The sequence below is a fragment of the Bos javanicus genome, chromosome X (genome assembly GCF_032452875.1).
Source record: "Bos javanicus breed banteng chromosome X, ARS-OSU_banteng_1.0, whole genome shotgun sequence".
Taxonomy (NCBI): Eukaryota; Metazoa; Chordata; class Mammalia; order Artiodactyla; family Bovidae; genus Bos; species Bos javanicus.
Window position 1 is genome coordinate 137410540 of NC_083897.1, and position 288358 is coordinate 137698897.

General features: G+C 45.7%; 3 protein-coding genes, 1 long non-coding RNA gene and 2 pseudogenes across 10 annotated transcripts; 3 read left to right on the forward strand and 3 right to left on the reverse strand.

The window, feature by feature from the left end:
• Nucleotides 1-272: 272 nt before the first annotated feature.
• CLCN4 (chloride voltage-gated channel 4) lies at nucleotides 273-71838 on the reverse strand. Of its 4 annotated transcripts, XM_061408173.1 has the most exons (14): nucleotides 71684-71832; nucleotides 71319-71408; nucleotides 70286-70538; nucleotides 40971-41125; nucleotides 37610-37709; nucleotides 33025-33212; nucleotides 30131-30253; nucleotides 24404-24610; nucleotides 24223-24303; nucleotides 22615-23160; nucleotides 21005-21191; nucleotides 19536-19934; nucleotides 12713-12929; nucleotides 273-3492 (listed from the first exon to the last, which is right to left on the reverse strand). In XM_061408173.1, exons 4-14 carry the CDS (start codon nucleotides 41112-41114, stop codon nucleotides 3402-3404), a joined length of 2283 nt encoding a protein of 760 aa, XP_061264157.1. In that variant the 5' UTR covers nucleotides 41115-41125; nucleotides 70286-70538; nucleotides 71319-71408; nucleotides 71684-71832; the 3' UTR covers nucleotides 273-3401. The 4 variants fall into 4 exon arrangements, with proteins under 4 accessions (XP_061264157.1, XP_061264155.1, XP_061264156.1 ...); XM_061408171.1 differs by lacking the exon at nucleotides 71319-71408 and having other exon boundaries at nucleotides 71684-71838; XM_061408172.1 differs by lacking the exon at nucleotides 71319-71408 and having other exon boundaries at nucleotides 70286-70413.
• A 14625-nt stretch (nucleotides 71839-86463) lies between these two features.
• WWC3 (WWC family member 3) lies at nucleotides 86464-196072 on the reverse strand. 4 transcript variants are annotated; one of them, XM_061408175.1, is made up of 25 exons: nucleotides 195765-196072; nucleotides 156203-156312; nucleotides 152043-152246; nucleotides 151041-151100; nucleotides 141680-141756; nucleotides 140509-140588; nucleotides 131680-131809; nucleotides 131292-131390; nucleotides 128696-128842; nucleotides 126337-126410; nucleotides 113612-113854; nucleotides 112536-112625; nucleotides 111187-111752; nucleotides 105250-105370; nucleotides 104412-104486; nucleotides 103528-103614; nucleotides 102350-102542; nucleotides 101054-101215; nucleotides 100276-100427; nucleotides 98735-98900; nucleotides 93849-94013; nucleotides 92920-93012; nucleotides 90652-90879; nucleotides 90377-90504; nucleotides 86464-89171 (listed from the first exon to the last, which is right to left on the reverse strand). In XM_061408175.1, exons 1-25 carry the CDS (start codon nucleotides 196055-196057, stop codon nucleotides 89105-89107), a joined length of 3810 nt encoding a protein of 1269 aa, XP_061264159.1. In that variant the 5' UTR covers nucleotides 196058-196072; the 3' UTR covers nucleotides 86464-89104. The 4 variants fall into 4 exon arrangements, with proteins under 4 accessions (XP_061264159.1, XP_061264160.1, XP_061264161.1 ...); XM_061408176.1 differs by lacking the exon at nucleotides 151041-151100; XM_061408177.1 differs by lacking the exon at nucleotides 131292-131390.
• A 51958-nt stretch (nucleotides 196073-248030) lies between these two features.
• On the reverse strand, nucleotides 248031-249023 carry LOC133242128 (uncharacterized). Its single transcript, XR_009734773.1, has 2 exons — nucleotides 248555-249023; nucleotides 248031-248368 (listed from the first exon to the last, which is right to left on the reverse strand). It is a non-coding gene; the product is annotated as an uncharacterized LOC133242128 (long non-coding RNA).
• Nucleotides 249024-257216: 8193 nt separating this feature from the next.
• On the forward strand, nucleotides 257217-261483 carry LOC133242710 (testis-specific Y-encoded protein 1-like; annotated as a pseudogene).
• A 447-nt stretch (nucleotides 261484-261930) lies between these two features.
• LOC133242711 (testis-specific Y-encoded protein 1-like) lies at nucleotides 261931-264484 on the forward strand. Its single transcript, XM_061408848.1, is given in 3 exon segments — nucleotides 261931-262039; nucleotides 262042-262226; nucleotides 264027-264484. Coding segments are annotated over 3 exon segments (648 nt in total). The 3' UTR covers nucleotides 264381-264484.
• A 20968-nt stretch (nucleotides 264485-285452) lies between these two features.
• The window catches only part of LOC133242920 (PI-PLC X domain-containing protein 1-like), an 8543-nt pseudogene continuing 5637 nt past the window's right edge, over nucleotides 285453-288358 (forward strand).

Sequence of the window (288358 nt, forward strand, 5' to 3'; positions counted from 1 at the left end):
TAATTTAAAGGAATCGGTTCTCACCTAAGTGAAACAAACTGCTGGACATTTTTTTCAGTTTCTGTGACTTATTAGGGCCAAAAAAAAAAAAAAATTCCTATTGACATGTCCTCTCCTTTATCAAGTCATCGAGAAATTTCAAATAGAGAACTATGAGATTGCCACAGCAAACACTGAATATGGATTTGCTTCTAGCACACTTGCCTTTCCATAAAAGCCACATGCACATGGGCATTCCCAGGGGATGTGCTGAAAAACACAAGAAATCCACGTCACACTCAGGATGCTCTTTATTTGCCATCTGTCCATCTACAATACATTCCCTCAGTGATAGAAAAAGACAGCAAGAAGTAGGTCAATGTGCCTCATTATGGAACTCCTTTTCCATTACATATTTATATCTTATTCACATAAAAAATCTATTCAGAGAGAACCCAGAAAGTTCTACGAATGTCTACAAACTTTGGTTCTGGAAAAAGAAACAAAAACAGTATTCAACTTGAGTCAGAGTTCCAGAGTTACTCATCTCGTTCACCAGATCACCAGGTAAAGTGGACGAAGTTCTACATGCGGATACAGCGCACTTCAGAATCCCCATCCACGTGCAACAAAGGGCCCAGCGGTATGTTCCCTGTGAGTCTGTCTGAGGCCAGGATCAGTGGCTAGTCAGGGCTCCAGGGGAGGCAGGCAGTTGACTCTGGCAGTGGCGCTACAAGCCCCCCATCCCAGCCCTGACCTGGCTGTCCAATGCTGGCCCTAAGCCCCACAGTTGACTCTAAGCTAAGCACTGGGGGAGAGGACATGAGCCCATGGTTGACCTCGGCCCAGAGTCAACTCCCCCCTCCTCTCCTCTCCTCTTTCCAGGCCTCAGCTGGAGGAGGGCGAATTCTGTGGTTATACTGAACTTTGGCTGTCTGTTCACTGTTTTGTGTTCCCTTCTGAAGCTCCATGTTTCAGCTAACAGGGTGTCCTGGATTATATAAATCCAGGCTATGACTAAAACTCTTTGGAAAGCCTATATAGGAGTAAGAGGGGAACTACATTAAGACTTTTGAGGACTGAAAGCCCAGGAGAATCCAGCTTCACTCGCACTGTTCCATGGAAACTTCAACAGCAACAAAACATTATGATCTGTCCCTCAGTACGTAGGTCCTATGAGTGCGACCACAAATGTCATTCTCTTATAGGACCTAAGAGTATATTCTACTACCACAGACTGACCGTTCCACACTGAAGTGGCTGTCTGCTGTTATTTGGAAGGAGGCCAGTTAATTACAGACACATTTTCCATACTTTTGTCAGCAGGATCTGACTTCAACTCCTTTAAGTTTTCAATCAGGTTAAACCCATCAGTATATTTTCTTGTATCTACTAGAAGTTTCACTGAAACCCTCTTATAGACGGGTTTCTCTCCAGAATAAACATTTTTATTAGGGCTAAGAAAGGATGGCTTCTGATTGGGAGTGCCAGGTCGAATCCAAGAGGGGAGGGGGCTGTAAGGTCATGGGAGAGTGTTTGATGTGGTCAGCAAGACAGAGGGGGAAGATGGCAGGAAGAACAATGACAAACACACAATGACAGCATCCAATAGAGTAGACACCATCCCCCTCCCAAGGGCCAATCCCCCTTCCTTAGTCAGAGAATTTCAATCTCACTGAGTGCAACATGCCTACATAGCTAAATACTCTCCTTCTCAGACTCATGTGCAGTGGGGGGGTACCAGAATTTCAGCCAATGGAGGTAAGCCAATCATCTCTAGGAAAGCTCTGTGTTCCCCCCGCACACAATACACCTTGTCACCTGCCTCTTCATTCCTCTTCCAGCTTTTAGAGAGCAGTTATCAGATCTGGCAGGTCAGTGACCATCTTGTGACCATGAGGCAGGAAGCCAACGGGTAAGGGGTAAGGATGTGGAGAAAAAGTACCAAAGGCCATGAGTCATCAAGGATACCCAGTCCTGAGAGCCCACCTCCAGGTTTCTTAGTCCACTCTTCACTGTGTGTTTTCTATTATTTGCAGCCAAATGCACACCTAATACATCAAGAGCCAATGATGAGACTGAAAAGGATGAGGATGACTCAGGGAAAAGGAAAGAACAAAGACAAAAGGGAAAGGACAAGGGGCATCAATCTTACCGACATCACCCAGTGGACCTAAGAAACATAGCTTAATTCCTTCCCACAGACACAACCGAAGTCTTGACTAAAAGAATAAATGTATCATTACGTTCAACTCAAAGATGCTCAAATTGGCTGTCTCAAATTTAACTCTGTCCTCCTGCGCTCTGATTGCTAATATGAAAGTGCATGCTTATACATTAAAGCTGGATGTTTTGCATCCTACAGAGAGGAGAATGGAACAGATTTAGAATCAATTTAGTATTTCTCTTGCAATCCATTTGGAGGAGTTCCCACTGAGAACTCATCTGCCTTACCCTCTCGGCAGCCGTATTTAATAAGATCTGAGAAGAAAAATAAGCACTAACACTGGGTAGTCTGTTTTGACATTTGTATATGCTATTTGGAAATTCAAGTCACTATGGCAAGCTGGCAGAATATAGGACATGGCCCTTGGAAAGCGCTAGACTGATCAATATTTAAGAATGCACAGGCAACAGCAATAAATGAAGCAGATGCAATGGAGATGCAAATCAATGATGGGTATGTATACCCTCAAAATAAGGACAAATCTCTTTCTGTGGCAGGAAACAGCATAGCACTAAATGCTCCAACAGTTCGTCGTGCAGTCCCCAGATGCTAGTCTTGCATAGAGAAATGTTTTCTTCATATTCAACAAGGCATAAGACCCAATCTTGGTTCAGAAACTGAGGGATAAGCAATAAAACAGGCTGAGAACAGGAGCCAGCAATGGCTCATCACAAGTGAACCCACTAGCATACTTGCAGCTTTCGCTATGTTCACATTTAATTTCTTTTTCTTTTCCAACAAAGTAAGTGCAAATATCTTTAGTCTGATTCAGTAACATAGCAGCCAAACCTCAGGAACCAATAAATAAGGACACTGACACGCCAATACCCCTTGGCCTTTCAGATTCAAAGCTTTACCAACACCAGCCTGCAACAGAAGGGGCAAATGTTTCTTGACTCAGCAATTGTGTTCCAGATCCTTGTACAAACCACATCATTTACCCCCACCCACATGCCCCCACAGCAGTTACTAAACTCACAACACAGCTTGAAACTCATAAGGGGTTAAAGCTATAAAATGCCTACTCATAGATGTATATTTTTTTAAGTTTCATTCTTTTCCCCTTCCTTTCAAACAAAGCTTTTGTTTCCGCTGCTCCCAGTGCATGACCGTTCATTAGGATAATAACTATCATTTGTTTATTTCTTTCCAATGATACAGTTGTATTTTTCGCAAAGAAACTACCATCTTGTTTCTAATTAAACATGATGGATTCAGGGTCCTGGTTTGCCATCTGGGCCATATGTCTCAGAACATCCTTTTTCGTGATGATGCCAAGAAGTCTCCTGGAGAAGAAACAAAATAGAGAAAAAAGGTCAGTCTTGCAATATTGATTCACATCTCTCTCTGATCCCCAGCGCTCTTCCCACCCAGGCGCAGGGAGAGACCACATTTCCCAGCTATCCTTGCAGATGGGTAGGGCCAACTGAGAGAGCTCTGGCCAATGGCATGTGGGTGGAGGTGAGCGATGCCCCTCCCAAGTCACCTGCACATTTCCTCTCTCATTTGATGGTTCCAGACAGAGGAGCCAGTAAAGGACTCTGAGTTCACAGAGGATGAGTTGGGAGCCATCAGATTCAAAGACCTGGGCCCTGGGATGACTGTGTGGTGCAGAGCTTACACCTGCTGCAACTCATACTAGATGTGAGTGACATGGGAGAAAAATTAATCTTTATTGTTTTTTGCCACTGATATTACAGGCTTGCTTATTAATGTGGTAAGTCTATGATGACTAATATATACTCACCCAATTTTTAAGAATATAATCAGTTAAAAAGGGCTTATAAAAGCCAATGTCAAAACTTGATCACACTGCAGAAATCCCATGTGTAAAGCCTTTTAAGTGTAAGAAGTTTTAAGTATAACAATTGGTTCCATTTTAAATCTATCTTACTGGAAGGGTAAAGTTTGACATTCATGTCTGACTATTTATATAAATTACCTCCTCTTCCAAAGTTCCATGGCTGTCTCCTTACCAAAACAATGCCACTTCCCAGAGCCCCTGGTATATGGCCACCTATACTGTAAACTGTCCAACTCCTACTTTTTACAAACACAATGTGAACAGTGTTCCTGGGTCATGAACACACACTTGCACAACTGTTCATGGCAGCCCTTGTCTCTGCTCGGTTTTATTGAATATTTAAATGAACATCTGCTGGGGTCAAATCACGCCCCCTGGGGAAAGTGAAAGGAGTGAAAGAAGGGGATTACACAAGTCTCCGGGGAAAAGAAGTTCCACTGCAAACTTAACCTCACCTCATCTCCATCATCCCCAAGAGGAGGAGAACAGAGAAGGATGGCAGTCTCACCCTGGAATATTGTATGGCTATTAAAACGAAAGGTTTCTGGGGCTTCCCTGGTGGTCCAGTGGTTAAGACTCTGCTTCCAATGCAGGGGGTGCAGGTTCAATCCCTGGTTGAGGAACTAAGATTCCATAAGCCACACAAGGGTTAGCCAAGAAAAAGAAAAGATTTTTTTTTAAATGGCAGGTTTCTCCTATCTGTGAAAAATGATGATATACCAAAAAATACGAAAACAAAGCTGTACTACACTGCCATTTATTTAATTAAAGCCAAAGTATCAAGCTCATCTCTTACTAATAGGAAGTGAACATGAAGATGGGGGCACAAGTACTCAAAGCAGTATTGCAGTAAGGTATAGCTGGTGAAATGGACAGTGGTCAGTGAAACTGTAAGATCAGAATTCTGACTTCTTTGTCCATGACCACGTTGGACGTTAACCTTGAAAAAGGGATTGATTTTTTGTGTTAGTTTCCCCATCTATCATACCCCGGGGCAGAGAGGGACTTCTTTCCCTCCATCTCACTGGAACGTCTTCAAGAGAGAGGGAAAGAGCAAGAAGGGCCTTTCAAAGCATGATACAGAGGCTTCCCTGGTGGCTCAGTGGTACAGAATCTGCCTGCCAATGCAAAAGACATGGGTTCGATCCCTGGTCCAGGAGGTTCCCACATATGCCACAACTACTGAGCCTGTGCTCTGGAGCCAGGGAACCGCAACTGCTGAGCCCACGTGCCACAACCACTGCAGGCTGCACACCTAAAGCCCGTGCTCCACAACAAGAGAAGCCACACGCAGCAAGCAGGAGGGGCCCCCACTCACCGCACTAGAGAAGAGCCTATGCAGCAACCAAGACCCAGCAGAGCCGAAAACTAAACACGTAAGGCTTTTTAAAAAGCATACTACCAATGTATGGCAAAACCACTCCAATATTGTAAAGTAATTAGCCTCCAATTAAAATAAATAAATTTATATTTAAAAAATACATTAATAAAAAGCATACTAAACTAATTACAAATAGAACATCCAGAGGATCTAATATAGTTTTCATACGTGAAAAGGAATAGTAGTAACTCTCTTCCTTCTTCTCAGTAACACCCATACGGAATACAAGGTAAAGAGAAAAAGAGCAGATATGACAGTAACTTCTGTGTGACTGAGTCAAATTTGCTTTTCCTAGTTAACTGCAAAAAATGAAGATAACTGGAAATTAGCCAGCAGTTTACCTCTAAACAAGACAGTAATAAGTTTTTTTTTTTTAGTTTTTTGAATGTTGAATTTTATTTTTAATTTAATTTTATTTTTAAACTTTACATAATTGTATTAGTTTTAAGTTTTATAATAATCACATTTATAACATATTTATGTTAAATTGCTTGAAGTGTTTAAAAGAACAAGCCACATTAAATTTTAGTTAATGTTTAATATTATACATTGTCAATAGAGAAAGTAAATAATTGACTATGAAACTTTAGAAATATTACAGGTAAAATGCTGACAGTGTTTTTTAAAAAAACATGCTGAACAAAAAGAATAATGGCAACACAGATGACAAAACTGAAAGAAAGCACTACAACTAAAAGCAATAGTCTCAAAAACTGGAGAAAAAATGTATCAAGCACAACAGAATTAGAAAATCAACATTTTGCAACCCTCAGTGCAATCATTAGTTTAGTCAATCATTTATCAATGGATTCCCAAACCACTGCATAAATGGTTGCTGGAAAACAGAAAATGCACATGGTCTCAAAGTATCCCTCCACAGATTACATACAAAGAGAAAAATGTCCCCTTATAACAGAGCGCTCTGGCCATCACCACCTCATCCCAGTGATGGAGCTTATCACCAGTCAAGTCAGAAAAGCTGACATTATGACATCATCAATATTGGAACATTGCCCGAAGCTACTGTAAAAAAATTAAACCATGAGGAAGCAATCAAACAAATTCACAATGTGGGACTACTGGTCTGAACTCTTAAAAACAAATCTAGGTCATAAATAACAAGGAAAAAAGACAGGAAGCTCTTCTAGATAGAGACTAAAGAAGCAAAACAAACCAATGCAATGTGTGAACACTGAAGGAATTCTGGACTGAAAATGACATGAACTAGATAGTGAATGATAAACTTAATTACTGTTAATTTTGCATACAGCTCCATGGTTATGAAAAAGAATGTCCTTAGTCTTAGAAAATGTATGCTTCAAATATAACTGCCCAAACTTGGAAACACCAAAGACGTCCTTCAGTGGGTGAGTGAATCAACAAACTGGTCCATCTAGACAATGGATATTACTCAGCACTAGAAAGAAAAACCCCACTCCGGTACTCTTGCCTGGAAAATCCCATGGACGGAGGAGCCTGGTAGGCTGCAGTCTATGAGGTTGCTAAGAGTCAGGCACGACTGAGCGACTTTCCTTTCACTTTTCACTTTCATGCATTGGAGAAGGCAATGGCAACCCACTCCAGTGTTCTTGCCTGGAGAATCCCAGGGACGGGGAGCCTGGTGGGCTACCGTCTATGGGGTCACACAGAGTCGGACACGACTGAAGCAACTTAGCAGCAGCAGCAGAAAGAAAAACAAGCCATCAAGCCAGGGAAAGACATGGAGGAACCTGCAATGCACACCCCCTGCCTCCCCTACACACTGTGTGACTCCAACTCTATGACACTCTGGAAAAGGCAAAACGCTGGACAGAGTAAAAGGTCAGCGGTTACCAGAGGCTGAGGGGAGAGAGGGAGGGACACACAGACCACAGAGGATGTTTAGGGTTGTGCAACTATTCCTGATGATACTGCAGTGGTGGATACATGTCATTATGAATTTATCCAAACCCACAGGATGCACAACACCAAAAGTGAACCCTAAAGTAAATGGTTACTGTTGCTTAGTCACTTAGTTGTGTCTGACTTTTTGTGACCCCATGAATGGTAGCCCACCAGGCTCCTCAGAATACTGGAGTAGGTTGCCATTTCCTCCTCCAGGGGATCTTCCCAACCCTGGGATCGAAGCTGCATCTCCTACACTGGCAGGTGGATTCTTTACCACTGAGCTGGATCATAGTTAATAATAACACCTCAATACTGGCTCATTGAGGACAACAAATATAAACCATAAATGTAAGATGTTAACAGGAAGAGAAACAGAAAGGACCAGAGAGGGAACTCTGTACTTTCTGCTCAATTATTTTGTAATTCTGAATGGCTCAGAAAATACAGTCTATTAATTCAAGAAGACAAAATTCTTAGGAGGGAAGAAAGTGGTTGACTGAATGGAAGGGTCAGGGGTGGTAAAGGAGGACAGAGCTAAGAACCATTGTTCCTTCCAGCTGTGTAGGGCTTTCCTAGTGGCTCAGATGCTAAAGAATCTGCCTGTGACATGGGAGACCCAGGTTCTATCCCTGGGTTAGGAAGATCCCCTGAAGAAAGGAATGGCTACCCACTTCAGTATTCTTGAGCTTCCCTGATGGCTCAGACATTAAAAAATCTGCCTACAACACAAGAGACCCAGGTTCAATCCCTGGGTCAAGAAGACACCCTGGAGAAGGAAATGGCAATCCACTCCAGTATTCTTGCCTGGAGAATCCCATGGACATAGGAGTCTGGTGGGCTATAGTCCATGGGGTTGCAAGGAGTCACACAACCGAGCGACTAACACTTTCTTCCTTCTAGCTATTTGGAGCTACTTGACTTTAACCATTTTTATAGATCAGTGACTAAAACACATTTCTAAAATTTATAAAAATACAGTAAAATCAAAGATGCCCCATAAAACAAGATGCTATTATCCTAAATCCGCCAAGGTGAGTCTGAGTTCTGATGGAGTCAGCTTGTACTGCCATAAGAAAGTACCACAGACTACGTAACTTAACAACAGAAATGTATGTTTTCCTGGTTCTGGAGGCTGGGAAGGTCAAGATCAAGGTGCTGGCCAGTTCGGTTTCTCCTGGGTGTGTAGACGGCCACCTTTTTGCTGTGTCCTCACACGGCCTGTTTCTCTATGCAGGCATCGCCAGTGTCTCCTCTCCTTCTAAGGACATCAGTCCCATCTGATTAGAGATGGGACTTTTATGACCTCATTTAACCTTAACTCGCTCCTTAAAGTGGGCTTCCCTGGTGGCTCAGTGGTAAGGAATCCACCTGCCAACGCAGGAGATGCAGGTTCAATCCCTGTGTTGGGAAGAGCCCCTGGAGGAGGAAATAGCAACCCACTCCTGTATTCTTGCCTGGGAAATGCCACAGACAGAGGAGCCTTGTGGGCTACAGTCCATGAGGTCGCAAAGAGTCAGACATGACTGAGTGACTCAGCATGCATACACACACCTCCATATAGACACTGTCTCCAAAGACAGCCATATTGGAGGCTGGAGCTTCAGTGTATGAATTTGGGGCTTGGGGACACAAAATTTAGTCCATAACAGTCCTTCAACTCCCTTTAAAATAAAAAAATGAATAGTTAGAAGGCAAGCAGCTTATGCCTATAATATATAACTAAGAAAGGTGTGATCATCAGAGAAGCAGCAGCATGTGAAAGGAGGAAGAACCTTTTCATCCGAGGTGGAAGGAGTTCTGAGGCTGGGGGCCACCAATCAGCAGACAGTCATTCAGCTTAAAAGTCTCTTCGGTCCTTACGGACATTTGTATTTGAAAGCCTGGCTCAGGACACCACGCTTCAGAACACTTGGAGAACATAACTCAAACTGGATGATATCCATGTTCCTTGGTGGATGACAAGCTCCTTGATTTTCTTTTTTGTAACACTTTTTGAGCCTCCTCCAGTTCTCCCTCACATAGAAGCTCATCAAGATGCTGAAGAAACCAATATTGCTTTCAAAAAAAAGACTTGGTAGCGTCTGCAAAGTGACAAGAACTTAACTGTAACACACACAGGCACCCTTCCCATATCTATAAAGCCTGGGTTTTGTTTCCTTATGTCCATCCTTAAGACAGTAGCAAAACACTAGGCATCTGCAGTCCTGACAGCCCTGTCTTAAAGCTTGGTAACTATAATGTCTGAAAGTCAAGCTGGTTGTAACGGTTCTGGGGAAATACGGATTCAGGAGCTGCCTTGGGTTCAGGCATAAATTGTGCCCTGGCCTGCGAAAGAAATTCAGTTCAGTCCAGTTCAGTCGCTCAGTCATGTCCGACTCCTTGTGACCCCATGGACTGCAGCATGCCAGGCTTCCCTGTCCATCACCAACTCCCAGAGCTTGCTCAAACTCACGTCCATCGAGTCAGTGATGCCATTCAAATATCAAAAAAGAAGAAAGATAAGCAACCTCCCAGAAGGAAGCAGCATTCAATCCAAGGGGGTTTGTTAGTGGTATGAAACGTCCTACTTGATCTAAATCAAGTGTTTCAATGTCCAGCCTCTCTGGGTAGCAGTTCAAGTGAATCTGTGGAATGATAAACAATCTATCTATGACCATGAACATAATTCAGATTAGAGCACCAGGGCTCTTGTGAGAAGACCACCCTGGTCAGGACCTCAAGGCCCACCTAGCATCTTCTCTGCTCCCTTTTTCTTTCTAGATCCTCTATGGGGAAAATCCCAAATTCACTATTGGCCACTGGACGCTTCCAAGACTTCAACTTTATGAGGACAAAGACTTCTCTGGCTCCTGGTCTGGTTTCATGATCACCATAGAGCCCAGGCCCTGAGAAGTCCTTCAGACTACACTAGTCAAGGGTACGAGCTGTGGGGCTCGGCCAAGAGCTGTGACGGTACATGGTGATGGAACAGATCAAAAACATGAGCTGGCTTGAGCCGGGCCTGCCCTGGCTCAAAGCCCAAGGAGATGAAAGGCCCCGCAAACAAGGATCTCCTGCCAGCGCTAACGTATCAGCATCTGTGTTTGTTTAAAGTATATACAGCGAGAGAGAGTGAGAGCGATTTTGTGTTCTCACAGAACATTCGGAGCCAATTTCAGCACCCAGATCTTCACAGGAAAACCTCACATGGGGCTCCGTGAGGTGTGAGCAGGCGTCAAGGGCAGAATTTCCTGCCAGAACTGAAAATTCCAATGATAACTGACGTGGGATTATTATTTTAAAGGGAAAGAGAAACTGCTAGACACTTGAGACGACATGGGTGATCACAGCGGTATTTCTGCCGAGCACTGGAAATTCAAGCACACATCAGTGGGCTTCAGTCGTTTATAAAGTGGGGACCTTGACCAGCAGTAGCCCCTGGGAGCTGGTTACAAGTACAATTCTCAGGGCCCCTCGCAGATGGGAAGGATCAGTAACTGCAGGAGGGCCTGGTACTCGGGGTTTAACCTGAAGGTTTACTCCTCTCAGATTCTGATGCCTGCTCAGGTTTGAGAACCACTGGGTGCCTTTAAAATCCGCCAGTAGAGGGGAAGTACTGGGCGGTCCAGTAGTTAAGACTCTGCACTTCCACTGCCGTGTGTCCAGGTTCAATCCCTGGGCTAGGAACTAAGATTCTGCAAGCTGCACAGCTGGACCAAAAAAAAAGAACCCACCAGGGAAAATAATCTCTAGCCTCAAATGCTTATTCATCTGTTCATTGACTGCCCCTCCTCAAGCACAAGACACCCACCAGCTGCAGTCAGAGCTAAGGAGGACACTCATCCTGTCAGCTAGTTCTCTGGATCAAGTGCAAATTCAGCCCCTTGCAGAGACCTGTGCTGCCCGCCATGAGCAAAGCAGCAGGAAGAAATCTCTCCAAGTGAGGGGTGCCTGCTGCATGCTCAGTTGCTCAGTCGTGGATGACTCTTTGCGACCCCATGGACCGTAGCCTGCTGATAGAGGCTCCTCTGTCCATGGGGATTCTTCAGGCAAGAATACTGGGGTGCGTTGCCATGTCTGCCTCCAGGGGATCTTCCCTCCCCAGGCACTGAACCTGCATCTGCCTGTCTCCTGCATTACAGGCAGATTCTTTACCCATGAGTCACCTGGGAAGCCCAAGTGAGGTGTGCTCTGTGGCTACCCCGGGCCGCCAGCCCAGGGACACTCAGCTGGAACAGGAGTATCACTTGGGCCTGACAAATCTTTGCTTTGATGGGGGCTGTGCTGTGCACTGGAGGGTGTTAAACAGCATCCCTGGTCTCTACCCACTGGATGCCAGTAGCAGCATCTGCCCCCTCCACTTATGACACCCCCAAATCTCTGCAGGGCCAATCACCCTGCTTGAGAACTGCTGGGTTAACCAGGAGCGAGGTAGCCCTGGAAATTGTGTCAGAGAGTTGAGCCTCAGGATCCTAAAGGCCAAAACTGCTATTTCAGGTACCAATATCTCCATAGCCCATACCCTACCTCCCACCTCCAGCCCATAAAGCAATCAACTAGGCAGAGAATCCCAGGTTCCAAGCTACCTGAACCAAACCAATCCCTTCCTCCACCCAAGCTTCTGAGGCCCTTGCATTTAGGGAGAGCCCCTGAGCCCAAGGCACAGCCCACAGGGCACTGCACCTCTCACACCATCATGAACCTTTGATCTGTACAGCACTGGTTTTCTGCTTCCTGATAACACGGTGCGAAAGCAATACTGCTGTGGCAGAGACCAAGCCACGAGCTACCAAAGCTTATGGCTCTGCGATCACACTGGAAAATGTCAAGTCATTTTCAACAGGCTGGTGCATCAGGGAACAACTTAAGCACAATGTGCACCTGACATTTGTGTGTGGTCATTTGTCTATGAGAAAAATCCAGAATGTAGCACCCAGTGGCATGGGAAAACCCAGCTGCAGCCCTCGCCATGCCCGCTTCCACAAGCCAATTGCACGGCTTTCTCAAGGTGAAGGGACTGATATCCTTCTTCTCAACCACTGCATGTGTGAAAAATGTGCGACAGTTTTTATGAGATTCCCATCTCTCTTTCTTAGCGTGTCACCGACGGAATGTTGGAGCATCGTGTGCCTCAAGCTATTTTCCTCATCAGCTCTGAGATTTTCCTTGCTCATTTTAGCAGAACAGGGTGAACCTTCTCCAGGAACCTGGACCACTGTGGGGGTTGGGGTAGGGAGCCCCAGCCCCTCCCCATGGGCTCCTCCCCTTTAGACTCAAACTTCAGCCTCAGGGCAGAAGACAGCAGCCCCACTTGGAAGCCTGCCTCCAAGCCTTGCTGGCATCTCCTCCTGCACTCGCCACAGCCTACTGACATCTCTTAGGAGGACTGGTCCCTGGTCCCCATCAGCCTCCCATGGGCCCTTCATCTTGTGCCCCCCAAGGTCCGGCCACTCACCCGCTCCGGGTCACCAGGCACTGGCGGAGCCCCAGCTTCCGGAAGATGTCCACCACCGTCTCCATTGGGGTGTGGTCGGTGACCGTGAAAGGGCTGAGGTTCAAGACGCGACGCAGCTTCAGGGGCTGTGGGCTGTTGGCCGGCAGTTCGGGGGGCTCCTCAGTGAAGTACATGACCGAGTCACTTACGATGCCCTCCTGCCTCTGTCTGGCATTCTCTGGAAGGGGCCAGCAGGACAGTGAGCTGCACAAGACTCCTGTGTGGAGTCCCTCTCCCCATCCCAGCCCAACCCACCCCACCCACAGCCATACACGACTCCCCCTCCCCAACAACCTCGAATCCCACACAGAAGAGGAACAGAGGGCAAACTGTACACTCCTAATGAGGGGCTTCAGTCAAACAGCGGTGGAATTGGCATCTCTTTCTCTCAAGCTAATGCTGTGCGAGACTCCCCTGCTATGTGTGACCTAATCATCCATTGCAAAGACTTGCAAGATGGGCCTGAGCAGGATGGCTCCTTCCTGGGAATGCACTGCCTTTGCCTGGACGCCAGGGCACCCCTGCTTTCCTAACACACCTCATCAGGGGCTGAACTGTGACATGAAAAAAAAAAAAAAAAAACCTAATGAGCTGCCCAATGACCTTAATACATTGCTTTGTTGTGTTTTCACAAACTAACTTATAATGAGCCCAAATGGCATTTATAAATCCTGAAAGGAACAAGAAACCAAGAGGACCATCCCAGACTTATAGCCCAGAAACACAGCCTAATTCCAAATATAAGCCTTGGGACCAAAAAAATAGCCCTAGAAAAGCTGCATTCCCCACTCCTCCCCCACCGCCAATCCTTTGGATTGTCTCTCTTAAAAAAAAAATGGGCCATTTTGTGGATTTCACAAAGAAAGATAGTAACACTGTTATGGTAACAATTAGCCTATTTCTATCTGTAGACAGGCCCATGTGAAAAAAAGCTGCAGAAAAAGTAGGGTAACAGGAACTCATTAGAAATACAGCTTTATGTGGTACTAGAAACCCAGGCTATTTTAAGTCACACATGAAATAAATCCATCGGTCTCCAGATATTTCTCCAAGGCGATTTTCCTTCTGTTGGAATTTTAATCTTTCTTTTGGTTCATGGGAAAAGGTACAGCAAGGCTTGCCTTAAAATGGATTCTGGTTTCTATAATACACTTTTTTTGCCTTCTCAAAGACGACTATTCACCTATATTGTTCTTTGAAAAATAAAAATTCTAACTGCTGGCTCTAAAGCCATTTATTGCCACAGAATACTCTAATGGAAAACTGGCAGCATTCGGGGTCAGACTGAGTTTGAAAAGGGGTCTCTGTTTAAAAGGGGAACAGAGGGCCCGCTGGGCAAATGCCTGCACAGTATGTGCGTCAGATTCAATTGAGTTACATCAAATGGAGTGAGATTCAACCCCAAATACCAGATGACACTGGTGCACAACGTGTTTGCAGATGTAGATGCCACACAATACACACTACACATTTCTCTCCTAAATCAAGACAGATCTCTCCTAAAACACTAAGGTGAGAAGCAACAGTCAACACACACTTACTACTCATTTTCATGAAAGTGAAAGCATTAGTTGCTCAGTCGTACCCAACTCTTTGCAACCCCATGGAATACAGCCCACCAGGCTCCTCTGTCCATGGGATTTCCCAGGCCAGAATACTGGAGTGGGTTGTTATTTCCTTCTCCAGGGGGATCTTCCTGACCCAGGGATCGAACTTGGATCTCCCGCATTACAGGCAGATTCTTTATCATCTGAGCCACCAGGGAAGCCTACTCATTTTCATAGACAGATTGATTTTCTCAAAGTCCCACATAACAGGAATTTCACCTATTTCAACAGCCCAGTTGAACATCAGGTTTGGATCAAGCCACAAACCCCAATCAGGAACTGATCACATGGATTTGTTGAACCCCTCATAAAACTAAATACAACTTAGCCAACTGTGGATCCAGTTGCTGAAATAAATAACAAGCTTCTATTGCCTCTGAATATACTGATTGAGTTAGAAGCCCTGATTCTAACAGCACTGAGCTCTGTTATTTCTTGCTCAGTGCTGTGTTCCCAGTGCCTGGACAACGCCTAGAATACAGCAGACACAAAACAGATATTTGCCAAATGCACGCATGAGTCAATCATTCAAACTGAATGAATGAGTGAGTAGGTCTACTGACCATCAGTGCCCTTGGCTCTGCCTCCCATACACAACACAGTCTATCTCACAAAGGAAGCATTAGAGGAAAGCCTTGAGCTCTCCGCTGCTGAACAAAAAGGCCCCAGCTGCAGTCAACAAAAAGGCACTTGCTAGCAGCAGTATGATCATCATGTCAGGTTCACGGAGGGTAATGAGGAAAGTGTTGATGAAGTGAATGTCACACACTGTCACAGGCCAAGAAATCGTAAAAGACTGAGACGGTTAGATAGCCATCACTGACTCAATGGACATGAATGTGAGTAAACTCCAGGAAATAGTGGAGGACAGAGGAGCCTAGTGTGCTACAGTCCATGGGGTTGCAGAGTCGGACATGACTTAGCTACTCAACAAGTTACTACAATGGCTTCAGAGAAATGGTTCTCAAATGGGAGTAATTCTGCCTCCACCCTCAGGGCAGAGCACAAGGATAATACTACAGTTCAAAGGTAAGCACCTCTCAACAAAGAATGATCCAGCCCAATGTCAATGGTTGAGAAACTCATCATATTTTTAGGGAGGTAATACTGTATCATCCTGTTCATTAAAAATGCTTCCACAGATAAATGAGGTCCTACTGTAGAGCACAGAGAAGTATATTCAATATCCTGCAATAAACTATAATGGAAAAGAATATGAATAATAATGAATGTATATCTATGTATAACTGAGTCACTTTGCTGTATAGGAGAAAGTAACACAAGATGGTAAATCAACTATACTTCAATAAAAAATCGAAATTTAAAACAATTTTAATATTAAAAAAGCTTAGGCAGATGCCAGATATTGAAGTTTAAAAAAATAAAAGCTTCCATAAAACACACATAACTAACAAGAGAGTTTAAAAAGGAAAAGTAGAAGCAACTATAGTGGCGGTCAGTACAAAGCTGTTGTGGTTAAAAAAAAAAGAAGAAGTAAAAACTATTTAGAAGAAAAAGTAGATTATTTTGTGACAAATTATAGCTTATAAGGGCTTCCAGGTTGCATCAGTAGTTAAAAAAAAAAAAACCTGCCACCTCAATGCAGGAGACATAAGAGGTACTGGTTCAATCCCTGGGTCAGAAGATCCCCTGGAGGAGGGCATGGCAACCCACTTCAGTATTCTTGCCTGGAGAATCCCAAGGACCGAGGAGCCTGGCAGGCTACAGTCCATGGGGTCACAAAGAGTTGGACACAACTTAAGGACTTAGCATGCATATAGCTTCTAAGGCATGGAGAAGTCCCTCTGCACATATGTTTTCATCCCCAGCAGAAAGAAGCAGATGCCACCACTGTTCACATGGCCTCTCCCATCATTAACAGCACTCCCAGGAAGAAATCTCTTCAGGGACAAAGAGCTCACCCAACAGATCAGACACGTTTCTTGGTGCTCAGTTCTGGACAGAGAGCCCTTGTAAGCAAGCCTCTTCCATATGCTGGAGAATCATCATCAAATCATCCACCAGGCAAAAAAAAAAAAATAAAAAAATGAGAGTTCCCTTAACTCTGGCCCATGATTCTAACTTTCCATCCCTTTAATCATCTTTGTGGCTTCCCATGGAGTCCTCTCTGGGTCTGTCCTCACTTAATTGCAGAATTCAAGACGAGAAGAGCCTGAGCCTGCTGAATGCAGCAAGAGCCGCATCACTGCCAAGAAGTCAAGTCCCATGTCTCAGGACCTTGCCCAGGGCCACATACTGCCCTGCGTGCATGTGATGGTGAAGGGGGCCACATGTACTAGCTGCTCTCCAACAAAGACAGCAGCTATGGTTTGGCATACCAGAGATGGACTGGAAATACAACATTCCCAGCTTCATAGGAGCAACTTATATACTATTTTAAACATGACACATAAGAAAAAAAAAATTGTTCTTTGTCTCATCTACTGGGCTTCCTTGGTGCCTCAGTGATAAAGAACCCACCTGTCAATGAAGAGGCATAAGAGACTTGGGTTTGATCCCTGGGTCGGAAATATCCCCTGGAGAAGGGCAGGGTGCTCACTCCAGTATTCGTGCCTGCAGAACTCCACGGACAGAGAAGCCTGGCAGGCTACAGTCCATGGGGTCGCAAAAGTCGGACACAACTAAAGTGACTTAGTACACATGCACCAGTTTTTTCTTATCTTGGACCTATCTAAAATCTCTGCTCCTGAGTTCCCTGGAAGGGAAACTGGCTTGGAATCATTACTAGCTCAATTGTGCTCAAGCTCAGTCAAGTCAGACTCTCTGCAACCCAGTGGACTATAGCCCACCAGGCTCCTCTGTCCAGGGGGATTCTCCAGGCAAGAATAATGGAGTGGGTTGCCATATCCTCTTCCAGGGGATCTTCCCGACCCAGGGATCGAACCTGCATCTCCTGCATTGGCAGGAAGATTCTTTACCACTGAGCCACCTGGGAAGCCCCTACTAGCTCAATGCTCAGGTCCTTTTTCTGTATCCACAAAAGGGCATCTCATTCCACAAACACTCCACCAGGGTACTGGACTCTTCTGGAAGGAAAACAGCTTTTCTGACTGCTCACACCCGAAGACAACTTACCTTCCCAGAAACCATGTAAACAGCAGCTTTCATACTGTTTTCCGTCTGATGGAAAGCATATAGGTACTATTTACACTGCATGCTGCCTCTCCAAACACTTCAAACATAGCTTCTAGGAGAGCACTCAGTTGGCAAGCTGATATTTCTTCTCGAACTGGTTGATGACAATTATTGCTTCCCACTTGATTACAGTAATGGGTTTCAGCAAAATTAGTAAGCTGTCTCCTAGCAGGTGTGCCTGCAGCTACACAATAGGTAATGGATTCTGTGACATTTATTACTTAAGTTTTAAAATTTCAACCTTTGCTTAAAAGATTTTAGGGACTGAATAAATTTTTTTAAAGGCTGCTGATTATATTAATTTAAAACAAACCCAACCTACTATACAACTTTTTTTTTTTAATTTCATTATTTATAAGGCTATAGTCATGCCTAAAGGCACCTACCTATTAAGTGACAGGACCTATAATAAAGAGAAAGCAAATGTGCTTTTGTGTCTAAAACATACAATCAATTGTTGCTTTGGAAAGAGGTAAATATGTTTCAGCAACGTGCTAAAATTAGACACTATAGCCTGCTTAAACTTATTTTTATAAAGCCTTTGATGATGATACTTTAAAAATATTTTAAAAGCTATTTAACATGGTGAAAATGTTCTAGAAATTCAAATGGAGAGCCTGAGAAATAGTTAACAAAGGGCGGAGATAAGCAAAGGTATGTTCCCGGTGAGGTGCTTTGCCATCGCACCTGGAAAAGTCCCTGAGGCAAACTTCATAAACGTTCTGGAAGTTCAATTATCAAGGGCACACGGGAGTTAGGCCATGGGCCCCCAGCATACTGCAAGACAGAGGGACATGCTGAGCAGGAGGGCATTCATGTTGACCTCGAACCGAGGATGCGTTCTGTGCCTCCTTACCCTGGCTGCATCAGGAGGTCTGGCAGCACCACCACCGGGATGAGGGGCGCGCTCCTCCCTGCCAGGGCCTTCACAGACTCACACCTAGGCCTGTCTTTGTAATCCTTCTGCCTCCTGCTCCCCTTTCAAGGTGCCCATCCATAGGTCGACAGGTGACCTTAGGCTTGAGCCGCCCATCTCTGGGACATAACAAACACCTGGGCACCATTTCCTCTCTCCTCTCCCAAGTGAATAGCCTGCCCCTTGGCACAGCTCGCCCAGTTAGCCTGTGAGGAGGAAAAACATCCCACAGTACTGACTTGACCCACATGGAACCCACGTGACTTGACCTGCTGGAACCAGACATGACATCATGAAGTGACGTGAAGGGCTTGAGCGGTGCCGAAGGGAGGTTTCTGAGGCAAAGAACTCAGCATCTAGGTCAGTGAGCCCCCCGGAAGTCCATGGGCGCTGGCCCATTCACAAAAATGGGGTTTCACTGTTTCATTAAATGGGAACTAATTGAGGGATTGTGTCCTGCTAGGTGCCCTTCCCAGGAAGGGGGACACCATGATCGCACTCCTTACTGGCCACTGCTGCTGTCAGCCACCCTACTCCATTGGCCTCCCACAAGAGTTTGAATAAATTCAGGTCAGAGCTACAGGTGCACAGCCCTCAAGTGTCGTAGCAAAGCTGCTCACTGATTGCTCCATTCAGAGCATGCACTCCTAATGTACAGTGACGAGATAGTTATTTTATGATCTTTTCATTACAGTTTGATCGGATAAAAGAGGGAGCTTGGGAGGAATGCAGGGTCTCAGGTGGCGCTAGTGGTAAACAACCCACCTGCCAATGCAGGAGATGTAAGAGACGTGGTTTCGATCCCTGGGGTGGGAAGATCCCCTGGAGAAGGGAAAGGCTACCCACTCCGGTATTCTGGCCTGGAGAATCCCTGGACAGAGGAACCCGGAAAGCTACAGTCAATGGGGTCGCAAAGAGTTGGACACAACTGAAGCAACTTAGCAGGCAGGTACCTCCCCAGACCTCCCGCAGTCTGGCCAGATCCCCAGGTGAAACGAACAAGCCTTCAGCTTGGCCTGAAGCCCTCTGACCCTCATCTACCCTCTCCAACCTCTTGGAGAATTTGGGGGCACATTTGTTCCTGGAGACTCCCTGCTTTACTCACTTATGGCAAGAATCAGCTCTCTCCTCTGGGCAAAGCCGATGAGGCGCTCTGAGTCTCTGGAGACGACCACAGGGAAGCCATTGTAGTCAGTCTCCTTGATGAGTGTCTCCACGTCCTCGACAGTCATACTGTCCTGGGTGAGCACGGACAGGGGTGGTTCCCCTCGCCGCGGCCGCATGACATCAGTGGCCAGTGTGCGGTGGGTGAACTCGTCCTTCACGTCCAGGAACGGGTACCCATTCAAGTGGATGTGGGCCTCATAGATGCCTTCCTTCCCGAAGGCATCGGCCACCCACTTGCTGGTCACGGCTGCTGCCATCAGGGGCACGATGTACTCGAGGCCTCCTGTCAATTCGAACATGATGACCACCAACGACACCGTCATCCTGGTAACACCACCTGCAACACAAGAGAGGAAGGGAATCACAGGACTCCACTCCACACCTGCAAGAGGACACAGACTGGAGACCGACAAGCCGGCTCCGTCCTCCTGGCCCTTGTTCTACAGGAATGGTCCTACACAGTGCCCATGCTCGGACCTCGGTAAACACAGCCTCGCATCAGCACCGTAAGTCCCATCTGTCCGGGTCTCCTCCTGTGAGTGACAGTGAGCTGTCTATTCACCCAGGACCACACCCTCTGCCTGCAATGCGGGAGACCTGGGTTTGATCCCTTGGTTGGGAAGATCCCCTGGAGAAGGAAATGGCAACCCACTCCAGTACTCTTGCCTGGAAAATCCCATGGATGGAGGAGCCTGGTGGGATACAGTCCACGGGGTCACAAAGAGTTGGACACGACCGAGTGACTTCACTTTCACTTTCACACCCTTTGCATTTTGGTGAGTGGATCCTATATGGGCTCTGCAGGTTTCTGTCTCAGTACATGTGGCTCTTTTCCCAAACCCCTCAAGCTGGAAATGGTAGAGATTTCTAAAGGCTATAGGCAGCCATGTTCCAAGTGGCTCAGTAGTAGAGAAGCCACCTGCCAATGCAGGGACATGGGTTCAATCCCTCGGTCAGGAAGATGGCCTGGAGTAGGAAAGGACACCCCACTCCAGTCCTCCTGCCTGGAAAATCCCATGGATGGAGGAGCCTGGTGGGCTACAGTCCACGGGGTCCCAAGAGTCAAGCACAACTGAGCGGTTAAATGATGACAAACAACAGACAGGAGATGCGCCCACCCTTGTGTCCCTTGGTATTCAAAGGAAGAATCCACACTAACTCCTGATCTTGCAATGAGGAACAGCTGGAGCCGGGTCATTCTTCCTTCACTGGGGTGGGGCTAGGGGAGGGCTGTCCCATAGATTCTAGGACACTGAGCAGCTCCCTGCTGCCTACACACTATTTTAGATGGTACAGTGACAAGATGGCAGAGATCCCATCAGCCTGGGTCCCTGGATGACTGAGCAAAGAAAAGCCCTGGGCTACTCACATCTCTCTCACACACACACACCCACGCCCACACAGTACCTAGGCAAGCTGCAGCCCCCACCATGGCATAGAGCCCTGGGGTGACACAGTCTGCACCGGGCCTGCACCAGTTCCTGAAGATGATCCAGTCATGGTGATGGTAAGCCAGCTGCTCCACACCGATTCCCACCATCCTGCCCGCCATGGCCCCCACAGCCATGCTGGGGATGAAGAGGCCAGACGGGATCTGCAGGGAGCACAGGAGAAAGATGCATGAGGGAAGGGGTCCCCATTCTCGCCGCCACACCCCCCCAGGAAACTCGGCCTCCCTCAACAAGCTGGTGTCTTCCTTCAGTCTTCAAAGGCGGGGCAACGCTTCAAAATATGGGTCAACTGGGAAACCGTGGACCAGTGATCTACTGTGACTTGGAGAGAATGCAATTTTACACTTTCATTTCCTCGCCTTCAAAAGCTGGCCTGGTTTGCCTGCTGTGGATTAAAGGATGATAAGCCCCACTGCAAATAACATTCAAAGTGCGCATCTGTCACTTCAGATACTCACCACTCTCTCCCCCCTCGCCCATCATTCAGATCAGCTTTTAAAATGAAATGTCACGCCACAGCATGACAATGGAAAAGCAAGGCCTTCAACTGTTCACAGGTCAAAGAAAGAAGCTAAAAACATCAGTGGACCTGTCTTGCATCTTCCAAAAACCTTGTCATGGACTTACTGCCCTCTTGAAAATACAGCAGCCAAACACCTGTCAGAGAAACTATATAAACCGAAAGGCCTCAGTAATAGCGCGTTTTGTATTCTGCTGAGAGAATACATGTTCATCTCTCTAGTCATCAGACACGTAGTACAGAACAGACTTGACTCTGTTCAGAGACTGCACGTGGCTGCCAATTGTGACCGGCAGCTGCATTTATGAACCGCAACCCCTTCCTGGCCGATTGTCATGAATCTGAGGATGGAAGTGGGTCTTTAACCAAATTCAAGTTAAGTTTGGATCCTCTGGTGTAATTTCAAGAGTGTGTGACATTCCTGAGGAAATTATTCCTTGAACATCTCTTATCCCCACCCCCCTTCATCTAATCCCCTGTGACTTCAAAGCAGACTTCTCCCAGCAGGCACCAGAATGAAAATAAATCCCTCTGCATCACAGACAGTCACCTTTAATAATGTCTATCCTTCCTTGTTCTCAAGGCAAAAATTCAGGTTTGTGTTTGACCACTGCATCCAAGTACACAGCTTCTCAAGACTTTCTTAAAAAGAAACAATTCATAGAAATACCACAAAAACAATTGCCGTGGAACAGAATTGAATTCTGGAAGGTTCCCAGTGTTCTGCTCCTGGTCTGAGGTGCTGGTCACACAAGTGTATTTTGTGAACATTCACCAAGCTGTACACATCTCCGTATGAATGATACACTCTGAGCCTTAGCTTCTTCACTTATAAAATGGGGTTAAAAATCTCTACTCCATAGGCTTACTGTTTATCAAAAGCATTGTTTTTTTGTTTGTTGAAAGAATGTCAAGTGGCCGGCACCTGAGACCATTCAGCAAAGCTCAGCTCCCCCTTTCTCCTGGCATGATCAGATTCTGGGGTCCCATCTTCAGAAGGACAGGGTTGCCCCCCACCCCTGGCACCTTCCCTCCCCTTCACTGACCTTCATGCCAAAGGTGAATATGGTAATGATGATCTTGAAGATCAGCGCCAGGGCCAGCTGCCAGATGGCCGTGTAAACCCCAACCCCGGCTGGCCGGTCGGGGATGTCATCCACGGGCCGCGTCATGTTGGGGTCGTTGATGTAGTCACACAGCTGGGAGGACTCAAGGGCCCCACAATCATTGAAGAGCTCGGAAATGAGCTCGCTTGTGCTGCGGCGTGTGTAGGGGTTGGGGTAGGCAACAATGGCTGTGATGGCAGTCACCGCGATGACCTCCAACACTGGGTACTTCCCCAGCTTGGTGGTCTTGCGCCTCCGGCACCAGGCGATGTTGCAGCGGATGAAGAGGGTCCCCCACAAGCCCCCGAAGACCCCAAGCAGGATGAAGGGGAAGAGCTCAGCCATGTACCAGGGCGTGTGATACTCCACGTAGAAGAGGACGAGGCGGCTGTTCCCGAATGGATTGATGGATCGCAGCGTGAAGGCTGCCACCAGGGCCGCAAAAAAGGACCGCCACAGGGTCTTTAAGGGAAAGTAGTAGCTGACCTGTGACCAACGAGTGAAAAATAAGAGAATGGTAGACAAAAGAGCTGCCCCAGGGCCCCAGACCCACTGATCAGCAGCCCCCTGCTGGCATTTGCCATGAAAGTCATACTCAAATCAAAAATGGGAGGAACTTACTTCCTCAATCAGTGGTGTAAATAAGGCCCAAACACATGAACAAAGATATTTTAAAGGACTCTGTCTAAAATTGGAACAGATACCATTTAAGGTGCATTTGAGCTATTTTATAAGAGAAATGAGAACACTGTATCATAATTCTGTTTATGACAGAGAGAGCCTCCTAAAAGAAAATCAACCTCTGATTTGATTCTTGAGACAACAGAGGCTGGGTTGAAACTCCTGGCTCAGCAGCTGTATCTGGAGGGCACACGAGTTAAAAATGGTTTTTACACTTTTAAATGGTTCAGGGAGAAAAAGAATCTATATATATGTAGCTGAATCATGGCACTATATGGCAGACATTTATACGTCATTGTAAATCAACTATACTTTTTGGGGAGAAAAGAATATTTTGAGACGTGAAATATTCAAAACGAGGACAATATCTGGTGACAATGATAGAAAATTCAAACTCCAACATTCACAAGGAAGGTCTTTTTGGAAGACAGCCAGGCGGCGCACGGCCACGTGGTCTGCTGCACCCCCCAAGCTACAAGGGCCAAGATCAGGCGCCGAGACATGCAAAGCCTCAAGCATTTACTATCTGGCTCTTGACACACAACATGGGCCGAGCACTGGACTAGATCCATTCTGGTGGCAAAAAAAATAAAAATTGTTTATTCATTACATTGTTTATGGAAGAGACAGGAGACCAAATCTCCACCCTGCCCCCTCAAAATCACATTGGCAATTTTTAAAACAAGACTTTAAAAAAAGGTATTTCACAGAGAATACTGTGGCTCCTTCATGAGTTGTAGGAATCTCTCAACCCTCCTTTGGATCCAGTCCTCAAGAGAGTTGAAGAAGAACGCCTCCTGCCTTGCTGACCCCCCATGTGTTTCTCGGTGCTCAGAACCACGGGGCCCTTCCACTGCCCATGCTCACCTCTTCCAGACTGAAAAGCACACCCCCAATCGGAGCACCAAAGGCCACGGAGACCCCAGCAGCGGCCGCGGCTGACAACACCTGTGAGGCAAAGAGGTCCCGTCAGTTCCAGGTCTTTCGGGAAAGTCAGCAGGTGCAGGTAAGCCCGGAGAGGACGGGGCTTCACTCTGCGCATGCTCACCTCACGCCTTTTGCCCTCGTTCTTGCTGTACTTGGAGAAAAGGCTGCTGAAGAAGTTGCCGCAGCAACAGGCCACATGCACCAGCGGCCCTTCCTTGCCCAGGCTCAGGCCTGAGGACACCACCAGCACCAGCGTGACAGTCTTGATCAGCAGGGTCCACTTGCCCAAGTAGCCCCTGATGATGAAGCCACTCAAGATGGTCTTTATCTGAAACATAGGATGGAGAAGGTCGGGGAGTGAGCCGCCTGAGTGCCTCTGCCAGGAAAGTAACACCTGCCTCCTCCCAGAAGCATCTTTCAAGCTGAGATTCACTAAATTGTATGGAACAGAGGCTGCTTTTGTTGGTAATTTAGCTATAATTTGATATTATAATTTATATTAATGCCTACTTTTATACATTAATGGAACCCCCAAGACAATTCACTGCATAGTAAATCTTAATAATTCCGGAGTAATGAGATCATTCAAGGAATGAATAAGTAGTTATCAGCCTAATTTTACGTATGGCATTTTATCCTATGCAGGTTACCCTCTGCTGTGTTGAAAAGATACATGTATCTATTGATTTTAACTGTTTATTTTTGACTATTGAAAGATGGCCAAGATAAAGAGACATCTGGCTAGCTTTGTTGCAAAGCAAATACAATAAAATATCAATGGAACTTTAGATAGGGGTTGGCTAACTATGGCCAGTGGGCCAAATGCAGACCACAGCCTATTTTCGTATGACCCACAAGCTAAGATCTTTAAAACCTAAGCTTTTAATCTTTTTAAATGTAGTATGTAAACAAGGTAAAAGACGAGGGCAGCAGAGGATGTGATGGTTAGATGACATCACTGATTCAATGGCCATGAATTTGAGTAAACTCTGGGAGACAGTGAAGAACAGGGAAGACTGGTGTGCTGCAGTCCATGGGATCGCAGAGTCGAACACGACTTAGCTGTGAGTGAGAATAGTTTCTCAATTTTGCCTCTTGACTCACAAAGCCTGGGCTTCCCAGGTGGCACTAGTGGTAAAGAATCTGGCTGCAACTTAGGAGATGTGCGTTCGATCCCTGGGTGGAGAAGATCCCCTGGAGGAGGAAATGGCACCCCACTCCAGTACTCTTGCCTGAAAAATCCCATGGACAGAGGAGCCTGCTGGGCTACAGTCCATGGAGTCACAAAGAGTCGGATATGACAGAACATACACGCATGCACTGGATATAGAAGCATCACCAACGGATAAATAACATTTCATCTTCAACCTCTCCCACAATTGGCTGAAATGAAGTGAATGTTTACTGCCTAGCTAGCAATTTACAAGCCTGTAATCAGAGATTCATTAGACACAGAGTGAGCCAGCCAGTGAAATTTGTGGTCAGTATCCATTTTCCCATTGTATAATGCATAATGGGACAATCTCAGCTCTTGTCACTGTCAGGATGTTTACATAACATCAAAGTGCCTCCTAGTGGGCATTGCTCTGCCAAGCAATCATTTTCTTGAATAGCTATCCTAGTCCTTCTTGAGCTTGGTGCTCAACAGCATCCTCTGGGGAATTAGAAACCAAGGAGGACTAGTTAATCCCCTCCCCCGGAAATCTGATGTAATTGATCTGAGGTGTATCATGGGCACAGGGAGTTTACAGACTCCACAGTTCAGTTCAGTTCAGTCGCTCAGTCATGTCCGATTCTTTACAACCCCATGAATTGCAGCACTCCAGGCCTCCCTGTCCATCACCAACTCCCAGAGTCCACCCAAACCCATTCTAAAAGGCAGTCCAGGTAGAGAAGCACTGTTCCCATCCTGAGAAGAGCAATACAAGTCTTCCTAATTTCTCACTATTTAAGGTCAGTCCTGAAATACTCTTTGGCTTTTCATCACCTGTAATGCTAATATAGGAAATTTCACAATGGGTTTGAACAGACCATTTTCATCTCAGGAATTACTGACAGATATCTGTTTTTCTTAATTCAAAGAGAAAGACCAACAGTGAGCAAGCATGTGGGCATCTATTTGAAAGAACTCACTAAGCTCCTTCCTAGAAAACACAAGGGAGGTCTTCCAGGTCTCTAATCAGATGAACCAGCCTTTAACTAAAGGCACACAAACTAGCAGTGGTTAAACTGGTCTTTAACTAGTGGTAGTGGGCTTATTTGAGCCTGTGCTCTGGGGAGCCCATATCCCTTTATTTAAGGGATGTTTTATTATGCCTGCCACAATCCTGCCCTTTTGTATTGCCTAGAATAAAATTATCTATAATTTTTTGTCAGTTAATGTGGATTTGGACCCAAGGGTACACTTGAAGAGCATGATACCATTTAGAAAATTACAAGCATCTAAATTACCTGAGCCATTGCCAGCCATGACATGTGGTGAACTGAACAATGTGAGAGGTATTTCATAATTCTCAAAAAAACGACTGAATAAAATTGTCATGATCAAATTAGGGATTAAAGAAGGCAAATTTGTTCCCAGCAGATGCCAAAATCTAATCACTCGCTTTAATTTGAATTAATAGAGACTGAATCAAGCAGGGCTCTAAGGCAATGCACTGCAGCACATTTGTGACTTGACGATGGCAACTTTAAAACCTCTGTGCTGTGTGCTGTGCTTAGTCGCTCAGTCGTGTCTGACTCTGGGACTCCACAGACTGTGGCCCGCCAGGCTCCTCTGTCCATGGGATTCTCCAGGCAAGAATACTGGAGTGGGTTACCATTTCCTCCTCCAGGAGATCTTCCCGACCCAGGGGTCGGGACCTGCATCTCCTGCATTGCAAGGCAGATTCTTAACCACTGACCAGTGCACCCCAGATCACCTCCTATGATGGGAAGTATATTTTCTAAAAAGCTCATCTAGTGTCTTTGCCGAAATGAAGATCAGCTCGGTATCTCAAACTGAGTGGAGTTGGTTGCGTAGTTAGTTGGGTTTTGACTGGAAGGATTTTATTCGTACCCATGAATGATTTCTTTGCATTTACTTTTTACTCTGCTCCTTTCCTCCAAGAACTGGGGTAAGTGTTAGGAATTTCTAGCTCTACTATAATAACAATGAAAATCTGCTACTACTGAGTCATAGTAACTAAACTTCAATTATAAAATCTCCATTGGGTTCCTGACACTTGAAAAGATTATTGTGAACTCTTTTATAAATAGAGACATGAATCTGTTACATATTATATACAGCTGAAAAAATATTTATGTACCTACTATCATGTACCCACTCCCAAGTTTAGGACAGAAGAGCAGGAACCTGTGAACACCTTGTCTTTGCTTTCTCAGTGGACTCTTCCGATCATTTCCTTGCCTTTCTTGCGAGCTTTAGCACATCTGGGTATGACTAAACAGTATGCTTGTTTCATACAGGCTGTTTTAGAGACTCTACAGGAATGGAACCATACTTCACATATTCTTCTCTAACTTACTTTTTCCACTTGATATCACTTTTTTGAACTTTATTCACATCAATGTGTTCCTTGCACTTTGTCACACAGGAAACAATGCTGAACTTGGTATTTGACTCATTTTGGGTTCAGCTGTCATAAATGAAGACGCCATCTGTGGATGAGCACCAGGTCCACCAGACGCCCTCCCACACAGAGTTCCGTGTCTATGAGCTGGGCCATGCATCTCTGGTTCTTGGAAGAGGAAGATGGTATCCCCACTCGCAACACCTTTTATTGCTGCCTTCAATTTCCCACCAACTCCCCACTACCCACCTCCTTATTTTTACAGGTGGCTTGAGTCCAAAAGCGCCTGTTGCTGGGCACTGGGATCAGAAACTAAGATGCCAATAATAATCTGTTCTCTTTGTCTCAATATCCAATAAAATGCAGTCAGTTCTGCCCGGACACTTGTTTGGAAAACACAAATTTGTTCCAATGTGATTCATGCGTCGGGGCAGAACTTGAGCATGATGCCAATTTCGCGTCTGTTTCTGCACGATTTCCTCTGAGAGAAACACAAGATGGAAAACTGCAGCCGCCAAACTGAGCCAACACACAAGCACACGTCTCAGACAACTCCCAGTTTGCACGCGCACTAGGGTGGTATTCATACATTCCTTAACCATTTAACATGTGTCAAACTGTGCTACTGGTTCTATGTGGTTCCCATCTTTTTATGTGCCACCAATGAGGTTTCTGGGCACTGTGCCCCTAACTCCATCTTCCCAACAAGCTCTGTGGTTTTGGTGATGCAGTTTCACATCGCCCTTGACTTGGCATGCATATGGTACATTAGGAATTTCCCAGGTGGCTCAGTGGAGACATGAGTTCAATCCCTGGGTGGGGAAGATCCCCTGGAGAAGGAAAAGGCAAACCCACTCTGGTATTCTTGCCTGGAGAATCCCAAGGTCAGAGGAACCTGGCGGGCTACAGTTCATGGGGTCACAAAGAGGCAGCCACAACTGAGCACGCACACGTAGTGCATTACAGCAGCACTGGCTGTACGGAGCAAATATGCTGCAATGCACAGCTTATTTTTTAGGTTCCTCCAGCAACGTGTTAATATCAACTACCCAAAATTCAGCATGAAATTGCCTTCTTAAAACATCTTTTCCTGGAACAAGATAATGCTGAGCTTTCCTTTCAACGATCCTTTAATTACCCCAGCCCTTCCCATGAACCGCCCGGACCAGCAGTGCTGTTGGTGGTGCTGCCAAAGAGTGTGGGTCCGCTGCCATGACCGCTCACATCTTTATAAACTCAGCATCTCCCCTGTCTGTGGGAGCTGCTGAAGCACCAACTTGAAGGAGAATGCAACAGCAGTGATTACAGTGATCGTCTAAGAACTTTAAAAATGATTTCTGGCTCAAAGCTGCACTGTCTGGGTTTTTCGGGAATTCGCTCAATTATGGTTTTTTGAACCCAGCAGATCCTCAGTGGTTTGAAGTTTAGTCCCGGGCATTCTTCCTGATCGATGAAGTCACTTCCCTCATGCTCTGGTTACCAGAAAGAGCTGAAAATATTTATAAGAACTCTAAACTCACACGGGTGCATTCACAGCACATGTAGTGAACATGGAATTTAGTTTTTAAAGATTGCTCTTATCCTCTCACAAGCAGAGCAAAAACGTGGCAAGGGAGTTTAATAAGTAAACTTTCTGAGCACCAAATTCCCGCTGTTGCCCCTTTCACAGCTGATCACTGATGTACTTGCATACGTGCGTGCTCAGTTGCTCAGTCATGTCCAACTCTGTGTGACCCCATGGACTATAGCCTTCCAGGTTCCTCTGCCCTTGGGATTCTCCAGGCAAGTGGGTTGCCATGCCCTCCTCCAGGGGTTCTTCCAGACCCAGGGATCGAACCTGAGTCTCCTGCATTGGCAGGCAGATCCTTCACCACTGCACCACCTAGGAAGCCCTAAATGCACTTAAGGGTTACTATAGGACCATGTCTGCGTGTGTGGTTAATGAACTCCAGTTCCACAGGCTTTAAGACTTCTGCCTGGTATGCAAAGACATGAATTGAAGCATCTGAGAATAAACAGAGCATAAATCCTGAAGCCAGACAGCTGGGTTCGACTCCCAGCTGACCAGCTTAGTGACATTGGGCAAGTTACTTAACCTCTCTGTACTTCACTTTCCCCAACCATCAAATGAAGAATAAGAGTACGGACCTCATAGGCTGTCTGCGAGAATGAATGAGTGAACAGATGTCCAATGCCGGGAACCATGCTTAGCGCCTAAGTGCCACGTAAGTGCTTGCTCTTCTAATAATTGGCACAAAAAGCCAGCCCCCACTCACCTCGGGTATACCAGAGCCACAGGCATATGGTGCAAATACTCGTACCAGGGAGACAGCCAGAAATGCAAACAGCAATGCCCACAGGATGTACATTAGGTAATTCAGAATGTAAGCACTGGCACCCTAGACAGGACACAGAACAAGAAGAGACACGTGAGCCATTGCAGACCCAAGCAACACACCTACCCCTCTAGAATGAGAGAGGACCCTCTGACCTGACTGGGCAGCTTCTCGCCTGGTCCTGTGTCAACAAAGAGGCAGGTTAGTTTTATCAGCTGTTGCTATTGCTACAGTGGTTCACACAGACACAGCACCAGCTGCTTTTCCGGGAGCTGTGTACACACATCTTCCGCCAGGTGACACCTCAGCAGTCCTGGAAACTGTGAATGAGGCTTGGTTTGAATCGCCCTGTGCGCTTGAGTTAATAAAAGGCATATAACAGAAAATTCTGCCTTCGAGCCCCCAGAAAGTTTGTTTGGTCTCGTCTGCGGTGGATCAGCCTCTTTGCTTCGGTGAAGGCCAAACCCACGCTGCAATTAAAACCAAAGAGGAAGTGTGTGAATTGCCTTTTTAAAACTTTTTATTTTGTATTGAGGTATAGCCTATTAACAACGCTGTGACAGTTTCAGGTGGGCAGAGAAGGGACTCAGCCATACACATATCCGTATCCATTCTCCCCTAAACTCTTGTCCCGTCTGGGGGAACTGCATTTTAGAATACTGCTACTCAGATGTGGCCCCTGGACCGGCAGTATCACCTGGCGTGGAATGGAAATGCAGTCTCAGGCGCTGCGCCAATATTCTAAATAATCTGATGTGTGGGGAACACCTTCTGGACCAACAACACAGTCTGGGGTCTTTGAGGCTGAGGACCTGGTGTGCTGGGCAGACTACGATTCTCTAGGCCTCAGCTTCTTGCCACCATCTGATCTGTCACATGATGAGCAGGAAAAGCCAGGGTGCCTCTAAGCCAGGCCACTGAAACAGCCACACGTGCGCCTGTAAAACACAAAAACATGCTCCAGGAGATAGCTCTAGCCTTAACAACCAGAGATATTCACACCTGGTGTGGTGAGAAATCAGGAATACATTTCACCCGGAGAAAAATGGACTTTTCTGTGACTAATAATAACATCTCACCCTGGCTAACACTAATTCTTTGAATTCAAGTATAAATCTTGGAGATGGTTGAGAAGCTGGATGGCCATAGTTCCCCCCAAAGTAGGAGCGAAGAAACCAAACATGGCGGCCAGCCAATTCAGCCTGCCCATCTCCATCCAGCCACGTGAGAATCTATTTTTGGAAGTGATGGAGAGCACTGAGGATGTGTGAAATTTCAAGAGCCCGTCAATTTCTGAGATTTGACAGAATTCATTTTCAACTCCACTGAGAAAGATTGAGCAAAATGGCAAAGTGCATTCCAGAAGTCTTCAACAGAGGTAAATCAACTGGGCAAAGGAGAATGGGGGAGCAAGGAGGAGAATATGTATCTTCCAAGAACAGTTATATGGTGAACGGTCCTCACAGTACCCTAACGTGAATCCTGGCAACTTAGCTCCCTATCACCTGGGTTTCTGATCTGTCGATGACCCTTAGTCACTGTGGTAACCAATGAACTCAGTTAGAAATTAAGCCTTTTCCTGGACAAAGATTTGTGCAGATCTGAAAGTCAGAGAGCCATGAAGGCAAGAGCCTGGTCTGTGCTTCACTGCTACAGCCCCTAGGCTGGGATATTCCCATTGCAGAAGGCCCACAAACATCTTCTCTGATGTGTTCATTGGAAGATGATAACTGTCTCCACAGGGAGACAGCCCTTCTCATCTGCTAGGAGGGCTACGATCCAAACCAGGTTAACAACTGGGGTCGGTGAGAATGTGGGAAAGCTGGAACCCACATACGCTGCTGCTGGAATGCAAAAAGGTGCAGCCACTTTGGAAGACCGGCAGCTCCTCAAAAGGTTAAATGTAGGGTTGCCATGTGCCCCAGGAATTCCCCTCTAGGTATGGACCCCAAAGCAATGAAAACATACGTCCACACAAAACCCTGTAGATAAGCTTTCAAAGCAAAGTCATTCATAAAGCACAAAAGTGGAAGCATCACATGTTCCTCAGCTACTGAGTGGAGAAATGACACGTGCTGATGCAGACAATGGCATGTTATTTGGCCGTGAAAAGGAATGAAGTCCCAATTTACGGTATGACACAAATGAACTTGGAAAACATTATGCTAAGTGAATGAAGCCAGACACAAATGTCCATGCGTTGTATACTCCATTTATAAGAAAAGTCCACAGTAGGCAAATCTGCAGAGGTAGAAAGCAGACTGGTGGTTGCCCAGAGCTGGCAGATTTGGGGGAAATGGGGAGTGACTGCTGACAGGTACAAGGTTTCTTTGGGGGTGACAAAAATGTTCTAAAATTAGATCAGGTGATGGTGGCACAAATGTGCGAATATTCTAAAAGAATATTAGCATATTCGTGTTAATGAATATTAATTCATTAATATTAATATTTATTACACAGATTAATGTATACACATAGAATATCCTCTGGAATATGAATTACATTCACTAAAGCCATTTTTCTAAAATAATATCTTTTCTCCTCAGTTAGAAGTAATAAAAATCAACTCTTATTTCTTTAGCATGATCAAAAGACCACTCTCGGTAAGAAAAACAAAACCAAATACCAGGTTTTAAAAACTACATACGTTGTACACATGCAATAGTGGGGAAGGACTTTCCAATTGAAGTTTGAACCCTAGAACGAGAAAACAAGCTGAGTGGGAAGTGGCACTCATATTAGCCACAGCTGAAGGTCAGAGCAGAAGGTGAGTGCATAGACATTCCCCACCACCAGCCAGGGGACTCCCAGCCAGGACACACCCACGCACTCACCTCCGACTGATTCACCAGCAGCTCCGACCACTTCTGCCACAGAGGACACTTGTCCCTGTCCTCAAAAGTGGTCTCATTGGAAGTCCAGCAGCACTGCTCATGGCTATACCAGAAGGCAGACAGGCAGATGCCCTCTTTCAGGTCGGTCATCCAGTCGACAGCGAGATCGATGACCCCGGCCAGAGTGCCTGGAAGAAGCAGCAACAGCCACTGAGACGGAAGCTGGCGGGACCCAGGCAGCATGGAGGGCAGGCAGAGATGCCCGCGCCCTGGGCTGCCACATGCCCCAGCAGCCTCTTTCAGCAGTCTTGAGGTCACCTGAGCATGTGGCAGGGCCCATGGTGTGGCAAAGGTGGCACCCAGCCCACTGAGACACAAAGGCCAATGATATACAGTCCTTGGGGGGCTTCGATCACACAGGAGGGAGAGACCTGCAGGGCAGAGTTCACTGCAACCCCCTGGGGCTTTCAGAACCCAGCCCTTCTAAGTTTTGGAACTAGGGTACCAATACCCAATAAAAGATGGAACCCCCTCAGCAACTTCCAGGGCAGGATGCTGGAATCACAAACTTATCTCTCCAGAAAAGACAATTCAGACAAAATGGAGAGAAATCAACTATGACAGCCTCATCATTTCAATCAAGTTTTATATCCAAATGGAACCCAACTTGAAAAATGTCACTTATTAGAATCTTCTGAATTTTTACATTTTGGTTGAAGGACTGAGGAGTGATTTAAGTAAACAACTACTCTAAAGGCCAATAGAAGTGGGATAAAATAGAGTGTGCAGTGGGTCACAGAAGGCCATCTTACTAGAGTAATCCATTCCAGTCCTTTGTGAAGGCAGAGAATATTCTCAAGCTACTGAAGTTTTCAAACTTTTACTAGCCTTTACTACAATATTATTTCCCTGCCAGCATCAACACCAAAGGCAACCACACACCAACAAAAGGCCCCCTGGCCCTGCCACTCTCCTGTTGCATCAGCAGTCACCCACTGTTCTTTCCAGTACTGCCCAAATCCTCAGCAGCACACAGGCTCTTTCCTCAGTCTCCGAGTTTCTCGCCAGGCTCCTCTCTCTCCACCACTAACCCCACACACTGCCCACGCCATGCCCCTGAGCACACCAGGCCCTCCTCTCTGCACTTCCTCAGACAGTCCTGCCCTCTCCCAACTGGGCAAGCTCCTATTTATCTTCCAGATCCTGGCATTTCTATCACCTCCTTCAGGAAGCCCTCCCTGATTTCCTAAGTCTGAGCTAAGTATATTTCCCAGGCATCCCAGCATCCCCATACTTATCACATCCTGATATGACTATATTTACATGTGTGTGTGTATCCAACTAGTCTATAAGTGGGGCAGGAAGACAGTCTCTTGTCTGGTTTGTGTGCCACCGTGGGAATCAGGCCAGGCATCCAGACCCTGTGTCCCCTTTAAGTGGGCAAGGGCACACAGCCTTGTCCACTGTTGTATGCATGTCAGGTGTACAGCTGGAACTATATATCAGGTTGAATGAATGAGAGCAACAAATAAATGAAAATCAGGAAACTCAGGTCCATCCATTCACTCAAGGGCTACTTACTGAGCACCTACTTACTATGGAAGTAAACTCTACACCCTGGGGTACAGCACTGAACAAAGCAAACTCAGGTCCCTGCCTTCATGGAATCATACCTCATGCAGAGAGAAAGACACTAGACTAAATAAGTAAGTAAGGGGGCTTCCCTTGTAGCTCAGTTGGTAAAGAATCTGCCTGCAGTGCAGGAGACCCAGGTCCAATTCCTGGGTTGGGAAGATTCCCTGGAGAAGGAAATGACAATCCACTCCAGTATTGTTGCCTGGAAAACCCCATGGATAGAGAAGCCTGGAGGGCTACAGTCCGTGGGGTCGCAAGAGTTGGGCATGACTTAGCGACTAAACCCCCAAGTGAGGGCTCTGACAACAAGAGAAGAATACAGTGTGCTCCAGGGTTGGCCATCCCCCACAATGGTGCCGGAAAACAGGTCCTCAAAAGGAAAACCAAGGGTCGCCATCTGACCAAGGAATTCTACTCCTCAGTGTCTGCCCACGAGAAATGAACACATATATCCTCACAAAGATACGCACACAGATGTTCACAGCAGCATATTCACAAAAGCCAAAAAGTGGAAACAACCCGTATGCCCATCAACTGCTAAATGGAAGAACCAAATGTGGTCCACCTAGGACGGCAATAAAAAGGAATGAAGTACGGACACATGCGACAGTGTGGATGAGCCTTGGCAACATTATGCTTAAATGAAGCGAGTCAGAAAGGATCACACAGTATATGATTCCATTTTGTGAAAGGTCCAGAACAGGCAAATCTACAGAGACAGAAAGTAGATCAGCGGCTGTCTAAGACTAAAAAGAGGCTGAGGGCGCTGCGGCTGATAGCTGAAGGGTAGGGAGGTTCTTTGGGAGCTGGTGAAAATGTTCTAAAATCGATCTTGGTGTTGGCTGCAAAATTCTGTGAATACACTAAAAACCGCTTTAACAAGGTGAATTGTATGGTATGTGAGTTATAGCTCAATAAAACTGTTACATACATACACACATACATACATAATGGTGGGCGAGGGGGATGAAGTTCCGAGAGAGAGAGAGAGAGAGAGAGAGAGAGAGAGAGAGAAAGGTACTTTTAGAAAAGGTGGCAAGAAAGATGACCTTTGAACAAAAACGTTGTGTGGAACAACAGTGACCCCCAGCGGTGGCTCTGGGTTAACGCCCCTCATAGGAGCCGCAGGTTGCGCCGCTCCATCTTAGGAGTCAGAATACAATACCCAGGCTGCCACTAAGGAGGTGACAGGCCAGGCAGTGGGACTCCTGGGTCTCACCACCATTAGACAGCTGGGGAATAGGAAGGCGAATGGGGCAGAGTTTTCTGGATTTCCCTTCCCAGTACATCCAGATCAAAAGAACACTTTAGCCGCCTTCATCGTTAAGATCATCCATTTCTTGCCTCCCTCCTCTATTCATCTCCTGATGTGACCCTTTGCCAGTGGTCCTCACCACTGGCTGCACATCAGCATCACAGGTAGAAGGGGCCTTACTCACTGCTAGGGCGTCATTTCTGGAGTACTATTTAATTGCAATTTGGGCAGCAGTAGTTTTAAATCCCCAGGTGATCCCACCTAAAAGAAGTGAGGTAAATTGGCTTACCAGAGAAGCCAGGTTGTTGGTATCTGATATGTTAAAAACAGCCCAACTGGGCTCTTGGATCAGTTGATAAATCTAGGCCAGAACATCTACTCGGATTCCTTCATTTCCAACGTCCATCTCTCCTTTCTGGGAGCCAAAAATAACCCTGGGTAGAGTTTTATACATCTATTCTAAACAAAGACATCAAAATTCACAGCAAACTACTTTGCCTTCCTTTAAAGGTCTTCACATTAGCAGTCAAACAAAGGGGTGGCAAAATGTCGTATATCTATGAACTGCTACCAATATCCATGGGGAGCGGAAGGGCAGGATGGGGCGAATAGGCAGCTACTGTGACTGGAGCGAGAGGACTGCCACTTCAGCACTTTTATGGGCCCTTTATGACCCACCAGGCACACAGAGCCCTTCCCTAGCAACCGAGCCCCTCCCACCATTGTAGATATAACAAATGAGAGGTGGCCAGAAATCAGAGTCCTCCAATCACAAAGTTTCACTCTGTGTCCCATGGGAGTGCTGTCAGACAGCATGTACTACACTAGACCCATATCACAGTCATTCTCTGATCAGTCCTATAACCATAACTATGATGTTACTACAGGCAAGGGGTTTTCTTAAGGAAATCTCTTTAACTTGATCAGTTTTTTCCTCTTTGACATTAACCTTCACAGCCTCCTAAGAGTAAGGAAATTTCAGGAAACGATTTCCATGGAGGGTTGGAGTGTTTGCTATTAAAAGGGGAGGCATAACTTCCAGATACACATTCATTTGCTCTGAAAACACCAATGGGTCACAAACATGGTGCTGGGATTATAAAAATGAAGGACGCAGAGTCCCTGAGGGTCAGAACAACCCAAGGACTGGATGTACATCTCCCAGGCCTCTCTCAGACCCTGCAGTTTCGTGTTACTGGGAGTGTCTCTCGATGTTCATCCCAGGGCCTGCCAGTGTTAGTCAAGTTCATTCTCACAGGATGTTTTAGAGAGCAAAATGTTCCCATCCTTTCTAGCCTGCTCCATAGCCAAGTCCTACAGAATGTGAAGTGTGTGCTTTTGGTTGCTCAGTCATGTTTGACTTTTGTGACCCCACGGACTGTAGCCCGCCAGGCTCCTCTGTCTGTGGGATTCTCCAGGCAAGAATACTGGAGTGGGTTGCCATTTCCTTCTCCAGGGGATCTTCCCGATCCAGGGATCGAACCCATGTGTCTTGCACTGGCCAGTAGATTCTTTACTGCTGAGCTACCAGGGAAGCACAGCTCTCTTGGTACTGCTCTCCAATGACTGTACCTGGTCCACCCATGCCTTGGGGTCTCCTTACTTCACTGACGATAGATTGGTAGGTCATGTATTTTGCTTAGATATTTCAAGCCACAAACTCCTGGCATGAAGTACAAGAGAAACAGCACGTACCTGCCAGCAGGCCAATGAGCAGCATGACTGCCCATCCCGACCAGGCATCCAACAAACTCTTGATGAACTCCCATATGGACTCCTTGCTTTTGCTGGTTATCTAGAAATAAAAAGACATCAGAGCTGATGTGGATACACGTTCCAATTCAAACTTACTTTTCTGCAACTGTTTCCTCAGGAAACAGGGTGAATGAGAAAACAAATGTAATTAAGCAACTAGATGGCCACTTAGGTGATTCTTTCAGTTACTGAGCATGATGGTCAAATGGGCTTTCTTGTTCAAGGAGCTATGAAGATGACGATCTCCAAAGAATCAGAATCCCCAAAAAATCACTTAAAAAACCTTACTAAACATGACTGGATCCCTGATTATTCCAAAGTCATTCTGAAGGGAGATATCACTTCGGTGTCATCATTTTCAATACGAATCACTATTTCAGCTTAGATTGTAAGGCCTGTTCACAAAAGACCCTCTTCAACAAAGATTTCATTTCCTTCTTTGGTTTTCCAGGTTACGTGTTAAAAGCAAGAACATCCTGGTCGAATACATTTTATTTAACTGGTACATTCCAAGCATAAGAACGTGTGTGTGTGTGTGTGTGTGTGTGTGTGTGTGTGTGTGTGTGTGTGTGTACAGCTTTGGACTTTCGGACATCTTTTTTCTAAAGTGTTTAACTTTTTTATTGGAGTATAGTTGATTTGCAACGATGTGTTCATTTCAGGTGTACCACAAAATGAGTCCGTTTTTTATATATCTTCTTTTTCAGATTCTTTTCCACTATAGGTTATTACAAGACATTAAACATAGTTCCCTGCACTATACAGTACGCCCTTGGTGTTATCTATTTCATATGTAGTAGTGTGTATCTGTCAACCCCAAACTTCTAATTTATCTCCTCCCTACTTTCCCCTATGGTAACCGTAAGTTTGTTTTCTATGTCTGGGAATGTTTTTGTTTTGTAAATAAGTTCATTTGTATTAAATAAATTCATTTGTATATTTTAGACTCCACATATAAGCGATATCATATTTGTCTTTCTCTGTCTGACTTACTTCACTTAGTATGATAATCTCTAGTTGAATCCATGTTGCTGCAAAAGGCATTATTTCATTTTTTATGGCTCGATAGTACTCCACTGACTGTATATACCACATCTTCTTTATTCATTCCTGTGCTGATGGACACTTAGGTTGCTTCCATGTCTTACATGTAAACAGTTAAGAGTTTTCTCTAATATGCTCAGGAGTGGGACTGTTGAATCACATGATAACTCTATTTTTAGTTTTTAAGGAACCTCCATACTGTTCTCCATAGTGCTGTACCAACTGACCTTCCCACCAATGGTCTAGGAAGGTTCCTTTTTCTCTGCATTTATTATTTGTAGACTCTCTCTCTCCAGCATTTATTATTTGTGGACTTTTCGATGATGGCCATTCTGACCTGTATGAGGTGACAACTTGTGGTTTTAACCAACAGCAAGAACGCTGAATGAGGCAGCATGGGCCACATTTCCCAGGCAGATGGTTATGTCTACACACACTGTAGGAGCCCCCTTTTCCCTCCCTGTGTTAACAGAATCCTACATCCCTGAGATTATCATTCCCCTACACCCTTAAGAGCAAGGGCTGGCAAACATTTCCTATAAAGAGACAGAAAGTCAATATTTTCAGCTTGGAAGGTCAGATGGTCTCCGTGGCAACTACTGGAGTCTGTGGTTGTCACACAAAAAGAACCATAAAGAGTGCACGCACCCGCAGGTGTGGCTGTGTGCCAAGGCAGTGGGACTTCTGGGAACAGGCGATGCGCCGGATTTGCCCAAGGGCCACAGTCCGCGACCCCTGTTCTGGACAGAAGGCCACCCCCTCGCCTCCGTTCCTCCAGGTCAGAGCCAATCACCTGCATCAGTGTCCACGGGACCTCACTCCCTACACATCTCTCAGCCTCCCTTCCCTACCACTGTGTAACGTGATGTGACTCGGTCTCACTCTGGATGTGACGGCTCATTCAGACTCTCTGAAGCCGTTCTCGCCTTTGTGGCTGCTGCATCTCTGACCTGACCTCTCGGTGGAGGGCGCTCCATCCTCGCCACTCTCTCCCCCTTTCACTTACAGCCACTCTGCTGGTTGCCCTCCTTCACCTAAGCATCCATCCCTGGTCCCCAGTCCCTCCCATGGAACCCACTAAATCTTGGCAACACTCCTGATCTCTCCCTCTCCAGACCCAGGCTACCTGGACCACTTCTAAAGCTTCAGCACCCACTCACGCCAAGAACACCTCATTCTCCACCACAATCCTGACCATGCCCTTGAACGGCACAGGGCTGCAGGCTGGACAATCAGCTCAAACTCACAGCAGCTGAAACACAACTCAGTGGCCTCCCCCTACAATGTGCTGCTCTGATTTTCTCCCATCTCATCATCCAAGGCCTCCCCCACTTCTGACCACCCCCAGGCCATCCTGACCCCAGTACTGCCCTCCATCCTGCCAATGGCTCCTGTGAAGGATCATGACCCCAAGCCTCTCTTCGTTGGCACTCTTGTCAGATCTGCTTCCTCTTTCTCCTGAACTCATTTCCAAGCTTCCTGTTTACCCCCTGGTGGAACATCTCTCTTGTGGCCATCAAAAGGAAATGTCAACTCTTCTACTCAGTCATTCCCAATGTGGCCCCATTGCCCCTGCACCCAAACTCATCTCCGGTCCTCTCCTTCCTTGAATCTGCCACCAGACCTCAGAGCTCCTTAAACTGCCTAAATGGGCAGTCTTTCATGTTCCTGTGACCTAAAAAAGGGCAGCTCCTGATTAGGACCCTTTCCCCTTCCTCTTCGTAGCACACTCTTACTCATCCATCAACACTCCACTGAAATGCCACCCTCACTAAAAAGTCCCTCCTTCATGGGCCCTCCTAAATGATCCCACAGCACTTGATACACAACTTTATTGGAGTCCATTAAAATGCATCTTGATGCCAGCGAGACACCAGGTGCTGTAACATGTGCTTTCATACACACATAGCCTCATGTATCTATAGGTATAATTACCTTCATCATTGCAAATGAGAAGGTCCAGAAATAGCACCCAAAAGTGACCCAGCCTGAAGGTGGCATGGTCAGGATGTACCTGATCTATCTGGTTCCAGAGCCCCCTCCTCACCCTCCACACCACACCTTGGTATGACACAGCCTCCTACCCAAAGCACCTGGTACTGTAAGTATCTGTTCACATCACTTCCTTCTCTTCTCTAGAACCTGCCTTAAAACATGATGCATGAATCCAAGTACTAGCTCGGTAACCATCTGGTGAAAGCATGACTAAGCCCTCTGAAGGGACTCCCCTCAATGTAGCTTTATGAACAGCACAGACCTTCCTGTGTCTGTCGGTGTCCCGTGATTTTTCCCTCAGCCAGTCAATGGTGTGGAAGTCCTCATATGTCCCCACATCAGGGAATGGCTCGTCGAGGAAATCCATCAGGTTTCCAGAACCACTGATCACTCCTGTATTGACCATGCTACTTACATCTGGAAGAGAAAATCTGTGGTTAGAAATGAAAGCAGGGCATCTGCATAGTCCTGGAAGGACAGTCTATGTGCTCTATTTTCTGGTACCAGAAAGACTGATTTCAGCATAAGTGGTTCTGCTGTGATAAAAACAGTCTGTCTTAGTCAGCATCGACTGCTGTAACAAAAATACCACAGACTGGTTGGCTTATCAACAACATACATTATTTCTCATAGTTTCAGAGGGTGGAAAGTCCAAGATCAAAGCACTAACAGATTTAGTGCCTGCTGAGAGTCCACTTCCTAGTTCATGTGGCCGTCTCCTCACTGTGTCTTCATGTGATGGAGGTCTCTGGGTCTCTTTCATAAGGGCACTAATCCCATCCAGGAGGGCCCCATCTTCATGACCTCATCACCTTCCAAAGGTCCCTCCTCCTAATATTATCGTACTCGGGATTAGGTTTCAACATATCTTCCCTGGTGGCTCAGACGGTAAAGCGTCTGCCTACAATTCAGGAGACCCGGGTTCAATCCCTGGGTCAGGAAGATCTCCTGGAGAAGGAAATGGTAACCCGCTCCAGTACTCTTGCCTGGAAAATCCCATGGACGGAGGATCTTGGTAGGCTACAGTCCATGGGGTCACAAAGAGTCGGACATGACTGAGCGACTTCACTTTCACTTTCACTTTGGGAAACCCAAACATTAATTACTTATTATTTGAGGCAGTTATGTTCCATAAAGTCACCATGGCCACTGAATTAGTGAGTACTGAAGCACTGTCCCTAAGAGAATTATAAGGTTAGGTTACTTGAAGCCTTTAGTCACATCATCAATATATAACTTTATTTTGTGTCTCCTTTTAAAGACACCTTATCAGATACATATGGACTTCCAAGATGGCTCAGCAGTAAAGAATCTACCCACCAATACAGAAGGTGTGGGTTCAATCTCTAAGTTGAGGAGATACCCTAAAGAAAGAAATGGCAAATCACTGCAGTCTTCTTGCCTGGGAAATCCCATGGACAGAGGAGCCTGGTTAGCTACAGTCCATGAGGTTGCAAAAAGAGTCACATGTAACTTAGCAACTAAACAACAACAGCAAAAATATCAAATATATATTGTTGACTCATTCATGCTGCCGGAAGCTTGTCTAACACACAAGCTTATTTTCTCCATAAGGCATAGCGCAGCCTTCTCAGGCTCAGAAACACTACAGGCCCTCCCGCCCTGCATCTCAGGGCTGTTGGAAACAATGAAATTACCAGTAAAAAAAAAAAAAAAGGAACAAAAATGGGAAAAATATGGCACTAAATAAATTGTGAAAAGGACACTTGTTTCTGGTCTGGGAACTAAAACAAGATGGCTAAGCACCACGTTCTCCAACCTCAGCAAGGATCACGCATTTCCGGCAGCTCACCACGTGCACTCTTGGGCTCACAAATACATTTTAGTGAGAAGGCAAATTCACAAATATGGAGCCAGTTATACTGACAGTCGACTACACACATTTCTGGAAAACCTCATGTTCTGCAAAAGCAGGACATCAAAATGAGAGAGCTGGTGGAGTGGAAGGGAATAGGGTTGAGCCCTACCACTCAAAACAAAAGCACTGTAATCAAACCAGTAACCAGCTCCCCTAGGAGATAAAGTGGACCATGCAGGCAGGCAGCCTCTGGGGCTGTAGTGTGGATAGCCAAGACCTACAAAGGTCTGTCGAGTCAAAGCTATGGTTTTTCCAATAATCGTGTACAGATGTGAGTATATAGAATATATATAAAGAAGGCTGAATATAATATTCAGGCTGAATGCCGAAGAACTGATGCCTCTGAACTGTGCTGTTGGAGAAGACTCTTGAGAGTCCCTTGGACAGCAAGGAAATCAAACTAGTCAATCCTAAAAGAAATCAACCCTGAGTATTCTGTGGAAGGACTGATGCTAAAGCTGAATCTCCAATACTTTGGCCACCTCATGCAAAGAACTGACTCATTGGAAAAGACCCTGATGCTGGGAAAGTTTGAGGGCAGGAGGAGAAGGGGACAACAGAGAGTGAGATGGTTGGATAGGACCACCGACTCAATGGACATGACTTTAAGCAAACTTCGGGAGGTGGTAAAGGATAGGGAAGCCTGGTGTGCTGGAGTCCATGGGGCTGCGAAGAGTGGGACATGACTGAGTGACTGAAAAACACCACCACCAGTAGCAGCAATGAGAGAGTGAAAATGCTGGCAAGACTTAACTGGTGGGACAGTCATTCTATGGTCTGAATGTTTGTGCCCCCATCCCAAATTCATACGTTGAAACCCTAATCCCCAGTGGATGGTATTAGAAGGTGGGATCTTTGGGAAGCGATTGGATGCTAAGGGAAAAGTCCTCATAAATGGGATTAGTGCTCATATAAAAGAGGCCCCAGGGAGCATGCTGGTCCCTTCCACCGCATAAGTACACAAGCAATCTGTGACTGGGAGAGTCAACCATGCTGGCAGCCTGATCTCAGACTTCCAGCCTCCAGCACTGCGAGGAATAAATATCTGTTGTTTATAAGCCACCCAGCCTGTGGTATTTTGTTATAGCCGCCCGAACAGACTAAGACAAGCCAAGAACCATGCCAGGCTGGAGGCACACTGCCCTGGGCAAGCTGCCCTGAGTGCAAGCACTCACTTCTAATTTTCCTTAAAATCCAGTCAAAAGGGCGCCTGCTGCCAGGGCAGTAGCAAAGTTGCATGTTTCTTCCTCTCCTGCCTAAGATAACAATTCCACTCCCATTACCCTGGCTCTCCTCATCTGGAAAACAATCGCAAATAAACCAAGACATCTCCCGCAGTTACACTGCCATTAGAACCTGATTTACAGATCGCATAGGAACTCATTTGACCCAGAAAAAACACTCTGCAGCAGGATCAACGCTCACTCCCAGTTAGCGAGAAAAATCATATACTCTTACAAAGACAAGAGGAATAAGCACTAAATTAAAATTACTTTGGCAAACAGCATGGCAATGTGAATTATAAGGCGTAGACCACAAAACTGCCAGAATAAGATGGTTAAAGAAGGGAAGGGTGGTTATTAAAATATTTGAGCACAGGCTTCTCTCACTGCTTTATGTATTTTTATATCTGGAGGACTCACCCATGACCTGACAAAACTGCATTTTGATCAAATTGAGAAGTCGCTACGGGCAAAGTGGAGTAATCACCCTACACACAGTAAAGTGGCCATAGAAATGGATTTATTGACTGTGCAACTTAGCTGCTTTCAAAACTTTAAAAGTTTGAGGTTTGAGCCATGCCAAGCTGAAAACTATACCCACCGATGAGTGCCCAGCAAAGAAGTATACTGCAGAAGTCAGTAGCAACCAATAAATAAGAAAAGGGAAGGCATAAAGTTAGAAAGCAAAGATTTCATTCTCACTTTTACAAAAACAAGATGGTAATAGCCTTGTATTATATGCGGTAAAGAAAATCTCTAATGGGAAAAATGAAGGCGGCAGGCTGTTAACTCACCACAGGGAGCCCCTGTAAGAAAAACCTAACCAGCAGCAGAGCAAAGAACTGCAGACACTTGGATGTTCTATTATAAAGAAGTTCATATTACCTGAAACTTAACCATATCTCTAAGCAAGCAACAACTCCGGGCAATAACGGTTGAAACAAAAAGTCACTCTGGAGAACAACCGCAACTTTAAACTTTTTGATAGAGCATGACATGGTCATGACAATCAGACATAATTGGTAAAGGAAAATAAATATGATCTAATCGGTAGATCTAACTGGGGGCCTTTAAGAAGGAGGTGCTGACTTTTCGTAGTTCCCTGGCCAGGAACTGAACCCAGGCCCCAGCAGTGAAAGTACCAAGTCCTAACCACTGGTTGTTGTTGTGGTTCAGTCGCTAAGTCATATCCGATTCTTTTGCGACACCATGGACTGTAGCTCGCCAGGCTCCTCTGTCCGTGGGATTCTGTAGGCAAGAATACTAGAGTGGATTGCCATTTCCTTCTCCATGGGATCTTCATGACCTAGAGATCGAACCCACATCTCCTGCATTGGAGACGGATTCTTTACGACTGAGCCACCTGAAAAGCCCCCCTAAACAATGGACTTATATGCAGAGTACATCATGAGAAACGCTGGGCTGAAGGAAGCACAAGCTGGAATCAAGATTGCCGGGAGAAATATCAATAACCTCAGATATGCAGATGACACCACCCTTATGGCAGAAAGTGAAGAGGAACTAAAGAGCCTCTTGATGAAAGTGAAAGAGGAGAGCGAAACAGTTGGCTTAAAGCTCAACATTCAGAAAATGAAGATTATGGCATCCAGTCCCATCACTTCATGGGAAATAGATGGGGAAACAGTGGAAACAGTGGCTGATTTTATTTTGGGGGCTCCAAAATCACTGCAGATGGTGACTGCAGCCATGAAATTAAAAGAAGCTTACTCCTTGGGAGAAAAGTTATGACCAACCTAGACAGCATATTAAAAAGCAGAGACATTACTTTGTCAACAAAGTTCTGTCTAGTCAAGGCTATGGTTCTTCCCGTAGTCATGTATGGATGTGAGAGTTGGACTATAAAGAAGGCTGAGCGCCAAAGAATTGATGCTTTTGAACTGTGGTGTTGGAGAAGACTCCTGAGAGTCCCTTGGACTGCAAGGAGATCCAAGCAGTCCATTGTAAAGGAGATCAGTCCTGGGTGTTCATTGGAAGGACTGATGTTGAAGGTGAAACTCCAATACTTTGGCCACCTCATGTGAAGAGATGACTCATTTGAAAAGACACTGATGCTGGGAAAGATTGAGGGCAGGAGGAGAAGGGGACAACAGAGGATGAGATGGTTGGATGGCATCACGAACTCAATGGACGTGAGTTTGCGTAAACTCCGGGAACTGGTGATGGACAGGGCGGCCTGGTGTGCTGCAGTTCATGGGGTCGCAAGGAGTCAGACACAACTAAGCGAGTGAACTGACTGACTGACTAAATAGGTATATAACTCCTTGCTAAAACTAGCAAGGGGGCACTCTTTCTGTCCCCTCCTGATGTCTGTGTCAGAAGCTTTCTCTATCTTTTGTATACTTTCAGTTCAGTTCAGTCGCTCAGTCATGTCTGACTCTTTGTGACCCCATGGACTGCAGTACGCCAGGCTTCCCTGTCTATCACCAACTCCCGGAGCTTACTCAAACTCATGTCTATGGAGTCAGTGATACCATCCAACCATCTCATCTTCTGTCATCCCCTTCTCCTCCTGCCTTCAATCTTTCCCAGCATCAGGGTCTTTTCCAGTGAGTCATCTCTTTACACCAGGTAGCCAAAGTATTAGAGCTTCAGCTTCAGCATTAGTCCTTCCAATGAATATTCAGGACTGATTTCATCTAGGATTGACTGGATTGATCTCCTTGCTGTCCAAGGAACTCCCAAGAGTCTTTTCCAGCACCACAGTTCAAAAATCTGTGGTTTTTTATACTTTAATAATGTATGGATGTGAGAGTTGGATGTGAAGAAGGCTGAGCGCCAAAGAATTGATGCTTCTGAACTGTGGTGTTGGAGGAGACTCTTGAGAGTCCCTTGGACTGCAAGGAGATGCAACCAGTCCATTCTGAAGGAGATCAGCCCTGGGATTTCTTTGGAAGGAATGATGCTGAAGCTGAAACTCCAGTACTTTGGCCACCTCATGCGAAGAGTTGACTCATTGGAAAAGACTTTGATGCTGGGAGGGATCGGGGGCAGGAGGAGAAGGGGACAACAGAGGATGAGATGGCTGGATGGCATCACTGACTCGATGGACGTGAGTCTGGGTGAACTCCGGGAGTTGGTGATGGACAGGGAGGCCTGGCGTGCTGCGATTCATGGGGTCAAAAGGAGTCAGACACAACTGAGCAACTGAACTGAACTGAACTGAACAACTTCATTACACAAAAAGCTCTGAGCAATCAAGCCTCGTCACTGGCTCTGGATTGAATTCCTCTCCTCCGGAGGCCAAGATTTGCAGCGTTGTTCACGGCTCCTAGCAGCAACCTTTCAATACCTTAGAGAGAGATTCACTGTAACATGCTGGTATATTTTCTTCACAGATATATTTTAAAAGAATTCGAAGTATCACATATCTGGCTGTTTAATTTCATGCTTTTCCCCTCTACATTTTGAATAATTACCACTGGAAAGGCACCATGGCATAGTGATTAAAAACACAGGCTTTGAAACAGCACTGCCTTGGTTCAAATCTCAGCTCTGCCACTGAGAAGCTCGGTGACCTTAGGCTAGTTGCTTAACCTTGCTGTGCCTCGGTCTACCCATCTCTGAATTTGGGGGCGGGGGCAGGGGTAGGGGCAGTCTAACAGCATATACCTCCGAATTTTGTTAGCACAATTAAAGAGCAGACATTTGTGAAGCACCTTACTCCTGATACAGGATTGCTGGGGCTTCACAACTGTTGGTCAAATGAAAAACCTGAAGTGTTTCATGAAAACACGTTTCCTTACCACCCCACATGTTCCCTTGGTCTCACAGTTTATCTAATCCATCCTTTGATGTCTTCAGCGGACAGAAGCAACCTGATGGATCCCATTTCTGCTCAAGGAGATTAAGCAAAGTCAAACTGAACTTCTGGGGCACCCTTGGTGATTTCTGTTTACCAAGAACCTGTGAGGCCATTAAAACATGAACCCATGCCTGGCATTTTAAATATCTTTTCCTGAAAACTCTTCAAAGTCTTTACATTTATCAGAGACTATTTTCTTTCAAATGAAAGACATCTATTTTCGCTAACCGAGAAATCTGCATTAATCCCATCTGGCTGTGTGACCTCCACTGATCTCCACTGACCCTCACTGCCCTCTTCTCAAAAACCAGAGTCCTGGGCTGGACTGTTTCTCAGGTGCTTTCCACTCCACAGCGCACGCACATGACACAGAGCTTGAAACTTTATCCCCTTTCACATGCGTGGGGACAAGCAAACATTTTTTAATTCCTCAAAACTTTTTGTTTCTGTACAGATATTGGTTAAGCCTAGGGGACTTTCCAGAAATTTCAGAGCTATCTTCACCACCAACTGTTTATATCAGTTATTACAGAGCAGAAAAGCATCTTTTAAAAAAACATACTCTTCCCTGTTGGCAAAGTTAAAATGAGATCATCTGAGTGATAATCTCACATCCTCAAAAATTATAGTAATATATGTGAGCATTATTGCCCTTCACACTTACAAATGGGAATCCAGAAGTATAACACACAAGAGATTACTAAACACACAGAAAAAGCGAGCCCCGGGTAAGTAGGGGGATCTTGTAACCAGCAAGAAGCCGAGAGTCCGTGTTCCCTTCTTCGATGGAAATGCATGCGCACCAGTAGCTGCCGCAATCTAATTTCTCTCCAATCAGACCAGATGAAAAGAGCAATCAGGAAAGTGGGGTGTGGAGCTGGGCATATGGGCATAATCACCGGGGAAGTCCAGGAAGCAAGTTATTTACACTCTTCCGATATGCCCTGGTTTTCGTAGAACTCCAGTTTTAGTAAACAGAAGCAGCAAATCTAATGTCCTAATTTTAGCTACATTCTAGAAACTGCTCTGCGCTACTCAGCTAGCCTGGGGGCAGGTCTGGATTACCCTGTGGAAAAGTCAGACCTTCCCCTGGTCAACCTTTGCATCACCTGTGTTTGGAAGAGGGGCACAGAGGAGCAGGCAAGGTGGCTGCCGTCTTGGAACCTTTTCCTTTTGGCTTACAGAGATGCACAGGGGGTGATAGCGATTGTTCTTTTTCTACACATTTTTAGATATAATTCACATACTATAATATTCACCCTTTTACAGTGGGATTTAATACATTCACCAGGTTGTACAACCATCATTACTATCTAACTCCAGAACTTTTATTCTCTAAAAGTAACCTCATGCCCAGAGTAGTCACTCTCTTGGCGTAGCCTCTGGTAAGCACTCATCTGGACATTTCATAGAAACAGAATCATGTCATATGTGTCTTTTGTGCTGGGCTTCTTTCTCTTATCATAATGTTTTCAAGGTTCATCCATGTAGAACCAACAACGCTTCACTCCCTTTTATGGCTGAGTAATATTCCATTCCCATCTATTTCATAATTTTCCACAGTTTATTGTGATCCACACAGTCAAAGGCTTTGGCATAGTCAATAAAGCAGAAATAGATGTTTGTCTGGAACTTTCTTGCTTTTTCCATGATCCAGCAGATGTTGGCAATTTGATCTCTGGTTCCTCTGCCTTTTCTAAAACCAGCTTGAACATCTGGAAGTTCACGGTTCACATATTGCTGAAGTCTGGCTTGGAGAATTTTGAGCATTACTTTACTACTGTGTGAGATTAGTGCAATTGTGTGGTAGTTTGAGCATTCTTTGGTATTGCCTTTCTTTGGGATTGGAATGAAAACTGACCTTTTCCAGTCCTGTGGCAACTGCTGAATTTTCCAAATTTGCTGGCATATTGAGTGCAGCACTTTTACAGCATCATCTTTCAGGATTTGGAATAGCTCAACTGGAATTCCATCACCTCCACTAGCTTTGTTCGTAGTGGTGCTTTCTAAGGCCCACTTGACTTCACATTCCCGGATGTCTGCCTCTAGGTCAGTGATCACACCATTGTGATTATCTGGGTCGTGAAGATCTTTTTGTACAGTTCTTCTGTGTATTCTTGCCACCTCTTCTTAATATCTTTCGCTTCTGTTAGGTCCATACCATTTCTGTCCTTTACCGAGCCCATCTTTGCATGATATGTTCCCTTGGTATGGGAATACCAGACCACCTGACCTGCCTCTTGAGAAACCTATATGCAGGTCAGGAAGCAACAGTTAGAACTGGACATGGAACAACAGACTGGTTCCAAATAGGAAAAGGAGTACGTCAAGGCTGTATATTGTCACCCTGCTTATTTAACTTATATGCAGAGTACATCATGAGAAATGCTGGGCTGGAAGAAGCACAAGCTGGAATCAAGATTGCCAAGAGAAATATCAATAACCTTAGATATGCAGATGACACCACCCTTATGGCAGAAAGTGAAGAGGAACTCAAAAGCCTCTTGATGAAAGTGAAAGTGGAGAGTGAAAAAGTTGGCTTAAAGCTTAACATTCAGAAAACGAAGATCATGGCATCTAGTCCCATCACTTCATGGGAAATAGGTGGGGAAACAGTGGAAACAGTGTCAGACTTTATTTTGGGGCTCCAAAATCACTGCAGATGGTGACTGCAGCCATGAAATTAAAAGACACTTACTCCTTGGAAGGAAAGTTATGTCCAACCTAGACAGCATATTCAAAAGCAGAGACATTACTTTGCCAACAAAGGTTCGTCTAGTCAAGGCTATGGTTTTTCCAGTGGTCATGTATGGATGTGAGAGTTGGACTGTGAAGAAGGCTGAGCGCTAAAGAATTGATGCTTTTGAACTGCGGTGTTGGAGAAGACTCTTGAGAGTCCCTTGGACTGCAAGGAGATCCAACCAGTCCATCCTGAAGGAGATCAGCCCTGGGATTTCTTTGGAAGGAATGATGCTAAAGCTGAAAGTCCAGTACTTTGGCCACCTCATGTGAAGAGTTGACTCATTGGAAAAGACTCTGATGCTGGGAGGGATTGGGGGCAGGAGGAGGAGGGGACGACAGAGGATGAGATGGCTGGATGTCATCATTGAGTTGATGGACGTGAGTCTGGGTGAACTCCGGGAGTTGGTGATGGACAGGGAGGCCTGGCGTGCTGCGATTCATGGGGTCACAAAGAGTCGGACATGACTGAGTGACTGAACTGAACTGAATATTCCATTGTGTGGCCAGACCACATTGTGTTTATCCATCATCAGCTGATGGACATCTGGGCTGTTTGCACTTGGGGGCTATTGTGACTAATGGTGCTATGATCATTCAAGTGTTCATGCAGACATGTATTTTTAGTTCTCTTGGGTAGACACCTAGAAGTAGAATTACTGGGTGATATGGAAACTGTATGCTTAACTCTTTGAGGAGCTGCCAGACTGAAACCACTTTTCTTAGTGAAGGTTTTTTTTATTGAAATAAACATGTTTATAAAAGGCAAAAATCCTAAGTATACACCTCCACAAATTTTCACAGACTGAAACCCCCCACATAACTGGCATCCGGATCAAGAACAGAACATGACCAACCTCCAGAAGCTCCCTCATGGCCCCTTCCAGGCCCTCCTCCACCCCTAAAGGTATTCACTATCCTCATACCACAGATTAATTTGGCCTGTTTTTGAATTTTATATAAATGGATTCTTTTGTTTCTAGCTTCTTTTGTTCTATGTTATAAGATCTATCCATGTTGTTGAGTTTATCTGATTATCATTTGTTTATTCTCTGTGCTCTTCAACAGCAAATTTTCTCCATTAAGGGCCAGATAGCAAAGGTTTGGAGGTTTGTGGGCTATGTGGCTTCTGACAAGGACTACTCAACCCTGCCTCTGTCACGTAGAAGCAGTCAGAGACAATACACAAATGAATGACTGGGACTGTGTATCAATAAAACTTGATCCATGGACACTGAAGTTTGAATTTCATATAATCTTCACCTGTCACAAAAAAATATTCTTTCAGTTTCTTTTGGTCATTAAAAATGTAAAAACCAATCTGAGCTCATTCTTGGCTCAGGGGATGAGCTGGATTTGGTCCTCGGGATGACGTACTTTGCCTCTTTCTGTTCTATGGTATTCAATGCTGGAAACAAACACCAATGAATCTATCCACTCTCCTGTGGATGGACATTGCGCTGGTTTCCCACTTGGAACCATTACACATGGTGCCTCCATCAATTACACATGATGCCACCATCATTTTCCATGCACACCCCCTCCAAGAAGTTGCAAAAAGCCATTCCACCCATTCCCTCCTCTCTCTGCCCAGCAGAGCCGGGTGCCATGAGACCCTGACAAAGTTCATGCCAGTTCCTCTCCCAGGTCAGACCATGACAACTTATTTGCCTACCGACTCTACTAGCTAATCCCCAGATGACTTGAGCAGGTGGAATGCAAAGTCAAAATTCAGATTAAAAGTCTCCAGTCAACAAGGAATACTGGTCACTTGAGGGGGAGCTCCAGCAGGTTCCTTTGGCAGCATGGGCATGGTAGAAACTGCTACCAAATTCTCCTCCTGACCTCATAAACCCTTCTAGCAGTCTGGCTTCACCACCTTTCTCCTTCCTCCTCACAGTAATGTAACTGCCCTTCAGGGGTTGGCAAGTATTTCCTACAAAGGGCCAGATGGGGACTCTTTCCAGCTCAGGGGGCCATACAATCTCAATCACAATTACTCCAGTCGGTTCTTTGGTCACTGAAGCTCAAAGCAGCCCAGACAGAGCGGAAAGAAGGCGTGTGCCTGGGTGGCCCAACATGTGACTTACAGAAACAGGCAGCAAGCTGGTGGCTGGGGGCTGCGGGCCCTGCTTCACAGAAGCACTCATGGGGCATCTGCTACTGGCCCGACCCCTATCCAAGCTGTCAGAGTCACTGGCAGGCCTGAAAGCCTCACCTACCAAAAGAAGCATTAAAATCCACTGGGAATTCACAAAGATAAAGAGGCGCAGCCGTCTCACGCAGGATTCTGGAAGGGAAGGATAAGACCCCGGAAATGCAACTACAGGACCTCACTAGCAACATTTCAACCTGAAAGCTTCAGGGAAACAAAAGGTAGTTCTTCACACACACACACACACACACACACACACACACATTTCTATGACATCCTACAATCAGAGAAGTTTCTCCAACTAATTAGCTATCCTAATGCTTACTCCTTGGAAGAATAGTTATGACCAACCTAGATAGCACATTGAAAAGCAGAGACATTACTTTGCCAACAAAGGTCTGTCTAGTCAAGGCTATGGTTTTTCCAGTGGTCATGTATGGATGTGAGAGTTGGACTGTGAAGAAAGCTGAGCGCCAAAGAATTGATGCTTTTGAACTGTGGCGTTGGAGAAGACTCTTGAGAGTCCCTTGGACTGCAAAGAGATCCAACCAGTCCATTCTGAAGGAGATCAGCCCTGGGATTTCTTTGGAGGGAATGATGCTGAAGCTGAAACTCCAGTACTTTGGCCACCTCATGCAAAGAGTTGACTCACTGGAAAAGACTCTGATGCTGGGAGGGATTGGGGGCAGGAGGAGAAGGGGACAGAGGATGAGATGGCTGGATGGCATCACTGACTCGACGGACGTGAGTCTGAGTGAACTCCGGGAGTTGGTGATGGACAGGGAGGCCTGGCGTGCTGCGATTCATGAGGTCACAAAGAGTCGGACATGACTGAGCGACTGAACTGAATTGAACTGAACTGAATTCTTCAAGACAGCAGATGCACCTGGCATGTCAATAAAAATAAGGTCATAGCATCTCCCTGACAAAGTGGTCAAGGTCATGAGGGCTAGAGGTCACCCATATTCACAGGACATGGTGGAAAGGGAAGAACACTGAGTTCAGAGCCAGACCTTGGATGGCAACTAAAAAAAAAAAAAAATGCAAGAACACTGCAAGTCTTACAGATTTTCCAGAGGCTCCATCAACCAACCACAAGTAGCCTTTACAAAGTTGCTTTTCTTGCAACCTGAATGGATTACACCAGGCACTAACCTCAGAGCTGATGCCTGCCGGCCACTCCTCTGAAGTCCACCAGCCTGAGCGCCCCTGGGCTCAGAGAGGGTGTCATTGCAACACTGGGCCACCAGAGGGTGCTCTGCAAGCAGCCCTGCTGCCACCAGCCCATGAGTCTGCTGGGCGGAGCCTTCCTCCTCCTTTCTCCATCTGCAGCAACCAGTACCCTTCTCTGCCTCCCCTGCCATCCTTCCCTCAGCTTCCTTTAGCCCTAACTCCTGCCTGAGGGCCACAGCCCACAGCTTGGGCTCTGTGCCCTGAGCCAACTCAAGAGCAATTTCCACTGTGACCTGTGGTCACTCCTCTGTCACTTTCAGTGGCTTCTCAGCTTCTGTTGTTGCTGTTGTTCAGGCACTCAGTAGTGTCTGACTCTCTACAACCCCATGGACTGCAGCACGCCAGGCTTCCCGGTCCTTCAGCATCTCCCAGAGTTGGCTCAGACTCATGTCCATTGACTCAATAATCACTCTCTGACTCCAGTGCTTCCCTAAATGTACTTGTAATGGGCAGCTCTCACAAGCCTGCTGATCAGAGTTGAGACCCATTAGAATCTGCACTGTGATGTCATCTGTGAGTGCTCAGTCACTCAGTCGGGTCCAGTTCTTTGAGACCCCATGAACTGTACCCCGCCAGATTTCCCTGTCCATGGGATTTTCCCGGCAAGAATGCTGGAGTGAGTTGCCATTTCCTCCTCCAGTGATCCCATCTACAAGGAATCATATACATTATAAGTGGGGTGGAGGCATGGACGCTTCTTGTACAATCCATTAAGCCATACACTTAGGTGTTATGCACTTCAGCGAGTGTTTGCTATACTTTGCAATTTGAAGAAGTGTCTGAAAATGTGACCTGCCCCTCAGTAAATGCAGATTCTCAGGCAGATGATTCTCATCTGTGGTTTTTGCCCAGGGCATCTGTTCTTTCTTCCGGTGATGGTAGTGTCGTTTTTCCTTGGAGCACAGGCCCTTCCCCACTCTTCATGGTCATGGAGGTTTGGGTCGAAAGGGACTACAGTGGCAAGGGAAGCTCCCATTCGATGGGCAGGTATTCTCGGGCTGTCTAAAAAACACTTGCTTTTTTTTAAAAAAGTTTCTTTTTTTTTTTAGTGCAGATAATGTAAGTCTGTATTGAATTTGTTACAGTGTTATTTCTGTATAATGTTCTGGGGGTTATTTTTTTTTTAGATATTTTTTGATGTGGATCATTTTTAAAGCCTTTACTGAGTTTGTTACAATATTGTTTCCGTGTATGTTCAGGTTTTTAGTTTTGAAGCATCTGGGATCTTAGTGCCCCACCAGGGACGGGACCCATACTCCCTGCACTGGAAGGTGAAGTCTTAAGCACTGGATCGCCAGGGAAGTCCTGCTCACTTTCTTTCGAAGCGCACAAGTGTCCGGAGAAGAACAGGACAGTCCAAAACAGCTCTGTGACAGCCCTGTGGAAGGCGACTCGGGGGGAAGAAACTGAAGACGGATTAGGGGATTAGGACCCTGGGGCCCTGCAGGCCAATGTGGGCACATCTTTGGCCCGGTGGAGTCCAGGTTGCTCACTTGAAAAAGGGCTGAGCACCCTCCGAGGGTAGCCTGGGGATGGGTCAGGAAAGGATGGCACCTGGCATTTGCCAGATGAGCTTATTACTGAGTGGATGATGGCCCAGCTGAGCATTTAGCTCCACACAGGGGTGCAAGAGTGGGCCATTCTCACCCCTTAAAATTGTCCCTCCGCCCATTTGGTACCAAAGCTTCCCCCACTCCCTGCCATGTGGGCACGTGACCCAGGCTGGCCAATTTAAGTCTCCAACCACTGCACACAGCCACTGACTGGGGAATGAGCAAGGGACCCACACAAAGCCACGTACAGATGGTGGGAAAAACCAGGTCCCTCCTTCGAAGGAAGTGGCTAACCTGGGAGCCACCACCATTAGGGCAGGTTTGGGGTTACAGGAAGGAATGAGGCCGGGCAGCAGACACCAAAGATGGACAGACCAGTGCAGTGGTTCCTGTTCCCAGGGGACACTGGGCATGTTTCCTCACATTTGACGAGGTGTGCTGCTGGCATCTAGTGTAAGATGCTGCTCAATATGCTACAATGCATAGGACGGCCCCAAATGCCAACAGCACTGAAGTGGAGCAATTCTTTGCCTTAATCCAAGAGTGGATCAAAGGAGCCTTAGACACTTCCCTGTGGGGGTAAAGAATCCACCTACCACGCAGGAGACCCAGGTTTGATCCCTGGGTTGGGAAGATCCCCTGGAGAAGGAAATGGCAACCCACGCCAGTATTCTTGCCTGGAAAATTCCATGGACGAAGGGGCCTGGCGGGCAACAGTTCATGGGGTTGCAAAGAGTCAGAGATGACTGAGCAACCAAGCATTACACAGCCACAAAAAAGAATGAATTTGAGTCAGTTCTAATGAGTTGGATAAACTGAGAGCTGTTATACAGAGTGAAGTAAGTCAGAAAGAGAAAAACATATATCATATATTAATGCAGATACATGGAATATAGAAAAACGGTGCTGATGAACCTATTTGCAGGGCAGCAATGGAGACGCAGACAGAGATAACAGACTTGTGGACACAGTGGGGGAAGGAGAGGGTGGGACCAACTGACAGATTAGCATGGAAACATATACAGTACCATATGTAAAATATATAGCCAGGAGGAATTTGCTGTATGACCCAGGGAGCTGAAACTGGGGTTCGGTAACAACCTAGAGGGGTGGGATGGGGTGGGAGGTGGGAGGGAGGTTCAAGAGGGAGGATACATATGTATACTTGTGTCTGATTCATGTTAATGTACGGCAGAAACCTATACAACATTGTAAGGCAATTATCCTCCAATTAAAAATAAATTTAAAAAACTACATCCATCTAGACCTAGAGATGATCACACTAAGTGAAGAAAGTTAGAGAAGGACAAATATCATATGATATCACTTATATGTGTAATCTTAAAAAATGATCCACTTGAACTTATTTACAAAACAGAAATATACCCACAGATTTGCCGTATGACTCAGGGAACTCAAACCAGGGCTCTGTAATAACCTAGAAGGATGGGATGGGATGGTGTGGGAGGGAGGTTCAAGAGGGAGGGGATATATGGCTGATTCAAGTTGATGTCTGGCAGAAAACAACCCAATACTATAAAGCAATTACCCTTCAATTTAAAATAAATAAATTTAATTATAAAAAAAGAAATAGACCCACAGACACAGAACACAAACTTATGGTTACAAAAGGGGAAAAGGATAGGGAGGGAGTTTGGGAATAAAATTGGGAGTTTGGGATTAAAATACACAGACTACTATATACAAAATAGATCAATAACAAGGATCTACTCTATACTACAAGGAACTCTATGCAACATCTCGTAATAACTTATAATGGAAAAGAATGTAGAAAAAAGTATATTTATATATATATATATATAAAACAATCACTTTGCTATATACCTGAAACTAATACAACACTATAAATCAACTATATTTCAATAAACACTTTTTCAAAAAAACAAAAAAATTACATCCATCAAAAGACAGAAAACTCTATCAAGCTGTGAGCTCAATGCTTTGGCCATCACTGCAGAGGCAAACTCAAAAATACAAGAAAAACAGCTTATCTGTGCATATATACAGGATAAAAAGAATATGTAAACCATACTCAACTCACTAGATGAAAATGAGAGAAGTTGCGACACGCTTCTTTGACTGTATGCCTTTCCCATACCAGTTCTATCCTTTGCCGCAATGTGAGTTTGGAAGGCATGGCTTGCTTTCCCCTACTAGGCTCCGGGGGTTTCCTTAACTGCTCAATTCATCTCGATTTTTCCCTTATTGCTTTAAACCCCAGAAAATAAAACTGGGTCGACAAATATAAAGACACATCTCCTCCTCTGAGCAGCCAGCCGGCATTCTGGCTGACACCCCACCACAGGCGTGTGACCCAGAATCGCAGGGGCCCAAAGGAGCGGACTTTGGACCTGTCACAGCAGGCGGGTTGCGGGGGGGGGGGGGGGGCAGGATGGACTGCAAGCTAGCAGTTCCTGTAGCCTCCCAGCAAGCCAGACTGCTCTTCACGCTTCAAGACATGCTGTCCCTTCCAGCATGCCCCACTGGTGGCAGAGTCACTCCTGATGGATTCGGTGTGGATGAAGACTGCACTGTGATGAACGCAGGAGGCAGAGTCCTCGGCCTTTTTTGTAAAGCAATGTCTTGGTCACTCCCCCAACCACTCAAAGCTTTTTCCCTCCCCTCTCCATCTGACCTGAAACCCCACCAACTTCAAATCCATTTGAGATGATGAGGAGTCTCGCTTCTAAAATGTAGACACCTTTAGGACAGTGAGGGGCCATGCTTTGTCTGCCCTTCTAGCCAATCCTCCAGCCCCTGAGTGATGCCCCAGTCCTTTCCCTGGGCAGGGAGGGGGGCATTTCACAGAGAGGCACCAACAGTGGCAGGAGCCCCCTGGTGGCCCAGGAGAAAAAAAAGCCACAGGACACCCAGACAGAGACACAAGTATTAACCTTTGTCAATTTCAAACTGTTGACTGGCGCTGGCAAAGTCAAGCAGGGTGACTTCCGCCTCCAGCTCCTGCTTCCCCCTCGGCCCCCTCCCAGCAGCCCCCTCTGCCATGGCACAGTTCCTGTGGCCCCTTTAAGGGGGGCTCTTTGTCCCCTTTCAGAACACAGCCTGTGTGTGGGAAGGGGATAAGGCCAACTGCAAACGGCCTCCTCCCGGTGACACAATGGACTCAGTGTTCTCACACCCCCCCACTCCAGAGGGCAGGGAGAGGGCCCTGAGGTCTTGGCGTTTCCGGTGCCCAGGATCAAGGATGGAGAACGTCCCCAGGGCCTCATCCTCATGTGCTCAGTCACTCAGTCGTGTCCAGCTCTCTGCGACCCCATGGACTGTACTCCACCAGGATCCTCTATCCATAGAATTCTCCAAGCAAGAATACTGGAGTAATGTGCCATTTCCTCCCCCAGGGATCTTCCAGACCCCGGGATCAAACCCATGTCTCTTTTATCTCCTGCATTGACAGGCAGGTTCTTTACCTCTAGTGCCATCTGGGAAGTCCTCAATTAATTTATCATCCTCATGATAATTATGGAGAAGGCAATGGCAGCCCACTCCAGTCCTCTTGCCTGGAAAATCCCATGGACGGAGGGGCCTGGTAGGCTGCAGTCCATGGGGTCGCGAAGAGTAGGACACGACTGAGCGACTTCACTTTCACTTTTCCCTTTCATGCATTGGAGAAGGAAATGGCAACCCACTCCAGTGTTCTTGCCTGGAGAATCCCAGGGACGGGGAGCCTGTTGGGCTGCCACACAGAGTCGGACACGACTGAATCGACTTAGCAGCAGTGGCAGCAGCATGATAATTAACAACAATCCAGTAGAGCTCCCAGTCTAAGCACTTCACACGGATCAGTCACCAGGGCTCCTGACACTCTCTGAATTAAATACTGTCAGCCTCAGGCCCATTTGACAGATTAGCAAACTGAGGCAGAGGAGGAGGTGAGGTTCCTGGACCAAGTTCCCCAGATAGTGAGTGGGGAGCCAGATTCCCACCAGGGCTGCAAGGGCCCTTCCTCTTGGGTCATGGGAGGACCGAAGAAGTCTCGTTCCTCTCAGGAAAAAAGAGCTACCTGTTCCCACAGAGAAGGTCGTGTTCGTCAAGCTTCTCCTAAACTGTGCAGAAAGCACCAAAGCAAAGGCCTGCTGGGCTCTCCTCCATTCTCCCAGGTGGACAAAGGCACACATGCCCTGGGAAACACTGCTGGACTGGTTCATCAGGGCTACCCTGATGAGCCCCACAGACTGGGCAGCTCAAATGGCTGAAACTACTTGTGTCCCAGTTCCAGAGCCAGAAGCTTGAGATCAGGTGCCAGCAGGATTGGTTTCCTGGGGCTGGATCCAGCCGCAGCCTCTCTGCTTAGAGTGCTGACAGCCATCTTCTCCCGGCACACCGCGCATCCTCTCCTCTCTGTGCCTATCTGCAGAAAGTTCCTTTTATAAAGACCCCAGTCAGGCTGGACTGAGGCCGCCCTCATGGCCTCATTCTAACTTGATTACCTCTATAAAGATCCTATCTCAGCTTTCTCTGGTGACTCAGTGGTAAAGAGTGCACCTGCCAACACAGGAGACACAGGTTCAATCCCTAGTCCGGGAAGATCCCACATGCTGCAGAGCAACTAAGCTCATGCGCTACAACTACTGAGCCTGTGCTCTAGAGCCTGGGAGCTGCAGCTACTGAAGCCTGCACAGACTGGAGCCTCTGTCCACCCCAAGAGAAGGCACACCTAGAGAGCAGCCCCCATCCTCCACAACTACAGAAAAGCCCAAGTAGCAGTGAAGACCCAGCACGGCCAGAAATTAATAAATTAAAATTATTTTAAAAAATTTTAAAGACTCTATCAATATTTTGTGGAGAAGGCAATGGCATCCCACTCTAGTACTCTTGCCTGGAAAATCCCATGGATGGAGGAGCCTGGTGGGCTGCAGCCCATGGGGTCGCTAAGAGTTGGCACAACTGAGCGACTTCACTTTCCCTTTTCACTTTCATGCATTGGAGAAGGAAATGGCAACCCACTCCAGTGTTCTTGCCTGGAGAATCCCAGGGATGGGGGAGCCTGGTGGGCTGCCGTCTATGGGGTCGCACAGAGTCGGACACGACTGAAGCGACTTAGCAGCAGCAGCAGCATCAATATTTTGGCTGCCTGATGCAAAGAACCAACTCACTGGAAAAGACCCAGATATTGGGAAAGATTGAGGGCAGGAGGAGAAGGGGGTGACAGAGGATGAGATGTTTGGATGGCATCACCAACTCAATGGACATGAGTCTGAGTAGACTCCGGGAGTTGGTGATGGACAGGGAAGCCTGGAGTGCTGCAGTCCATGGGGTCTCAAAGAATCAGACACGGCTTAGCAACTGAACAACAAGAACAAAATCTCCAACTAAGGTCGGATTCTGAGGTAATAGGTGTTAGGAATTCAGATGCACTTTAATAAGACGCACGGTTTCGGCCCATAACAGCAGCTGAAGACAATGCTGGTAAGAAATCCCATGCAATACGGTTCCCTCTCCCAAGAGCTCTGCAAACCATCTTCCAACACAACAATCTAACTTTCTGCTTATGTGAGCTTTGCGCCCTCGTGGATGAAAACAATGTCATAGACACTCACAACCAGCACCTCTGTGAAGGATAAATGCAGGGAATCCTCCAGCACAGCCTTGAGTTGTCCTCCCCGGTGTCCTAAGCATATCCCAGTGGGTTGACCCCGGGGAGGGCTGAAATGTCAGTCGATTCCTATGTTTTGGGCAAAGTGGGTGCTGGTGGGAGGCCGGACTGAGTTAAGAGGAAAAAGAACATGTCTGTAATCATTGGGGTGGCCCCTCTCCTCCTAACCCAATCAGTGCCTCCAAGGGTTCCGGTGGCCAGAAAAAGAAAATTTCACCCTGAGCTAATATCACAACCCAGAAGGGAGGCTAAGATCCCGGAAGGAGGTAACCTCCATTCATCCGCCGGGATGTGGTTAAAAAGTGCTGGGCAAGCACAAGGGAAGCAACGGCCACCACAAGAAATGAGTCAGCAGGTCCCCGGCCACCAGGGCGAGGAGCAGACTTCCTGAGGGGACAAACGGAACACTGCATCTCGGTGAGGCTCCCTCTAGCCAAACCCCACAGCCATCCCAGCACTGGTGCTGCCGCTGGAGGGAGCAGCCTGACAGCATCCTCGGGGCGGGGGGTGGGGGGGGTCAAAGGACCCCAGGAGCAGGAACAGTCACCGCCAACGGGCACGGCTCTGGTCTCCAACTTCCATCAGTTCAACTGATGGCCACCTCCCAGCTCTCAGGGCCACACAAGGACCCACCCAAGAGCGCTCGCTGAGAGGGGACCATGGGTGACCCAGGCTGGCCAGCATGGGGGTTGGGGGACAGCACTCCAGGCAGAGAAGAGCCACCTCACAGGTGCAGGGCAGGTGGTGGGCTCAAGGGGCCTCGAAAAAGCTTGGGCGACTTTATCCACAACAAGAGGCCTAAAGGTGAGCCTTGCTGGTGTCACATGTGGAATGCAAGAGCTGTTGCCTCTGCTGTCCCTGTGCACCACTGCCCAGCCCCGGTGACACTGTCCTGAGAGGCTGTGCAGGTGGCCTCCACCTTGAGGCACCAAAGTTACAGGGTTACAGTGTGACCCAACCCACGCGCTCCTGTGATAGCCAAGGCCTGCCTGCTACTGAGCACGACATGGCTGCTCAATTAGTCAGGGGCATGGCCCTCCAAGGGCTTCCCAGGTGGCGCAGCAGTAACCTGCCTGCAATGCAGGAGACCCGGGGTCGATCCCTGATCTGGGAAGATCCCCTGGAGAAGGAAATGGCAAGCCACTCCAGTATTCTTGCCTGGAGAATCCCATGGATGGAGGAGCCTGGGGGGTTCCAGTCCATGGGGTCACAAAGAGTTAGGCATGACTGAGCATGCACGAATGCACAGTCCTCTAAGCTACAGCTCACGTGGCCACCCAGCCTCCTCGCTGGCCACCCAGCTTCCTCGTTCGCCCACCTCTGACTGTTCTTACAGCAGCCAGAGCCAGGCCCTTGAACACAAGTACTGGTGTGTTCCTCTTCAACCCAAAAGCACTCCATGGCTTGTCACCACACTTAGTCACCCAGGGTTGGTTCCACTCCCGCTAAGTCCCTGCATGGTCTGCCCTGGCTACCCCTCTAAGCACTTGCCCCAGCACGCTTCTCTGGGTGCCTATTTCCTGGACATGCCCACCTCACAGCTGTTCCCTCAGCCCTGAGCTCTCCATCTCCTCAGTGTTCACGTGGCTCCCCCTCAGTCCCTGGTCACATGTGAGCCCTCAGGGGGCCTGGGTAACCACTCCGTTTAACCAGGATTCTGAATCCACTGCTGCCCACCCTCTGCCTCTCACTGTATTTCACACAATCGCACAACCTATCAAATCCAGTTATCTTCTCTTTCCTCCACTTGAAGGTCACTCCCACCCAGGCATGAACCTTGTCCATTTGGTTCCACAGCAAACCCCAGTGCCTAGACTGGGGTCTCAACCACCAGTTGGGTGGGCAATTTCACCCACCCCAGAACACTTGGCAATGTCTCGAATTCAGCTGTCACAAGTGGGGGTTTGGGCCATGGTTGCAACCCCCGTCAAGTGGCGGGAGGCCAGAAGATGCTGCTCAACATCCTCCAGGGCACAGGACGGCCCCCCAGAGAATCCTCCAGCCTCAAAGCCCATAGAGTCCAGGGTGAGGAGCCCTGTCCTAGACACACAGCAGGGACCCAACAAACATTTGCAGAACAAAGAAGTAAATGAGGGAGTGAATGAACAAAAGAACTTGGAGGCTCAAGTCTCAAGTGAATGTCCATGCAGTTCTCAGGGATATCAGTGGTCTTTTCTCAGGGGACTAATAGTTCCCTTAATTTTTCCTCTAATTTATATTTTATTAGTACTTACTCTGCCACGAGTTATGTGCTAGGTTTACATTGGTGAGCAAAACACTCACAGTTCCTGCGCTCACAAAGCTCATAGTGCAGGAAAGAACATTCTGAGGACTTTCTTGGAAGTCTGGTGGTTAAGACTCCATGCTCCTACTGCAAGGGGCTCAGATTCAGTCCCTGGTCAGGAAACTAAGATCCCACATGCTACATGGCATGGCCAAAGAAAACACTCTGTTAGAGGCATCTTGGGACCTGGAGGGTTCCCCAACTGTGTTACTATCAGTCATGTGACCTTGGGCAAGTCACCTGACTTTTCTGGACATCTCTTGGTCACATGTAAAATATAAGGGTTGCTTTGATCTTGAAGCTAAGTCCCAACATCTATACTCTGTGCATTTAATTAATTCTGAGTGAGTGAATGAAGTCGCTCAGTTGTGTCCGACTCTTTGTGACCCCGTGGACTGCAGCCCACCAGGCTCCTCCATCCATGGGATTCTCCAGGCAAGAATACTGGAGTGGGGTTGCCATTTCCTTCTGCAGGGGATCTTCCCAACCCAGGGATCAAACCCAGTTCTCCTGCATTGCCGGCAGATGCTTTAACCTCTGAGCCACCAGGGAAGCCCATAATTAATCCTAAAGAGGTCTTTTCCTCTTTGGCATTTTTACATGAGCATAATACCATGAGCAGAGATTACAAAAGCTTGAGGAATCCACATGCCCATCAAAATGAGACTGGTTAAGTAAACTTCCATACCATCCACACTCTGGAACTCAACTGTAAGTGAGATGATGTAAAACAGCCTCCAAGGAATGAAGAGAAGCAACATATACCAACTGCCTCCACTCTCTCTCTAAAAGTACTTTCACAATAAAATGGAATGAATGAAATCACTGCTACATGAAACAACATGGATGAATCTCACCATCATGCCTGGTGACAGAAGACAAATATAAAAGTATAAAGATCAAAGGACTTGAGGTATATGAAGTTCAAGAACAGGCAAAAGTAAACTGTGCTGACAGAAATCAGTATGGTGGTTGCCGGAGGATTTGGCTAAAAGAGGACAAGATGGAGCCCTCTGGGAGTACTGGGAATCCTGATTTGTCAAAATCAGCTGAATTAAGATCCATGCATTTCCCTCCATGTGAATTACATCCCAATGAAGAAAAATGAGAAAGGAAAATGCTATACACCTTCTACACATGGGTGTCTTCGCACAGACATTTTCAGAAACAACATATAAGACAGTTATCAGTGGTTGCTTTTGGAAGGGGGATGAGGGACTGGGAATGAGAAAGACTTTATTTCATTCTCATAACCTTGATCCTGTGGGAAGTTCACACAACCAGCATGTATTACTATTTCAATAGAAAACAAGTCATTCAAAAACCACCATGTTCTGGAAAGAAAATCACCCCTTCTCTTAGAAAGGAAAACTCATTTCCGGTCACCCCTTGCAAATACAGTCAAGCAAGGGTTTGATAATAAGGCCTTTCCTACCGCCCACTTGCCAGAGTTTGCCGAGTGCTCACACACATCCCCTCCTCACCGCTAACTCACCCTCCTAGGTCTGGTTCAGGAGGGCTTCTGGGTGAGCTGAGAATTTCCAAGCCAGCAGGTCTCAACTGGGACCTCAGGTCCCTGCAGTCAAAGGCACCTTGAGCTCAGGTTAAAAACATTCCCCAGATCTCAGTCAGAATCCCCCACAAGCCCAAGAGTCTGTGTTTCTTTTCTAGCTTCTTTTTAACTTTTTATTGGGCACATTTTCAAATATAGAGCACATTATGGAGAAGAGTTCAATGAAAAACACCAATCAGACTCCATCAGTGTTCCTATTTAACCATATTGGCCTCTTCGCACTGTCTCTCCATTCAACTGAACCATTTAAAAGTAAACTACTGTTAGCATAGGTGCATTATATGTGGAATCTAAAAAGAAATGATACAGATGAACTTAAAAAGCAGAGACTCACAGACTTATCGAATGAACTACTTGCCAGGGGGAAGGGATAGTTAGGGAGTTTGGGATGGACATGTACACATTGCCACAGTTAACATGGATAACCAACAAGGACCTGCTGTACAGCACAGGTAACTGATCAATACTCTGTAATAACCTTATAGTTACCAGAGGGCAAGGATGGGGGAAAGGATAGCTGTGGAATTTGAGATGGACGTGTATGCTGCTGCTAAGTCATTTCAGTTGTGTCCAACTGTGTGTGACCCCAGAGACGGCAGCCCACCAGGCTCCCCCGTCCCTGGGATTCTCCAGGCAAGAACGCTGGAGTGGGTTGCCATTTCCTTCTCCAATGCATGAAAGTGTATACGCATTGCTATATTTAACATAGATAACCAACAAGGACCTACTGTATAGCACGTGGAACTCTGCTCAATGTCATGTGGTAGCCTGGATGGGAGGGGAGTATGGGGGAGAATGGATACATGTACATGTATGGTTGAGTCCCTTCCCTCACTTTCCACCTGAAACTATCACAACATCAGTAATCAGGTATCAGTCAGTCAGTTCAGTCACCCAGTCGTGTCCGACTCTTTGCAACCCCGTGGAATGCAGCACGCCAGGCTTCCCTGTCCATCACCAGCTCCCGGAGCTTGCTCAAACTTATGTCCTTCGAGTCAGTGATGCCATCCCAACCATCTATCTTCTGTCATCCCCTTCTCCTTTTGCCTTCAATCTCTTCCAGCATCAGGGTCTTTTCCAATGAGTCAGTTCTTCACATCAGGTGGCCAAAGTATTGGCCAAAGTAATCAACTATACTTCAATACAAAATAAAATGTTCAAAAGAAAAAATAAATTACTGTGGTTCTCAGAGTGGTTCTCAAAGCGTGTCTGAGATTCCCAAGACCTTTACAGGGGTCTGTGCTGTCAAAAATATTTTTATAATAATCTTATATTATTTGCCTTTTTCCATTCTCATTCTCTCAGGAGTGTACAGTGGAATTTTCCAGAGGCAACATGACATGTGATATTGCAGCACTGAATGCAAAAGCAGGTTTGAGAATTCATCTTTCTATTCAGAAGTACATAAAAGAGAGCTCCAAGGCATTAAAAAAAAAAAAAAAACACTTTAATAGTACCCTAAGCTCTCATGACACTTCACCCCTAAATACTTCAGCATGCACCACCGAAAAATAAGACTCTTCTATGAACACACATGTCAGTTATCTTCTGCTGTGTAACAAATTAGCCTAACAGAGAACAGCAGGAAACAACCACGTCTCATCTCACTGTTTCTGTATCAGGAATCAGGAGCGACTGAGCTGGGTGCCTACTGCACCGTAAGATTATCACATCTAATCAAATTTACAGTAGTTTCCTCATGTCATCTACTAGGCAGTCACATAAAAATAACCCAGGTATCCCCAACACCTATTATAGATGCCTGTTTAGGCCAGGATCCAGTCAAGGGTACAAGTTACATTTGGTTATTGTCATAGACTGAAAGTATCTTTCCAGAATTCATATATTGAAATCCTAAACCCCAATGTGTCCCCAATATTAGGAGGTGAAGCCTTTGGGAGGTGATGAGGTCATGAAGGTGGAGCCCTCATGATGGACTAGCGCCCTTATAAGAAGAGACCTCATGTGTGGATCTGAGAGTTGAACCATACAGAAGGCTGAGTGCCAAAGAATTGATGCTTTTGAACTGTGGTGCTGGAGAAGACTCTTGAGAGTCCCTTGGACTGCAAGGAGATCCAACCAGTCCATTCTAAAGGAGATCAACCCTGAATATTCATGGGAAGGAATGATGCTAAAGTTGAAGCTCCAATATTTGGCCACCTGATGCCAAGAGCCAACTCACTGGAAAAGACCCTGATGCTGGGAAAGATTGAGGACAGGAGGAGAAGGGGGTGACAGAGGATGAGATGGTTGGATGGCATCACCGACTCAATGGACATGACTTTAAGCAAACGTCAAGAGATGGTGAAGGACAGGGAAGCCTGGTGTGCTGCAGCCCATGGGGTTGCAACGAGTCGGACACGACTTAGCGACTGAACAATGACAAGACAAGACCAGAAAGCTAGTGTGCTCTCTTCCCACCATATGAGGACACAGGGAGAAGATGGCCCTCTGCGTCCAGAAGAGAGCCCTCACCAGAATCCAACCATGCTAGCACCATGATCTCAGACTTTCAGCCTCTGGAACTATGAGAAATAAACGTCTGTTGTTGATAAGCCACCTAGTGTGTGGTAGTCTGTCACAGCACCAGAGCTGCCTAGCACAGTGATTCTATGCCTTATGTCTCATTTGATGGAGAATACTCCTCCTTTTTCATTTTCTTTCTCAGTATTACCTGCGTGAAAAGACAGCACCTGATAGCCCACCCAAGGTGCCAAGCCATTCTGGGAACGAGGTTCCTGGCTAGCTGTGGGTGCCACCTGCAAACAAAATGGCTGAAGTGGACAAAGGAGGCTGTCTGGGCCCTGGCCTCTGCACACTGGGTCTTTCTCACTAAAGACCAACCCTCTTCCCAGGAGAGCCATTTTTATGGGGCCGCAAAGAGGCAGAGAGAGAGAGCTGAGAGCAAGGGAATTGGAGGAGGGACACCCTGCAGTGCCAGGCCCTCAGAGGGACAAGGATGATTTTTCTAATCATTCCAAGCCTCCTCCCCCAAACCCACTGCACATGGCCCTCATCCTGCAATGCAACTGCCACCCATGCTTCCCGTCTCCCAGGAGTTCCCGGTGTGCTGACCCTTTACCATCCATCTGACCTCCTGAAAACTCAAAGCAGCAGGACTAGCACGAACAGTAGCCCTATTTTATGGATTTGGCAACAGCTCTAGGAGTGGAAGTGAGGCGGCAAAACCGCCTCTGCGAAGTGTCAGAGCCAGAGCTTTAGTGGTCAGTCCTGCACTGAAGCTTAAAGGGCAAGACCGTGACCACCACCACCTTCGGGGGCCAGACGGGGGCTCTGGGGGCAGCTTGCGCTGGCCTCCTCCAGCCACACATGCTGCCATCATCTCCCCGCCACAACGGGTGCCAGCACCCCGTTATCTCCCTCTCTGCTTGTGACACCTCCACCCGGTCTTGCTATTCCACTTCTGCAGATAAGGACGGTGACTCTGGGCTACTCCGGTTCCAGACATGATGGTCTAGTGCTTGTGTTTTTTTCCTCTCTCCCTGACACTCTCCCTTCTGCCAAGCCAGCTTCCCGGCTACAACTGGCACACACACAGGCCTCCTCTTTTTGACAGAAGCTATTTCTGGAACCCCACAGCAGAAAAAAAGCCTTCACACTGTGTTTCCCAATATATACAACATCATGAAAGGGAATCAGATCTCCGACCGAGGGCTCAGCATGAAACAACTCATGGGGCCTGAAGAACATTGAGAGGTCATCTGAATCAACGATTCTCAAGCAGGGGCAATGGAGCCCCACAATGGGACAATGGCAGGGTCTGAAGACATTTTTGGCTGTCACAACTAGGGGCATCTAGTAGGTGGAGGCCAGAGGTGCAGCTGGACACCCCCACAACAGATTTCTCCAGCCCCAATGTCAACAGGGGGCTTCCCTGGCAGCTCAGCAGTAAAGAATCCGCCTACCAAGGCAGGAGACGGGGGTTGGATCTCTGGGTCGGACGATCCCCTGGAGAAGGAAATGGCAACCCACTCCAGCATTCTTGTCTGGAGAATCTCCTGGATGGAGGAGCCTGGTGGGCTTTAACAGTCCATGGAGTCGCAAAGAGTTAGACACGACTGAGCAACTAAACAACGACAAAATGTCAATAGTGTCAAGGCTGAGAAACCCTGATATAATACTCCTCGGTTACTTTGAGGACAAGAAAACTGAGGCCCAAAGGCACAAACTGACTTGGTCCAAGTTGCACAGTCCCAAAGGCAGAGGTGGAGCTAGGTCTCTGCTATCTATCATCTGCTCTGCTCTGTCTAGGGTTGGGCTGGGGGAGAAAGGAGCATGGGAACAAGAGGATCATAAAAGTCTTGTAGTCAACCTGAGCCAAATGAAGAAAACTGCAGTAAATTAATTACTAAATTACTGTAGCAAAACATCAGGGTGTCCAATTGCTGAAAGAAACGCCTTCTTCAATTATCAACTAAAACAGCATTGCGTTACTGGTCCTCCAACAATTGCTGGATGGGTCAAAGGATACATGGTGTGAGGTCCAGCACAATTTAGCAATACCACGGCTTCCCAGGGGATCACGTTTTACAGGTAAGATCGATCATATTCTCTTCCTAAGGGTACTGCATATATCCTGGCCTCATATGTGAAGGAGAGAAAGGAAAGCAAACACAGGTGGGAAATCTCAAAAGTGTTCATTAAAATCCCACATCCTGTCCTGTTAAAATTGAAGTCACCTGATTCCCCCTTCATCTGTCGCTGCATTATCAAGCCCCTTTTTCCAGCAAGCAAATTATTTAGCAAGGGAATTAAAAAGAACACTGAAAAATCATAGGGTTTGGTGTTCAGCTCCACCCCCTTCTAAAGACCATTTTGTTCTTAAGAGATATAACTGGTTTGCCTTCTCTTACACGCCTATTGGAAGCTTTATTTTATTGGATACTGTTAATTTTTTTAATCTATTTAAAACACCAGGAGGAAACAAACATTTCTGACATATCCCCTTTAAACGCTACAATCTTGCAAAATAATGCAAAACAATTTAGACCGCACATCTAGCTCTTCAATTGCTAACCAGTAAGTTTCCGTTCCGTTTCAAGCAAAGCAGCTTTGGCTTTGAAAGAAATCAGGCTAAATACTGAGAACAAAACAAACCCCTGTAAGAAGAATTAGTAAATGTGTCATTATTTAAGAATCACTCTGACAGTCGGTAAACAGTTGACAGTTCTCTCGGACAAGCCCCTCTCTCTCTTACAATGCATGTATTGTGTTCATTCCTGATTTTTTTCCCCTCCTGTGCAGGAGGCCGGGTCTTTCTGTCTGGCCCCAGGCCACTTTCCCGGGATGGATGGGCACGACAAGACTCAAGTCACGCGTGAGCCTACAACAGTCGCCCTCCACTCCTGCCCCCGCGCCCCCCTGATGCCTGATGCCTGCAGCAGCCCCAACAGCCAGAGCCCCTACTTTCGTTTTCTGGGGTGCCGACGGGCTGCAGGGGCTCCGCCTGCAGAGTCTCTTACCTGCAGTGCCGCATGGCGCAGGCCGGTCGCCCACCTGCACCGCATCCTAGAGCATCCTTTCTTCAGCGCGACGGCTGCGAGCGCGCTGACGTCACCGGGAGGCGGTGCCCACACCGCCACGTGATGGCCTAGGGGCAAAGAGGGGAGGGTGGGAAGACCCTGGAAGTGAGGAGGGAGTGGCCGGGAAGCCCCGCTCTGGCCTCCGTTCTGGGCGGTGTGTTTGATGTGGGCAGCTGGCCTAGACTTGCACGAACTGTGGGAAACAAACAGCACACAGAAGGGAAGACCCAAATGATTCCAGGCTCCACGCAGGTAATAGGATTTCAAAAGAGCTAGCAATAAGGGGATTAGTAATGAAAGGAAATGATTTAGTCTTTTATTTTTCAGTCTTCATCAAATGCAATGGAGAACTAAACAAATCTATTTTGTGCAAATCAAAATGACAGTTAAAATATGGAGTGCATATACATACTTTGCACAGAGGGTCCATGTTTCAAATCGTATATCAAAAGCATTAATCTGAAGTATATTAGTTGTGGCATATAATACTAATTGCACTAATAAATAATGCTTTCTATTACTCCATAACAAATAATGCATGCCAATATTAATGTGGTTTTGGAAAAAAAAACTGTGCCATCGCATATTTATACTTCTTACTTGAACATTTGATGATTTAAAATAAAGTGCTATTGCGTGAACGTTGTACTTGTGTCTGTTTTCGTAAATCTTCTGGCAAAGAATTTAATCTCTCAGACATGAAAGTTAATTCACAGTAACTCATTATTTCACGTTTTCTAATTTTTATCACATTCTGCAGAAGTGAATCATCTCACTATTGCAGAAAATATGTACAATGTCAATATTTCTCATTCACAACTGAAACAGCCTTGCCTAGAAAGAGTTAGAAAATTCCAACTGTGACCATTTCGTAAATTTGAAATGGCATATTTCAAACTTAAACTGTGAAAATATCAACTTTCTTGCCAAACCGCATAAACGTTTTTGAAATGTGAAAGGGCAAAAGCAGGACCTGTTTTTATTTGATTTCCAGCTTCATATAGATTAGTTTCTTTTCGTTTGAGTTTAAATGGCAATTTTAACATTCCCTTCGCTGGCGCCCCTGAAAGAGATGTGAAATAGATTGTTTCACGAGCAGGCCAGGGTTACTTGCTATTTATTCCAGCAGCTTTCGTGTCCTTCTATATTTAACCCTGGACGCTTTTACCACCATTCCCTCCGGATTAACCGAATTTCTGTTAAGATCAGTCTGTAATTTGGCCCTTGCCTCTCACAGCAATCGATTATTTTCAACTCGATTTTAAAAATCAACAAAGTGGCCACATGGTATTCTCGGGCCCTACTCTCATCTGTTTTTCTGAGGGATAAGTAACTTACCTTCTCCTTTCAGCTTGGTGGGATATAAAATTTAAATGCTACCGTAATCCCCTGCTCCAGTGGGTTGAGGGTCTGACAAGTTCATTTTCCTGCCAGAGGCAAATGTCGATTTCAGCCTCAGGCGCCCCGGGCGGGCCCCACCCCCAACCCCCCCCCCCCCAACTACCCCCTGCCGAGAGCCAGTCTGGGAGTGTCACGTGCTCCACCCAGCCACTCAACCCTACCCAGCCGGCTCGGTCACCTCGGAGGCTGGCCCTGCCCATCTCGTTCGCCTCGTACAGCCGGTGCCTTCGGGTCCAGAGAGAACTCCGCGTCCCCGATACGGGACGCGCTACCCGCTGGGACTGGGTTCGGTGGACGACAGTGATGGGTGTTCCAAGAATCAATGGAGGTGGGGCCGGGGATGATCTATATTATGCCCTCCGAGGTCTGAAATGACATGCTTTGTGCTCCGACTTAACGGAAATGACTACAAGTAAAGGCACCTTCCTCGGCGTGAAGCGATTTTTTTTTTTTTTTTTTTTTGTCAGTAGGTTTCACCTTCTCCAGGTGATTGCTCAAGTGTAAAAAACATTACAGCAAACAGACGATTCAGGGCGCAGTAATTTTCAACAGAATGAGGTCACTTCCGACATCCTCCACCCCCACCTATGAGATTGTCCTTTAGGCAGAGGTTTACCAAAATAAAAACAAAAACAGAAAACGACACAACTAAAGCAAACAAATAAACAAAAAAACAGATACCACCCATAAAAATGTAAATAATCAATCTTCCTGGTGGGCTGTTTAGCAATTCCTACCAAAAGCCTTGCAAATAAGTGCAGGCCCATACAGTGGGCCAGGAACTTGCTCCAGGGGGAAAAAGGGAAAGGAATGGAAAGAATTGTGAAAGGAAAAACTGCAGCAATATTATTTATGACCTCAAAGCACCAGAAGCAAGTTAAGTGGCCAAAACCAGAGGGTGGGTTCAGTTGTAAGACACAGGTATAGTGGAAGAATTAAATATCCGGTAGTAGGTATTTTTTGACCTGGAAAGACATCCACGGTCTATTAAATGAAAAAAAAAAAAAACAACTTCCAAAGTGTTATGTGCTGAATGATGGAACGAACGTAAGTCTGTACTTGTTGAAGGGAAGCAAAATATGCCACCCCAAATATGTCACTTGGCATTTCGATTTTTAAACAGTCTGTGCAAAATAGACACTGACCTTCCTTGGCCCCCCTAAAAGCACGTGAAATTACCCTCCCTGTACCAGTGGATAAAAGGAATTCACTTCCTGGAAGGCTGTATAAACATCCTTGCTAACTTCACTAATTTGCTAGCCTACTGGGACCCTCTTGTTTCTCTATTTTGCACATTGTTTCCCTGTCTAGAAGGTATAAAAGCTGCCTGCTTTGATGACTTCTTGGAGTCCCCTACAATAGGAAATTAAATTTATTTTTCTCCTGTTAATCCATTTTGTATCAATTTAATTATTAGACTAGTCAAAAAACTGGGAAGAAGGGAAAAGTTTTACATGTTTTATATATGAATATAGAAAACAACTGGGAAGCACATTCATTCAAGTATCACCTTAGTATTTCACTCATTAGTGAGATTAAGGGTTTTTCTCCTTTTCCTCTTTTTGGCTTAGCTGGTTTTCTAATTTTCCTATCATTAACCTGCAATGCGTTTATAACAAGAAATTGCTATTGTTTGGGTTTTTTTAAAGCACCATAGGAGACATGATCATGGAATACGTGTATTTTGCTACTTTTTGATGCATATTTCATAACTTGAAGATTATGGATTTTAACCTCAGGAGAGAACAATTCCTAGTCTTCTGAGTTTATTCTGCCCACAAAAATGTTTAGGAAAGAAGGTGGCAACTCGGAACTGGAATTACCCTTTCATCCTCTGTAGGTTCAGCCTTAATTTCTCATCCATTTAAAGTCACTCCTTATTCTGCTCTGTGTGAAGATTCAAAGTTAGCCGTTACGATCCTTCCTAAAAAGATTCTTCAAACACTTATGTAATAACCTTTGAGTGTTAATTTCTCCATATTGGTGCCTTCTATTTTCTTCACACATTTCTACTTGTTAATCCCTTTGAATCTTTCACATTTTCCCCCTCTTATCTGCTGCTGGCACATTTGGTAAGGCCTGGGGACAGTTGGGGTTGTCACAACTGGGGGGGGAGATTGGGGGGTGCCAAGAAACCTTGCATATAAAGTATAATTTGATGCCCCGAATTTTCCATTTCACAGCCTATTTATTTATTTATGGCCACAAGGCTTGTGGGATCTTAGTTCCCTGACCAGGGATCAAACCCAGGCCCCCTGCATTGAAAGTTCTGAATCTTAACCACTGGACCATCAGGGAAGGCCCTTCCAGTCATTTTTTTTTTAATATATATATATAATGTTATCTCCATTTTCTTTTTTTTTTTTAATTTTTTTTCTTTATTCACTTGTGACTATGCTGGGTCTTCTTTCTGTGCAGGCTTTTCTCTAGTTGTGGAGAGTGGTGGCTTCTCGTTATAGAGCACAGGCTCTAGGCACACAGGCTCAGCAGTTCCAACACACTGGCTTAATCGCTCCGGGGCATGTGGGATCTTCCCCGACCAGGGATCAAACCGATGTCTCCTGTATTGGCAGATAGATCCTTCACCACTGAACCACCAGGGAAGTTCCCCTTCCTGTTCACTGTCATATAACATGCTGGAAGCTCTGTTTCATGATAATCCCTTAAATGTGGTACTGCTGGCACAGGGAAAGTCTAATTGCCTGTATGTGTGTGTCTGTGCTCAGTCACTCAGTTGTGTCCCATTCTTTGTGACACCCCCTCACCTCCAGGCTCCTCTGTCCATGGAATTTTCCAGGCAAGAAAATACTGGAGGAGGTTGCCAATTCCTACTCCAGGGGATCTTCCCGACCCAGGGATCATACCCTTGATCTCTTCTGTCTCCTCCATAGGCAGGTGGGTTCTTTACCACAGTGCCGCCTGGGAAGCCCTAATTGCTTGTATATTCATAAACTATTTCAGAATCAGTGCACAGGAAACTGTGAACAGTGGTCATCTCTGGAGAGCAGAGCTTAGTGGCTGGGGCACTGAGAGGAGAGGGAAGTTTTCATAGACATGGGAACACATAACACGATTTAAAATTAAAAAAAAAAAACAACAACAACAAACTATCTCTGAGATACAGTGTTACACCAGAACCAACATGTTCTCTAAATGTTCTCAGATACTACCTTAAAGTAATACATGACTGTGTTACATGTTACTGTCTGTGCTGTTTGCCAAGCTTCTGCAAGCCTGGATTTTTCCTTCTGGAGAGTGGGGAGCAGTAGGGGTAGTAACAGTGTCCACCACCTGCTGCAGTATCGAGGCTTACATGAGAGATCTGGCAAGAGTAAACAGCGTTGGTAGAGCTTTACTAAAGTCTGAGAAACAAGGGAAAATGTGTACCCCTATATATGCTTATCAAAATATCCTCGCATACAAGTAGAAAAAGGTATACTGACTCACAATCAGGGCTTTTCCTCATGGTTTGGTGGTTAAGAATCCACCTGCCAATGCAGGAGACACAAGAGACTCAGGTTCGATCCCTGGCCCAGAAAGATCCTACTTGCCACCACAGAGCAACCAAGCCCATGCACCACAACTATTGAGCCTGCACTTTAGAGCCCACGAGCCGCAGCGACTGAGCCCACGTGCCCTGGAGCCCGTGCTCCATGGCACGACAAGCCACCGCAATGAGAAGTCTTCACACTGCAACTAGAGAGTGGCCCCTGCTAGCCACAACTAGAGAGAAAAGCCTGCACAGCAATGAAGAACCAGCGCAGCCAAAAATATAAATAAATTTTAAAAATGTTAAAAAGACAAACACACACACCCACACACCTACATATAAAGCCCCACATGACCCAATTCATTTGCACACCATTCTCAACTCATATAAACGCACCCACAGGTGCAAGCAGAGCATGTGCAAGAGAACATTTAGAACTCCAAGCCAGTTGGAAATGATGGGCACAGTAATACAGACTCATCAAACACACAACTTGTTTTTATTGTAAAATGTGACATTTTACTCATGGTGAATGTGGGCATTAATTTTGATTTTCATGAATAATCTATTATCTTGATGACAAAATCTTTTGATACCTACTTAAATTTTGCCTCCAAGGCTATAGTGCCTTTCTCACCTCTTGCAAATTCTAGCCCTGTGTAGCTGGTACATTGTACTACAAGCGGGGCGTCTGATAAAACCTGGAGGTGAAGACCTGTTCCATCTCTTTGTCCTGAGCTCATGTGCATCCAGTCACACTGTCCAAGTGAGCAAATGCATGCGAGCCCCCTTGCCTAGTTGGGTGCTGTGCACATGGCCAACTCACAAAAGATTTGGGAAATAAGTGAAAGAGGCAAATGATAAGAAGATGCCATCCAACCTTCCCCAGACACTCTGAGCTGTGGTCACAGACTGTGATGCACACCTGAAAGCTACAAATGTGGACCACATTACCCTGTTTGTGGTGACAAACATCAGCCTTGAAAACTGTCTGCACTTCTACAGCAGCATCATTGTCAAAGATGTTGTCATTCCAGGAAGCCTGAGAGAAGATCCTGGGTAGCACTGAAAGAAAGTGTTGGTTGTTCATTCGTGTCTGACTCTTTGCAACTCCATGGACTATATAGCCCGCCAGGCTCCTCTGTCCGTGGGATTTCCCAGGCAAGAATAGTGGAGTAGGTTGACATGCCCTCCTCCAGGGCATCTTCTTGACCCAGGGATCGAATCTATGTCTCCTGCACTGGCAGGCGGATTCTTTACCATCTGAGCCACCCTTGAGGGCTAAGCAAATCCTTGCCCTCTCAGAAAAGAACTGTTAGTAGATAGCCTTTCCTTTTTCTCTTTGGGTGCCAGTAGATTCAGATTGTTCCAAGGCAGTTCAGTAGGCTTGGCTCCTCAAATTAGCATAAACACAGTGGTATGCTGGCCAAAGTTCAATAACCCAGCTCTCCAAGGGAGGGGATGGGACGAGTTGGAAAGCTTGATTTGTAGCAGCTGCAGATGGCAAGGGTGTAAATTCTTCCACCACAGCCAGCTTCAAACTACTGAGCCTGTAGTTGGACAGTGGCATTATATATCTCCATGGTACCCAGGCAATTGAAGTACATTCTTTCACGTGGATCTTAGTTCCCTGACCAGGGACCAAAATAGTGTCCCCTGCATTGGAAATGCAGTCTTAAGCACTGGACCAACAGGGAAGTTCTGGAAGGAATCGCTTTTCTCACACCTAGACAAGAGGCAACTTTTCTCACCCGAGAACTGGCTTTTGAGAGAAGCCATTCCTTGTCCAGGTGCTTCGGATTGGAAGTATGGTTTTTGTAAAACTGCACTGCTTCAATATAGTAGCCACTAACCACATGCTGGAGAAGACTCTTGTGAGTCCCTTGGACTACAAGGAGATCCAACCAGTCAGTCCTAAAGGAAATCAATGCTGAATATTCATTGGCAGGACTGATGCTGGAGCTGAAGCTCCAGTACTGTGGCCACCTTATGTGAAGAACTGACTCATTGGAAAAGACCCTGATGCTGGAAAAGATTGAAAGCAAAAGGAGAAGAGGGTGGCAGAAGATGAGATGGTTGGATGGCATCACTGACTCAGTCAACATGAATCTGACTGGTTGGATCTCCTTGTAGTCAAGGGACTCTCAAGAGTCTTCTCCAGCATGTGGTTAGTGGCTACTATATTGAAGCAGCGCAATTTTACAAAAATCATATTTCCAATCCAAAGCACCTGGACAAGGAACGGCTTTTCTCAAAAACCCAGGACTTGGGTAAGAAAAGCTGCCCCTTGTCTAGGTATGAGAAAAGAGTTTATTTCCCGGGATAGTGGAGGATTGAGGAGCCTGGCTTGATGCAGTCTATGGGGTCGCAAAGGGTTGGACGCAACTGAGCAACTGAACAACCACCACCACAAGCTACTACTTACATTTAAGTTAATTTAAATTAATAAAATAAAAAATTCAGTTCCTCAGTCAGAGATCAGATCAGATCAGATCAGTTGCTCAGTTGTGTCCGACTCTTTGCGACTCCATGAATCACAGCACGCCAGGCCTCCCTGTCCATCACCAACTCCCGGAGTTCACTCAGATTCATATCCATCAAGTCGGTGATGCCATCCAGCCATCTCATCCTCTGTCGTCCCCTTCTCCTCCTGCCCCCAATCCCTCCCAGCATCAGAGTCTTTTCCAATGAGTCAACTCTTCACATGAGGTGGCCAAAGTACTGGAGTTTCAGCTTTAGCATCATTCCTTCCAAAGAAATCCCAGGGCTGATCTCTTTCAGAATGGACTGGTAGGATCTCCTTGCAGTCCAAGGGACTCTCAAGAGTCTTCTCCAACACCACAGTTCAAAAGCATCAATTCTTCAGCGCTCAGCCTTCTTCACAGTCCAACTCTCACATCCATACATGACCACAGGAAAAACCATAGCCTTGACTAGATGGACCTTTGTTGGCAAAGTAATGTCTCTGCTTTTGAATATGCTATCTAGGTTGGTCATAACTTTCCTTCCAAGGAGTAAGCATCTTTTAATATCATGGCTGCAATCACCATCTGCAGTAATTTTGGAGCCCCCAAAAATAAAGTCTGACACTGTTTCCACTGTTTCCCCACCTATTTCCCATGAAGTGATGGGACGGGATGCCATGATCTTCGTTTTCTGAATGTTGAGCTTTAAGCCAACTTTTTCACTCTCTACTTTCACCTTTATCAAGAGGCTTTTAGTTCCTCTTCACTTTCTGCCATAAGGGTGGTGTCATCTGCATATCTGAGGTTATTGATATTTCTCCCGGCAATCTTGATTCCAGCTTGTGTTTCTTCCAGTCCAGCGTTTCTCATGATGTACTCTGCATATTAGTTAAATAAGCAGGGTGACAATATACAACCTTGACGTACTCCTTTTCCTATTTGGAACCAGTCTGCTGTTCCATGTCCAGTTCTAACTGTTGCTTCCTGACCTGCATACAAATTTCTCAAGAGGCAGGTCAGGTGGTCTGGTATTCCCATCCCTTGAAGAATTTTCCACAGTTTATTGTGATCCACACAGTCAAAGGCTTTGGCATAGTCAATAAAGCAGAAATAGATGTTTGTCTGGAACTTTCTTGCTTTTTCCATGATCCAGCAGATGATGGCAATTTGATCTCTGGTTCCTCTGCCTTTTCTAAAACCAGCTTGAACATCAGGAAGTTCATGGTTCACATATTGCTGAAGCCTGGCTTGGAGAATTTTGAGCATTACTTTACTAGCGTGTGAGATGAGTGCAATTGTGTGGTAGTTTGAGCATTCTTTGGCATTGCCTTTCTTTGGGATTGGAATGAAAACTGACCTTTTCCAGTCCTGTGGCCACTGCTGAGTTTTCCAAATTTGCTGGCATATTGAGTGCAGCACTTTCACAGCATCATCTTTCAGGATTTGGAATAGCTCAACTGGAATTCTATCACCTCCACTAGCTTTGTTTGTACTGATGCTTTCTAAGGCCCACTTGACTTCACATTCCAGGATGTCCACACCATTGTGATTATCTGGGTCGTGAAGATCATTTTTGTACAGTTCTTCTGTGTATTCTTGCTATCTCTTCTTAATATCTTCTGCTTCTATTAGGTCCATACCATTTCTGTCCTTTATCGAGCCCGTCTTTGCATGAAATGTTCCCTTGGTATCTCTAATTTTCTTGAAGAGATCTCTAGTCTTTCCCATTCTGTTGTTTTCCTCTATTTCTTTGCATTGATCACTGAGGAAGGCTTTCCTATCTCTTCCTGCTATTCTTTGAAACTCTGCATTCAGATGCTTATATCTTTCCTTTTCTCCTTTGCTTTTTGCTTCTCTTCTTTTCACAGCTATTTGTAAGGCCTCCCCAGACAGCCATTTTGCTTTTTTTGCATTTCTTTTCCATGGGGATGGTCTTGATCCCTGTCTCCTGTACAATGTCACGAACCTCATTCCATAGTTCATCAGGCACTCTATCTATCAGATCTAGTTCCTCAGTCACACTAGCTATATGTCAGGTGCCTGATAGCCACATACAGCTAGTGGCAGCCATATTTTAGTGCAGATATAAAATGACTCCATTATCACAGATTGTTCTGTTGGACAGTGCCGTGAAGCATTTCTTTTAAACTAATTTCATTGCAATAAAACAATTTGTGATTATTGTTCAGGGAATTCTGCCTGTAATTACAGAGCAGGGAAAGCAATCTGGTGAGAGTGTCTATTGGTGAGAAAGACAGAAAAGCACAGATTCCAGAAGGTTGCATGCCTCTGGCTGCAGGTCCCAGGCAAGATGTTTCCAAACACCATAAAATATGTAACCTCTGCCTTTGGATCTAACCAGGGGCCTGCAAATCTTGATCCAAAATAACAGGAGTGAGGGACTTCCCTGGCGGTCCAGTGGTTAAGAATCCACCTTGCAATGCAGGGGTCATGGATTCAATCCCTAGTCAGTAATTAATATCACACATGCCTCAGGACAGCTAAGCCCTCTCTTCCCAACTAGAGAGCTGGCACTCTGCAACAAAAATCCCTTATGACACAATGAAGACCTGACATAGCCAAACTAATTAATTAAATGCTTTCTTAAAAGTGAGAGGGCATGTGTGATTACTTTTGTCAAAGCAAAAACTGAGACGCATGACAAGACAATATTGTCTATCTACTTAAAACCATAAAAACAACGACTGCAGCAATGAGTAACCCTGTTCGGGAAACACTGACTGATACCGCCCACCCTGGGGCCAGGCATGATAGTAACCACTTGCATGAGTTATCGTCACAACAGAGGGTCCTGATAAGGAACAAGGAACTAACAACCTACCACTAACCAGAAGAATTTGAGGAAAACTCCAAAGGAGAGAGAAGACGCCAGCCCATAAGTCCTGCCACCTCCCAGAATCCTCCCTGCTGGTGTCCATCTTCGCTGAACAATGCATGCATGTGCACCAGGAAGGACCCTGCATCAGACTGATTGGCCAGAGACAACCCAGAAGCTAATCCCATTACCATAAAACCTGAGACTTTGAGTCAGGTGGCAGAAGCAGTTCTCCTGGGTTTCCTTACCCTGTTGTTCTCTGCCCGGGCACCCCTTCCCAATAAAGTCTCTTGCTCTGTCAGCAGGTGTGTTTCCTCAGACAATTTATTTCTCTGTGTTAGACAAAGCCCATTCAACATCCTGGCACCAAGAAACCAAGTCTCCTTGGAGAAATGACTGTGTCTAGATCAGAAACATCTAGTCACGCAGGGTGGTGTTACCAAAACCAAATGGTCTGCTTGCTCATTGCAAAGCAAAGCAGATCTACTGCTACCGGGTTGCAGTGAAGGAAAGCACAGCATTTACTGTAAGGCCAAATAAGAATGGGCAGCTCAGCTCAAAACACCCAAACTCCCCAATAGCTTTCAGGAAAGGATTTTTAAAGACAGTGTGAGGGAGAGGGTGGCAGGGTGTGTAATCAGCTCATGCACAATTCTCTGATTGGTTGATGGTGAGCTAACAGGGTAATGTTTCAGTAATCTCAATCACCAACCTTCTGGTTCCAACCCATCTGAAGTCTACATACATGCTGGTGATCAGCATGCAGTTAACTCCTTCGACCTCATGTCTGCCCAACAACTGAAGGATATGGCCCAGGGTATTATGTATAGCCCTTGAGGAGGAACCAAAGACTCCTGGCTTTGTTTTATGGTTAAACTATTACTAACGTTGCTTGAATATTTTCTTTTGTTCCTGTATTTTTTTCTTATTAAATTTTTCTTTTTGGAACTCAGGGAAGGTCTAGGATGCTAATGCTTTTCTACAAACGAGGTGGGTAGAAGACATGGGGCCTGGGCAGTGTCTGTCCCTGAGAAGGCTTTGAAGGGTCCTGCTCCATTTCAGTAACAATGAAGCCATCTCAGACTCCTGGGGACATATAAAAAGGACCCAGGAGTCAACCAATAGAGGCTACCCCAGCCACAGAGGGGAGAATTTGAGCATCAGTAAGGATAACAACTCCAGTGGATTAAAGCATATCAAACATGTTTAAATTTATGTGTTAGTAATAATTATTATTAATAATATCCAGGAGATAGTGAAGGACAGGGAAGCCTGGCGTGCTGCAGTCCATGGGGTCACAAAGTCAGACACAACTGAGCAACTGAACAACAACAAAAATCATACTAAAAAAAATTCCAAAAACCAAAAAAAAAAAATTGGTCACCACTGTAACAGTGCTGGGAATCATTTTTAAAACTGGTCAATAAAGAAAAACATCAAGCACTTATCTTGCTTTTTCCAGACTGTACCACAGAATAACCAAATAGGTAAATTTCTCTTTATAAAAGTTGTGGTGGTGGTTTAGTCGGCAAGTCGTGTCCAACTCTTGTGACCCCATGGACTGTAGCCTAAGTATTTCAAAGTAAATAATAATGTCTTAAAAATTGAGAGAATATCATCATTTTGCAACCTTTAGTGAATTAATGGATCTAGCTATTGACTTCCTTGGACTACAAGGAGATCCAACCAGTCCATCCTAAAGAAAATCAGTCCAGAATATTCATTGGAAGGACTGATGTTGAAGCTAAAACTCCAATACTTTGGCTATCTGATGTGAAGAGCTGACTCATTTGAAAAGACCCTGATGCTGGGAAAGATTGAGGGCAGGGGGAGAAGAGGATGACAGAAGATGAGATGGGTAGAAGATGGGTCTGGGTCTCATCACCCAGAAGATGAGATGGTTGGATGGCATCACCAACTCAATGGATATGAGTTTGAGTAAACTCCGGGAGTTGGTGATGAACAGGGAGGCCTGGTGTGCTGCAGTCCATGGGGTCGCAAAGAGTCGGACACAACTGAGTGACTGCATTGAACTGAACAGAGGTATGGATTGTCAATAGTTGCAAACCCTATAAAAAGAAAAATTATAATTCACTTGGTAGATGAAGGTATGTCTTGCCCCCCATCCTAGCCCCCCAAAAAGAAAGGGAAAAAAAAAGAAACTGGACTCTGATCAAGCTTTTAGATTCAACAATATCTCTTCTCTGCATTTAATTTTAGGAAATAAAATTCAGAAGAACATGTTTAACCTATACCTACAATGAGATACAATGAGCCAAGTCCAGACTGTGGGAGATTAGAGAACACAAAACTTTGTTTCTTCAACAAATAACAAAGGTTGTGTATGTGTGTGGGGGGCATAGGTTCTGTGAATTAAAAACAGACACAGCTCCAGTGAGATAACACTGTACACCTATTAAGATGGCTAGGAGAAAAATGACAAGTGTTGGCCAGAAAGTGGAGAAATTGAAGCCCTTATATATTCCTATCCCTGGTAGGGAATATAAAATGGGCAGCTGCTTTGGAAAAGTTTGGCGGTTCTTCAAATGATTAAACAAAGAGTTATTGTACCATCTAGCTATTCCACTTTTAGGTATAGACCGAAGAGAAATAAAGGCCTATGTGCACACAAAAAATCGTAACATGGGGTGGGAAGTGGGAAGGAGGTTCAGGAGGGAGGGCAAACGTTATGCCTGTGGCTGATTCATGTTGATGTATGGCAGAAACTAACACAATATTGTAAAGCAATTATCCTCCAATTAAAAATAAATTAAAAAAAAACACTTGTACACAAACGTTCATAGCAGCATTATCCCCTGCTGAACAGATAAACACAATGTGGTCTATCTACACAAAGGAATATTACTCAGCAATAAAAAGGAGTGAAGTCCTGACACGGGCTACAGTGTAGATGAGTCAGGAAAACATGATGCTGAGAGAACAAAACCAACACAAAGGCCACATACCAAGTGATTCCATTACTAGGAAACATCCAAAATAGGCAAATCCACAGAGATCAGTGGTTGTCAGGGGGTGGGGGAGGAGAAACAGGGGTGACAGTCAATGGGCACAAGGTTTCTTTCTACAGCGAGGAAAAAGTTCTACAATTGATTGTAGCATTTGTGCTATGAATAAACTTAATATACTAAAAACTGATGAATTATGTATTACATGCTTTAAACAGGTGAACTGTATGGTATATGAATTCTATCTAAAGAAAGTCCACCCCACTACACACACCAAAAAAAGCACATGGGCTTTTTAAAAAAAATCCCCAAAACAGATATTTGGATTCTGCTCAATTAAAAAAATGAATGACCTTGAGACAAGTGAAAAGGTGAGCCACAGATGATGAATGCCACTGAGGAGTGAAATTGAAGAAAGTGGGGAAAACCACTAGACCATTCAGGTATGACCTAAATCAAATCCCTTATGATTATACAGTGGAAGTGAGAAATAGATTTAAGGGACTAGATCTGATAGACAGAGTGCCTGATGAACTATGGAATGAGGTTCGTGACATTGTACAGGAGACAGGGATCAAGACCATCCCCATGGAAAAGAAATGCAAAAAAAGCAAAATGGCTGTCTGGGGAGGCCTTACAAATAGCTGTGAAAAGAAGAAAAGCGAAAAGCAAAGGAGAAAAGGAAAGATATAAGCATCTGAATGCAGAGTTCCAAAGAATAGCAAGAAGAGATAGGAAAGCCTTCCTCAGTGATCAATGCAAAGAAATAGAGGAAAACAACAGAATGGGAAAGACTAGAGATATCTTCAAGAAAATTAGAGATACCAAGGGAACATTTCATGCAAAGATGGCCTCGATAAAGGACAGAAATGGTATGGACCTAACAGAAGCAGAAGATATTAAGAAGAGGTGGCAAGAATACACAGAAGAACTGTACAAAAAGATCTTCATGACCCAGATAATCACGATGGTGTGATCACTCACCTAGAGCCAGATATCCTGGAATGTGAAGTCAAGTGGGCCCTAGAAAGCATCACTACAAACAAAGCTAGTGGAGGTGATGGAATTCCAGTTGAGCTATTTCAAATCCTGAAAGATGATGCTGTGAAAGTGCTGCACTCAATATGTCAGCAAATTTGGAAAACTCAGCAGTGGCCACAGGACTGGAAAAGGTCAGTTTTCTTTCCAATCCCAAAGGCAATGCCAAAGAATGCTCAAACCACCGCACAATTGCACTCATCTCACACGCTAGTAAAGTAATGCTCAAAATTTTCCAAGCCAGGCTTCAGCAATACGTGAACCATGAATATCCAGATGTTCAAGCTGGTTTTAGAAAAGGCAGAGGAACCAGAGACCAAATTTCCAGCATCTGCTGGATCATCGAAAAAGCAAGAGAGTTCCAGACAAACATCTATTTCTGCTTTATTGACTATGCCAAAGCCTTTGTGTGGATCACAATAAACTGTGGAAAATTCTGAAAGAGATGGGAATACCAGACCACCTGACCTGCCTCTTGAGAAATTTGTATGCAGGTAAGGAAGCAACAGTTAGAACTGGACATGGAACAACAGACTCGTTCCAAATAGGAAAAGGAGTATGTCAAGGCTGTATATTGTCACCCTGCTTATTTAACTTATATGCAGAGTACATCATGAGAAATGCTGGGCTGGAAGAAACACAAGCTGGAATCAAGACTGGTGGGAGAAATATCAATAACCTCAGATATGCAGATGACACCAGCCTTATGGCAGAAAGTGAAGAGGAACTCAAAAGCCTCTTGATGAAAGTGAAAGTGGAGAGTGAAAAAGTTGGCTTAAAGCTCAACATTCAGAAAATGAAGATCATGGCATCCCGTCCCATCACTTCATGGCAAATAGATGGGGAAACAGTGGAAACAGTGTCAGACTTTATTTTGGGGGGCTCCAAAATCACTGCAGATGGTGATTGCAGCCATGATATTAAAAGACGCTTACTCTTTGGAAGGAAAGTTATGACCGACCTAGATAGCATATTCAAAAGCAGAGAGATTACTTTGCCAACAAAGGTCCGTCTAGTCAAGGCTATGGTTTTTCCTGTGGTCATGTATGGATGTGAGAGTTGGACTGTGAAGAAGGCTGAGCACCGAAGAATTAATGCTTTTGAACTGTGGTGTTGGAGAAGACTCTTGAGAGTCCCTTGGACTGCAAGGAGATCCTACCAGTCCATTCTGAAAGAGATCAGCCCTGGGATTTCTTTGGAAGGAATGATGCTAAAGCTGAAACTCTAGTACTTTGGCCACCTCATGCGAAGAGTTGACTCATTGGAAAAGACTCTGATGCTGGGAGGGATTGGGGGCAGGAGGAGGAGGGGACGACAGAGAATGAGATGGCTGGATGGCATCACTGACTCGATGGACTTGAGTCTGAGTGAACTCCGGGAGTTGGTGATGGACAGGGAGGCCTGGCGTGCTGCGATTCATGGGGTCGCAAAGAGTCGGACACGACTGAGTGACTGAACTGAACTGAACTGAAACATTATGATGTGATAAGGCTACTGTGCATGTCTTTCTCTCTTAGCCATACATACTGAAATGTTTCCAGCTGAACCAAGGTGGATGGGATTTGCTTCAGAAGATGGAACCAAGGACAGGAGAAAGTTTGGTGTAGACCAAACAAGATGGGCCAAGAATGATTCAATTTGAAGGGGTGAGGGAGAGGGCTTTATGTGTGTTCATTGTATTATTCTATTTTCACACCTCTATTTTTATGTTGAAAAAGCTGTTTTCAGTCACAAAGTCACGTCTGACTCTGCAACCCCATGGACTGCAGCACACCAGGCCTCCCTGTCCATCACCATCTTCTGGAGTTCGCCTAAGTTCATGTTCATTGAATCAGTGACGCCATCCAACCATCTCATCTCTTATATACATTTTTATATATTTAAGTCTATAATTATATTTTTTAAAAATCACACCATTTCCATTCTGTTTTTAAGGCAGGTTAGTTTAATTTTATAGAAGAAATACTTTCAAAAGATACAAATGACACAATTAGAACAGAGACAAAAATAGAGATGAATACTGATTATAACTTATTCCCACAACAGAAGGTTACATATTTCGGTGGTGACAGTTAAGTTACCAGATGAATGGAAGACCAAATTCCCTTTTATTTGCTGTAGTGTTCCTAAAGGACCCTGGTGGCAGACTTTGGATTGTTTCTGGACTAAACTGCTGATAAAACAAGGCAGAGGTTTCTTACCACAAGGCACAGTTATGGACAAACTTAAACGTAAGAAAATACCCCTTAAGACGATAGGACTTCACTTTTTAGACATGTGGGATATTTTCCAGGGGGTGGCAGTTTTAACCAGTCAGAAGCTGCAAAATCAAGTCATGAAAGAGAAGCCAATGAGGGGACACTGCGTCCTCCTGCCTCCTCAGCTGGCCTCTATCGCTGTCCACCTGCCCCTTCTGGCCACAGACTGCCAAGCAGCAGGAAACCCATCACCTCCCCTCCTTCATCTGCCTGGCTTTTCTTTGCTTTCTTAGGATGGTCCCATTCAGGTGCAAAAGCAGACAGACTCAGGAGGGAGGGAGGGACACACAGAAAGGTGCAAGCAGCGCTCCTGGAACTGATGTCAAAGCACAGACTGGATCTGTTTCTAGTGAGGCAAAGCAGGGATTTCTTTTTGTTTTCATTAAACTCTGGGGTGGAGAAGCACGCCAAACAAAAATCATCAGTCTCGACTGGGCAGTGACATTTATCTGCAAATCCTTGCAGGCTTTCTATACAGGCACAGTGGGTTTCCCTACGTTGCCACTTTGTAGGGCTTGAAAGTAAAAGCTGCTTCAACCCTTCAACCCAGTTAGCACTTCAAGTGCAATGTGGCTACAGAGCGCCTAGGCAAGGTGGCTGGGACTGCCCCACTTCCGGGGAGCCATGCACCTGAAATGTACATGATTTGCTTTCCACACACCCCAGAGCCTAGCGCCAGCCAATTCGTTAATCTCAACAGCTGGGAACAGGGAGGGCCTGCCACCATCCTGACCAATTCACTAACGCTGTCTCCTGGCATTTTTGGCAGGCACTGATGTTTTATGTGTCTCTACCTCTGTTGTGGGTATGTATATAGGGAAATAAGCAAAGGAAAAAAAGAAAAAAAAATCAAGACTAGAGGCAGAGATTCATAGCAATAAGTGGCAAGTGTGAAAAAGCATAAAGTTTTCAGCTTTACCACCACTGACAACTTTACTGTCCGTGATAGGTCAATGAAATGCTTTTACAAAATTCATTTTTAATAAATGTGAAAATGAAGGCAGATTATACAAGGGAGTGGTTACAGACTAATGGGAAAAAAGATGCTGCTGATTAAGGGGGGAGGGGAGACATTTTCAAGGGAAGGGCAGAAAGACGGTGTGGGGACGAGGGCGTTTTCTCTTACATTTTGTGTGATTCACCTCGTTTACTTCTCTGAGGCCTCATGAAGGAGAGTGCATTCCATAGATAATAAATACGTAGTAGACAAACTATACCATTTGGCATTTTATGAGGATGGTATAGTTGTATTACGTAAAGAATTTTTTTCCTCATGAGCTAGTTCTAAGATTCCTTAAGAAATATCAGGACAACTCCAGTATGGGGCGGGGGCCATCTGATTGAAAGCAAATGCTCTCCTGTGAGCCACTTGCTGGCTAGATATGGCTCCCACAGAAGTCTGCTTCCTCAAAAAAGCGCCTTGGAAGGTTCTCATGTCCGTGCTGTGACGGCTCCATCCATCAGCGGATCCACTGACTCGCTGAAAATGCACCTTCCTTCTCTTTTCACTTTCCTGCAAGCAGAGCAGAAGCTCCACCACTGCCCTCTTTGTTGGGTCTCAGTCTCAACTGGATAGGGCGGACTAGAAAGGCAGAGGCCGGGGGAGGGCGGGCTGTGTGGCTGCCGCCAGGGGCTCTAGGACCGCCTTCAGACCTGGGGCCACAGGGACACTAGGTGCCCGCAGGGCACCAGGCACTGACTTACGATTGAGCCCCTGCGTTGGCACCTAACTGAGCCCCTGCGGTGGCATCTTAAGGGAACACAAAGGGTGCCAAAGTGTACGATGCACGTGATAAATGCACGGAGGAAGAGGATTCAGCACAGTGTTTGCATTTCGGGTGTCAGACACAAAACCGGCCCCAAGTTCCATTCTACCGCGTGACAAATACTGAAGAACAAAATTCAGTCTTAAAATACATCTTAAAGTCAGTATTTTCCTTCAAGGAAAAAAAAGTACTATAAATAAATTACAATACAGTGAATTTGCCTGAACTCACTTCGTTTCTGTCTTCCAGCCTTTAAGTCAAATAAAACAGCGTTAAAAACTGTACACTCTTAACATGATAATTGTCTCTTATAAAATAACCTGTCTTCAGAGATGTCAATTTCACAACAAGGAAAAACCAAGCCCTGTTGCCGTCACTATTACAAAATATATATGTATAGATATATGTGTTTTGTTTTTTTTACAAAATGTGTATATTAATAGCTTTGCACAAATATTTTAAAGACAAATTTAGCTAGCCTAAGAACTTCATTAAAATATAACAGGCAGATAAATACTTCATGTGTACAAAGCACTACATCAAACATCATCGGCAGGCAGAGGAGGTACGTTAATCCTTGGTCTTGTAAAAAATGCTATCTTCTCCCTGGGATTGGAAAGAATAACAGGTTAGGGGTTGACGGAAATCCAACAAAATCTGGCAAGAGCATCTGCTATCAATGAGAGCTTTTCTTACTGAGAGAATGCACTGAATTTCAATTCCCAAGAGCACATCTGTTTGTATATAGATTCTCTAAATCTTTTTGCGCCGCCCTCCCAATTTTAATAGAGGTTACAAAGCCCCAAGGGTTTTTCTTCAGTAACTAGAATGGTGCCTGGTATATGGAGATGCTCAGTAAATTTTTTCTGTATGAATAAATGAAAATCTATACAAGTTCTAAATCCTAATTGACTACTCTTACATGAAAGGTCCAGAACAGGCAAACCCACAGAGGCAGAAAGGAGAATGGTGGTGGCCAGGAGCTGATGGGAGGCTGGGATGGGGAATGACTGCTTAATGGGTCAGGGTTTTCCTTCTAGGGTGATGGAAATGCTTTCAAACTGGACACATTGTGACTGTACTAAATGGCATGGAACTGTTCACTTTAAAGCGGTTAATTTTATGTTATGTGAATTTCACCTCGGCTTTGTAAAAAGCCAAACACAAAAGAAAATGGATATAACTAGGTAATTTTCCTCACATAAAAAAATAAAAACAGGGAAAGCTAGTCTATGCTATTCAAATTCAAGACAGTGGTTATTCTGGCATGGAAAATCTGGAAATGCTAATAACATTTGATTATTGCTGTGTAGTGTTTATGACAATTCACTGATACATTTCACATGTAGGATATGCAGGCTTCCCTAAATGTCTATTATGATTCAATCAAAAACTAAAAAGGCAAAGGTGATATGCGTGTGTATCTAAATGTGAATCACTGTGTAGTTTACAACCGCAAACATCTGGAAAGAAGCAGGGGATAAACTGTTTAGAAGTAAATTATATCTATTAGATGAGAGATTACTACCAAAACAGGTAACAGATGATGCAGCAATAGGGGATATTTTACTTTAAAAAAGAGCTAAATGCAAACTCCAATGCACAGTATGATTACAAGTAGCTGAAAAAAAACAGTGCTTGGGGTAAAAAAGAAGATCAAAAGAGAACTGCACAATGCTAACAGCAGTGAAGATTTCTGCTTTGTTCTCGACCTCCTGCGGGTCTTTTTCAATACTTGACTTTTTAAAACGACAAAGGGCTGACAGTAAAAAAAAAGCCTGCGGGAAAGTGAGGCCCGGGCTTCTCCTCACCTGAACGTCTGCACTTGGATGGGCTCTTTGAGGTTCTGCCCACGCAGCTGGCACACCCCCTTAGAAGCCTTCTTCAGCATCTTCTCGGCTGCCTGTTCTTGATGGAAGTCAAGTTTGGTTTGTCTCGTCTGGAACAGCAACCAGCAACGCGGAGTCAACGAGAAGAACGCCGGAAGCCCACACTAGCTCCGCTGCGGGAGGGGCACCGGGCGGGAGGGGGAGAAAGTCCCGCCCGCCGGCCCGCCCCCCTCGCCCCGCCCAGGGCGCCCGCTCACCTGCCGCTCGGCCTCCCGCAGCAGGCTCCGGAAGCGCTCGTCTCGCAGCAGCCAGGCTGGCAGGTCGGTGTGGCCGCGGAGCTGGGCATCCTCCAGGCGCTGGCGCAGCTCGCGCAGGGCGCACAGCTCCTCGTTCAGCTGCCGCTGCCGCGTCCGCGACGCCTGGAGGTCCAGCTCCAGGTCTAGGGATGTGCGTGCTGCCAGTGCCGCCAGGGAGGACCTGCAGGGCTGCAGTCCAGGGAAGTTGAGCACCCCACCTCACCCCCACTCCCCACCCCCCGCGCCCTGCCAGCAGCTTCTTACCCTGGCCTGTCCCCATCTCCCGTCCCCTACTCCAGGGAAGGGGTCGCTGGAGGGGTATTTCTCAACACAACATCCATGTGGGCGACTGGGGTTCAAACCCATGTCCAAGAGCAAGCCAGTGACAGCCAACTGTCCAGTGGAAGGACCACCTTAGGTTTTGGCCCAAGTGCACAGAAATATACCCTCTCACATGGGGCAGGCAGGAGTCATCTTTCTCAAGTGATATTTGACAATATAAGTGAAAGTTAACGTGACATGAGCTTTCTTTGTTCTGACATTTGATTTTGACTTGCATTTGAAAGGCACAGGCAATGTTGTGTAGAAAGGTTTATGAGAGGAAAAAATTCTAAATAGCTAACAAGAGAAAGGGCTTTCCTGGTGGCTCAGACGGTAAAGAATCTGCCTGTAAAAGGGGAGACTCTGATTTGATCCCTTGGTCGGGAATATCCCCTGGAGAAGGGAATGGCTACCCACTCCAGTATTCTTGCCTGGGAAATTCCATGGAGAAGAGCCTGGTGGGCTACAGTCCATGAGGTTGCAAAGAGGTGACGACCACTAAGCAACTAACACTTTCACTTAACAAGAGAAAAGTGATCAAATACGTTATGAGGCCAGCAGAGAACACAACCATTGAAAAAGATGAAACCTATACCAACATGGCAAAATCTTAATGATCTACTGTGTAAGGGAGAAAAAAAGCATGAAATAAACCATGTGAGGGCTTTCTGTTTAAACACACACACAATGTCAAAAAAAGTTCCTTCCCAGGGAATTCCCAGATGGTCCAGTGGTTAGGGCACCCCCCTCTCCCTCAGGTTCAATTCCTGCTGGAGAACCTAAGACTGCAAGCCACATGATGTGGCCAAACAACAAAAAACGTTCTTCCCTGTATAAGCCTGAAGTAATAAGCAAGTCTGCTGTTTTTAAGTTCTGAGAAAAGAATTTTGTACATGGAGTTGAGAGCAGTACTTCCCACTGCACATGGCAAACAACCCTGGGGAAGGCAGTTAGTGCAACAAAATCACAAATCCATGAGCCTATCAACGTTCTTCAGAGGACTGAACCACTGTATGTGTTTTACATACTCATAACACTATTTTGCACATATGCAGAAGTTAAACGCAAATATAAGTGACTTGATAAATACAAATTCATGTAAAAGCACTGCTGAATTCATAACAGAGTTCTTAACCAGGAGTGACTTAGCCACTCAGGGGACACTTGGCAACATCTGGGGATATTCTTGTTTGTCACAACTGGCGGTGGGGGGAGGCGCATGCTACTGCCAACGAGTGGGTCAAGGCCAGAGATGGAGCTCAGCTTCCCACAGTGCACAGGACGCCCCCACGACAAAGAATGATCTAGGCCAAAATGCCAACAGCGTTGCTGTTGACAAATATGTTTGTAGCTGAATTATGTATTTTCTTATCATTCTCAGCCAACAGCTACTCTAAACGAAACCACCACAAGGAGATCTGGGAATTTATTTTTCTTTAAAAGAATCCTTCCCCAGGAAAGTAAGGGAACCACTAACTTACAAACTAAAAGTAGCAAAACTTTGTACACTGGTGTGATGTAGGGAAAAAAACTTGGTTATATAAGGATATGAAAGAAACAGTCTTATGTAGAAGAATGCTCCACATTGAAAGCCTCAAATTTTCTAAACTGTATATACTTGCTTTTCAAAAAAGAAAAAAAAAATCTGATATTGGATGGCTGATTGTTTACACTATATTTTAAAATGTAAAGATCATGTATTATCTTTGATTATGACATTATCTTGGGAAACATAAATATTGGTAACATGTTAGCTTTATATACAGTTTTAAGAAATTACATCTAAGTAAAGAAGGAAATAAATATATTGCCTTTCAAATAATATAGCTAAAATATTACCTTGTCAGGCTTGTAGAAATAGCTCCCAGGGTACATATAGACTACACATTAGTCTGCGTGGGCACATACCTGCTTATAGCGAAGGGTCCGTCTTTCCAGAGTGTTTCGCACAAAGGGGGACTTCCGAGGCAGTGTGGAACTGTCACTGTCACTACGATAAAGCTGCATCAAAAAGACGAAGGTTCAGAAACACTTCCTTAAGAATTCACATGCATCATCTGTGTACTCTGAATTGGATTACTCTGTTTCTCCTGCAGGTACTCACACACCCTTAAGGCTTTTAGAGTTTTTACCAGGACTCTGGGTATCACTTAAAAGAAAACCTACACAAGAGTTTCAAGCAAAACAAAGGCAGAGCGAATAAGCGGACCAACCCTCATCCCCATTCCTCCCTTGCGTCCATCAGCCAAACCAGGTGAGGTTTCCAGGCTGATCCAGCAACACAATTTCCATCTTATCAGTGCCAGCTGCCACTTGATATGGTGGGACGCTCATGAAAGCCTGCGCTGTCCTCAGCGTTTTTCACTTTTTTATCAATCACTCTTGTCTGCTGTGTTTCTAGCTTTGGCAAGAGCTGGAAAGAACGGCGTTCCAGGAAAGAGCCCTGTTCCTGGCAGGAGGACAAGTGCACAAGACTAACACCCACTCTGCTCACCAAGGGAAAAAGCCCACTTTTAAAAAGAAAAATAAATAATGCCAGCTTCATGGGAGCCAAGACAGCCTGTATTTTATTTGGCTGTGGGTTCTTGTTTTGGGATCAGTGTATATCTGCGTGAAAGCAAAGTCCTTGCCTTCATGGCCTTATTTTCCACAGAGTCAGATTTGCTTGGGGCAAAGTGGGGAGATGAGACCAACATTGATTTCCTACTCACCCACGCATGGTGTTCCTTTAGTGGTATCATTTGTGATAAGAGATATGTCTTTTAGCATAAATAAAAAAACAAATAAAGGGGACATAAAGAAAACTTGTAGACAGGTGGCAAGGAATCCCAACTTACTCTGCAAACATACTGGCTTCGTGCTCCAGGAGAGAAAGTCTGAGAACGGACAATGGTGCTACTCCGAACAAAGGGTGAGCCGCGGGCCCTGCGGCTGGGCCTCTCCTTCCGAAGACTCGCTACCTCTTCGGGGAAGAGATCTTCTGTGTTGGTCTCCTTGTCAACCTAGATACAATTTATTACCATGACTTTTGCTAGGACATAAGCAATCAACTCCATGTGACCCACTCTTCTGTCCTCCACATGGACTTCTACGTGGCATTTCACACTTAACACGTCCAGAATTTCTGATATTCCCTCGGCCAAGCATCTCAACCTAACTAGTTTGTTCAAGCAAAAAAAGTTTTCGTGTCATTCTGGACTCAGCTCTCTTTCATACACCCTGTATCTGGTCCAAGATCAAGTCCTGTTGGCTCTGTGTTCAAGATTAAGCATGTTGTGACCTCTTGTCATTGACTCTCCATCTGGGTCACCATCATGTTCTGCCTGCTTAGTGCAGGCTTCTCACCTGGCTCCCTGATTCCACACCTCGCTCTTCTCTTCAAATGCTTCTCAACACAGTGCCAGAGACATCCTGATAAAATTGAAGTAGGACCCTGTGATTCCACTCCTAGGTGTATACCCTAAAGACCTGAAAACAGGTGTTCAAATATTTGCACACAGATGGGTTCACAGCAGCCTTATTCAAACAGGTGAAAGGTGGAAGGAGTCCAAACCTCCATGGACGGATGAGTAGATAAAAAAAATGCCCTGTACTCATACAAGGGATGAGAAGGAGGGAAGTGCTGACAGACAACGACAGTGTGCTGGGCCTTGAAAACATCAGGCTGAGTGAAAGAAGCCAGTCACAAGACGCCGTGTACTGTACGATGACATTCATTCATTCATTCATTCATTTTTACTGAAGTATAACTGGCTTACATTGTTATATTAGCTTTAGGTGTTCAAGATAGTGATTCTGTATTTTTATACATTACAAAATGATCACCATAAGTCTAGTTACCATCTGCCATGTTACAGTTGATACAATATTACTGACCATATGATTTCCTTATTTTATAATCTCCCTTATTTCCCTCATCCTTGCACCTCCCCCCATCCTCCACCCTGGCAACCACCAGTTTATTCTCCGTATCTATGAATCTGTTGTTGTTTTGTTATGGTTGTTCATTTGTTCAGCTTTTTTAGATGCCACATATAAGTGGCCCATAGAAGGGGAAGAAGTAGAAGCAGTGACAGATTTTATATTCTTGGGCTCCAAAATCACTGCAGATGGTGACTGCAGACATGAAATTAAAAGACACTTGCTCCTTGGAAGAAAAGCTACAACAAACCTAGACAATGTATTGAAAAGCACAGATATCACTTTGCTGACAAAGGTCTATATAGTCAAAGCTATGGTTTTTCCAGTAGTCATGTACACATGTGAGAGCTGGACCATAAAGAAGCCTGAGTGCTGAAGAACTGATGCTTTCAAACTGTGGTGCTGGAGAAGACTCTTGAGAGTCCCTTGGACTGCAAGGAGATCAAACCAGTCAGTTTTAAAGAAAATCAACCCTGAATATTCATTGGAAGGACTGATGCTGAACCTGAAGCTTCAATACTTTGGCCACCTGATGAGAAGAACTGACTCATTGGAAAAAACGCTGATGCTGGGACAGATTGAAAGCAAAAAGAGAAAAGGATGGCAAAGGATGAGATGGTTGGATGTCTCACTGACTCAAGGGACATGTATTTGAGCAAATTCCAGGAGATAGTGAAGGAAAGGAGAGCCTGGTGTGCTGTAGTTCATGGGGTTGCAAAGAGTTGGACACGACTTAGTGACTGAACAAGTGAAATCATGCAGTATATGTCTTTCTCTGTCTGATTGCTCCATTTAGCATGATAATCTCTAGGTCCATCTATGCTGTTGCAAATGACAAGATTCCCTTCTTCTTTACAGCTAATATTTAATTTCACACACACACACCACATTTTCTTTACCCATTTATTGATGGGCATTGTTTCTATATCTTGGTTATTATAAATCATCCTGCAATAAACATATGAGTGCATGTATCTTTTCTATTAGCATTTTTGTTTTCTTCAGAAAAATATCCAGAAATGGAATGGCTAGGTGTATGGTAGTTCTATTTTTAATTTTTTGAAGAATCTCCATACTGTTTTCCACAGTGTTCACACCAACTTACATTCCCACCAACAATGCACAAGGGTTCCCTTTTCTCCACATCCTCTCCAACGTTTATCTGTTGTCTTTGATGACAGTCCTTCTTACAGGTACATGGTGATATCTCATTGTGGTTCTGATTTACATTTCCCTAATGAAAAGCAGAGACATTACTTTGCCAACAAAGGTCCGTCTAGTCAAGGCTATGGTTTTTCCTGTGGTCATGTATGGATGTGAGAGTTGGACTGTGAAGAAAGCTGCGTGCCGAAGAATTGATGCTTTTGAACTGTGGTGTTGGAGAAGACTCTTGAGAGTCCCTTGGACTGCAAGAAGATCCAACCAGTCCATTCTGAAGGAGATCAGCCCTGGGATTTCTTTGGAAGGAATGATGCTAAAGCTGAAACTCCAGTACTTTGGCCACCTCATGTGAAGAGTTGACTCATTGGAAAAGACTCTGATGCTGGGAGGGATTGGGGGCAGGAGGAGAAGGGGACATCAGAGGATGAGATGGCTGGATGGCATCACTGACTTGATGGACGTGAGTTTGAGTGAACTCCGGGAGTTGGTGATGGACAGGGAGGCCTGGCGTGCTGCAATTCATGGGGTCGCAAAGAGTCGGACACGACTGAGCGACTGAACTGAACTGAACTGAATGATTAGTGATGTTGAGCATCTTTTCATATATCTGTTGGCCATCTGAACGTCTTCTCTGGAAAAATGTCAGTTCAAGTCCTCTGCCCAGTTTTTAATCAGGTTGGTTGTTTTATTGATGTTGAGTTGTCATGAGTTCTTTGTGTATTTTGGATATTATCCCCTTGTCAGCTATAATGTTTGCAACTATCTTCTCCCATTCAGTAGGCTGTCTGTTTTCCTTATAGGCTTCTTCACTTGGCAAAAATTTTTAGTTTGATAAAGTCTCATTTGTTTATTGTTTTTATTTATCTTGCCTGAGGAGAGAAATCCTAAACTATAATGCATTGCTAAGATTAAAGTCCAAGAGCATACTACCTATGTTTTCCTCTAGGAATTTTATAGTTTCAGACCTTACATATAAGTCTTTAATCCATTTAAAAATGGAATGAGAAAGTAATCCATTTTCCCCAACACCACTTACTGAAGAGGCTGTCTTTTCTCCAGTGTATTTCCTTGCTTCCTTCCTCACAGATTAGTTAACCATATAAGTGTGGGTTTATTTCTGGGCTTTATAATCTGTTCCATTCATCTATGTGTATTTTTTTGTGCCAGTACCATACTGTTTTGCTTTCTATAGCTTTGTAGTATAGTTTGAAATCAGAGACCATGGTACCTCCAGCTCTATTCTTCTTTCTCATGGTTTGTATAAAACATAAAATTTACATTTTTTAGTGCACAGTTCAGTAGTATTAAATATATTTATATTATTGTGAAAGAGACCTCCAGAACTTTTTCATCTTCCCAAACTGAACTCTGCCACCATTAAACAACAATTTCCCCATCTCTAGCCCATGGTAACCACCATTCTACTTCCTGTCTCTATGAATTTAATTACTAAATTTAGGAATCTCATATAAGTATAATCATATAGTACTCATTCTTTTGTGACTGGCTCATTTCACTCAGCACAATGTCTTCGAGTTTCATTCATGTGGTAGCATGTGACATGACTACCTTCCTTTTTAAAGGTAATATTCCATTGTACATATATGTCACATTTTCCTTATCCATTCATCTGTGGATGGACGTGTAGGTTGCTTCCACCTCCTGGCTACTGTGAATAATACTGCTATGAACATGGATATACATGTATCTCTTGGAGACTTTCTTTCAATTCTTTAGGATGTACATCCAGAAGTGGAATTGCTGGATCAGATGATAATTCTATCTTTAATTTCCTGAGGAACCTCTACACTGTTTTCTATAGTGGCTGCACCATTTTACAGTCCTGATCTTTGAAGATACCAATTTACATTTCTAAATGTACCCCTTTCTAAAATGAGAAATCTTTCTAAAAAATGCAAGCCCTGCTTCCCTATCATTTCATCCTTCAGTAGCCCTTTTGACTACCTCCATTGCTGCTGAGTTGTACTGATTTACCCTGTCTGTTGCCCACAGGGCAGGACTTGCCATCTGTTTCTTTGCTGCTGCATCTGCAATGCCTAGCAGCTACCACGAGCACAGGCTGAGAGAGAATGCAAATGTGGTTGAAGAACTAGCGACTGAGGAATCCAGGTGAAGGAGTTACAAGTATCTACTGTACTATTCTAGCAGCTTCTCTATAGATTCAAAGTGCTTCAAAATGAAAAGTTGCAGGAGGAAGAGACATTAAGCAAGCCACTCCCCTGACTTGGACCAATGCTTGTAAAGGTCTGAGAAAGCTGGATGCTGGCAATGACTGGTACCTATGCCCAGAGCATCTCCTCCTGAGGCACTGTTCTTAATGTCACAAATGGAAAATAACTACAAGTGTCCAAAACCATAGGGACCCATGAAATATCCCAAGCCACACATGACCCTGAAGATGGGAATGGGTCATCATCAGATGGCTCATGAATGAGTAAAAATCCAACCTTTTTAGTTTAAAGAAGACAAATGTTTCCATAGGACTTGCTGTTTACAGATGCAAGGGCATTTGCTTGGCTTCCCTCATGTGGGATACACACTCCCCCATCCAGGGCAGTGCCCGGTACTGTCAGGCAAAACATTAAGGGATCCATCATATCCCTTGACCTTTTCTACTTACCTTAAGAGCTGGAGGCTGAAGTTTCTTGGGGCTGTAAGGATCTGCCTGGCCAGCAAACGTGTGTCCATGGATGGAGTCAACACCAACGCAGCAGGGCTCTGGGTGCGGGGGGCTGGTCTGGGCACAGCTGCTACAGCCACTGTCTACCGAGTCTGCCTGCCAACTCCTGCAGGTGGACATGGCAAAAGCCCTCAAAATGTTCATCAAGGACTGAGTTCACTGCTGCACTTAGAGCACTGTAGCAGAGATGCTCAATATTTGCTTCTGATGACTGAAGATGGGTACTTTTCTCATAAAGTGAAAGGCATTTAGGTTCTCTAGGGAAGACAGAGTGCTATGAGGCCTTTCATCTAGAGGGTCTGTCTGTCTGTCTCGCCCAGTTGCAGTCATTGAAGATGCCAGGACCCTGGGACCACCTCTCTGAGTCCTCTCAGCTTCCTGCCCATCCCTGAGCCCACCTCTCTGCTGTGCACTTTCCCTCCCGAAAATAAACTCCTTTTGAAAATAAACCCTGAGAAAGCTATTAGGAAGAAGTAGCAAGCTTTGGAAACATGCTCTTTATGGAAAAACGTGGAAGTAAAGCAATAAGAAAGTGCCTCCGGAAAGGATCTGCCAGAAAGCGATATACTCATGGTGCCGCTCCTCTGAGTGATTCCTCTACTGAAGACACATCTGCCCTAGTCAAGCATTTGCCCACAGGCAGCTCTGGGTAAGATGTAAAGGGGCATCACATGATTCTATTTAAATGAAATGCCCAGAACAAGCAAATCCTTGGAGATGGCATGGAGATGGGCAGTGGCCAGGGGCTGAGAGGACTGCTAATGGGGATGGGGTTTCCTTTTGGCAGGATGAAAATGCTCTAAAGTTGCCTGTGGCTTTGGGGGCATAATTGTGTGCCTGTATTAAAATCCACCTAACTGTGTACACTTAAAGGGGTGACTGTATGGTAGGGAGATTGAAATGTGAAAGTCAAAGTCACTTAGTCATGTCTGACTCTTTGAGATCCTATGGACTGTAGCCCACCAGGCTCCTCTGTCCATGAGGATTCTTCAAGCAAGAATACTGGAGTGGGTAGCCATTCTCTTCTCCAGGCAATCTTCCTGACCTAGGGAATGAACCTGGGTCCCTTGCATTGCTGGCAGATTCTTTACTGTCTGAGCCACCAGGGAAGCCCTGGTAGGGAGACTGTGTCCCAGTAAAGCAGTTAATAAAGAAAAAAAACAGAATTTTAAAGATCTATCATATCCAATCTTGGCAGAGGGAGCCCTCAACAGTTCCCTCACTTTAAGAAAATTCAGGAATAGGAGGAAAGGTGAAAAGCCTGTGCCTACAGCTAGAGTCAAAATATGGCCAAACAAACAAACAAACAAACAAAAATATGGCCTTCATGAAAACAACCACACGACCCCCTCATGAGAATCCCAACTTCTGCGCAAAGGTATCCAAGAGTCGCCCAGCACATTCTACAGAAACTAACCTGTAGCTGCTTCACTCCAGGAAGATGAGCTGCGTCTTTCTCAGGGGCTGCCGGCCACACTCACCTCTCAGACACGGCCTCAGCCTGCTCCTCCTTGCGTTCCATCTCCAGGATCTCCTCCTCTGTGTACTCCAGCTTCACGCGCTCCTCGGCCAGCTCTCTCTCTACTGCCTGCAGCTGCGCTGTGGTTCTCGCCAGCAGCACCGTCACTGCGTCCTGCAGGAAGAAAGGGATGACGCTGAGAAGCAACTGAGGCCAGTGGTGTGTGGTGGCGAAACGGAAAGCCTGTGGGAGCACCCTACTACCCTGCCCAGCTGGCAGCCATCCAGTGGCCATCCCCAGCTGCCCTCCAGTGAGAAGCACCTCAGCCCTGGTTGACAGAAAGTCAGTAACTTGGCCTTTTTAGGGAGCTCTGAAAATTCAAATTTTAAAGCTACTAACGCATCACTTATGATCAAGAACACGCTGCATTAAAAAAACATTATCCTGAACAGCCACATGCATTACTATGTGCTCAGCTGCTCAGTGGGTGAGTCAGCAGGGTCTTCTCTGAAACAAACGTGTGTGTGCTAAGTCACTTCAGTTGTGTTCGACTCTTTGCAACCCCATGGACTATAGCCTGCCAGGCTCCTCTGTCCATGGGATTCTCCAGGCAAGCGTACTGGAGTGGGTTGGCATGCTCTCCTCTAGGGGAGCTTCTTGACCCAGGGATTGAACTCAGGTCTCCTGCATTGCTGGCAGATTCTTTACTGTCTGAGCCACCAGGGAAGTCCATGTTTACATAGCTGTTTCTTAGAAACAATGTCCCCAGGAAGAGCCTGTCTCAAAGCTGGGCCACCTACTGTCTTCCTGCAAGCAGCCAGTGTCAGGTCCTGGGCGGCACAGTCTCCTGGCCGCTCCTCCTCCCGCCGCGGTGGCTCGGGGCCAGTGAACACCTGGACTGAGTACCATCGCAGCTGCATCTCGCTCGAATCATAATCGGTCAGGTTAATCTGAGCAATGCCCTGCAAGGTGTTTAAAGGAAAAAAAAGCACAACAGGTCTTGAATGACTGCATCTTAACAACCGACAAGCATCAAATAAAGTCACCCTTTAATGTTAACCACAAAGGCCACACAATTTTCCACTGCTATTCAAAGACTGCATGCATGCATGCTACGTCACTTCAGTTGTGTCCGACCCTTTGTGACCCCATAGACTGTAGCCCCCCAGGCTCCTCTGTCCATGGGAGTTTTCAGGCAAGAATACTGGAGTGGGTTGTCATTTCCTTCTCCAGGGGATCTTTCTGACCCAGGTATAGAACCCATGTTTTTTTAAGTCTCCTGCATTAAGCAGGCAGATTCTTTACCACTAGCGCCACCAGGGAAGCCTAAAAAGGCTGCAGTGAAATGAAAGTCTTCACAAAGGATCTAATGGGGGCAGCTCCTTGCTTGCAGGTTCAGCTCAATCAGAACGTGCTAGGAGGGGAAGTAGGGCACAGAACAGACAAGATGAAGTGGTGGGTCAGGCTCAGGGTATGCCACTTAGAAGAGCCAGTGATTCTCACAGGGATTTTTAAAAAAAGGTTGGTGGAACTCTTCTCTAATTCTGACACTGATGGAGTGGGACTAAGGGGGAAAATTCCAACATTGGGAAGAAAGCAGCCTGGTTTCCAAGCCCCGCCCTATCTGCCTAGGTAAAGATGGATAGTTGATTCACCTGGTTCCAAGGTTGCTAGATAAAATACTGCGCATCTGGGTGAACTGTCATTTCAAATAAACAGCATATTTAAAAATATATATATCAATTCTGTCCCAAATATTACACGGGACATACTTATACTAAAAGGGATCCATAGTTTATTTGAAATTCAAATGTAACCGACCATCCTATAGTTCTATCTGCCGAGTTTATCAGACCTATTTATTAGTTCCTGTGACTGAAGATGGGGATACTGCAGAAGTGGTTACGCAGACATTTTACAAGTATTCATTGAGATAATACACAAGTACAAAACACTTGACAAGATAAGGGGTTTTATCACCCCTTTTTCTCCTCCCTGCGACAGAGATCCTTTGACAGCGGCACAATTCATCAGTGTCCCACCCTGGGACTCAGGCAGGTGGGGAGGGAGGGGGCAGGGGCAGGGAGGGGCCGTACCAGCAGTTCCTCCTGCAGTTGCGGGTTCACGGAGCACACGTATAACTGAAGAGACTTCAACGTCACCATGCTTGAATGCACAGGGATTCTGAACACTTCATTAAATACCAGGGGGGCTTGCAATTCCAGAGCCTTCGAGCAGTAAGTGTTTGGCGTGCTGGAGTCAAGCGGGGGCAGATAGACACGGATGTGTCTGCAACCGAGAGAGGGAGGAAAAAAGCGGATGGAGGCAGCATTTACTGAAACAGCTGCATGGGACACGCGTGGATCACAGAAGCGTGCAGATACGCCACCTAGTTTCACTGCCCATACGCAGAGTTTTACTGTCTTTTGGAGGAGATTCTTTTTGTCAACTAAGAATAAGGCCAAAGAACTTACAAGCCCCTAGAGATCAGGGGGAGAAAACCCACTCACAAAGGAAAGACTTCCAGGTCAGTGGTTAGGACTTGAGAGGGACTCAAGTGGACATTCTGCTTTCACCATCTTTGTGGGAAAAAATCTGGCCGGATCTCTCCACGGCCCCTTGGCTCCCTCTCCAAGCTCTGCCTGCCGCACCAGGCTGTGCTCCCTGCCCTGTTCACCCCCGGCGTGGAAGCTGGCACCCAGGAGACGCTCAAGCATCAGTGGATGCTGCAAACCGTCAGCCACCCAAAACCAGGCTGCTTCCAAGGGCTTTGCAAGGCCAGTCTGCGAAGATGATTCATGGAAGGGGAGGGCGCCATCTGGCCTGAACGCCCATCACAGGGGGGCTCACCCACCTGGCTAAGTGGGACTCCCCCTCCCACCGTTCAAGCACCCATCTTCCTGCTGGGGACAACTCGAATTCCCTTCTCCCAGTTCAGGCACCTCATCTGGTCTCAAGAGACAAGTGTGGCCATGTCACCACCAAGCCTTGTGACCAGGAGAGACATCTTAAGCTCAAAGGCTACCAATGAAGGGCACACAGCCCTTTCTCATCATGGCCACACACATAACCAGACTGGCTCCATGAATGCCACCTGCTTCCAATAGTAAACCAGCCTCTTCTTAAAACTTAAAATCTTTTATATTTCAGGCAGATATGCCCTGGCGTCTTATTCTGAATTCAGGTTCTAAAACAGTCTTTTCCCCTGCCCAAACGGCCAAGAAGCACAGGTTAGCCAGCGGTGTGGTGTGGAGGAGGGCCTGGGAAAGCTTACATTTTGCAGTCTTCCTTTACCATCAGCCCAGCAAAGTTCTTCAGTTGGAGTACGTTCACAAGGAGACACTCATTGGCCCTGTCAAGCCTGGAAAATAAAACACGAGTTCACAGACTGCAAACTCCCTGAGGTGGACAAATCCTTCTGGTGCAACTACCACAGTGGCCCTCACCGCACTCCGAGGAGACCGGTGTGAAGTCTGAGGACATTTCTTACTGTCACACCAAGTGTATGTGTGTGGGGGGGTGGCGGCTACTGGATCTTGCTGCCACTGAACACTCCAGAGTGCACAGGATGGGCCCCAACCAAGAACAACCCAGCTCCAAGGTCATGAGCGCCGACACTGAGAAACACTCGACTAGGATGACAAGAGTGAGCAAAAGAAAGCTGCTGGGATGTGAACATCCTGCCTTACTCCTCTGAGAACTGCTGGTTATCGCCTCGACAGAAACTGTAACCCGGGGACTTTCCTGGTGGTCCAGTGGCTAAGACTCCATGCTCTCAGTGCAGGAGGCCAGAGTTTGATCCCTGGCCAGGGAACTAGATTCCACATGCTGCAACCAAGAATTTGCATGCCACAACTAAAGAACCTGCATCCACAATGAAGACCTGTTACAGTCAAATAAGTAAATAATTTTTTTTTAAAAAAAAGAAAGAAACTGTAACTAGAATCTCAAACGTTTTGCATTGCAAAGCACCCAGCTCCCCGGGCTACACAGGGTGACAGTCCCCAGCTGTGACTTGGTGTCGGGGGACAGCAATGGAGCTGCTTACTCAGGTCCCTTTATCCCTCTAGGCCTGTGGGCGGAGCTCTGAGTTGGTGGGCGGGCCCCAATCTACCCATCATCTTCACGATCCACAGGGAAAGAGTCTTCTGTACTCACAGAAATCCAACATGGATCTGGGGCCCCTCGTTACTGCAAGCATCTCCACGAACAGGCTCGTCAGCATCCTCACTCCTGAACACAATCAGAAAAGGAACCATTACTCCAAGGGGACGTGGTTACTGTGGGCTCAGCAGAAACTCCTGCTAGGAGTGCTTCTTAGTGAGAGGGGCTTTATTAAGTGGGGACTGAAATAAATGCTCTACAGTGAATGAAAGGACACAGCAGGTCCCCAGGATCCATGATGCCATCGCCCAGGGTGCCTGCCGACCAGGTGGTATTTCTGAAAAAATAACTGCATACCTCTGAAGACCACATGTGATGTTTAGGACAAAGTTCAAAAACACGTCCTTTAAAATGCTACACAATAAATGAGATGCATACAGATACCCGAGGCGAAATAAATGACATCAAAGGTCTCAAACAAAATAAAGCCCAGAATTGTTCTGCCCTTGCAAAGTAATTCCTTGAGCTGAGGAAAGTGGGAGGGATGGCGAGGCATGGACATTCATTTCAAGTAAACATCCTTTCTAGAAAAAAGCAGGTGTCTCTCACACACTGATTCTCCTTTTCCAGCTCTACTGGGCTTGTGCCTTTCACTGCCCCCCGCCCAGGGCTGGAGAGAGAGCAGTCGTCCTAGAAACAGGGAGCCAGGCCAGTCCCCAGACACCACCCAGGAGCAGAGGGGTTTCCTGGGAATGCTAAGAGCCCTCTCCTGGGTGGAGAGAAAGTAGAAGAGCTGCACCCCACAGACACACACAGTGTCAAGCCAGACACGTATGGGCAGGGCTGTCTTTCGGGAAGTCAGCCCAGGGAGGGGAGAAGGTCAGCTTCTAACCTTTTGTTGGGAGGTTCAAACACGCCGCTGTCGCTGGCCAGGGAGTAATCAGACAGGCAGGTGGACATGCGGCACGGTCTGTGCTCCAGCCTCTGGGCGCTGTCTTCTCGAAGGGTCACTACTGTAAGCAAGAGACGTGGCAGGGCTCAGGAGATGACGGTGCAGGAAGCCAGGTCACAGCACAGACAAAGCACAAAGCAGCAGAGACAGGCCAGCGTGCGCACAGATGTGTGCTTAACCACACTCTGCTCGAGAACCTTCTGATAATGAAAACTGGAAGATACGGGCTTCCGGCTACTTCTTTAAAAGCTCTTTAAATGACCATAAATCTCCTTTCACCTCCTTAATGAGCACACAGGACAGAAGGTGGTGGGAAGGCCCTGGGCACGGTGGCACTCTGAGAGAGTGTCAGGGAGAGAGATCACTCAGGCATGAAGGATAGCGAGTTCTCTGAGAGCTGGGAGGGTCAGTGTTTCCTCTTTGATGCTGCCTGATAGTCTCCATGCTTCATACAAGAAATGTGGACTACACTGCCTCACAATCGCAAAACAGAATTAAAAAAAAAAAAATCATCAAAATCATCCCTAAAAAAACGTAGTGACTTTCAAGTCAGAGGATATACAGATGCAACCCAGACTTGGCCTTTGTCAATGTCTCCGTGGCCCCTTTTTCTGACTGCAGCATCCTCCTCAGCAGTCCTGGGGACAGACTGGCTTCCAGAAGGGTCTCCTGGGATTAGACAGTCTCATCACTGAGCAGCTTTACTTTTGTCTCAGACCTACTTTAACCAAGAGCCACTGACATTCTCCCCTTAACCATTTCATTTCATCAAGTCCTTCTGCTCCTTCCCTCACAGCACCAAGTGCCCTCTGCTGAATGTGACAATGGACACAGGAGCCTCCACGCTTTCAAGAGAGGCACACGTGGTTAGAACACAGGATTAAACCATGAAGCCCCAACTGAGCCTCACTCTGGCATCATGATGCCTCTTGTTAGTCACGCAGGTCCCTCTGGTCTCTCTACTTTGCTTCAGGCATCTAAGCTCTAGAAATTGAAAATTTAGATATCTGCGCATCCCTAAGTTTAGGGAATTTCTCAACAAAATTTCTCACAAAATTTCTCTCATTGCGATGAAAATGTACGAAGAGAGAAATGAAATGAAAGGTTTAATCCTCAGTGATCTCAAGCTTAGTGCATTCCCTCAGTCCACCAATGACCAACTCTCTTTTCAACCAAATTATTAATTCACAGAACAATTAAACCCAAACACATTCAGTGGGGTGCAAAACAGATGGGGGTGTCTGTGGCTTTGGTCTCACGATGTTAACTGCAGACAAAAGCAGACAAAAGCTGATCTTCCAAAGGCATGCAACACGCATCTTAGGGGCCACCAGCTCCGCCTCAGTCAGAGGCAAAAACTGACTCAGTCCCAGGGTGGCTGGAGGTATCGACTCACACATCATAGATCACCAATCCCAAGTCCAGCTCTGTTCATCATCCCTGCCCCATGGAAGAAACCAAAGCCCCCAGGTCTGAACTGCAGATGGAAGCCCTCAGGTTGCTGCATGGAACCCCAGAAAACACAACTGCTCACCACTTCCATTCCCAGTTCTGTCACTTGGCCTTACACATCTTTAAGGAAGTAACACCATGCAACAATCCAGTCAAATTCCAGGCAACCTGGTAACGTGACTCTGACAAAATTTCTCTCATTGCAATGAAGATGGATGAAGAGAGAAAGGAAATGAAAGGCTTAATCCTCAGTGATCGAAAGCTTAGTGCATTCATGGAGCAACCGGATGCAGGAGTTGACAGAAGAAGGAAGTACAGTCATCTGTCGCCCTGAGTGAGAAAAAAGCACATGGCAGACCCCACACTACATACCCCAACCGTCTGCTCTCGGGCTTCAAGGCAACAATGGGACAGTGGGGAGCAGCCAATGAAGTAAGGAATAAACAGTCTTCTTCACATTGATTTTTAAAGCCCCTGAACTTTTCATCATGAAACGCAGACTGACAGACACTGAGACCTAAGGACAACAATACCATTTGACAAAAAGTAGGAAAGTATAAGGCAAATCACACTATGGGCAAAGCTGCCAGTTGACACACTAAAATCATGGAAGGATTAAAGTCTAGGGGGAAAGGAGAGGAGGAAAAAATACTTCAAGCTTTTCAGAAAGTTCTTACACCACTTTCATAGCCAGATGAATACCACTGAAATGACAATAATAAGAGTAACTGTTGAGCTACTTTAAAGGACAACTATGAGCTATGTCCTTCCTGACCATGCCTTGACCATCCTAAATACATTGATTCACTGAACAAAGATGTGACACAGCCTGACCAGCAAGGCAAAGGCAAGTCCAAGGTCACTTACAGTGAACGTTTCTGTCGAGCCGCATGAAAAAAGAGATAAAAAAGTAGAAAGTGAAAGCACTGTAGAAGTTAAGCCAACAATTTTAAACAGGATAAAGAATGTAATAAAAACATCAATAAACAGATGAATAAAGTAAAAATATTTATGGATTTACATTAGCAAATACCAGTGGGAATGAAAATAGGAATGGATTTCAAAATCATGACGCATCTGACTTTTAAAATCTGGGGAAGATAAAACTGTAGTAAACATGTAAAAACTGCTGAAGATGACCATTTATTTTCCCCCTCCCCTGTCCCACTTTTGGTCTCCTCACACTGATTTAAATCACAATGGGTGATTATGAATTTTGTGTAACTAAAATTTTATCTTGCTAAAGGTTGCTTGAGTCAAACTTAAAACACGTAGTGTTACTAGACTGGAGACCACAGGGAACTACGTGACCTCGGGCATCATAAATGAGGGGCGGGGTTAACATAATGAGTACTGAAATCTTCACCAACTTTATGAAGCTGCGATGACTCTAGGCTTGGGCATTCCCAAAGATCAAGGGAGGCCAGGAGTTATCCATTGTCCATGCCTCAAGCTGCTTACCCAACCCAGCCCTCATGGAGCACCCAACAGGACCCATTCATGTAGACAAATACTTCTAGTTTGTAAGTGGTATTTGTAATTTGAGTGTGTGCTAAATTGCTTCAGTCGTGTCTGGCTGTGTGTGACCCTATGGACTGTAGCCTGCTGTCCATGGGATTCTCCAGGCAAGAAAACTGGAGTGGGTTGCCATGCCCTCCTCCAGGAGATCTTCCTGACCCAGGGATTGAACCCATGTCTCTAATCTCCTGCATTGGCAGGTGGGGTCTTTACCACTAGTGCCACCTATAAAGTGCTTATAATTTAATTAATTTGTAATCTGAGTAATTCTACTCAGTGTCAGATACGAATACACCACCAGATGGCAGTATCTGACCATGCCAGAAGCAAAGCCCTCAATCTAAGAATTGTGAAGCGTCATAACATCCATCACAAAGTGGAAAAGAAAAGGAAGTCAGGATCAGAAATTAAGTCGGCTCTTCTCTTTCCCACCCCATCTTTATCCTGGACCGAAAGGGGTGTTTGGCCTTGTGTGGACTTTCTGCATACACAGACTGACACTCTTGTATTTCAACCTTTAAAGAAACGTTGGTATGGGTGTGTGGGTTTGTACTCAGTCGTGTCCAACTCTTTGGACACATGCAAACCCCATGGACTGCATTCCATCAGCCTCATCTGTCCATGGAATTATCCAGTCAAGAATACTGGAGGGGGTTGCCATTTCCTATTCCAGGGATCTTCCCAACCCAGGGATCACTGTGCCGCCGGAAGTGGGCGGGGAACACAGAAAAGTAAGCTCAAGCAACAGATGCACAATTCAGTCCTTATTTTGTATTTTCTTTTTTGAATCACAGGAATAAACATGGAATACTGAACCTGTGATTATAATGAAGACCAAAGTGAATAAAGTTCCTCTGGACATGTGAATTATAGAAACTACGTATATGGGGATATGAAAGGCGTGTTTGCAAACACAGAGGGGAAGACACTGAAATAAGAGATGCCAAAAAGCTCCAGGACTGCCTAAGAATATACTGGATCTCTGCTTAAACACATAGATGTTACAAGAAACTATATATACATATCAGTCCTGAATATTCATTGGAAGGACTGATGCTGAAGCTGAAGCTCCAATACTTTGGCCACCTGATTTGGAGAACTGACTCATCTGAAAAGATCCCGATGCAGGGAAATATTGAAGGTGGGAGGAGAAGGGGATGACAAAGGATGAGATGGTTGGATGGCATCACCGACTCAATGGACGTGAGTTTGAGCAGGCTCTGGGAGATGGTGATGGACAGGGACAGGGAAGCCTGTCGTGCTGCAGTCTACAGGGTTGCAAAGAGTCGGACATGACTGGGCGGCTGAACTGAACTGAACTGAATAACCAGCACTGCTGTTGTTTAGTCGCTAAGTCGTGTCCAACTCTTTTGTGACCCCATAGAGTGCAGTCTGGCAGGTTCCTCTGTCCATGGGATTTCCCAGGCAAGAATACTGGAATGGGTGGCTATTTCCTCTTCCAGGGGATCTTCCCGACCCAGGGATTGAACCCATGTCTCCTGCTTGGAAGGCAGATTGTTTACCACTGAGCTACCAGGGAAGCCCAATAACCAACTTGGTTATACATAAAGAAGAACTGATGGGTAACAGAATGGTGGTGAGTGGAAGAGTCCACAAAGATCACCTCGTTTAAGGGCAAGGAAGGTGGAGACTGAGCCCCTTTCAAAGATGCACTCGAGGTTACACAGCTAATGAGTCAACAGGACAGGGACAGGGGCTGGGTCTAAGCTGCTAGTTTGAAGCCATTTCCACTACCTTGGGTTTGTACTCACGTTTTCTCCCTCTCCTTTGCTACTAAAACACTTAACAGTACGGAACCAGGGTTTCTCAGTCTTGGTACTACAGACACCTTGGCTGAATCATTCTTTGTAGTGGGGACCATGCTATGGGCTGAAGGATGTTGAGCAGTGCTGCTGGTCTCCACCCACCAGAGGGCAGTAGTACCACCACCACCCCCTACCCCACAACCAGCCCCTCAGCTTCGACAACTGAAAATGTCTTGAGACATAGCCAAGTACCTCTAGGGGGCAAAAACAGCCCTGGTTGAGATGCACTGTGCTCCACAAATTATCTACTGTTTGCCTGAATGGAATGTCTGAAAACAGTTTGGCCGTGCAGATGGAAGTGAATTAAATGGGTGGCAGTTTTTTATCTTCTCCAAAAGTGAAGTGGGTTCAAATCACTGGAGGTTGGCTCACAAAAGCTCCATCAGCCAGAATACCCTCTGAAACAGCAGACTGGTTTTCCACGTGGGCTACATGTTGACAAGCTGAACTGACAGCAACTAGACAGATGAAATTCTCAGGGCTACATGTTTCTTGATCTGAACAGTATCAGAGAAATCGATTTGGTAGCAAGGACTGATGCTCACAGGTATGCCTTTTCACTTCCCCCATGATAGACAAGTACAAGAACAAAGGATAAAGAGTGAAGTCACAGGGCCAAAGGAAGATTTCTGGGGGGCCAGAGCCCGACAGCCCCCCTCGTGCTGGTCAGAGGCAGGCACGCACAGAAATGCCCCATCTGGGCACACTCCCTGGGAACTTCACTATGGCCCAAGTACTTCTTTATCAGGCTCCCACTGTGGAGGAACAGGTGGTTCTTATCTTTATTTATAACAACTAACATTCTGAAAACTAGCAGAATACCGGGAAAGACTATGACAGTCTTTCCATGGAAACTTATCAGTTTCAAGGACCAGGGACAAGACAAAAGCAAAAGCACGCAAGCAGAGTGGGCGTGCGAGCTTCCTCATCTGTCATCGAGGACATTCCATCAAGGGTCCTACTAAGCTGAGCGCCCCTGAGGCCACAGCAAAACAGCTGGCCTCCCTGCACACGGCTTCCTCAATGAGCTTGGATCCTTGCCTCCCAGCCCGGGGCACCCATGGGACTCATTAGTAGGTACCTGCAGCTGTGGGAGCAGTGGCCACTTGGGGTCCTCTCTCATGAGATCCTTCCCCGTCCCCGGGGCACCCATGCGGCGGCAGGGCCGCAGCGCCCGCCAGGTCTTCGTCCCCTAGGGCGGCGGCCTGAGCCCTCAGCCTGTCCAGGGTGCCCAGGCCTGCCACCTCGAAGCCATCACCAAGCTGGGCCAGGGGCGAGTCTCGCGAGGCCGGGAGGAAGGGCGTGTCCAGGGGTGAGCTGGGAGGGGACAGCGAGGATAGGGAGGACCGCGAAGAGAGGGAGGCCAGCGACTGCGGGGTGTCCAGGGAGTGCCTCGGCTTGTGCAGGCCCGGGGGCCCCGCGGTGTCCGCCAGGCCCACATCCCGGCCCAGGGAGTCGAAGGGCACGAGGTCAAAGCGCAGGAGCGGGCCGCCCTCGGTGTCAGGCTTGTCGTACTGTGGGAGCCCGTAGATGTCGGTGAAACTGACGGAGCTCAGCGAGCCGCGGCTGGAGGCCAGGGAGCCGCGGCTGGAGGCCAGGGAGCCGCGGCTGCTCCCCGAGGACATGGTCAGGGTGCTGGCAGACAGGCTGAAAAGAGAAGAGCAGCCTGGAGCCCATGGCTGGAGCCCTCTAGACCCCATCCGAGGCCAGCCTCCGGGAAACTCCAGGAGTAAAACCCTGCCTTGTGCTCATCAACCCCACCTGTGAGCTGTTTAAGACACCCACTCCCCACCCTTGAGTTCATGACTATTTCCTTTGTTTCTGTGTGTGTCAGTAGAGAACACAGGTTAACATCTAGGACTCTTGCCTGAGTTTAAGTTCCAGCTCAAACTCAGACTAGCTGAAGGTCTTTTTTGGTCAAGGGCTTTTTGACCTTTCTGAGTCACCCACTTTCTTGGGTGGGGAGTGCTGTGATGAGAACAGTTCCCACCTCAAGACACTCTTAGAAGGGGAACTGAGAAAATAATACACAGAAAGCCCTTGACACTATGCTTTCCAATACAGTTGAGTACCTGAACTCCAGAACTATTACTGAGCATCCACATCTTAAAGATATTGTTCCTTAAAGAAATAAAAATGTATGTGTGCATATATGTACATGAATATATACACTTTCTGATGCTGTTAGCTACAAAATCCTTGGGCAAATCTGAGTTCAGATTCGTTATTCGGAAGTCCCACTTGGTGATCTCCTCAGAGTCCTTGGATCATACATGATATGAGCAGCTCCTCAAAAAATATCACGTATCCACTTTTCTGTCCTGTGTTTATAACCACTTCATGTTCTTAGTTCTGGGAGAGAAAACCAAGCTAAAGGGCATTGTGAAGCTCATGACCACATCATTACAAGATGATAATCAAGTTACTCACCTTTGTAACTGGGACTGGAGATAGGATGTGAGGCGGGTGGCTTCTTCCAGCTGCATCAGGAGACAGTTTCTTTTTTCCTGAAGCAGAATCCTGTAAGTACGAAAACAGTCCACTGGTGGATTTCAAAAATAGCAAGTATATTTTCCTAACAAGAAATGCAATGATTAATCCCCCCGAACTGACTGAGGTTTGAATGACTAAATTCTAAAAAGCACATCCAGGTCATAAACACCAAGATAACAGAGATGTGTGTTGTTTTCCTCGAAAATGTACCACCAGCCCCCTGAACAGCGCCTGATACACTGGGTGGGTAGGCAGATAGATAGATGGGTGAGTGGATGGATGGACGGACAGATGGATGGATGAGTGGATAGATGGGTGGATAGAGGGATGGATAAATCAATGGGTGGGTAGCTGCATGGACTGATGGATATGGGGGTGGGAGGATGGACAGGCTGATAGACAGACGGATGAGTGAACAGCAGTTTGGATGGACAACAACAGACAAGAAGATGGGCATAAAGATGGGAGGGTGGGTGTGGGCGGATGAACAGATAGATGGAGAATAGACTAGAAGATGGATACAAATGCCCAGCATGCCGTAATCTATTGCAATTCCCTGGAACAAATCAGAGTCCCTCATTTTTAAGCCCTCTTCCAGGCAAAACCATATGAAATTCTAACATCTACAGAATTCAAAGATCAAGCCCAAAATAAAAAAGCCACTGCCCAAGTGTGGGAGGTAGTTTTCTCTCTAATTTTTCCTATGGGGTGGGTAAGGACAATGTCCTGAAAATACAGGGGCGGGGCACCTGGCACCTGCAGTGGGAGCAGGCAGGGTCTAAGTCATGGGTTCCCCGGTCTTCTTCCCTCCTCCATCCCCTTCTCGACCATCTCCAACTTGTGAACAGGGACCAGGAGTCTTGGAGCCCTGAGCAGAGCTGGCACCCCTGGAGGACGGGCAGATACATGCTCCATCCACCTTCCACCAGGCAGTAGCTGCTGGAGCAATCAGTGACCACATGCAGCCGTGCAATCTGGCTTTGCCAGCCGCTCCTCCGGCGCTACCTGCCCACCTTTCGGTGGCGCCCTGCATGGACGTCGCCCGGGCACGCTGGATCTCCTCTTCCAGGCGCCGCCGCTCCTCCTCCAGTCTCACCACGTCCTCTGCCGGCCGCCTCTGCTGGATGATGAGCTGTAGCTCTTGAAGCAGGGCCTCCTTCTCCTTGACGAGCTGCAGCCGGTCCCTGTCGGCCTCAGCCAGGCCCGGCCACGACTCGCTCTCCAGCTGGGCCAGCTGCTGCTGGATGTTCGAGACTCTGCAGAAGATGGACACGGGAAGATCCACGAACTTGATGAAACACACGCACATTTACACAGTCTCTGCACCATGCAGATTCTAGAAACTCACTCTAACCAATAGCGGAATGACTGCACTGAGTCAACCTAACATGGCACAAATAAGGGATCTGGAAGTGAGGTGGAATGAACCCGATGTGGAAGCCCTTTGCATCATCTGCCCTGGCCTACGAGATTTGGGATGACAGTAAGGATGTTTGTTGCAGGGCTTCCCAGGTGGCTCAGTGGTAAAGAATCACCTGCCATTGCGGGAGACCTGGGTTTGATCCCTGGATTGGGAAGATTCCCTGGAGGAGTGCATGGCAACCCGCTCCAGTATTTTTGCCTGAAGAGTCTCATGGACAGAGGAGCCTGGCGGGCTACAGTCCATGGGGTCCACAGAGTTGGACACGACTGAAGCCAACTGAGCACACACGCATATTTGTTCCAAAGAAGACCCTGATTCACCCACATGCCTAGCGTTGCTTCCTATGTGTGCTGTTTTGGAACGAGACAGAGCCAGCTCATTTCTCTCAGCACCCCCTTCCTCATCAGTAGCTAAACACCATGCTAGATGCACAAGAGATGCTTCCGGCCGCCTGCCTTCTCTGTGCGCCTAGCTGCGGAGCCCGCCTTGAGAAAACCCAGAAGAGAATCACACCCCTCATGGGATCCTCAAGAGTGCCGGAGGCCTTGACCATGCAGGACATTCAAAATGCCTGGCAGAGAGCAGGTACTCAGCCAAAGCTAAACGCGTGAAATGGAGAATGAATATGCCAGCAAGTATATGAAAGAATGGCAGTCAAGTCGCAGTGAGCCTGGATGTGGTGCAGGGTAACCCTTAAGCTGCAGAAATACAGCTCTCGTCACCCCCACCCAGTGCACCCAAATGGCCCACAGGCCCACTGGGCAGACAGACTAGTGTCCTGAGGTTGTGCTGAAGGCAGGGGAAGTGAAAGAGACGTGGCTCGTGTTTTTAGAGCATCCTTAAAAGCAGGAGCACGATGTTTTAAGCCCTTTACGTTTATATGTGGCTCAAGATGAGGGTGGCTTCTGGGCAGAAAGAAGGATTTGCAGACCTGACCAGAAGCCAGCCCTGTGCTGGACAGAGATTGACACATGGGCCCAAAACTAAATCCAATGACGTCTCTGAGGTCACAGAGAGCTGTGAGGGCAGCTAAGTGGCAGGTGCACTCAGTCCTCTAGCCTCAAGACAGTGGTTCTCAAAGTGGGGTCCCTGAGTCAGCCTCAGTATCACCTGGGAGCTCGTTACAAATGCAAATTTCAGGTCCCACCCCAGATCTGCTGAACACCATGCTCTGCAGATGGAGTGGGGCAACCTGGGTTTTGACAAGCCCTCCTAGGTGCTTCTTGCCAAAGTGTGACACCCGCTGCTTTTCAGGCACCCCAGCCTGGTCTGGAGAATGCAAACTGTCCTTGGAGCTCTTAGGGCTTCCATCAGGCAGGGATAGGATGATCCTCACTAAAATGAGAAAGGCAAGAGTGCTTTTGAGACTGTCCCATTTGGTACTCAGGACACATATCATAAATCGAAGCTGGTGTCTTCGCTGGGTCCAGACTTCAGAATCCATCTCAACACTGTGCTTCCTCGCAGATACTGACAGTCAACTGGCACTGGCCCATGTGTTAAGGTCTGTGGGATATCCTTGTACCAGTCTGAGCTGCTCATGAACTAGACGTGAGCATGAGACTAGTCAATCTGACAAAAGGATTGGCCAAGGAGCCTTCTTCAAGTGAAGAAGCTGAAGCTCCAACACTTTGGCTACCTGATGCGAAAAGCCAACTCATTGGAAAAGACCCTGATGCTGGGAAAGATTGAGGGCAGGAGGAAAAGGGGACCACAGACAGAGGGTGAGATGGTTGGATGGGGTCATTGATTCAATGGATGTGAGTTTGAGCAAGCTCCAGGAGATGGTGAAGGACAGGGAAGCCTGGCATGCTACAGTCCATGGGGTCACAAAGAGTCAGACATGGCTGAGCAACAACAACAACCTTCTTCAAGCACCAAACCAATTAGAAAATCCACAGTCATGAAAAGAAAAGAGTATACAAGTTATAGTTTAAATGCGCACATTTTACTCAAGCCCAGTTCCCCAAGAAGGTAAAGAAAATAGCTGAATGTCAGTAGGTTTATTAGGCAAATTCTTTTCTAACATAAGACCAATTTCCTGCAAATGTGTTGGAAAATGGTGCCAAACCATGTCACTGAAAAAACTAATGACAGATGCAGCTCAAAAGGGTTAGGAATCCAACTGCGCTTAAGCATCTACCTCTCTCTAATTAGTGTAATTAAAATTTATGGCAGTCATATAACTGAAGTCCAAGGAAGCACTCCAAGCAGACCCATAAATTAGCACCAAATCAGACATTAGACCCAGCGAAATTTTTGGAACATTCTACTGTAGATCAAGCCAAGTCAAAGGTAAGGAATAAATATAAAAGAGATGTACAAAGAGCAAATCCATTGGGTCCTCATAATTTTTCATTTCAATGTACACAGGAAAGCCTATTTGAGCCCAAGTAAAGTTATCAGTATTACCTGGTCATATATAATAATAATTCTCATACTACAAGCACACATATTTTAAAAAGCACTCCTTTTGAGTTTTCTGAAGTTAACATGTGAGGAGATCAAGATTCCATTTGCATTGGCCAGCTCCAGGTTAGCCACCACTGCACGGGGATTCAAGTTGCTGAGGGTGAGTGGAGATCCAATCCTAGATAATCCTGCTTTTTCCAGGAAAATCTCAAGTGACTCAGTCGTGTCCAACTCTTTGCAGCCCCATGGACTGTAGTCCACCAGACTCCTCTGTCCATGGGATTCTCCAGGCAAGAATACTGGAGTGGGTTGCCATTTCCTTCTCCAGGGGATCTTCCCAACACAGGGATAGAATCCATGTCTCCTGCATTGCAGGCAGATTCTTTACCATCTGAGCCACCAGGGAAGCCCCCAGGTAATATCCACTATCAGAACAAAGGAAAAACTGAATTACGAGAAGAAAGAGAGGCAAAGGGCAGATTTCCAAAGGTCTGTCCACTGTGAGTATAAAAGAAATAGTACAGTGACCAGAATTAAACAGTGTACTGTAACTTTCCAGAGCTTGCAAGAAAAAGCTGTATGGACATATGGTGAGGGGTGACTTCAGTAGCAGAAACAATTTGGGTGAAGCTGACTTAATGTAACCCACCTGGAAAGGTTGTTTGGGCTGTACTGAGCACTAGATGAGCACACCGTGCTTAAGAACGAGGTTTATTGCCTTTTTTTTTTTAATAATTAAATTTCATAGCACTGCAAATCACTGCAGAGCTCCCTATGAATCTAGAGGAATACTGGCATATATTGTGTGTGTTAGTCGCTCAGTTGTGTTTGACTCTTTGCAACCCCATGGACTGTAGCCCACCAGGCTCCTCTGTCTATGGAATTCTCCAAGCAAGAATACTGGAGTGGGTTGCCATTCCCTTCTCCAGGGGATATTCCTGAACCAGGAATCAAACGCAGGTTTCCTGCATTGCAGGCAGATTTTTTATTGTCTGAGCCACAAGGGAAGCTGACTGGAATAGACTAAAAAGTGTAATTTCGTTGTCTAGATCCATAATCTGGAGTTAAGACATTTGGGGGTCTGCTCTTAGCCAGGCTGAAAGAAGCATGTATCTGTCTGTGTGTGCCAGGAAACAAGAATGCTAGAAGAATTCCTTCTTGTACATTTCTTGTACAAGTGGTGTCTTGAATATTTGCCGCAGAAGAGGCAGGATGGCTTTACCTTTAAAACAATAAGCCTTGTGTACCGTGCTGCTGGCCCGGAGAAGAGCATCTGCAAGGCGGACCCTTCCTGTGTTAGGATTAATGGATCCAAGAGACCTACCTCAGGCTAAATAACAAATGTACAGTTCTGATGTCCCTTCTATATCCACACCCAGTAGCTGATATGCAGTGCGGAATTGGAACCCCACTCTTGCAAGCACCATCATTCCAAATTCCAGAAATAAAGGGAAAACCATTTCCAGAAAGGCTATTTTCTACCATATTTTCTCAGTGAAATGAAATATAAGGAAACAAAGCGAGGTCACGATTAAAATTTGCAAAAAAAGAAACTTTTCCAAGTCCTTTTTTTTTTTTTTTGGCTGCACTGTGTGGCTTGTGGGATCTTAATTCCCCAATCAGGGATTGAACACGGGACCATGGCAGTGAGAGCACATAATCCTAACTACTGGACTGCCAGGGAACTGCCCAAGTTCATTTTCAAAGAGAATCAAGATCAGTTTAAAACTGGTGAGGGTTTGTTTTTTCCTTGAGAATCAGCTGAGTTTACTGATTTTTATTTTTGATAGGTAATCCCTTTTATAGCCTATATATATCCTCTCACAAACGCCTTTTAAAGGCTTTAAGACACACGTCCCTGTGCACAGAATAGTCAAGAAATGAAAGCAAGTCCTCAGTCAAGCATTCCGGTCTCATGTTTATCGTATGATTTCTAAATTTCACCCCCTGAACAGGCCTAATGTAGACAGAAGTCAAATATGAATCATTTTTCCCTTACTATTTTTGCCCAAACACCTTTACTGTTACAACCCAGGCACCATTAAACCATGAATGGAAACCTGCATTTATGTGGCAGAAACTGCTCGGACCCTTACGATTCATGTGGAAATCTTAAATATGACTTGCATTTTTCAAAGAAGAAAATGCGCTTTTAATATTGCACAGTTTTGAGGCATATTCTACATATTCAGAGTAATCCCCAGTTCTTTGAATTTATACCTCAACTCTGGGACCTATGATATAATTTTGCACGTTCCTAAAATACTGCCACTTTCTGGAACAGAAATGGAACTCCAGGCCAGCCACAGCCCTGACTCAGGGTGAGGGGACATGATGGACCCAATGCCACGTTCTAGGACACGGTGCCAGGTTAGAGTCTTGTGCCTTCAGATGTCAATTGTAGCTATAGACTTGATGCTTCTTATGTTTTCTCTCTTTAGTTTTCTTTCTGCAAATATCTATTTAAATGGAAATCAAAAGTCCACCACAGTCTCATCTGAGATCTGAGTCATATGGACAGTGAAATCACTTTACCTCAATGAACTAAATATTGGTCAACTAGTGTCCATTCAGCTCGACTCTTTATACTGGAAACTCAGGGAGTCTGAATCTAGACCGTGTGGCATAAGAAGGGCCTATGTTCCCTGGTGGGCTCGTGGTTGGGAATCTGCCTGTGAAGGCAGCGGTCACGAGTTTCATCCCTGGTCCAGGAAGGTCCCACACGCTGTGGAGCAACTAAGGCTGTGTGCTACAACTACTGAGCCCATGTACCTAGAGCCCGTGCTCTGCAACAGGAGAAGCCGCCAGGAGAAGCCATGCATCACAACAAAGAGTAGCCCCGTTTGCCACAACTAGAGAAAAAGTCCATGCAGCAACGAAGACCCAGCTCAGCCAAAAATAAATAATCTTTTAAAAATTTATTAAAAAAAAGATGGGCCTGCAAACACCCCAACACCCCTCCCTGCCCTCACATCTTATCCCCTCTGAACAAACAGAGCTTCAGAATGACTTCTTTAAATGGAAAGCAGATGGTCTCCAGGTTTCTTTCTCTTGGCCTGTTTCCTTTGTCTCTCACGGCCATGCCCTATTCCCAAACCCAGATACACGGTCACTGGAGAACTGAAGGGAAAATCCAAGGGACTGATCGAATTCAGCTGGAATCCTAACGCTCCATCAGCAACGGCACAGGACACGTCCTGGCAGCAAACACTGAGACGCGGAGACACAGGCCGGGCCGAATGTTTTGTTCCTATCAGGACGGCAAGTGTTTCTATGGAAACAGCTACAGTTTGTGCACAGTTCTGGAACAAGCACTCTTAGGTTAAAAATAAGGAGCCATCTGCGTCATCAGGATTGCTTCAAGAAGACTTGTTCCTCCAAACTGGCTTTGAAAAATTCTCTCAAGTTTTTAACCAATAGTGTGAAAATATTCCTATTGTAAGGTCTGCCTTGGGAACCAAAGTGATGTTCCTGAAGGAAAAGGAAGAAACAGTTGTTGGGATATATTTCACATGACCTAGAGGGCTTCCCAAGTGGTAAAGAATCCACCTGCCAATGCAGGAAACGCAAGAGACACAGAATCGATCCCTGGGCCGGAAAGATTCCCTTGAAGGAGGAAATGGCAACCCACTCCAATATCCTTGCCTGGAGAATCCCATGGACAGAAGAGCCTGGTGGGCTACAGTCCATGGGGTCGCAAAGAGTCGGACACGACTGAGTGACTGAGCACACATGACCCAGAGTTGAAAACAAAACTAGTCACCATGACAGTGGTGGTCTGGTCTAGAGAATTCTCTAGAAATCATACCATCGTTTGGAATTATGAGTTCTGCTTCTATAAACTTCCTTTAAATCTGAAGAGACATGAAACCCCTCATTGTCCAGAACATTTATTGTCTTTTGATGATTTCCCAGCTCTGAGAAAGAATCTCAAACCTAAATATACAAGGAAATACATCAAGGCATCAGCTTTTCCCCATTTAGAAGTGGCAAAGCCCAGGAGGTTTTACAGAGGGGAAGGAAGCTAATCTTCGTGGGGTACAGCCTGGCAACCAGAAGAATGCCTCAAGGATGTTTTTAAGCAGGTGAAGCTCCAATGAAAGCACCGAACTAACTATCAAATATCAAGATCTACAGCCTAAGTGATCCTTGACCATAAAGTGAGCCTCAGAGAACTCTCTCTGGGGTTGTTCTCCCCTGCTCCCTAAGAAACTTGCAATTATACAACTCTCCGCCCTGATCCCTGTGCCCCGTTGATTGAGAAAGCTCTTCCTCAACATATGGGCAGCTGGAATTCCAACATCCCTCAGGGCCCAGCTCCAAAGCTGTTTTTTCCAACACCCAAGAGGAGGATTCATGATGGGGTGGTCCATGACCACAAGCCCTTCTGAATGACCACGAAAGCCCAGGAACCACAAGCTGAGCTGGGAGCGATAACGTGTCATGTGAACAGTTTCAGAAATGAACAGACCATGACCCGCCTCCATGAGATCCCCAAGGGCATGCATGTCTAAAGGCCTTTTCTTCTTGTAAATCCAGGGGAATTAGCCCAAGGCTCATACCAGGACGAGGGTTTTGGGGGCAGGAGCCAGGAGCAGAGCAGCTGACCTGGCGCTGACCTGGGTCCAAGAATTCCTTCCACCCGCTTGTTCATAGGGGTGAAGGTCAAAGAGCATATGTGATCTAAGGGGACCCCTGTTTACTCTTTCAGTAAATATTCACCAGACACTTAGTTGCTGGAATTATAGTCATGAGCTAACTGGACAAAAATTTCTGCCCTCATGAGGTTTCCATTCTTGCAGGGAAAAACAAACAATAAAAAAAGCAAACACATAAAGTATGGGCTCCGTAGGTGGTGCTAGTGGTAAAGAACCCACCTGCCAATGCAGAAGACACAAGAGATGCAGATTTGATCCCTGGGTTGGGAAGATCCTGGGGAGGAAGGCATGGCAACCCACTCTAGTATTCTTGCCTGGAAAATCCCATGGACAGAGGAGCCTGGCGGGCTGCAGCCCGTGGGATCCCAAAGAGTTGGACATGACTGAAGAGACTTAACAGGCACATGCGTAAAGTATAGAGCAGGTTAGCTGGTTACATTTGCTGGGAGAACCAGAGTAATGGGGTGGTGGATGGGAGTGATCCTTTATTCAGAATGATGAGAAAAGTGTCTCTGACAGTGAGTGGAAGGAGAGCAGAGGCCACATGACCCTTTGAGGCCAAGTATCCCATTGCAGGCAGAGGAAACAGCAGGGGCCAAGGGTACTGTGTTACTTGCCTTTCATTTCTGTAACAAATGATCACAAACTTGGGAGGCTTACAACAACACATATCACTACCTTACAGTCCCATCCAAGTACTAACCAGGCCCGACTCTGCTTAACTTCCAAGATTAGATGAGATCAGGCACATTTGGGGTGGTATGGCCGTAGACCTTACAGTTCCAGATGACAGAAGTCAACAATGAGTGACAGGGCTGTGATTCTTCTGGGGGCTCAAGGGAGGAATATATTTTGCAGTGGTTTCTAGGGGCTGCTCACTTTCCTTGGCTCACAGGCCTGCATCACTCTGATCTCTGCATCCATCCTCACATCTCCTTCTCTGCTTCTCCTTCTTCTAAGAACCCTTGGGATTACACTGAGCCTATCGAGGTAATCCCTGGTGACTCAGATGGTAAAGAATCTGCCTGCAATGTGCAGACCCGGGTCCGAACCCTGAGTCGGGAAGATCCCCTGAAGAAGGGCATGGCAACCCACTCCAGTATTCTTGCCTGGAGAATCCCACAGACAGAGAAGCCTGGTGAGCTACAGTCCACGGGGTCGCAAAGAGTTGGACACGACTGAGTGACTAAAGGGCTACCATCGAGGTGATCCAGCATCATCTCAAGATCTCTAACTTGAGGCCATCTGCAAAGCTCCTTCTGCCAAGGAAGGCAACAGAGTCACGGGTTCTAGGGATTAGGATATGGACATCTCAGCGGCCGTTACTGTGCCAACCTCCAGCACTAAATCAGGAGTGTGCCTGACAGGTGTTAGGCCCAATATGTGTAAGGAACACCGCGGGGGCCAGCGTGGCTGGAACAGGCCTTGAGTCAGTGGAAGACTTGCCCTTGGGTCTTGCCACACACAGTAGGGATTTCGGAGCAAGATAAGAAGCCCAAGAGTCAGATTTCTTGAAGGCAGCAAGAAACTCTGGGCCATCCGAGTCTTTGCTGGGGGGACTGTCCTGGGTATTGTGCGTTGTTGAGCAATACCCTTGGGGTCCCCACATGGGATGCCAGAAGTGCCCTCTCTCCAGTCACAAGAACCGAAAACATCCCCTGGGGGGCCACCCCCATCCCTTAGGGACTGATGGAATCTAACATGTTGTGAAAGGAATGCTTGTCTGCAAAAACAATTCAGACCTGGCAATTTAAATAACTGAAAGTATGCTGATCTGCACCATCAGTACACCATTCCCTGCATCCTTCACCAGGGAAGGACGTGACAACTCACAGAATGTCTTTGTCCACTACTCCAAAAAAATGTACGAAGAATGCTGGTATTTAACCAGGATGAGGAGACACAGAAATCAGGGCTCTCCATGGCTACTGATGGCAGGGTAAAGTGTATACGTCATTTTGGAAGACAATTCAGTGGGACCGATCAGAACTTCCAACATAAAGGTCTTTAGACCCATATGTTTCCTTGCTAAGTATCTGTCCAAGGAAACAGGTATTCCTGCAAGGCTGGGGCCTATACATAGATGTGCGCTATTTGTGAAAAGAAAAAAACTGGAATCATCGAGATGTCCATCCAGAGAGGATGGTTGTAATCATTAGAAAAGCTATGCATCATATACTAGATTTAACTACACTGAGCTTCATTTACTTAAATGTCTACATAAAACCTGGAAGGTTTCACACCAAATCATTAATGGTGGGTGGCAGGATTAGAGAGGAGGTTAAGATGGGAGGTCTCTACCGATTGAATCTTTGACAAAAGCAATGTATTCATGTATTATTTATGTAATACAAACAAGCAGGAAAACACACAGGTATATATATGCTAAATCGTGTCCAACTCTGTGACCCCATGGACTATAGCCCGCCAGGCTCCTCTGTCCATGAGGTTCTACAGGCAAGAATCCTGGAGTGGATTGCCATGCCCTCCTACAGGGGAACTTCCCAACCCAGGCATCAAACCCAGGTCTCCTGCATTGCAGGCAGATTCTTTACTGTCTGAGTCACCAGGGAAGCCCTATATATACACACAAATAAATGCAAGCATACATGTTACATGTGTACATAGACATACAAGCAGATTTGTACATGCTTCTGAACCCTGTGTGTCTATACATATATGCAGCGTGCATGCATGCAGGCGCACACCCCGCAGGTACTATCTGAGGTTATCTCCACCCCCAGGCAGACTCACTGAGGTCCTCACAATGTCTGCTAGCTGTGGGGGAGTTTATATGTCCTTATGGCCTCACATAAACCACGCCATGTCTGTGAACAGGGCAGGTGCCGGTCAGAAGTACAGTCTCCCAGCCCCCACCCACCCCTGGCAGCTTCTCTGCCCATGGCTGCCGGGTGTGCAGGAAGCTGCTGGGGTTGCCCATATGGAAATGAGGCAGATGTGGACCTGCTGAGACAGCACAATCCTCCAGCACTAGTGACATGGGGGCCGGAGGGTTCTCTGGTCTCTCCCCACTTGATGCCATTGGTGCCTCTCCTAGAGCTATGACAACTGTTGACATCTGTAAATGTGGCCAGAAACCCACCGGGGGTAGGGGGGGTTCCCACCATTGCACCCCTCCCTCACTCCCTGCCCTAGTCGGAACCACTATTCTAGTGGGGAAAGAACAATTGTGAGCCAACCTGGCATGTCCTTGCAACTGATCTTGCATCTCTAAATGTGGCCAAGGCAGCCCAGAAAGGCACTTTGGAGAAGCCCTTGCTGCTGCTGCTGCTGCTGCTGCTGCTAAGTCGCTTCAGTCCTACTCTGTGCGACCCCATAGACGGCAGCCCACCAGGCTCCCCCGTCCCTGGGATTCTCCAGGCAAGAACACTGGAGTGGGTTGCCATTTCCTTCTCCAATGCATGAAAGTGAAAAGTGAAAGTGAAGTCGCTCAGTCATGTCTGACTCTTCGCGACCCCATGGACTGCAGCCTACCAGGCTCCTCCATCCATGGGATTCTCCAGGCAAGAGTACTGGAGTAGGGTGCCATTGCCTTCTCCAGAGAAGCCCCTACTTTCCCACAAAGGTCGACGTGCTGGGGACAGGACCCTCCTCTGCAACTGCGGTGCCTTTCCTAACAAGGTTCTGGTGACCCTGAGATACTCCTCCCCTTTAAAAGACACTGATGAAGTACAGTGTCCTCCCCTGAAGAATGCTCTTAAATCCTGGACTTTCTGCCCAAATGTTATTATCTCGATATTTCAAAGATTATTCACTCTGTACCAACATCATCTCTAGAAAACCAGAATATCCCTTGCTATGGCTGGTAAATGTCACAGCCAAACAGTAACAATTACGTTAAGTACAGCACCCATCAAGTTTCTGTGGTTTAATACAACGCAGCGAATTCCAACACCCACACGGTGCAGCAGAAACATGCAAGAGCAGAGGACAATTGAGACAATATTCTCAATATTGAGACAATAGCGTCGGACAAACGCCACCAGCGAGCTCCAGAGAGTGGATGCCTGAGGCCGGGGAAGTGGTCCACAGGGAAGTGCAGTGCCCCCTTTGAGCATATCACTGCATCTTGCAGAGCAAGAGCCAGGAGGATCAGGCAGAGGGGCTCCGAGCAGAGGCTGGGTCATCTCCAGCCGGCCCTCCAGCGGGGAGTCAGATGATCTGCTTTGGATGCTATTTTTACATTTGCTAAAAAGGCCATGAAGCGGATTTCCAGACATCCCTGAATGATACAGTATATTGAGCAAGTCCAACTATTTAGCTTCCAGAATGGACGCCCTCGACCTGCTTGGCATTCGCTCCTCTTCCTCCACCCCCAGCACAGCAGTTCATATGTGACTAAAGAAACTTCTTGAAAAAGACAGGCACCATGGCTTCCCGAAGCCCAGATTTTGGAACAGCTTGGATTTAAGACTCTTTTCAGAAGGCACAAGAGAGAGTCACTAAGCCCATGCACCATAACCACTGAGTCCATGTGCCACAACTAGAGAGAAGCCTGTGCACCGCCACTAAGACCCGACACAGCCCAGTAAAATAAATTTAAACAAAACACTGCCTGCGAGGATAACAGCCCAGCTGGTGGTGCTGCCCGTGAATCCTGGCTGAGACCGGGAGGGAGGGACAGAGAGAAGAAGGAGGGAGAGATACATTTTGAAACACACAAACAAGGTCAAGTCTCAATTTGCAGAAGGCAGGTCACCTACAACACAGGTTAACAGACACGATTATGTTTCAGTTCTCTCCGTCAGAATGACATAGATTAGGTACTGCTGTCACTCATTGACCTAATCCTTATTAAACTGTCTTTGAAACCAAGATACATGGCTTTTGTTGTTAATCTATGGAATGAGATGACACATATATAAAAAAAAAAAACAGTTATGCTTAAGCTGCTCTGAGGGACTGATGCTCAGTTAGAAGGCAGGGAAGGAGGGAGTTCTGAATTCCCTGAGAGGATAAAGAGAGCCCGAAAAGTCTCTATTTTTATTATATCCTGTCTTTATAACTGTTTGCAATATTGAGAAGTTCCCATTTTAAATGCATGTGAAATTCTGTCACATGTGTTCAGAAGCTACACATAAACTGAAGAGTCTTAATTCTATACTCTATCAGACATTGCTTTCTGGTAAGATGTGGATAAACCACACATTGAAACTCCATAAAACCTCTTTCCACAGGAGAAAGGAAATAAGGAGAAGGCAAGGTTTGAAAAGGAGCTTCTTACCTCTTTCTGGCTTCCTCATACTGCCAGTTAAGCCTGACCCGATCCACAAGCCTTGTTTTATCATCAAAGATGAACTTTTTGGAACAGAAGGAAGATAAACAAGGGGGGAGACATGTTAAAAACCCATTTTCAAAAGAGAAAATTCACTTAAACTTTTAGCAGCAATGAAGAATATTTTAATTCACCTTCCAATTTCCATTTTTCAAAGGTCTGGAAGGAAACACACCAATAACAGCTGCCAGCTCTGGTAATCGGGAGTTGGGAATGTGACTGGTAAGACTTTGGTTGTTCCAACAGTGGCGGATTTTTTTTTAAATAGTGGAAGTACACTTGTCTATTTTGTAATTCCCACAGCAAATTAAGTTTGAAAAGAAATAGAGAATTCCTCAAAGTTCATACAAACGCAAACAAAATTCATCCCAACTTGTGTAGTACATGCATGCTGTGATGAAGCAAGCCGCCGTTCTGGAGAGGTTCATACAGTAAGGAACAGAAGCTCTCAGTCCAACCATCAGTGAGGAACTGAATCTTGAGAACAATCATGTAAGCCTGGAAGTAAACCCTCCCCAGTCAAGCTTTCTGATGAGACTGCAACCCTAGCTAATACCTTGATTACAGTTTCCTGAGAGCCCGTGAAGCACAAGATGCAGCACAGTTTCCTGATCCACAATACAAGTGTGAGATAATAAATGTGTGCTGTTTTCAAAAGCTAGGTTTTGGGGGTGTTTTGTTATGCAGCAATAGCTAACTAATACAGTTAAAGCCTTTTGATATATTTTTCAATAACAAGATGTAGTAGAAAGCACAGGGGTTTAGGGATCAGTTGCTGATTCAAACCCAGATCTGCCTCTCCCTGGCTATATAACCTTAGGTAACCTGGTACCTGGACCCTCTCAGCTGACGAAAGAGGATGGAAACAACTACTTAAATCGAAGTAACAGTCATGAAGCTGCCAACTCAGGGCCAGCCCCAGTAAACTCATAAATAATGACAATTTACTGCTAAAGTTATTATAGTAGTATAACCAGCCACTCCCCACCCGATGTTTTTTAGAAAATCTTACCTAAATCATTACAGAACCTTCAATCTTACCTGCTTCTCTCAAACGAGGTAAGAGCCTCTAAAAATTCTAATTGTAACCTTATGTTAAGCAGCAATGAGTTATTCATGGAATTCAATATATATTGTACTTCTTTCCTTCTCATGCCAAAATCTTTAGGCAAAAATGCCAGACAGTTTTAACTTACAGATTCTTCTCTGTCTTAAACCTGGTCAGAATGTCCAAGTGTAGTTTTGAGAACAATAAGGGGGAACACTGCAAATAGGCAGTTCGGGACATCCAGGACACAGAGGCATTATTTCCTATATGATATTCCCCTCAAAGAGGCACTATCTGTTGACATTTTAAAATATCAGTTAATTATTTAAAACTCACGGTTTTTTAGTCAATGGTTTTCCCTTCTTTTTGTTTCTTTTTATTTATTTACTTTTAGGAGGGGATTCTGCATTTCACTGATATTTCAACTTTACTTAGTGAGCCCTAAGAAAAAGAATCCATACAAATTGGTTTTCTATTTGTAACAAATGAATGTAAAACTTCACTCAATGACAGTACAACAGTAGTGTCTTTAAGTATTCACTGCCCTGCTTCACATGATGGCTGCCAATTCTGCTTTGGTGGCTAACTCAAGGCTTCACTAATTATCAAAAGGGGCATTATGAAATTCTTCCAAGTCCCAAACAAAATTAATTTCAATTTCCTGACATTCTCTTAGAAGAATAGGAAATAGCATCAAAGTATAACCCAAGGGTGACACAGCCACAAAGCTGATGAAAATCACTGGTCTAAGCCAGAGCTCAGAGAACTACGGCCCAAAGGATGTATGTGGCCCACCACCTCTTTATGTAAATAAGAGTTTTAGTGGAACAAGCCCCACCCACCCATTCACAGATGACTATGGCAGAGACTGCATAGCCGGCAAAGCCTAAAACACTTATTATCTGGACCTTGGCAGAAAAAGTTAGCTGATCCATGCTCTAAAGAGTCCTACATCTGTCAAAAAAACAGCTAAACTCAACTCTCAAAAGCATTCTGCCTTTTAAAAAAATCTAATTTATGAAGAAAGAGGTAATAAGCCATTCAATTGCCTCCCAGGCCCCTCTGAACCTTCAAGATGCCTGGATGTAAAAAATCCATATTCTTTCTCCAAACTTAATGTCACAAAAGCCAAAACCCTTTTGAAGGGAAAGTGGAAAATTTAAACAAATGGGTGATGGCCACATCAAAGCAGCCCTTTTGTTGTCTCTCTGGACATAGTTGGTTCTCCGCCCCCATCCCCCCACTGCCTGGTGAGCATACCTCGCCTATGATGTCAGTCTGAGAGCCAGCATCGCAAAACTGGTGAGATAAAGACTCGCCCAGTGCTCCTGCGCCGGGAGGGAACTCCTGCAGAGGGTCGGTAAGAGAACAGCTATTCCTGAAGCCATCAGTCAGCTTGGCCAGGCTCTAGAACAGAAGGGAACAAGCAACTTGAACAGCCATGGCGAGGCATCTCTTCCCTTTCCAAGCAGTCATTTCCTTTCCATTCCAGGTCGGCAGCCTCATTCCTGGAGAGCAGGCCCACCCCAACCCCATTCTCATGAGATTCCAAAGAAATGTTGATCAGCACATGCACCTTTCATGAAACTCATAGTGATTTAAGTCAGATGGCAACTGAGTCCTCCTGGCAGCATGGGAATAATACAGAGAACAAATGAGGGACCGTTTTTACTGTTTTTTTTTTTTTTTTTTTTTTAAACCTTTGTGTTTCCTAAAGAAAAAATAAGCCTTCCCTCCAAAAAAGCCAAAAACACAGGGAGTAGAAAGGCATCTGACAGGGACTGGAGGGCTTGGGGCAATGAAGAGATGCTGGTCAAAGGGTCCAAAGTCCCATGCCTTAAGAGGAATGTGCGTACGTATGTGCTCAGTTGCATCTCTTTGTAATCCCACGGACTGTAGCCCACCAGGCTCCTCTGTTCATGGATTTCCCAGGCGAGAACACTGGAGTGGGTTGCCATGCCCTCCTCCAGGGAATCTTCCTGACCCAGGGATCGAACTCACGTCTCCTGCACTGGCAGGTGGATTCTTTACCGTCTGAGCCACCAGGAAAGCAGGAGGAATAAGTCCCGGATCTTAGGTCCACAGCACAGTGAGTTTAGCTAGCAATACTGGAGTGAAGGTCTGAAAGTTGCTAAGAGTAGATCTTAGAAGTCCTCAGCACAAAAAATCAAGGTACCCATGTGAGGTGACAGAGGTGTGAACTCATTTTATGGTGGTAATCATTTCACAATAGATGTGTCTATCAAATCAGCACGTACACCTTAAATTTATAAAATTTTATTTGTCAACTGTACCTCAGTAGAGCAAAGGGGAGGGGAGATAGCATTCCCATCTGAAATGTTCCTTCAATAAATAATTCCATCAGAAAGGAATGCTACCTGGAGATCTTTAAAACCACACAGAAGGTGAAAACAACTCCTAGACCATGCTCACATATTCTTATAAGCAAATTTTTTCAGTCATAATTCTACAGGGTCAAAGTCATTTTATATGGATGTCAGTAGGCCAAAGATTAGAGTAAGTATAAATTCTGGTACCTGGAACCCCTTCGGGTGAAAGTTCAAGAGAAACCAGATTTTTTAAGATTTTTAAAAGACTGCAGACACGAGACGCCCAGGTGCAGCAGACCCCAGGCAGGTGCCTCTGGATCTAGACAAAGGTGTCTTGGGATGGGCCAAGACTGTTCTCTTTGTATAAGAAAGACGAAACAACTTATTTGATTTTACTAGATGAAGACACTGCTTGTGTGTCTCCCTGGAGTGTCTCAGAGAAGATGCTGGGGTCTGAGGTGTCTTCCAGAAATTCCATCTCCAGCCTCCTTGGTGGGGAACCCACTCGAGGCAACTGAGTGTCATTTACTTCTCATGACCCGGAAATACAGGGCATCTGAAAATACAGATTTCTGTATCCCACCCCCAGAGAGTCTAATCTAGGAGATCTGGGGTGTGGCCTGGTAATCTGCAATTGAACAAGCACCCTGGGGACACTCCAGCCTCACACCCTCGACATTAGGAAGCACCGCCATGCAAGGTGGTCATGTGCACACCTGTCGTACTTGGCCAAAGAAGGTGAGCTTTGCTCCCATGTCCTTGCATGTTTTACATGCTGCAGAACTGAGACAAATGCCTACTAGTGCCAGGTGCCGACTCAGTGAACTGAGCTGGAAAGAAAAGCCATGACGGAGAGCATCAAATGCATTCCGGCATGGAGCAAGAGCCCAGCATGCGTCCCTTGGCAAAAACTCAGTTTTTTCTAAAAATAAGAGAAGCTACAGGAGTTCAAGTGGCAAAAAAAAAAAAACCAGTATAAAGTCTATCCTCATGGTGGAATACTATGCAGCCGTACAGAGCTACAGGCCCAGCTTTCTTCGAGGGCAACTGATCACGTGTCCACACCATCACATGTCTGTATAAACACTAGCAGGACACACAAGAAGGTCATAACCGTAGTTATAGGAGGTGAGAAAATGGGGTGACAGCAAGACTCTTATGATACGCTTTTAAAATTACTTTGGTTATTAAATGATATAAATGTGTCACCCCTTACTGTAGCCTGAATTGTGTCCTGTAAAAAGATGCTTCAGTCCTAACCCCCAGAACCTAGGAATACGTGCTTATTTGGAAGGAAAAGTCTGCAGATGAAATCGAACTAAGATGAGAACAGGTTCTAATCCAATGATTGGCGTCCTTATAAGAAGAAAAAATTTATATGCAGAGATGTGATCACAAAGGCAGAGACTAGAGTGATGCATCTATAAGCTGAGGAACACCAAGGACTGCCAGCAGCCCCCAGAGGCTGGAAGAGGCAAGGAAGGACCTCCCCCAAAGCCTTCAGACAGACCGTGGCCCTGCCGCACCTTGACATCAGACCTTCGTCCTCCAGACTCGGAGAGAATAAACTCCTGTTGTTCTAAGCCACCTGGTATGTGGTTCTTTGTCATGGCAACCCTAGGAAACTAACATGCACATTTAAAAAATATATATATATATACGTACACACACATATATAGAAGATATCAAATATACATATATTGTACAAACATGTATGTGTTTAAAATTTGCATGATTATATAATAACGATATAATATAAATACGTATATATTTTTTTAATGTTTAAATAAAGGAAAGTTAGATAACCCTGGCATTATGAACATGTTTAAAAAAGGGAAATAAATAAATAAAGGAACGACACGCAGGAGGGCAGAGAGACAGATGCGGGCTCTGAAGAGCTCCCCGGCCTCTTACTTGCATCAGGTCCCGCCTTTCCTTCTCGCCCGTGTAAATGGCTTTCTTGATGGTCCTGAGCTCGCTCATTATAGCCTGTGCCTCATCCAGTTTGTAGTTGGTGTGAGCATTAGACATCTTGCGATCAATCCTGGTTCAAAAAGAAATAAAAGAGTCATTCTATGCGAGAGTGTAACATCCCATTAAACAGTAGTAATCCAGAACTTAAAAGCTTCATAGAAGGGCGGGGAACAGCTAAAAAGCAATGTTTTGGCAAAGGAAAAAAAAAAGATCCCATAAGCCCTTCCTTGTTCATGGTGAATACAAGGAGATAAGACTGGTGGTGGATGTCTCCCTCTGCTCCAAGAGCATCTTCCGTAGGCAGGGACGTCCCAGGCAAGATTCCTAATCATTTCCAGAGATTTTAGACTTCCCTCTCTGAGAGCAGGATCATGTCTTATCCGTTTAGCCCCAGCATCTCAGTTAGTAGTCCAAAATGTCTATTCAGTAAACATACCTATGGAATCTGTGTACAAGAATATATGGGAAACAGCAAAAAGTAGTGAAGTTTCAATAGTGATGCCCTGCACAAAACTTGGGAAGTCATATGGCTCCTCTATCTTTCGTTCTTTTATCCTGGTTCTAATTTATCACTCCCTCTCTAGTACTCCCATTCCATCCAAACATCCATTCATCCTTCCTTCATTCTATCCCTGGATCCCAATGTGGCCTGGCCACGTGTTTTTCCATTTTAGCTGTTCTATGGAGAATCAAGAGTCTCTGATGCAAGGCAGACACAAAGGCCATCCATCTCCCATCACTACCTCTGCCAAGGAAGTGGCTCAACTTTTCTTGCAGAGAGAAGTTAGACTCATTTATGTAATAATGTCTCCTGATATCCATCTTCTGATAAAAGGCTCTCCAATATATCTCATTTAATGTCACAAATCACAACAGACATAAGCTGATGAAGTCTGTAGAAAAGGGTGACATCATTTCAACACAGAAAACCCAAGGCCAGAAAAGCGTGATTTCTCCTTAACAGTTAATGACCAATGCCTTTGCTACTACAGGTCTACTGACTCCTCTAGAAAGAAAACTACATACAGCTAAGGGATCGTTACCTGACACCGACACCCCTATAGAGAAATGAAACTCGAATGCAACACAAAAAATATTCTCAACTGCTTAGAAGTCAGTGTTCATCGAATGGTCACAGAGTACAGACACACAGCCGCTGTCAAGGCAACAACGTGAGACGCTAGCCCCCTCGGCTCTGGCTCATACTTGGGTGTTGTGATTTCTTTACGGCTTTCGGCAGCAACAGAGCCTAAGTGCAGCCATCAGTAAAGCCCAGGTCAGAGCCAGCAGCCTGTCAAGGCACCATCAGCTGGTGGCTTGGAGGAAAACAGGCCCCAGTTCCCACCAGGGAGAGAGAACAGCAAACCCTGTAATACATCTCACCAGCAGATGCCACAGAGCCCCCCAACACCCCCCCACCCAAGAACAAAAGTTCAACTTCAAGGCGGCAGGCCTCAGCCCTGACCTTAGCTCCACCCAAGGAGCTCTGAGACCTCAAAAAGGAATGAAGACTGACCGAGAGCAGCTGTTTTCACTCTGTCCCAAGGCTGTCCCAGCCTGGTGAGCTGGGGTCGCTGAAGGGAGAGCCCACCCACGAGTTGGGGCCCCTCACTGCTGCTTCGGCAAGCCCTTCCCTTCGTTCCATCTCAGACAGTCTGCTTCCATAGAAGATGTCGTTGGAGGGGAAGGATAGGGGAAAAGATTACACATGTTTTAACAAAAAAGTGTGAAAGCTCTTAGAAAAGATGATCTCAAAGTTCTAGGAATCTCTGAAATGTAACTGTTTAAAAAGTTATGAATTATTATAGAATATGCAATTACGTGAAATGATACTGTTATGTAAGTATAACCTTATAGAGACATTTTATATTTGATCTGATTAAATTATATGCATTTGATTAAATTATGCATGCATGCATGCTGAGTCGCTTCAGCTGTGTCTGACTCTGTGCTACCCTATGGACTGTCACCTGCCAGGCTCCCCTGTTCATGGGATTCTCCAGGCAAGAATACTGGAATGGGTTGCCCTGTCCTCCTTCAGGTGATCTTCCCAACCCAGGGAATGAACCCATGTCTCTTACATCTCCTTCACTGGCAGGAGAATTCTTTACCACTTCTCTACTACCTCGGAAGTCCCTGATTAAATTATACAAGTATCTATTTGATCGAATTATATACATATGTGTTTGATTAAATTAGATAGGTATATAAATAGCATATTACAATAGTTCAAGTATCAAACACCTACTAGGTGACTGTCCTGCTGCATGCTTTATGTCTCACCTCATTTAACCTGAACAGGTTTATGAGATAAGCATAATCTTCCCAGACTTCGTGATGCAAAAATTGAGGCTCAGAGAGACTAAGTGGCCCAAAAGGACAAGCTAAGATCTGGCAGACCCACAACTCAAACCCACATCTCCCAGCTCTCAAGTCCAAATTGGAGTTTTTCCATTTTAGCTGTTCTATGGAAAAACTTGGAGAAGGCAATGGCACCCCACTCCAGTACTCTTGCCTGGAAAATCCCATGGATGGAGGAGCTTGGTGGGCTGCAGTCCATGGGGTCGATAAGAGTCGGGCACGACTGAGCGACTTCACTTTCACTTTTCACTTTCATACATTAGAGAAGGAAATGGCAACCCACTCCAGTATTCTTGCCTGGAGAATTCCAGGGATGGAGCCTGGTGGGCTGCCGTCTATGGGGTTGCACAGAGTCAGACACGACTGAAGCGACTTAGCAGCAGCAGAAGCAGCATGGAAAACCTTGGTGCAGCTAATGGCCCTTGCTACCCGCTGGTGCGCTCCTGGCTCAGGGTGGCCAGGGTAGGGTCCGTATGCTTTGGTAAGGGGAAGAAGCAGGCTCCACAGAACTCTAACCGCTTCCATCTGTCAACTGTGATCAATTTTCACGTAACAAAAACCTCAAAGAACAGGAACTCTCTTTTATATCACATCTGCAAAATTCGTTTATTTGGGAGTTTTCAAATTCCCTCTAAAACATAGCCTTTACTTTTCACTCAACATTCAACCAGGGAGGTTGAATGACTTGCTCAAGGTCACACAGCGAGGTCCACACTGAGGCCCTTCACGCCACACTCAGCCTCTTCTGTCACCAGGCTAGCAATACATTCAAGCTCAAGCTTCCAAAGTGACACCATGTCAAATCTGAGGACCGTCCACACAGTCAGATGGCAGGCCAAAGCAGACTGGCACTCTTTACATCCTGCCTTTGAAAGAAACTGTTAGAAAAGAAGCGTGTTAAAAGCGTTAGTCACTCAGTCGCATCTGACTCTCTGCGACCCCATGGACCGTAGCCCGCCAATCTCCTCTGTCCATGGGAATTCTCCAGGCAAGAATACTGGAGTGGATTGCCATGCCCTCCTCCAGGGGATCTTCCCAACCCAGGGATTGAACCCAGGTCTCCCGCTTTGCAGGCAGATTCTTTACTGTCTGAGCCACCAGGGAAGCCAGAGAAAAGAAGGCGCAGCATCAAACGCTGATGGCACACTGCCAAGAAGGCATTTTTGAGGCATTTCTCAACAACCTCCCCCTGTCCTCAAGTGTCAGTATTTCTTGTTCAACTTAAGACGTCAAGAGAACCGCGTTGGCAAAAATCAAACCAAACGAATTCTTCGACCCACATCTTAGAGGAAAGGGCAGCCAGGTCTCGAAAGGTCGTCCACGTTAATAGCACATATTACAACCCCCAAGAAGGAGGAGTCTTCTTACGACTCTACCTGTTACATCACTGGTTCTGGCAGGCGGCCTTGAACGAACCAGAATCCCAAAGAGCTTCTGGCAGCTTCTATCAGCCGTCGGTCCCATGTGGAACACCAGATCCATCCCACGACTGGGAACAACACTCTTTTTGTTTCCGCCTCCACTTCTGTAGGTTTTACTGTTATCTGAGGAGCCTCTGAGCTATGGTAACAGGATATCCTGCTCTAAGCCTGTGTGGACTGCGGACAAGCCCATGCTCTCCTGAAACCTGTAAATCCCCTCAGAGAGAAAATGCTAATTCCAAGATCTAACACTGCCTTGCCGTGATACTGAACGCTCCTCAGAGGGCAGTCGCTCTGAGTCACTGAAGGAGACATATGGGCTTAACTCTATCATGGCATCCCAAGAAGGAAGACAGTCATCAAGCAATTAAAAGGCTCGAAGCACAGACCCAGGGGCTGATAAGCACACACCTCCAGGAAAGGGGTTACTGGCACGTCTAGCTAGCGCCTACTTTTATGATTTGAACAGCAGTGGTAGAAATAAGATTTATTCAAACACAATATAGTACAGTAAGGAGCAGAGAAGAAATGCTGGAGGGCAGTTAATAAGAAGGCTCTGGGGGCTTCTCTGGTGGCTCAGTGGTCTACCTGCTAATGCAAGGGACACAGGTTTGATCCTTGGTCTGGGAAGATCCCACGTGCCACAACTACTTAGCTTGTGCCCTAGAATTAGGGCTGCAGTTCATGGGGTCACAAAGAGTTGGACGTGACTGAGCGACTGAGTGCACACACACACACACACACATAAATGGACGTTATCAGGCTGTCAATGTCAAACCCCAATTATAATCTTTACACCACACACACACACACATACACGAGGCAACCAGAGAGTGTGTACCTCCCGATCAAAGTAACACCACCAGCTACAAACCATATTTAACCCCTAAAAGAAGAGAAAATGCAATGGAACTTGAGTCAGATCAAGCCTGTGGGATTAATGACACCAGTTTACATAAATAAAGAGCAGGGGACACAGGAGCATGTGAAATGATGCAATGCACATTCCTGTAGCAAAATCCAGGATCGGGGCAATTCTTTGGGACAAGGAGAGTAGCTTCTTCAACAAGTACGTTGTCAAAAGGAAGAAATAAAGGAAAAAAGAAAAAAGGAGAGGGGGGTAGAGATGAAGAAACATGGACCTAGTCTGAACCTGGACCCAAACAAACCAGGGAGGTGGGGAAAAACCCACTGGAAAATGGACAACATGAAGAGATTACTACTAAGTGGCACAGGTATTAGTTACGTTTTCAAAAGGAGTCCGTAACTTTAGGAGACATTTATGGACTAAATACGATTCTGGGATTTGCTTCAATAACATGGTAAAAGCTTGGGCAATGAGGCTCTGTAGCTGTGTGACAAAACAAGACTGGCCATTGTGTAGTTAGCTGTAGAAGTGGGGAGACAGGTACTGGAAGGTTCCCTTATACTATTCTCTTGACTTTTGTGTATGTTTGACATTTTCCATCATTAAAAGTTTATATATAGTACACACACACACACACAAACACACACATTCTATCATTAACCCAGGGATTGTGTTCACGGCCAGTTCCCATCTACAAAAATTAACAACGCACATAGGCTTAAAAAAAAAAATACAAAAGGCTCTTTTTTCCTCACTTGGACCCAAGCGTAATGATGGATTTCCTTGCTAGCCAGGAAAGTTCACCAAGATAAACAAGTCGAGTTTAAAATGTTGTGAGTCGCCAAACTCTCAGTGAGGTGCCCTGGAAAAAAATACACGGGATATTCTGGGAAGCAAGAACAGCAGAAACTTTTCTGGAGGGAAATCTAGGGTTTCTGCCTTAAGTCGAGGTTGGTAATAATATCTGAGAAGCCCATTGACATACAACAGTGCATGTATTATCTGTGTTCAGAGTCAGGATTTTGCAGTAGGGGTAGGGTAATCACATTATCGATGCTTACCCGAGGTTTTCCCAATTTCTCAATAAAGCATACCAATCCACATGATGTGATCCAAACACAAGAGCCAGTCTTCATTACCAGAAAAATAAAGAGGCCGTTTTCATCTTATACATGGCCTGTGTAACTCAGAGGAAGGTGTGAGGCCACTTTTTCACCAGCACAACACTGTATTAACAAATAAGCATGGCACAAGCACTCCTGTTTTCTCTCCTTCCTGAGACGTCATGTCATAGCATAGAGTGATCGTGCACAATGACAACACAGCAGCCAACCAGAAGCTGCTTCGAGAGGCAGTTTCGTTTGGAAAGCTCGGCTAGGACACCCCAAGACCAAGTCCAGGTCCAGAGCTTTCCTTCAGGCCACCCTCAGCCTGCATGGGGGAAGCCGGGCATTCCCATAGGCTCTGCCACAGAGTGGGGGCCATCCCCTTGGCAGGGGGCATGTTTACCATTGCTGACCCCACACAAGGGGGCTTGCAAAGGAAAGCAGAAAGAGGATCAACAGCATTGGCATTCTCTCTGCAGGCTCATACTCCGCTCTGGTTGCAGGTGTAAACTGACAAATTCCTGTACCGGCTTCTGCTTCCCGTCCCATAAACCTGGAGAAACTGAGGCCACCTTTTTCCAGTCTTAAAATGATGCTGAGGTTTCTCCTGGTGGCTCACAGGTAAGTAAAGAATCTGCCTGCCAACGCAGGAGACACAGTTTCGATCCCTGGTCTGGGAAGATCCCGCATGCCGTGTGAACAGCTGAGCCACAGCTATTGAGCCTGTGCTCCAGCATCCGGGGGCTACAACTACTGAAGCTTATGTGCTGAGAGCCCATGCTCCACAAGAGAAGCCACCACAATGAGAAGCCCACACACCTCAACTAGAGAGTTAGCCCTCGCAGCAACAAAGAGACAGTACAGCCAAAGATTAGTAAATATTTTTTTAAAGAATGACTGCCTATGAGAGATGAAGTTAGTTCCTGGCAATGCCAAGGAGAAGGGGTTTTCTTGCACACATGCACACGCGCACACGCACACATACACACACTGCTGCAGGTTGTGGCAAAGAAAGCAAAAAGCTGACTGTAAGGTAAAAAGCCTGCAGCTCATGCTAAGCACGTGGCCAAATCCCACCTCAGGGGGGACCTGCAGGGGGCATGGCAGTGTCTCAGAGCCAGAAGAGCCAAGCCCTCCAAGCAGGACCCAGCTCACCTTTGTATGGTGTCTCCCCTGGTGTCTATAATACGTTCTCAATAAAGAAGCGGACAAAAAAGTCGTCAGCCAAAGCAATCCTGGGTGAGTAAGAAAGTGAATCTCTACCTCATGCTGAACAACAGGGTTTGATTACCCTTTATGTGAGGCTGAGGTCATTACCTTTGGCAAACACTCACATTCCATGTTCCCTCCTTATAAAGAATGATACATCTGACATGCGGTCACTGCATCTACACACAGGATGCCAAGAGAGTAGCACACTGCCCCTGTTTACCAAGAATTGTAGCCACATGGATTCCCGTCATTTGCTGAAGGCTGACTGTGCAGCAGGCATTGTTGCTGTCCTCGGACAATTTAGCCCAATGGTCATTGCTATGGACTGAATGTTCACGTCCCCCCAAATTCTTGGGGTGAATCCCAATCCCCAATGGGATGTTGTTTGGAAATGGGTCCTTTAGGGGGTTATTAGATTTAGATGAAGTCATGAGGGTGGGGCCCCATGAAGGGACCACTGTCTTTAAAGAAAGAGACACCAGAGACCAGAGCCCCCCACCAAACAACACCACCATGTCAAGACACAGTCAGAAGGCTCATAATGGACTTCCAGTGCCTTGACCTTGGAGTTCTGGCCTCTGGAACCATCAGAAGTCAATATCTGCTCTTTAAGTCACTCAGTCTAAAGTATCTTGTCAGAGCAGTCGAACTCAGACAACCACATGAGAAGAGTCGGCATAGAAGGTGTGAAGCACATGCCCAAGTTCAGCAAGTGAAACCAGGATCTGAATCAAAAGGAAACAGACTTAGAACCAACAGGCATGCAAAACCCCTTCTAGAGAAAATGAATTCTTTCAGACCACCAACACCACCATTGACACAGTAACTACTGTTCACTTAATTTGCTCACGTAATAGAATTCACAAATATTAAGAACTTTAAAATCTCCGAACTCTCAGTAGGGACAGAGTTCTAATTGCAAAGATGTCAACAGGAGGATGACCTATAGATCAGGCCGTCCGACAGAATGTTCTGTGTAGATATATGATAAGTCGCTCTGTCGTGTCTGACTCTTTGTAACCCCATGGACTGAAGCCCACCAGGCTCCTCCGTCCATGGGATTCTCCAGGCAAGAATACTGGAGTGGGTTGCCATTTCCTTCTCCAGGGGATCACCCATCTGTGAGGATGTAAATAGCCTATTATCTGTGCTGCCCAATGCAGGGGCCACTAGCTTAGTGGTCCTCCATGTGGGACACACGTGCCCTCTAGGAAACACTTGGCAATATGTGGAGACGTTTTTGGCTGTCACAACTGGGTGAGAGGCTGCGACCGGCACATAGGAGGCCAAGGCCACGGATGCTGTTAACCATCTTACAGTGCACTGGAGAGCTCCCACCACAGACAGCTATTTGGCCCCAAAAGTCATGAGCACTGAGGTGGAGAAGATTTGCACTAGACACACGTGACTACTGAGCATTTCAGATGTGGCTACTGAGACTGGGGACTAACAGTTTAACTTTATTTAGTTTTAATTAATTTAAATTTTAGAACTAAAACACTGAAGAGACTAAAACTAGTCAAACAGGAATTTAAATGGAAATAGCCTTGTGTGTTTTAGACAGTTAGCTATCAAGAATGTGCACAAATATTCCAATAAAGATCTTGCTTCCCAAGGAAACAAGAACAAGGTATCTTCAAGGAAAAGAGATCTGATGCTTATGACTGGTACATAACGAGCATAAATAAAAGCAGAAAAGTGAACACCCAAGAAGCTTTAAGACACATGTCCCAGCATATAAGAGGTCAGCACAACAGGAAACTGCAGGGAAATGCTCCCCCCATCACCACAGGCCACTCACTCTTGCAGGGTCTCCACTCCCTTCTCTTTGTACTGCAGTTCTTGCTTCATCTGGGTCAGCTCTCGTTTTAATCTGGAAAGCTAAAGACAAACAACATATTTTTTTCCCCAAAAGCATGCTGTGAAAAATGGTTTTTCTACAGTTGTTAGCACTGTCCTCTCAATTTCTGATTGGCTTGCAATTCCCTGGGTCACCCTCTTGCCAGGACCTTCCATCGACAGGCCTAACACACAGCCCTGGCAAAGAAGCCAGCTGGCTGAGACACACAAGGCCCGGATCCCCAAGGGCTTTCTACCCACAGGGAACCCTGGAATCGTCAGTGATTTTCTTTTCAAGGTATTAACTGACATAATGCAATGAGCAAACTCTGTCATGCTTTTTTTTTTTTCCATCCTCCCTTCCGTTTAAAGTCCCACCTAGGAGATGCCATTGCTCAAAGCATGGCTTTGGGTACCTGGAACTCAGTCGCAGAGAGTGCTTATTTAAAACAGGTGCTGGGACTCACTCCGGGCCTGTGTTAAAACTAGGGGTGGCCTAGAGTTTTCATTTTGAACTGATGCCCCCAGTGTTTTCAAGCGTGTGCTAGAATATGAGAACCATGGCCCTCAAAGAGATGCTCTGATTTAGGGACTGAGACACCAGGACCGGAGGCTTGGGCTCCAAGATGTCTCCCATCCCTCCTTCCAGACACACATGACAAAGGCTGAGGGATGGGACATGGTGGCATCCAAAGAACTGGGCACCACTGGGAAGGTGCCTCGGAACCTTCTGGTCAAACACTATGGCAGGCCAATTTCTCTGGGAATAGAGCCACCAGGAAAGAACAGCAGACAGATGCTAAACCTGCTGAGAGTCATCCAGTCCTCTGAGGTTGGGCCCTGACACTGTCAAATCTTTCCAAATGGGGGGTGAATCTAGCCCCTTGAAACACAGGGGTACAGGCGATTTTTTTTGTTAGATGGGCTGTGGTTTTAAAATGAAGCTTTTCTCCTCCTATTGAAAAAATAGTAGAAAGTATAACCAAATGTAATAATAATAATTCATGAAAATGAAAATCTTACTAAATTATGAGTGTGAGACACACTGACCATCATATAATGAACCATGATAAGTGATATTATGTACAAATATACACAGGGTTTCTAGTTATGAAAATATTCATTTTACTCACCCTATCCCGACGACTTGCTATCTCTGCCTTAATTTGGTATGGGTCATACTTTGTATTTGTTGAATATCCAGAGAAGGCTAAACAGAAGGAAAACATAATTTTATAATGGATCCTTTAAAGTAAACAAATACACATAAACAGGAGCTTCTAAATCACTATATTAAGTAATGAATTCCCAGTCTCAGATTTCCAAGTTGGTCCTCGCTCCTAAGAATGTACATCTCACCACTTTGAACCTTGATGTTTGATTTTTCACATGACTACCTTCTACTTGATTCTACATAATAAAATATATAGCTATAGGTAAATCAAAACTCTGTTTACTTCAACTGCAAAACTATCAGGTTTACAAACCACATATACACAGGAGGTGGGGATGGGGGAGGCATGGTTATGGTATAGAAAACTATTCTTTACGATGAAAACAGTACATATAGTATGAAACCACTTTTCCTTCCTTTTAAAATGTGCACACCATGGAAGTCACTGGAAGGACAGAACTCAGAAGCTGACTGTTCTTCTCCATGGTCTCATTCCAAAAGATTTTATATTTACTCTCTTCATATCTATAGCTTCCACATGAATGATTTTTGACATAGAAAAGGAAAAAAACCTAAAGATTTGTAAAAAATGAAAAAGACTACTTCCTAGTCACATGCCAGTATGTGGTAGGCTTGAGTGTTCGTAGTGTTGGCTCCCCAAGAGCTGAAGTGAAGTACCCACACTTTTATTCTAGCAGTTTGTTTTTGATGGATGTTCCACTAAATCAGATTGCATAGCTAAATGCTTTCTTCAGCAGTGCAGCACATATGATTTAAAGTCTTGTAACAGACACAGCATCGTGATTACAGATGGCCAATACCTGGGGGTGAATGAGACACATTCAGCCACCCAGTTGCATGCTGAGCATGGTCAGTCGAGCCTTCTCTGCTGTCTCAGCAACTGGAGCAGCATGCAGCCACTTCTAATTTCTATCACCCCATCCACTTCTCTGCATCCCTTTCTCTTCATGCTTCTGTCTCCTTTCTCTTAGGCCTTGTAGCTGCAGTGACTTGCTTCCTGTCCCTCCCTGAGCTGTGTAGGTTCCTCTTTGATCTGAGAGTCACCGCACATTGATGGAATCTGCCTCTGGGTCATTTTCATTAGTTTCACCTGCTCATAAGAGCCATCTGCAAGGCCACCATCCATTCTTTTTTTAAAAAAGAAACTTTAAACTTTTTATTTTGTATTGGGATATAGCTGATTAACAGTGTTGTGATAGTTTCAGGGGCACAGCAGAGCGACTCAGCCATACATATGCATGTATCCATTCTCCCCTAAATCCCCCTCCCATCCAGGCTGCCACAGGACAATGAGTACAGTTCCACGTCAGCATCCATTCTTTAACTCCTTTGATCTGGGTAGAAAAGACTGTCATTCAGGTAACTTAGATGCCAACATCTAGAAACTTAATCATGTCTTGATTTAATACTGGAGAAGATGGCTCAAGGCCATCAAGTGATTTAAATGGCAAGATTATTCAATATCCTCAAATAGAACCACATCCCAAGTTAATTTGAGCTCTCCAGATGTCTCCTTAAAAACACAAAACAAAACAAAACAAAAAAACAGTTCTATGGAATGTCTACTATTGAAGTCCCCATCGGTCAGAATGTCAAATTACTATAATCTACTGGAAATAAACACCTGGAGGAGCTAAGTATTTGTCAACTTTACCTCAAATGTTCTTATATTTAGAATTCTAATCTCCTCAAAACAGTAAAATGTTTTTAGAACAGAATTCTTTCTTAGATGAAGAACGTCTATTTCCAAATCCGAGAACCTCCATTTTGCCTGACTTTTTGGTCTTATTTAAGACCAGTAAGGAAAGGAACACTTCAAACAATGATCTTAAACAGACAAAAATCATTTCTATAAAATCTCCACATTTAACTCCTGGGATGTAAGTTTCCCAGGCCTGAATGGAAGGGACTTCCACTGGGGCCCAGATAACAAGCGAATGAGCCAAGGGCTTCCTGACTCCTTCCACGTGTGTCCACTTGTCACCTTGTAGGCGAGGAAGACAATGCCAACAGTTACTGCCTGAGATCTTTTCCATTCCAAACTGAGAGTAACCCCACCACCAAAGTCCAGGGAAGTTAACTGCAATGTTAAACATCAGTAACAATGATCTGAAATCACTGGCAAAACTCTGTCTGCAATTTCATAGGGTAAATTTGTAAAGAGACTTGAAGTACATACACACGGCAGGAGTGATGGGTACGGATGGATAGACACATGGCAACCTGCCGCCCAGTTCTCCCACATAGCTGAGTCCTAAGGCTCTCAGGCATCTGTCTCTCCCCCAGGACACTGAGCCTGGGCCAGTCCTAGAGGGGATCCTGACGTACTATGACATCATTGAGCTCCCGAGTCCACCAATGGGGAGGCCACCCCCACCTTGGACACTGCTAGGTCACAATGGATGGCCTTACTGTTCAGGCCCGGGGGTGTTAGTCTTTTCTGTTACTTATAGATGAAACAATCCTAAATGATGAAAGGTTTCACTTATGGATATCATTCATGTTACTTTTGCTATGGTCTCTAAAACTATACAAATCCAGGGCTGGGATGAGGGAAAAGGCAACTCAAGTACCTAAGACAGTTAGTACATTGTATCTTAACATGCTAAGGAGAGTGACAAACACTGGTGTAACTTTTAATAATATAACTCAGAAGTTTAAAGACAAATTCTCAGTTCCTAAAGTTTGCCAGTAAGTCTAATGGAAGCCATTGCAGAATCCAGGGAAAAGCTCAAAACTCTGGACCCCATTTTTAATGGCGTGTTGCTCAGTCACTAAGTCATGTCTAACTCTTTGTGACTCCATGGACTGTAGCCTGCCAGGCTCCTCTGCCCATGGGATTTCCCAGCAAAAATACTGGAGTGGGTTGCCATTTCCTTCTCCAGGGGATCCTTCCGACCCAGGGATAGAACCTGTGTCTCCTGCATTGGCAGGCAAGTTCTTTACTCCTGAATCACCCAGGAAGCCCTTTAATGGCACGTACACCACAACACTGAGCAAAAGAAACATCTCTCTGCTGAGACACGTCTCCAATCTCAAGATTTAGGATAAATACCAGACTTTCACCTTTGAAGCTCCCTTCTCATTTGAAGAGTCTGAGTGGGCAGAACTATTAAACAGTTTCAGGAGGCTGTGCAGGCGTAAAGCACTGCTTTGGATGATATAAGAATGTTAAGGCTTAGCAGTGTAAATTTACCTCAGCAGTGTAAATTACTATACCTGGCTACAACAATGTAACTTTCATATTAATTTCATCTATTCTCAGAAATTCTTTTTTTTTTCCCCCTTTGGAATGAGAATTTTATTATTATTATTTTTTCCTATTGCACCTTTCTTTATATATATTTTTTAAATTGAAAAATATTTACAATATTGTCATAGTTTTTACCATACATCAACATGAACTGGCCACAGGTATACATATGTCCCCTCCCTCCTGAACCTCCCTCCCCACCCCATCAGTCCAGGTTGTCACAGAGCACTGCCTCTTGTGAGAGATGACGAGTATGTTTCCCTACTTTTATAGATGAAGGCTGAGTGGGCAATGATTTGATCTACATCATGCCATCAGTCAAAGAGGGACTTCTGTCTAGAACGTGGGCTCCTGCGGGTCAGATTAGCTTTTCCAACGGAAGAAGAAATGGGCCTCCGGTCCCCAGTGCCCAAGAAGTGAACTCAGTCGGTGTGTTTAGCACTCTGAATGCTGCAGACCCCAGTCATTACTTCAGATTTCAATTTCATGGGCTATTAAAAGGGGGAAATGTGTCCGTCCATGCATCCATCTGTGTCTGTCTCCATCTCCTCTTACATCTCTGGACCATGAGGACCCAAGATCGCCCCAGGCAGAGGCCACGCTTTTTAAAGAGGGTAGTCCTTGTCCAAAGACATCCTGTGAGCAGACTACGCCTTCAGACCAGGTGCGCGCCTCCAGGAGTCAGCACTGCAGGCACCTGCTCGAGGGAGCCCAGGAGTACTCGGGCACAAAGGACAGCAAGCCTGGACAGTTGCCGTGCTGACAGGCAGTAATTACCAGAGCCGACCAAGACGTGACTATAATCAGGTGAGGCCAAATGAAGAGGGCACGACCTCTTTCTTAAAGGCACCATAAGCAAAGGGACAAAAAAAAAAAAAAATCAAATGAGCCCACTCAGAGGCAACTTATACAAGTTAACACAAGAGGCCACTGAATCCAAACCAAGAATTCCCTCTCTCAGGCAGACTGGGAGATCTGATGGACATGTGACCTCGGCAACAGCCTTTGAGGTTGAGTCCTGCCAACTAATACCTGGGAAGATGCTGCGTGAGCCATTTTTCCCCTGCCTGCTCCAACATGCCCATGAGCAGGAAGATGAAGGGCTGAACGGGTGGACGGTGGCCCTTATCCCAGGCTAGGCAGGAGATGAGAAACCCTCACCAGGGAAAGAAGGCCAGATAGTCTTTGTGGGATGGGCCGGGAGCCTCAGAAAGAATGCAGGCCAGACTGAGGACTGATAAGGTCAAGCCTCTCCAGGCTTGAGCCAGGAATTCAGGGTGGGTCAGCGCTTTCTCACCGGAGATAAGGCTGACTTTTTTTCCCAGGCACCAAAGAGATTTTTGCTGGAGGATTCTGGGAGATCCCAGGAGCCTGGGGAACAAACAAGTCATACTCCTGCTGCTGGAAGAAAGGGTCATGATCAGTGGATCTCAACTCTGGGAATCCCCTGGGAAGCTTTTTTTTTTTAAAAAAGTGTCTGGCCCCAGTCAAGGCCAATTAAATCCAAATGTCTAGAGGGTGGGAGTAGGGACCAGGCTGTAAGACGTTTTAAAAGCCCTTCAAGAGATTCTTCCAGTGCAGCCACAGTTGAGAACCACTGTGTGACAATTCTTCTGCAAAGAACCAGATAGTAAATATTTCTGGCTTTGTGGGCCATACTCTGTCTGTCTCAGTCCCTCAACTCTGCTTCTGTACCTGCTACAGACAATGGTTAAGGGAATGGACCTGGCTAGGTCCCAATAAAAGCTTATTTACACAACACCCTGAGTGCCTAGGATTCAGCCTATGGGCCAAACTTTGCTGACCCGTGGTACAGACTATAATTTACCCCAAGCAAGAATTCCTTCCAAAAGGTCCTGCAATGGTCACATACTTCATCGGAATGCAGCTGGAGGCCAGTTTCTCAGGAAGAATGAAAAAAAAAAAAGTTTCTAAAATAATGAATGTATTTAGTGTTAAAAGAAGATAAACAGAAAAACATACTGCAGTGAAGAAAGTAGGAGAAAACTCTACAAGATGGAGCTGCAGAGAAAGTACTTGGTGTGTCTCAGAAACTGAGTCTATGGTAGAGAAGTTCAATGGCAGAGCTCTATAGAGCATCACACAGGACCAGGGCCCCTGTCAGCTAGTTCCTGAGCACAAAGAACTATAGCTGAGCTGAGCTCCTAGTCTCATGGGGATGTGTCTGCTCAAAGCCAGCAAAGCAGACTCTGCTTTGGTCAGAGACAAGAAAGGTTAAGGCTTGGATATTCTCAGACACCAGATGGCCCAATATTGATGTGAAATTTTTCCTCTCCAACAAACAAGAGTTTTATTGTGGACTTCCATAACTCAGGGGGAAATCTGTGAAGGCTGTGGAAGAGAGTGTTTGCTCTCCCCCATGCCCTTCTGCGCCAATATTAGAAATGGCTGTTTACCTTTATTGCCTCATTTCCCCCCTATAATCAGCCATGAGAGATAAATTGTGTCCCCCCAACACCAGGTGCTAAGGAACTCTCTGTTGAAAACTAAACAAGTAGTCTGGCTATCCCACTGTGGGCCATGAAGAAATCGAGAAGTAAAAAGCGCTCTGCCTATCACGTGTCCCTTCAGGTGCTGTGAAACTGCCAGATGACCTGTCAGTTTACAGTCGGTCCTTATTTCCGGGTCACTTGAACAATGGGAGGGCAGGCTGTTTCAAAATCACATGATCCATTCTTCCAAGCTGACTCTTCCATGTCTCCAAAATAGTATACACAGCACTGATAACTAGCTCCACCAAAAGATCTGGGCTCAAATCCAAGGTCTACCATTCATTGGAGGTGTAACCTTCAAGAAGACCAGTCTACCGAATATTTTTTCTTGTGTATACAAGGAAAGTAATATCACCATGTCACAATGCTTCACGATGTTGCAGTCACAATTCAGGAAAACACTAGGCCATTCAATGATGGTTCCTTTAGTTTGAGTCACTTCCAATGAAGGAAGTTACGGGCGCTAAGTCCCAAGGTCCTTCTGCTGCCAGTACCTAAGCAAAGAGACACCTCCCTGCTTTGGATGATTAACAATGTGAGTGATCTGGGCTATGTGAGACCTGTTGGATGGCCAACAGGGGCCCAGGTATGCCACGGATCCTGCCACCAACAGCTCCTGACATGAGCCCAGACCTTACAGAGGTCTGGGCTGTTATAGCACAAGCCACCAGAATGACTGTCTTGAACTTTAGCCTGTGGCCAGAAATAGTTTGCCTGAGTCATATGTAACAGAAGTATCCTCAATGGAGTTCAGGTTAAATGGCAAATTGAAGGAGCTTGGTGAAAACCCAGGAACAGCAGCTACTTGATAAAATGCTTGGATTAATTCCTAGATTCCATTCACAGTTTTTCTCCCTGAGGAGACAGGCTCTAGGAAGAGCCACTGGCATTTCCAGCCCTTCATGAAAATAGGGAGGCCCCACCTGGCCTCCTCTACTGCATGAGTAGAGGCAGAGATGGAGTCTATGCAGGCACCTCTTGTGGGTTGGGAGGTGGAGTCTCAGGATCTCAAATCAACACCACAGAGTCATCACCTTCCTTGACTCAATGTTTCTTCATACACGACTTTAAAGACAGCATCTGGACTGTTACTTTTTTACTGGGCATTGATAAAATTTTACAGGGCACAGGAAGAATGAAATTACCTGCATCTCCCTATTTTCCCAAATGTCTGGGGAGGGAAAAGCCCATGGAAATACAAAAACTGATGCTGAGGGATGTCTCAACTCCAGAGGACTACAAGTCCCGGATGTTTTTATGCTCTAGGCTCCGCGATGCTCCGGGAGTCTTCCCCTCCAGCTGGGTGTGGAATCCCATAGGCTGCAACTAGGTCTTCCTATATTTGCATCAAGGGTTCCAGTCCTGAGTCCCCACATGGTCTGCAACTGAAGTCCTGGCTACACCATTACAGTAACCAGTACATAGACATACCTCCTCTCTCCCTTTAAATTATTTATTTATTTTAGGTTGTGCTTGGCCTTCGGTGCTGCATATTGGCTTTCTGTCATTGCAGAGAGCAGGGGCTGCTCTTCCTTGAGGTGCGCAGGCTTCTCACTACGGTGACTTCTCTTGTGATGAAACACGGGCTGTAGGGCGCATGGGTTTAGTTGCCCTGCGGCATGTGGAATGTTCCTGGACCAGGAATGGAACTTGTATCCCCTGCATTGGCAGGCGGATTCTTATCCATTGTACCACGAGGGAAGTCCGACATACCTTCTCATCATCTAATTTTTCCTTTCAATTGCTGGCAAGAAACTTCTTACCAGGTTCTTCTGTTATGTTCTTTTTCCATCAATTCTTAGCAAGACTGATGGGAAAGTCTCTTTGGAGACCTAACCAAACCTGACCAGTTGCCTGGGAAGAAATACTCTATTAGGTTGAATCATATGAAACTGACAATAACTGGCCCTTTTTAAGCTACAAAAGTGACAATTTTATATGGCCCAACCTACTCCTACCAAGCAACTTTTGGAAAGGTTTAGAATCACTAACCATACTCTCAGAAACAGTTCTAAGCCACTGCTTCAGCCAAATGCAACCTGGAGGCACAAGTCCATGAGATCATTTAAAAGAGACCATATGCTGAGCCATACAGTTATCTCAATAGACGTCAAAAACGGAAATCTTACATAGTCTAGTCTCTGACCACAATCAAATTAGAAATCAACAACATCACACCTTTAAAAAGTTCCAATAGCTTACTTTTAAAACAATCCATGGGTCAAAAGAGAAATCACAAAGAAAATGAGAAAATATTATGAATATTTGGTTCATAAAATATGAACCAAAATTTGTAGGATGCAGTTAAAGTAGTACTTAGAGGAGAATTTATACCTTTAGAGGCTATATGAGAAAACGAGAGGTCTGAAATCAATGCTCTAAGCTCCCACTTTAGGAAGGCAGAAAAAGAAATTAAAGCCAAACTAAGCAGAATGAAGGAAAAACTAAAGAGAAAAAAATCAATAAAAAAAAATTAAAAAACGATAAAAATAGGGGAAGAAAACAGAAAACCAAAATCCAGTTTGCTGTAATGCTACATATAACCGATAAAGGTTGAGCTACACTGATTAAGAAAATAAAGCACAAATTATTATTATCACAAATAAGAGAGGACACTAGCTCAGAGTCTAGACATTGAAAGAATCACATGGGAATTCTATGAAAACTTCAAAAACTTGACAGCTTGATCAGCAGTCAGCAGATTCCCTGTAGGCCAAATTCAGCTTGTTTCTTATTTTTATACTTTTTATCAGAACAAACCACACACGTCATTTACATGTCATGTCTGGCTGCTTTTGCAGTGTAACAACAGGGTTTGGTGGTTGCACCTGAGACCATATGACCTCTGGTGCCTAAAATACTCACTATCTGATCCTTTACAGAAAAGCTTACTGATTTTTGGATTAGATGAAAGAGACAAATTCCTTGAAGCACACAAACATCAAAACTGACTCAAGAAGAAACAGGAAAACCTGAACAGGCCCATGTCTATTAAAGGTAATGAATTTATAGTTACAAACATTCCTACAAAGAAACAGATGGCTTTTCGGGTGAATTCTATCAAACGGTTAAGAAAGTATCAACACTGGGCTTCCCAGGTGGCTCAGTGGTAAAGAATTTGCCTGCCAATGAATTAAGTATCAATACCAATCCCACACAAACTTTCCAAAAACTGGGGAGGAGGAAACATATCCCAGTTCATTCTGGGAGGTCAATATTATCCTGATACCAAAATCAGAGAAAAAGATGACAAATAAAGAAAATTACGAAGAAACCAGCTTTTCCTAAAAACTAGCATGAAGCTGACCCATCACATTCTGATGGACAGTAAAACAAACAAACAAACAAGAAAAAACCTAGTACATACCAAGAGGTGAAGGGCAAGAGATGAAGCAGCCTGGAAACTACACACCATCATACCTGAGCCTGCAATCTTTCATAGTACATAGAAACACAGCTACCTAAATTCCTGCTACAGGGGGCAAACTCCACCCTCACCGCTCTCTTCTCCACAGCTTGTATGGCTTATTCACCTTCGACAGCAGTTGCAGTAAAAAAGATGTCTGGCCCCCTCGCCTCAACTCCATTCTGACCTGCAACACAGGATAAACAAAGCTTTGAGCATGTCTTTAACGTTCAAAGCTGTGTCATCAGAGCTACAAGCCTGGCAACATGGCACTCACGTCACAGGTAAGTCCCTCCAAGTCTCAATCAGATTTAGGTTTTTATAAGATAAAATCTAGCGGTACCAACTTCATACACTCTCCCCAAGCTCACTGCCACTGGACGAGTCACAGCCACGCACACCTTCAGTGGGCGGTTAAGTGTGACAACTCTGTTGAGAATGGACTGGCTCAGGCAGTGACTGAATGGGTCAGAAACCAGAGGCTTTGGCTTCTGAGTGATTCCTTCTGTTCCTGTGCATCTCCTGAGTCCTAATAACAGGAGCCCAAGCTCGGCAGGCTCTGAAACTCAGAGAGGTTCCCTTTGGAGAGCATCAGTGTGCATCCATCTTACTTGGGCAGAGTTCCCCGCTTTCCCTGCGTTATACTGAGTTTCTCCACCTTCAGTGTCTTGCGCAAGAAAGGATGCTATAAAGAGACAGGGGCCTGACATGCGTGGAGGCTCCTGAGCAATAAAAGCATCGTAAGGAATTCCCCAGGATCACCCCAGACGAGCAGGGGTCTCCGGGGAAGCCCTTTTCCACGCTGACAAATGTGAGTCAGGAGGTGGTTTCGTGTCACTACCTCAAACTGTGCTTGCTTGCTTTCTCCCTGCCCCCCCCTCCCTACATGGAAACTCCAGGAGGGCAGGGGCCTCTCCTATCCTAGCTCCACCGTGTTGAGTGGGCACCTGACAAACACTTGCCAATGGAGTGGTAGGGCGTGACATTGGATGCGGGCATGGGAGGCTGACTACCTAACAGTAGGCGATCAGACACTTTACGCAGCTGTCTTGCTCAACTTGCGCCCGGGGTCTGCAGAGACCTGACTCTGGAAGCCCCACGTGCTCCTGGAGGGGGATGCTCAACTCACAGCTGGTGTATGAGCGGCTGTCGTCCTCACACATCTTGTGCAGCTGCTGGTACTCCTCTTGGGCCAGCTCGAAGCGCTGCTGCTTAATCTGGTAGATTTCTTTCTTGGCATTGAGAGCCTCCTGGGCTACAATTAAATACTCCTTTAGCATCCGTTCCTGCTCCCGCCTCCACTGCTCTCTGGGATCCTCAATCTGGGTCAGCTCTGAAATGGAAAGGGGAAGAACATGAGGGTCTTCCGAGTCCAATCTTTAGGCTGAATAATCATGCAGTTATGTGACTAATCAATACAAAAGTTAATGACTGACCATGATGTACATCATGGAAGCATCTGTATGCTGAACCCTCCCAGAGTTGGGGTCACCTCCTATCAACACAGCCATGCCTGGGTCGAGAAGAAAGCTCTGTAGATGCGTAGGGGAAGACGATACCAGATAATTTTTTTTAATTAATTTTTTTAAAGTTTATTAAAGTAAAAAAGACAGAAAGCTTCTCACATAGACTTCAGAAGGGAGAGGAAAGAGTGCCCCTTTAATTTATTTTTAATTAGAGGATAATTGCTTTACAATGCTGTGTTGGTTTCTGCCATACAATGTAAATCAGCCATTAGTGCACATATGTCTCCTCCCTCTTGAGCCTCCCTCCCACCTCCACCCCATCTCAGTCCTCTTAGGTTGTCACAGAGCCCTGGTTTGAGCTCCCTGCATCATACAGCAATGGCAACCCACTCCAGTACTCTTGCCTGGCAAATCCCATGGACAGAGGAGCCTGGTAGGCTGCAGTCCATGGGGTCGCTAGGAGTCAGACACGACTGAGTGACTTCACTTCCACTTCTCACTTTCATGTATTGGAGAAGGAAATGGCAACCCACTCCAATGTTCTTGCCTGGAGAATCCCAGGGACGGGGGAGCCTGGTGGGCTGCCGTCTCTGGGGTCGCACAGAGTCGGACACGACTGAAGCATCTTAGCAGTAGCATCTTAGCATCATACAGCAGCTTCCCACTAGCTATCTATGAGTAAATGTTGGTGGACAGGAACCCAAAGGAGCCCATCACTCTCAAACTAAGAGACACATACAACCTTTCTCTCCCTGCCTTTTCAACCTGGGCTGCTGTTGCCTCTGCTGTACCTGGGACCGGCTTGCTCCCCTTCTCCTACCTCCCATGCCAGACCAGAACTTTCTGCATCCTTCGTGGATTTCCTATAAATCCCCCACCTGCCACTCTGGCTCTGTCATTCAACCAGCTCTCCAAAGGGCTCACGCCTACCTCTGGCTCCAACCTTTCTCCCGACTGCACGTCTTTTCTTTCCCCCTGCCTCCAAGAGGCATCACGTGGACGGACACAAAGTACTTCTAAGTCACTCGTCCAAAACAACTCAGTCTCACACAGCGCCCTTTTGCTACCCAAACCACAGCAACCCAAAGAAAGCCAAACTGACGAGCGCCTGCTTCTCTGCCTGCCCCCTTGGAATAAGTGGCTTCATCTTCATCGACCCACTAAGCCAACCAGGAACTTACCCTCAGAGTACACCTGCCCCCCATCCCTCACGCAGTCTATTTCATGGGCCCTCCAGAACTGGCCATTCCTGCCCCTGTGTATAATAGTGACTGATGCTGGGATGTCCCTCCTTCTCCCCTTAGTTCAATCAGACTCTCAGAACCTCTCTCCCAAAACACCTGCCTGCCTTATCCCACCAAAAGCCATCCTCTGAGTGCTCGCCACAGGCACCTTCCCAACTCTGCTTCAGATTCTATACCACATGAGCCTCTTTTAAAGCACAAGGTCTTACCAGGGCATGATGAATGTTCTGGAATTAGACAGAGGTGATAGCTGGACAACACTCCATGCACCCAATTCCACTGAACTGTACACTTTTCAATGGTGAACCTTACGATCTGTGCATCTCACCTCAAAATGGTTACAAATGTAAATTCTATGTAATCTCTACCCCACCCCCACCACACACACACATACACAGGAGCACTCACTAGGATGTTTAAAGTAAGTTTCTTTTGAAATCTTCCAGAAACATCCCCTATCCTCGTTCACAATGCTAGCCCAGGGCCCCTCCTGGAAAGCCTCTCTGGGTCTTAAAAGAAATAAAAAATAACAAAACTCAGGGTCCTGATCTAGCCCTGGAGTTCAGATTCAGCGGACCTGGGTGGGAGGCAGGGGGAGGCCACAGCTGTTTTAAGTGCCCAGATGTCTCTGATGATGATTTAGGCATCAGACTCACTAAGGTCGACAGGCATCGTTCACACTCTGACCAGGGCCAAGGGTCTTGGGAACCCCGAAGGTGACCAGCCCAGGGCCCCTCTGGTCCCTCACTGCACTGTCAATCTGCGCAGTTCCAACTAACATGTGACTCCTCAGGTTCTCTGTCTTTAAAGAGCTTTCCCCTTACATCTGTGCTAGCAAGAGTTAAGATTCCAGGGGAGCGTCCTTGGTAGTCCAGTGGCTAAGAATTCTCCCTGCGATGCAACGGACATGGTTCAATCCCTGGTCATTCCCCGTGCCGCACAGTAATTAAGCCTGTGTGTCACAGCTACTGAGCCCATGCACTACAACTACTAAAGCCCATGTGCCTAGAGCCTGTGTTTCACAACAAGAGAAGCCACTGCAATGAGAAGCCTGAGAACTATGACCAGAGAGTAGCCCCTGCTTACTGCAACTAGAGAAAGCCCACATCCGCAAGATGTGGGCTTACTTACTTTTACTGTGAAGACCCATCACAGTTAAAAAAAATAATAATAATAATAAATAAATCTACAGAAAAAAAGAGCTTGATTCTCAGAAACAAGTTTTCTGGAATGGGGTCTTTGGCCCATTATCACAGTAAAAATCTTTCTTGTCTTCAGGGAAGAAAAAAAAGTTGGGTTCTCTGAAGGTGTCAGAGAGAGGAGGTGGCATGACCCTGGAGATGACATCTTCAGCCACATCCTCCATGGTGCTGGGTCACCCCAATTATACTCAAGGTGGTTGGAAGAAAGTCCTTGGTGATTACTTGGTTTCCAGGTTTGTGGCCATGTCTAGTGTGTCATATCGAATCCTTAAGGGTGGATCCTGGGTCTCACTTTCCTGAGTGGCCAGCATGGAGGGGTGCTTTGTAAAACTTGCTGTGACTCAGTGAGCAGGCGAGAAAGGCACACCCACAGCAAAGAAGGGGACACAGCAGGAGGAGAGCAGGGTTTACGAGAGATGAGCCAGCACAAGGTAGTCCTAGGCCTTGGCAAGCTTTCCAGAAAAGTCATGTAAGGCCGATGCCTGTGCCATTCAGTAACACCACCAGGGCCCGGAGACAGTGGAGCCCTGACCTGAGGGGAAGGTGGCCCAGATGGCCAGAAACTCCAGCCGCATGCAGCCCTGAGGTGCTTGGCAGCCAGGCCAGGGGAGCGTGGCCCCTGGGTGCAGCCTTGCTAAGCACCACATCCATCCTGTCAGCAGTGGATTCGCCTAAGAAGGCCTCCTGCCCATGGGGTAACTACCGCGGAGGGTGGCAAGGCTGGGGCCACACTTACCCCTCTGCTCAGGCATTGGTTAAGAGCCAAATCACTGCAGGCTGAGTGCCTGAAAATGCCCCCAGATACCACCAAGTGTCCCTTGGAGGTAACGCCAGCCCGAGATGAGAACCACTGCTCCCAACAATTCTACAGAGAAGGCTGGCATGGTCTAGGACCTGTGATTTTAGCTGTGGTCTTTATATCATTTTCTCCCTTCCCAAAGCTCCAAAAGGTTTGGCACATTACAGTTAAAAATCAAAGGGATAAGACAAAATGAAGTTCAGATAATTATGTGGGCATTTATTGTTCCAAGAACTTGTAAATTCCACTCTGCAAGAAATATTCTCCTCATTTGGTTAGCGACTTCTATTACCAGACTGCCTGGGAAATTTATAAAATTTATTCTTTCTATTAGGTATTCAAACTCTGCATTCAACATATTCCATGCAGTCCTGGGCAACATACAAGCCAAAGTACAATTGCTTCAATTTTTGAACAACTCAGCTAATGAAGACTTCAGACGACATTTATAAAATCCATTTTAATGCTGTGTTGGAGAGTAACAATTGTTTCACTCTACAGAAAGAGTTCCTAGCATCTGTGAGATCAATATGAAAACTCAATCATATATAACAACTCAAGCGTGGCATTCTACTTACTATTTATGTGGTCCATGTAATAAATTCCAATTTGTTTATCATATACAGTTTCCCATCCTAAAGGAAGTTCATCCCCAACACAGTCAGCAAAGGTCAATGGCTTTGTTATCCTGCAAAATAAAATTATGAAAGCAAATGTAAAAGTGAGGTCAATTTCACCTAAGTTTGCTGACTGGACTCTAGAATTTGGTTTCAATACAAAATTCTGTATCATCTTAATAAATTGACTGCTTTTGTTCCAACTATTTGTTGGAAAAATAACTCAATGACTTTGCCTAAATAATCATCAGTAACAGTATCAGTATACTCATGGTTAAAAGCATGACTATCCCACAACGCAACCTTAATACCAGTGAAAACAGATATTGACAGTTACAAAACAGGTAAAACAAGCATCTTCGAAGCTGTATGCTTAATGAGTTGATGACAATGGAATGTGGCTCTGCCACAACACGAGAGCACCTATGTTTTGTTCTTATTCTCTGACAAGTGTTCCCCGGTCTCAACTTTCGGTTTCTGTACACTACAGTGTCAATGTATTTAAAATGTATTTGTAAGTTTCATCTACACCCCAACCCCCACCGGGCATAAGCGAAGGAGTTAAATGTTTACCACTGACCAAAGGCAAAAAGCCAAACAAGCATGGTAACGATACAAGGAGATGCCTACTAAATACTGCCTGGATTCTTTACTCAGTAGGAGTCAGAAACTGCAAAGGATCCTCTTTGTTTTCTGGTGAAAAACAACAAAAGCATATTGTCTACAGACGTTTCTTCTTGAAGTAAATCTGATCCAGGAAAGCTTGGCTTGACACAGAGAGATAAAGGAAAGGTTTTCCAGATAAATAGAACCTCCCCCTCCCCTACACCCCATGATCACAGAGATTGACAGGACAGCTGTGGTATAAAACAGGCCACCCCTAAAATTGTCTGAGTCAGGGCAGCTATCTATTCAGTTGTCTCTAAAAACGTACAGTGACTGGTATGCATGAGAATCTGATAACCTAAATTTCACTAACTCAATCTTCCCACATCTCTGTTTTAGTCTCTCGCCCCAGAAAACTGAGACACCACAACCACTGCCAAACCCCACAAGACCAGTATGAATTTTGAACATGTTATTTCCCCAAACTGGTTTGACAACAAAGTTCTGTCTCTCTCAGCAGCTTTTACAAACTGATTAACACCATCAGAACAACGCTGCTTGGTCTCATCTTCATTTTAAACATATGGTTTTAAGAAGTTAGGAGTCAATATCAAAACAGAAATATACATACAGAAAGTAAAACACACCCTTGGAAGTCCTCTTAAATACAATGCGCTCAAAACCCCACAACATCACAAGATGAGCCTACTGCATACCCTCTGTCCCGGCCCCAAACACCAACGTTCACAGCACAGTTCCTTTGCAGGTAGGGAATGGGATAGTGGTGGCATGGTTCCAAGTCAAACGAGTAACAGCAGGGTGCTGTGCATGACTCAAGTCCCAATGGGACCAAATTGCAACACAGTGTCACTTGAAGATAAACTGAGTTCCGAGCACATCTCTGCTATTCTAGATTCATGCATAAGCCTAGAGAAAATGGCCAAGCACAGGAGCATTCAAAGCATCTCTTATATATATGACCTCATTTAGTCAACAAACAGGTGGGAAGCTTGCTCTTCCAGCACTGCTGAACCCCACTCACTTAATTTGTGTCATTGTTGTTGTTGAGTCGTTAGGTTGTATCTGACTCTTTGTGACCCCCATGTACTGCAGCCCACCAGGCTCCTCTGCCCATGGAATTCTCCAGGCCAGAATACTGCAGTGGGTTGCCATTTCCTCCTCCCGGGATCTTCCTGACCCCGGGATCAAATCCGTGTCTCCTGTGTCTCCAGCACTGCAGGCGGATTCTTTGCCTGCTGAGCCATCAGGGAAGCCCCTGGAGGATGTGTCATCCTGATAAATAGATGGATAAATCTGAACAGCAGATTCAGAGAATGATACCCTGTCTCAACTGCCTTTGACCCCCAGCACCTGGCCTAAGAATAAGTACGCTGCATTTTTACAAACATTTTGTTTATTAAGGGAAGGAGGATTAATATATTTTACAGTAAAGAATCCACCTGTCAATGCAGGAGACACAAGGGACACGGGTTAGATCCCTGGGTTGGGAAGATCCCCTGGAGGAGGGCATGGCAACCCACTCCAGTATTCTTGCTTAGAAAATCCCGTGGACAGAGGAGCCTAGCGGGCTACAGTCCATGGGGTTGCAAAGAGTTGGACATGACTGAGCGACTAAGCACACAACACAAGCACTCTCCTACAATCAATAGATACATTATTTCCTAATTTCCATTAGTGTAAGTATTCATGATTCAACATATTTCTCAAATAGTCGAACAGTTTCCATGTAAGCCAGAAATCCTACACCTATGTGTATACCTAAAAGAAACAAAAATATATATCCACCCAAAAGAATGTCCACAGCAGCATTATTTGCCATAGCCAAAAGGTGAAAACAACTAAGGGCCATCAACTGATGAATGGACAAATAAAATGTGGTCTATGGATGGAATGTGATTCAGTCATAAAAAAAGAATGAAGTACTGGCAAACGCTACAATATGGATGAACTTTGAAGTTACTGTGCTGGGTGACAGAAGCCAGACACAGAGGCTATATGCTGTATGCATTCATCTACGAGAAATGTCCAGAACATGCAAATTCACAGAGACAGAGGGCAGATCAGTGATTTCAGGGGTTGGAGATAAAGTGGGAATGGGGTGTGATTGCTAAGAGGTTAGGCTTCCTTTAGGGGGTAATTACACTAAGAACTAGTGAATGGCATGCTTTAAAGGGAGACTTCTATGGTATACGTGAATTATATCTTCATTTAAAAAACTATGATGAAGGGAACATCTCTGTGTATACAGCTTGTAAACTGTATTTACAATTATTTTCTTTGAAAGATTCCAGAAAGAAACTTATAGGGTTAAAGGATATGAAGCTCTTTTCTCTTTATCATAAATCCAATGTAAAATATTCAGATAGTAAAATATAAAGCATAGGAAATAGAAGCACCTATGATCCAGAAGTCCCGGATTGATGGTTTAGCTTATTTTCCTACATTTCTCCACAGCTGACATCACACTAGATACAATTCCACATGCTCATTCTTTTTCCCCTCATGTCCTTTAAGTCTCTGTCACCATCACTTTATATCATGTGAGAATCTTCTGCCACACGCAGTGAACTGTAACTGTTTTACCAGGAACCTCAAGTCATCAATTTAGGCACGTTCCAATGTTCTGTTCTTTCTTGTAAATAATGGATGTGAGCTTATAGCAAACCCTTGATGCACACTGCCAAACTGCTTTAACATCAGCACACACTCCTAGCAGTGGAATAAGAAATGGGCTTTCTCATCACCCTGCGGGGATCTCTTGAATACATTTGCTCAAGGGCTCAGGACAAACCTGGACTGCACGAGCATGCTTCACTCGTGGAACAAACAGGTATGGCGCACAACATAAGTGCCCCGGGATTTTCAGAATGTGGAGGAGTTGGGTGACGCACTGAGGGGCTGGGCACTCAGTGTTCCCCAAGGTGAAGCCCCCATGTGGTCATTTCTCCCCAGTCTCCTCCTATCTGAGCAACATTGACCCAGAGTCGCTGACTTCCCCAGTTCTCAAACAGCTCTTGTTGGCCTCGGCAGAGGAAATGAATACGTTTTGCTGGTCGTTCTTACTAGAGTTGGTCCACAAGAAGGGGGAGAATCTGGAGGATGCAGACATGGGCTTCTTTTTGTTCCCTTTTGCCTGCTGCATCCTGTAGGGCTCTTAAAGAAGTGGCACTGGAGGGTTTCCCTAGTGGCTTAGTGGTACAGAATCTGCCTGCCAACGCAGGAGACACAGGTTTGATCCCTGCTCTGGGAAGATCCTACACGCCACAGAACAACTAAGCCCCTGCGCCACAACTACTGAGCCTGTGCTCTGCAAAAAGAGAATCCACCATAGTGAGAAGCCTGTGCGCCACAACTAGAGAAAAAGCCCATGGAGCAACAAAGACCCAGCACAGCCAAAAATAAAATAACAACAAAAAAGAAGTGGCACTGGGCCATCTCAGTCACTACCAGTTCCCAGAGAAACTGCTGAGAAACCTTGGATAAGTCATTCCTGCTCTCCCTGGGCCTGCCTCGGTTTCCTAATCTTTAAAATGGAGGTGATCTGATGAATCTCATGGGGTGCTGCTGGCTGGGTGTGGCCTCCTGAGTTACAGCAAGGAGACCAGCTCCATCCACTCCACCTCCTGCCTCCCCCTCCGCCTCCAATAGACTTGCTTTAGACTGTACTAGTCTTATGCTGTTGTGACCAACTGCCACAAAGTAGGTGACATTAAACAACACGTGTCATCCTTCGGCTCTGGAGACTGGAAGCCCAGATTGATTATACTGAACTAAAACCAAGGTGTCCATAGACTGCATTCTCTGGAGGCCCTAGGGAGAAGCCGTTCTCTCTTGTTTTCCAGCTTTGAGACTGCTGGCATCTGTGGTGGCTTCCAGCATCTTGAAAGCCAGCCACGGCCAGTAGGGTCTTTTCCAGGATGCCTTCCCTCTGCTTCTCTCTATTCTGCTCATAAAGCCCCTTGAGATTACATTGGCCCAGCCAGATCATCAAGGATCACTCCCTGCCAATTCCAAGATCCTTTATTTAGTCACATATGCAAAGTCCATCTTGCCATGGAAGGCAACATAATCATAGGTCCCTGGGAGTAGGACGTGGACACCTGAAGAGGTCATTATTCTGCCAAGCAGATAGCCACCATGAGACTGCAGCATGACAGGGAGCAGGGCTGGAGCCCGTGGCCCAGCGACTCAAAAACCATGCATTCTTCCCTCCCAGTAGGGCTCAGGGGGCTGGAATATCTGACATCAACTACCTCGAACTGCAGGAAAATAAAGGTGAACAGCAGAAAGTGAGAGCAGGGAGAAGCGAGCAAAGTATAATCATTGATTCTTTCTTCTTCAGTCCATGAAGGCAAATGAATTCATCTGGATGATATACAACCTTCTTAATGGTGACTTTTTTAAAAACTGAGGTAACCAGGTGGCTCAGCAGCAAAGAATCTGCCTATCAATGCAGCAGACCTGGGTTAGATCCCTGGGTCCAAAAGATCCCCTGGAGAAAGAAATGGCAACCCACTCTGGTATTCTTGCCTGGAGAATTCTATGGACAGAGGAACCTGGTGGGCTACAGGTTCACAAGAGTCGGACATGACTAAACAACTAAACAACAACAACACTGGCTTAAAACATTAAATACCTTTCCTATGTACATTATATCGTGACTTCTGTATACACTCCAGCACACTCACCACAAAAAATTTAGTTTCCATCAGTCACCATCCAGTTGACATCTTTTAATTTAGTCCTTCCCCCACTCCCTCCCACTCTGTTCTCTGTGTCTATGTGTAAACACCAATTCTGAACACATTTTCTTTATCAAAAGGAGACCAGAGTAATCCTACAGGACCTTTGCGACACTATCCAGTCTCCTGGAACAAAATAATGTTTTGTTGATGTTGTTTCTCTAGCTGTGGTGAGCACGGGCTATTCTCTAGTTGCAGTGCACGAGCTTCTCATTGTAGTGGTTCCTCTTATTGCAGCTGAGTAGTTGAGGTTCATGGGATCTTCCCGGACCAGGGATTGAACCTGTGTCCCCTGCATCGGCAGGTGGACTCTCATCCACTGTACACCCAGGGAAGTCCAAGATAATTTGTATAGTATCCATTCAGGCTTGTTTTTTTTTTTTTTAATATGCAATTCAGAGAGGATACGATTCACGTCCACTTCATTCCAAACCAATCCTCAAGAAATTTACCTTTTCTGATATACCTAGCTTACAACAAGTTTCAGAGCTCACCCAGATCACGGACCCAGGCTGTTTGTGATTATTTACTTGGTAGTAATTGGATTTACTTGCATTTTTTACTTGGATTTTACAGGTATTTACTTGGATTATTTACCTTTTTTGCAGTGGTAGCGCTTTTCCAACTTTAGTGGTGTAACACTGACATCCGAGAGCAGGGTTCTCACTGAGCACTGAACAGGTCCCTGAACTCACGGAAATTACACAAAAACGCTGATGAGCACAGTCCAGAACTGTTGGCTAATTCCCTGAGATGGTGGTCACCCCCCAAAAAGTTGAGAAGATCATTTCTTTATCAAGTCAATTGTTGTGGAACAGCAATGAATGTACCACAAGCCCGCCACACTAGTCCTAAGAAGCCACTCAAAAAATCACATTTATTAGTTATTTAGAGTACACATATACTTGATTTGGCAACTGTATCTAGTCTTAATTCTAGAATTTAGGGTAAAGAGTAATCATACTTGGAACTCAGACTAAACACTACAATTGACATTTCAATGAGTGACCCAATTTTAGTGATGAGTCTTAGAACTGTTCTTGAATTACATTTGTGATTTCCTTGTTAAATGATTGTTTGCTTAAGAATTTTTAAAAATTACATACTATCTGTCTTTTCATTGACTCAAACAAAAAAACTAACACTTACAGTTCACAGGCAGATTCCCAGGCTAATCTGAAGAACAAACAGCTCCTCAAACAAATCTTAGGGGAAGAGGAGACACAGGTTTCATGAATAGCAGTGAATCCACAAGACAAATGATCACAGAGAATCACATGCAGGTAAAACCTTTTTCCCCAGTAGCACAAGACTGCAACTGCAGGAGAACTCCAGTCTCCACCATCTTTGATTTAAAAAACAAAAGCCCACCAGCAGACTCACTGCTTCAGTGGCAACAAGTGTTCCCACTATCTTTGATGCCTCAGCCAGATACAACTCACTGAGATTTGTCTAAGTGTCATTCGGAAGGACCAAACCTCATTTAGGGATGCATTTGTCTTCCTGAACCTCTGCATGCAAAGCCAGGTGGCATGGTGAACGGAAGGGAACAGCTTTTTGCAGTGGAGAAATGGGCTGGCTAGCCTGAAAGGAGGTGGAACCTGACCACAGTCAACTCACTCAAGTTCAAAAGTCACTGTTACTGAAATCCCAGCGGGGGTATCAATTGGGTCATAGAACCCCCTGAGAATCATGGCAAATGCAACCTTCATTAGTCACAATAAAACAGTTCTGCTTGGTCAGGTGAGCAACATTTAAAGGCTGCTGCTGCTGCTGCTAAGTTGCGTCAGTTGTGTTCGACTCTGTACGATCCCATAGACGGCAGCCCACCAGGTTCTGCCATCCCTGGGATTCTCCAAGCAAGAACACCAGAGTGGGTTGCCACCTCCTTCTCCAATGCATGAAAGTGAAAAGTGAAAGTGAAGTCACTCAGTCGTGTCCAACTCTCCGTGACCCCATGGACTGTAGCCCACCAGGCTCCTCCGTCCATGGGACTCCTCAGGCAAGAGTACTGGAGTGGGGTGCCACTACCCTCTCCATATTTAAAGGCTACCCTCCTATACCCTCCTATAAGTCCACTTTTGTTACCCAAAGCAATTGAGTAGGAACAAGACAAACATTTCCACCAAACCTCCGCTTCATCTTCCTCTTGGGCTCACAGAAAAATCACATTCTCCAGCCTTCGTGTAGCTGAGTGGAGCCCTATGACCAGGCTCTAGCCAATGAGTTTCAGGCAAAGGTAATGTACACCCCTTCCAGGCTTGTCCCATAAGCTCCTGGCAGGGCACTCCATGCTCTCTCACATCTTTTCTCTGTCAGCCAGAAACAAACAACTCAGCAGAGAATGACTGCTACAGTCTGAATATGTGTCCCCCAAAATTCATATGTTGAAATACCCAACATGATGGAATTAGAAGGTGGGACCTGAGGGAAGTGTTTGGGTCATGAGGGTGCAGCCCTTGGGATTAGGATTAGTGCCCTTATAGAAAACCCTAGAGAGCTCCATTACACTCCCACCTTGTGAGGACACAATGAGGAGTTGCTGGCTCTGAACTATGGAGAGAGCTCTTACCAGAACCTGACCATGTTGGAGCCTTGATGTTTGATCTCCAGCCTCTCAAACTGTGAGAAAAACATGTCCATTGGTTACAAGCAAACCAGACTGTGATATTCTGTAACAGCAGCATGGGTCGAGTAAGACAACAGCAAAACCTGAGAAGTTGAGAGAAACAAGCCATGGAAGAAGTCTGGGTGGATCAAAGAGTCTGAAAAGCCCCTTCTCCACCCTGATAGGCCACATTAAATCATTAAATTGACATGAGCAACAAACTTCTATTCTGTTAAGCAACTGAGACTTTGAGTTGTTTGTTAGAACAGTCAGCTAACTAACACATCTGGAGATCTAGAAAAAGGAGAGAAATACTCAGAACCTGCAAGAAGTCTGAACATTTAACCTTATTTGGTTATGTGAGCATCGTTAGTGATTCAGAGCATGTTAGCCAAGTATAGGGAGAGGGTTGGATACCTTATCCTTCTCCCGCCATGGAGCCTGGAGAGGGAAGGGGTAAGCAGGACCACTGTCCATATTTCTGTTATTGACAGCGCTTACCACTTTGTAATCACACAGGTTCACACACTGGTGAACAGAAGTCACAACAACTGAAAAAGACCACGAACCAGTGACTAAGTAAGTGTAAGGTCCTTCACAGTGTATGTTCTGTTAAATCACACTAACAATGTGTGATTGTCACAATGTGTCCATTGTCCACAATGGATGGACACTGCCACAACTTGTAAAGATGTCATAGGAGAAAAAAGTCCAACTGAGGCAACTATATTTTTAAGCACTTACTAGTGAGGACGAGCCTGGGCAAATGACTGTGGCTGTGCCTCAGTTTTCTCATCTTTACTATGGGGTGGTGGAGCTGAAAGGCTGTAACCAATACAAAGATTTGGGGCACTTATTACACACTGCATAAACATACATTTTCCTTCCATGCTATTTTTTCCTCTAAAAACTGGGGGAATGTGATCATTATTCTCATGTGGAATATATACAGTATAATACTGTACGAGTGGAACAACATAGTTTAAAATCCTGGGACTGAGGTGCTAGAATGGAGGGGTGAGCAAGAGACTGTCTTTCACAAGCCTCTGGTGGGGATCTGGAAAGAGCCAGGTTCCTAAGAGCATAAAACCTCTGGCAGGGAACTGCTTCCCTTCCCTCAACACCCACTGCCCCCACGCCCCCCGCCCAGTCTGTCCACCCGCCTGCCTAGCAAGCTCTGCTTGAACAGCAATTCTCAAACTTGGAGCACTCTCTTTCTTGCCCATGCATCCCTCCTGCCCTCTTCTTGCTCAATCCTGTTCCATCTTCCAAGATTTGGTACAGATCCCTCCTGTCCAGGGTCTTCAGATGGTAAAGAATCCACCTGCAATGCGGGAGATGCAGGTTCGATTCCTGGGTGGGGAAGATCCCCTGGAGGAGGGCATGGCAACCCACTCCAGTATTCTTGCCTGGAGAATCCAATGGACAGAGGTGCCTGTTGTCAAAGAGTCGGACATGACTGAGTGAGTTTCACTTTCACTTTCCTCCTGTCCAGCCCCAGTCCACTACAGCAGGAAGTAAGCCGTCCTTTCTTGCGCCAGCCTCAGCACTTCCTCTCTCCTCCTGGGACATTTCCTAAAACTCTAAGTAGAACGTGGTTATCTGCTCACACGGTATCTCCCAGAGCATTTGTTTCCTCTGGGCAAGACTGGCACCTCCTCTGGCTCTGATCTGCCCCCACAGAATTCCAGGGCACACCCACTAGGTACTCGGCTTCACACACAGGGTGAGTCAGACATAACCCAATCGATGGTGAAGGCAGCCTACTGCCCAATATGCATCCACACCGCTCAACAGCTGTTCTCCCACATCTTTGCATCCACAGAATATGCTCATGAGCAGGTGTGCAGATCTGAGACTGGAGAGACTGGATGCAAGGGAGAGGGTTGCTACGCGGTGGATGCAGGCTTCCTCTTCAGGGCTGGGAGGGACAGGTGCTTGGGGTGTGTTTACCAGAACGCCAGGAAAGGCAGGCAACTGCATCCTGGACACACAGTGCTAACAACAGAGAGCTAGTGTGGGCTGGAGGGCCCTCACTGGAAGACCCAGAGTCAGCTCGGGGCCTTCCAATCTGCCACAGCTGCTTTCCTCCAAGCCCCCGGCGCCCACCCGAACCAGCCCTCAGAACCTAGCCCACTCCTGATGGACCCCAATGGCTCCTCCTCCCTGGGCTCCCAACCAGGCTGGCTGGCCACTGGGGAAAAGCCCAGCCCCCGGGGTTCTAAGCCGGGGGGCGTGGAGAAATGATGACTCCCAAGAGTCTGATTTCTGGAACCCGCCATTTACAAAGAGGAACCAGGAGAGCAGGCATTCCAAAATAAACAGGCAGAAAGCAGATCTGAGGCTGTCGGGGACTCGAGTGGGAAAGTGGGGGGTGGAAGATGGAAATGTTCTAACACCGAATTGAGGTGATGGTCATCCAGCTGCATTCAGTCACTACAACTCATTGAACTACACTAAAATGGTGACTCTTGTGGTATGTAAATTGCTGTTGTTCTGTCGTTTGCCGTGTTGGACTCTTTGCGACCCCATGAATTGTAGCTCGCCAAACTTCTCTGTCCATGGGATTCTCCAGTCAAGAATACTGGAGTGGGGGACTTCCCTGGTGGTCCAGAGGCTGAGACTCCAAGCTCCCAATGCAGGGGGCTGAGGTTCGATTCCTGGTCAGGGAACTAGATCTACATGCCGCAACTAAAAGTTTGTGTGCCACAACTAAGACCTGGCATGGCTAAATAAATAAATAAATATAAATCTTAAAAAAAAAGAATACTGGAGTGGGTTGCCATTCCCTTCTGCAGGGGGTCTTCTGGGATCAGGGGCCAAATCCACATCTCCTGTGTTGCAGGTGAATTCTTTACCACTGAGCCACCCGAGAAGCCCCGGTATGTAAATTACACCTTACTAAAAGATATGTTAAAAAATAAATACACACAGGCACTGAGACTCCTAACAAGTACTTGAATTACAGTGGGAAGAGACAATTTCAGGATTCGAAGTCATATGAAATTCTGGAGAGAAGGAAAAAAAATCCAAGGACACAGGTGACTGTCATCTCACTCATGTTAAGCTGTTATCTGGTGATTTTGATTCACACATTCTAAGTCGTGGCTGATCAATGTCCCAGAAGTCTTCCAAATAGCTAAACATATTAAAACATTCTCTAAACCCATCACTCCCAATCCTCTGTATTTGAGTCACATTACTCAACATCATGCTCGTGCTATAGCCACAGCCCATTAGTGAGCTCTGAAATTGACAGAGTAAGTCCCAATCAGTGTTTTGGTTTAAAAAGAAAATACTGGAGCATGTCACACTACACAAGAGTAGGACAGTACATACTATGTCATGAAACTTTTCTTTCCATTGCACATGTGACACAAATGCTCTCCTACTTTCTGGAGCAGTCAGCAGTACTTTGAAAGGCAATGCTCCATGATATACCTACAGGTGAGTGTATCCAGTCACACAAGGACCACCATGCTCAATGTGTGGGGCTGCCACCCACCAGCCTGCAGGTTTTGCAGACACCACTGAAAGTGTACAGCAACAGCCATGAGCCCACATTGTGCTCAGGGGGATGGGAAAAACCTTCCTCAATCAGCACAATAATTTTTAAGAAGGTGGGCCCATTATCACCACCTCCATTTCACCTAGGAGGACACTGAGCTCAGGGATGTGAACCTAAGAACTGGCGAGACCAGGAGGAGATTCCTGCACGGGTCACCGGGGGCTCTCTGCACATCCATCAAGTGCAAAGAAGGGATTCCAGGCAAGAATAAAGCTGGGGCTGGTGCACTGGGACGACCCAGAGGGATGGTACAGGGAGGGAGGAGGGAGGGGGGTTCAGGATGGGGAACACGTGTATACCCGTGGCGGATTCGTGTTGATATATGGCAAAACCAATACAATATTGTAAAGTAATTAACCTCCAATTAAAATAAATTTATATTAAAAAAAAAAGAATAAAGGGTTCCTGTCAGCCAGGAACCACCATCTCTGAGGAAAATACTAAAAATTAAGATGCTGAATAAGCTTAATAAGAATAAGCATGCATGCATGTGTACTTAAGTCACTTCATTCGTGTCCAACTCTGTGTGACTCTCTAGACTACAGCCTGCCGGGCTCCTCCGTCCGTGGGAATCTCCAGGCAATAATATTGGAGTGGGGTGCCGTGCCCTTCTCCAATAGGTCTTCTCAATCCAGGGACTGAACCCAAGTCTCTTATGTCTCCTGCATGAGCAGGTAGGTTCTTTACCACTAGCACCACCTGGGAAGCCCAAGGATAAGGATATACGCACCATGTGCGGATTTTCAGTAATGTTTATCCTTCTTACTCTCCTCACAAATTGCTAATGATGATTGCTCCAAAGAGACTACAGTTTGGGAAGCTAATGACCATCTTCTTATTTTTAATATGACCAAAATGATAGAAGAGGAATTTAAAATACTCCTCGAAAAAATAAAATACAGTATTATAAACTTTTGGTTCTTACTACTGAGTACAACAGACAGGAAGGGATATTTAAAAATCAAAAGGGGAGGTTTTAAGGAAGGATTTGGGAAAAAAAAATAGCAACAATTGACGGAAGAAGAAAATTCAACTGAAATAGGAGAGGAAAACCCCACTGGCCAAGGAGAGCAAAGAGGCCCAACAATAACATTCTTTAGAAATGGCATCACATGGGGAGGCGACTCGGGAAGGTCTGGCCATCCTTTCGGCCCAGGCACACAGCGACGGAGAAGGCACACGACTCCGGGCTCTCTGATCTGTGTCAGCTTTGCAAATACTGCCAGCATCAAGCTCTTCCCTGAGCATTGTTCCCAGTTGCAGAAGTCCTGCCCCAGGCTCCTAAGAGTAATAGCTCAAGGATTTTATCACCCACCCTTTTTTGCATTAATTACCACCAAAAAATAAAAATAAAAAATAGACGCACACACAACCTTTTGCATGTGTGCTCAGTCACTAAGTTGTGTCTGTCTGACTCTTTTGCAACCCCATGGACTGTAGCCTGTCAGGCTCCTCTGACCACGGGATTCTCCAGGCAACAACACTGGAGTGGGTTGCCATTTCCTCCTCCAGGGGATCTTTCCAATCCAGGGATCGAACTCATGTCTCCTGCACTGGCAGGTGGATTCTTCAGCAGTAACTTAACGTGTTTTCTTTTGGGAATGAGAATTCCATGTTTCATAGATGCCCCTTCGCACATATCAGCATCTGAATCCATGAATAAACGCAGAAGGGAAAATGCCTGAACATCTCAAGTGTTCAGTCACCACCAAGCTCGGATGAAGGAGTACGTGGCAGCTAAGGGTGTGGAGACTGGCAAGTTCTCGGTTCTCTCAGTTCTTCAATCTCTTTGGGAATCTGAGACAAGCCATCCCTAGAAAAATGTGTTTACACATATACCCAAAGAGCTGCCCTCATATATACACAAAATGCTGCCTGTCTGGGAAGTCCAGTTTTGGGAACCCTGTACCCAAAGCACCCCACCCAGGGGCAAGAGGCGAGAGCGCTCCTAGTACCAACTCTTGGGGTAAAGACCAGTTCCAGCTCTAGAGAAAGGAGCATCCAGGCCACTTCTGATCTTCCAAGGAAGACAGGGGACCTGCCCAGGCCTCGTGCAGGCTGGGTGAGAACAGGTGAGTCACAAGGAAGCTTCTGCTGGAAGGCATGGGCCCAGCCTGCGTGCAAGGCTACAGTTCACAAGCTACAGGGAGGCCTGAGGAATGGAGGCGGGGCGTGGACATCCTATCTGCTTCTTGGGAGGAAAGTCCCTCAGGCTACAGGGAAAGTGGACAGCAGGAAGAGGGAGAAGAGGTGGGAAGGCTAACAGGAGTCAGCACTGCCACTGTTTCCGGGTTCCTGTTGGGTTCCCCCCACAGGGACATCAGGAAACACGGAGCTGAAGGTCTCGGGGGCGGGGAGGGGGTGCGGGGAGGTGCGCCTCTGCACTAATGTGGGCCCGCCCCGTGGGAAACTCATTCTCCCTGCAAAGGTTCTACCTCGCAGGGGCTCGAGACTCCCCAAGGAGGCAGGATGGGGCATCACTGCCTCTACGGCAGCATCACTGGTGGGCAGACACCAGCAGGGAGCGCAGGCATGAGCAAGGCAGGCCGGGATCACTGGGCTGGAGGAGAGTGTCCAGGAACTAGGAAGAAATACCCACCAGACTGCAGGCACTAGGGCAGAGGCTCTGCACATGCTCTGCTGGACACTGGCTGGGGAGCTGGGGTCAGGCTGGGCAGGACTGCTGGCTGCTGAGAGCAAAAACACAAGGCCCACTTGCATCCAAAACAGAAAGCTACATCTAGGACAAGTAATTCATGCTTTTTTGGAAATACAAGTTGTTGTTTTTTTAACTACTTGTTGGTGCACATCTCCTAGACCTAAAGCCACCAGCACTCGGCAGCTGAGCCCACCTGGTTAGAGCTCGGAGATGTCACCCCAAACCACCCTGAAGGTCAATGGGGCTGGTCCCTGGATTGCTACTTCCCATTATGCGCCTGGGGTCTGCTTCATGATGGCAGAGGGGACACAAGTGAAGGAAGGAGTTCTTCCCAGGACCAGAAACCAAGGAAGAGCAATGGGCTCCGCCTGCCTGGCTCTGGGACATCCCAAGTCTTAGTCGCTCAGTTGTGTCCGACTCTTTGTGACCCCATGGACTGTAGCCTGCCAGGCTCCTCTGTCCATGGGATTCTCCAGGCAAGGATACTGGACTGGGTTGTCATTTACTTCTCCAGGGGATCTTCCTGACCCAGGAATCGAACACCGGCCTCCTGCATTGTAGGCAGATTCTTTACCAGCTGATACCTGGGGCATCAAGGCCCAGCAATCCAATCGCAGAGAATGAGACCACAAAGAGCAGGCCTTATCCTCCCCAAAACCAGCCCAATGCTTTTGACCCTGAGATGACCTTAACCCATCTTCTGACTCCAAGGGTCCCCAGCCCCTTTCCCTGCAGAGGCCATCTGACTGCAAGTAGGGGCAATCCTGCTCCTGAGACTCTGTTCTGAATTTTCATCAAAGGGTAAGTGTCTTCAGATGTCCCAACCAGAAATGTGCACATCACAAAGTCAAGGATCCTAGAAGTCCTGCCTCCTCAGTACCTGGCACAGACACTGACCCTATAGTAGAAGTGCACTATGCTTAGAGGGATGGAGGGAGAAATGGAGTGATAGGGAGAGATGGAAGGATGGAGGAAAGGATGGACAGAGAGAAGGATGGATGGAGGAAAGGATGGATGGAATGAAGGATGGACAAAGGGACTGATGAAGGGATGGATAGATGGATAAACAGTTGGATCAGTACATGGGTCAATGGAAGGAAGGAAGCAAAGAAAGATATACAGAGGGATGGATGGATGATGAACAGAAGGATGGAGGGAGAAAGGGGGGATGAGGAGATGAATTCATCTATACAGATTAGTGAGGAAGAAACTTCTAGCAAAGGAAGAGAATGGAATGAGTTAAGGGAAAAGTCCATCTTCCTATCGGGTCTCTCCTACAAGTCAGAATTCCCAAATCAGGCCCCCTAGGACTTATAGGCAAACACATTCCAGGCAGGCTTAAGGGGCCAGGGGGCAGCCCCCTTCCTTCATGTCTCAATTAGGCTTTATTTCCTTAGACTGCTTTCCGAACTGGGATGCTGGAAGGTAACAAAAGAAGGAGCTGAACTCAAACCACACACCAATCAAGGAGAAGTCACCTCAAAATTTGCTATTGATTTGACTCTCAGCGAGGCCACTCTGAGAAAGGGTGGGTGATTTGAGGGTGCCCTAGAGAGGAACTTTCCTGCATTGTCCATGCAGGCAGCCACTAGCCACAAGTGGCTAGCTACTGAAATTAGTTAAAATGAAAAGTTCATTCTTTGGTTGCATTGGTCGTGTTTTAAGCATTCAGGAAATATGTGCAGCTAGTGGCTGCCATACTAGACAGGGAGACATGGACTATTCCCATCCCATCATTAGAGAATGTTGTACTGGACAGCACTGCTCTAGACAGTCACAGGGGAGCACGCTGATGTCTCATGGGAAGGACACTGGGTGAAAAGGGATAGAGAGAAGCAGCAGACAACAGCTCAGGAAGTATTTTCCCCAAGCAGCATATATTTTAAGGTTCAAAATCTTAAAATACACTGACACTCTTTGGTTCACTAATCCTACCAGTACAGTGATTCTCAACTAAGGGTCACGGTGCCTCCTGTGGACACTTGGTAGTGTCTGAAGACACTTTTGGTTGTTACAGGGGTGGAGGGGACGTGCTACTGAGTCTGGAGAGCGGAAGTCAGGAATGTTGCTACACCCTCTACAATGCACAGAGCACCTCCCCCACAAAGACTCACCCAGGCCAAGATCTAAAATAGGTGAAGAGCTTAATGTATACAGAGGGGCATCACAGTACTACGTACAATAACAGGAAAAAGGAAACAAGCCAAATGGCCAACAATAGGATGGGATCCAATAAACTACTGCCCAACAACAATCATAAAACAGTCAGTCACTGGGGACCTGCCACATGCCAGGCTCTGCTCAGGCAATTGCAGATACTGGTGGTGGTGGTGGTGGTGGTGTAGTCGCTTCAGTCATGTCTGACTCTGTGCGACTTCATGGACTACAGCCTGCCAAGCTCTTCTGTCTATGGAATTCTCTAGGCAGGAGTACTGGAGTGGGTTGCCATTTCCTTCGACAGGGCACCTTCCCGACCTAGGGACTGAACCCACGTCTCCTGCATCGAAGGTGGATTCTTTACTCCTGAGACACCAGGGAAGCCCAACGGAGCAAACAGCAAAACAGAATTCCCCTCCTTGTGAGACCTACCCAGAATAATGTTTAACGTGTGTTTAATAAGACACTGTAATAACTTGAAAGTGCTTTGTCTACTCATCAGGGAGAAAGAGTGGGTATAAAATTACTTGATATATGACCACATTTTAGTTTCTTTATTTACAAAAAGAAAAAAGATGAGCTAGAGAAGACACCCAAACATAGCGGCAACTGCAGGTAGAGGGCTGGATGGGACTGTGGTATGTCCATACCACTAAAATAAGCCCTTTCTGTCTATTCATTCTATTATTTTTCGACAGCTTGATATTGAAACTCCAACTAAACGTCTTAACTTACCTGCTTAAAAAATAATTGTAATACATAGTAGAACTATACACAATTTTGTATTTTTCAAGTCTCCTGTAGATGTATTATCATACTTTCATAATTAAAACAATAAAAAATAAATTAAATAAAATATGCCTCTTTTTTCAGTATAAATCTGTGCCCCAGCATCCCATACCAGGGGGTGCAGTATAGGGGTATAGATGCTTTATAATGTTGTATTCCATTCTTTTATGAATTCTTCCCAGGTTCCTCTTCTCTCTGTCTAGGGGAAGGGCAACCAGGCAGCAAGAGCTGGAAGGACATGACTCCAAGGCTGCCCTGGGGCCAACTCAGCCTGCAGGTGACGTTCTGTCTGGTGTGCAGTAACAGTCCTGGGGTCATCTACCGAAACTCCAATGGATTTCCAGCATTTAACCTCAGGAGATTTGGTTCCAAACACCTGAATTTCTAAGTTTCTTGAAAATCGGAAGAGCTGGCACATGCAGATTATAATCCCCAAAGACAAAAATGGCTAAAGCTGACGAGGGCCATCCCCTGAGGAGGGGCACCCACTAGCATGCCACAGTGCCCACCATTCCCTGTTGTCTCTGACATCTGGCGGTTTGGTTGAGGACCCAGCAAGTGGTGGGTATTTGAGGCTGCAGTCACCCTGCCAAGGTGAGATGTATGAGTGGGAAGACCCTTGGCAGAACATGGTCCCAGCTGCACAGGGAGCTCCTGCCATGCAGAGCCAAGCACACTGCTTGGATAAATGATGCTCATGGTCTCAGGCGTGTGATCTTGGCTAAGGATGAGCGGGCCTGGGGACCCCACCCTAGGAGAAGCTCTATGAAAACCGTACAGTGCTATTCATCTGTTTAAATACTCACTGCAGGAAAGCCATCTAAGATGCTAGGCGCCAGGAGTTCTCCGCCAGGAATTTAGCTCAGTCAGGGAGCAAATAAATAACAAATCGTTACTACCTGACAAACTCCCTCAATGGTAGGGGCACAAAGAGGGCAATGGACGCTCAGGGAAGAAATCAATGCAACAAAAACATAAGTGGTTTTCACATTCAGCAGAACAGCAAAGCCTGACCACCAGTCACTGCTCCCGAACAACAATACAACAGCATTTGCATTTGTACACAACAATATAAAAGCTCGCTATTTCACCTTTCTTTCCCCTTTAGAAAACTTAATGTTTCTGGTTCATCTGCCAAAACTTCATGACGGGGTTGCAATCATCAGCAAACATTCATTCATTATTGTGAACAAGATCGAGTCCAGACGACAGTGGATGTTCACAGTGGCTGCAACGAGATCACCGGGGACTTCCAGATTCACCCCAGAAGTCAGACCTCACTGATTTTTCAGGGAGCATGAGCAGCAGTACTTTTAAATACTCTTTAGATAATTAGCACTTGAAATCCTTATACGAGCTTGAGCCATCTCGTATAAGTATGGCTCTCAAAGGTAAATAGTCATCCATCTGGTATGGGGGGAGAGGTAGCGGGCATCTCCATGAAGAAGGAAGTCGGGAGGTGAACAGAGTAAGGAACATGATCAGTTACTTTAATCAGCATCTGCTTCTCAAACTGAGAGTCCTACACCTAGAACATTTAAAATATCTTTATAACTCAAATAATTATTTATTCAGCCCAGGCATGGGAAACAAGAGGGATGAGGGCAGGCTGGCAAAGACGAGAGAAAGAGAAAGCGCCAGCCAAATACATGGACTTAAAACATTTCACGTGTTCCCCATCCTGGAACACGTGTATACCTGTGGCGGATTCATGTTGATATATGGCAAAACCAATACAATATTGTAAAGTTAAAAAATAAAATAAAATATAAAAAAAAATTCAAAAAAAAAAAAACCATTTCACAATATTGCACGTGGTAACCAGTAAAATGCCACGCTCACCCCAGGGTCAGTTTCTCCTTTTTCAGAAGGAGACAATGATTCTAAAACAGGCATCAATTTTTTTACTTTATTTATTTTTCATTGGAGGATACTTGCTTTCCAATACTGTGTTGGTTCCTGCCATGTATCAACATGAATAAGCCACAGGTTTACGTATGTCCCCTCCCTCTGAACCTCCCTCCCACCTCCCACCCCATCCCATCCCTCCAGACTGTCATAGAGCACTAGCTTTGGGTTTCCTGCTTCATAACAGCAAATTCCATATATATATGGTAATTTACATGTTTCTATGCTACTGTCTCCATCAGTACCAGCCTCTCCTTTCCCCACTGTGTCCACAAGTCTGTTCTCTGCATCTGCATCTCCACTGCTGCCCTGTAGACAGGTTCATCAAGACCATCTTTCTAGATTCCATATATATACATTCATACACATTTGTTTTCCTCTTTCTGAGGTACTTCACTCTGTAGAATAGAGTCTACGTTCATGTACTTCATAAGAACTGACTCAAATGTGTTTCTTTTTATGGCTCAGTAATAACTGTCTATATGTACCATGACTCCTTTATCAATTCATCTGCTGATGGACGTCTAGGTTGCTTTAAAATTGGTACACAGAGTAAGTGATAAGCATGAGATGGAAGGATGGCCAGGAGATTATTCCAAACGCTTTCCTTTGCCTTCTTTCTAAGCATGACCATGATGAAGCACTTGAGCGGAATGATCCTATAAAAACTGCCAAGCTAAATATACTTTGTGCCCTAACTTGGAATTTAATAAAACATGTGCGCTTCTATGGAATTGAATCCTTTCAAGATGACCTTTCTTCTGCCCATCAAAATCTGTTCTTACAAGTCACTACGTTGTTCCCAAAGTGTGCATGGAAATAAGTCACTTTCGACCAGCAGAAGACATGGGGGGCCGGGGGGCCGGGGATAGCCTGGAACAGAAGGTACAGGAAGGAAGAACATGGCAGAGCCTCAGCCCCTAGGAACCCAGGGACAAGACGGGACCCACCAGGGTGATAAAGGATGCTGCGGGAGACACTTCCATGTAAGCAGAAGAAGAGATTCTGTGATACAGAGAACCCCAGGGAGTGTGCCCTCTCTTGCCCCCACATCCAGCCTCCTATCAGATGAGAACTTCCACTAGAAAGCTTCACCAGCCGGACTTCCCTGGTGGTCCAGTGGTTAAGAATCTGTGGTTTGATTCTTATCAAATGCAGGGGACATGGGTTTGATCCCTAGCATGTGAAGATTACACATGCCCCAGAACAACTAAGCCTGCCCACTCTAGAGCCTGTGCTCTGCAACAAAAGAAGCCAGTACAATGATAAGCCCGTGCACCACAACTAGAGAGGAGCCCCAGCAGCAACAAAGACCCAGGGCAGCCAAAAATATATAAAAATAAATCACAAGTTAAAAAAAATGCTCCACCAACCACCCCACAATCATCCCACCTTCTCAGTTTTGAGCCAAGCTCTCGGGCTCCTTCAGAATTAGGGGTCATGTTGTTCAGTCCCTCAGTCGTATCTGACTCTTTGCGACCCCATGGACTGTACCATGCCAGGCTTCCCTGTCCTTCACCATCTCCCAAGTTTGCTCAAACTCATGTCCATTGACCAGGTGATGCCATCCAACCATCTCATCCTCTGCCGCCCCCTTCTCCTCCTGCCCTCAATCTTTCCCAACTCAGGATCTTTTCCAGTGACTCGGCTCTTTGCATCAGGTGGCCAACATATTGGAGCTTCAGCTTCAGCATCAGTCCTTCCAATGAAAATGCACGGGTCATGAGGTAGGGGGAAAACAGACTGACAACAGAATCTTTCTTCAGAGTAGACAACCACAATGTTCCACAGTACCCTGATTAAAGCAGAAATGCTGCAAGCAAGCACCAATAGTGTGCTCTGGATGAGAAGAAATCGGAAGGAGATAATAAGTGTACAGCTCAGCATCTCACATGCGAGCTGAGGTGCCCTTCCCATGGGCAGAGAAGAAACAGGCAGATGAAATGTCACCTCCCAAGAGGCCTGACAATACAAGTCTTGGTGGTACTTCAGGGAGGCCAGGCCATCCTATGATGTGAGTGAGCATATGGCTCTGCACAGAATATTATTTTTTATTGAATTTTTTTCTCTTTCTTTTTTATTTCTTGAATTATGAAACTGTGATAACACATTTACAGGTACAGGAGACTTGGAAAATACAGAACAAAGTTATATATAGTTCCCCTATATATTACAACGATTTTTTAAGTAGATAAATTTAGATTTTTAGGTGGAGTTTCAATATCAAACTCTCAAAAGTTAATAGAATGAACATACAGAGAAGTAGAACGATATAGTGGACCTGAAAAGCACTATGAACCAGTTTGATGTAATTGAGATTTATACAATTTTCACACAACAGTAAGATACAAAAATTCTATTCAAGTTCCCACAGAATATAAACTATCTGCACAGAATATTCTGGAGAACAGGAAATAGGTAGCTGATGCCAGCTGACCTTCTACAGACCTGCCGGATTCTCTGCTTTGATGACACCAGTCCATTCATACACAGAGGAGTCTGGAGGGCTACAATCCATGGGGTCGCAAAAGAGTTGGATACAACTGAGCATGCATGCATGCACTATCCATGCAGCCAGGTTGTCAGTAACCTTAGTTAAACTACTATTTCACCAGGTAGCTATCTGTTTGAGGGGGAAAGAGGGGTTATCAGAACCCCCTGGATAGGGGGCAAAGGGCTGCACTTTTTTTATTTTCAGAAAGTTTCCCAGGTGTTTGGAGGTAGCACCAAGAATCCCTGGTCCAGATCAGTGGTTCCTGAGCCTGGTTGCTAACTGAACTCACCAGGAGAACTTTTCAAAAATGGATACCAGTTGCAAATCATATACCTGACAAGGGTTCAGTATTCATAATATATGTGCTGTGTGCTAAGTCACTTCAGTCGTTTCCGACTCTTTGCAACCCCATGGACTGTAGCCCGCCAGGATTCTCTGTCCATGGGATTTTCCAGGCAAGAGTACTGGAATGGATTTGCAACGCCCTCCTCCAGGGGATCTTCCTGACCCAAGGATTGAACCTGCATCTCCTGTGTCTCCTGCATCGCAGGCAGATTCTTTACCACTGAGCCACTGGGGAAGCCCATTCACAATAATATAAATAACTCCTAAAGTTCAACAACAAAAAGGCAAACAACCCAAATGGGCAAAAAATGGATGAAGGAATTGAACAGGTATCTCTCCAAGATATACAGCTGGTCAGTAAGCACATGGAAAGAGCCTTATCATTCTGAGCCATTAGGGAAACGCACACTAAAACCACAACAAGATACCACTTCACACCCAATAGGATGGTCACTTTTTCAAAAAGCAAACAAAAAATAACAACAGAAAACAGTAAGTGTTGGTAAGGATGCGCAGAAACTAACCCTCATGCGTTGCTTCTGTAATGTAACATGGTATACAGCTACTGTGGAAAACAGTTCCGTGGTTCTTCATAAAGGTAAATATCAGATGACCACATGACCCAACAATCTTACTCCTAGGTATACACTCAAGAATACTGAAAGTGGATACTTGAGTGTCACAGCAGCACCACTCACAACAGCCGAAAGGTGGAAGCAACCCAAATGCCCATCAACAAAGAAAGGGGTAAACACAATGTGCTCTACTCAGACAATGAAATGGGATTCAGCTCTGAAAAGGAATGAAGCTTTGATATGTCTGTGGGTTTCCCTGGTGGCTCAGTGGTAAAGAATCTGCCTCCCAATGCAGGAGATACAGATTCGATTTCTGGGTCGAATAGATCCCCTGGAGGAGGACGTTTCACATGATATACTCTGCACGTAAGTTAAATAAGCAGGGTGACAATATACAGCCTTGACGTACTCTTTTTCCAATTTGGAACCAGTCCGTTGTTCCATGTCTGGTTCTAACTGCTGCTTCTTGTCCTGCATACAGGTTTCTTAGGGAGCAGGTCAGGTTGTCTGGTATTCCCATCTCTTGAAGAATTTTCCAGTTTGATTCACACAGTCAGAGGCTTTAGCTCCTTACGGACAGCCAAATAAAGGCAAATGTTAATGGACCCTAGTGAGAGCTGACAAGGACCAGAGGGAAAGGTTAAGCAGAAGCTGCCGCCCAGGCCAGCTCAACAAAAGAAAGAATGATCTAACTCTTGAGCTGGCTGATACTCATGGTCAGAGACATCATCAGGCCACCCGACTGCCAATGGCCCCGCATACAGGCTGTAATGGCTATGGGAGCCTGAGGCTCAATACCTCTCTTGAAACAGGCATGATGCCTTGTGGCTTCAAGCGTCTGATGTTCCAACAGTGTTCCCTGTGACAATTCCTGAAGGTGTTTCAGAAATGTGGCTTGAGAAATCCTGACTGGAGATGTGAGGTTTTGTTTCATTGCACAATTCCACCGAAGTGGAGGTAGTTTCCATGATGGACCATTGTACACAGTATTCATTGGCTCCTTTATAAACAAAATGCACTACAATTAAAACTTTTTCTCCAGCACCTTCCTATCCCTATTTCTGGAAAGTTCTGCCTTTGATCCATCTTTCCAGGAAGTATAATAAGACCTGATGATCAAAAGAACAACAGTCTCAAGGTTATACTTCTGTTTTACCTTTACTTTCAAGGGAGGAAAAAAGAACTTAATATGGGAACAATCAACTTTAATCTAGGGCTACCTTTTTGGTAAGGAAAAAAACCCAGCTTTGCCAACAGTATCAGCTAACTGCTTCACAAAACCAATTCCAGTAACTTGTATGCCTGCGGTACCATTATGTCGTTGGTTTGCTTCTCAGAAAATTTCCCATTCTTTGTCTATTTCAGTAGTTTGGATTGGGTCAAGGCACCTTCTTTAACTCCAGGTGGAGAGGTAAAGCAATCTAACACCAGTGAAACATAAAAAAAGGCCAGGGGAAAGAGGAAAGACGCACAGGCGTGTTTTCTGGTCTGCAATCCATGACGGGCTCCTGTGGAATCCAACTTGGCTTGGACTATCCACGAGTCTGGAGAGTACGCTCCAAACTCATCTCGCAGCTCAGGGAGGTGGAACTGCCTGAAAAACCTTAGTTCTTCCTCCTACTTCACAACCTGGTTGGGATTAATGTACATGATTTTCCTGAAAATGACAAAAGTAGCACTCATCCCTGAAGGGACATGCGACGGTGTCATTTTCACGGGTGTAAAAAGGGATGACGCCCATACCAGCCAATGACCGAGTGGCTACTAAGCACCTCAAAACAGACGGAAAGAAAGTCTGTGTTTCTCCACTTTATATAACCAGATAAAAGTTAGCCCATCTGAAGGAAATGCAGACTTTAGATTCCAAATATTTACTGCACTGGCACTAGATTTAGAGTAGAACTGAAATGCTGACAATGACTCAGGAAAAACAAGGATTTGATCAGTTACACGTTTATATAGAACTTTATTAGTGATCTGTATTTTTAAAGGAGCCAGGTGATAAAAACACAGCATAAGAAAAAGACTTCTATTAATCATTTTCAAGGTAAAATAAGTACATGAGGTCTTATTTCAAAATGGAAAGTACATCTAAAGCCCCAAGACAGAGTTGGGGGAAGTACTGGTTCTGGCCACCACAGTGGCACTTAAAATGCAAATGGTACTCTATCATTCTCCCCCTCAATACATGGGAATGCAAGGAGGTGTTCTTGGTAATCCTTGACATTTCTGTCCATATGCCATCTGCATGGTGACATTTTGGAGGTTTGTAATATCGGAGGTGGGGGAGGCTTGCTCTCTGGCGTCTTGGCTCCTTGAGCTGAGATTACTGAGATGGCAATCGTGGTTGACCTCGGTCGGATCAATCAGAATGATCTATGTGAGATGCGTTCCAAAGCAGTCAGTCCATCCATAACCTGGCGCCGCCAGGTCGACTACGTGCCTTTCCTGAGGGAAAGTCACAGTGTGAAAGAATTCCACAGAGCTGGCCGCCGTGGGCTTCAGCCTCATCATTTTAGATCTCAAACCACTCAGTCATTAGAAAGTAACTATCCACCTTTTTTTTTTTTAAGTAACAATAATTCATTTCTAAACCCAAGAATTGACAATATTATATGAGCATTCCAAAAGTATATGTAAATCTTTTTTAAAGACATACTCTTTAAAACTGCACCACTTGACTGCTAAAATAATAGGAATGAAACACATTTGCTGCACAGCGGTTCCTGGTCCATGGCATTCCTCACAGCCCTGTTGGCAAACCTAGTACAAGCCAGGCGAAAGGCCTGGCTCCCCTGTGCTGATGCTGGCAGCTACTCTTCGTCGACGGGGGCTACTCTTCACTGCGGTCCATGGGCTTCTCATTGCAGTGGCTTCTCCTGTTGTGGAATACAGGCTCTAAGTGTATGAACTCAGTGATTGCAGCTTATGAGCTCTAGAGCACAGGCTCAGTAGTTGTGGCACATGGGCTCAGCTGCTCCACCACATGTGGGACCTTCCCGGAGCAGGGATTGAACCCATGTCCCCCGAGTTGGCAGGTGGATTCTTAACCACTGGACCATCAGGGAAGCCCAATTTCTTAATTCTCAATTCTTAATACCTGTCCGATGTTACGTGTCTATTGATTATGAAACAAGATCTCACCATGTGATGTGAATCTGTAAAACCTCTAACGTCACTGAAGATTACAAAGACCAAATTCCACAACATGACATCTCTACCTGGAAATCAATTTCTGTACATATTTGGGGTGTTTTCAGATCTGTATCCAAGCTAACACAACTACAACGAAAGCTGAAGATGTAAGAGCTTCGGTGGTATTAACACAGTATACAAGCATGATGTCGATCACCAGTCAGCAAACTAGGTTCCAAGGGCCAAACCCAGCCTGCCTCCTTTCTCTGTAAGTAAGTTTTATTGAACACAGTCAGGCACATTCACATTTAGGGATTGCCTAAGACTGTTTTTGGGCTTCCCAGGTGTCTCAAACAGTAAAGCACCTGCCTGCCAATGCATAAGATATAAGAGACACAGGTTTGATCCCTGGGTAGGGAAGATCCCCAGGAGGAGGAAATCGTAACCCACTCCAGTATTCTGGCCTGGAGAATCCCATGGACAGAGGAACCTGGCGGGCTACAGTCCATAGGGTCACAAAGAGTCAGACACAACTGAAGCGACCTAGCACGCACACATGACTGCTTTTTAGCCACAAAAGCAGAGCTGAGCAGTTGCAACAGTGACTCTAAGGCCAGCCAAGCCTAAAATACTTACTACCTAGCCCCTTTTTTTCCTTTTTATTTTGTATTGGGGTATAGCCGATTAACAATGCTGTGACAGTTTCAGGTGGACAGTGAAGGAACTCGGCCATACATATACATGTATCTATTCTCCCCCAGTACTACCTAGCCCTGTACCCACAAAGCTTGATGGCTCTGTACTAACCTCTTCGTAACATTTCATTTCTAGCAACTTCAGGTTCCCAGCCACAAAACCAAGGGAATGCAAAGAACAGCTCCAAGCAGAGAGAAAAAAGTTATCATGCACTGTTTGAGCACTTGTCCTTACTCTGGTGGGTCACCAGGGGTACACAAGGAGAAGAAAATGAAGCAAGCAACTCAAAAGTATAAGTGACATAATAGAAGGAGGAAATTTTGATGGGCAGGAAAGAAAAGATGAAGAATCACTAAGCTGAATGACTATTTATTCAGTATGACCACAAGAACAATTAAAATGTGAGTGTCTACTACACACTAGACATTGACCTTAGTGTCCCCATCTCTGAAAGAAGAAACCACAAGGTTCAGAGACTCCAAATACTGCCTTAGGGCACACATGAAACAATAGAGCCTTAAGTCAAACTCAAGACCATCCATGCCTAAAATCAAGGCTAACCACGTCTGAGTGGTCTCTGTGGTTACTGGTACATTCCAAGAACACACGATTATCCATGTTCATGCATACAAACCTTAACTATCAAGAAAATGTTACACTGTAGTAAATCCAAGAAGAAATAAGAAGCATACAATACAGTTTTAAGATATTCTTTCAAAAACATGTGAAAGATAAAAATGCTCATCTCCAAAGCGCCAAGTATCAATTGGTCCTTCATCCACAAATTTCATTTCACCCCAAACACTGACACATAATCACATACCACATCAACTTTTCTAAAATGGACAGCAGTGCTAGGAAGTCTTTCTGTAAGATAAATCCCTCTGAATGAAAGAGTCCGTTGCCTCGTGAAATCAACTGTATTTTTAACCTAGTAAAATCAGGCTGTTGCTGGTGGTACTCTTCCCTTACAGTCAGTCAAATTCCTGGGCAATGTTAACATGTGGCTTCTTGGTAAGTGTCTGGAATCATTGTATGAACATTTTGAGAAAACCAGAAGCCTTCTGCATGGTTAGAGGCTGCCAGCCTAATTTACGTAGCCTGGTCTGTTCAACTATTAAGACAAGGTAACCACCTGAATTTAAAAATAAGACTACTTTAAAAGAATTTTACAAACAACTTGACTGTGGTATCATCTATGAACCCTAAAATCATCCCATTTTATGTATAATTTCAATGATTTTTAGTATATTTACTTAGATGTACAACATTTAGGACATTTTAGAACATTTCCATCACCCCAATCATACCCTTGGTTCCCACTCCCCTTTCCTAACTCCACCCCCAGGCAACCACTAATCCACTTGGATGGATTTGCCTTTCTGGACATCATGGATCAGTAGCTGTGGGGTCCCAAGGGGTCTTTCTGTGGTTCCAGGTCTGTGAAGGGGGTAAGGGAAGGTGGAAAGCAGCTGTGAGCAAGCACAGATATGCATGCACACAATTCACAATTCCTGTAACTGGCCTTTAAAGACCATACAAGTTCATAGAGCACAGATGGGAGAACGGGGCTCTTGCTTACCTAGGAACACAAAAGAATGAGAGTCCCATATCTGAATTCTCCCAAGAACTAAAACTTTTTGTACCTTGAAACCTTAGTTTCTTTTATTTCCCCACAATTTTAAACTTTGTATTTTGTATTGGGGTATATGACAGGCCACCAGGGTTTAATCCCTGGGTCAGGAAGACCTCCTGGAAAAGGGAATGGCTACCCACTCCAGTATTCTTGCCTGCAGAATTCCATGGACAGAGGAGCCAGGCAGGCTACAATCCATATAGGGTCACAAAGAGTCGGACACAACTGAATGACTAGCACTTTCACTCACTTTCTTTAGCCACCACAAAGTTGAATATCTGCATATAACTTATAGTCAGCCCTGTGTATCCACAGTTCTGTGCTGTAGTGTTCACTACTGAAAAAAAAATCTGATGGACTGATACAGTCCACACCCAAGTTGTTTAAGGGTCAACTGTAGTCTTAATAGGCATGTTGTTTAAAATCTAATCTAACTTGCCTTGGTTGTCTTATGACAGTTAGATGCAGCATCCTTGGGGCAGGTGGGGGAGGACAAAAATCTCTACTGAGAGGGTTCATGTAACAAAAGGGTCCCTCATTGGATTTTATGATTCTGAGCACCTTTTCTCTGGTTGGTTAGACTTCCTGCTGGGGTCTTCCTATTTCCTGCAGGGGTCTTCCTATCCTGTGTCTCCCGCCCCACCCCTGCCCACCCAACCCCCAGTAACTAATAGTCACCTTGATTAGACCCAGTATTCTCCTGAGAGGTCCACAAATGGTTTTCTATCAAGGGCCAGACAGTAGATATTTCCAGTTCTGCAAGCCACATGGTCTCTGTCCAGAGACTCAACTTTGCCCTTAAAGGGTAAAAGCCGCCACAGACAATAACTAATCACGTGAGTGTGGCTGTGCTCCAATAAAACTTTATCTATAGACACAGACTTGAAATCCACATCACTCTTCTTTCTTTCTCAACCAATTAAAAGTGGAAATCCCATTCTTATCTGGCAGGCTGTATAAAAAACAGGTGGCCAGCCGGATTCAGCTTGTAGGCTGCTGTTTGCCAGCCCCTGTCCTAAGACCTCCCAGGGGCAGCCATCAGTTCAGCGACTGACAAGCCTTGTTGTTCTCGTACATGTAAGAGAATCCACCCACAGGAACTTCAGGGACTTGTGTGGGGCATGGTGAAGGCACAGGAGTGTACTTGGACCCTCGAGATTCTCTGACTTCAAGGCTGACCGTCTTCCCCCCATTCACTGCCCCCGCCACCGACCCTGGCAGCAGGCTAATAACCGCTGCGTTGCTGGCCTATTATTTTCTATAGGTCCTTCTTGTTTCCCCAGCTGTATTTGCATTACCTTGAGGAAAAGGGCTACGATATATTAATTATGTGTTATCTTCCATCATCAGGGGTTTCCCTGGTGGCTCAGATGGTAAAGAATCTGCCTGCAATGCAAGAGACCCCAAGTCAATGCCTGGGTAGGGAAGATCCCCTTGATAAGGGAATGGCAACCCACTCCAGTATTCTTGCCTGGAGAACTCTATGGACAGGGCGGGATACCTTCCATGGAGTCGCAAAGAGTCGAACACGACTGAGCAGCTAACACTTTTCATCCTCCATCTCACAGGGCACATCTAGATTATTAAAAATCCTACCACATGCTCGTTTCTGGCTACTTGTGCCTAATTTTAAAAAGAAATGTGAAATATTTTAGACTCTCTCTTTCTCAAAGTAACAAACTAAAACCTAAATTAAGATGTTCTTTTCTTTGACCCTCGGTTGATTTTTCTTAAAGGGTGACAGCAGCTCCTGTGGGCAAAGTTCACCTGGCAGCCCTCAGGATCACAGGACGGTGTGTCCTCTGCATTAAGAGCAAAAGCACAAAACCAGGTCCCTACAATGTGGAGGAACCTCACTAATATTAGGTGAGGTGAGAAAAGCCTGACATAAGAAGCCATGTGTACAGAATTAAATAGAGAGGATTTCACCTGTATGAAAAGCCCAGACAGGTAAATCCGGAGACAGGAAGTAGACTGGTGGCTTGGTGGTTGCCAGGGCTGGGCAAGGAGGGATGGGGAGCCACTGCTTCATGGCCACAAGGTTTCCTTCTGGGCTGATGGAAATGTTCTGGAACTGCATAGAGTGGGTGGCTATACAACACTGATGATGTACCAAGTGCTACTGAGTAGTTTATTTTTAAATGAGTTATTTTGTTTTGTGAATGCTACCTCAATAAAAACAAGTTTTTTTAGAGCATGGTCGTAGACCTCTACAATCTGACGGTGGAAAGAGCATCTAGACATAGTGTTAAATGAAAACAGCAAGTCACAGAAAAATAATTTTTTTTTGACAGCAATATTGCATTTATGTAAAGTTGTGAAACAAAGATCTGGGCCTCTGCACATACACTTAGGCACAGGTGGAGAAAAGGCCACACACAGCAAGCTATTATCATGCTGCTCTACCAGGGAGGGGGGCAGCTGGGGAGTTTCTCATGTTCTGCATATTTCCACATTGTGTCATTCCAATAAGGCAGGAAGGAATGCTTCAGTGGGTCCCCCATGTCATAGAAAAACACCCCAAGGTCCCTGAGGGCCTGCACATTTTATTAAAGGGCAGGCATGCACACCTGTGTATCGGAGCACAGCGCCCGAAGAGCCTTGGGGTGTGGCGGGTGGGGGGGCTGGTCTGCAGGAGAGAAGTGCGCACAGCTGCTTGCAAAGAAAAACTCCATCAGGCAGCTCTTTGGTCACTAGGATGTCAAGCAATTAATTTTTAACAAGCTTTTCCCTCCTTTGGCATTGAAGTTGGTCCATCCCATGAAGTGCGTTAAGTTTCATAAATGAGTACCACAGGCCTCAGAAGGGCCTACGTCAGGCCAGCACCACCCCCTCCCACCACCACCCTTTACAATCTTTCCTTTCCTCTTTGAAGAGGGGCATTTCTGGACAGGGCAGTGGAGGGGAGGGGGCGAGGATGGCTGGCTGCAGCCAGACCATCTCTGGGCTGCTCTCTGAATGCCAGGCTTCCCCCACCCCTTGGAGACTGGAGCCCTGGTGAATTGGCTGGAGTGACACAGCCTGGTCCCTGACACAACAGGCAAGGTCCTGCAGTCTTGCAAGCAATGAGGCACAGGATGAGGGCACCTTCTCTTCTTTCTGAATGAGACAGATGACCATCTTTGCCCAACTGGCAAAGAAAAATTCATAAATGCACCCAGTCCCCTAATTCTGTTAACCATCAGCACCTCCTATGCCTCACTTCTCTACTAGCCCTGGGGCTACACTGTGACTCCTGGCTGTACATTGTAATCTCCAGGAGAGCTTAAAACTCAGGGCTACCTGGCCCTGGTGCGGAGGTGCCAGCATTCCTGAAGCTCCCAGCCAGCTTGAGACTGTGCACATCTCCAGCGGCAAAGCCTGCTCCCCATTCCCAAGGAGCCAAAACAAGCAGAAGACCAATGAGAACAGACAACAGCTGATCACAGCCAGTCTGAGAGCTCTTTTTTTTTTTTTTTTCCCCCACCGAGTACACAAGGTCATGTTTGTATTTTGACACTGTAAACAGAGGAATGGTCATTTTTCTGTGAGTAAAACAGCTAGGAGCTGACATTCGTCGAATTAAAGACACAGTTACTTCCTAGATCCTGCAAGGACACCTGGACAGGTGGGTTGCTCCAAGGCAGCAGCCCCACCAGGGAACAGTATTTGGCAAGGAAAGAGAATGGAGCACTGATCCAGGCTGCGATGTGGACAGATCTCGAAAACATGATGCCGAGTGAGATAAGCCAGACGCAGGAGTCCGCAGACTGCATGACTCCACGTACACGAAATGTCTAGAACAGACAAATCTGGAGACACAGAGAACAGACTCGTGTTGCCAGGAGATGGGGAGATAGGGAATGACTATTAATGGGTACAGGCTTTCTCTCTGAGGCGATGAAACTACTCTGGAATCACACAGCAGTGGTGGTCACACAACCTTGTAAATGTATGAACAACCACTAAATGGTGCACTTTAAAATGGTACGTTCTATGGTAGGTGAGGGCTTCTCTGGTGCCTCAAATGGTAAAGAATCCACCTGCAATACAGGAGACATGGGTTCCATCCCTGGGTCGGTAAGATCCCCTGGAGAAGGGCATGGCAACCCACTCCAGTATTCTGGCCTGGAGAATCCCATGGACAGAGGAGCCTGACGGGTTACAGTCCATGGGGTCACAAAGAGATGGACACAACTGAGCATCTTCATTAGGCCACCTGGCTCCCTGGCAGACACTTGGTCATGTCTGAAGTCACTTTTGGTTTTGCCGTGACTTGGAGAGGTGCGCTACTGGCAGGCATTCAGCAGAGAGACCAGAAATGCTGCAACCTGTCCAGGTGTCCTGTTAACTATACTCCACTGTGCAGGACAGTCCAACAATAAAGGACTACCCACCCCTAAACATTCACAGACACAGCTTGGAGGAGACTCTTGAGTCCCTTGGACAGCAAGGAGATCAAACCAGTCAATCTTAAAGGAAATCAGTCCCAACTATTCTTTGGAAGGACTGATGCTGAAGCTGAAGCTCCAATCCTTTGGCCATATGATGTGAAGAACTGACTTGTTGGAAAAGACCCTGAGGCTGGGAAAGACTGAAGACGAGAGGAGAAGGGGACGACAGAGGGTGAGATGGTTGGACGGCATCACTGACTCAATGGACGTGAGTTTGAGCAAGCTCTGGGAGTTAGTGATGGACAGGGAAGCCTGAATTGGACACAACTCGGTGACTGAACTGAAACATTTACAGTGCCAGGGCTCCAAAACCCCAGTCTAAAGTAATACCTGCTCAGTTTGGACACCCTTTAGGCCCCTGTCTATCAGCAGTACAGCACGCTGAATGACCCCACTTGTTTCTCTACATAACCAAATCACTGAACATAACACCATCATCAACAATGGTGGCAAAAATAGTGATGGTTGATAGTGGGGTTAATAGGAGGCCTCCACCCCGGCCCCTGCTGAGTCCCAACTACTCCTAAGGTGTCAGCAAAAAAGGTTCCTTTGACATCCCCCACCTCCTGGTTTCCCCTGCCTTAATTCAAGTGTTGGCTAAGTCCTGTACACTGCTTGTCTCGTCACAATTTCTCTGACATAATCCTCAATTTTTCTAATCCAAGAGCCCTGACTATCTCTAGCTCAGGTCCATCAGCCTCTGTGAAAACCTCTGACAATTTCTGACTGCCCTCTTCTCTCAGAAGTGCACCCTGTCCATCGCTTATACGTGGCTAGCTCATCAAGCAGGACTTGGTGCCTCACATGACTGAAACTCCAGGCCCCATTCACAAGGAACAGGACTCCTAGGGGTGTTGTGAGGAGCCTGGGAGAAAAACGGATGTAAAACGCCTGGCCCAGCAGCCCCTGAGCACCCAGGACACCTCAGCCCATGCGGCTCTTATCAAACAACACCAGGCTGACCAGACCCTTCCATTCTCTCTGGGAAAACAACACACAGGGTGCAGGAGTTTCCTACTGCTGCTGTGAGGAACTGCCACAAAGCAGGTGGTTTAACACAACACATGTTTACCATCTCACAGTTTTGGAGGTCAGAAGTCAAAAATCAGTTTCATTCGGCCAATAGCAAGGTGTTGGCAGGGCCGCATTCCATCTGGAAGCACGAAGGAAATATACACCTCCTGGCTCTTCCGGATTTGAGAGGCCGCCTACATTCCTTGGCTCCTGGCCACACAGCTCCAACATCTGCTTCTGCTGTCGCATCTCCTTCTCTGACTTTGAGTGTTCTGCTTCCCTCTGGTCAGGACTCTTCTGCTTACCCTAAGCCCAGCCAGATAATCCAGGATGATCACCTCATTTCAGGATTCTTAACTTAATCCCACCTACCAAGGCCATTTCTGTGCAAAGGTAACATTAATCAATTTAGGAGACTAGGCCATGGACATCTCTGGAGCGCCATTCTTCTATCTGGGTGGGAGGGGTAGGGAGGAGGTCTGTTAAATATCAAACAACAATGAATATAAGATAAAAGTAACCAGGGGAATCGAACATAGCACAGGGGGCACACGGTTACCGAGCCAAGGGAGGGGAAGGTATAGACAGTAGATTTCGGTTCAAGTCTGGAGTCAGACAGACGCGTTCTTTGTTGGCTCTGGGAAGCAAGGTTACTAAGGCAAGCCCCTGGGCTTCAGTTCCATCATCGTCCCACTGACAGCTCACGCAGCCTTTGTCGGCTTTCAGTGCCCTGGAGTGTGTGGCCCACAAGCAGCACCCCTCGTATGTCCTAAGACCCAAGGGACCCCAGCGGGAAGAAAGCAGGAGGCAGGAAGAACACAGTGAGGCCTCAGGGTAAATAGAACATGAGCACATGTGAGCCCCACGGGAGGCAGGCACCTGTCTGCTGGTGCTCGCCACTGGTGCTTCCTGGACCCGGAAGGGTGCCTGAGATGGGGAGGCTGTGAAACAGTTACTGAATGAATGGACGGATGAGCCAACAAACGAATGAAGAGAGGCAGGATGCCTCAAATTGAATAGGGACAGGGCAGTGGGGTGGCGTCTGTGACAGAGCATTGGATCATGGTCAGAAGATTCAGCTCAAGTCCCAGTTCCTCCCACAGTGGGTGGGACGTACCCCTTGGCTGTGGCCCTCACATGCAAGATGAGGAGAGGAAAGAGGCCATCCTGGCTCTTTGAAGCCCAAAGCTGGAGGATTCAAGCTCCACGTGGTCTTGCCTGGGCCTGACCTGCCTAACACAAAGACTCTGGGTCAGTCAAGCTAACCGGTTCCCATCCTTATTTCAAACACCTAGCAGTTCCTTGTCCGCAGCATTCTTCTCATCCCCAGTGCTAAGGAAGCATGAGATACACTCAACCTAGGAGACAATGGACAAGGATAAAGAATTCCCAGGCTCTAGTGAGCCACCTCCTTTTCTCAGAAGCCACCACCTTCTGCTGAGGGTGTCTGGCAACCACCACTGTCTACATTTTCTGGGTCTCCCATCTCCCACACAAACCTGGTCTCCATCCACTATCCTAGCACACAGGAGGCCAAGAACCTATAAATATTACTTCATTTGACTGGATTTAAATGAAAATAACTGAACTCAGGAAATTTTAGCTCTGCTTTTATTCCATCAGATTACTTTTACTGAATTTACTGGAAAGGCAGCCAAATAGCAAAAGGACCTGGGCAAGAAGAGCTCACTGGGCTCAAGTGTTAAAGTGACCTTTAACACGTCACTTGACCCACGGGTTTCTACAGTAGAACCTACGGGAGAAGGGGAAACACAATTTCCACTTCCAAAATCAGAGCGACAGGGAAGAAAAGGAAACTTAGAGATTTCCAAACATCCGGGAGCTATTTTTAGAAATGAATGACTTTTCCACTCACTTTTCTTAAAGAAAAAAAAGAAAGATATTAGACCAAGAACAAATCAAGAAATGGTTGTTGATAATCTAAATGGAAGAAGATTCTTACAGAAGTCCCCTCTTTATGGATTTAAAAGCAAGACACTCCTCTATGTATATACAAATACACACACACACACAAACACACCTATAATCTTAAAGAATGAAAAGTGGAAAAATCATTATTTATCACAAAGTTGATAATAATCCCAAAATAGACCCTGTGGGATAAATATACTAAGTTGAGTTGAGTGCATGCTCAGTCGTGTCCGACTCTTTGCAACCTCATGAACTGTAGCCTGCAAGGCTCCTCTGTCCATGGGATTTCCCAGACAAGAATACTGGAATGGGTTGTCATTTCCTTCTCCAAGGGATCTTCCCGACACAGGGATCGAACACATACCTCCTGTGTCTCCTGGATTGCAGGCAGATTCTTTACTGCTGAGCCATCAGGGAAGCCCAAAATACAGTAAACCTCCTATTAATTAACACTGAATACAGGTTCTAAGAAGACAGCAATGGTGTCATCTGGCCCTGTTATGTGGGGCTCCAACCTGGCAAAATTCGAGAACCATGGATTGTTTTCTCTTTAAAGCAATAGCCTGTTCAAAGGACTTTTGATATATCACAGGATTTCTCCATGTGGCGCAGGTCAAACCCCAGCTAGTGAACAAATGGATACCTAAAAGCTTTTGTCATAATATAATCTGGGCCTGCCACCATCATCCTGATCGTTTATACTCTGCTTTGATCTCAAATGTGCTATGTCCACCACTCTTAAAGTGCCTGAGGTTGGCATTTCCAGTAATGTACAGTCCCAACTGAGCTATGGAAAACAGAACAGTAAGTTTCAACCGCTCAGTCCATCTAAAGGTTAATAACAATACAACGTCAAAAGAAGCAGACATATATACAACCATCAAAGGCACTGAATTTTTCTAAGAGAGGCAAAAAAGTTCTTCCCGTATTTTCCATCTAAATGGTAAATACCTTTTTATAAAGTGGCCACTGACCTCCAAGTTAATATATGTGGAATACATATGTGCCACTAATGTAAACCACACACAACTCACCCACAGAAAATACCAGTCACAGAAACAGTGAATTAACTTTATTGACTGGTTGATTTGATTTTTTTGGCTTCACCGTGCAGCATGTGGAATTTTAGTTCCCTGACCAGGAATCGAACCCGTGTCCCTGCACTGGGAACAAGGAGTCTTAATCACTGGACTGCCAGGGAAGTTCCAACTGTTTATTTTTAAACAAAGTTTTGGGGTATGACTCCCAGAAAACTATGAAAATTATATGCACAGTACTGATCTGCAGAGATAGTGAATTTAAACCTGCAGTGTGTTCATAATCCAACTAAAAAATTTCTGTTTTGATGTATATTACCATATGTGAAATAGATCACCAGTCCAGGCTCGATGCATGAGACAGGGTGCTCAGGGCCGGTACACTGGGATGACCCTGAGGGATAGGATGGGGAGGGAGGTGGGAGGGGGTTCAGGATGGGGGACACATGTACACCCATGGCTGATTCATGTGAATGTATGGCGAAAACCACTACAATATTGTAAAGTAATTAGCCTCCAATTAAAATAAATTAATTAATTTTTTAAAAATTAAAGAATTCTGTTTTGAAAATACTGAGATTTTTTTACACATCTGTAACCACATCTGTAAAGATATTTCCCTAGGTTTGCAACCTCTTTGTTGTAACGTGAAAAAGAAAGTACAGCTACAATAATTCACCAACATGCCCTGAGCTGGCAATACAAATGCTGTTAGACACAACACTGAATGGAATTACTGTACAACTCTAGAAGAGTTTGTTCACAACCCTTGGCCCTCGGTTACCTTGCTTACAGCAGCATACTTTATGCTATTACAGTTTTCATAAATTATATATGAAATGCTTTCAGTCAGCAAGAATCTTCACCTACCAACTACATTCATCTATTTCTCCATAATTTCATTGTCTTTAAGAACCTATTTATTTGCCTCTTCTGACAGTTTTCCATTTGGAAGCTGTTTGGGTAAAGTCTTCATTTCTTGAATACCGTTTTCGGGTCGTGTGAATCAAACTCGACTCAAAAAGGGTTTTAAGTGTCAGATACACAAGGAGAAAATGCTGTGCTCCAACACACAATTTTTTCCATATCATAAAAATCAATCACAACCTTAAAGGATAACCAGTCACTAATAAAAATCGGCAGGACTCTGTTTTGAAAGAAGAAGGAGAATGACTATTACAGCATTTACACCCTTTCGTAGACTCCACTTAAATGTTTGTGGCTTGCTGAACATTCCATACATATTTCGGGCAAGGTATTATGGGAGCTGAAGTGCAAGCTGTCCCCTACTGAATTTTCACTCACTATAAAAACAATGTCTCATAAAACTGTACACATGTTTTTACTTTACAAAAAAATGCAAAACATCCACTTTTGTTCACTCCATCGACGCTCTGAGCATTAGAAACTGGACTTTTTAAAATTTTGTAGCATGAGTGATGTCTGAAAAGGATGAAAATGTCATTCGGTAACACAGCTTTCTGGAAAGAGGAACGCAGGCAATGTGTATGAAATACACAGAAAGGAAGTTTCTACCAGCTGTCTTCTGTGGGTCAGCTCACCTATGTCTTGAATTGTGCCAATAAAATTAAAATTTTTGCATTTATACTTTTCCTCATGAATCTACACTCCAATGTGACCACAACTGTTTTATATTATCTTCATAAAATGGGTCTTCACCTTTTCTAAGCAAAACAGTACTTTTAATTGGTTCATTTTCCAGTTGTTTGGATTTTTAACAGACATAGAACATAGAAGGGCACCACATTCAAAGCAGTTCTACCAACTCCAGAACCTTCCAAGGCTTGATCAGACAGCTGTGGCTCTAGGCTTTAGTTAAAATTATAATATGATCTCACCTGATTTTCAAAATAACGAAGCACCTTTTTAAGCCAATAAACTGTGCCATAATTTCTCTGAGTTTGAGTCCAGAAGTTGGCCAGGTTCAAAGAGAATGTTAGGGAACCACGAGCCTTTTGCCTTTCTTTGTCTTCCCCTATTTGAACCTAGAGAAATCTTCAAACAATAATTCAGCAGCTTCCCTCCTGAAAAGTTTATTTTCAAAGGCCAGTGCCATGTAGCGCTGCCTTTCCTGTGCAGGTAGGAGGATGTAAGAGCCCATCACCACGCTGGGCCTTTTCAAGTCTTAAAATCATTTGGGAAGCTTGCAGTATTTCCTTTCTGGTACTCAGGCCCAACCTGGAGAGAAGTTGCTCCAGAGAGGACAAGATATCAGATAATCACTGGAATCCCTGGGTTTCAAGAGAATCCCGAAATGCTTCTCCCCAAAAGCAGCTGAACCACTGAAACCAACAGGCAATGGAACAAAATGTTACCGAAAAAGTCATTACGTGAAACTCAGTGGCAATCTAGCACTGCTTTCGGAAGCATCCGTTTTTCACTCCGGGGGATTCATTCACATGAATAATGAGACAACTGAAGGCTCTCCTCAGATCTTGCACAGAAAGGAAACCTAAAATTCAACTCTTGTTTTCCCTTTATCCCAGAAGCATATGGGTCTAATCATAGTCCATTCTGGCCGCAGTACACAAGGCTTTTTCAACTAGAATTTGAAGTCACTTTCTAAGGCGCTGAAGAGTAACCACCCCAGTTTGATGGTTACTCCAAAGACTCTGAAGTGTCCCATCTGGCACAGTCCTCGCTGAAAACTAGGCTGAAGCCGCCAGACAAGGAACCCACACCACGAGGCTGGGACGCACGGTTGTGCTACAAGATGACAGCTCATCTGGCCACCGCGGGGCTGAGGGGCGCCTGTGGGCCCACAATCGGGGGCGGTGGGCCGCAGAGGCCCGGCAGGGATGGGCGAGACTGCGGCGGAAAAAGGAAGATGGCCATCCATCAGCCCCTGGAGAGGAAATTACAGGCGCCCAGCTCCCAGGCATCGGTCAGCGGGTGACGTGAGGGAACCAAGTCAGAGTGTTCGTCCCGCGGTGGAAGCCGGGGCTCCGCACACCAGGGGCTCGAGGCCGGGAGAGGGGGAGCCTCGATCTTCGGCCAGGGTCCCGAGGGTGGGGGCGCCCGGATCGTCTCTGGGCCCGGAGGACGGACGATCTTCGCCCAGACCCCGGAGGCCCCCCGGGTCCTCAATCCTCTCCCTGGGCCCAAGGTATGGGGCGCCCTAACCCTAGCCCACGCTCCCCCCCTTACCGGTCGCGGGGGTCGATCCACGACGTCTGGCGCGTGTTGTGGTCGATGTAGAAGACTCGGCCATCGTAGTCGCGCGCCTCCTCCCAGCCGGCAGGCAGCGGCAGCTCGGCGCTCTCCCGGGCCCGAAGCGGTGGCGGCGCGGAGGGCGCCGAGGGCGCGGGGGGCACGGGGACCGCGGCGGGGGGCGCGGCCGGCGGCGGCTCCCGCGGGGGCTGCGCCGGTTGCGGTGGCTCCCGCGGGGCCTCGCGGGGCTGTCCCCGCCGCCGCCGCCGGCCGCCGCTCAGCCACGGCATGACGGCGCGGGCCCCGCCGCCGCCCGGCCGCCCCACGCGCGCCGCCTCGTCCGCCAGCACTAAGGCCCGGCGCTCGGGGCGCGGGGGCGGCCGCGGGGACCCGCCCGCCGCACCCGGTGCATCCTCCGCCCGGCGCCCGCGCACCGGTGCCCGCCTGCCTCCTGCCGCCTGCCGCCCACCCGGCCCTGCGCGCCGCCGCCTGCAGTGCCTGGATCACTCGGGTGGCCGCCGCGCGTGGAGTCACAGCCCTAGAGCTGCCGCAGCCGCTGCCGGCAGCCCCTCAGTTCCCGCGGCTCGCCCGGCCATCTTCGTTTCACAGCACCGTCTTAGGGGCGGGGCTACACAGGCCCCGCCCTGTCGGTGGGCCCGGCCCTCCCTCCACCCCTTCGTCCTCGGCGGCTCCTCCCCTGCTTGCTGCAAGCCCTTCGATCTCCCTTGGCTGCTCCGCCTCCAATCTCCCTTGGGGGCTCCTTGGCTCTCGGCCCTTCTGGCCCCGACCCCCTCACCCCCGCCCGCTGCTTCTACTCCTCCTCCCCCGCCGGCTGTTCCAACCCTCCCAACGCTCGCCCCCTGCTCCTCGGTCTTCCCCTCCTGCTCCGCGCGCTCCTCCCTCTTCTCTCCTCCACCACCTCCTTGGGCCTCGCCGGGAAACCGCACGGGGGCCAGAATGGGCGCCGCCGCGTCCGTCCGCCCCCGGGCCACCGCGGAGAGGAAGGAGGGCCGGGAGATTGGCGGCCCCACCCGGGCTGCAGACGCGGCCTGCCGGGGGCTGACTCCTGGGACCCAAACAATTCCCGGGGGAGAGGGCGGTCACCTCGCTGCACCCATTCCCAGGCCTTGGATGTCTGGGGTCCTCCTATCTGCCCACTTGATGGGGGAGGGGAGCTGTGCCTTAGGTCTCCCAAATACCGAGGGTGGCCCCCGCAAAGGCGGGTAGGTCCCCTGAAGGGAGTTTGAAGGAGCTCCCTAGCTGGAGGAGGAACCTGAGGCCGGTCCTCTGGGCTGGGGCCTGGGGGACACCTGAAAGTGGGGAGCTGGTTAGGTTGCCACTTCTCGTCCCTGCTAGGAGAGCCCCAGCAGGGTTGATGTGAAGTCCCCACTCCGGGTCAGACCCGCTGACCTGCCCTGAGCTCTTCCGTCTTCCAGTTTGGGAGATCCGATGGTTTGAGTGGAGACCCAAGTAGGCCTCTGCTTGAGAGGAAGCCAGGTCAGCTCCTAAAACATGAAACCTCTATGGCTATTGGTATTTTATGTTACATGCACAACTCGTAGCTGGAGAAATTGAAGTCCAAAGACAGGGCTGGCTCTCTTCTTGCTCCAAATTCCCCAGTTATTTAGTGCCCCAGATCTCTGGCCACAAGACAATGCCAGGAAACAGGAAAGTATCAGAGAGATTTTAAAACACTGTTACAGTGATACAAAAAGTTCTAATAAAAACCCTAACAGCGATCCAAATCTAGCTACATAGGGGAAGCAAGGGAGGAAAATCTCCCCAAATGCTCACAGCAGTTTGCATTCCTTCAGTGGGATGGTTGCTTTTTTAGTTATTTGCCTTCGAAATGGTTTGTAAAAGGGTTCTATTCCTTTTATAAGGGGAAAATTGTTTTAAAAAGGAATGTGCAGACATGGAGACTGTAATTAGGACACGTCCGAAGAAGCCTTTCCGCCTCTTCTCCCACCAGAGCACAGAAGCTTCCTTGCTCCCCTAGAGTCTACCCCCACCCGAATGTCATATGCCGGAAATTCCACCGCTGGAGTCCTTTTAATGAAACATGCACAGCTATTAGATGTCCAAGGAAAAGGGGCACAGAGTATCAAATGAGCGAATACGTTGTGATCTTGCATGTTCCAGAGAATGGCCCAGTGCTGAGGATCCCCGCCTTGACATCTTCCCTTCTGATTGCCGTGGTTTATTACCAAGGGGTCTGCCACCACCTTATGCCCCTCCCCCTGCCCACGCCGCAGTCACCCCACCACCCACCATGGCCAAGCTGAAGCCGAATTCCCGCCCCGCCCTCCCAGGCATCGTGTCATCTCAGAATTTCACAAATCTGGGCGCTATCGAAATTATCCTGAATGGGGCTGGAGTGCATTGGAGTGATGCCAACCTCTGCAGAGAGAGAACACCCACACACATCAAAGGACTCACAGAAGGGAAGGCAAGATGAAAAGGTATCAGATAAAGAGTCAGGGGTGGGGGAAAGCTACAGCCCATGAGGAGCTAAGAGGCAAGTGTTGACGGGCCTTTCACTGACGATAAGATCTTCTGGACTCCTTTGGACTGACGGTGGACCCATAAGGTGCAGCGATGCTGCAGAGAGCAGGAAGGAGTCTGTGCGCCCCTACCCCTCAAGTCAAGGACTAAACCCTAAATAGGCACCCGGGACTGTGACTTTTCTACAAACCGAGCCAGAGTGTGGCTTCAGATTCAGAACTCAGGGGAGGCCTTGGGAGACTGAAAGGAAGATGGTGTGGGTGAGGAAACTGAGGTTCGGGTCTTTAAATTCCCAAGTCCTGAGCCCTCGCCCCTTGGCACATGTAGCTGCTGAGAGACAGTCTGCTGTGCTTATTCTTTGAAACACTTAGCAAATATACACCATTTGATCATCATGACATCATCTACTGCTGCTGCTAAGTTGCTTCAGTTGTGTCAGACTCTGTGCGACCCCATAGATGGCAGCCCACCAGGCTCCCCCATCCCTGGGATTCTCTAGGCAAGAATACTGGAGTGGGTTGCCATTTCCTTCTCCATCTACAGGAATACCTGTAGACAACATCAGGTATTCCTAATTTCGTTTGCACATCAACCGAGGAGAATTCAGAAGAAATGTCATGCATGCAAGTGGAGACACATTGAAGCCCCTACCTGAAAAAGCTTCATCCACAGGCCCACACAGCATCCCAGGACCTCTCTGACTCAGAGAAGCCAAGCAGGCCCACTGCATTTGTCTTCCTCAAATGAGGCAACTAAAGGAAGAAACTAGAACATGGGATGATCAGGCCAATGTATTGCTCCATCTTCCCTTTTGACTTGTAATGTTTGCCCCAGGCAGAAGTTGATGGTCCCTAAAGACCTGTGTGGGGCTTTGGGATGCAAGAGAAATTGATGGAGACTGTCTCAAAGAGACTGTCACCTTCTGGCTTTGCCATAAATTGGGAAGAACTGAGTGCGTGTGTTTTGTGTTTGGGAGAATAAGGCCAGTCTTTCCCACAGTCAAGTGGGGCTTTCCATGTAGGACTAAAAAACACAAGCACACATAAAACAGTGCAGGGAGAGGAGGCTTTCCTCTGAGCCGAAAACACAATTACGCATTCTTCACTGCCTCCATATTCAAACCACAGCCTTGCCAACAACAAAAGTACAAACATTGTAGTGACCTCTCCTCCCACCAAGATTTCTGATGGAAATACAGCTCAGGAAAAATCCACTTAGACCCTGGGTACTGGCGATGCAAATACTCGTTCTCCTCGCAGACCCTCTGGGAAATCCCTTTGCCCCAACTGTGAAAATTTGCCCTCAAGTGGAGCTTGCAGAATATTTTCTTTAAAATGCTTGTTAAGGAGTCAATCCAGCACACTCCTTGCATGCCAGGCAAGCATACAGAATTGGAAGGTTTTTTACTTAGATTCCACTTTCTCTTCCCAGAGGAGAACCTTGACTTATCAAGGAAGGGACAAAACTGCCTCTCTCCACATTCAATAGCTGAGAAGCTTCTGGAAAAAGGGAGCCCTGGGAAGGTTGCAATCGTCATGTCGAAAATGAGAGAAATAAATACTGCCAGAGAAGTCTTGCTTGCTTGTATAAACAATCCAGTGTTCTAGGAAGTGACACATTGGGTAATTCTACACAATGTGCTGAGAGGAAAACGGAAATGGGCAGGAGTGGGTCTGAAGAAGAAATGGCTCATTGTTTGGCATTCTTTAAATGCTGGAATAGTTACTCAATGATGGGCGCTTCCCATAGATTTAAATAATGCAAATCCCCAAGCTGTGGGGAAGATTAGACGGAGTTCTGGCTTATTCCTGTCTTGCCGGTTTCAAGACTGCAAAGGCAGAGAGCAACACAGACATCTCTAATCCGAGACCTCTCTCCAGTCTTGGGAACTAAAAGGGGTTGTTGTTGTTCAATCGCTCAGTCATGTCCGACTCTGAGACCCCATGGACTGCAGCACCCTAGGCTTCCCTGTCCTTAACTATTTCCGGGAGAAAAGGGGGTACGTGGGGTTATTCCCTGAGGTTTTCTTTCTTGGCTTTCAGTCTCTTAACTTCAAACTCTTATGTGACTTGTGATAGGGAAAGCCCTTGTTTCACTTTTGAGTGTGGATGGGGACCAAAGGAGTGCTTTCCTTAAATGGGACTTCCTTGATTGGGGAAGATCTGTGCAGTTTTGAGATGAAGTTTTCTCACGGCCTGATCTTCCACTCCAGAGAGGTGCAAAGTATTCCAAAAGAGTCAGCTGTGTGGATGAACCACGCAGTCTGTTTGGTCATTTTAGTGCTTTCTTCTGCTATGTGTTGGCTTCTCCGTGCATAGCAATGTCCTTGGCATCGGTTCATGGCTGTCATGTTGTAGGCGGACTCCCCATTCATACCTGGGTTATTAAACTTCAGGTTTAAAGAAAAAAAAAAAAAGAAGACCAATTTCTCATCCAAACTTAGAACATTTGCTGTCACCCACTTCCTTCCTCTCCAAGTCTCCCCTCCCAAAGCTATATTTTTACTTCTCCTCCTTCCCAACCCTTGGGTAATGTTCGACAGAATGCTAGCGAGCCAAATGGAAATGTATTCCAGGCGAACCATAATTTTCAGAAGACACAGCTGCCATGAGCCGGCATACTACACATGCTTCCTCCTGGCTGGGTTCTCTCCTGTTTAGGATTATGACTCTGGTCCCCTGTGGATTTGGAAAAACAGATTCTTCAACTGCAGACCTCTGCTTTATGAGCCAAGCAGACCAGCTTGGAAGTCTCAGGCTTACAGAAACAAGAGGGCAGATTTATCCGACACAGAAATGAGCACTTTCTGGGTTATTAACAATTTTTTTTTTCATTTGATGACACCAGCATTATAAATCAGTCTCTTTTGTAGCGTGAATGGAACAGTTTTGGAACACAGGCAACGTCATTAGATCCTGGAACAACAAGCCCGAGATGTTTGTTACATACCAGTGCTTCTCGACCGGGGCGACTGTGGCCCCTGGGCGACATTTAGCAACATCTGGAGACATTTTTGGTTGTCATAACTGGATGGAAGGATGCTCCAGGCACCCAGTGAGTAGAAAGAAGCCTGGGATACTGCTCAACATCCCACAGGGCCCAGGACAGCCCCACAGCAGAAACTCATAAGACCCAAATGTTGCTAGTGCTGGTAGAGAAGCCCTGTAATATACGTATAATTGATGGTAACATTTGTTGTACCTAGGCTTCATAGTGGGGAAATCAAGGCCCAGAGAATATAAGTAACTAGGGCAATGTGATCTGGCTATTGCTAAAAAGCATCAACCATCTTATCTGACCTCTGTATTAGTCAGAGTTCTCCAGAGAAACAGAACCAATGGGATACATATATCAAGAGATTCGTTATAAGGAATTTGCTCAAGTGATTATGGAGGCTGAGTAAGGAAAAGTCGAATTAGCGATCTGGAAACCCAGGAGAGCCAGTGGTATGAGTTCAGTCCAAGGCCAGCAGGCTAGAGACCCCAGAAGAGCTGATGTGTCACTTCAGGTCCAAAGGCAGGAAAAAATGGATAGAATCCCATGGACAGAGGAGCCTGGAGGGCTACAGCCCATGGGGTCACGAAAGAGTCGGACACGACTGAACAACTAACACACACACATACACACACTTTACAATACTGATTCAGAGAGCCATCTGCTTAGTGTTTTCCTTACTCAACTTCATAATCAATAGGGCTTTGTTTAGCATTTAAGAGGTGCCAAGGGCTACTCAGCTGTGCGTGATAAGAGAGCTTATTTAACAATCTGGATTTGTTTGTCATTTAACTTTAGGCCATGTCTCTGTGAAGTCCAGCCTGGCTTACCTGGCACAGAAGTAGAAGTGGGAAAAAGCCAGCCCCGAGCCAGCCACGCCATCAGCAATGTTTGATTTTTGCCTGTTTCCTCTGCCTCTTTTCTGCCTCATGTCCCTACCCAGGACTGACTACACAGTTGGCCGTGTGCATTTTGCAGTGCCAGATGAAAAGGCGGACCCTTTTCAGACTGCTTCCACAAAACACCACAAACAGAGTGCCTTATAAACAAGAGACATTCATTTATTCCAGTTGTGGAGGCTGGGAAGCCCTTGGTCAGGGTGCCAGCATGGTCGGGTGTGTCTTCACAAGGCGGAAAGGTTTAGGGAGCGCTGTGAGGTTGCCTTTATTTTATTTTATTTTATTGAGGTGTAAAACAACAAAAATTTATTCTCACCATTCTGAAAGCCCGAAAACTAAAATCCAGGTGTGGCCAGGTTGGGTTCCTTGTGGAGGCTCTGAGGGAGAATTCTTCCCATGCCTTGTGAGGTCTTTTTTAAAAGAATGTTGATTGAATTCTCGTAGCTCATTGTCATGACCTAAACAGCTCTTTGAAGGCTCCATCTCCTAATACGATCACATTGCAGGTTAGGACTTTGACATATGGGCTTCCCAGATGGCTCAGTGGTAAAGAATCCACCCGCAATGCAGGAGACGCAAGAGATGCACGTTCAGTCCCTGGATCTGGAAAATCCCCTGGAGGAGGAAACGGCAACCCACTCCAGTATTCTTGCCTGGAGAATCCCATGGACAGAGAAACCTGGCGGGCTACAGTCCATGGGGTTGCAAAGAGCTGAACACGACTTAGTGATTGAGCATGCACGCATGCACTTCAATATATGAACGTGGGGGCACACCAACATAATAGACCACAGCAGACCCCTTGTATAAAAAACGTTAATAATGTCAACATGGTGATGTTGTCAACACTGGATTGAGCTCCGTGTGTCACACAGCATTAAAATAAGCAAAAGCCCTTCGGAACATGGGGTCCTGTCTATATCTTTGACATCTAGTCACTGTGTCCTTTGAACATTCCAAAGGGATAGCAATTTTCAGCTACAACACAGAAGAGCGTTTTGGGGAAAGAAGTGCTGTCCCAGCAGATCCACCCACTTGTTCCTCAGGACTTCTCTGCCAGACCACCTATTCCCCAAGGTCAGCAGGATGCTGCTGGCAGGAGGAACGTCCACTGCCCCTACACCCTGGGTTCCCTGGTGTTGCGGGTTGAATTATGCGCCCTAAAAAATACGTTCAAGTCCTGTCCCTAGAACCTATGAGCATTACCGTATTTGGAAATAGGGTCATTTCAGATGTAATTAGTTAAATTATGATGAGGTCATAATGATGTAGGATGGACCCTTCACCCAGCATGACTGGTGTCCTTAGAAGAAAAGAAAAGACAGACCCATGGGTAGAAGGCCCTGTGATGAAGGAGGCAGAGATTGGAGTGATGTGTCCACAAGTCAACAAATGCTGAAGCAACACCGGGAGCTAGGAGAAAGGCCTGGAACAGACTCTTTCCTAGAGACTTCAAAGGAAGCATGGCCCTGCTGACACCTTGATTTCAGACTTTGAGCCTCCAGAACTGTGAGAGAATAAATTTCTCTTGCTTTAATCCACCCAGTCTGTGGCACTTTGTCTACTGTGGCCCCAGAAGACTAATACTCCTGGGAAATTGTCCCCAGGCTCCTGCTGTTGCTCAAGGCTGGATTGGAATGTATAGAAGTGTCCTGACCAGTGCCAGGAAATCCCAGAAAACAGAAGTCTGCCATGACAGCCCCCAGAAATCCAACCAAACCCAGGAGCCCCAGGTATGACCTGCTTGACTCCATTGACATCCAGTGTAGACCAGAAGTGTCTGATTTTGCCATGTGCTGCGCAAAGTTCAGATTACCTTGGACCACTATGTGTCCAACCTGGAGATGTGTGAGAGTCTCTTTTTTTCCTGATATTTATCTATTTCGAGTCACTAATAATTATCAAAGATTATAATTTACAATACTGAGAAGTATAGAACAAAATACAATTATTGGAGGACAATTGCTCTACAGATACGGTTTTTGCCATACATCAACATGAATCAGCCATAGGTTTACATATGTCCCCTCCCTCCTTAAACCCCTCCCATCTTGCATCCTATTCCACCCCTCTAGGTTGTCACAGCAGAGAAGGCAATGGCACCCCACTCCAGTACTCTTGCCTGGAAAATGCCATGGATGGAGGAGCCTGGTGGGCTGCAGTCCATGGAGTCGCCAAGAGTTGGACACGACTGAGTGACTTCACTTTCACTTTTCACTTTCATGCATTGGAGAAGGAAATGGCAATCCACTCCAGTGTTCTTGCCTGGAGAATCCCAGGGGCGGGGGAGCCTGGTGGGCTGCCGTCTATGGGGTCGCACAGAGTCGGACAAGACTGAAGTGACTTAGCAGCAAGCAGGTTGCACAGAGCACTGGGTTGAACTCCCTGTGACACATAGCAAGTTCGCACTGGCTATCAATTTTACATATGGTAATCGATGTGTTTCCATGCTCTTCTCGCAATTCAAGAAGTGTCTTTTTATGGAAACATTTCAGCTTAGCCTGAAGAAGGAGTGATGGAATCAGAATTAGAGTGAATACCCCTCCCCCATGAATTGACTAGCTCCTGGCACTGAGTTTCCATTGTTACTAAGATCATAAAAAGACAGATGACCAGACTTGATGTGTTTTCTCAGAAAAACAAACCACCTATGACATAGTCTTGCCCAAAAGTCAAATCCGTATCGAGGGATCAAAGCCTGTAGATCTGGTTACCTGCTTTCAGGAAATACAGATGTCAGAGAAACAGTTAACAAGTCGGGAATACTATCAGCAAAATCCCAGTTGATGTCCAACAAATGACCTTATTTCTTCCAAAAATAAGCTCTAAGGGGACAGGAGGGGACAGGGGAAGAGAGATGGAAAGGGAGCCTGTAGGAGAAAAAGGAAAAAAAAAAAAAAACTAAGAGACATAGGAACTAGTAGCATGGTGTGGCCTGTATTTGAATCCTGATTCATACAAACCAACTGGAAAAAAAAAATCTGTGATGTTTATGAGGCAACTGGTAATGCAAACTGGGTACTCTCAAGAGTCTTCTCCAGCACCACAGTTCGAAAGCATCAATTCTTCATTTGTGGCATGAGGGATCTATTTTAGTTTCTACATATAGAATCTAGTTCCCTGACCAGGGATTGAACCCTGGGCCCCTTGAATTGGGAGCACACTTTTAGCCACTGCACTACCAGAGAAGTCCATATCTGATCTAAATTAAAAAAAAATTCCCTAATATCATCAACTAACATTTGATGGGACTGATCAAACTCAAGCAGATTCTGAGTCACCAGAGAAGCCAATGCAGGAGACATAAGAGATGCAGGTTTGATCCCTGGGTCAGGAAGATCCCCTCGAGTAGGAAATGGCAACCGACTCCAGTATTCTTGTCTGGAAAATTCCAGGGACAGAGGAATCTGGGCAAGAAGCAACAGAAGGAAAAGAACTTGTGTTCTCCACCGTATATCTGCAAACAGTAAGAAATCAAGAGGTATAGCTTGCCAGTTGGATATATTATACTTTCTTGTCAATAAGACAATCTCAAATTCGGTGACCACAGTTGAGACAAAGCCATGTGAGATATCCAAAATTGAATATAATTTGGAAATCCAAAAAGCATGCTGAAATCACCAGAAGACAGCCACCAAAGACCTGACGTGCCTCTGGGGAGGAAAACACAGCAAGCCTATGAGGTAATTTTGCCCTAAAATCCAAACCTGATCTGATCAAAGCTTCTGGAAAGATTCCATGGATTCCAAAGATCTTATTTGCAGATAAAAGGATATTTACACATCTTAGGATTCCTCTAGTGCAAAGGTCTTTAGAACTAGAGAGAAAAGTACATAGTTTGAGAACTAAAAACAGGCAAAATTCAATCAAAGATCAAGCTACTAGCCTGTAGAGATGTCCACGGGGTACACGGAAGAAACTTAACCACGTGTACAGCTTAAAATTGAGGGTGAGGGTCTTGAGAGCACCTCCCGTGAAGTGTAGCATCCTGGACATAGTAATCATTTATAGACTTCAAGTGTCCCATTAGGGTTATTGACAAGAATCTAGCCAGCGGCCAGCCCAGATTATGGGAATGTATGCAGGCTCAGTCATGGGATGGTAATTACCATCTGTGGTTGGAATGAATTTCTCAGCTCCAGGAGGACTTGGGAAAAGTACAGAAACTTTTAAAAGAATCAAAGCTATGGAATTAATATTTGGGTTAAAGAAAGAATCTATGTATATTTGGTATTTTATACATTTTTAAAGTTACAAAGAAGTTCTAAGTTTTGGAAACCGTTGTAAAATATATAATTGGGTAATTCATCTAAATGTGATTTTAATTGAAAACTAATCTTATATAATATTGGGATATTTTAAGAGAACTGAAGTTTCACTATATTTATAAGTTTAATGTATTAGATTTTAAAGTTATTTGCATACCTGGAAATATATTTGTTAATTGAGACAAGTGAAGTGACTAAAAAGGAAACTGAATGTAATATATTAACAGTTCTAAGTGTACTTTAAAATTCATGAAGGTGTTTAATTAACTAAGTTCACAACTGGGATCCAGTATTTTCCAAAGACCTCTTAAAATTGGTTGATATTATTTGCTAGACTTAAAGGGAATTTTATTTTATTTTTTAATATAAATTTATTTATTTTAATTGGAGGCTAATTACTTTACAATATTATATTTGTTTTGCCATAAAAAGAGTAATAAATTTCCTAGGTTGAACTTAAAAAGGTTAAGGAAAAGGTACAATGAGATATAATGTCATGCCTGTCAAAATGGCTAGCATGCAAAAAACTCCACAAATAACAAACGCTGGGGAGAATGGAGAGAAAAGCAAACGTTCTCACACTGTTGGTGCAAATGTAAATTTGTGCAGTCACTGTGGAAAACAGTATGGAGGGTTCTCAAAAAACTAAGAAAAGAAAAAAGAAGCAAACTCAACAGATATAGAGAGCAAACTAGTGATTGCCAGTGTGGAGAGGGAAGGGGGAAGGAGTAATATAAGGGTATGTATGGCATTAAGAAGTACAAACTTACTATGTGTAAAATAAGCTACAAGGATATATTCCACAGCACGGAGAATATAACCAATATTTTATAATAATTAAAAGTGGAATATAACCTTTAAAAATTGTGGATCACTGTACTGTACATGTATAGCATATAATGTTGTACAGCAATTATACTTCAATAAAAAATGTTATAAAATGGTTAAAGGAAAAGTTCGCATTTGAACTTGTAACTTAAATAAATTGGCTATCAGGACTTCTCTGGTGGCTCAGACGGTAAAGCGTCTACCTACAATGCAGGAGACCTGGGTTCAGTCCCTGGGTCGGGAAGATCTCCTGGAGAAGGAAATGGCAACCCACTCCTGGGTTGCCTGGAAAATCCCATGGGCGGAGGAACCTGTTAGGCTACAATCCATAGGGTTGCAAAAAGTCGGACATGACTGAGGGACTTCACTTTCATCAGATTTGTAAACCAAATTGATGTTTTTGCGCACACACACACACTCCACTTTTGAGGGTATAATAACTTTAATGTCCAAACTACTGTGCGTACATTAAAAAAAAAATAACAAGTCCATCTTTGCACCCCTGTGTCAATAACATGATCAAATACCAATATTGTTTACCAGATATAGTCTCCTCAAACTCAGAAACACTTCTCATCCCTCCAGAATCTGCACAGAGCTAATAAGGTATGATATGATTCAAAATGCATTCATCCTAGGGTGCTTGTTTCCATTTTTACATATATTCTGAATCTAATTTTCTGCCTTTCTCATGTTTTCAACCATTGATGAATTTGCAAGAATGTGTGTGATTAGCTGTCATCTGAAAAGATTATTTCACCCCTAACCGACTAATTTATGTTCCTTATAATTTCTGTTCCAGCTTAATATTAAGCTGGGTGTGAATAATCCTGTTTGCAGCCTGTCTGTGCTTTGGAAGTTACTGATCTCTGATTGGTTGGACTCCACTGTGGTCCAGTCATGTCCCACCACCGTGGGAGTCACACTGTGCGGTTCACAGAGCAACACCATCAGTCCTCACTCTGACCTCTGCATGCTATTATTTGGGAAGCACTGATCTAGACCAGAGTGCAGGAAAAGTAATCGCTGTTGTGGTGATGTTGTGCTTTGTGAGTTGTATACTCAACAGAGTACATATGCTATGCTATGCTAAGTCACTTCAGTCGTGCCCGACTCTGTGTGACCCCATAGACGGCAGCCCACCAGGCTCCCCTGTCCCTGGGAGTCTCCAGGCAAGAACACCGGAGTGGGTTGCCATTTCCTTCTCCAATACATGAAAGTGAAAAGTGAAAGTGAAGTCGCTCAGTCGTGTCCAACTCTTAGCGACCCCATGGACTACAGCCTATCAGGCTCCTCCGTCCATGGGATTTTCCAGGCAAGAATACTGGAGTGGGGTGCCACTGCCTTCTCCTAACAGAGTACATAGTAGCATTTATTTGTTTTAAATGAAAGTTGACAAGTTCCAGTTCAGGTAATTCCGTCCATTGTCTCTTGTTGATGTTGTTCAGTCACTAAGCTGTGCCCGACTCTTTGGCACCCCATGGACTGCAGTACACCAGGCTCCTCTGTCTTCCACTATCTCCTGGAGTTTGCTCAAATTCATGTCCATTGAGTCTATCTAACCATCACTACAAATAATTAAATTATGTGTTGATTTGTTATTGAGTTCTCAGAAATGGCGCTTGGGTGAGATAAAGTTCTGGGTGGATTAAAAAAGGTCACAAATGCATTTCTGTCCCTCACATCAAGAAGGAAGTCAATTTCCCCCAATTAAAAAAAATTTATTTATTTTGCGAGGCCAGGTCTTAGTTGCAGCACATGGGATCTTCAATCTTCATTGCAGCATGTGAGATTTTTGGTTGAAGCATGTGGGTTTTAGTTCCCTCACCCAGGATCAAACCCCAGCCCCCTGCATTGGGAGCACAGAGTCCTAACCACTGGACCACCAGGGAAGTCCCCATCTCCCCAAAATTAAAAAAAAATGTAGGTTATTTATCTTGCTTTTTACTATGACATCATCATACACACTCAACATTTCCCCTCTTCTTGAATGACAGCACCCATGGTTTCCTTTGACAAATATAATATGATTGAATTGACGTTCCCCAACTTCCAGGCTTAAGAAAATAGGCACTTCCATGTTCTTGCTCTTGCTCACATGAGAAGTCTGATAACTCTGAGCCTGCCATACTATCAGGAAGCCTATGAGAACCATATGGAAAGGGGCACCGAGGAACCAGACTTTGAGTTAAGGCTTCTTGCACAGTCCACTTGGGACTGCCGCTCAGCCCCATGCAAGACTTGAGGCCCATGCCACACGCAGCCAAAGAAACCCCTTGCTGAGTCCTGCTTGACCCATAGAATCACGAGCAAACAATAAAATATTGTTGTCTAAGCCATTAATCTTGGAGGTGATTTGTCACATAGTAATAAATATTTGTGACAAACCTGTTTAACAGCCGTCTATTTCCTATTTATCACAGAAATGGTCTGCCAAGCTAGAAGTTCCTCCTCTGAAAGCCAGGGGAGAAAGGTAATGAGGAGAGCAATGAAAAGTGAACTATTGAGGAACAGCTAAGAAACAGAAAATGAGAAAATACAGAAGATATGTTGGCCCACTTTGATGTAACTCTGTGTTCCCAGATGTGGGCCAAGCTGTGCCCATCTCCATCTCTCTTCTCTTTGTAAAATTTTGTTGAAGCATAACTTGTGCTGTGCTTAGTTGCTCAGTCGTGTCTGACTCTTTGCAACCCCATGGACTGTAGCCCACCAGGCTCCTCTGTCCATGGAATTCTCCAGGGAAGAATACTGGAGTGGGTTGCCATGCTCTCCTCCAGGGGATCTTCCCGACCCAGGGACAGATCCCAGGTCTCCCACATTGCAGGCAGATTCTTTACCATCTGAGCCACTAGGGAAGCCCAAGAAAACTGGAGTGGGTAGCCTATCCCTTCTGCAGGGGATCTTTCCAACCCAGAAATCGAACCAGGGTCTCTTGCATTGCAGGCAGATTCTTTACCAGCTGAGCTATCAGGGAAGCCTGAAGCATAACTTAACCTACAGGTAAGTGCACAGATCATTAGTGTAAACCTCCATGAATTTTTATGGAGCAAACTCATGCATCAGATCAGCACTTGAGATGCCCCCTCCCGGCCTCTTCCAGTTACTACACTGACCCTCACAGGTTGCCGTTCTCCTGACTTCTGTCAGAATGGGTCAAATAGACTTACTTTACAACATTCTACTGGGCTCCAGGAAGATGCAGGCCATATGTATTCTTCTGTTTCTGACTTCTTTCTCTCAGCTTTATGTTTGGGAGATTCCTTCATGTTGCTAAGTGTAGTTGTAGTTCACTTCGTCTGTGATGGTTAGTATTATTGTACAACTGCACCCCTGTGTCTTTGTATACAGGCTGATTTTCTCTAAAATATGGGTTGCAACCTTTTCTGTGGGTGGTCAGACAGTAAGTATTTTAGGCACGGCAGACCATAAGTCTCTGTCACAGCTACCATTGCATTTTGTCTCTGTCTCTGCTGTTGCATTTTGAAAGCAGCCATAGATAACACGTAAAAGAATGGATCCAGTTGGGTACCAATAAATACTGTCTTTACTGATACTGAAATTTGAATCTCATAGAATTTTAATATGTCATCACAGTTTTATTCTTCTTTTGATTTTTTTCTAACCAGTTAAAAATGTAAAAAGTACTGTTTTCACACTATATGTTTAGTCTAAGTAAATGATATATATATATTTTTAAGTTCCCAGATGTTGATGAGGGTGCAGAAAAACAGGAATTCTCAGGGAATGTAAAGTGGTGCATTCTTGGGGGTTGCCAACGGAGCATTATATATCAAATACTTTAAAAACACTCCTACTCTTTGACCATTTCTAGGCATTTGTCCAAAGAAAATAGCCAGAGATGTGCATGAAGATTAATGGGCAAAGATATTCCTCATAGCATTATTTATAATATTGAAAAATTAGAAACAGACTCCAACTTTGAGTTCTGGCAATTGGGCAGATTGACGTACCGTGTCCCATGCTCCTCATATTTCTACAAACACATAGACATGCAGTATAAAATACAACACAGATATTAAATATACTGACCATCTAGAGAGAAGCATCACTTTCCTGGGTCAGAAGGGAATTATATTCCAATATAGACTCTCACAGTTAGGAGCTGGGATTTTATTAACAATACCAGCATAGAAGTAAAAGCTATGACGTTGACGCTCCAAGACAGGAAGCTGGAATTGAGACCCCTGCATATAGCTGGAACAAGAGCTGCCTACCTCCTTTGTGAAAGGGATGATTAGGGAAATCTCTCATTCTCCCAAGGAAGTAGTAAGAAAGTGTTTTTCTTGCAGGCAGTCCAAGGGAGAGTGTGGGACATTTTAACAATATTAAGCCTTCCAATCCATGAACGTGGGGTGTGTTTTCATTTATCTACATGTGCTCAGTCGTGTCCCACTCCGTGTAGCCCGTCAGCCTCCTCTGTCCATGGGATTCTCCAGGCAAGAATACTGGAGTGGGTTGCCATTCCCTTCTCCAGGGGATCTTCCTGATCCTGGGCTCGAACTCTTGTCTCCCACATCTCCTGCAGCGGCAGGTGGATTCTTCACCAGTGCAGCACCTGGGAAGCCCTCGTTTATCTATGACTTCTTTAATTTCTCTCAGCGGTTTCTTGTATTTTTTTTAATCCTTATTTATTTGGCTGTACTAGGTCTTAGTTGTGGCACTTGGTATGTTTGATCTTCATTGTGGCACGTGGGATGTTTAGTTGTGGCATGCACACTCTCAGTTGCAACAATATGGGGGTCTTCTTCCCTGACCAGGGATCGAACCTGGGCCCCCTGCTTGCATGGAGCATGGAGTATTAGCCACTGGACAACCAGGGAAGTCCCCTGTCTTATAGTTTTTATTGCACAAGTTTCTTTAATCAATTCCTAAGTATTTGATTCTTTTTGATACTATTGTAAATGGAATTGCTTTCCTAAATTTCTCTTTCAGATCATTAATTACTAGTATAGAAAAATACTACTGATTTTTGTATCTTGGTTATGTATCCTGCTACTTTGCTGAATTCATTTATTTGTTCTAACAGTTTTTTGGGGTAGAATCTTTAGGGTTTTCTACATACAGGTATACCTCATTTTATTGCACTTTGCCTTATTTTGTTTTTTACAATAATGTGGTAATCGAAGGTTTGTGGCAACCCTGACTGAAGTCTATTCGTGCCATTTTTTCCAACAGCATTTGTTCACTTCATGTCTCTGTATCATATTTTGGTAATTCTTGTAATATTTCAAACTTTTCCATGATTATCATATTCTTATGGTGCTCAGTGATCAGGTGTTACTACTATGACTTTCTGAAGGCTCAGATGATGGTTAACATTGGATAGTATCACTGACTCAATGGACATGTATTTGAGCAAACTCCTGGCGTGCTGCAGTCCATGGGGTTGCAAAGAGTCGGACATGACTGAGCAACTGAACAGCAAAATTTTTTACTTAAGGTATGTAACCCTTTTTCAGACATAATGCTATTGCACACTTAATAGTGCAAGCATAACTTTTACATGCACTGGGAAACCAAAAAATTCATGTGACTAGCTTTATTGCAATATTTGCTTTTTTGTGGTGGGCTTGGATCAAACCTACACTAGCTCCAAGGTATGCCTGTATAAGGTCATATCATCCCAAATTTGGAAGAAGGTTTTATTACCAAATTTCTCTGGCGAGGACTTCCAGTACCTTGCTGACTAGAAGTAGTGAAAGTAGGCATCTGTGACTTGTTCCTGATCTAAGAAAAAAGGTCTTGGTTTTATTTCCATATATGACATTTATTATATTGAGACAGTGTTTTTTTCCTCTTCCAACTTTGTTTTTTATCATTAAAGGTTACTGAATTTGGCCAATACCTTTCCTGCATCAACTGGGATCATTATATGTTTTTCCTCTTTATTTTCTTTCTGTGGTTTACAACATTGATTGATATTTGTATATTGAATGCTTCTTGCATCCCAGTTATAAATCCCACTTGGTCGTGGTGTATAATCCTTTTCATATGCTGCTGAATTCAGTTTGCTAGTATTCTGATGATAATTCTTACATCTGTGTTCATAAGGGCTTTTGGTCTGTAGTTCTTGTGCCTTTTTTCTGACGTTGCTATTAGGATAATCGTGGCCTCATAGAATAAGTAGGAAGTATTTCTCCCTTGTCTAACTCAATGAAACTAAGCCATGCCCGTGGGGCAACCCAAGGTGGGCGGGTCATGGTGGAGAGATCTGACAGAATGTGGTCCACTGGAGAAGGGAATGGCAAACCACTTCAGTATTCTTGCCTTGAGAACCCCATGAACAGTATGAAAAGGCAAAATGATAGGATACTGAAAGAGAAACTCCCCAGGTCAGTAGGTGCCCAATATGCTACTGGAGATCAGTGGAGAAATAACTCCAGAAAGAATGAAGGGATGGAGCCAAAGCAGAAAGAATACCCAGCTGAGGATGTGACTGGTGATAGAAGCAAGGTCCGATGCCGTAAAGAGCAGTATTGCATAGGAACCTGGAATGTCAGGTCCATGAATCAAGGCAAATTGGAAGTGGTCAAACAGGAGATGGCAAGAGTGAATGTCGACATTCTAGGAATCAGTGAACTGAAATGGACTGGAATGGGTGAATTTAACTCAGATGACCATTATATCTACTACTGCGGGCAGGAATCCCTCAGAAGAAATGGAGTAGCCATCATCGTCAACAAAAGAATCCAAAATGCAGTACTTGGATGCAATCTCAAAAACGACAGAATGATCTCTGTTCATTTCCGAGGCAAACCATTCAATATCACAGTAATCCAAGTCTATGCCCCAACCAGTAATGCTGAAGAAGCTGAAGTTGAACGGTTCTATGAAGACCTACAAGACCTTTTTGAACTAACACCCAAAAAAGATGTCCTTTTCATGATAGGGGACTGGAATGCAAAAGTAGGAAGTCAAGAAACACCTGGAGTAACAGGCAAATTTGGCCTTGGAATACGGAATGAAGCAGGGCAAAGACTAATAGAGTTTTGCCAAGACAATGCACTGGTCATAACAAACACCCTCTTCCAACAACACAAGAGAAGACTCTATACATGGACATCACCAGATGGTCAACACCGAAATCAGATTGATTATATTCTTTGCAGCCAAAGATGGAGAAGCTCTATACAGTCAGCAAAAACAAGACCAGGAGCTGACTGTGGCTCAAACCATGAACCCCTTATTGCCAAATTCAGACTTAAATAGAAGAAAGTAGGGAAAACCACTAGACAATTCAGGTATGACCTAAATCAAATCCCTTATGATTATACAGTGGAAATGAGAAATAGATTTAAGGGCCTAGATCTGATAGACAGAGTGCCTGATGAGCTACAGAATGAGGTTCGTGACATTGTACAGGAGACAGGGATCAAGACCATTCCCATAGAAAAGAAATGCAAAAAAGCAAAATGGCTGTCTGGGGAGGCCTTACAAATAGCTGTGAAAAGAAGAGAAGCGAAAAGCAAAGGAGAAAAGGAAAGATATAAACATCTGAATGCAGAGTTCCAAAGAATAGCAAGAAGAAATAAGAAAGCCTTCTTCAGCGATCAATGCAAAGAAATAGAGGAAAACAACAGAACTACTACTACTAAGTTGCTTCAGTCGTGTCCGACTCTGTGCGACCCCACAGATGGCAGCCCACCAGGCTCCACCATCCCTGGGATTCTCCAGCCAAGAACACTGGAGTGGGTTGCTGTTTCCTTCTCCAATGGCCAATTTAAATCAGGTAGCAAGGTATGAGTCCACAGGCTGGAATACCAGGCAGCTTTTTCAAACCTCCATGTCAGAGAATTTAGGGAAATACTCGAGACATTTGCTATGAAAGATAGATTAGAGAACAATGGATACATGTATGGCCGAGTTCCTTTGCTGTTTACCTGAAACTACCACATCATTGTTAAATGGGCTATACCCCAATATATGGAGAAGGAAATGGCAATCCACTCCAGTATTCTGGCCTGGAGAATCCCATGGACAGAGGAGCCTGGCGGGCTATAGTCCATGGGGCCGCAAGAGTCGGACACAACTTAGTGACTAAACCACCAACACCACCACCCCAATATAAAATAAAAAGTTTCAAGTTTGGGGGGAAGAAAAAAACCAGGATCTACAGATGAACAAAAGGTGAAAAGAAAAATCACCTTAAAAGTAAAATACCTTCCACACACACACACACAAAAGAAAACAATTGTGTAGGGGGAGGGGAGCACACTTTCTGAAAAATGTGTGTATGGAGCTCCACGGCTTCAGTCGTGTCTAACTCTTTGTGACCCGGTGGACTGCAGCCCCCCAGGCTCCTCTGTCCATGGGATTCTCCAGGCAACTATACTGGAGTGGGTTGCCATGCCCTCCTCCAGGGGATCTTCCCCACCCTGGGATTGAACCTGGCTCTCTTATGTCTCTTGGATTGTCAGGTGGGTTCTTTACCACTAGCCCTGCCTCTTCTCTTGCATAAAAACAGAAAGATAAATGCCAGTTTGTCTCCGAGTAGAGATGACTTGTCTTATCTCCTATATATCAGTTTTTTTACGATGAATATAGTCACCATTAAAAATAAACTAATAATTAATCTGTACAAGCAGCCTGTCAAAATAAACAAAGTGCCTGTGTGCGTGCTAAGTTGCTTCAGCCGTGTTGGACAAAAGAGCAGTGTTCAATTTCAAACCAAGTACTCCGAAAATGGTTGTTTACTGTGCTTATGCTGCCATCTTGTGGAGAATTAGAAGAATGCTTATGAATATAGCATAATTTCTAAAATCAGATGTGTTCTTTACATGTTGATGAAGATACAATATGGGCTTTCCTGGTGGCTCAGACCGTAAAGGATCAGCCCAGCATGCAGGAGATCCATGTTCGATCCCTGGGACTGAATGATCCCCTGGAGAAGTGACATAGGGTCCATGGGGGTCACAAAGAATCAGACACAACTAAGTCACTCACACACACACACACACACACATAAATATACTGCTGCTGCTGCTGCTGCTGTTAAGTCGCTTCAGTCATGTCCGACTCTGTGCGACCCCATAGACGGCAGCCCATCAGGCTCCACCGTCCCTGGGATTCTCCAGGCAAGAACACTGGAGCGGGTTGCCATTTCCTTCTCCATAAATATACTATGTACCTTTATTAAAACTTAATTCATGCTCATTACAGAAAGTTCAGTTCAGTTGCTTAGTTGTGTCCAACTCTTTGCAACCCCATGGACTGCAGCACACCAGGCTTCCCTGTCCATCACCAACCCACAGAGCTTGCTCAAACTAATGTCCGTTGAGTTGGTGATGCCATCCAACCATCTCATCCTCTGTCATCCCCTTCTCCTCCTGCCTTCTTTCCCAACATCAGGGTCTTTTCAAATGAGTCAGTTCTTTGCATCAGGTGGCCAAAGTACTGGAGTTTCAGCTTCAGCATCAGTCCTTCCAATGAATGTTTGGTACTGATTTCCTTTAGGATTGACTGGTTTGAGCTCCTTGCAGTCCAAGGGACTCTCCAGAGTTTATGTGGCTATCAGTAAATATTTATTGTGCTTATGCTGCCCTCTCGTGGAGAAATAAAAGAATGCTTACGAATGTAATTTATAAAATTCAGATGTATTCTTTACACGTTGAAAAAGATACTGTTTTCACTTCAGTTCAGTGGCTCAGTTATGTCTTACTCTTTGTGATCCCATGGACTGCAGCACACCAGGCTTCCCTGTCCATCACCAACTCACAGAGTTTACTCAAACTCATCTCCATTGAGTCAGTGGTGCTATCCAACATCTCATCCTCTGTCGTCTCCTTCTCCTCCTGCCTTCAGTCTTTCCCAGCATTAAGGTCTTTTCCTATGAGTCAGTTCTTCGCATCAGGTGGTCAAAGTATTGGTGTTTCAGTTTCAGCATCAGTCCTTCCAATGAATAATCAGGACTGATTTCCTTCAGGATTGACTGGTTTAATCTCCTTGCAGTCCAAGGGACTTTCAAGAGTCTTCACCAACACCACAGTTCCAAAGCATCAATTCTTTCATGCTCAGCTTTCTTTATACTCCAACTCTCAAATACATACATGACTACTGGAAAAACCATAGCCTTGACTAGACAGACCTTTGTGAGCAATGTCTCTGGTTTTTAATATGCTATCTAGGTTGGTCATAACTTTTCTTCCAAGGAGCAAGCGTCTTTTAATTTCATGGCAGCAGTCGCCATCTGCAGTGATTTTGGAGCCCCCCAAATTAAAGTCTGTCACTGTTTCCACTGTTTCCCCATCTATTTGCCATGAAGTGATGGGACCAGATGCCATTATCTTTGTTTTCTGAATGTCGAGCTTTAAGCCAACTTTTTCACTCTCCTCTTTCACTTTCATCAAGAGGTTCTTTATTTCTTCTTCACTTTCTGCCATAAGGGTGGTGTCATCTGCGTATCTGAGGTTATTGATTTCTCCCAGCAATCTTTGTGCTTCATCCAGCCCAGCATTTCTCATGATGTACTCTGCATATAAGTTAAATAACTAGGGTGACAATATACAGCCTTGATGTACTCCTTTCCCAATTTGGAACCTGTCTGTTGTTCCATGACCAGTTCTAACTGTGGTTTCTCAACCTGCATACAAATTTCTCAGGGGGTGGGTTAGGTGGTCTGGTATTCCCATCTCTTGAAGAATTTTCCACAGTTTGCTGTGATCCACACAGTCAAAGGTGTAGTCAATAAAGCAAAAGTAGATGTTTTTCTGGAACTCTCTTGCTTTTTCAATGATCTAGCAGATGCTGGCAATTTGATCTCTGGTTCCTCTGCCTTTTCTAAAACCAGCTTGAACATCTGGAAGTTCATGGTTCACGTACTGTTGAAGTCTGGCTTCGAGAATTTTCAGCATTACTTTACTAGCATATGAGATGAGTGCAATTGTGTAGTAGTTTGAGCATTCTTTGGCATTGCCTTTCTTTGTGATTGGAATGAAAACTGACCTTTTCCAGTTCTGTGGCCACTGCTGAGTTTTCCAAATTTGCTGGCATATTCAGTGCTGCACTTTCACAGCATCATCTTTCAGGATTTGAAGTAGCTTAACTGGAATTGTATCACCTCCCCTAGCTTTGTTCGTAGTGATGCTTCCTAAGGCCCACTTGACTTTGCATTCTGGGATGTCTGGCTCTAGGTGAGTGATCACACCATCGTGGTTATCTGGGTCATGAAGATCTTTTTTTGTATAGTTCTGTGTATTCTTGCCACCTCTTTTTAAACTCTTCTGCTACTGTTAGGTCCATACAATTTCTGTCTTTTATTGTGCCCATCTTTGCATGAAGTGTTCCCTTGGTATCTCTAATTTTCTTGAAGAGATCTCTAGTCTTTCTCATTCTATTGTTTTCCTGTATTTCTTTGCTCTGATTGCTGAGGAAGGCTTTCTTATCTCTCCTTGCTGTTCTTGGGCATGGTCTTGATTCCTGTCTCCTGAACAATGTCACGAACCTCCGTCCATAGTTCTTCAAGCACTCTTTCTATCAGATCTAGTCCCTTAAATCTATTTCTCACTTCCACTGTAGAGTCATAAGGGATTTGATTTAGGTCATACCTGAATGGTATAGTAGTTTTCTCCACTTTCTTCAATTTCAGTCTGAATTTGGCAATAAGGAGTTCATGATCTGAGCCACAGTCAGCTCCCAGTCTTGTTTTTGCTGACTGTATAGAGTTTCTCCATCTTTGGCTGCAAAGAATATAATCAGTCTGATTTTGGTGATGTCCATGTATAGAGTCTTCTCTTGTGTTGTTGGAAGAGGGTGTTTGCTATGACCAGTGCGTTCTCTTGGCAGAACTCTATTAGCCTTTGCCCTGCTTCATTCTGTACATCAAGGCCAAATTTGCCTGTTACTCCAGGTGTTTCTTGACTTACTACTTTTGCATTCAAGTCCCCTATAATGAAAAGAACATCTTTTTTGGGTGTTAGTTCTAGAAAGTCTTGTAGGTCTTCATAGAACTGTTCAACTTCAGCTTCTTCAGTGTTACTGGTTGGGGCATAGACTTGAATTACCGTGATATTGAATGGTTTGCCTTGGAAACAAAAAGCGATCATTCTGTCGTTTTTGAGATTGCATCCAAGTACTGCATTTCAGACTCTTTTGTCGACTATGATGGCTACTCCCTTTCTTCTATGGGATTTTTGCCCACAGTAGTAGATATAATGGTCATCCGAGTTAAATCACATCAGGTTGATTTTATTTTCTTTTCAGTATTAATGTTTGCTCTTGGTATAAGATTCAACGTCTGTACTGTTGGCCATTTCTCAGCGGTGAGACCCCCAAAGATTTCTGAGGTCTCTAACCATGCTCTGAAGTCACTGGCTGCCCACTGGTCTACCTGGAATGGCAGGGGGTCTCCACGATCCCTGGGACCTCCTCCAGTTCATTCTGATTCAGCTCTTAATTCACCTTGGAACATCTGGCTACAGAGCTTTGAACCTCTGATTTTCTTCAGTTACTTAGAGGTGGTATTTATTGATAATCATCCTTTATCAGTTTTGCTTGAATGTGCTCATTCACCCTCGTGGTTACCCTGGCCACCTGGAGAAAACAAGAGAGGGAGCACAGAATGGCATTGGTTTGGGGAAGAGGGTGAAGATGGACAGGAATGACAGCTTCAGGAGAAGGGATGTGGGCAGAGAAGGGGTATGTGCCAGGCAAGGATAGAAGAGGGGCTCTTATGGGGTGGGATCAATGGGCAAGAGGAGCTTGGGTGGGTTTAGTTCACCTTGACACTTCTTTTGGAACTCAGTTGATAGGAAGTCTTCATCTTTTTGTCCTGGGTATGTGGAGTTGGCTGTTCTGTAACTGCTGTAGAGTCTTGTGGCTTCCCAGTCAACTTAGTCATTTTGAAGACTCCAGGTGGTCTGCTGCAGAGCCCCTGAGCACCCCTACATATACCCCTCCCCAGGGGGCCACACTCTTATGCTTTATGTGGTCAGCAAGTCACATCTCTAGACAATGGTGGCCCTTGATGAGCCTTGACATCACGAAGACCCATCATGACACCTCTAGGGCATGATGGGGAGCAATTCAGATGACTTAGTGGGAGAAATAAGGCATTTTTAATGCCCCTTAAAAGCCCTTCAAACTCACCTGCCATTGTCATCTCTCTAAGTCAACTCTGATGGGTCACATGGCAGTGTGTCTCCTCCAAACTTTGCCTCACAGCCACACTATTCAGGCTTTCATTCAGTTCTCTCTCACCTTTCACCATTATCTAGTTTTTAATATCTTGCCTAAAATCCCTCTATGATGATTAGCCTGAAGTTTTTGTGGAAATGTGAATCATTTGACTTTCCTCCTACAAGATGGCCTTAAAGCAAATTGAAGACCATTTAATTGTGGGCCACCTACCAGAAACCTTTCCCATCCCACCCCCTTTTCTCAGTGTTCACATAGCTCTCCTCAGTTTTCTAGTTTCCAGTCTGAAACCCCTGCCTTCATTCTGTGAGACTGCACTGAATACACTTGCCCTTGGTCCACTTGGAGCTGTCTTGTTTCAAGTCTAGGACTCACGGTCACCTCACTCGGTGTACTACTGAGGCTTGCTTTTTAACAGTTTGGGGATGAGGCAGATAAATGCATGCTTCAGGTTGTGCTGGGTGATCCCAAGAAGGAAATGAACACCTGTGACTGATTAGTATTCCCAGGAAGGGGTGGAGCTTGCTCAGAGCTGTGTGGGCCACATGTGCAAAGGTCTTCTCAACATGTGGCCTCACAAATCTCTTTTCTCGTCTTGTTTTCCTGCTGGCACCTCCATTGGAGCTTACCTCACAATTGAGACCATGGTGGAATTCATTTCCACGAATAGCTTCCACAAGCTTCCAGTTTCTTGGGGGAAACACTAAGTAATCATGTCCTGTCTACCTAGTTCCCAAGGTCTCTCATTGAGGTGGTTGGCTCTGGAGGAAAGGGGAATGAATTGTGTGCTTCCCCACAGACCTTGTGTTCCTAATTGACAAGCACGGTCAGCCAGGCTGAGGTCTGTCCTTGGGGACACAGTTTGTTGACTTAGTGGGACTTCCTGGGTTTCCTGTGAAATGCTCACTTCCTGCTGTCCACTGGTTCCTTTTTCACCCAGGATGCATCACACTGCTTAAAATTTTACGTGGTAGAACAAAGCACACCATAAACAAACCCAAAAGATGACTCTTAAAATTTATAGAACAAAGAGCCTAAAACATGATAGAAACATGTGAAAAAGACTTGAGCCAACAGTTTATAAGAAAGATTTATTCTTTCACTTTATTAAGAGATGTTTAAAAGACATGAGCAGCCATTTGACAAGAAAGATATGGGACTATACACTAACCACATTAAAAAGATATTTAATCTCACTAAGGTAAGAAAAAATCATATTAAATTTCCCTTGAGAAATCAAACTGACCCAGAAGCGGCATAGATTTAAGACATTGCAGACAGAGACATTAAAATACTTGGAATAACTGTGTTTTGTATCTTGTAAAATTAATTAAAGACATGGAAATCATGAAATAGACCCAATTTCATCTTATAGATATGAAAACTATAGTGTCAGATGACAAAGTGGATAGAATAAATGACATATTAGGGCAGCAGGAGAAAATTGTGCACTTGAAGAGGTAGCAATAGAAAGTGTTCAGAATGAAGCACAGACTACACCAATAATACAAAGTATGACACAGCATAATCTATTTTTGTCCCCCTAAGGATGCAGCATTGCTTAAACATTTGAAAATCCATCAGTGTAATTCAACTTACTAAAGAACTAAAAATGAAACATAGTAGGGTCATCTCGATAAATGCTAAAAAATAATTTGATAAATTCTAATATCTATTCCTGGGTTTGGAAGACACCTGGAGGAGGGCATGGCAACCCACTCCAGTATTCTTGCCTGGAGAACCCCAAGGCCAGAGGAGCCTATTGGGCTTAAACTCCATGGGGTCACAAAGAGCTGAACACAAATGAGCAACTGAGCACATTCTGTAAAAAAATCTCTTAGCAAACTAGAAAGAGAAAAGATCCTCAACCTGATGAAGGTAATAAACTGCCTAACTGACATCACACTTTGTGGGAGAAGACTGAGTTGCTTTACATCTAAGATCACAATCAACAAAAAGATGTCCACTCTCATTATATTGAATTTTTGTCCATGAAGTCATATTAGAAAATGATAGGGAAGTTATCCCGTTTGGAAAAGAATTAAACTGTTTTTATTTGTCAGCGACATCTATGTAGAATATCCAATGAAATCTAAAGCAACAACAGAATAACTAAAACTAAGAATTCATGTAAGCAATCTTGCAAGATATACAGATGATATATAAAATTTAATTAATTACTTTTCTATATAGTCGGACAATTGAAAATTAAAATAAAAAATAATATTGAAGTATGAAAAATATATGAATCTGAAAAAATATATGAAAGGCATCAATGCAAAAAATGGACAAAAGATTTGAACAGGAAATTCACTGTTTTTGCCATAGAGCCACACCATAAAGATGGCTCTATGAGAGAACAAACAGGAACAAGTGTGATGAGGATGTGAAAAAATTTGAACTTTCATGCACTGCTTATGGGAATACAAAATGGGACAGCCCCGGTGGAAAGCACTTTGGAAGTTGCTTAGGAAGTTAAACATTGGGTTACCATATGACCCAGTAATCCCACTCCTACGTTTATACCAATAAGAATGAAAAAAATATATGTTTACCCAAAGGTGTGCACATGAATGTTCTTAGCAGTCTTATTTCTAATAGTCAAAAAGCTGAGATGAACAAGGTGGCAGAGGGGTAGGTGGGCAAGGAGTACATCTCTCTCCACAGACATATTAGGAATACATCTTCAGACACAGAAGTGCTTGCAGAACACCAGCTGAGAGCTGACAGGAGTGCCTGACCAGCGGAAAAGAACATATAGAATGACAAAACTCGGTAGAATGAGGGAACCAGGGGGCAAAAACAGGAGTGTTAGTAGGACTGGACCTGCCCGCAGTGTCCAATCCCCACATCAGAGTAATTGTCTGGATCAGAGGAGAAACATTTAAGTCTGAGAGTGAAAGAGCTAATCTGCAGCAGCCTAAATGGAATGAGAGTCAGACAGTCCTTGCCACAGCCATACACATCCCAGAGATGGATGCAGGTCCTCTGGAAGGCGCAGCAGCTGGCAGCTGGAGTATAGGGATTGTGGAGCAATCCCAGGGCGAGTGTTGCTGTTGACTACGGAGAGACGGAGTGATGGGATGTGAGGGAGAAGATTGGGGTGGGAAATGCCTGTGGAGGAATGCAGGCAGGGCGCCATGGAAGCCAGGTGATACTTCTGATTCAATCATAGGGGGCGGAGCCATCTTCATAGCCTCTCTCTCCCTACCCAACATCATCAGCAGCTGAACAATTGAGAGGCTGGCCCATCAAGCACCTGACTCACCGAATTACAGGGTAGGACATCAGCCATTGGGTCCCCGTATGTGCCTGATGTGCTGAACAACAGAGAAGGACCCCAGGCAAGGGAGCCCTCTTAGTGCCTGAAAGAGCAGAGCTATGGAGAAAGACTGGCCAAAGAGGCCTCCTGATCGCCAGCTACAAGAGGCTGGAAAAAAGACTCTGATAGGGCCACAACTCCTGTGGCACAGGCAGTCCGTGTCATTGCACACTTGGTGCTGCTGGGGTACCCACAAGCCAAGAAGGTGTGCCACCATCATGCTCAACTCTTACTGGGACAGAACTGCCAAAGGCAAAAAAAGTCTTGCACGCAGGCTTGCTTCGGTAGTGTCTGATTATTGCGACCATGTAGACTGCGGCCTGCCAGACTTCTCTGTCAGGAAGGGGGGTTCTACAGGCAAGAATACTGGCACATATTGGCCAATACTGGTTGCCATACCCTTCTAGAGCACTATATTTCCTGCTGCCCTAGCTGCCAGCTCCCCTGAGTACCTGGTGCTGCCAGAAGCCCTGTGACCCAAGTGACTGCACCTCCACATCTGGCCCTCACAGGGGCAAACCCAAGTCCTCCAGGGCAGCCTCAGGAGCAAACTCCAGTGGATGATCCACATGCAGAGGTGGAAATAAAACCACAATGGAAACCCAGGGGCAGTGTGGCTAAGGAAGAAGACCTAAAACCTTCCTACCAGCTGTACAAGCTGCAGATTAAGTCCACATGATCAACTAGGCAGACTCTGTGTCTATGGGTATATATAAAAGCACATTGAGAGCTCCCACAAAAGAAAGCACACTGGTTCTGATAGCTGTGAATATTGGAGGCAAGAACACATAGGAGTAGGACCAGATTAGACACTGAGCTGCCCCCAAGTCAGATCCAGAGATCAGCACAGTTTTGGAGGGCATCCTAGGGAGGTGAGGTGGACCGTGACTTCCAGCGAGGGAAAGGACTGATAGAAATGACTCAAGAAAAACATGTATTATTTTTAGGTTTTGACTCGCTCTGTAGATTCTTCTGGATTTTTTTTCTTTTTCTTTCCTTCCCCTCCGCCTCTGCTGTAGTTGTTGATTTTATTGGCACTATGAAATCTAATCAATATTCTGAGCTTTTTTTTTCCCTGTCACATTTTTTATTGCTGTTATAAACCTTTGTCTCTATGTTGGGCTTTTGTAGTTCTGTGGAGTTTTCCCTTTCCCCTCTTTTTTCTTTCTTTTTCTATTTTTTTTATTCTTTTCTCTTTTTTATAGTTTTGATTTAAAAAAAAACTATTATATTTTTCTACATTTATTCTGTAGTTTTTCTTTCCAGTGTTCTTTTCACCTTCAGTTAATCTTTATATGAATCTTCTTTGTCTACCTCTATTTAACTTTGCTTATCTATTGTTCTTTCTTTTCTTTTTTCCTTTCCTCTAAACATTTTGTTCATTTTATTTTCATTGCTTTAATCCCCACTTGGCACTTTGCTTTAGTTTTGTTTTCCAGTTTGTGCTTTAGATAGTTTTGCTCTTAACTGGTAGATATAATTTTTGGTTTCCTTTGTTTGCCAGGTCAATCTATTGTAGTTTATTTTTGTTGGACTGTTTTGACTTTGCTTATGAGTGTATATGTATATATCCCCATATATGGGAATACATGTGTATATTCCATTATTTTAATTATCATTTGCCTGACATTGTAACAGCCATGCATCTGAGGTTCATCTTTGGTTTCTCTTTTTTTGTATATTTGTTTTAATCTAACTTAATGCCATAACAAAGCACCTGTGGTATCTCTGTTCCTGGCCAGAGATCCAGCTCTGAGCCTTTGGAGTAGGAACACTGATTCCAAGACCCTAGTCAGCCAGAGAACTCCTAACCCTAGGGAGTATCAAATAGTGAGACATTATACAAAGGAAACCACTTGAATAGAAGACTTAGCATCACCTAACTACCAGTCGCACTCAGTGTAGGACGCCTCATCCAAACAACAAACAAGACAAAAATATAAACCCAATCATCAGCAGACAGGATTACCACAACCCTGCACATCAGAAGAAAAAAAAAAAAAAAAAACTCAGCACAAATCTCACCCAAAGCAAAGCTTACACAAATTACTGGACCAAACTTAGGAGGGTAGAAACCAAAAGGAAGAAAGAACTCGACTTTGAAGCCTGAGAAAAGGAGACCTCAAGCACAGTAAGCTTAAAAAACATGATGAAAAGGCAGCGAAATGCTGCACAAATAAAGGAACAAAGTAGAAACACAGAAGTCCAAATAAATGAAGAGGAAATAGGCAAACTGCCTGAAAAAGAATTCAGGATAATGATAGTAAAGATGATCAAAAACCTTGAAAACAGAATGGAGAAAATGCAAGAATCAATTAACAAAGACCAAGAACAATTAAGGAATAAACATAAAGAGACAAACAGCCCAATTACTGAAATTAAAACTACTCTAGAAGGAATCAATAGCAGAATCTCTGAAGCAGAAGAACAGATCAGTGAGTTGGAAGGTAAAATGTTGGAAACAACTGCTGAAGAGCAAAATAAAGTAAAAAGAATAAAAAGAACCAAGGATAGTCTCAGAGACCTCTGGGACAATATTAAATGCACCAGTATTCAAATTATAGAAGAGAGAAAAAGAAAGAGTATGAGAAAATTATTGAAGAGATTATAGTTGAAAATTTCCCCAACACGGAAAAGGAAATAATCAAGTCCAAGAGGTGTAGAGAGTCCCATACGGGATAAACTCAAGGAGAAACATGCCAAGGCACATACTAATCAAACTAAAAAAGATTAAAAACGAAGAAAGAATATTAAAAGTAGCAAGGGAAAAGCAACAAGTAACATACAATGGAAACCCCCATATGATTAACAGCTGATCTTTCAACAGAAACTCTGCAGGCCAGAAGGGAATGGCAGGATATATTTAAAGCACTGAAAGGGAAAATTTTACAACCAAGATTACTGTATCTGGCAAGATCTCCTTCAAAATTGATGGAGAAATCAAAAGCTTTTCAGACAAGCAAAAGGTAAGAGAATTCAGTACCACCAAACCAGCTTTTCAACAAATGTTAAACAGATTTATATAGTCAAGAAATATAACAGAAGAAAAAAGATCTACAAAATCAACCCCAAACAATTAAGAAAATGGCAATAGGAACATATATATCAATAATTACTTTAAATGTAAATGGATTAAATGCTCCAACCAAAAGACACAGACTGGCTGAATGGATACAGAAACAAGACCTAGGGGTGTGGTCCCAAGATGGCAGAGGTATAGGATGGTGAGACCACTTTCTGCCCCACAAATTCATCAAAAGATCATTTGAATGCTGAGCAACTTCCACAAAACAATTTCTGAATGCTGGCGGAGGACACCAGGCATCCAGAAAGGCAGCCCATTCTATTTGAAAGGAGAACAAAGGATTGATTGAATACCAAAGAAGAGCTACCCAGCTGCCTACAGGCCCCTTTCCCCCCGACCCCCACTGCTGGAGGCAGAGAGGCAGGTATGTGACAGCCAGAGCCAGAAGGCAAGGGGCAATCTCGGCCCCAGAGACCAGCATCCTCCACCAAAGTGTGAGCAGGCTCCCAGTTGCTAACCACATCTTCCTGGGATCCTGGACAGTTGACATCTGCCAGGAGGGTCACAGCCTGAGATTAGGTCTCCAGAGGAGACACACAACACACCTGAGACGGTGCTCTCGCGGCACACCTGGGAAACTAAGTGGCCTGGACCGGGGAGGTGATTAAGGTGCATGGCCCACCTGGGACAGTGGGCTCTCCAAGCACCTGGTCGCCTGAGGTGCTCGGACCTGGGAAGGGCACAAAACACACGCCCAACCGATCTGTGCATTTGCGGAGTACCAGAGAACTTGAACCTGAGCAGCTTATATCTGGGAAGTGCATGAAACCCAGGGCCCGCTTTGGACAGTACCCCTGCAGGGAAAGCTGGAGCCTGAGCAGTGTAGACCCGGAAAGCACACATCACTGTGAGCTGGGGCAAACCCAGTGTGGTCCATACACTGTGAGCACTCCCCCGACACACGCCAACGATATGTGTTTACAGTGTTCCTTCCTCCCCACAACACAACTGAACAAGTGAACCTAAATAAGTGACCACCTTCGCCCCCTTGTGTCAGCGTGGAAATTAGACACTGAAGAGACTTGAAAACAAAGGAAGCCAAAATAAACAAAGAGGGAACCGCTCTGGGAGTGACAGGTGCAACAGATTAAAACCCTGTAGTTGGCACTGACTAAGCATTGGAAGGGGCCTATAGACCTTGAGAAGGAGTACAAACTGGAACAAGAAACTATCTGAAATTGAACTGAACCACACTGCCCACAACAGCTCCAGAGAAATTCCTAGATATACTTCTACTGTTATCAACTTTTTAATTTTTTTATTTTTAAGTTCTTTATTACTCCTTTAATTTGCATCTTTATAACCTACTATTACCTTGCAAAAAAAGACCCTAATTTTTTTAAAGCAAATTTGATAGATACATTTTTTATAATTTTTGTGATTGATCTTGTTTTGTATTTTTAATTTTGTATTTTGGAGAGTCTAACCTCTACACTTTTAAAAAATTAATTTATTCATTTTAATTGGAGGCTAATTACAATATTGTAGTGGTTTTTGCCATACATTGACATGAATCAGCCATGGGTGTACATGTGGCCTCATCCTGAACCCTCCTCCCACCTCCCTCCATATCCCATCCCTCAGGGTCACCCCGGCACACTGGCCCTGAGTGGCCTGTCTCATGCATCGAACCTGGGCTGGTGATATAGTTCACATATGATAATATACATGTTTCAATGCTATTCTTTCAAATCATCCTACCCTTGCCTTCTCCCACAGAGTCCAACAGTCTGTTTTTGTTTTTTTTTTTTTATCTCTATGTCTCTTTTGTTGTCTCACATATAGGGTCATTGTTACCATCTTTATAAATTCCATATATATGCATTAATATACTGTATTGGTGTTTTTCTTTCTGACTTACTTCACTCTGTTTAATAGGCTCCAGTTTCATCCACTTCATTAGAACTGATTCAAATGCATTCTTTTTAATGGCTGAGTAATATTCCACTGTGTATATGTCCCACTGCTTTCTTATCCATTTGTCTGCTGTTGGACATCTAGGTTGCTTCCATGTTCTGGCTATTATAAACAGTGCTGCAATGAACATTGTGGTACACGTATCTCTTTCAATTCTGGTTACCTTGGTGTGTATGCCCAGCAATGGGATTGCTGGGTTGTATGGTAATTCTATTTCCAGTTTTTAAAGGAATCTCCACACTGTTCTCCATAGTGGCTGTACTAATTTGCATTCCCACCAACATTGTAAGAGAGTTCCCTTTTCTCCACACCCTCTCCAGCATTTATTGCTTGTAGACATTTTGATAGCAGCCATTCTGACCAGCATGAGATGGGGCCTCATTGTGATTTTGATTTGCATTTCTCTGATAATGAGTGATGTTGAGCATCTTTTCATGTGTTTGTTAGCCAACTGTATGTCTTCTTTGGAGAATTGTCTATTTAGTTCTTTGGTCCATTTTTTGATTGGGTTGCTTATTTTTCTGGTATTGAGCTGCATGAGCTGCTTTTATATTTTTGAGATTAATTTTTTGTCAGATACTTCATTTGCTATTATTTTCTCTCATTCTGAAGGCTGTCTTTTCACCTTGCTAATAGTTTCCTTCATTGTGCAGAAGCTTTTAAGTTTAATTAGGTCCCATTTGTTTATTTTTGCTTTTATTTCCATTACTCTGGGAGGTGGGTCATAGAGGATCCTGCTGTGATTGACGTCAGAGAGTGTTTTGCCTATGTTTTCCTCTAGGAGTTTCTGGTCTTACATTTAGGTCTTTAATCCATTTTGAGTTTATTTTTATGTATGCTGTTAGAAAGGGTTCTAGTTTCATTTTTTTACAAGTGGCTGACTAGTTTTCCCAGCACCACTTGTTAAATAGATTGCCTTTTTTCCATTATATATTCTTGCCTCCTTTGTCAAAGATAAGATGTCCATAGGTGCATGGATTTATCTCTGGGCTTTCTATTTTGTTTCCTTGATCATTATTTCTGTCTTTGTGTCAGTACCACACTGTCTTGATGACTGTAGCTTTGTAGTATAGTCTGAAGTCAGGCAGGTTGATTCCTCCAGTTCCTCCTCTTCTTTCTCATGATTGCTTTGGCTATTCGAGGTCTTTTGTACTTCCAAACAAATTGTGAAATTATTGTTGTAGTGCTGTGAAAAATACCATTTGTACCTTGATAATTACTTTAAATGTAAAGGGGTTAAATGCTCCAACCAAAAGACACAGACTGGCTGGATGGATACAAAAGCAAGACCCATATATATGCTATCTACAAGAAACCCACTTCAGTCCTAAAGACACTTATATACTTAAAGTGAGAGGATGGAAAAAGATATTCTATGCAAATGGAAAGCAAAAGAAAGCTGGAGCACCAATGCTCATATCAGATGAAAAAGACCTTAAAATAAGAATACTAAAAGAGATAAAGAAGGATGCTACATAGTGATCAAGGGATCAAACCAAGAGGAAGACATAATAATTATAAATATCTATGTACTGAACGACTTATTGCCATATTCACACTTAAATTGAAGAAAGTAGGGAAAACCACTAGACCACTGAGGTATGAACTAAATCTAATCCCTTATGATTATACAGTGGAAGTGACAAATAGATTCAAGGGAGTAGATCTGATAAACAGAGTGCCTGAAGAACTATGGATGGAGGTTCATGACATTGTACAGGAGGCAGTGATCAAGACCATCTCCAAGAGAAAGAAATGCAAAAAGGCAAAATGGTTGTCTAAGGAGGCCTTACAAATAGCTGAGAAAAGAAGAGAAGCAAAGGCAAAGGAGAAAAGGAAAGATATACCCTGTTGAATGCAGAATTCTACAGAATGGCAAAGAGAGATAAGAAAGCCGTCTTCAGTGATCAATGCAAAGAAACAGAGGAAAGCAATAGAATGGGAAAGACTAGAGATCTCTTCAAGAAAATTAGAGATACCAATGGAACATTTCATATAAAGATGAGCACAATAAAGGACAGAAATGGTATGGAACTAAGAGTAGTAAAAGATATTAAGAAGTGGTGGCAACAATACACAAAAGAACTATACAAAAGAGATCTTCATGACCCAGATAATGACGATAGTGTGATCACTCACCTAGAGCCAGACATCCTGGAATGCGAAGTCAAATGGGCCTTAGGAAGCATCACTATGAAGAAAGCTAATGGAGGTGATGGAATTCCAGTTGAGCTCTTTCAAATCCTAAAAGATGATGCTATGAAAGTGCTCTACTCAATATGTCAGCAAATTTGGAAAACTCAACAGTGGTCACAGGACTGGAAAAGGTCAGTTTTCATTCCAATCCCAAAGAAAGGCAATGCCAAAGAATGTTCAAACTACCACACAATTGTACTCATCTCACATTTTAGCAAAGCATTGCTCAAAATTCTTCAAGCCAGGCTTCAACAGTATGTGAACCGTGAATTTCTAGATGTTCAATCCGGATGTAGAAAAGCCAGAGAAACCAGAGATTAAATTGCCAACATCTGCTGGATCATCAAAAAAGCAAGAGAGTTCCAGAAATATATCTACTTCTGCTTTGTCAAAGCCTTTGACTGTGTGGATCACAACAAACTATGGAAAATTCTTCAAGAGATGGGAATACCAGAACTGACCTGACCTGCCTCCTGAGAAATCTGTATGGAGTTCAAGAAGCAAGAGTTAGAACTGGACATGGAACAACAGACTGGCTGCAAATTGGGAAAGGAGTAAGTCAAGGCAGTATTTCATCACCTTGCTTGTTTAACTTATAAGCAAAGTACAGCATGCAAAACCCTGGGCTGGATGGAGCACAAGCTGGAATCAAGATTGCCAAGAGAGAATCAATAACCTCAGATATGCAGATGACACCACCCTTATCGAAGAAGTGAAGAACTAAAGAACCTCTTGGTGATAGTGAAATAGGAGAGTGAAAAAGTTGGCTTAAAGCTCAACATTCAGAAAACTAAGATCATGGCATCTGGTCCCATCTCTTCATGGCAAATAGATGGGGAACAGTGGGAACAGTGGCTGACTTTATTTTTTGGGCTCCAAAATCACTGCAGATGGTGATTGCAGCCATGAAATTAAAAGACGCTTACTCCTTGGAAGGAAAGTTATGATCAATTTAGACAGCATATTAAAAAGCAGAGACATTACTTTGCAAACAAAGGTCCGTCTAGTCAAGGCTATGGTTTTTCCAATAGTCATGTATGGATGTGAGAGTTCGACTATAAAGAAAGCTGAGCGCCGAAGGATTGATGGTTTTGAACTGTGGTGTTGGAGAAGACTCTTGAGAGTCCCTCGGACTGCAAGGAGATGCAACCAGTCCATCCTAGAGGAGATCGGTCCTGAGTGTTCATTAGAAGGATGGATGTTGAAGCTGAAACTCCAATACTTTGGCCAGCTGATGTGAAGAGCTGACTCATTTTAAAAGACCCTGATGCTGGGAAAGATTGAAGGCAGGAGAAGTGTCGACAGAGGATGAGATGGTTGAATGGCATCACTGACTTGATGGACCTGAGTTTAAGCAGGCTCTGGGAGTTGGTGATGGACAGGGAGGCCTGGCGTGCTGTGATCCATGGAGTTGTAAAAAGTCTGACACGACTGGAAAACTGAACTAAACTCACTGACATATACATATAAAATCCTAAGACAGACTCAAAATGGATGTACTATACCAACAGTGATGTACTACAGACATTTTCATAATATATATATATATATGAAAATAACCACAAATGAATACCTCTATGTATGGTTAAAAGGATACAAGAATCTGTACAGCCTCAACATTAAGGCCATTTGAGGCAACATGCATTGACCGAGATATGATCATACTAAGTGACGTGAGTCAGACAGAGAAAGACAAATACCAAGCGATATCACTTAAATGTGGAATAAGATATAACACAAATGAACATATGTATGAGATAGAAACACACTCATGGACATAGAGAACAGACTTGTGACTTTAAAGGCAGACAGAGTTGGGGGAGGTTTGGAGTAAGAATATAAACTGGAGTATATGGAATGGATGGACTAGTTCCTACTATAGAGCACAGAGAACTATATTCAGTATCCTATGATAAATCATAATGGAAAAGAATATATATGGGACTTTCCTGGCAGTCCAGTGTTTAAGACTCCACACTTCCACTGCAGTGGATGCAGGTTCAATCCCTTGTCAGGGAACTAATCCCATATGCCACAGAGTGTAGCCAAAAAAAAAAAAAAGAAAAAGATTAAAGAAATCATACACACAGACACACACACAATGTATATTACACATAGATGTGTATAGCTGAATCACTCTGCTGCAAAGCAGAAATTGACACATTATAAATCAACTATGCTTCAACTAAAAAATAACATGATGGGGAAAAAATGATTGGTATATTTCATTTTATGTAAAGTTTATTTTTCAAAGAAAACTGCTATAAACAAACATGGCTCACTACTTAATGGCAGGCTTGCTGAAATACTTACAGAGATCCATACTGATGTCTGCAATTTATCACAAAATGCACGAAGGAAAAAGATGGATTGATGGATGGATAGAGGGATGGACAAATGGATAGATACGTGACAAGGGATGTATTGCAAAATGGTTGCAGTAGAATCTAGGTGGGAAGTCTTTCTGTAGTAGCTAGAAAAAATATTCAACTTTGTTGAATGTTTGAAAATTTTTATAATAAAATGTTCAGGAATGTACAGAGCAAAGAACAATGAAAATGAAAATGCACACGAACTGTAATTCCAACTTTAAAAATATTAGCTGAAAATTGATGAGGAGGCAATGGGCTAGAATATCAACTCTGGTGAAAGTAATCATGGTTTTTGCTTACTTTTTCACACTCCGTGCACTGACCAAGTTCTTTTCCCAATATTCACAGACTGCATTTTCCATAATAAAAGTAGCACTAACTTCCCTCTTTCCCAAGGGAGACAGGCTTACTGGGCAGCATCATCGCCCTGCTTGTGCTCCACTCCTGGTGACCTTGGCTTTGAGCACATGCTAGGGCTCCCAGAGTCCTCCAATCACAGCTCTAGAGACGTGTCCCTGTTGGCTTTACAGGGCTGACCAAGCCCATGGCTGACTCATCTGTTTGGAGTCCCAGGCGCAGCCCCACCCATTCTGATTTCATCTTTGCCCATCATTTCACTATCCTTCCAACTTCTTTATATATATATATATATATATATATATATATATATATATATATATATATACCTATATCTATATCTATGAGGATGAAGTAAAAAGCTTTTTGAGAAGTACGTGTGGAAAGGCACGCCAGTGAACTCAGAAAGAATGGCCTCCCTCAATTCTTTTAACCATACCCTCTATATTCCTAGAGTTTTTGTCAGTTATTTAAATTTATTATTATAAGTGATCTTTGTTCAGAAGCCAAAAAAGGGAAATTTACAAAGTTTTCTATGCAGTAATATAAAATTTCTGCACGGAAAAAAAAATAAACAGGAATAATAAAATGACAACTGATAAATATTTGGAAGACACCTGACATAGGGTTTATTTACCTAATTTACACCGAATTCAAAATCAAAAATTAAATGAGAAAATAAGATGAAAAGCCCAATAGAAAGCAAAGATAAAGGAAGTATAGGGAACGATGAAATACAAATTACCCAGAAAAAGAAACACAAATTACCAAAAAAAAAAAAATGGGGGGGAGGGTGGAATGTAAAACCTAACTGGTAATAAAGGAAATAAAAAAATAATACTGGAAAATGATTTCTTGCCATGCAAATTGTCAAAAGTTCAATGAGAAAGTTGAAAGATACCAAATTATTCCTCTGAATTGAGGATGAAGGATTGGAAAATGAGTGCTCATGCATTGCTTTGAAAGCAAAAAGTGGTGCAACTTTCTGAAGGACAATTTGACAATATCTGGTAAACTTATAAATGCATGGAGCCACTTAGCAAGACCCTGTTTGGAATTTACATTGCAGAAATATTTATGCAATTTCGCCAAGATTGTATATATGATGCTTACTGTAATATTTTTTCCCCCATCATGTTAGAAAATCTCTCTGGGCCCCTTCCCCACACTGCCGTTCCCCCATGCAACCTCTGTTCTCAGTCCTATCAGTATAGATTAGTTTTGCCTCATTTAGAACTTCTTATCGGAGAAGGTAATGGCAACGCATTCCAGTTCTCTTGCCTGGGAAACCCCATGGACGGAGGAGCCTGGTAGGCTACAGTCCATGGGGTCACTGAAGAGTAGGACACGACTGAGTGACTTCACTTTCACTTTTCACTTTCATACACTGGAGAAGGAAATAGCAACCCACTCCAGTATTCTTGCCTGGAGAATCCCAGGGACAGGAGCCTGGTAGGCTGCTGTCTATGGGGTCACACAGAGTTGGACACGACTGACGTGATTTAGCAGCAGCAGCAGCAGCAGCAGAACTTCTTATAAATGGAGCCTACAGTATGCGCACGTGTAGTGGCTTTACAATGTGTGTTACTTTCTGCTGTACAGCAAAGTAAATTGGCTGTGCATGTTTGTGTGTGTGTGTGTATACATATCTCCTCTTTTTTGAATTTCCTTCCCATTTAGGTCACCACAGAGCAGTGAGAACAGTTCCCTTTGCTACACAGATGGTTCCTATTAGTTATCAAGGCTTTATCCTCCAAAATATACAAACACCTCAAGTACCCCAGTATAAAAAAAAAAAAAAAAAAACCGGGCAGGTCTAAATAGATATTTCTCTAAAGAAACATACAGATGACCAAAAACAGATGAAAAGTAGCTTAACATCACTAATTATTAGAGAAATGCGAATCAAAACTGCAATGAGGTTTCACTTCACAACAGTCCAAATAGCCATCATCACAAATTTTACAAACAGTAATTTCTGGAGAGGGTGTGAAGAAAAGGGAACCCTCTTGCACTGCTGGTGGGCATGTAAATTGGTACGGCTACTATGGTTAATAGCATGGCAGCTCCTTAAAAAACTAAAAATAGAATTACCATAGGACCCAGCAATCCCACACCTGGGTGTATTCCTGGAGAAGACCTTAATTCCAAAAGATAATGCTCTCCAATGTTCATTGCAGCTATTTACTGTAGCTAAGATATGCAACACTTTTTAATCTTAACAAAAACAGGAAAAAAAAAAAAAGAAACCCTGAAACAGTCTCTAGACAGGGGGTCAAATTACTAGGTATTTGTAAAAGTAGAGGATTAAAGATAAGCCAACAAACCAAGAATCACGTATCAGAACCAAGGTCTATGTTAGCATTCAAATATCAGAAAAGATGATTTTATACTAAAAGAACTAGCACACCCTCATCTTTTTATCTCCCCATCGCAGGAACTCAGAATTCTGAGCCAATGATAAAGTGAGATCATGGGTGATTTTTTTTCTTTCTTTGCATTTTTCTGGCAACTTTACATTTTCTGTTATGAGCGTGTGTTAGAGTTTAATGAAATTATACAGTATCTGTTTCAACATGTTCGGAATACATCTGAATTTTATAAATTACATTCATAACCATTCTTCTATTTCTCCATGAGACGGCAGGAAAACTACAGTAAATATTTATTCATACCCACACACTTTGGCCACCTGATGTGAAGAACAGATTCATTGGAAAAGTCTCTGGTGCTGGGAAAGATTGAAGGCGGGAGGGGAAGGGGACGATAGAGGATGGAGATGGTTAGATGGCATCACAGACTCAATGGACATGAGTTTGAGTAAGCTCCAGGAGTTGGTGATGGACAGGGAAGCCTGGGGTGCTGCAGTCCGTGGGTTCTCAAAAGTCAGACAAGACTGAGCGACTAAACTGAACTGACATATGCATATGAGACACTTCTGGATTTTATAAATTGGATTGATAGGTATTCTCTTTTTCCACAAGGGGGCAGCATAAGCACAGTAAATATTTATTCATAAACATACTTATGAGAGAATATATCTGTATTTTATAAATTACATTCATTAGCATTCTTCTATTTCTTCACGAGAGGGCAGCATAAGCATGATAAATATCTATTCATACCCACATATACTCTGGAGAGTCCCTTGGGCTGCAAGGAAATCAAACCAGTCAATCCTAAAGGAAATCAGTCCTGAATATTCATTGGAAGGACTGATGCTGTAGCTGAAACTCCAATATCTTGGCCAACTGATGCGAAGAACTGACTCATTGGAAAGGTCCCTGATGCTTGGAAATATTGAAGGCGGGAGGAGAAAGGGATGACAGAGAATGAGATGGTTGGATGGCTTCACTGACTCAATGGACATGAGTTTGAGCAGGCTTCAGGAGTTGTTGATGGACGGAGAAGCCTGGCATGCTACAGTCCATGAGGTCACAAAGAGTCAGACACGACTGACAGACTGAAGTGAACTGACTGACATATACATATAAAATCCTAAGACAGCCTCAAAATGGATGTACTATCCCAAGACTGGTGTTCTACATATGTTTTAATGATATATCTGGGAAAATAACCACAGATGAATACCTCTATGTATGGTTAAAAGGATACAAGAATCTGTACAGCTACAACAATAAAGCCATTTGAGTCAACATACATGGACCGAGAGATGATCATACGAAGTGAAGTGAGGTACACAGAGAAAGACAAATACCAGATGATATCACTTAAATGTGGAATCTAAGCTATGACACAAATGAACACATGTATGAAACAGAAACACACTCATGGACATAGAGAATAGACTTGTGGTTTCCAAGGCTGAGAGAATTGGGGGAGCAATGGAGTAGGTGACTGTGGGTAAGAGATATAAACTAGAATATATGGACTGGATTGACAAGTTCTTACTACAGAGCACAGAGAAATATATTCAGTATCCCATGATAAATCATAATGGAAAAAAATATATATGGGACCTCCCTAGAAGTCCAGTGTTTAAGACTCCACACTTCCGTTGCAAGGGATGTAGATTCAATCCCTGGTCAGGGAACTAATTCCACATGCTGCACAGTGTAGCCAAAAAAAAAAAAAAAGAATGTGTGTGTATACACACACACACACACACACACACACAATGTATATATACACATAAATGTGTATAACTGAATCACTTTGCTGTAAAGCAGAAATTAACACATTGTAAACCAACTGTACTTAAAAAGTATCATGACTGGGAAAAAAGATTGGTATATTTCATTGTATGTAAAGTTTATATTCAAAGAAAATTGCTGTAAACAAACACAGCTCACTACTTACTGGCAGGCTTGCTGAAATACTTAAGGAGATATATATGGATGTCTACAATTTACCACAAAATGCACCAAGGAAAAAGATCAATTGATGACTGAATAGAGGGATGGACAAATGGATAGATAGGTGGCAAAGGAAGTATTGTAAAATGGTTTCAAAACCAGACTGCTATATATATACTGTCTACAAGAGACCCACCTCAAACCAAGGGACACATACAGACTGAAAGTGAAGGGTTGGAAAAAGGAATTTCATGCAAATGGAGACCAGAAGAAAGTAGGAGTAGCAATACTCATATCAGATAAAATAGACTTTGAAATAAAGGCCATGAAAAGAGACAAAGAAGGACACTACATAATGATCAAAGGTTCAATCCAAGAAGAAGATATAACAATTATAGATACATATGGACCCAAAGTAGGAGGAGCACCTCAATACGTAAGGCAAATGCTAACAAGTATGAAAGGGGAAATTAACAGTAACACAATAATAGTGGGAGACTTTAATACCCCACTCACACCTATGGATAGATCAACCAAACAGAAAATTAGCAAGGAAACACACACTTTAAATGAGACAATGGATCAGGTAGACCTAATTGATATTTATAGGACATTTCACCCCAAAACAATGAATTTCACCTTTTTCTCAAGCACACATGGAACCTTCTCCAGGATAGATCACATCCTGGGCCATAAATCTACCTTGGTAAATTAAAAAAATAGAAATCATTTCAAGCATCATTTTTGATCACAGTGCGGTAAGATTAGATGTCAACTACAGGCAAAAAACTATTAAAAATGAAAACACATGTAAAATAGACAAACGATTAGCCAGACTCATCAAGAAAAAAAAGTAGAAGAATCAAATCAACAAAATGAAAATGAAAATGGAGAAATCACAACAGACAACACAGAAATACAAAGGATCATAGAGACTGCTATAAGCAGCTATATGACAATAAAATGGACAACTTGGAGGAAATGGATGAATTCTTAGAAAAGTATAAATTTCCAAAACTGAACCAGGAAAAAATTGAAAATCTTAACAGACCCATCACAAGCATGGACATCGAAACTGTAATCAAAAATCTTCGAACAAACAAAAGCCCAGGATCTGATGGCTTCACAGGTGAATTCTACCAAAACTTTAGAGAAGAGCTAACAACTATCCTACTCAAACTCTTCTGGAAAATTTCAGAGGAAGATAAACTCCCAAAATCATTTTATGAGGCCACCATCACCCTAATACCAAAACCAGACAAAGATGCCACAAAAAAAGAAAACTACAGGTCAATATCATGGATGAACATAGATGAAACATCCTTAACAAAGTTCTAGCAAACAGAATCCAACAACATATTAAAAAGATCAGACATCATGATCAAGTGGGCTCTATCCCAGGGATGCAAGGATTCTTTAATATTTGCAAATCAATCAATGTGATATACCACATTAACAAACTGAAAGATAAAAACCATATGATTACCTCCATAGATGCAGAGAAAACCTTTGACAAAATTCAACATCCATTTATGATAAAAACCCTCCAGAAAGTAGGCATAGAAGGAACACACCTCAGCATAATAAATGCCATATATGATAAACCCACAGCAAAGTTTATCCACAATGGTGAAAAATTGAAAGCATTTCCCTTAAAGTCAGGAACAAGACAAGGGTGCCCACTCTCACCACTACTATTCAACATAGGTTTGGAAGTTTTAGTCACATCAATCAGAGAAGAAAAAGAAATTAAAGGGAATCCAGATTGGAAAAGAAGAAGTAAAACTCTCACTGTTTGCAGATGACATGAACCTCTACATCAAAAACCCTAAAGACACCACCAGAAAATTACTAGAGCTAATCAATGAATATAGTAAAGTTGCAGGATATAAAATCAACACACAGAAATCCCTTGCATTCCTGTACACTAATAATGAGAAACAGAGAAATCAAGGAAACAATCGCTTTCACCATTGCAATAAAAAGAATAAAATACTTAGGAATTAATTTACCTAAAGAAACAAAAGATGTATATATAGAAAACTTTAAAAGAAAGAAATTAAAGATGACACAAATAGATGGAGAAATATCCTATGTTCATGGATGGGAAGAATCAATATAGTGAAAATGAGTATACGACCCAAAGCAATCTATAGATTCAATGCAATCCCTATCAAGCTACGAATGGTATTTTTCACGGAACTAGAACAAATAATTTAACAATCTGTATGGAAATAGAAAAGCCTTGAATAGCCAAAGCAATCTTGAGAAAGAAGAATGGAACTGGAGGAGTAAACCTGCCTGACTTCAGGCAATACTACAAAGCTACAGTCATGAAGACAGTATGGTACTGGCACAAAGACAGAAATATCAGTCAATGGAACAAAATAGAAAGCCAAGAGATAAATCCATGCACCTATGGACACCTTATCTTTGACAAAGGAGGAAAGAATATACAATGGAGAAAAGACAATCTATTTAACAAGTGGTGCTGGGGAACTGGTCAACCACTTGTAAAAGAAAGAAACTAGAATACTTTCTAACACCATACACACAAAAAAACTCAAAATTGATTAAAGATCCAAATGTAAAACTAGAAACTATAAAATTCCTAGAGGAAGGCATAGACAAAACACTCTCTGACATAAATCACAGAAGGATCCTCTATGACCCACCTCCCAGAGTAATGGAAATAAAAGCCAAAATAAACAAACAGGACCTAATTAAAGTTAAAAGCTTTTGCACAATGAAGGAAACTATAAGAAAGGTGAAAAGATAGCCTTCAGAATGGGAGAAAATAATACCAAATGAAGCAACTGACAAAGAATTAATCTCAAAAATATACAAGCAGCTCAACACCAGAAAAATAAACGACCCAATCAAAAAATAGGCCAAAGAACTAAGAAGACATTTCTCTAGAGAAGACATAGGATGGCTAACAAACACATAAAAAGATGCTCAACATCACTCATTATCAGAGAAATGCAAATCAAAAGCACCATGAGGTACCATCTCACTCTGGTCATAATGGCTTCTATCAAAAAGTGTACAAACAATAAATGCTGGAGAGGCTGCAGAGAAAAGGGAACCCTCTGACACTGTTGGTGGGAATGCAGACTAGTACAGCCACTATGGAGAACAGTGTGGAAATTCCTTAAAAAACTGGAAATAGAATTGCCATACGATCCAGCAATCCCACTGCTGGACATACACACTGAGGAAACCAGAATTGAAAGAGACATGTGTACCCTAATGTTCATCACAGCACTGTTTACAATAGCTAGGACATGGAAGCAACCTAGATGTCCATCAGCAGATGAATGGATAAGAAAGCTGTGGTACATATACACAATGGAATATCACTCATTTGAATCAGTTCTAATGAGGTGGATGAAACTGGAGCCTATTATACAGAGTGAAGTAAGTCAGAAAGAAAAACACCAATAGAGTATATTAACACATTTATATGGAATTTAGAAAGATGGTAACAATGATCCTATATGCAGGACAGCAAAAGAGACACAGAGATAAAGAACAGACTTTTGGACTCTGTGGGAGAAGGCCAGGGTGGGATGATTTGAGAGACTAGGATTCAAACATGTATGTTACCATATGTGAAATAGATCACCAGTCCAACTTCAGTGCATGAAACAGGGCACTCAAAGCCAGTGCACTGGGAAAACTGTGAGGGATGGCATGGGGAGGGAGGTGGGAAGGGGGTTCAGGATGGGGAACACATGTACACCTATGGCTGTTTCAAGTCAATGTATGCATAAACCACCACAATATTGTAAAGCAATTAGCCTCCAATTAAAATAAACTAATTAATTTAAAAGAAAAAGACCCATATATGTGCTGTCTACAAGAAACCCACTTCAGACCTAAAGACACATATAGACTGGAAGTGAGAGGATGGAAAAATACATTCCAATGCAAATGGGAAACAAAAGAACGATGGAGTAGCAATCCTCATATCAGACAAAATAGACCTTAAACTAAAGAAGATTACAAGAGGTAAGGAAGGACACTACATAATGATCAAAGGATCAATCCAAGACGAAGACATAACAATTGTAAATACCTATGCATCCCACTTAGGAGCACCTCAATACATAAGCCAAACACCAAGAGACATAAAAAGAGAAATTGACAATAACACAATCAGAGTAGAAGACTTTAACACCCCACCCACACCAATGGACAGATCATTAAAACAGAAAATTAATGAGGAAGCACAATTCTTAAATGATACATGAGATGAGATGGATCTCATTGATATCTTCAGGACATGCCATCCAAATGCAGAAGAATACACCTTCTTCTCAAGTGCACATGGAACATTCTCCAGGATAAACCACATCTTGGATCACAAATGAAACCTCAGTAAAATTAAGAAAACTGAAATCATATCAAGCATCTTCTCTGATCACAACACTATAAGACTAGATATCAATTACAAGAAAAAAAAAACTGTAAGAAACACAAACACATGGAAATTAAAGAACATGTGTTTAAATAACCAACAGGTCACTGAAGAAATAAAAAAATTTCTAGCAACAAATGACAATGAAAATATGACAAATCAAAACCTATGGGATGCAGCAAAAGTAGTTCTAAGAGAGAAGTTTATAGCAATACAATCCTAACTCAAGAAACAAGAAAAGCATTGAACAGACAATGTCAATTTACACCTAAAACAACTTAAAAAAAAAGAAGAACCAAAAACAAACAACCCCAAACATTACTAGAAGGAAAGAAATCATAAAGATCCAAGCAAAAGTAAATAAAAAAGAGATGAAAGAAACAATAGTAAAGTTGAATAAAACTAAAAGCTGGTTCCTTGAGAAGATAAACAAAATTGACAAACCTTTAGCCAGACTCATCAAGAAAAAAAGAGAGACGAATCAAATCAACAAACTTAGAAATGAAAAAGGAGAGGTTACCACAGCCAATGCAGAAATACAAAGGATTATAAGAGACTATTATGAACAACTCTATGTCAATAAAATGGATAACCTGGAAGAAATGGACAGATTCTTAGAAAAGTTCAATCTTCCAAAACTGAACCAGGAAGAAATAGAAATTTTGAACAACCCAATTACAAGCTGTAAATCGAAGCTGTGAACAAAAATTTCACAAAAGACAAAAGCCCAGGAACAGATGGCTTCACAGGTGAATTCTATCAAACATTTAGAGATGAGCAAATGCCTATCCTCTAAAACGCTTTTAAAATATTGTAGAGGAAGCAACACTTCCAAACTCATTCAATGAGGCTACTGTCATCCTGATACCAAAACCAGACAATGACAAGACCAAAAAAGAAAACTACAGACCAATATCACTAATGAAAATAGATGCAAATAATCCTCAACAAACTTTTAGCAAACAGAATTCAACAGCACATCAAAAAGCTCATACACCATGATCAAGTTGGGTTTATTCCAGGGATGCAAGGATTCTTCAATATATGCAAATCAATCAATGTGACAGACCATATGAACCAACTGAAAGGTAAAAATCATATGATAACCTAAATAGATGCAGAAAAAGTCATTAAATTTAAAAATGTAAAATTATTAAATTAAAAATAAAATTTAAAAAGAAATGAGCTAAAAAAAGGAAAAAACAGTTGAAATGACCCAAATGTCCATCAACTGGTGATCGAATAAATAAAACATGCAATGCAATATTATTCAGCCATCAAATGAATGGAGTTCTTATACATGCTATAACACAATGTAGCTCTGAAATGATTACATTAATTAAAAGAAACCAGGAACAAAAGGCTGCCTATTGCATTATCCCATTCATGTGAATAAATAAGTCCCATATTAGGTAATTCTCTGAAGACAGAAATTAGAGGAATGGATGCCAGATGAAGGGGAAATGGAAAATGTCTGCCAACTGGACAATATTTTCCATTGGAGTGATGAAAATACTCTAGAATGAGGCAGTGGCTATGGTTATGCAACCTATGGATAAATTACAAATCAGTGAATTATACAGCTTAACTGGTAAATTCATGGTACATGAACAACATGTCAATAAATAAAAAGTTTTTCTAAAAATACTACTGAACTTAACTTCTGTGTCCAGGAATATTATCCTTTAAAAATAAAGGAGAAGTAGATATTCTCATATGAACAAAAAATTAAGGAATTTATTCTCAGCACATATCTAGTCTGTAAGAAATGCCAAAAGAAGTTATTTGCACAGGATAAGATGATATTGAAGAGAAACTATGAGTTAATAAAGAGTGTCATGTTGAAGTTTGACAGAAAACAACAAAATTCTGGAAAGCAATTATCCTTCAATGAGAAAATAAATAAAAAAATAAATGAAGGCAAAGTGAAATGAAGGGTTTTTCTTATTATTAATTGGTAAAAGACAAATGCTTGTTTGGGTTTCTCCATGTTTACTTTTCACTGATTATGAATCTTCATAATTAAAGTGGATTTCATGTATACAAGATATATTTTGGCTCAGCGGTAAAGAATCTGCCTGCAATGCAGGAGCTGTAGTGGACGCGAATTCCATCTCTGGGTCAGGAAGATCCCCTGCAGGAGAGCATGGCAACTCACTCCAGCATTCTTGCCTGGAGAATCGCCATGGACAGAGGAGACTGATGTGCTTGCAGTCCATGAGGTGGCAAAGAGTTGGACACGAATGAGCAACTAAACAACAACAGACACACCTTCTTACTAGAAACTCTGAAGATACTAGAAATAGATGACAAAACTCTCAGCCTAAACAAAACGAAACAAAATGCCTAGACATTAGAGCTGAATTATTAAAAACCTAGACACTGGAGCTGAAGTATAAAAGATTTTAGGCAATAAAATGTCTCCCAACAGTAGTGTTAACAGTGTGTTCCACACAAGAGACAGGAATGATTTTTAATACGCACTCAATAGAACAACTTTCTAGTTACATTCATAAATTAAAGGAAATAAAAATGTCAAGAAAACATAGTATAAAATCTATTCTTCATTTTATATATCATTAAGAAGGAAAGTTATAACCAACCTAGATAGCATATTGAAAAGCACAGACATTACTTTGCCAACAAAGGTTTGTCTAGTCAAGGCTATGGTTTTTCCTGTGTCATGTATGGATGTGAGAGTTGGACTGTGAAGAAGGCTGAGCACTGAAGAATTGATGCCTTTGAACTGTGGTGTTGAAGACTCTTGAGAGTCCCTTGGACTGCAAGGACATCCAACCAGTCCATTATGAAGGAGATCAGCCCTGGGATTTCTTTGGAAGGAATGATGCTAAAGCTGAAACTCCAGTACTTTGGCCACCTCATGCGAAGAGTTGACTCATTGGAAAAGACTCTGATGCTGGGAGGGTTTGGAAGCAGGAGAAGAAGGGGACGACAGAGGATGAGACGGCTGGATGGCATCACTGACTCGATGGACGTGAGTCTGGGTGAACTCCGGGAGTTGGTGATGGACAGGGAGGCCTGGCGTGCTGCGACTCATGGGGTCGTGAAGAGTCGTACACGACTGAGTGACTGAACTGAACTGAAGACTGTAAAACTGTAAGGGAATTTTTAAGAAAAAACATCCACAAAAGATAGTTTTAGCAGCCCCAATGAACGTAATTTTATTTTCTCCATAGTCTCAAAATAACTGACAAGTAAGAATGAATTTCACTTTAAAACATAGTTTTCAAATTCAGCAGGATATTTTATGTTCAAATATAAGAAGATTTTCTAATTTTCAAGCTAAAAAAGTTTGTACCTTTCAGAGAATACTTTGTTTCACTAATTTAGACTAAACAAGAGCACATTGTGTGTCATTACATTGACAATCTTTGTGGTACAACTGTGTATTTAGAATCAACTGTTTGAACGTGGGATGTGTTTTAGGATGTTCCCTCAGGGACTGCAGGCTGTGCAGGAAGTGGTCTCAAGGCCTTCCAAACCATTAAGAATGCTCTGTGGAATGGAGCAGTGGTAAACATGTCAGGGCTGTATATTGTCACCCTGCTTATTTAACTTCTATGCAGAGTACATCATGAGAAACGCTGGGCTGGAGGAAGCACAAGCTGAAATCAAGATTGCTAGGAGAAATATCAATGATCTCAGATATACAGATGACACCACCCTTATGGCAGAAAGTGAAGAACTAAAGAGCCTCTTGATGATAGTGAAAGAGGAGAGTGAAAAAGTGGGTTTAAAGCTCAACATTCAGAAAACTAAATCATGGCATCCGGTCCCATCACTTTATGGCAAATAGACAGGGAAACAGTGGAAACAGTGGCTGACTTTATTTTTTTGGGCTCCAAAATCACTGCAGATGGTGATTGCAGCCATGAAATTAAAAGACGTTTACTCCTTGGAATGAAAATTATGACCAACCTAGGCAACATATTAAAAAGCAGAGACATTACCTTGTCAACAAAGGTCTGTCTAGTCAAGGCTATTGTTTTTCCAGTCATCATGTATGGATGAGAGAGTTGGACTATAAAGAAAGCTGAGTGCCAAAGAATTGATGGTTTTGAACTGTGGTGTTGGAGAAGACTCTTGAGAGTCCCTTGGACTGCAAGGAGATCCAACCAGTCCATCCTAAAGGAGATCAGTCCTGGATGTTCATTGGTAGCACTGATGTTGAAGCTGAAACTCCAAAATTTTGGCCAGCTGATGCGAAGAGCTGACTTAGTGGAAAAGACCCTGATGCTGGGAAAGGTTGAGGGCAGGAGGAGAAGGGGACAACAGAAGATGAGATGGTTTGATGGCATCACCAACTCAATGGATATGGGTTTGGGTGGACTCCAGGAGTTGGTGATGGCCTGGCGTGTTGCGGTTCATGGGGTCACAGAGTCGGACACGACTGAGCGACTGAACTGACCTGAAGCATGGCACCCTGTGTTGGCGACAACTGTTTATCAGGGTCTTCTCTTAATTAACTTCCTCGTAGAAGACAATTTTTAAAGTACTGAAACTGAGGCCAAATGAAATTAGTGTGCATATGTATTTATATACATATTTTAAAAGTTTGTACCTTGTGAATAATAAAAAAATATTAAAAGCTAACATAAATGACAACAAACTTTTCAACTCAAGCCAACTAAATTTGGTTTTGCAGGGGAAAAATATTTAATTACTGACATTATTTTAGAATACTGGAGTATGGAGATGGTAATCAAAACAGAACCAGCTGTAACTTGGTTTTATTCTTGTAATAAAACTCTTCATGGGAAATGTTCCCCAGTATTACCTGCACTGGATGTGGGCCACTCCCCGTGCCTCGCCTTTGGAAGGCCACTGCTCCATTCTAAATTTCTTAGCTAAAACAGGCCTAATCAATATTGGTTTTTGGACCTCCAAAAAACACCATTATTTTCCTTCTTTTCCTGCCTCCTATCTCCCCCCTCTTTCTTTCCTTTTCTTTCTTATTATACAACTGTTAACGTTTGCTTTCCATTTATAGTTATTACAGAGTACTGGCACTCTTCCCCACGTTGTACAATACATCCTTGAGCTCATCTTACACCTAACACGGTGTGCCTCCCACTCCCCCACCTCTGTATAGCCCTTCCCTCATCCCCTCCCCGCTGGTAACCAGTAGATTGTTCTCTATATCTATCTGTGAGCCTCCATTTTTGTTATATTCTCTACTTTGTGGTATTTTTAGATTCTATAAGTGATATCATACAGTATTTGTCTATCTCTGTCTGAGTTATTTCACTCAATAGTTACCTTCCATGTTGCTGCAAATGTCAATATTCCATTCTTTTTATGGGGCAACTTCTTTCTATGCCTTTTAAACAAATGGCACTGCCACCGCACACATGACATGGCTCCCCCGCTCAGTTTCCATCTCTGCACTCACACAGAGATACACCAAGTCCTCTTCCTCTTTTCCTATGGGAAGTATATCTTTGAAGCTGAGTCTGGAACCAGTTCTTCCCCCCCTACTTTCTGGCAAACTTGACTTTCTGGTCCCATCTCCATCCCCACAGACCCATGTCCCTCCCTCTTCACACATTTATCCCTGCCCTGCCCTGCCCTCTCTGGCCCCCACTCTTAGAGAACTCAGAGACAAACATAATTTCACATCAGGTTGATTTTATTTTCATTCTTAATGTATGCAGTTGGTATAATAGTCAATGTCTGTACTGTTGGCCGGTACTCAGTGGCAAGACCCCCGAAGATTTCTGAGGTCTCTAGCCATGCCTTGAAGTCACTGGTTGCCCACCTGTCCCGCTGGAATGACAGGGGTCTCCACACTCTCTGGGACCTCCTCTGGTCCATTCTGACTCAGCTCTTCATTCACCTTGGAACACTGGCTACAGAGCTTTGAGCCTCTGATTTTTCTAAGGTTCCTTGTGGTGGGCGGTTTCTGAGACGTTTTCTTTGTCAGCTTTGCCTGAGGGTGCTGGCCACCTGGAGAAAACAAGAGAGGGGTAGAGAATGGCATTGGTTTGGGGAAGAGGGTGAAGGTGGCCGGGAATGACAGCTTCAGGAGAAGGGGTGTGGGCAGAGAAGGGTTATGTGCCAGGCAAGGACAGGGGAGGGGGTCTTATGGGGTGGGGTCAATGGGCAAGAGGAGTTTGGGTGGGCTCAGCTCACCTTGACATGTTTTTTGGACCTCAATTGAGAGGAGGTCTTCATCCTTTTGTCCCAGGTAACAGGAGGCAGGTGTTTCATAACTACTCTGGAGCCTTGTGGCTTCCCAGTCACCTTAGTCATTTTGAGGCCTCCCAGTGGTTTGCTCCAGAGCCCCTGAGCACCCCTGTATATACCCCTCCCCAGGGAGACACACCCTCATGCTTTATGAGGTCAGCAAGTCTCTTCCCCAGCCAATGGTGGCCCTGGGTGAGCCTTGACATCACAAAGCCCCATCCCGACACCTCTAGCGGAGGATGGGGAGCAATTCAGATGTTTTGGTGGGAGAAATGAGGCATTTATAATTCCCCTAAAGAGGCCTCCAAACTCACCTGCCATCCTCATCTAAGTCAACTCCGATGGGTCACATGGCAGGGAGTGTGTGTCTCCTCCAAACCTTGTCTATTATATCTATTTATGACTGTAAAAGTGTCAGGGAATTAAAAAAAAATTCTGCAAAAGATACAGCTTAAGCAGCCCCAGTTAACGTACGTTTATTTTCTCTGCTGCTGCTGCTGCTAAGTCCCTTTAGTTGTGTCCAACTCTGTGCAACCCCATAGACGGCAGCCCACCAGGCTCAGCCATCCCTGGGATTCTCCAGGCAAGAACGCAGGAGTGGGTTGCCATTTCCTTCTCCAATGCATGAAAGTGAAAGGTGAAAGTGAAGTCGCTCAGTCGTGTCTGACTCTTAGCGACCCCATGGATTGCAGCCTATCAGGCTCTTCCATCCATGGGATTTTCCAGGCAAGAGTACTGGAGTGGGGTGCCATTGCCTTCTCTGGTTTATTTTCTCTAACATAAGACTATTTTCCATAGTCTCAAAATAACTGACAATCAAGAATGAATTTCATTTCAAACCTATTTTTCAAATTCAGCAAGATATTTTATGTTCAAACATAAGACGATTTTGTTCTTTCCAAGCTAAGAAAAGTTTGTACCTTGCACTGAATACTTTGTTTCACTGATTTAGACATAAATAAAAGCACGTTGTGTGTCTTTACCTTGACAATTTTTGTGGTATCACTGTGTATTTAGAATCAACTGTTTGAATGTGGGGTGCGTATTAGTACATTCCCTCGGGGACTGCAGGCTGTGCAGGAAGTGATCTCAAGGCCTTGCAAACCATTAAGGATGCTCTGGGGAAGGGAGCAGTGGTAACCATGGCAGCCTGTGTTGGTGACAATGGTTGAACAGGGTCTTCTCCTAATGAACTCCCTCATAGAAGACAATGAATTGTTAAAGATAAGTACTAAGACTGTGGCCACCTGGAGAAAACAAGAGAAGGGTAGAGAATGGCATTGGTTTGGGGAAGAGGGTGAAGGTGGCCGGGAACGACAGCTTCAGGAATATTCATATATATTCATATATATATGAATTTATATATATATACACACACACAAAGGTGTGTGCATTTGAATATATATATATATATACACACAAATATGTGTGTTTGTTTGTATATATGTACACTGAAACTTTGTACCTTGTGAATAATATATAAAATATTAAAACCTGAAGTATATGACAACAAACTTTTCAAACTTAAACCAACAAAATTTGTTTTGCAAAGGAAAAGTATTTAATTGCTGACATTATTTTAGAATACTGAAGTATGGAGATGGTAATCAAAACAGAACCAGCGTTTACTTGGGTTTATTCTTGTAATAAAAGTCTTCGTGGGCAATGCCCCCCAGTATTGCCTGCACGGGAGGTGGGCTACTCCCCCTGCTCCACCTGTGGGAGCCCATTGCTCCATTCTAAAGGCCTTTGGTCCAAAGAAGACATACAGATGGCTAACAAACACATGAAAAGATGCTCAACATCACTCATTATCAGAGAAATGCAAATGAGAACCACAATCAGGTACCATCTCTCGCCAGGCAGGATGGCTGCTATCCAAAAATCTACAAGCAATAAAAGCTGGAGAGGGTGTGGAGAAAAGGGCACCCTCTCACACTGTTGGTGGGAATGAAACTGGTACAGCCACTATGGAGAACAGTGTGGAGATTCCTTAAACACCTGGAACTAGAACTGCCACATGACCCAGCAATCCCACTGCTGGGCATACACACCGAGGAAACCAGAATTGAAAGAGACATGTGTACCTGAATGATCATCACAGCATTGTTTACAATAGCCAGGACATGGAAGCATCCTAGATGACCATCAGCGGATGAACGGATAAGAAAGCAGTGGTACATATACACAATGGAATATTTCTCAGCCACGAAAAAGAATACACTTGAATCAGTTCTAATGAGGTGGATGAAACTGGAGCCTATTATACAGAGTGAAATAAGACAGAAATATAGATCAATGGAACAAAATAGAAAGCCCAGAGATAAATCCAGGCACATATGGACACCTTATCTTTGACAAAGGAGGCAAGAATATACAATGGATTAAAGACAATCTCTTTAACAAGTGGTGCTGGGAAATCTTGTCAACCACTTGTAAAAGAATGAAACTAGAACACTTTCTAACACAATACACAAAAATAAACTCCAAATGGATTAAAGATCTAAACGTAAGACCAGAAACTATAAAACTCCTAGAGGAGAACATAGGCAAAACACACTCTGACATACATCACAGCAGGATCCTCTATGACTCACCTCCCAGAATATTGGAAATAAAAGCAAAAATAAACAAATGGGACCTAATTAAACTTAAAAGCTTCTGCACATCAAAGGAAACTATTAGCAAGGTGAAAAGACAGCCTTCAGAATGGGAGAAAATAATAGCAAATGAAGCAACTGACAAACAACTAATCTCAAAAATATACAAGCAACTCCTACAGCTCAACTCCAGAAAAATAAATGACCCAATCAAAAAATGGGCCAAAGAACTAAATAGACATTTCTCCAAAGAAGACATACAGATGGCTAACAAACATATGAAAAGATGCTCAACATCACTCATTATCAGAGAAATGCAAATCAAAACCACTATGCGGTATGATTTCACGCCAGTCAGAGTGGCTGCTATCCAAAAGTCTACAAGCAATAAATGCTGGAGAGGGTGTGGAGAAAAGGGAACCCTCTTACACTGTTGGTGGGAATGCAAACTAGTACAGCCACTATGGAGAACAGTGTGGAGATTCCTTAAAAAACTGGAAATAGAACTGCCTTATGATCCAGCAATCCCACTGCTGGGCATACACACTGAGGAAACCAGAAGGGAAAGAGACACGTGTACCCCAATGTTCATTGCAGCACTGTTTATAATAGTCAGGACATGGAAGCAACCTAGATGTCCATCAGCAGATGAATGGATAAGAAAGCAGTGGTACATATACACAATGGAGTATTACTCAGCCATTAAAAAGAATACATTTGAATCAGTTCTAACGAGGTGGATGAAACTGGAGCCTATTATACAGAGTGAACTAAGCCAGAAAGAAAAACACCAATACAGTATACTAACACATATATATGGAATTTAGAAAGATGGTAACAATAACCCTGTGTACAAGACAGCAAAAGAGACACTGATGTATAGAACAGTCTTATGGACTCTGTTGGAGAGGGAGAGGGTGGGAAGATTTGGGAGAATGGTATTGAAACATGTATAATATCATATATGAAATGAGTTGCCAGTCCAGGTTCAATGCACCATACTGGATGCCTGGGGCTGGTGCACTGGGATGACCCAGAGGGATGGAATGGGGAGGGAGGTGGGTGGGGCTTCAGGATTGGGGACACGTGTACACCCGTGGCAGATTCATGTTGATGTATGGCAAAACTAATACAATATTGTAAATTAATTAGCCTCTAATTAAAATAAATAGATTTAAAAACAATGACAACAAAAAAAGAAAGCAGTGGTACATATACACGATGGAATATTACTCAACCATTGAAAATAATACATTTGAATTAGTTCTATTGAGGTGGTTGAAACTGGAGCCTATTATACAGAGTGTAATAAATCAGAAAGAAAAACACCAATATTCTAACACATATATATGGAATTTAGAAATATGGTAATGATAACCCTGTATGCGAGAACGAAAAAGAGATACAGATGTACAGAACAGTCTTTTGGACTCTGTGGGAGAAGGCGAGGGTGGGATGATCTGAGAGAATAGCATTGAAACATGTATATTATCATATGTGAAACAGATCGCCAGTCCAGGTTCAATGCATGAGACAGGGTGCTCGGGGCTGGTGCACTGGGATGACCCAGAGGGATGGGATGGGGAGGGAGGTGAGAGGGGGGTTCAGGATGGGGAACACATGTACACCCGTGGCAGATTCATGTCAAGTATGGCAAACACCACTACAGCACTGTAAAATAATTAGCCTCCAATTCAAATAAATAAATTAAAAAAAATTAACTAAATTCCTTTGCTAAAAAGGGCCTGATCAGTGTTGGCTTTGTGACCTCCAAAAACACCATTATTTTTCTTCCTTTCTTCCCTCCTTCCTCCCCCCTCTTCCTTTCCTTTTCTTTCTTATTATACAACTGTTAACGTTTGCTTTCCATTTATAGTTATTACAGAGTACTGGCACTCTTCCCCACGTTGTACAATACATCCTTGAGCTCATCTTACACCTAAGAGGGTGTGCCTCCTACTCCCCCACCTCTGTATTGCACCTCCCTCTTCCCCTCTCCGCTGGTAACCAGTAGATTGATTGCTATCTATATCTGTGAGTCTCCATTTTTGTTATATCTTTTACTTTGTGGTGTTTTCAGATTCTATAAGTGATACCATACAGTATTTGTCTATTTCTGTCTGAGTTACTTTACTTAATAATATACCTTCCATGTTGCTGCAGAAGTCAATATTCCATTCTTTTTATGGGCCAACTTCTTTCTATGTGATTTTAGCAAATGGCACTGCCACCCCACACATGACACGGCACCACAGGTAAGTTTCCATCTCTGCACCCATGCAGAGAAACACCAAGTCCTCTTCGTCTTCTCTCATGGGAGGTATATCGTATAGTTTGAGGCAACTGACATGCCACTCCCAAGAACACACCTGAAAGGCATATATCAGGAGGAGTCAGAAACAAATCCTCTTTTGTGGGATGAGAAAAAGGGTCCCAGAGGACCACAGGGGACCCAGAGGGAAAAGTGCATTGGATGCTAAGGCAGGGGTTGGGGATGTTCATCTGGCAGCTGGGCAAGCAGGAATACCAAGATGCAGAGGCCTGCAATGCCAAAGTGGTACTCCCATATGACCTCTCTGTGCCTGAAGTACGGGTGGTCCCGAAAGGAAACAAGTACTCCCGAAAGGGAGTACTCACAGATGGCTGTTCCGGTGCCCTTGCTCTGCCCGAGACAGACCCTGTTACTCGAGACTCTTCCTTCCCCGGCATGCGGCATGACTGGCTCCTTGACTTCAAGCAGATTATGAACCACCGTCAGATGCCTGTCATCATCAGTGACTGAGATGAAGACTTGCTTAGCTCCATGATGGCTTTGAAGGGCAGGGAGGGAGCCTGAGGACAGGTCGGGGGCGGAGCTGGGCAGGCACGTGGGGGTCGGGGGATCCTATGCCCTGGGTGCATGCGTTCGCCGTGAGGCTTTGGAAAGGAAAAACGGAAGATGTGGATGCCTGCCTGGCAGGCAAGCTGCGGACCCTAGAAGCTTGTGCACCTTCACCTTTTCCATCTTCCCCGTCCCGGTGGGTGCTGGAACGAGGCCATCCCCAGTCCCGCTGCAAGTTGGTATTTTCCTTTCGGGACAACCCGTCCTTCAGGAACAGAGAGATCGTTAAGGACTACCACTTTGGCGACGCTGGTCCCACCTGGCTCCCAGGGTGGTGTGGGTGGGTGGGAGAGGGTGTCAGATGGGCTGCCTACCTGAATCTTTCCTGTCTCCCTCGTCCTCCGCCAGGATACAGGGCATGTATGTCCTCTCCGGTCCACGGCTTCTGTGAGGATGGATGGGAGCTCCCAGCCTCAGGCCGGATACCCGCAGTGTGAACTTCCTCAACTGGTTGTTGGACCACAACTCTCCAGGATGTAACAGGATTGCTGAGGTGGGGTCCATCTGGGCCTCCCCAGAATGGACGATTGGTGTTGGGGTTCTTGGCTGCCCATGGGAGGGCTCGGGGCTGCTTATCCATATGCTGACCTCCCCTGTGCAGCCAGCAGATCATTGGCGAGGGCCTGTGAGTCAATCCCCTGCAGTATTACCCACAGGAGGAAGGTCCTGCCATGAGAGGTAAGTGACAAGACACAGAGGTTGTGAGGGGGTCAGGAGGTGAGGCCTGAAGGCAGATCCGTGTAGAGGCCAGGACCCTCTCCTCTCCCCGGTGGGGAAGCTCAGGCTCATGCAGCCTGGATGCACAGCCTGGATTCAGGTCATATGGGTAGCAGGTGACAGGCTGAGACTCGAGGCTTGGGGGCTTCTTGTGTCCTAGTCTCATACAGAGCAGCTGTGCTTACAGCATGCGAGACCCAGGTGATTCTTACAGAGGCAGGCTGAATTAAACACCTTTGTTGGCATCATCCTTTCCTGGGTCCTCTGCTCACGGAGACCCCAAGGCTTCTCCGGTGTGAGCCCCATGATTCAGGGTGCCAGGGCCCTGAAGCCTGCCAGCACGCTGTGGCTGTCGGGGATGTGCCGACAGCATGTGGCCCACCAGGCGAGGAGGCGGCCTTCTTCAGTGGGCAGGCGGTGGAGGACAGAGTGGCCGTGGAGGATGGACAGGTGGTGTGGTCGGGCAAGTGTTCCTGCTGCTGGTGGAAGACATCATTGAGGAGGTTGAAGTGGTGGTGGAAGAGGAGCAGGGGAAGCTGTCCTTGCAGGAGCGGGAGGAGAAGCCAGAGGAGCAGGGCCATGAACATCCAAGGACAGGAGCTTCAAGCAACCAGCCCCCATGGAGGCATGGGAGGCATTGGTGGTCCTGTAGGTGGAGCTGAGCTCCGCAAATGAGACAGACCCCAAAGCCTATCTTCGCCTCCAGAGGAAGGACCATCAGAGGAGAAAGTGTCCCTCGAGTCACAAAAGTGCCATCATCCAGGGCAACCCTGGCTTGTGGGCCAATGCCGTATCCTTAGTGCCACTTCTCAGAGGTCAGATGCTTAGGAGGATGAGAAGGAACAGGAGCAGGAGGAGGGGTGGGGGTGAGGGAACCCGCCAGCCGAGGGGAGGCCAAGGAATCTGGGGGGCAAGGCAATGGCAGTTCAGGGGCGCTGTCATCTCCACAGGCACAGTGCCAGCAGAGACTGGGAACCTCTCTACCTGTACGTGTCTGAGCAAATGACTATGGGAGGCTCAGTTTGGCTCGCATCTCAGTAGGAGCTGCACACTTTGGCAGGGAATGGATGTCATCAGTGACTGGAGACAGTCTGGCAAATGACTGCACTACATCCCTGCCACCTCTTGTCAAGACAGGGAGCAAGGAAGAGACCCAGGCCTCTCTTGCTAAGTGCACAGACACACGCACTTGTGCACGGAGAACGCATGCTGCAGAGACTGCAGATCCTGAAGTTTCAGGCAACTGACATGCCGCTTCCCAGGACACCCATGCCAGGCATACATCAAGAGCGGTCAGAAACAGATCTTCCCTTGGGGGATGCAGACAAGGGTCCCAGAAGACCACAGGGGACCCAGAGGGATGAGCATGTCGCATGGTGTGGAAGGGGCTTGGGATGTCGTGTGGCGCCTGGGCAAGCGGGAGTACCCAGATGCCAGAGCACCAGTGATGCCAAACTGGTACTCCCATACGACCTCTCTGTGCCTGGAGTACGGGTGCTCCCGAAAGGAAACAAGTACTCCCAAAAGGGAGTATTTACAGATGCCTGTTCTGGTGCCCTTGCTCCACCCGAGACTGACAATGTTACTCGAGACTCTTCCTTCCCCAGCATGTGGCATGACTGGCTCCTTGACTTCGAGCAGATTATGAACCACTGCCAGAGGCCTGTCATCATCAGGGATGGAGATGAAGACTTGCTTAGCTCCATGATGGCTTTGAAGGGCAGGGAGGGAGCCTGAGGACAGGTCGGGGGCGGAGCTGGGCACGCACGTGGGGGTCGGGGGATCCTATGCCCCAGGTGCATGCGTTCGCCGTGAGGCTTTGGAAAGGAAAAACGGAAGATGTGGATGCCTGCCTGGCAGGCAAGCTGCGGACCCTAGAAGCTTGTGTACCTTCACGTTTTCCATCTTCCTGGTCCTGGCGGGTGCCGGAATGAGGCCATCCCCAGTCCCGCTGCAAGCTGGTATTTTCCTTTTGGGACAACCCGTCCTTCAGGAACAGAGAGATCATTAAGGAGTTCAACATTGGCAACGCTGGTCCCACCTGGCTCCCAGGGCGGTGTGGGTGGGTGGGAGAGGGTGTCAGATGGGCTGCCTACCTGAATTTTTCCTGTCTCCCTCGTCCTCTGTCAGGATATAGGGAATGTACATCCTCTCCGGGCCACGGCTTCTGTGAGGATGGATGGGAGCTCCCAGCCTCAGGCCGGATACCTGCAGCATGAACTTCCTCAACTGGTTGTTGGACCACAACTCTCCAGGATGTAACAGGATTGCTGAGGTGGGGTCCATCTGGGCCTCCCCAGAATGGATGATTGGTGTTGGGGTTCTTGGCTGCCCATGGGAGGGCTCAGGCCTGCTCATCCGTATGCTGACTTCCCCCGTGTGGCCAGCAGGTCATTGGCGAGGGTCTCTGAGTCAACCCCCTGCAGTATTAGCCCCAGGAGGAAGGTCCTGCCATGAGAGGTAAGTGACAAGACACAGAGGTTGTGAGGGGGTCAGGAGGTGAGGCCTGAAGGCAGATCCGTGTAGAGGCCAGGACCCTCTCCTCTCCCCGGTGGGGAAGCTCAGGCTCATGCAACCTGGATGCACAGCCTGGATTCAGGTCGTGTGGGTAGCAGGTGACAGGCCGAGACTGGAGGTTTGGGGGCTTCACATGTCCTAGTCTCCTTCAGAGCAGTTCTGCTTACAGCATGCGAGACCCAGGTGATTCTCATGCAGGTGGGCTGAATTAACAACCTTTGTAGGCATCATCCTTCCCTGGGTCCTGCTGCTCACGGAGACCCCAGGGCTTCCTCCGTGTGAGCCCAAGGGTTCAGGGTGCCGGAGTCCTGAGAGCTGCCGGTGCGCTGGGGCCGTCAGGGATGTTGCAGACAGCAGGTGGCCCACCTGGCGAGGAGGCTGCCTTCTTCAGCGGGGAGGCAGTGGAGGAAGCAGCGGCCCTGGAGGACAGAGAGGTGGTGCGGTCCAGCAAGTGTTCCAGTTGCTGGTGGAAGACATCATTGAGGAGGTTGAAGTGCTGGTGGAGAAGGAGCAGGGGAAGCTGCCCTCGAAGGAGCCGGAGGAGAAGTCGGAGGAGCAGGGCCGGGAACATCCAAGGAAAGGAGCCTCGAGTGACCAGCCCCCACTGGAGGCGCTGGAGGCATTGGCCACCCTGCAGGTAGAGTTGAGCTCCCCTAATAAGAAACACCCCACAGCCTATCTTCGGCTCCAGAGGAAGGACCGTCAGAGGAGAAAGTGTCCCTTGAGTCAGAGAAGTGCCATCATCCAGGGCATCCCTGGCTTGTGGGCCAAAGCAGTGTCCTTAGTGTCACTTCTCAGGGGTCCGATGCTCAGGAGGACGAGAATGAACAGGAGCAGGAGGAGGGGTAGGTGTCAGGGAATCTGCCAGCTGACGGAGAGGGCACCAAGGGAATTAGTGGGCAAGGGAATTGGGCACCAGGGGAGCTGTGATTTCCACAGCCGTAGTGCCAGCACAGCCTATGAATCTTTCTACCTGTACATGTCTGAGCAAATGAGTATGGAAGGCTCAGTTTGGCCCGCATCTGAATAGAAGCCACACACTTTGGCAGGGAAGGAATGCCATCAGTGACCAGGGCAGTGTACCAGATGACTCCTGTACATGCTTGAGACCCCTTGTGAAGATAGGTTGCAAGAGAGAGAACCAGCCCTCTCTTGCTAAATGCACAGACACTGGCACTTGCACAGGGAGAATGCATGCTGCACAGACTTCAGATACTGAAGTTGGAGGCAACTGACATGCCACTCCCGGGACACACGTGACACCCATACATCAGGAGCGGTTAGAAACAAATCCTCCCTTGTGTGATGAGAACAAGGGTCCCAGAGGACCACGGGGGACCCAGAGACATGAGCACATTGGCTTGTATAGCAGGGGCTGGGGATGTCAGTGTGGTGGCTGGGCAAGCGGGAGTATCCAGATGCAGAGGCCAGCGATGCCAAAGTGGTACTCCTTACCGACCTCGCTGTGTCTGAGACGTCTTCTCTGGTACACTGCTTCTGTGAGGATGGATGTGGCGCTCCCAGCCTCAGGCCAGTCACCATGAGCCTGAACTTGCTCAACTGGTCGTTGGACCACAACTCTCTGGGATGGAACACGACGGCTAAGGTGGGGTCCTTTTGGGCCTCCCCAGAATGGGCGATTGATATTGGGTTTCTTTGCTGCCCAGGAAGGGCTTGGGGCCGGGCCAGTCCAATGATGATCTCCCCCGTGTGGTCAGCAGATCAGAAGGTCCTGCCATGAGAGGTAAGTGACGAGACACAGAAGTTGTGAGGGGATCAAGAGGTGAGGCCTGAAGGCAGATCCGTGTAGAGGCCAGGACACTCTCCTCTCCCTGGTGGGGAAGCTCAGGCTCATGCAGCCTGGATGTAGTCTGGATTCAAGTCATGTGGGTAGCAGGTGACAGGCTGAGACTGGAGGCTTGGGGGCTTCTCGTGTCCTAGTCTCATACAGAGCAGCTGTGCTTCCAGCACGTGAGACCAAGGTGATTCTCACGGAGGCAGGCTGAATTAAGCACCTTTGTCGACATCATCCTTCCCTGTGTCCTCTGCTCATGGAGACCCTGGGGCTTCTTTGCTGTAGCCCCACGATTCAGGGTGCTGGGGCCCTGAGACCTCCTGGTGCGCTGGGGCCGTCAGGGATGTCGTCGGCAGCATGTGGCCCACCAGGCGAGGAGGCGGCCTTCTTCAGCGGGCAGGCAGTGGAGGACAGAGTGGTCCTGGAGGACGGACAGGTGGTGTGGTCGGGCAAGTGTTCCTGCTGCTGGTGGAAGACATCATTGAGGAGGTTGAAGTGGTGGTGGAAGAGGAACAGGGGAAGCTGTCCTTGCAGGAGCGGGAGGAGAAGCCAGAGGAGCAGGGCCATGAACATCCAAGGACAGGAGCTTCCAGCAACAAGCCCCCATGGAGGCACGGGAGGCATTGACGGTCCTGTAAGTGGAGTTGAGCTCCGCAAATGAGACAGACCCCAAAGCCTATCTTCGCCTCCAGAGGAAGGACCATCAGAGGAGAAAGTGTCCCTCGAGTCACAGAAGTGCCATCATCCAGGGCAACCCTGGCTTGTGGGCCAATGCCATATCCTTAGTGCCGCTTCTCAGAGGTCAGATGCTTAGGAGGATGAGAAGGAACAGGAGCAGGAGGAGGGGTGGGGGTGAGGGAACCCACCAGCCGAGGGGAGGCCAAGGAATCTGGGGGGCAAGGCAATGGCGGTTCGGGGGTGCTGTCATCTCCACAGGCACAGTGCCAGCAGAGACTGGGAACCTCTCTACCTGTACATGTCTGAGCAAATGACTGTGGGAGGCTCCATTCCGCTTGCACCTCAGTAGGAGTAGCACACTTTGGCAGGGAATGGATGTCATCAGTGACTGGAGATAGTCTGGTAAATGACTGCACTACATCCCTGCCACCTCTTGTCAAGACAGGGAGCAGGGAAGAGACCCAGGCCTCTCTTGCTAAACGCACAGACACACGCACTTGTGCACGCAGAACGCATGCTGCAGAGACTGCAGATCCTGAAGTTTCAGGCAACTGACATTCCGCTTCCCAGGACACACAGGCCAGGCATACATCAAGAGTGGTCAGAAACAGGTCCTCCCTTGGGGATGCGGACAAGGGTCCCAGAGGACCACAGGGGACCCATGGGATGAGCGTGTCGTATGGGGTGGCAGGGGCTTGTGCTGTCGGCGTGGCGCCTGGGCAAGCGGGAGTACCCAGATGCCAGAGCACCACTGATGCCAAACTTGTATGCCCATACGACCTCTCTGCCTGAAGAACGGGTGTGAGCCCTTTTGGGAGTACTTACAGATGCCTGTTCCAGTGCCCTTGCTCTGCCCGAGACTCACCCTATTACTCAAGACTCTTCCTTCCTCGGCATGTGGCATGACTGGCTCCTTGACTTTGACCAGATTATGAACCACTGCCAGAGGCCTGTCATCATCAGGGATGGAGATGAAGACTTGCTTAGCTCCATGATGACTTTGAAGGGCAGGGAGGGAGCCCGAGGACAGGTCGGGGCAGAGCTGGGCAGGCACGTGGGGGTCGGGGGATCCTATGCCCCGGGTGCATGCGTTCGCCGTGAGGCTTTGGAAAGGAAAAACGGAAGATGTGGATGCCTGCCTGACAGGCAAGCTGCGGACCCTAGAAGCTTGTGCACCTTCACCTTTTCCATCTTCCCAGTCCCGGCGGGTGTCGGAACGAGGCCATCCCCAGTCCTGCTGCAAGCTGGTATTTTCCTTTCGGGACAACCCGTCCTTCAGGAACAGAGAGATCATTAAGGAGTATGACTTTTGGGACACTGGTCCGACCTGGCTCCCAGGGCGGTGTGGGTTGGTGGGAGAGGGTGTCAGACACACCGCCTACCTGAATCTTTCCTGTCTCCCTCGTCTTCTGCCAGAATATGGGGCATGTATGTCCTCTCCGGTCCATGGCTTCTGTGGGGATGGATGGGAGCTCCCAGCCTCAGGCTGGATACCCGCAGTGTGAACTTCCTCAACTGGTTGTTGGACCACAACTCTCCAGGATGTAACAGGATTGCTGAGGTGGGGTCCATCTGGGCCTCCCCAGAATGGACGATTGGTGTTGGGGTTCTTGGCTGCCCATGGGAGGGCTCGGGGCTGCTCATCCGTATGCTGACCTCCCCCGTGCGGCCAGCAGATCATTGGTGAGGGCCTGTGAGTCAACCCCCTGCAGTATTAGCCCCAGGAAGAAGGTCCTGCTATGAGAGGTAAGTGACAAGACACAGAGGTTGTGAGGGGGTCAGGAGGTGAGGCCTGAAGGCAGATCCGTGTAGAGGCCAGGACCCTCTCCTCTCCCCGGTGGGGAAGCTCAGGCTCATGCAGCCTGGATGCACAGCCTGGATTCAGGTCATGTGGGTAGCAGGTGACAGGCTGAGACTGGAGGCTTGGGGGCTTCATGTATCCTAGTCTCATTCAGAGCAGGTCTGCTAACAGCACGCGAGACCCAGGTGATTCTCATGGAGGCAGGCTGAATTAAGCACCTTTGTCAGCATCATCCTTCCCTGGGTCCTGTTGCTCACCGAGACTGGGAGTTCTTCGGTGTGAGCCCAACGATTAAGGGTGCCGGTGCCCTGAGAGCTGCTGGGGCGTTCGGGGATGTTGCAGACAGCAGGTGGCCCACCTGGCGAAGAGGCTGCTTTCTTCAGCGGGGAGGCAGTGGAGGAAGCAGCAGCCCTGGAGGACTGAGAGGTGGTGCGTTCTGGCAAGTGTTCCAGTTGCTGGTGGAAGACATCATTGAGGAGGTTGAAATGCTGGTGGAGGAGGAGCAGGGGAAGCTGCCCTCGCAGGAGAGAGAGGAGAAGCTGGAGGAGCAGGGCCAGGAACATCCAAGGAAAGGAGCCTCAAGCGACGAACCCCCACTGGAGGCGCTGGAGGCATTGGCCGCCCTGCAGGTAGAGTTGAGCTCCCCTAATGAGAAAGACCCCACAGCCTTTCTTTGGCTCAGGAGGAAGGACCGTTAGAGGAGAAAGTGTCCCTTGAGTCAGAGAAGTGCCATCATCCAGGATATCCCTTGCTTGTGGGCCAAAGGCGAATCCTTAGTGTCGCTTCTCAGGGCTCAGATGCTCAGGAGGACGAGAAGAAACAGGAGCAGGGGGAGTGGTTGGAGTCAGGGAAGCTGCCAGCTGAGGGGGGCGGGCGCGCCAAGGGAATTAGGGGACAAGGGAATTGGGATCCTGGGGAGCTGTGATTTCCACAGCTGCAGTGCCAGCAGAGCCTATGAATCTTTCTACCTGTACATGTCTGAGCAAATGAGTATGGAAGGCTCAATTTGGTCCACATCTGAATAGAAGCCACACACTTTGGCAAGGAAGGAATGCCATCAGTGACCAGGGCAGTGTTCTAGATGACTCCAGTACATGCATGCGACCCCTTGTGAAGACAGGGTGCAAGAGAGAGAACCAGGCCTCTCTTGCTAAATGCACAGACACTGGCACTTGTGCATGGAGAATGCAGGCTGCATGGATGGCAGATCCTGAAGTTGGAGGCAACTGACATGCCACTCCCAGGACACACGTGACAGACATACATCAGGAGCGGTTAGAAACAAATCCTCCCTTGTGGGATGAGAACAAGGGTCCCAGAGGACCACGGGGGACCCAGAGGGATGAGCACATTGTCTTGTATGGCAGGGGCTGGGCATGTCAGTGTGGTGGCTGGGCAAGGGGAGTACCCAGATATAGAGGCCAGCGATGCCAGAATGGTACTCCTTAACGACCTCTCTGTGCCTGAGACGTCTTCTCTGGTACACTGCTTCTGTGAGGATGGATGTGGCACTCCCAGCCTCAGGCTGGTCACCATGAGCCTGAACTTGCTCAACTGGTCGTTGGACCACAACTCTCCAGGATGGAACAGGATTGCTAAGGTGGGGTCCATTTGGGCCTCCCCAGAATGGGCGATTGATATTGGGTTTCTTTGCTGCCCAGGAAGGGCTTGGGGCCAGGTCAGCCCCATGCTGACCTCCCCTATGTGGCCAGCAGATCAGAAGGTCCTGCCATGAGAGGTAAGTGACAAGACACAGAAGTTGTCAGGGGATCAGGAGGTGAGGCCTGAAGGCAGATCCGTGTAGAGGCCAGGACACTCTCCTTTCCCGGTGGGGAAGCTCAGGCTCATGCAGGCTGGATGTACAGCATGGATTCAAGTCATGCGAGTAGCAGGTGACAGGCTGAGACTGGAGGCTTGGGGGCTTCTCGTGTCCTAGTCTCATACAGAACAGGTCTGCTAACAGCACGCGAGACCCAGGTGATTCTCACGGAGGCAGGCTGAATTAAGCACCTTTGTCGGCATCATCTTTCCCTGGGTCCTCTGCTCACAGAGACTCCGGGGCTTCTTCGGTGTGAGCCCCACGATTCAGGGTGCTGGGGCCCTGAGACCTGCTGGCACCCTGGCGCCGTCAGGGATGTCGCCGGCAGCAGGTTTCCCGCCAGGTGAGGAGGCTGCTTTCTTCAGTGGGCAGGGAGTTGAGGACGCAGTGGCCCTGGAGGACGGAGAGGTGGTGTGGTCCGGCAAGTATTCCTGCTGCTGGTGGAAGACACCATTGAGGAGGCTGAAGTGGTGGCGGAAGAGGAGCAGGGGAAGCTGTCCTCGCAGGAGCTGGAGGAGAAGCCGGAGGAGCAGGGCCAGGAAGATCCAAAGACAGGAGCCTCGAGTGACCAGCCCCGCCTGAGGCTCTGGAGGCATTGGTGGTCCTGTAGGTGGAGCTGAGCTCCGCAAATGAGACAGACCCCAAAGCCTATCTTCGCCTCCAGAGGAAGGACCATCAGAGGAGAAAGTGTCCCTCGAGTCACAAAAGTGCCATCATCCAGGGCAACCCTGGCTTGTGGGCCAATGCCGTATCCTTAGTGCCGCTTCTCAGAGGTCAGATGCTTAGGAGGATGAGAAGGAACAGGAGCAGGAGGAGGGGTGGGGGTGAGGGAACCCGCCAGCCGAGGGGAGGCCAAGGAATCTGGGGGGCAAGGCAATGGCGGTTCAGGGGCACTGTGATCTCCACAGGCACAGTGCCAGCAGAGACTGGGAACCTCTCTACCTGTACGTGTCTGAGCAAATGACTATGGGAGGCTCAGTTTGGCTCGCATCTCAGTAGGAGCTGCACACTTTGGCAGGGAATGGATGTCATCAGTGACTGGAGATAGTCTGGTAAATGACTGCACTACATCCCTGCCACCTCTTGTCAAGACAGGGAGCAGGGAAGAGACCCAGGCCTCTCTTGCTAAATGCACAGACACACACACTTGCGCACGGAGAACCCTTGCTACAGAGACTGTAGATCCTGAAGTTTCAGCCAACTGACATGCCACTTGCCAGGACACACATGCCAAGCATACATCAAGAGCGGTCAACAGATCTTCCCTTGGGGGATGCAGACAAGGGTCCCAAAAGACCACAGGGGACCCAGAGGGATGAGTGCATCACATGGTGTGGCAGGGGCTTGGAATGTCGGTGTGGCACATGGGCAAGCGGGGTTACCCAGATGTAGAGCAGCAGCGATGCCAAACTGGTACTCCCATACGACCTCTCTGTGTCTGAAATACTGGTGGTCCCGAAAGGAAACAAGTACTCCCAAAAGGGAGTACTTACAGATGCCTTTTCCGGTGCCCTCGCTCTGCCCGAGACTGACCCTGTTCCTCGAGACTCTTCCTTCCTCGGCATGTGGCATGACTGGCTCCTTGACTTTGAGCAGATTATGAACCACTGCCAGAGGCCTGTCATCATCAGGGATGGAGATGAAGACTTGCTTAGCTCCATGATGGCTTTGAAGGGCAGGGAGGGAGCCTGAGGACAGGTCGGGGGCGGAGCTGGGCAGGCACGTGGGGGTCGGGGGATCCTATGCCCCGGGTGCATGCATTCGCCGTGAGGCTTTGGAAAGGAAAAATGGAAGATGCGGATGCCTGCCTGACAGGCAAGCTGCGGACCCTAGAAGCTTGTGCACCTTCACCTTTTCCATCTTCCCAGTCCCGGCGGGTGTCGGAATGAGGCCATCCCAGTCCTGCTGCAAGCTGGTATTTTCCTTTCGGGACAACCCGTCCTTCAGGAACAGAGAGATCATTAAGGAGTATGACTTTTGGGACGCTGGTCCGACCTGGCTCTCAGGGCGGTGTGGGTTGGTGGGAGAGGGTGTCAGACACACCGCCTACCTGAATCTTTCCTGTCTCCCTTGTCTTCTGCCAGAACATGGGGCATGTATGTCCTCTCCGGTCCATGGCTTCTGTGGGGATGGATGGGAGCTCCCAGCCTCAGGCTGGATACCCGCAGTGTGAACTTCCTCAACTGGTTGTTGGACCACAACTCTCCAGGATGTAACAGGATTGCTGAGGTGGGGTCCATCTGGGCCTCCCCAGAATGGACGATTGGTGTTGGGGTTCTTGGTTGCCCATGGGAGGGCTCGGGGCTGCTCATCAGTATGCTGACCTCCCCTGTGCGGCCAGCAGATCATTGGTGAGGGCCTGTGAGTCAACCCCTGCAGTATTAGCCCCAGGAAGAAGGTCCTGCTATGAGAGGTAAGTGACAAGACACAGAGGTTGTGAGGGGGTCAGGAGGTGAGGCCTGAAGGCAGATCCGTGTAGAGGCCAGGACCCTCTCCTCTCCCCGGTGGAGAAGCTCAGGCTCATGCAGCCTGGATGCACAGCCTGGATTCAGGTCATGTGGGTAGCAGGTGACAGGCTGAGACTGGAGGCTTGGGGGCTTCATGTATCCTAGTCTCATTCAGAGCAGGTCTGCTAACAGCACGCGAGACCCGGGTGATTCTCATGGAGGCAGGCTGAATTAAGCACCTTTGTCAGCATCATCCTTCCCTGGGTCCTGTTGCTCACCGAGACTGGGAGTTCTTCGGTGTGAGCCCGACGATTAAGGGTGCCGGTGCCCTGAGAGCTGCCGGTGTGCTGGGGCATTCGGGGATGTTGCAGACAGCAGGTGGCCCACCTGGCGAGGAGGCTGCCTTCTTCAGCGGGGAGGCAGTGGAGGAAGCAGCAGCCCTGGAGGACTGAGAGGTGGTGCGGTCTGGCAAGTGTTCCAGTTGCTGGTGGAAGACATCATTGAGGAGGCTGAAATGCTGGTGGAGGAGGAGCAGGGGAAGCTGCCCTCGCAGGAGCGGGAGGAGAAGCCGGAGGAGCAGGGCCAGGAACATCCAAGGAAAGGAGCCTCGAGTGACCAGCCCCTCACTGGAGGCGCTGGAGGCATTGGCCGCCCTGCAGGTAGAGTTGAGCTCCCCTAATGAGAAAGACCCCACAGCCTTTCTTTGGCTCAGGAGGAAGGACCGTTAGAGGAGAAAGTGTCCCTTGAGTCAGAGAAGTGCCATCATCCAGGATATCCCTTGCTTGTGGGCCAAAGGCGAATCCTTAGTGTCGCTTCTCAGGGCTCAGATGCTCAGGAGGACGAGAAGAAACAGGAGCAGGGGGAGTGGTTGGAGTCAGGGAAGCCGCCAGCTGAGGGGGGCGGGCGCGCCAAGGGAATTAGGGGACAAGGGAATTGGGATCCTGGGGAGCTGTGATTTCCACAGCTGCAGTGCCAGCAGAGCCTATGAATCTTTCTACCTATACATGTCTGAGCAAATGAGTATGGAAGGCTCAATTTGGCCCACATCTGAATAGAAGCCACACACTTTGGCAGGGAAGGAATGCCATCAGTGACCAGGGCAGTGTTCTAGATGACTCCAGTACATGCATGCGACCCCTTGTGAAGACAGGATGCAAGAGAGAGAACCAGGCCTCTCTTGCTAAATGCACAGACACTGGCACTTGTGCACGGAGAATGCATGCTGCACAGACTGCAGATCCTGAAGTTGGAGGCACCTGTCATGCCACTCCCAGGACACACGTGACAGGCATACATCAGGAGCGGTCAGAAACAAATCCTCCCTTGTGGGATGAGAACAAGCATCCCAGAGGACCACCGGGGACGCAGAGGGATGAGCACATTGTCTTGTATGGCAGGGGCTGGGGATGTGAGTGTGGCAGCTGGGCAAGCGGGAGTATCCAGATGCAGAGGCCAGTGATGCCAAAGTGGTACTCCTTAACGACCTCACTGTGCCTGAGACGTCTTCTCTGGTACACTGCTTCTGTGAGGATGGATGTGGCGCTCACAGCCTGAGGCCAGTCACCATGAGCCTCAACTTGCTCAGCTGGTTTTTGGACCACAACTCTCTGGGATGAACAGGATTGGTAAGGTGGGGTCCATTTGTGCCTCCCCAGAATGAGCAATTGACATTGGGTTTGTTTGCTGCCCAGGAAGGGCTCAGGGCCTGGTTAGTCTCATGCTGACCTTCCCCGTGTGGCTAGCAGTTCAGAAGTTCCTGCCATGAGAGGTAAATGACAAAACACAGAAGTTGTGAGGGGGTCAGGAGGTGAGGCCTGAAGGCAGATCCATGTAGAGGCCAGGACACTCTCCTCTCCCCGGTGTGGAAGCTCAGGCTCATGCAGCCTGGATGCACAGCCTGGATTCAGGTCATGTGAGTAGCTGGTGACAGGCTGATCGTCGAGGCTTGGGGACTTCATGTGTCCTAGTCTCATTCAGAGCAGCTCTGCTTACAGCACGCGAGACCCAGGTGATTCTCACGGAGGCAGGCTGAATTAAGCGCCTTTGTCTGTGTCATCATTCCCTGGGTCCTCTGCTCATGGACACCCTGGGGCTTCTTGTGTGTCAGCATGATGATTCAGGGTGCCAGTGCCCTGAGACCTGCTGGTGCGCTGGGGCCTTCGGGGATGTCACTGGCAGCAGGTGGCCCACTAGGCGCGGAGGCTGCCTTCTTCAGTGGTCAGGCAGTGGAGGATGGAGCAGCCCTGGAGGATGGAGCAGTGGTGCAATCCGGCAAGTGTTCCTGCTGCTGGTGGAAGACATCTTTGAGGAGGTTGACGTGGTGGCGGAAGAGGAGCAGGGGAAGCTTTCCTTGTAGGAGCGGAGGGAGAAGCCAGAGGAGCAAGGCCAGGAACATCTAAGAACAGGAGCCTCGAGTGACCAGCCCCCACTGGAGGCGCTGGAGGCATTGGCGGTCCTGCAGGTGGAGCTGAGCTCCGCACATGAGAAAACCACAAAGCCACATCCAAAACTTGGCCACTCAGCAGCACTGCAGAAGTAGATGTGGAAAAGGCTTCAGAGTCTTCAGGCTCAGGTGCTGCGAACAGCTTCGGAGCTTCTTTTTAAGTCATGCAGGGAAGGACACGCAAGTGAGTGAAGGCTAGAGTGAGTTTTCTGTTAAAAACAGATTGTCTGGGGAACAGACGGGCTGGGTGGAGCTGAGCCCAAGGAGGCTCGGAGTCCATACTGAGAAACCCTGATGCCTCTCTCTTGTCTCTGCCTCCTCATCTGCTTAAACCCCAGTCTGCCGCCTGACGCCACCTTTCCTGTGCACCTTCACACTCAGACTGTCCATTCAGTGACAGATATTTGTTTAGCACCTGCCTTTGGCCAGGTTGTGTTCCAGGCATGGGACAGCCGTGAGAAGACAGACAATAACCCCAGTCCTGCTGGAGCAGAAATTCTACCAGAGGCCAAACCCTCCTACCTCACCCCAATTCCCAGTGCTAGGCTGCCAGGCCACTCCTCTTTCACCCCTCCTGGTCCTGATGCTCTCTACTGTCCTGAGGAGCCTCCATGGACCTACAGGTTTGTGCACTGCATCGCTCTGCTGACCCCCTAACCACTACCCAGAACCTCGCTGGGATGCCCTGGGTGGGCACCTTCCGTTCTTCCCGGGGATTGGCAGGACACATGGCTCCTGGCCCTTGCCAGGGCAGGATAGTATGGTTAGAACAACCCAGTTTATTTAAGTTTGTAAATAAGTACACTTACTCATAGAGAAAATCTGTTCATGTCAGACATGAAGCGATAACTGCTTGTGGGTGGATGGGGAGCTTCTCTGCCTTCTCTGGGATTCCCTAAGGATAGTGAGGCAGTGTAGCCTCGGTTCCTGGGCACTGCCCTGCTGCACAGTCATCCAGGCCCAGCTCACCCCGGTCTGAGTCAGGCCACTGAGCACACAGACCCAGGAGACCAGGCGGGGGCCCCTCTGCACCGCCCCCTCCCTTCCCCAGTTGTACAGACCTGGACGACTGCTGTCCTGGTCTCCTGCCACCAGGCCAGATGAAGGTGCTCATTGGCAAGCTGTCCTTTGACACTGAGGGCTACTGGCAGAAGAGGGGCCAGGAGAGCTTCTACCCATACATGGGCATGAGGGCCAGACGGGTGGAGCCCTGAGATGCACTTTGAACCACAGGCCGGTCCTGCCCCTCCCAATCCGAATGGGCACCTGCTCTGAGCCCCCAGCTTTAACAACTCCACACCCATGCCACCCAACCCCAAGGTCAGGCTGACTCACCCCCTGTGGACAGAAGCTCAACCAAACCCCTCCAGTTCCCTGTCCCCTTTACATAACCTGTTCAATGTGTCCTAACCCTTGGGAACCTCCAGGCCCAGGGGCCCCTCACATCGAGTGCTTCCTCTGGGGAGGCCCCAGACCCACCCACAGTGCTGCAGCTGACCTTGGGGCTCCTGTCCCCTGACTCCAGCCCTGGGATGCTGGGCCACGGGCAGCACTGGGCCAGGCTGTGAGCACTCCCAGCTCCCCGTCTGCCTGCAGGTCATTTTCACCATCACAGATGAGAACCACAAGTTCCATGGGCTACCGCTGCTGAGCCCATGGTCTTACACCACATACCGAGGGAGCTAGTGGCTGACTGGCAGCCAGCCTGTGACCCTGGACATGGTGCTACAGCAGACCGATCCACCCCCAAGCAGCAGGGCGGGTGTGTTCCTCATGGGCACCAGGGTCACACTTTCCCTGGGACATTCTGGCCACATGTCACAGGGTCAGGTGTCACTCAGGCTTCAATAAAGTTGCTGCTGGTGCCTGAAACTGCAAGGTGGCTACGGTCACAAGGCAAGGTCGACAGGAGCTGCCCCAGGGGGATGGGGTGGAAGGCGTGAGCACAGGGGTGGGCTAGGGGAACCACTGGGGGTACCAGGGGCACTTCTCCACACAGCCACACAAGGACACACAGCACACATGAAAAAAATAAAGTCTTCCACTGTTTCCCCATGAATTTGCCATGAAGTGATGGGACCAGATGCCATGATCCTTGTTTTCAATGTTGAGCTTTAAGCCAACTTTTCACTCTCCTCTTTCACTTTCATCAAGAGGCTCTTTAGTTCTGTTTTACTTTCTGCCATAAGGGTGGTGTCATATGTATATCTAAGGTTATTGATATTTCTCCCCACAATCTTGATTCCAGCTTGTGCTTCATCCAGGCCAGTGTTTCTCATGATGTACTCTGCATAGAAGTTGAACAAGCTGGGTGACGATATACATCCTTGGCGTACTCCTTTTCCTATTTGGAACCAGTCTATTGTTCCATGACGAGTTCTATCTGTTGCTTCCTGACCTGCATATAGATATCTCAAGAGGCAGGTCAGGTGGTCTTGTATTCCCATCTCTTTCAGAATTTTCCACAGTTTATTGTGATCCACATGGTCTAAGCCTTTGGCCTAGTCAATAAAGCAGAGATAGAGGTTTTTGTGAAATTCTTGCTTTTTTGATGATCCAGGGGATGCTGGCAATTTGATCGCTGGCTCCTCTGCCTTTTGTAAAATCAGCTTGAACATCTGCAAGTTCATGGTTCACATATTGTTGAAGCTTGGCCTGGAGAATTTTGAGCATCACTTTGCTACCGTGTGCAATGAGTGTAATTGTGTAATAGTTTGAGCATTCTTTGACAGTGCCTTTCTTTGAGATTGGAATGAAAATTGACCTTTTCCCATCTTGTGGCCACTGCTGAGTTTTCCAAATTTGCTGGCATATTGAGTGCAGCACTTTCACAGCATCATCGTTTAGGATTTGAAATAACTGGAATTCCATCACCCCCACTAGCTTTGTTCATAGTGATGCTTCCTAAGGCCCACTTGGCTTCACATTCCAGGATATCTGGCTCTAGGTGAGTGATCACAGCATCATGACTATCTGCGTTGTGAAGATCTTTTTTGTACAGTTTTTCTGTGTATCCTTGCCACCTATTCTTAATATCTTCTGCTTCTGTTAGGTCCATACCATTTCTGTCCTTTATTGAGCCCATCGTTGCATGAAACGTTCCCTTCATATCTCTGGTTTTCTTGAAGAGATCTCTATACTTTCCCATTCTATTGTTTTCCTCTTTCTTTGCACTGATCACTGAGGAAGGCTTTCTTATCTCTTCTTGCTATTCTTTGGAACTCTGCATTCAAATGGATATATCTTTCCTTTTGTCCTTTGCGTTTCTCTTCTCTTCTTTTCACAGCTATCTGTAAGGCCTCCTCACACAACCATTTTGCCTTTCTGCATTTCTTCTTCCTGGGGATGGTCTTGGTCATTGCCTCCTGTACAATGTCACAAACCTCCATCCAAAGTTCACCAGGCACTCTGTCAGATCTAGTCCCTTAAATCTATTTCTCACTTCCACTGTATAATCATAAGGGATTTAATTTAGGTCATACCTGAATAATCTAGTGGTTTTCCCTACTTTCTTCATTTCTACTTTCTACTGTCTGAATTTGGCAATAATGAGGTCATGATCTGAGCCACAGTCAGATCCTGGTCTTGTTTTGCTGACTGTATAGAGCTTCTCCATCTTTGGCTGCAAGAATATAACCGATTTGATTTTGGTGTTGATCATCTGGTGATGTCCATGTGTAGAGTCTTCTCTTGTGTTGTTGGAAGAGGGTGTTTGCTATGACCAGTGTGTTCTCTTGGCAAAACTCTATTTGCCTATGCCCTGCTTCATTCTGTACTCCAAGGCCAAAGTTGCCTGTTACTCCAGATGTTTCTTCACTTCCTACTTTTGCATTCCAGTCCCCTATAATGAAAAGGACATCTTTTTTGTGTTACAGCTCTAAAAGGTCTTGTGGGTCTCCACAGAACAACTCAACATCAGCTTCTTCAGTATTACTGGTCGGGGCACAGACTTTCATTACCATGATACTGAATGGTTTGCCTTGGAAATGAACAGACATCATTCCGTCATTTTTGAGATTGCATCCAAGCACTGCATTTTGAACTCTTTTTTTTTACTATGATGACTATTCCATTTCTTCCAAGGGAACCCTGCCCACAGTAGTAGATATAATGGTCATCTGAGTTAAATCCACCCATTCCAGTCCATTTTAGTTGCTGATTGCTAAAATGTCAATGTTCACTCTTGCCATCTCCTGTTTCACCACTTCCAATTTGCCTTGATTCATGCACCTAACGTTCCAGGTTCCTATGCAGTATTGCTCTTTACAGTATTCGACCATGCTTTCATCACCAGTCACATCCACAACTGGGTGTTGTTTTTGCTTTGGCTCTGGCTCTTCATTCTTTCTGGAGTTATTTCTCCACTGATCTCCAGTAGCATATTGGGCACCTAACCGACCTGAGGAGCTCATCTTTCAGTGTCCTATCTTTTTGCCTTTCATACTGTTCATGGGGTTCTCAAGACAAGAATACTGAAGTGGCTTGCCATTTCCTTCTCCTGTGGCCCACGTTTTGTCAGAACTCTCCACCATGACCCATCCCTCTTGGGCAGCCCTACACGGCACAGCTGATAGTTTCACTGAGTTAGACAAGCTGTGGTCCATGTGATTAGACCACTCCTTACCTTGAACATGGGGTATCTGTCTCCTCACAAGCGCCACTCCTGACCTTGGGCGTGGGGTATCTCCTCTCAGCTGCTCGCTGCTCCAGTGCTGCAGAGCCACCACCCACTGCTGATGCTGTGTGGTGGAAATAAAACTGAAAGTTCTGGGATAAACGTGCCGATTATAGAACACATTTAATCCAGCTTTCTTCAAAACACCAGTGACAACAATACTTCACATTTGTTTCACACTTTAGTTCATATCAGGTTTTTGTTTGTAATCTTTTCAGTGCTGCTTTCTAATAACCAATTTCACTGGCTTTTCAATAAACCCTCTGGGCTCCTTCTTTAGCAGGTCTGGTCTGACCTCTGGCTCTGGGACTGACATAGGGCCCTCAGCTCCTTGGAGCCAGATTAACCCCAGCCTCTCGGTCCCACTTTCCAGAGTTGTAACAAGTCGTTAAGAGCACTCCATCCCTCCCACACACCTGCAAGCAGAGAACTGTGTCTAGAGCTCAGCAAGTATGACAGTCTAGATCCCGGGGCTCCTGGCAAATGTGGGGCAGGACAGACAGAGGGCAAGCAGACGGGTGTTGGGCAGTGTCCACAGCCAGGCCTTGGAGCCATGGTTCCTGCCCAGACCTCGCGTAAACCCTTAGTTTTCTGACCCTCATCCCCTCCTAGCCAGCCTTTCCATCCCTGTGTCCTCAGAGGTCTCTGCCCATGTACTCTTTCCCCAAACCTGGCTTTTCTTTTTTTTGGCCTGGGAAATCCCATGGACAGAGGAGCCTGGTGGACCACAGTCCATAGGTTCACAAAGAGTCTAACATGACTTAGTCAGTAAACAACAACAAAAAATAGATGAGAAACCTAAGAAAGGTTACAAAAAAAAAAAAAAGAACACAAAGCTATGAAATCCTGTCACTGTCTTTAGAAGGTTATTGAGGACCTGCCGTCACCCTAAGAAACTTTCAGATGAACACACAGTTGGAAACTGTACTGTGTTCCTATATCCTACCATACACATTCCTGCTATAATCTGACAGCAAAGACTTGTCAAATAACAATAATTATCATGATAATCAGTCTCTGCTAATCATCACTATATTTTTCAACACATATTTGTGTAATATTTAATCAATGCCAGCAGGCATTTTCTAAGGGCTTCCCTGGGGGCTCAGACAGCAAGGAATCTGCCTACAATGCAAGGGACCTAGCTTTGATCTTTTGGTGGGGAAAATCCCCTGGGGAAGGAAGTGGCTGATGGCTAACGACCTTAGGACTTTTGATCACTAGAGAACTCCTGGCCCCACAGAACATTAATAGGTGAGTGCCCTCCCAAAAGCCTCCATCTCAACACTAAGACTAAGCCACACCCCAAAGCCAGCAGGCTGTAGTGCCAAACACCCCTCACCTATCCTTCAGCCAGATAGGGGCACAGCCTTGCACATTGGCAGACAGTCTGCTCAAAGCCATACTGAACCCCTACATTCCAAACCACACTAGTAGACACAGCCACTGCCTTTCAGAAAGACACGATCTAGCTCCACCTACCAGAACACACACAAATCCCCCCAACCAGGAAATCATCACAAGGCATTGGTTCAATCCCACCCAGGAGAGGTAGACTCCATAGTTAAGAGGAACTACAGCCTTTCAACCAAGAAAGGGATCACAAACACAGTAAGTTAAACAAAACAAAATGACAGAGAAACATCCAGCAGATGAAGGAACATGGCTAAAACCCAAAGGACTGTACAACAAAAATAAAGCAGACCTAGGTAACTTAAAAGCTCCAGGTATATGCCTCCTCCCTGCCTGATCATAAACAAGCTCTCCCACCCACCAGTGAACCACAGCTTAACTCTTGTCGCTTAGGAACACATAGATTGGCCACACCCCAAATCCATCCATGCCAGGTCAGCACACAGACAACCCCAGCTCCATCCATGCCAGGTCAGCACACAGACCACCCCACCTCCATCCATGCCTGTCAGTCCACAGACCACAGCAGCTTCATCCATGCCAGGTCAGCACACAGACCACCCCAACTCCATCCATGTCAGGTCAGCACACAGACCACCCCAGATCCATCCCTGCCAGGTCAGCACACAGACCACCTCGCATCCATCCATGCCAGGTCACCTCACAGAGCACCCCAGCTCCATCCATGCCATGTCAGTGCAGAGAACACCCCATATCCATCCATTCCAGGTCAGCCCACAGACCACCCCACCTCCATCCATGCCAGGTCAGCACACAGACCACCCCAGATCCATCAATGCCAGGTCAGTGCAGAGACACCCCAGATCCATTCATGCCAGGTCAGTGCAGAGACCACCCCAGATTCATCCATGCCAGGTCAGCACACAGACCACCCCACCTCCATCCATGCCAGGTCAGCACACAGACCACCCCACCTCCATCCACGCCAGGTCACCACTCAGACCACCCCAGCTCCATTCATGCCAGGTCAGTGCAGAGACACTCCAGATCCATCAATGCCAGGTCAGTGCAGAGACACCCCAGATCCATCCCTGCCAGGTCAGCACTCAGACCACCCCACTTCCATCCATGCCAGGTCAGCACAAAGACCACCCCAACTCTATCCATTCCAGGTCAGTACACAGACCACCCACCTCCAGATTTCCCAACCTGGGGATTTGGCAAAGGGACTGAGAATCCCGAGAAGTTAGACTTTGGAGGACAATGGGATTTGATTATAGAACTTCCACAGGACTAGGGAAACAGACTCATGGAGGGCACAAACAAAATCTTGTGTGCACCAGGACCCCAGAGAAAGGAGCAGTGACCCCACAAGAGACTGACCCAGACTCACCCGTGAGTGACCAGGGGCCTCCAGATGTGGCGCGGGTCAGTCGTGGCCTCCTGCAGTGTTGGGGGCACTGGCACCTTTTGAAGGAGGTTGCCATTGTCTTCATTACCTCCACCATAGTTTGGTCTCAGGTAAAACAACAGGGAGGGCCATAGTCCCGCCCATCAACAGAAAGCCATGTTGACAGGCATTTAATATTCATAAGGTCCAAGTGTTTCTAAGTAAACAACAACTGCTCTCCTAGAGTCTCCTAGGGGTGGTCATCAAAAAAGAATTCATAACTGGGTAGACCGTCACAAAGCCAATTTTAACAGGTACCTTTAACTCACACTTTAAAAATATCTCATGAAAAGATGTCAAAATTGCTAAATATTAGGAAAGGGTGTTTGGTATCACCTCACACCAATCAGAATGGTGATTGTCAAGCACTCTACAAAGGTTAAATCTGCCAGATGCCATGAAGAAAAGGGAACCATCCACCTCCATTGCTAAAATGAAAATAGGAGAAAGCCACTATGGAGGAGAGCATGGATGTGCATCAATAATGAAAACGAGAATGAAATTAGAATATCCCTCAAACCATACACAAATATAAACTTCAAAGAATATAAAGATCTAAATGTTGGACGGATAGTATGAAATTTTGAGGACAATATAGGGGGGACATGCTGCAACATCAATTCCACCAAGTGTGCCCAGAATAATGAAAAATGAACCAAAACTAAGAAAACAGGACTGATTAACCTTAAAAGCATTTGCACAGCAAAGGAACCCTAAATGAAAGAGAAAGGCAGTCCTCAGAATGGGAAAAAATATTTGCAAACAAAGACGTCCATAAGGAATAAAGAAGATGGGGTACATAGACGATGAACCGTCACTCAGCCATAACAAGCAGGAAAGAATGCCATGGGAGGCCTCAGGGAATAAAGCAGAGATGATCATAGCAAGTGAGGTGAGAGAGACAGGGAGCGATATTAGCATAAGATATCACTTGTAGCTAGGATCTAAAAATGGATACAGATGAACTTCTTTACCAAAGAGAAACAGTCTCACAGACTCAGAAAAGAATTCATTTGAATCATTTCTAATGAGGTGGATGAAACTGGAGCCTATTATACAGAGTGAAGTAAGCCAGAAGGAAAAACACCAATACAGTATACTAACGCATATATATGGAATTTAGAAAGATGATAACAATAACCCTGTGTACGAGACAGCAAAAGAGACACTGATGTATGGAACAGTCTTATGGACTCTGTGGGAGAGGGAGAGGGTGGGAAGATTTGAGAGAATGGCATTGAAACATGTAAAATATCATGTATGAAACGAGATGCCAGTCCAGGTTCAATGCACGATACTGGATGCTTGGGGCTAGTGCACTGGGATGACCCAGAGGGATGGTATGGGGAGGGAGGATGGAGGAGGGCTCAGGATGGGGAGCACATGTATACCTGTGATGGATTCATTTTGATATTTGGCAAAACTAATACAATTATGTAAAGTTTAAAAATAAAATAAAATTTAAAAAAAAAAAAAAAAGAAAAGAATCAATGGTCCCCGGGGGGGGGGGGGGGGGGAACTGTGGGACAGGGAGTAATGAACTGATTCAATCTAACATAGGGAGGCTAATATTATTAAAAAACAACAACAACAACCCACCAGGAACCACTGTGTAAACAGGAATCCTAATCAACACTGTAACATCCTATATCGGAAAAGAACCTGGAAGAGAAGATATACACGTCTACGTACAAGTGAATCAAATTGCTGTCGATCCAAATAAAAATAAAAAACACCCACAACCTTGTCTTTCAACTACATCCGCCAATTCAAATTAGGGAATAAAAGTATAAAAGAGGAATCAGAAAGGCTGACTCTGCTGCCCTCAGGACATGGTGACCTGGATGGTGTCACATCCCTGAAGCCTGAGCTGGTTTTGGTCCCATGACTGGAGGGCCTCAGTGCAGATGGAGCTGGGAGCATGTGCCAGGAAATGTGACCCCACTATGGACCTGGGGTGCCTCCTTCCCTCTGCATGAGCACCCAATCTCCAGATGCAGGTGGAACCTCCTGCAGAGAAACCAAGCCTATATCAGCCAGGAATCGGTGGAGCCTCCAGGCTGGAACAGGTTTGCAAGGTCCCTTGGCCACTCTATGTCCCCTAGGCTGCGGTTCCTACCTCCAGCCTCCACCCGTAGAGTCACCCCACCTACAGATGACAGCACCCTCTGCAGAGTGGTGTCCACAAACTGGGATGTGCCCTGGGCACCCTGGGTAAGGGCAAAGGAGAAATGAGGCTCAAGCCTTGGCACATTCCACTCTAGCTGACAATCAATGAACAGAGTTTTCCATGAGACTCAATGACTGAGGACAAGAGTGGGGCAGGAAGCAAATGCTGTTTCCTTAGAACCGTCTTCCAGAAACACAATGTTAAACCTAGTGCTGTTGGGCTCTTCATATTCACAAGGCCTGTGGGACTGTAAATGACCCCTCCCTTCCAGTCATGTCCCAGGGTAGATCATCAGACAGGAATTCAAAACAGGGCCACCTTTCAAGAAAACAATGTCAAGAGATAAACTGTAGTCACTCTGTACGGTATCAAAAAGCACCTGGAAAGTTCGTCCAGCTCACTATGTACTCAGTTCAGTTGCTCAGTTGTGTCCTACTCTTTGCAATCCCATGGACTGCAGCATGCCACTATGTATTAAATCCACGCAAATCACAACTCCCATGAAAAATCCCCTCCCACAGGTCAGAGTGGCCACTGTCTAAAAATCTACAGAGAATACGGGCTGAGAGGATGGAGGCAAAAGGGAATTCTCCTACACACTCAGTGGGGGTGTAAATGGGTGCAGGAACTATCAAAACCAGCAAGGAGGTTCTTTTTCAACTAAACACCCAGAAATCATGTGGCCCAGCAATCCCTTGTCCGGGCTCAGACCCAGAGAAAATCAGAATTCACAGTGACCCATGCACCTTGTTTTCAGGGCAGCTCGATTGGAAATGGCCAAGAACTAGAATTGTTGCTGGCCAAAATCTTGGCTTTCTCCGCCCAGTGAAGCCAAATAAAAAATACAGAGACAGAGTTTGAAGGAGATACAAAGGTGGCTTTTATTCTCAAGCCAGCAGAGAGGGGAACACAGTAGGGTCATGCCTCAAGGACTGTGTCCCCCATCCCCCGCTGATGAAGAGTCTAGGGGCTTATATAAGGGAATGGCTCACAGTCAGGTGTCAGTGATGAGGAACAAAGTGGGTAGGATCTAGATCTCTTCCTCGTGCAATTTTTCAAAGACAGTCTTAGACTGAAGTCAATAACACAGTAACTGACTCTGGCAGTTGGGGTGGCTCTGCGGCCTTCTTTCTGATATGTAAGTACAAGGGGAAGGGTGTTGTAAGCGTAACCACCAGATAGGTGATGTATTTAGCATAGAGTCCAAGGAAAAAATGTTACTCATAGCTCCTGCAGAGTTAGGGGGCAGAAAAGCAAACAGTCACAGACATTCAGAGTTATGAGCAGTTAAAGTAAAAAAAACTAGGAATGTTCAGGCCTGCTCACTGTTTTCTTGATCTCCTTTGTTCTAAAAAATGGGAAAGAATAAAATACTCATTTCTCTTTTTTTTTTCCTTTGCATATATTCTCAGTCGCTTCAGTCATGTCCAACACTTTGTGACCCCATGGACTGTAGCCCACCAGGCTCCTCTGTCCATGGGATTCTCCAGGCAAGAATACTGGAGTGGGTTGTCATGCCCTTCTCCAGGGGATCTTCTCCACTCAGGGACTGAACCCACGTCTCCTGCACTGGCAGGTGGATTCTCTACTGGCTCGGCCACCAGGGAAGCCCTCCCTGCAACAAATTCAACAAAGTTATTCATCGACAGAAAAATGAAGTCAGAGTGGTGCACCTCTGCACTGGAATGTTACCCAGCCCTGAATCACAACGGAATAATGCCAGTGACAACAGCGTGGACGGATAGAGTGAATACCATACTAAGTAAAGGAAGGCCGATAGAGAAAGACAAATATCAGAAGGTATCACTGACAGGTATCTTCTTGAAATTAATGTAAATGTAGGCTATTACACAGTAGAAAGAGACTCACAAACTTAGAAAACCAACTTATGATTATTAAAATAAGTTAGGGGTGTGGGATAAATGAAGAGTTTGCAAGGAACAAACAGGCATTAATATACATCAAACAGATAATCAGGAAAAACAGTGTTGAATAGCAAAGGCAGCCTACTGGAGACACTGTACTCCTCTCTCTGGGGAAAATGAACTCAAGAAAGAATTGAAAAATGTCTGTGTATCACTGAATCCAGCTCCTGTACACCTGAAACAAACACAGTATCGGAAATAAACCCAACTTCAAAATAAAACAACAATGAATGCGTAGAAAAAGAAATTTACAGCAGGATCCTCTATGACCCACCCCCCAGAGTCATAGAAATAAAAGCAAAAATAAAAAATGGGACCTAATTAAACTTAAAAGCTTTTGCACAACGAAGGAAAGTATAAGCAAGGTGAAAAGACAGCCTTCAGAACGGGAGAAAAAAACAGCAAACGAAGCAACTGACAAAGAATTAATGTCAAAAATATACAAGCAGCTCCTACAGCTCAATTCCAGAAAAATAAACGACCCAATCAAAAAATGGGCCAAAGATCTAAACAGACATTTCTCCAAAGAAGACATACAGATGGCAAACAAACACATGAAAAGACGCTCAACATCACTCATTATCAGAGAAATGCAAATCAAAACCAATATGAGGTACCATCTCACTCCGCTCAGGATAGCTACTATCAAAAAGTTTACAAGCAATAAATGCTGGAGAGGGTGTGGAGAAAAGGGAACCCTCTTACACTGTTGGTGAGAATGCAAACTAGTAAGGCCACTACGGAGAACAGGGTGGAGATTCCTTAAAAAACTGGAAATAGAATTGCCATAGGACCCAGCAATCCCACTGGGCATACACACCAAGGAAACCAGAATTGAAAGAGACATGAGCACCCCAATGTTCATTGCAGCACTGCTTACAATCACCAGGACATGGAAGCAAAAGCACCCCAATGTTCATCGCAGCACTGCTTACAATCACCAGGACATGGAAGCAACCGAGATGTCCATCGGCAGATGAACGGATAAGAAAGCTCTGGTAGATATACTCAATGGAATATTACTCAGCTACTAAAAAGAATGCATTTGAATAAGTTCTAATGAGATAGATGAAACTGGAGCCTATTATACAGAGTGAAGTAAGTCAGAGAAAAAAACACCAATACAGTATACTAACACATATATATGGAATTTAGAAAGATGGTAATGATGACCCTGTATGTGAGACAGCAAAAGAGACACAAATGTAAAGAACAGACTTTTGGACTATGTGGGAGGAGGCAAGGGTGGGATGATTTGAGAGAATAGCGTTGAAACATGTATATTATCATATGTGAAATAGATCGCCAGTCCAGGTTTGATGCATGAGACAGGGTGCTCAGGGCTGGTGCACTGGGATGACCCTGTGGGATGGGATGGGGAGGGAGGTGGGAGGGGGCTCAGGATGGGGAACACATGAACACCCATGGTTGACTCATGTCAATGTATGGCAAAAAAAACACTACAATATTGTAAAGTAATCAGCCTCCCATTAAAATAAATTAATTAATTTTATAAAAAGAAATTTAAAAGTGGAGTGTGAAGCAAAAGCAATGCTGACTCCTTGTGGCCATTTTTTGTAACAGCAACTCTAAAAGCTGTGTTCAGTTCAGTCCAGTTGCTCAGTCGTGTCTGACTCTTCACGACCCCATGGACTGCAGCAGTCCAGGCCTCCCTGTCTATCACCAGCTTCTGGATTCCTCCCATCACAGTGAACCCACCACCATCTCAGGCCAGTGCAAATGGGAGGATGAAGGGCTTGTGACACACTGACCTGGATTCTGATGGAACAGAGGTCCAGGGATGTGGAGACAAGAGGGCTCAGGAGTGGGCAGGTGACCTGTGTTATGGGGAGAGTTGTGGACAGGACACCCAGTGGGCAGGTGACCTGTATTATGGGGAGGTCTCCTCTGTGAGGGGAAGACAGACACACACCCACAGGTGTCCCCAGGATGGTGACACAGACACACCAAAGGAGCCCTACGTGACGGGGCACACACACCCACAGGTTCTCCCCATGGTGCCATGCTCAGGGTTCTGACATACTGTTTTGCTGTGTGTTCTACTTGCATCTCATTGAATGTCTGGATTAGAAAGAGACTTTTATTCTGAAGGGTTATTGTGAAGAGGAAAGGGGACTATTACAGGAGGATGAGTCCTTCAGGGAGGACTACTACTCTAGAGAGGGCATGCTTACATAAAGGTAGGGGCAATATGACTGTAGAGAGGTGACTAATATGATAGAGGGGAGATACAACAATAAATGGGGCTATGACCATGTAGGGGGGATGTTACTGTGGAGAAAGTGAAAGTCATTCATTCATATCTGACTCTATACAGGCCATGGAATTCTCCAGGCCAGAATACTGGAGTGGGTAGACTTTCCCTTCTCCAGGGGATCTTCCTAACCCAGGGAGCGAACCCAGGTCTCCTGCAATGCAGGCGGATTCTTTACCAGCTGAGCCACCAGGGAAGCCCTACTATGGAGAGGGGACTCATAATAAAGGAGGACCCTTACTGTAGTGGGAGACTATTACTGTGGAGGGGGAAAATTTATAATAGAGGGACTCTGATACTGTGGGGGCTGTTACACAGGGGAGGGGCTATGACAATACAGAGACCTATCATAATAAAGGGAACTATTACAATAGAGGGGGACCATTCTGTAGAGGGGGACTATTACAGAAGTTCAGTTCAGTTCAGTCGCTCAGTCATGTCTGACTCTTTGCCACCCCATGAACCGCAGCACGCCAGGCCTCCCTGTCCATTACCAACTCCCAGAGCCCACTCAAACCCATGTTCATTGAGTTGGTGATGCCATCCAACCATCTCATCCTCTGTCGTCCCCTTCTCCTCCTGCCCTCAATCTTTCCCTACATCAGGGTCTTTTCAAATGAGTCAGCTCTTCGCATCAGGTGGCCAAAGTATTGGAGTTTCAGCTTTAGCATCAGTCCTTCCAATGAACACCCAGGACTGATCTCCTTTAGGATGGACTGGTTGGATCTCCTTGCAGTCCAAGGGACCCTCAAGAGTCTTCTCCAACATCACAGTTCAAAAGCATCAATTCTTCGGCACTCAGCTTTCTTTATAGTCCAACTCTCACATCCATACATGACCACAGGAAAAACCATAGCCTTGACTAGACAGACCTTTGTTGACAAAGTAATGTCTCTGCTTTGCTGTATTATAGAAGAGGCAAAACTATTTATGGAAGGAAGACTCTTACCACAGAGGGAGGCTATTACAATAGAGGAGGACTCTCACTGTTGAGAGAGGACATAAATATTATAGCATATATGAGACTACTACAGTAGAGGGTGGTCTATCATTGTAGAGGGGGGCTATTACTGAACAGAGGGGACTATGACAAAGAGAGAGGGACTATTATAACAGAAAGAGGACTATTACCTTAGGGGTGACTATTATAATAAAGGTGGTCTATTACTGCAGACAGGGACTATTACAATAGAAAGGGACTACTGAAATTGAGGAAGACTATTACTATAGAGTGGGGACTACTAAGATAGAAAGGGGACTATTAATATAGACTAGGGACAGCAGAAAGGGACTATTAGTGGAGAGGGGAAACTATGCCAATAGAGGCAGGACTGTTACAGTAGAAGGGGGACTTGACTGTGGAAGGGGAATACTGACAACAGAGGGAGATTACTAGATGAGAGACTATTACCACAGAGAGAGAATTATTACAATAGGGAGTGGACTGTGACAGTACAGGGGGGCGTTTACTGTAGAGGGAGATTATAGCAATGGAGGACTTTTACTCTAGAAGGGGGATATTAGAGGCAGACTATTATAATTTAAGGGGACTACTGCAATCAAGGAGGACTATTATTGCAGAGAGGGGACTATGACAGTACTAGAAGGGGAACTTTGACAATAGAGGGGGGACTATCACTGTATAGTAGGACTATGACATTAGAGGGGGAGCTATTTCAGTAGAGGAGAGACTTTTACTGCAGAGGGGGGACTATTACAACAGAAAGTGAAGTATGACAATAGAGACAGGAATATTAATGTATCGGGTGGAGGACTATGACAGTAAAGGAGAACTATTACCCTATTACTCTTGCCTTCCCTGGTGGCTCAGGCAGTAAAAGCATCTGCCTACAATGTGGGAGACCCAGGTTCAATCCCTGGGTCGGGAAGATCCCCTGGAGAAGGAAGTGGCAACCCACTCCAGTACTATTGCCTGGAGAATCCCATGGATGGAAGAGCCTGGTAGGTTACAATCCATGGGGTCGCAAAGAGTCGGACACAACTGAGCGACTTCTTTTTCACTTTCATTACTCTATTAGATCTCTAATAGAGAACTGTTACCCTATAGGGGGAACTGTTACTATGCCAATAGAGAGGAGCTAACACTGTAGATGAGGAACCATTACTGGGGGGGTGGCTATGACAATAGAAGAGGAGTAATATGATAAAGGGGGAATATTATTACAGAGGGGAGACTACAACAGTAGCAGAGCAGTTACTGTAGAAGTGAAGTTTTGAGAATAGAGGGCTATTACTCTAAACACTATGACATTAGTGTTGGTCGTTCAGTCGTGTCCAACTCTTTGCGACTCCATGGACTGACCGCATGGAGCCCACCAAGCTCCTCTGTCCATGGGATTCTCCAGCTAAGAATACTGGAGTGGGTTGCCATGCCTTTCTCCAACTATGATATTAGAGGGGGCTGTTACTATAGAAGGGGAACTATCACTGTACAGGGGAGAGTATGACAATAGAAGGGGAGTATTACTGTAGAGGGGGGACCTTAAGAATAGAGACAACCCCTGTCCACGGAGAGCAGTAAACACAAAAATAAAGGTCCAGGCATGTGTTTGCCATGAAAGGAGTCCTGATGGCATGCAGACCACCAGGACACCCACCCATAACAGGAGAGAGGGGACACTCAGACCCTGACTGGAGGCATTCCCAGCTTCTTAGCTGCTCAGGTGGGTGCTTCATCCTGGGAGCCTATCCAGTCACTTTTACTGCAGCAACACCACCAGATCGAGAGACCGCCTCTGGGGAGTGAAGGGTGTGTGACCTTGTGCCTGGGCTCCATCGCCCCTAGGATGGAAGCCCCCATACCTGGAGCCCACAGGCTCCACTGGGCCCCTCTCAGCTCCAAGAGGAGGGGGCTGGTGCACAGTGCGAGGAAGGGGGACCCTCTGGAGGAGGTCGCCGGCTCTAGCCTCAGGGAGAGCAGACTTGAGCTGCTGGGGTCTGTCTGTTGGTCCCTGTCTCCCAGCTCCCTTGCTCCTCCTCAAACCCCCACTTAACCTCCTGTGTCTCTCTCCCCCCTCTCCCTACTTCTGTCTGTCTCTCTTCATGTCTCTGTCCATTTCTCTCTGTCTGTTTCTCTGTCTCTAGAGCACTTCTCCCCTCTCCACCACCCCATCCTCCTTTCTCTTGGAGAGAAGTCCACAGGTACCAGTTTCTCAGAGCCACGCCTCCACGCCGCCAGCACCGGGTCTTCTCTATGTCCTATTTTCATTATGCAACACCCCATTTCCTCCCCTAGATCGCCCAGGCTGGGCCTCCGATGGGCTGGCAGGTGAGCTTGCCCGGATCCTTCCTGTGCCACCAAGGTGAACGCCAACTGGATGTTGGTGCTGAGTTCTCAGCTCTGGGACATGCCCTTGCACCACCTCTCCATCCCAGGTGAGGCCCCGCAGGCTTGGCTCAGCAGGGATGCGGCTGCGAGACGGGTCCAAGTGTGGGAAGCCTCAGAGCCAAACATGCACACATGCAGGCACACACACACATACACACACCAGCACCTTCCCTTGTCTGTCCACTTTATCCCATTCAACCCGGAAGGTACGAGAACCCCCGAGAGCCTGCCTTCAGGACACATGCCGGCCTCCCTGGGGGGCGGGGTTGTGTCTTCTCAGCCACTCTGTCCTACTCCTGGGGACCCCTCACCTTTCCACCCACGTTTTCCATCAGAGCTTGTGCAGCACCTTCTGCACTTGAGCCTGGAGGGCCCAAAGTTTAAGGGGTCCACCCGCCCCCAAAACAACTCGATAAGTGGTACCAGAACTATCTAATTAAAATGAGGAACCTCTGACTCCAGCCAGTTTGCTTGCAAAAAGTGCTGCAAAGCTCAGCTATGGGCAGGCATCTGGATTTGGGGATGGCCAGTGGTGACCAGGCAGGCGGGCACTTCCAGGGTGACACTGCTGTGCTCAGGCCATCTGAGGGGTGGCCACCAGACACCGTGGCCTGGGAGGGGAGGGTCCCTGCCAGACAGCACCCTGCTCACCTCCTCAAGGTGCAGACGCGCCCCACTCTCCACCGGCACTCCTCTGGCCGTGCAGACACTGGGCCCTGCCCTGGCTCTGTGACCCTGGGCACTGCCCGCTGGGAGCACACATGGACAGTTGGACAAACAGAAAGTGTTGTTTTCTATGGAAGGCAGCTTTAGACTCTTTCTCACCCTCTCAACAGCTGTGGGGTTCTATGCCGGCCACCCCACCCCGCCTGGGAGGAGGGGCCCCCATACGGCTCTTCCCTTGAGAGTGTGGAGCAGACAGGGAACCGTGGACCCAGTCTCTCGGCCCTTCCGGGTGCTTCCTGTGGGGAAAGCTGTGGGGGCCCCACAAGGAGGAGGCTTCCGAGTCTGCAGGACCACAGAGGGGCCCTTGGCCGCTCTCCTTCCTGTTCCCCTTACAAAATAACTCATGATGCCTCTCCCCCAAGCCCAGGCACCACTCATCTGCTTCTGTCTTTGTAAATTTGCCTGTTCTGGACATCTCTTATAAATGGACAGGTAAAATGTGTCCTTCTGTGTCTGCTTCTCTCACTGACCATCGTGTGTTCAAGGTCCATCCATGATGTAGCCTGTGTCAGAACTTCACTCCTTTTCATGGTGACTCATACACCACTGTATGCATGGACCACATGCTGCTGACCCACCCACCCATCCATCCATCCACCCACACACCCACCCATCCACTCATCTATCTGTCCATCCACCCACTCACCTATCCATCTACTCATCCATCCAACCAACCCACATCCATCCATAAATCCACCCATCCATCATCCATCCATCCATCCATCTACCGACCAATCCATCATCCACCCATCCACTGATTGACCCATCCACCAACTCACCATCCATTCATCCATCCATCCACTTATCTATCCACCCATCCATCCACTCTTCCATAACATCATCAAATCAAATTATATTATGAACTTGTAAATCCTCCTTCCCATCCCTTGACCCTGAGAATACATAAGAGAAGAAAAAACGAGAAAGAAATAAAGCTAGTCCAAACCTATGTTCAGAGACAGAAGGGAAGATTTCTGGATTGTCCCCAGGTGACTGCTAAAGTGTGAACCTCTCCACACTGTCTCTGAAACAGATCACACAGATTTAAAAGGGAAAAGAATAACTAAAACCACGCATCAGTGACCACAACATTGGCGTCATAAAGAGCCTGAAAATACTATGAATAACTTCAAAGTAGTTGTAACTAGAGAGGGTCTGTCTGTGCTCAGTTGTCTGACTCTTTGCAGCCCCATGGACTGTACCCGCCAGGCCCCTCTGTCCATGGGATTCTCCAGGCAAGAATAATGGAATAGGTTCTCATTCCCTTCCCAGGGGATCTTCCCAACCCAGGGATCACCCCTGCATCTTTTATGCCTCCTGCTTTGGCAAGCGGGCTCTCTGCCACGAGAACCACCTGGGAAACAACAAACCATAAAATCAAAAGCCATCTTAAGCCTTTCCTGTCCCAAAACGGGATTCCTTAAATAAATTCACTTTCACTTTCTCACTTCTGCAGAGACCCCATTTCGAGACAAGATTCAGTCCCCAGGACTCAGTGGATATGACTTTCGGGACTCCGCCATACCCCACGGTGCTTTAGCTGTGCATCGTTAGGGCAGCTTGGGGGCACAGAGGACAGGCTCAGGGGGTGATGTGTCCCCTGCCTGGTTTGCCTGCAGGGAGCCACAGCACGATGACCTACTGCCTGAACAAGAAGTCACCCATCTCTCACAAGGAGTCGAGGCTGCTGCAGCTTCTGGGCAAAGTGCTGCCATGTGTCACCCTGCCCGTGGTGCTCAAGAGGTCCACCACCCAGGTGAGGGTCTGCGGGCATGCCCGGGCCCTGGACCCAGCTCCAGCCACTAGTGTCACCCACAGGGGGCGGTGTCCTTATCCCTCTTGGGGAAATGGGATTGAGAACAAACCTGCTGTAAAGCAGAATTGCTGTTTAGTCGCTCAGTCATGTCTGACTCATTGCGACCCCATGGACTGTGGTCTGCCAGGTTCCTCTGTCCATGGGATTCTGCAGGCAAGAATACTGGAGTGTGTTTCCATGCCCTCCTCCAGGAGATCTTCCCCACCCAGAGAGCCTCCCAGAAAGGTAGGAAAGGACACAGCTTGACTGTGGAACCAGCCTGAAGCCAGAACGGGGACCCATGGACTAACAG

Coding starts and splice junctions, on each gene's coding strand:
- CLCN4 (XM_061408171.1), bottom strand. CDS start 41,114: ATGGTCAATACAGGAGTGATCAGTGGTTCTGGAAACCTGATGGATTTC. Junction 37,710..40,970: donor ACACCGACAGACACAGGAAG/GTCTGTGCTGTT, acceptor TTTTATTTCTAG/ATAACCAGCAAAAGCAAGGA. Junction 12,930..19,535: donor AGAGCTGATTCTTGCCATAA/GTGAGTAAAGCA, acceptor GGCCCCTTCCAG/AGAATGCCAGACAGAGGCAG.
- WWC3 (XM_061408175.1), bottom strand. CDS start 196,057: ATGCCGTGGCTGAGCGGCGGCCGGCGGCGGCGGCGGGGACAGCCCCGC. Junction 126,411..128,695: donor AGACTGACATCATAGGCGAG/GTATGCTCACCA, acceptor TGTTCCAAAAAG/TTCATCTTTGATGATAAAAC. Junction 113,855..126,336: donor TATGAGGAAGCCAGAAAGAG/GTAAGAAGCTCC, acceptor CATCTTCTGCAG/AGTCTCGAACATCCAGCAGC.